Here is a 288,358-nt window from a genome sequence, read left to right on the forward strand (position 1 = left end):
GGATCCGTAATATCAGCTCCTGGTTAAGAGGACGTCACACCCGCATGTGCGTAGTATGTACATTTCAAAATACTCATAACTCGCTTTAAAATTAAAATAAAATAAAAAGCCTATGTGATTGCCTGGATAATATTCTTGCTTCTAAATTTTATAATATAGGTCAATTCACTCTAATTGTTAAACCAACAGAACTAAACGTGATCTGCTGAGCGTACAATTTGCTATGTTACGCACTTGTAAGACGGAGACCACACATGCGGGTGTGCCGTCCTCTTAAAGCGAATAATGCAAAAATTCCAAAAACGCAAAAGTGTAGAAAATATGAAAAAAAAATGTGTAGCTTATGCGATAAAATTGTCCAATAATTATTGTTTTATAACTGGCCCCGCATACTACAAGCTAGTCGACTGATAAACAGACAAAGTGTGCAATTCGACTTTTTTCAAGAGGTCTGCGTAATGTTTCACTCGACAACAACCGCACGTTCATCCCGTCTATATAATATTGACTCCTGCTCAATGAAAACGTGATTAGTATTGATGTAAATTTGACAATTTTAATAGTATTTTTTTAATACTGCTCATCATTCGATTCCGGTGATATATTATTATACAATATCGTTTAAGAGTGTATTATCACACAGCGCGCGCACATGACGTCTGGGTGGTAGGGGTGGGTCTACAGTGACGTTAATCCGAAATAAATGAAAAAAAAATGTGTAGCTTATATTTTAAATGCGATAAAATTGTGCAGTAATTATTGTTTTATAACTGGCCCCGCATACTACAAGCTAGTCGACTGATAAACAGACAAAGTGTGCAATTCGACTTTTTTCAAGAGGTCTGCGTAATGTTTCACTCGACAACAACCGCACATTCATCCCGTCCATATAATATTGACTCCTACTCAATGAAAACGTGATTAGTATTGATGTAAATTTGACAATTTTTATAGTATTTTTTTAATACTGCTCATCATTCAATTCCGGTGATATATTATTATACAATATCGTTTAAGTGTGTATTATCACACAGCGCGCGCACGTGACGTCTGGCCTGGTCGGTAGGGGAGGGGCGACAGTGGCGTTAATCCGCAAACACCGTCGGCTGGTCGCACGCGGACGCGCCGCCAGAGTCACGTCCACACGCTCGTCGGTTGTGCATGTCAGCGAGCGCGTTTTTCGTCTCGTCATCGCGAAATTTGCCGCGTACGGAATTATCGACGAAATTTTTAAAACACTGTTAGACGATATTATTATAATATTTTGAAATAACTTATCAGACAGATATAAGACAAACGATCGAGCGCGTTCGACCGACGACGAAATGTGAACAATTTGCCGCCGCCGCGACTGTTTTTTTTTTCTTCAAATTTGTTCGTCCTCTGTGTAGTGCTTTTTTCGGTTTAGTTGGCATGCGAAATTCGGTGAGTACAACACCATAATGATTAACGTATTCGGGGGAGGCAAAAGATGCACTGCATATCTCCGGATCTCGCTGAGATTTTTTTTTAAATATTGGAAATGTATATATTATAGGCGTACCGTGTGTATAATATTATTATTCCAATATATAGGTATATAAACACTTACTATATTATTCAATCTTATTCCAGCTATAAATATTAAAAAAATTAACCTAGATAAAAAATATTGCTGACGTACATATTTTGTTACTCGGAGATAGGGAGGTTAAGGATGAGATCTAATTAATATTTCCCCCATACCCGAACAAAATATGTAGTGATACCTTTGAATACCGGATATTCTCGGTCGCTGAACTATTCGAATAGGTTTCCGATATTAAAGGCGTCCGTTAGGGGAGGTTTTACTGTATTATAACTGTAGTAGATCTACTAAAATAATATGACTAGTTGGCATCATTTTTTTGTCCATATGGTTATGTACGGAACACGTGTTTGATTACATTGTATGTTACATGGAATTATGTAGATTTCGAGATCAAAAACTTATCGTGCTTCTGCATGAGAACTGTAAGTACCGTACGAATATGACCGAATATCTACAAAAGATCGCTCGAATTGGACGTAACAGAAAACTCTGGGGATTACTATCGTCGAATTCGTGCCCGTTCCCGATTCATAAATTTATATAAGCCTGTATGATAATAATTATGTAAGTGATAAAAACATTACGTGACACTCGATTAAATCAATATAAGTAGGTATTCTATTTAAAAGACATTTGCGGACGTACATATGTACATTGTACACATAATATTGCAATATTATAGTATGTATGTTTTTTGTTTCGCCGAAGTCGTTGTCCGTATCGTTATAATAACGTGACAAAAGACGTAAATTCATAGGAAATACATTAACAAACTAATTAGCGTTTTTAGTAGGAGTTTTAACCGTTTCCCCGAACTATATACATAATACCTATAGTCAGTGTATATTATGATCAGAGGATTTTACAGTGACTACTTTGAGATGTTTTCCATATATGTAGTTATCCGTCATCTCGTGACCACAAACAATCGGACGGACGCAATCGTCTTCCTTCTATTTTACAGACATAATAATATTATTATAAACAATTGTGAGTCTTATCTGTAACAATAACGATCTACTGTCGATCTAAATAGTGTAGTATACGACGGAACGAAAAAAAATATGTCATAGGATTCAAAAAATAATCGGTTGTCCGAATAAAATATATGTAGAGCATTGCAGAAACCATAAACGAGGAAATCCATTGACATATTTTGTAATCGTTCATTACACTGATAAAAAAAAAAAAAAAATACAACATTTACGTATAATAATTATGTGTATTTTAGATAAAACTAATTTCAAGCTCTTTATACCACGAACCTATTTAAATTTCACATCGATTCACCGTACGTGGTATTGACTTATAACTTATAAGTCATAAGTGAAGAACAATAATACATATATGCGATGTTTTTGGAAAAAATACATACTAACATAGGATGTAAAGAAAAATAAATAAATTACAGTAATAATAATTTTATAAACTACAAAATATCCTTAGAAATAGATACTGATCCACTCGACTTTTTTACTCGAAATCGTTTTTTATCTACAATGATTATTTATCATTGAATTCAAATTTAACACTTCCGTTACTGCGACGTTCTCGCAATGCCAAGGTAAACGCAACAAAACCTACAAGACAGCAGCGGGTTAGACTCGCCCGGTTTTCTCATTCTCAGATTATAATATAATAATTGGTTTTTTTTTATTGTCATTGTACGGAAACAATCGTGAATTATTATTTTTCAATACACATGATACGTGTACTGTTTATTTTGTATTTTAAATGATTGCATTTACAATATATTCATAATGTAGGTACAATGATTACATCGTTCTTGCGCAGGTATTTCGATCAGATAATTGCATTAGAAAGTATTGTGTATTTAAATACTATACACCGTCCACTTAAATACACTAACTACTGTGTACGTATAACCGGAACAAAATGTTTTGTACCTCAGAATTTCTTATGATTCATGATAAATCCTTATGACTCATTATAAATCGCTTGGAGTACCTACCTACATAAGTAATGATATAATGTTAAGCTATGTTTGTATTTGTATTTATATTTGCTAACGTTCGTTTTTATTTGTTTGAAATATCGTAGAATAGTTTGAGCAAAAAATCTCTAGACAAAATATTGTACACTAATAGAGTATTACTTATGTTTCATACCAAAACACGTTCCAAACGTGAACACTTCAGTAATCTTTCAAAAAAGAAAACACATCTTTATTCAAACTACCTAGTTACAGTGCTAATCTTTGCTCAGTAATTTGTAATAATGATTAGAATTGCGTATTCATGTTAAGCGGGAACACCAGTAAAATTTTTTCTCGGTCTTATCACTTGCAGTAATATAGTTAAAAATTCTCTTCGTATTTCACTCATTGCGATTACATAGTTGGAATTGAGATATTACCCACCCATACGTAACCTATCATAAATGTATAATAATTGCGTTATAAAAATAACATTATCTGTGTTTCGAACAAAGTTATTTTCAATATTTTTTATTTTTTACAAAATTATTTATAGTTAACTGTAAATAATTAGTACCTAAAAAAATAAAAATGAAAAATACTTACTCTAAAATTCAAAATATTAAACAGAGCTGTTTTGACGAAACACAGATAATAATAATAATATTTATAGCAATTTAATAGATAATAGTACCTAAATTTCAATATAATGCAATCATCGTGCACAAATACAGAGAGAAGTTTTTACTAAAGTATAATACGTGTGTAAACATATTTTTTTTTACTGATGCGCCCCGCTAAACAATTCTATAGTTCTATGTTGTTTCGTAGATTTTTTTACGCGTCTATTAAAATTATCAATTTTATTGTTTTCTTGCCATTTTGAGTTAAAATATTATAATAGTTTTGCTAAAATAAATATTAAGAAACCACTGTGTAAAACATGTACAACAGTTTCTAGATAAAGATGTATACAAGTTTCTAATGAAACAATTAGTAATAATTCAACTCTTGAACACGATTTTAAAACCGTAATTGATATTCATTATGAAAGGGTCGTTTGATATTTTGTCCTTTATCGTATTGGTTTCTTAAATGGGTTATGTAAACATTAAACTCAAGTTAAATTGTCAAAACGTAATGAATAACTGTAAATTAAATTAAGTAATTAACACGAGTTCTTTAACAGGCTAGCTTGTTTTGTAGCAAATTTATGAAGTTTTCATTTCACACATGATTTATTTTACTGCTTAAATAATGTTGACTTTGTTTATATTTTATTATGTAGTCTGTCGAGACAGACTTCAATCAAACGCAGTATAATGAATACAGGATATAAACAGGAGCTATAGTATATAAGCTAGAAAATAAATTCACAAAGTTTTAATTTCAATTTAATTACAATTAATAATTGCATTGGATATTTCAAATTTCTGAAAATGTTATTCTTGACAGAAGGTCCTGTAATTTATAATAATATAAATGTCAATATTACATTATTAATTGAAGAATATTAATATTGTGAATTGATAAAAATAACATTTATGGTCGTATGAGTATAATGCAAACAAAATTTAATTTTATTATATAATAATATTATATTCTAATCATTTTATGTTATCGTTACGATTCTTAACGAATTATTAAAACGTTTTTACAATGATCTTTCTCGTATCTGGTAAAATGAATAATGAGTGCAACAAATATTTCATGTGACATTATCCATTAGTTACAAAGGTTATATAGTTAGTAGGTTTCTTAAGTTCTTTAGACATTATAGAGAGGTATAAAATATTTTGACCATCCCTGCAGTATCCACATGTGTGGGAAAAAACACATGAACATTTCGAAAAAAATATTTCACCAATTAGCTAGCTATAATCTAATATATATTATTATACCTAATATTTAGTACTGAAATATTTTTCGAAAAATGTTGACCGCTTATGTAATAAACTAATAACTATTGAATTTTGAATATTTTGTGTTTTCATTAGTTTATTCACTGCCGGATTTATTGCTTTTATACATTTTCGATTTTTATAACTAAGACATGGGTATTTATTACAAGGTTGCTCATAAAATATGCATTATAATACTCGACGAATGTTCCAAATCTTTAATCGCAAGTAATCTTCTTATACATAATATATATACCTATTACTTAATTTGTTTTTTACCTACCCATCCTACTATTCCTATGCTTATACCTATATACCTATTACTTAATTTGTTTTTTAATAGTTCTATAAGCAGTAGGTATGGTAAACTATGTATTTTTAATTGATTAAAGATTTTTTTTTTTAAATGAAAGTTAATTATTATAAAGTTTATATACATTTGATACATTATCATTTGTTACGTAACTAGTAGACGTATACCTATATATATATATATTATAGAAAAGTGTGTTGACTGTGTTTATGCAAAATTGTATCCATTACTTATCTTTGTTACTCTGTATGTATTTAATAAATTCAAGATGTTTGCTTATGACTTTACAATATAGTTTAAGTTTTTACTCCGAAAGAACCATACAGTGTCAATTTAAAAAAAAAATTAGATATGAATAATGAAATATTAATAAATAATAATTATTCACTATGCATTATGCATTATGAATAATTTTAATATGTGTATTTTAGAACGTATTTTAATAAATTATATTACAAACTACTTTCTATAAATAACATTATTGATATTAGACCTCTTTATTCGTTTACCTACGTACGAATAAGAAAAAGTGTAAAACAAAAATGTTTAATCGTTATAAGCACTCGGAGATTGAGGTCGACGAGAATGATTTATAATGAAATTCAGTGCCATGCACATCTTCAACACCATTATAAGTTACCCTGAAAAGTGAGAACAGCAAGAGGCAAGAGAGCCATTTTTCAAAACTTAAAATACTTTTGGGTGAGACAAAAAAACATTTATGTTTTATTTTAATAAATTTTACATATTTCATATTATGTAGGTATAATGCTCATTAGTAATGATATATTAAATAATTGAATTTGACATTATTATTAGATTTTTACTTTATTCTAAATCACAGACGTATATGCATTAAGATGGTACCTATTTAATATTACGAATAGGTAAATGAGTAAAAAAAAATCATGTTTAAGTCATTGAATAAAATTCTGTACATAATAGTATATCGGATTCAGTAAAGATTATAATAATATAACATAATATAAGTATACTTGGCACATTTCGTGAATATTGTGTTCATATATTGTATATTTAACAGTGCTAAGGAAGTCTGGAAGTATTATAGTAGGTAATTCTAAAATAGGTAGTACATGCATATTGGACTGTTTTAATTTTATAATAATATAGCTTTTTCCAGCTTGAACAATACTAATGTTACGTACGGGCGATAAAATAATATCGTGTTAAAAATAGTTATGAACTAAAACTGTTAGTGCGTTTAGAACAGTTAAGAGAGTTAAATATTCCACGCGTCGTACGCATTAATGGCTATGTCGTGTGCGACTAACAATATTAAAGATTTTAGTGTATATTATGTAAATAATGTATTGGGCACCAACCTCCCTTTTCCGGGGTATTTCTGGACACTATACCTTACTGTATTTATATTGATTGTTCCATTGTCCGCTGGCAACGTTAAACAATAATATTCTTTATGTTCATAACATTATGGACGTATCGATGACGAATATTTAAGTATAACATTTCCCTTGATTCGCAACTACACCTGTCAATCCTATAAATAACTAATTACATAATATTGTCCTTTATTTTAAACCGTAACGAAACGTTTCTCAGGAATACATTTCTTGGAGATATTAATTTATTGGCGAAGAGCATTTTAAAATAGGTAGCGCGTCAAGTTTAGTTAATTTAAACAAATAAATTGTTTTGATTTTTTATTACATAAAATATAAAGTTAACCTAAAAAGATTTGACACTCCCATCACTGACAAAAGTTTCATTGTTGTTATTTTCAAACTTCAATGGTTTACTTAAACTAATATTCACAGTTGTATCTTTGTTTAAAAACGAAAAAAATGCAGTCAGCTATATACCCATTTGAGATGGATCATATTATTAAAATATATATAAGTAGGGTGACCTAAATTTAAAAAACACTGTTTTTATTTAGTGGCGTTTTACTAACCGGGGTTTAATTTAATAACGATCACTTTTTAAAGACATTTTATCGAATTCGGAATTCCGTGGCCTGTGACTTTGTGAGGATGCTTTAATAATATTTTATAAAATAATATATTTATCGCAGACTCATGTCTGACACGCCACTTGGCAGTCAGTACTACACTATCGTCACTATGTTATTATCATACACAACACAAGCCACTTTAATTTATTGCTGATATTTCACTCAGACTTTAAACGTATTATTTATATTTCATAACGCGCATACAATGATTTTTAAATGTCGTAGGTAGCTATTTTATTATTATTTTTTCTTTACTATCAAAACGATAATAAATCACAAGTTACAACTGTGATCCATGTAAGGCAAATAAATACGATATTGTATTAAAGTTTTATTGGATGGTTTAAGGAAACAAATTTTTTTTTTAATAAAAAAATTTGTATATTTTAATCTATGTATATACAATAACTGTATATTATCCCAAACTGGTTTAAGTTTTGTTTTATGTATTTTAATGGCTGGGCAAGTAGATTTTTTTAGCTCAATTCGTTAAGTTAATATGCATCAAAAACAAAAAGGTTAAAAGTTAATATAATTTTTGGTTAACTCAGGATTTTTTTTATACAACGCTAGCGTACTTTATTTTTACCAACCCAAAACTAAATTATAGACTAAATATAGTGTCTTATACTTTCCAAAAGAAGAATATAGTTACTTATGTAATAAGTTGGATTAGTAAAAAAGTTGGGCAAGTGGGTGTATCTCTGCTGTACAGTAGGTTACAAGTGAGTCACTGTAATAGATGGTGTTAAATTTGAATTCAATAATATAATATCATTGTATACGACAAACTATTCTGAGCAAAGATGGTCAGTCAGCCTATGATACATATTACTAAGTATATTTGATGATATTATTGTGAATGAAGTAATTTATTTACCAATTTACGTGGAACCTTGTTTAAAATTGTCAATCCTTAGCTATAGAAATTGAACATTTTATACATTTTTTAACTATAAAATCATTTTTAAATTTTAAATTTGATAAATGTTGTCAAAATTCAAACTCTAAATGCTGATAAAAAAAAACTGTGCCTTTGTATTTTAATATTGTTCAACTGCTACAGTGACAATATATCAGGAGCCTTGTATTAAATGTTCACGCTTTTTTACCCTACAAATAAAATGTTATTGACAATTATCGAAAAAAAATTGAAAACTGAAAATGTCCGTAAACAACTTAAAATGAGTCAAATTATTTTGAAAGCAATTCACGGGAAATATTTTTAACATGAATACAAAATAGACAGAAATAATGAAATTTAATAAAATTAATTAACTTAAGTTACTTCTCAAGAGTTAAGGTGATTACAAACGGACAAGTATTTCAACCAAAATGTACTTACCAATCTTTTGTCAATTATACCGATGGAACTGATAATGTGATAAGACTTCTTAGCTTTGTAGCGCTCCGATTTTTTATTTACACATATGATCACTTACTTCGCACACATTTACAAGACCCGTAAATTCATACAATTTGAAAATTGACTATTTTGTACTCTTTAAAAACAGTTCGTTTGCAATATTCCCTAAAAAAATTTAAAATGTATTCATAGATTTTACGTTAATTCAAAAAGAAATTTAATAAGTTAATAGTTAAGTTAATGAAAATCTAAAAGTAACTAGTTAAGTTAAAAAGTTAAAATTAAATTAACTTTTTAACTCGTTAACCGGGTTGACGCCGTGCATATTTTCATCGAATCTATTTATTTAAAAACCAAACTTTTTTATACCCATCAATAAAACAAAAATGGTATGAAAATGAACTGTGCAAAATTAGCTAATTGTGTTCACTGGAAAAAAAATATGCTTTTTAATCTTTTTCAGGATTTTCATTTATGTATTTGAATTATTTTAAAGACTTTTTCTTTAGCTGATATTTTGTAAAGTAACTATATTATGTATTCTGATTACTGATGACATTCTATGATAAACGAAATTAAATTCTGATTCATTGTCGTTAAAAATGTATCATTACATAATGTACTTATCAACTATAATTTAATAGTTTTTTCTCACCTAGAGCTCAACGTTTTAAGTTGGGAATCTGTTAGGAATATTAAATTGGATATGAATAAATTAACAAGGCTAATTTTGTATTTCAACTCACTATAAGCGTCTTAACAGTTAACAGTTTAACACTCCCATGATTCTTAGCTTTGAATAAATGTAAATAAAATACCTTTGGCTACACAAAGTACAAACTATAACTTTATGATACAATATTATCTTATATACGCAGTAAAAAAATAAACTGTTAATATTTTCGAATTAAAATAAATATGAATTTATAAGTTTTTATCAGACTAAATTATTTATTATGTACAGTTAACTTTCTTATTTACTCTAATGTACCATTAAATGGTTGTAGCTCAATGAATTTAATTTTCCTCGCAAAGATAATGTTTAAGTTAATTTTTTTAGTCAATATTTGTTAAATAAATATCTCCGCAAACTAACCTAACCTAACCTTTTAATATTCGATAAGAAGCTTAAAACACATTTATTTGGCAAGCAATCGACTGATGGCTATAAAAGATATAAATTAATGTTGACTCAAAAGTCAAAATATATTAAAATATTTGTCTAACTTGACATCTTAATTTGAAAATCATTTAAGCTCTATATTTTAAGTACATATTACAATAATACTTAGCTAATGATTTAGGATTATTTATTATTATTATTATTATTATATACTCAAACTTATAAGAGTAATGAAGACGTTTTGCCAGGATTTCATTTTTACACTTAGCTCCACGGTCAAGTGGAGTATACAACTAGGTATACAAGAAACTAATTTATAGACGAAAAAGTAGTTTAAAAATAACGAACGTTCATGACCAAATTTGGTCAGCGTGCATTTTTCGGTTTTCCGTACGATCCTGGTTTGTAAGGTTTGTGAAAATGTATGGAAGACCACTGGAAAGGTCTAAAAATAGCATTAAACCATTGAAAAAAATTAGTTACCCACCTACCTTGTGTGTAAATGTCCAGGTGAATATTTATGGAATTTTTGAACTCTTGAAAAATGTATTAAACACAAAAATCTGAAACTAAAACTCTACTCGCCTTGTCTATTCATTTCACCATTAATAGTGCATCATTGAGCATACACCGAGTAGATAGCAAACAAAATAACGTGAACTTGTCCAGACATATAAGTCTAAAGGCCGGATTTAGCATAAAATGCATGTTGCTATTTTCAACATTGTATACTGCATGATGCAGTCAATGAGTGACCATAAATCATTATGATTAATTAAATATCAAAATTCTATACTGCATATTTTTACATATTATCCCGACGATAGTGCATGGTTTGCATATTTTTGCATATTTGAATAAAAACATACAAATATACACATGACAGTTCAAAAAGGTGTTGATAAAAAAAAAAAAGATTATAGGTACGTATTTATATATCAAATATTTTACGTTTCAAAGAATTAAATTCGTCGTACTTATTAAAATGTTATTTACTCGGTCTGCAATGTATAAATAATTAAAAGTTAAATTTAAATTTAACAAATTACCTACATTTTCCTACTGCATATCTGTGCAGTATCAAATTTTAATGAAATTAGTAAATAACTAACACTGTACAATTAGAACAAAATATAAAATTTAATAAAAAGAGCAATTTTATTATGCATGTTTTGCATTTTTCCTTGCATACTTGTTATATACGCTACTGTTTGCCTTCATATTTTAAAATTTTAAATGCACATAAATCCGGTCTTTACATATAACTCATTAATTCGTTACCATTTCCAATATGGCAATATCTTTAGGACCTATGCTATTTGAACTTTTTCCACTCGGTTTTCGTTTGGCATAAATTAAGTGTGTGGCGCGCATATTCTTAGCAAACTGAATTATATTTTAATCAACACGATAATCACAGTTAAACATAATATAAACATCGGACATGAAGGTATTGTCTTATTCATACAACAATATAGGTACAATGTAGAATGTACGTTTATGTTATTCCGGCAGCCTGCAATAACCTTCTCTGAAATCTGTTTTCACGTGTATTAATTATATATATTTTATTATTGAATATATTTTTGTAAAAGTATAGAAGTTAGTTAAATTATTAAAAACCTCTCTACGTACTTCACAGATTATAATCACAAGGTTGAAAATGTTTTGGTATTATACAACACATACTGTAACCTATTTTAGAAATTATTAAGACCATATCGTTATCCATATGTCTTTCTTATCAATTACTTTGTAATAGCAAATAATACACGGATAATGTTGTGATATTATTTTGTAAATTTCAACCGCGTGAAATCACAACTCATTATATTATCATTATATACTCTCAGAGTTGATGCCATACTATATTTCATTCGTGTAAGGCATATTTTATTGTTGCTCACTCTCGAAGTAGCCGAAAAAAAATGTACACAAAGAAATATTGCGGGGAGGACGATCGCCCATATTACCCCCATTCAATACGTCGAGGACATAATATATTCATGCGATTCGTACAATTCATACGACTACCGTTAATGTTATACCTATTGAATGACGTCCATCTCACATAATACTCTCCTCCAGCATCTTATCACCTCGTGCATATATATATTATCAATGGCGTACGCAGTGGAGAGGATGACGTGGAAACGATCGCCTTTTTTTTTTTACCCACCAAATAATTTTTTACCACCTAAATACCAGCTGGAATTTTGATATTTCGACTATGGACTGCAGTGAGGCTGCGTGTAATCGTAAAGTTATACATATCGTAGGTACATTAAACAGTATTTGTATTTTATTGGTTTTTCGACTTATCTATAATATACTCACGGTATAATGTTTGTAAGTATTATTATCTATATATTATATTATATATATAAATGTATACGAGCCAAATACCACTCACTCACTCATTCTCTCCTGCACCCTTGAAAATTCCCGAGAACGCCACTGATAGCGAACATACTATATAGGATTTGTCACAAAAAACACCGCACACGAGCGAAGTCGGAATATTCTGCAGCTAGTAACATAATAATATATATTCTGGATATTTAGATGTTTAGATTTAGGTCTAGATGTTAAGATAGTTTTTTTTAACTTTGGTGTATTGTTTAACGTCAATAATATAATCGTTTTAAGTTCAAACCATATAGAAAATCTTTGTAACCAACGTCTGTTATAATAATAGATTACGGTTGTGATGATGTTGTTGCATATATTATAGATGTGGGACTGCGGTGACTTGACGGGTTATCGCCAAGAAGCAGCGGCGGCGACGGCGTACAAAACATAACTACGACGACGACCGGACACAGGCGGACAGCTGTGGACAAAATGAGTCTGTTCAACACGTCGTACCTGATGGGCAACGACACGGCGGGAGGATGGGGTCCCAGGTACTTTTTCACGTTCTACTCGGAGTTCGGCGACGAGCAGGCCGAGTCGGCCGTGGAGGTTACCGTGTTCATGGTAATATTCGCCGCGTCCGTCGTGGCCAACGTGTCCATCGCCTGGGCCGTGCTCAGGTACCGGGAAATGCGCACCGTCACCAACTGCTTCCTACTCAACCTCACCGTGGCCGACCTGCTGTTCGCCATCACCACGCCGGCGCTGGCCTACGTCCGCGTCCGGCCCGACTGGCCGTTCGGAGATGTCGTCTGCCGACTGTTGCCCTACTCGCAGGTGTGTGCCCATATCGTTTTAATATCAATCGTATGAGTGGTCGGAAGTGGCCGCGTGCATCATAAGCTAAACAAAAAAAAAAAAACTATCGTGCATGACATATTTATTGTATATATATATTTCGTATATATTTATTGGGCACTTCCTATTTATTTTCTTTCTTTTAGTCATAAGACTATAAATAAGTACTTCTCATAATATATGCCCCGATTAGGAAAAAAATCTCGAGCAAAACTGTTGAATGTGCCTGCAGCGTCCACAAAAACGTTATTTACGATTTTTTTTGTTTTTGAACAGAAGTCACGCGCTATACGTATGCCAGTGATGAAAATACGTCAATATCGTAATATCGATAGATGTGTGCAGAATTATTTACATTTAAAATGTATGTTATTTATTTTAGTTTAGGACGGAATAAGATATTATATTATTTTATTGGTTAAAAAGTGTGAATGCTTCTTACATGTAAACATTAGCGAAATTCGGGTTATGCACAATGGAAAATCGTTACGTTAGTTTTCGAAACAGTGCGCGCGCTACAACTAACTACCGCATATTGTAATTTCGTGTGTTTTGTAAAATTGTTAACGCGAGCGTTGATCAACTCTGCAGGTCTCTGACGCAGATATATCATTAAATAATAATATAAAAAACACAAATATATAAAATTGAATTTGACATTCTACAATTTCAAAACATTAACTAGGTGGGTAATAACGTCGGCATTAGTTGTGTTTAATATATTTTGTTAGAGACTTAAAGTACACATCACGTGCGAGTATATATTGACTTTCGTTTAGAGGTTGACATCAGCCAAGCTATCGCCTCCGGAGTTGCGTTGGTATAGAATGCGTCTGTATTGTCATATTATATTTTCTGTCGACCAGAGCTTAACGTTGTGCTATATCGTTTGCACTTCTCGCGACAATCTCATCACGAGATCTATCTCTAAATCCTTGTAATGTGTGCATTTATCCATTGCTCGAGTATAAACGACATTATTGACATCGTATCGTCATCGGTTTCGAAAAATGAACAATTTCATTATAAAATAAGTATTTTTCATGATATGAAGACGTTATTGAAATACTTAGAATAAAATGTTGTGAGGATTCACTCACGACCCGCCTAATAATGGTGTTTATTAGGTAGGCAAGTGTGGACGTAAATATTGGGTGCATAATATTCCGTTTATTATTTTATTTTATAACAGAACGGGTCGTGATCCAAAGTACAGACTAATAATACTAATAAACTTAAATATACTTTAATATATAAAAAAGAAATATGATACACGCTCACTTGAATAGGTCACTGATAAGTCTACTAGAATTTAGTTATTTTCAAAACAATTCGGTAAGTTTATATGTTATATATTAAGTACAATGTTACTCGTATACCTATAGTTATACATAATATTCAATAAACGTGAATGTTGAATAGTCTAATTTATTATTTTTACATTTTGAAATCGATATTGAACAAAGAAAACTTGCGATAAAGGATAAAAATGGATTTTTATAATTCGGATCCTATATATTCGAGCACATCTCCGTTATGCCCGTCACGTTTCTGAATATACACTTTATTATGTATAACTTACGTTATTATATTCTTGCGTGTAACGGGTATTATATACTATGTACTTTATGCCTTTTTGGAGGCGTGCTGCAGGTGTAATACTTCTCTATTTTTTTTTAAAAAAATAATTTGATCAGTAATAATATAACCGGTCGTCCGGTTTTTATGCTCGATGCGTATAGCCACCAATAAAAATTATCTGAATTACTACAAATAGTTACCTAGTCTTTAATTTTTCAGTTTAAGTCATTTAGGGCCTCTAAAACTAAATACGATTCCATCGAGCGCTTTTTACAATCGTGTGTGCAGTTTGTTGGTTGTTGGTATCATTGTACGTACACGGTAGGTCCGCAATAAGTAAGTACGTTTTAGAATGACGTAACCGACATCTACATTTAAATATGTGACTTTTAAATACTGATAAACATTATATGTTACGCCTATAGGTTAAACAAACTACAGTTTCACTAATAGACTGCTATTTTCAATATATATAGGTATGTATTTGACATAATACATGGTCTATTATATCTATTCTTATGAGTCCTTACCTAATGTTTGCATGTGTAATGAACGTGTAGTATATTCAACACACAATACGTTAATTAGTGAATAATAATAATAATAATAATACATCACCTAAAACAGAACAACCGGTTAACAGTGAAAACTAGCTGACTAACTAATAAAATATAATGAATAAACAAAATCTTAACCATAGCAATTTAGGTTATCCGAGCCATATTTTACTAAGTATACAATTCATTTTAAAAATATTAAATTTAGTGGCGGGAAACTCCCGCGATTTTAACCTTTTTCAGAAAATTTGCTCTTCGGCCATTACGAGTCGTTTTTCCTTGTGTTACGCCTTCAGCTTTTCCTTCCTCTCTCCGGGTTTCCGTTTCTTCTCGGTATACCCTTGATATTCTTTTAACCGATCAATAGAGATGGAGTTGGGTTCTATATCTACAAACAGTATGGTAAAATACTTTTCATTCCTTTCCAACATCTGAATAATGGACCTTGGCATGGAAATTGCAACGCTTTCTTATTTCTCTGACTTATGAACCCAAAATCAGTTTTTATTAGATCTTTTGCCGAGATAAACATATTTGGCTGACCCTGTCTTACTGTCTGAGTAGGGAAATTGGTAGTAAAGTAAAAGTTCACTTCCCTTCTTCGAAAAATTCACCCGGAAATCGTAGGCGGGAGCCATAAATCAGTTCAGCCAACGATGCTTGTAGGTCTTCTTTAACACTAATCCTTAGGCCCGATAAAATGAAGGCAAACGTCTCGAACTTTTTTATTGTTATGAACTATTTTGGCCACATATTTTAACGTAATGGCGTTCCACAGATCGACGATCTCGGGAGCGATAGCGGTTATCTTGAAAACGCCACAGACGTTAAATTTAAAGGTTCAAACAGTTGGCTTTTAAGTTATAAATATGTCATATTATAATGCACGTGTATTAGGAATATTACAACATTTTTGTGGACTCAATTTGAGAAAACTATAGGTATAGACAGGTACTAATTTAAACATCAAAGCCAATCGTTTGTTGTTCAAGGTTTAAAACAGATCAAAGCTATATTATTTTTGAAAAAAAACCTTCGAGTTTTAACCAAATTTACCCTTGTGTTTTAATTATTTTAAACACGACTTGTTTATTATTCTAATTAAATATCAGATACGAGGAATAAATAAATACTAACTAGTATCATTCTGGATATTATTTTTTCCATCAAAATCGATGTGAAATAAAATACAGTAAGAAACCGCGTTACCTACGTACATGATTTTTACGATCGGTTTTAATAAAATAAAAAATAAATTTCTAAGAAAACGTTACACAATAAAATGTAATATAATTAAACTTAACGCTAACCATTATGTGATTTTATTGAAAAGAACTTTCATTACCTATACAGTACATAATATACATCATAATGTTCTTTTTTTTATTTGAAATGCCGTCGTTGTATGCAATGTCCCTTTTAATTTATTTCTCATATTCTACTGTATATATTTAAATATTAAAAGTTTTTCATGCAAGTTACACACCGATGGAAGAAACCCATTCAAAGCCATATCAAATAAATGATATTTGTTCAACAATAAGGTATAATGGCATTGATCATTAATTGATTTTCATATTTCACCCATGCCCTTTGTACGGCTAAGTAATTGAAAAATAAAGTCATGGCAATATTGTTGTAACATGGTTTTTGAGTTAATGTAATCCGCAATGTTATTAATATTTCATATACAACCATACAATAGTTTCGTTCCGTTTTAAACGACCAAAATAATATGAGGACAAACGGTTTCAGTGTTAAAATGAAAATTACATGTACCTACTTTTCACTGCAGCCTGGCTTGCAGTTTAAGGCCTGGCAGTCTGCTCGAAGCAGTGTATGGTCAATGGTTCACAAAGTTTGTAGTAAATGTGATAAAATAATAATTACGGATAGTGTGAAACGACTACCTATTTTTCTTGATGTGAGCTATACTCATTAGTTATTATCGTCTATATTTTACCCTAACGCACAATGTCAATGAATAAATGAAAACTTATTATAATTGATAAAATCACAAAAAATCAGTGTTATGTCTTTAGACAATTATTATATTGAGTTTTTGACGTCTCTCGACCATTTTAATCGAAGAAAAATATACCGACTGATCTATTCTATGAATAGATTTGGCAAAATTCGATTTAATAATAATAGTTTTGCATTTTTTTTGATCAGTGATTCCCAGACTTTGTGACATCATAAAATATTCGTAACGCATCATCGCAACAAAAATTACTTTAAAAACGATTAGAATTAATCTTCTTTAAATTGTTTGAAGTATAAATTACACAGCACTGCACTGATTATTATAGTTTCAATAAACATATTTAACAGTTTCAAACACGTACCCACACAAAAACTTAATATTATATTATGTACAGCACCGTACGACATTAAATTGTTATTAATATACTGATCTACCTAGTTGTGAATTACGACCGGTCTAAGTGTATAGTCGTCGTTATATTATAATATTAGGCGCGGATTTAAATGCTAATTGTAATTTTTCTGAATGTCCTAATAGACATTGCTTTCCAACTATAAAATTCGTTTCATACATCAAAGAACTTAAAAATTAAACTTTTATTTTTTGGTATTTTTAGATCATTCTTTTATGTTCAGTACATATTTTATTTTGTTTATTTTATAACAATGACAATAATTTGATCAAAATGTACCATAAGCTATCCTACTTAAAAGAAAATATAGGTATTATTTATTTCGCTTCCTCATATTATTTTGATTGTGACAGTGTTAATTCGTTTTGTTTTTTAGTTTTCCGTGCACTGTAAATATAAATAAATAAAATCAGTCGAATTAAAAAAAATAAATAGGCACATTATTTGACTGTCCAACAACATTCTATGCCAACATCGGTTATATCATAAGACCATAATGCATAACTTGTAATAGTAAAAGTATCTAAAACTCGGTTGTCCTTGAACTATCTCAAGTAAATAATTTGACTTTGACCTATCTCTATCAATGTATACCTACTGCTTTAAATACTTCAAACTTTACAAAAACATATAATAAATGTACATGCGCGGGAAACTAGTAAGGCTATGTAAAAGCTGTATATACTTATAATCAATAAGGCTGGGTATTAACGAGTTAAAAGTTAAAATTAAGTTAAAGCGTTAAGTTAATTAACTCGTTACTTTTTTTTTTCAAATAGACTTTTTTTTTAATAAGTTACTTTTTTTCAAGATTAACGTGTTAATTTCAAGTTAATTTTATTTCAAAAATATCTAAATTAAGTTAATTTTCGTCCGAAAAAGAATGCTCATTTTTTAATGTGTTTTTACTTTGATGTATCATTTTAAATTTCCCCAGTAATTTTATTGAACGTAAAGAAAAACTAACTATTAAACCATATTATGTGTCTGGAATTTTTTATTTTAGCAAATTAGCAAATTTTAACTTTACACTAAGTTAAGTTACTTTTTTTTCAAAGTTAACTTTTAACTTAACGAGTTAACGAAAAAAAATACGAGTAACTTTTTATTTAACTTAACTTAATTATTTTAAAATAACTTAACTTAACGAGTTAAAAAAAATCGTTAACTTGCCCAGCCTTGCAGTAATAATCTAATGAGACTCGATGGACTTCCAATTTGGAATCAATTTACCCGTATAAATATTGTTAAATCGAACCCGGGGACAAAACGCTTATTATTGCGGTGCAAAAATATTAACGTACACGCTGAACGTTAAATATATAAGTTTCATAACACGTAAACCATACCACACCATACCACAAAGGCCAAGGTTATGTGCATTTTAAAACAGAACTGGACGTGACACACTCACAGGGGTATTTTTCTGGAACACGACAATTGCATTACACTAAATGTCACCCGTCAAAAGTTTTTCGTATTGTATAATTCTACGCTGTCGTCTGGTCGGTTTGTTGCCAATTTCTCAGACAATGTTCAATGGTTCGGTTTCAATTTGTCGGTTTTCTATTTCGAGTTGCAAAAAAAAAAAAAAAAAACTGTTACAGGTATGCAGTATTATTTCAGATATTATGTGAAAGGATATCCGATTCGTGACCAAAAATTAATTTAATTAAAAACGGAAATTAATAACTGCAGTAGTTTTTAATTTGTACCTACTCATCGTTTCTGCTAACTCTGCTAAAACAAAATTGTGTTGATAAAGCGGAACATTCCATTTATGTTATGTTCCGCGTTTATATATCAAAGATATATATATTCAGATATCGCCAGTCCCCGGTCCTTCCCATAAGGCCATAAAACCCTCCTCATTAGGAACCCAATATTTTTTGGGAGTTTGTAATTTGCACCGAAATAAGGATAGGTTCGTAATTTATACCGCCACGCTACCGCAGGTAGCCGAGTATAGTGTTTGTAACTTGTGCCAAAATAAGGGTACACCTATGTAATTATTGCACCATCGTAGCGGTTGTGGAAAATAGTGTTTGTAATTTGTACCAAAGTAAGAATCTTTGTGGGTATAATCGATTATCAAATAGTCGATTATTTTGTCGGTATACCCTCGTTGACGTCAAGACTCTCGATGAACTCGAATGAAAATAATATTTTTCTTCGAAATTCCTAACTACCCGCTGCCTTAATCTGGTAGGTAATCATTACAAGGTTTGACGACTGATCCGCCGTAATAGCGTTTTTACATTTTTGACAAAAATAATGCATTAATTATATTATTATTATTAATTATTATAATATTATACGATAATGTTTTTCAAAATAATATAATATTATATCCGAACATATTGTAGGTCAGACTTACCTATTGTGTATCGGCAGATGTATTATATGATGTCGTTTTAGACCTTTGAACATTATTTAATGAAAACTTGTTATTGATGCACTTCTACATAAAACTAATAAAATATTATATTATGGTATGTATAGAGTGCGGGAAAAAAATGTTGCGTGCGGCATATATGACGTATATTATTTTGGAGTTGTCTTAAGTGTGACAGTAAATGCGTGCAACTGGCATATTGACGTACGTTATATTTATTCGTTTAGACGATAATAATATTATTTGAAATTGAATTCGGCGAACTTGTAATAATTTAAAACATCTTACGAATAATTTTAAGTAGGTATCGTCTACAGTGCTAGATGAACGCGAGTGAACGAATATATTATTATGTCGGACTTCAGCGAGGCGTATATAGATTGAAATTTACAATGACGAGAATTCAGTGACTATTTAGATTGGACAATTTTAATACGCATATTTTTACACGTAAATAAATATTTTGTTTTCATAAATCACGATTATTTAATTACGCTATGAATATTATAAATAAATTATTTATGATTTATATATATATATATATATATATATATATAATAAATCTATAATATAATACTGATTTTCATACATATGAGTACGAAAACTATATTCATGTTGTAAGTATATGATGATGCATTTCGTGTATGTCACTCGTACAATTTTCTTTATTGACCTGAATCTTGTACTTATATACTATAGTTGAATACGAGTTACGAAGGAAACAAGAGATTTTTGTTTTTATTTCATAAGTGTTCATACCCCAAAAATGTATTAACGAAGTACGAAGAGAACGGGTTAGATAATTAACGGCAAGATCGAACTGTTTTTTAGTGCATGCATCAACCCACGTACTTCCGGTAGGTAGTTAATTCGAAATTAAACTTTTTTCTACCGGTAAACAAATATTATATATTGTAAGAAAGATTAATTTATTAAATTTTATTCAAAAAATCTCTATTAATAATACTGATATGTTTAAAAAATTACACGTAGTTGATAGTTTTTACCAATTAGATGTTAAACAAGTTCAACATATACAAACATTATTCCCAAACACCTATACAATACTACTCAAGGTCAGTATATAAACTAAATAGAATCTATGTGTATTGCAGTAAGTACGTCGTGTATGGTCCGACGGTCATGTCCGACGATTTTTCAGTTATTTTTTTTTAATCAGCCTCAATAATATTTGTGTTTACGCATAGTAAAATGCACATAATATAAAGTACGAATAGGTATCTAATATAAAATACATATGAGAAATGGAACTAAACAATTTTAGATCTATTGAACTTCTGCGGGGAATTCAAGTCACATGTAAGTTGACAGTCCGGGAAGCGCACCAAAAACTCCACCTCTGCAGTTGGAACATGAACATCGTTTTATTTATATTGTACATAATAGGTCAACGAATTGTATTTAAATGGACCACAGGACAAAATAATAGGTATTATGACAAATGGGTGTATAAGTATGGCGTTATATTTAAGAAACATAAAAACTGTACGGTTTCAAATGTTAAACACGTTCAACATATACAAACATTATTCCCAAACACACATACAATACTACTCAAGGTCAGTATATAAACTAAATAGAATCTATGTGTATTGCAGTACGTACGTCGTGTATGGTCCGACGATTTTTCAGTTATTTTTTTTCAATCAGCCTCAATAATATTTGTGTTTACGCATAGTAAAATGCACATAATATAACGTACGAATAGGTATCTAATATAAAATACATATGAGAAATGGAACTAAACAATTTTAGATCTATTGAACTTCTGTGGGGAATTCAAGTCACATGTAAGTTGACAGTCCGGGAAGCGCACCAAAACCTCCACCTCTGCAGTTGGAACATGAACATCGTTTTATTTATATTGTACATAATAGGTCATCGAATTGTATTTAAATGGACCACAGGACAAAATAATAGGTATTATGACAAATGGGTGTATAAGTATGGCGTTATATTTAAGAAACATAAAAACTGTACGGTTTCAAATGTTAAACATGTTCAACATATTATACAAACATTATTCCCAAACACACATACAATACTACTCAAGGTCAGTATATAAACTAAATAGAATCTCTGTGTATTGCAGTATGTACGTCGTGTATGGTCCGACGGTCATGTCCGACGACTTTTCAGTTATTTTTCTCTAATCAGCCTCAATAATATTTGTGTTTACGCATAGTAAAATGCACATAATATAACGTACGAATAGGTATCTAATATAAAATACATATGAGAAATGGAACTAAACAATTTTAGATCTATTGAACTTCTGTGGGGAATCCAAGTCACATGTAAGTTGACAGTCCGGGAAGCGCACCAAAACTTCCACCTCTGCAGTTGGAACATGAACATCGTTTTATTTATAATATTACACATAATAGGTCATCGAATTGTATTTAAATGGACCACAGGACAAAATAATAGGTATTATGACAAATGGGTGTATATTTAAGAAACATAAAAACTGTACGGTTTCAAATGTTAAACACGTTCAACATATACAAACATCATTCCCAAACACACATACAATACTACTCAAGGTCAGTATATAAACTAAATAGAATCTCTGTGTATTGCAGTATCACGTCGTGTATGGTCCGACGGTCATGTCCGACGATTTTTCAGTTATTTTTTTTCAATCAGCCTCAATAATATTTGTGTTTACGCATAGTGAGTGAAATGCACATAATATAACATAACGTACGAATGTTAACAGACACGTGTTATTGTGTTATACGACGACAAAACGGGTGTCGTCATCGGTGCTGGAAATAATTTGTTCTTTACATTTTATTTCTCGTCGGTTCGACTTTTTTTATATATATATATTATGGGTATTTTTTTTACGTCATCGCACTAATATAAACATCGCATGTCCGTTCTAAAACATAACAAATGATTAATAGTGGTTTGTCATTACTCATTATAATATATTATGTTTTTTTTTTTTTTTTATTATTATACTTTAACACAATATTCTATCGTTTTCGTGTTGAGTTGTAAACCGTTATTAGCCCGAAAATAGTACTTACCGTCGTGAAAATATTCACATACGCGTATGCCTCTAATATACAGCCCACACGCTTTCTGAGACTGGACACTCTGTGCAACTTCTCCAAGTTCCGTCGGATAACAGGAGCGGTTTTATTTTGGAAAAGCCAGAGGCATACGATAGTAGGACTTCTCTCCGTTGCTGCGTGCGGTAAGATCGACGCAGATAGTTCCAAATAACGACGCCATTATAGTGTGGTCGACTATTATATTCGTCCGAAACAACAATCAAAATACAAACTGACAAATATCTAAATATAACTGACTATCATGTTATCATTATTATTTAATAAAATAGTTTTGCACATAACCTTAAAAAGCCCAATATCGTCTTTCTCTCTTTACGTTCTCTCTTCCCCAAAAAAGCACACGGCCCCATATGGAACTGGTATAGGCATGTCCTATCCATTCTTATATTATCTATGGTGCCACCGCGATCATCTATCGTAATAATTATTATCTCCGGTGTGATAAACGCCCGGCATGGGCACTCGTGTAGAGGGCGGAAAAATATTACATCGTATCGACTTGTGTACGAGCAATGCACTAGAAGCTTGTCGTTACGCACTATTAGCCTATAATATAGTCTGTGTGTCCATGACGTATAATATCGCTTGGTATTGTTTGGTATACTTATAATGCGTTCTTTTATACATACATATAGGGTTAATGCAGCCGAATTAAAATCTATTATAAAGTCTCTCTAGACTAATTGACACGGCGGGCGTGTAGTAATTGACCTCCAGTAATTATTTCCTACATCGCATTATACATGGGTCGTATACGGACTATGCATATAACATTATAACATAAAATATTATGTCCTATATAGGGGAAAAACGGCGGCTGTCGTTACTCGTCGCATACAATATTATTATTTCGTAATTTCTGTACGAAAAAAAACGATTAAAACAAAATATTATACTAAAAGAATATAAATTAAAAACATCACGACGCATCTCTAATAATAAAATATTATATTGTTATACTATGATGACCATCTGCACCGCATAATATCGCGATGTCTAAAACAACAACCGGGCAAAAGGGCGAAAGATAATTTTTATTTTCTTGATTTTTTTTTTGTTTTGGAAAACTTCGAATCGAAACGAAAAATCCATCGACAAACAATATTATACTAAACGATTTTCATATGATGATGCACGGTAAAAAAAATCCATCGAAATGTATTATCCAACCCGGGAGGTATGGTTGATTTTAGTATAATACTAGTCATTTATAGAGATCTCAAAGTTACCTTTTTTTTATATTAAATGCATATATTATATGTATATGCATTTTGTTGTGAAGCATTTCGTATTTCGCTTGCTTGTATAGTTTAAGCAAATTCCCAAGTATATGTGGAGCTATTTTCTACTTGTATACCTATTGCCTAACTAAATATTCAAATTTTTCCATTTGCATTTGCTTATAAATTGTAAAATGATTTGTTTTGTACGCTGACTAGTTTCAAAAAACGGTTAACCCTCCGTTCAATATGAATATTAGTTCTTTCTTTATTTTCTAACGTTTGATCGAACTCGTTGTTCGTAGTGACCAATGTGAAGCTAAAATCGCATCAATGTCAAATCGATCCAATCAAATCCAAATGAACAAAATAAATAATGTCACGTTGAACTCGCTCAACTCGTCTGACCTGCAGTAATATCACGGATTTTACGGGTATTTTCATCTAGATATTTGTATGAGTCTCGGTCGTTATAAATTATGTAAACCTATTACAGTATCTAATCGTACACAAACCGCACGCGGTTTACCTACTTAAGGTGCGATTCCTTAGAACGCGTCTAGAGACGCGCGACCAGCGCGGCCGACGCGGCGCGACTCTAATTTTAGCCGCGCGGTTGATAGCGGATTCCCTAGAACTACAAATCGCGCCGCGCCGCGCCACAACAAATGGCCGGGCGGCACATATTTTGATATCGGGTTAATACGTCGTTGTTCGTTCTATTGATCACATGTATTTGGTTACAATTTTGTATTTATTATAAATTTGTGTATTATAAATTTTCAAACCAGTGAACAATGTTGCGTCAACAGAAAAAAAAAATATTGATAAATCTATTATTAGAAGAAATAGAAGAAGAAGAAATTATAATTGAAGAAGTTATGACAAAAAGTGTGAACGATTTGTATTTGACCAGAAAAAAGGAGGGTTTTTTTAGTGTATTGATTGAGAAACATTTGTTTAGAGATGAAAAAAAATTCAGGGAATTTTTTAGACTGAGTTTAATTTTGTTTTAAATCTAATCGAAGATGATTTAAAATTAAATCCGTATAACAGAGTGAAAGAGCCTATTTCACCGGCAGAGAAATTCGCTGTGACGTTAAGGTAAGAATGTTTTTAAAAATATTTATACATATAACATATCATATACTTGATCAATATAAATAAAAAAGAAAAATTATAACGGAAGCATTATGTAAAAGAATAAATAAAATAAATATATCTTATTATATTGATAAAAAATAAAATAAAATCGTCACTTTTTAAAATAAAAAAAAACAAATTAATATTTAAGTAAAAATACTACTGTTCAAAAACATAAAATAGCATAAATAACAAGGTTAAAGTAATTGTAATAATTAAATGCAAATTAGTATTTAAAAATTTTGAAAATGTTCCGACCAATTGGATGCTGATGAGTTTCCATTGAGCTCAGAATGTGATGTGGCGGAATAATTTATCGGGTGTAACTCTTGGAACCTAGAACTTACATTTTCTGCAAACTCGTAATTAGAAGGACTACTTGTCTGATTCGATGGTTTAAGATTCAAAAGTTCCAGTTCATTTATTATTTTTAATACTTCCATTTTTGCTTTAATCTTTAGTTGGGGCGAAAACTGTTTTACTGTTAGGGCTATACTTTTGAAGAAAACGTCGATTGGGTCTTCTGCTTCTTCTGGGTTTGTCAGCTCTTGTAGTAAACGGCTTCTTTCTTCACTTCTTTGATTCAATATTTCGATGAATGCTTCAGTTTTTTTTTTGTCGTTTTGTACCAGTTGTTTCTATTTTTGATTTTTGAACTTCTGTTGTAGACTCTAAAGTTGATGGTAATTGTATGTTTTCATTTTCCGGTTCAATTTGAGAAACACTATTATCCAATGAATTTAAACATTCTTCCTCGTCCTCATCGTTTGTCACATTCGTTAAGCTCCTATTATTATAATTTATAAGTATTAAGATTATATTTTACAAATAAATAATATCAATAAGTAAACAAATGTAAAATATATTATTAGTTATTACTGTCTTTCATATACAGCTGTATCCAAAAATGTCAAAACATCCTCTAGTATCCATTTCGAAGGTTTTTCTCTCGTAGCTGACCCAGTACCCAATTTTCTGCCTCTCCTTTTTTTATTATATGTATCCTTAATATTTTTCCACCGCTTTTTACAATCATCAACTGGATAAATAATTTTATGTTTAAAAATGTAAAAATAAATAAGAGTAAAACATAATTTATTATTCAAATATCAATATTGACATAAAAAATAAGTAGGTAGATATTATTGTCAAATAAATTATTATAAAAATAATTTTAACTTAAATACTATGATTAAAAAAAAAACAATAAACTTGTATTGAAAAATAAAAATAATATTATAATATAAATATAAACATAAAAATTATGTCTTCAACCCTTCGATAAATATTGATCATAATTATTACTGTAGTATATTAAAATACCATAATTTATCTAAAAAAATTGCAAATAATTTTAAATTATAAAAAAGAATCCATACAAGAGTTGGATGGATACACGAGATGAATTGATAGGTTAGGCATTTTAGGATAGATTTTGGAATTATTTTATATTATAAAAAAAACGATTCTGAACGAAAATGAATTGTCAGTGTATATGTTTATAATAAATATTAAATAGTTATTTCACGCGTGAATTTTTAATTTTGTAATTTTTATTATTTGTAATTTTTAATTGAACCGATCGCGATATTTCTTATACTTATTATAAGTAAAACTTATGGAGAACCTTGTATTATATTTTCAAGTGTTTTGGCAGAGTCAACAATTTTTCATCAACTTTTATAAAAAAAATCTAAGAAAAATCGAATATTTTAAATGCCTAAATATAGCTTAAAAATAAACGAAATATTTTGAAAATACATTCATGTAAAGAAAACGCTAATTCAAACATTTTATGTAAGTTTCAAGTTTCTACGACGTATACATTTTGAATAAGAACAAATATCAAAAATCGTTGAAGGCTAAATTGTTATTTTACGCAATTATGCAATAATTATAATTTCAAACACTCAACAAAAAACATTCATCATAGTAAAATTAATACATTCTTCACTTCGTTCAGAATCTAAAAGTATAAATTAAACACAATCAAGTGTTTTTTTATAATTTAAAATTACATTAAAAATAATATAAAAAATATATATATATGATATATATATTATATATATAATTTTGGTAAAACTAATAAGTTATTGGCAGATAAATATTTTTCTGTTTTAAATAATAGTTTTTTTATATTTGCATATACTGATATTATATACTTAAATACTTTAATATAATTGTATTATTATTATTATTATTATTATTATTTAACAGGTTTATGGCAACTGGTGAATCTTTTCATTCCCTTGCTTTTGCCTTTCGTATTTCTCAAAGTTACATTTCACGTATTGTGAAGCTAGTTTTGAAAAGTTTAAGCAATCGATTAACACCTATTTTATTACCTACACCAACAAAAGATGACATGGTAGAAATATCAAAACAGTTTTGGAAAAAGTGGAATTTTCCGAATTGTGTGGGTGCCATTGATGGTAAGCATATTCGTATATTTTCACCAGAGAAAAGTGGATCATTATATTACAATTACAAAGATTTCTTCTCAATCGTTTTATTGGCAATTGTTGATGCGAACTGCAAGTTCATTTTGGTTGACATAGGATCTTATGGTAAAGAGAGCGATAGTGGTATATTTAACAAATCAAAAATGTCAGAACAAATGAAAAATTGTGAATATTTTCCACCTAATTGCAAAATTCCAAATTCAGAAAAAATATAGCCGTATGTATACATCGGTGATGAAGCATTTCGTTTGGACCCACACATGATGCGACCATACTCTAAAATAGAGTCTAGAAATGATTGCGAAAAAAAAATTTTCAATTATCGTTTGTCACGGGCAAGAAGAACGACTGAAAATAGCTTTGGACTATTAAGCCAGGTTTTTAGAGTGTTTTATACACCGATACCAATAAAACCAGAAACCGTCGACCATCTCATATTATCTGCATGCTGTCTTCATAATCTTTTACGTGACCAATATACTTTAGAGAATACATCAGAACAACACTATTACAATTTTGACCCAAATGATTATCCTGCTAATAATATGGTACAGCTTGAGCATACGGGAGGATATGGAAATTATGAAGGCTTTTTAGTAAGAGATGAATTTAAACAATTTTTCAACTCTCCGCAGGGTACAGTACCATGGCAAAATTATCATACATTAAGAACCGATACTTCGTAAAATGTCATATAATATTTTTAAATATTTTGTATTATAATATTGAAGTACTGATTACATTAATTTTCATTTTTATTTTTAACTTCACTAATTGTTTGTTTATATATCTCAATAATATTATATGTACAGTTTATAATGTTTATAATGTATATATGTTTAATCTGAAATGAGAATACATGAGCATTTTTTTTAACCTTGTATTATTTATATAAATCAATACATAATATTCCAGTTTCTGTCTATATTATTATTAAAATTATGAAGAAAGTGTGATGGGCCAAACGTTGTCCCGAAATATTATCCCTTGAGTGAAAAATATAATATAATACATATTTATTATAATATTATATTCGATCAGACCTAACTATATTAGACCAATTTTTGTAAAAAGATATATGATAAATACCGTAACATAACGTAATAAGACCGGACTGAATACTATTGCATTTATAAATAAAAAGTTTTAAAAATTAAAAAATACCTGGTCTGTTCAATTCGTTTGAAATTTGTTTCCATACATTTTCTTTTATTATTTGATTTTTGTATGAAGGGTTTGCCAAGTCAAATAAACATGGATGAAACCCAACGAGTTCAGCCAAGGTTTTATCTTCTTCAGTACTAAATCCCGTTTTCATGATGTTCGAAGACATTTTTATAATATAATATTGATAAATATTATTTAACGTATTATATAATTAATAAATTAATTAAAATAAATATAATAAATTAATAAATATTATAATAATAAAATTTAATGTAATATTTATTCGTATTAATTATAAAAATTACGAGCACGCGGCCGCGTCATGACTGCCTCTGGCGCGGTCACGGTCGCGCGGCTCTAGACGCGCGCGGCGGTCGCACGCGTCAGCCGCGTTCTAAGGAATCGGCTACATCTAAAAATAGCAAAAGAAGTCCAAGCGCGGCTAAAATTAGAGTCGCGCCGCGTCGGCCGCGCTGGACGCGCGTCTCTAGACGCGTTCTAAGGAATCGCACCTTTAATAAAAACCAAAATGTCGTGATGACAATATCGCCCCACCTGCAACGGCTATATGATTGACTAACGTCTACCTAAAATTGCGTGTACACAATAATATTATAAATATATTAAAATGTGTATTTTATCTATAATCCGAGTTGGATTAGCGCGGTCGGCCATGGCCGAAAAGTTGTTTGTGTCGTGATTTCGGTTTCAAGAGCGCGCGTGGGACGTTGCGTTTATTATAATATAATATTGTGTTCCGTACATATTCATCAATGTGTAATATTATAAATTGGACGAACGGATTGAGTTCATATAATAACTCACACACGAGAAGAATTATATGGGATCCTTTTATTTTAATTCTATGGTCGTGTACGATAAATCATATTAAAAACAATCGCGAAACTTGAACCTAATGAGGAATAGTTTCTGAGCGATGATATCGTATTCGGACTGATCGCGGGACGCTGCATCTGTGTTATATACCCGCACTGCAGTCTATAGTCTATACTGTTATCCTGTTGTGTTGTTGTTGTTGTTATTGTTATTGTTGTTGTTGTTGTTATTGTTATGCGTGATAAAGGATATAGATTAATTTGAATTTTGAAACTTTTAGCTGTACTCATATAATATTATCCTTATTCGCTCGTTTATTTCGACCGTGTATATAGTATATTATATGTATAGCTAGTAATATACAATATACATGTACAAATGTACAATAGTATCCTAACAATACCTACACCGTGTATATACACGAGAAACGGTTACCCATTTATTATGTATATGATAAAGTTATTTTTTACTTTTATTGTGTGTTATCATTAAGTTGGAAAAAAATATCGAAACAATAAAACGAGTTTTTTAAGAGAGAAAATAATAAATAATTATCAATATAATGTTTATGAGAGTTTATTATACCTAAATACACATTTTTCTACACAGTATATACCACCTGGCACCTACAGCACGCGATTGCGAAATAATATTACATATATAGTTACCATACTACTAGCACACGTATTCGTACAATAATTGCAAACACTAAGGTTCGTTTGTGTTGAAAAGTTTCTGCAAACATGAAATTTATCACAAGAAATAATACTGATACAATTATAATATAGTTCAAGTAAAACATTAGACGCATGCATGTGTATTTATTCTATTGTGATATACCAGAAAACAGCTTCGTCATTGCGAATTTAATTCGACAACTCAAACTTTTTTACGATTAATAATACTATACAGGAACATTAGGAACATAATAATATATTCTAAGCTTAATAAAAACAATGACGCACAGGTAATCGACTGACTATTGAGTGGTGTAAAGTATAAACGTTTAATATAGGTAGTACACATATTAATATTATATACAGTATCAAATTTTAATAACACTAGGTATTTGTGTAGTAAATTTAAATCAATCAAATCGATCAACATATATATTATCATAAATTAATGTATATTACTCATGTCGAGTGTATATAATATAAATAAATATATTATTATTACGTTATGTTATACTGTACGAGGTCGAACAATTTAAAATACATTTCGAAGTATTTTGTATAGTTATATTTAATACGTATACGGTATACGTCACTGTAAATCTATATTAAAATGACATAAATTCAATATAATATTATATTAGATACTTTACATTTTTACTTATAAGTTGTAACTGTTATAACTTTTTAACTAGTTGTATTTTTCGTCAATCATTTCCAACTTTCCGAGTAAAATAAATTTTACCTTCGTACTTGCAGGCAACGATATTAATATATATTTTACACCCTATCTCATAGACAACTTAATAAGATTTAAAAACTGATATTTCTAAAAATTAACACCATTATAAAAATAATATTTGTAGCACATCACTACATTGGTGAATGTCGATAGACTAATTTTTGTTCACTCAAACAATAACACACAAAGGTAAATAATGAAAAGATCTACATGGGAAATTTTCAATACCCAATAAAGTTATTTTACTGTATTTTGTTATTATACAACAAGTTATAGGTACTTGATTAAAGCATAATAAATGCATACAACAAACTTACATTCAATATTTTTTTAAATTATATTAAACATGCGAAGTGATCCTTTTATCACGATCCATTCAATCTACTGTGAAAATATTATTTTTTTTACATAATTTGATGTAATTAAAAGACATGTTTTAAAAGAAATATATTTTTACAATTTTATAAGTTTTCTTAATATTATTTTCATGTTCATTTATTCATCTCCACGATCAATATTGTTTGATAATAAGTAAAATTGTTATAGATAAAATCGTTATTTTTTATTTAAATACCTATCCAATGTTGTCAAAATTAGAACATCAAATGTCTATATAAAAAAGTTGAGTATATGTATTTTAGATAATATAAAATATCTATAAGTATAAATTATAAAAATTTGCGCATTTAATTTTCAATCTTAACTCAGAACTTCTATGTATTAAAATTAAACATTTTATGTATTTTCAACGACAAAATAATATTTTTCAAATTATCGTGTTCTTGACGTATGTCAAAATTTGAACTTCAAGTGCTTATAGAAAAAATTGTGACTAAACGTTAGTATTAATAAACGAAATAAATAATGTTTTCTAAATGAATAATATTATCTTATAAATATAATATTGGTTAACTCAAAGATAAAATAAATATTTTTACTATGAATTTTTAAAATGTTTGTACTTTTATTAAATTTACTAATTTATTATGATAATGAAAAGCGAAAAATTAAATAAAATAATTTTCAATGTAAGTATACACTTTGATATCTTCATTTTTTTTGATGTTCATATATTTTGTATGGGTATTTGAAGTACCCTTCATAAATATATATTACTTTATATATAACTCGATTCTCAAACAAAAAAACAGTAATACCGTATGAATTATTATTGTAATCATACAATTATATTTTATTTTAAGTATACTGTTAGCACCTAATCAATAAAATATTAATTATTTATCAACAATATGATATGATTTATACCTACTTGAAGTATTTTTTTACCTAAATACCATATTATTATAATATAGATAATGCGCACATAAACGAAACGTTGTAACATTTTTCAAATACAATTACCTGTCTAATTACCCAACCGTCTAAAGGAATATTCGCCGAAATATAATTATGTGACAAATCATATAGTCACTTCTCTGTCGCAGCTGACTTAAGTGCATGGCCGTGTCGCATCATGCATTTTATATTATTAGGCACTAGTGCGAATGGTTATCCTAACTCATAGTTGTTTGTTACTGAACGAAGCCAATCAAATAATGTGACGAACATTGTATATTATGTTCGCTAAACTTGTTTCATGTTATAATATGCATATTGTACGGCATATATCACCACATATTTTGGCGTGGCGACAATCGAAAACTTTGGATATTTTGTAAAGATCCTCCGAGATCCCTGCCGATTGTCTAACACAGAAGACCCGGCATAAAGTCATCATTGACGCGCATCGCGAACTAAGATTTAGCTGGGTCCGTGACGTGCACTGTCCGAGGGAGGGTATAATCGTTGGCATCGGCCGTTTTTGTATTTTCAAACGACGCCAGTGCAATAATGACAACAATCGAAGTTTGTCTATTCCCGTCATATTATATTATGACACTAGACAACATCTGTTCTGGTGTGTACCTATATTGCGTTGTACTATAAAAATATAATTAATAATAGTTAATAGCATAATTAATCGCTTTATTATAATATATAAAATATTATGGCATACCTATTATACAAGTTACAAGTTACAATAGTATTACACTATTGTCGGGCCATGCAAAGTATTCAGATCTATTATAAAACAGTATACATCATTATTACATAATTAATATCTCTGTAAAGAAGTAAGTGCTAGTACTTGCTTAATACAATATTATCCACTTGACACGAATAAACAAATAGTGCACGTACATACTTAGGAAAATAAAAAAACTAGGTAAGAACTAATTAACCCACAGACATGTGTGCACACTCAAAAACAATGGTTTTTATACATTTTTTGCTGTTGGTTTTTTTAGATTCGCATAACTACCACAATTATTATACGCCGAGACGATTTTGTTCATCAAACGAAAATTATATTTTGAAATTAGGTACGCTTTTTTTTAGATAAGTCTTAATGCCATGTATACAAATATTAATATATTCATTTACTAATAACTACGACAAGTGCGTCCGCCGTGTCGATGCTTGAAAATAGTTCAAATTCGTAAAATTAACGGGAAGGAGGAAGCACACGGTAGGCCCAATTTGGCCCGTTATTTTATATTTGTATTACCAATACAAATTATTATAATATAAGTCCTTCTCTCATTTCTATCCATTTCTTTACAATTGTTGTCATCGTCGTCGACTTGTTTGCCTATGCGTACTTACTTGAGTATACCCAAAGTGGATTAGGCGCCTATATAATAATTGTTATCATAATATTATCATTCATATTTTGTATCGCCTGTTTCTCTGCGTTTAACAATTATTAATTACCGAAAACAACACGATGATTTATCTTTCAACTGTGTACTTATTTATCGTTATTGAGGAAATTAATTTCGTGAGTGCTGTGCACACCCGTATAACGTAATATATTACTGATATATGATAATGACATAATAAAAACGCTACCCATCTTCTTCTTTTTTTTTTTTTGTTTATCGAAAATTCGTTCGGAGTACCCGACAACTTTGTAAACATGATACAGTAGGTATTCAATACTTTTTGATTCCGAGATATACTGAGTCAGCTTCTGATTAACGCGTTCAATATTAACTATATTTTTTTTTTTTGCAATTTACATAAGAACAGTTCTCAGTTTTAGCACAATATAATATCGTATTGTCGTGGTCGGAAGGTCCAGTAACAGTAGGTACCTATCTGAAACACTCCGCGGCGGAGGTTGATCCGAAGGAAAAATATCGAATCCATTTTCTGTCCCGCGGCAGTTGTCCGTTCTCGAGTATATATTATATAAACATAATTCCCCATCTCATCGTCGCCCGATCGCACCACAAGAGATTATCACCCGGTATACAGATCCTCAAGGGCAAACATTATAGTAGAACGAGTAGAACAATAACGATAAGTAATCTGTAGGACACCTATAATGTTCAATATTAGGCTAATATTAATGTCACGTGATAATAACTTGACTTTGGTGATATGCCTACCATAAACGATTCGCTTGACCATTTAACAACTCCTCCTTCCACTCGACACCATAATGCACATTTCACACCCGTGTTTGTTTCGGTAAATAATACAACAGTGAGTTGTGACATCTGTATACGGCTTATACCTAATAAGTTATAATACGGCATTAAAATATCCAACGAACAATCGATATTCCTCTTAGCAATTTATTTTACGCAGTATAATTATACGATTGAAAAAATAAGCGGAATAATAATTATTTTACCATTGGCCGCGATGTCCACGGCCCGATAAGTTTCTGAGAGTCGAGATGAATGTATTGATTTAACAATGATGTGTGTTTTTTAACGTATTATGTTTTTGGGCTGGATACAACTTTTTTTTTCCAACCGATGTTTTTGCGTATTGTTTATCGCCATAGAAACGCTAATCAATAAAAAAAAATATAAAATAATATACTATATTAAAATTCAATCTATAAATTCTTAATACATTAAATTCCTCTCAAAATGTAGCATACTACTAGATATTTTTTCAATGCACCGTACCAAAAACAAATATATATATATACGATTCCTCTAAATAATGAGCGGAGCGATAAATGTATATTAATTTTACAATTTTGTGTGTTTTTTTTTTTTAAATTTTTTTATGCGCCCGTCATGACCTTTTGCATGACACATTTTCCATTCACGATAACATTTTCAAAATACTTTGAATTATTTTGAATTATTATTTATAGACATAATTAAAATTAATTTAATACTATAGCTATGCTCTAAGAAATAGAATATATTCTATGTTTCTAAATATAGTTGTAATTTATTTATAAGATTAATAAAAGAGAAGAATAACATATGAAAATATTTATTAGAGGATCGCCATTTCAATAAATTGCAAATCCCAGTTGGAGACGTCTCAATGAATTCCTTATAGGTACTTTAAAATCTAAGTTAAAGCGCTTGAAAAACATTTTTCTATCACTCTCCTAGTTAAAACTAACATTTTCGAAATTTTTTTATTCCAAAATTGTTACTCAACGATGCTTTGAACTGTCTAGCTTAGTTTTGAAATTTACTCGGAAATCCTTCTACCGTAAAATTCAAAAACAAGTAAAAAATGTATGAAAATGGCTAACAACAGGTGTTAAGTACCCAAGTGCGAAAAAAATTAACATTTTTGACATTTTATTTTTCCAATATCTAGAATCTAGATCGCTATTTATATAAATTTTCAAGCCAAGTTTAAAAGGTCGTGAAATTCTCTTTCTCCTTTAAAATCTACGTACGATGCTTGAAAAATGTTTTTCAATCCCTTTCGCAGTATTACAACTAACATTTTCGAAAACAAAATTCAAAAATGTAATATTCTGGTGCCGTAAACTATCTATAGCTTAGTTTTGAAATTAGCTCGGAAATATTTCCACTGCAAAATTCAAAAACATAATACAAAATATAGTATCGTCCATCAAGAGGTGTATATCGACAGTATCTGCAACAAAACTATCATTTTACGGGGTCAATGAGATATTAATTAATGTACCTAGTATATCTAAGGCGACTTCAACCGCCGATTTTCGACCAATCGTAGCGACATAAACATTAGTTGCTATCAGTGGCGGATCTGAGGTTGAATTCTGGGGAGAACTTCTAAAAAAGTACTGCCTACCGAGTTGAAAAAGTACGCAAAATTTTTTTGAATCATCTCATACATAGTGTACTATTGTCTATTGGTCTATTCAATATCACACATCATCTATATACTCTGTCGAACGTAATATTTTTTGTAAAATCGATGGATGGCCCGGAGGACCAAAGCAACTGCCTCCCCTTAGATCCGAAACTGATCGCTATACACCGATTACCTACTGGTATTATAAACTACTACAAATAGCAAATACGACAACTCTATAGGTCGAGCTGACAATAACGGATTGCTGTATATTATAGAGTTAACTAAAATCAATATAGTTGAATCATAGGAAAATATTTAAAATATTATGTTATATGATACCGTGTGATTGTTTTCAGATAATATTTAAGCCGGTTTTATCGTATAATTTTCGCAGTTTGTATGCGGTTTTGTGCTACTATGGACGCTGACACTGATCAGCATGGACCGGCACCGATGCATCGTCGTGCCGCCATACCGGTCGCAGCTGACGCCCCGCCGCGCTACCGTGCTCACCGTGCTCACGTGGCTGATCGCGCTGGCCGTGTTCATGCCCGTGCCGTTCTGGTTCCACGAGCAGGCCGTGCTGGGTGACACCGCGGTCAACGTGTGCACACTGGTGTTCCCCAAGAACGACACGTTCAAAATGTCCATCGTGTTCACCGTGTCCGTGGTGTCGCTGTCCTGCATCCTGCCGCTGTCGCTGTTCGTCTACCACTACCAGAGGATATTCCACAAGTTAAACAAGACCCGACGGCGGATCGAGCACTCCGTCTCGCACCGGTCCACCGCCGTCCACACCGCGTCCCGGAACAGCCTGTCACCGCCCGCCAACGGTTCCATACCGCAGGTACGTGCACCGCGCTCGGTTGTCATTATATAATGGGTATACACTGCAATATATATACGTACCGATCATCGTGCGGTATATGGTAACAAAAATACGCTAAATGGTTAGGCTAGGTGTCAAGTCAACGTTAGGTGGATATTACCAGTCCTCGTATGCATATTCGGTTTGCGAACCACAAATATCAGACTTTGTCACAATCACACATTTTGGTTTATTTCTATAAGACTATATATTATGTCGTACGTACTATATTCACATTATATTGTTGTACAAGTGCAGTACCTATACTTTTTCATAAACTTTAAAAGATATCAATACAAATTTATAAATGTATAAGACCCATACCTTATTGTCCCGGACATACTCAAATTTTTTTCCCTATTTTGTTTAAAATTAAATTTATAAAAATTTTAATTTTTAGATTCTGAGCGGAGCAATATTTTAATTGTATTTTTTTCGTTTAAAAAAAATTAAACAATCTACACATTTAACATTGGACAGTATAATACTATATTTATATTCAGGTAAATGCGAATATGTGTATTATTGATTTCAAACGCGTAGGTGCCTACACTACAATTGTCATATATATAGTATTATTATAATAATATAATGAACTCGTGGGTTCGAATTTGAGTGGAAAATAGCTGATATAGTTACGACAGACATGATGAGTACGATAGAGTGCGTTTCAAAATGACGTACTTTTAGATACTTTTCAATATATATTTTTGGCAATCGCTCAACTATTAGCACTCATCCATCACTTCGTGGAAAGAAAACTGAAAATGTATGTAACAATATGGGCGATATTATAACGTCTCTGCTGTATGGTTGCAATTCGATAAATCTCGTCTCACTATAGTTCCACTTTTAAGTTCCTAGACAATATTACATATTATAATACGAGCATATAATGTATAAATAATAATATATAAAATGTGCAGAATTTAACACTGGAATAACAGACGCACGCGTGCCGTGTTAGAACGGAATGCTACAGCATCAGCAGATGAATAGTATATTTATATGCAATATACATATATAATAAGTGCTCGTCTAACGAGACAATTTATACGAATTTTATTGCAGTCGACCTTTTGTTTGTTATTAATTGCGTCTGGTCTTGTACAAGTGCAGAAAATTATATGTCCGTCAAGTTGGCACCGGCACTTTCTCCAAACAACTCAAAATTAGTATCAACATTTTGCTACGAATTTGCTACATTTTGCTACACTATTTTTAGAATTTGCTACAATTTGGTTTTTCCGGAAATCCGGAAACAAACATGCCGGTGCTATCTTGACGTAGCACCGGCACTTTCTACAAACAACTCAAAATTGGTATCAAAATTTTGATACGAATTTGCTACATTTTGCTACGTTGTTCTCGGAATTTGCTACCCCCTGGTTTTTCCGGAATCCCGGAAAATATAAAATTTCCCAGCACCGGCACTTTCTCCAAGCAACTCAAAATTGGTATCAACATTTTGATACGAATTTGCTACATTTTGCTACGTTGTTCTCGGAATTTGCTACCCCCTGGTTTTTCCGGAATCCCGGAAAATATAAAATTTCCCAGAACCGGCACTTTCTACAAATAACTCAAAATTGGTATCAACATTTTGCTACGAATTTGCTACATTTTGCTACACTATTTTTAGAATTTGCTACAATTTGGTTTTTCCGGAAATCCGGAAACAAACATGCCGGTGCTATCTTGACGTAGCACCGGCACTTTCTACAAACAACTCAAAATTGGTATCAACATTTTGATACGAATTTGCTACATTTTGCTACGTTGTTCTCGGAATTTGCTACCCCCTGGTTTTTCCGGAATCCCGGAAAATATAAAATTTCCCAGAACCGGCACTTTCTACAAATAACTCAAAATTGATATCAACATTTTGATACGAATTTGCTACATTTTGCTACGTTGTTCTCGGAATTTGCTACCCCCTGGTTTTTCCGGAATCCCGGAAAATATAAAATTTCCCAGAACCGGCACTTTCTACAAATAACTCAAAATTGGTATCAACATTTTGATACGAATTTGCTACATTTTGCTACGTTGTTCTCGGAATTTGCTACCCCCTGGTTTTTCCGGAATCCCGGAAAATATAAAATTTCCCAGAACCGGCACTTTCTACAAATAACTCAAAATTGGTATCAACATTTTGATACGAATTTGCTACATTTTGCTACGTTGTTCTCGGAATTTGCTACCCCCTGGTTTTTCCGGAATCCCGGAAAATATAAAATTTCCCAGAACCGGCACTTTCTACAAATAACTCAAAATTGGTATCAACATTTTGATACGAATTTGCTACATTTTGCTACACTATTTTTAATATTTGCTACAATTTGGTTTTTCCGGAATTCCGGAAAATAGAAAATTTCTCAGCGCCGTCACTTTGACCAAATACCACGATATAATAGGTATTAACATTTTTTATTTTCATAGATTCCATTCATGCGCTATAATGCGTTTCACAAATAATGAGATATATTAAATTCAGAACTTTCTTCTGCTTTGTAAGTTTAGAATCTTGAAATACTTTTAGCGCCAGCACTTATTATACATTTTTAAAGCCTAAAGCATGGGATATCAACAACAAAAATAAAATAAAATTTAAATAGATGTTATCAATATTTTAAATTTCCAAATTTAACATATTCCAGCCAATATAATATGTTTAAACCTATTTTCAACATATTCATTTTATAGTACTGGACAATCGTTGTCTAAGTATAGTATATATTATAAATAAATGAACTATAGAAATTTATTTTAGTTTTACCATTTATTTGACTCAATAAAGAATATAGTAATATAAAAGTGACCGTATTGTTTAGTAAATAAATAATAACAATCAAATAGGAATAATAATATTAATAATAAAACAAATAAACAGCTTGGTTGGCATATAACTAACAATTAAAAAGTGAATATTAATTAAATAGACAGCCTAATTGGCATATAACAGTAACAAACAAAAAATATAATCTTAAAAATGCTTATACAAATAGTTCATACAAAAGCTTAAATGGGCTTCAAAAGGTGTAATAATTGCAAGAAAATAATAGTATTGCTAACGAAATATACAAAACATATCATAAAACAAAATATATACAATAAATTGTAAAACAAACACCTCAAAATTCGTATCAAAATGTTGATACCAATTTTGAGTTATTTGTAGAAAGTGCCGGTGCTGGGATATTTTCTATTTTCTGGATTTCCGGAAAAACCAAATTGTAGCAAATATTAAAAATAGTGTAGCAAAATGTAGCAAATTCGTAGGAAAATGTTGATACCAATTTTGAGTTGCTTGGAGAAAGTGCCGGTGCTGTGAAATTTTATATTTTCCGGGATTCCGGAAAAACCCGGGGGTAGCAAATTCCGAGAACAACGTAGCAAAATGTAGCAAATTCGTATCAAAATGTTGATACCAATTTTGAGTTGTTTGTAGAAAGTGCCGGTGCTACGTCAAGATAGCACCGGCATGTTTGTTTCCGGATTTCCGGAAAAACCAAATTGTAGCAAATTCTAAAAATAGTGTAGCAAAATGTAGCAAATTCGTAGCAAAATGTTGATACCAATTTTGAGTTATTTGTAGAAAGTGCCGGTTCTGGGAAATTTTATATTTTCCGGGATTCCGGAAAAACCAGGGGGTAGCAAATTCCGAGAACAACGTAGCAAAATGTAGCAAATTCGTATCAAAATGTTGATACCAATTTTGAGTTGCTTGGAGAAAGTGCCGGTGCTGGGAAATTTTATATTTTCCGGGATTCCGGAAAAACCAGGGGGTAGCAAATTCCGAGAACAACGTAGCAAAATGTAGCAAATTCGTATCAAAATTTTGATACCAATTTTGAGTTGTTTGTAGAAAGTGCCGGTGCTACGTCAAGATAGCACCGGCATGTTTGTTTCCGGATTTCCGGAAAAACCAAATTGTAGCAAATTCTAAAAATAGTGTAGCAAAATGTAGCAAATTCGTAGCAAAATGTTGATACTAATTTTGAGTTGTTTGGAGAAAGTGCCGGTGCCAACTTGACGGACATGAAAATTATACGAAAAACAGATGTAATGCAGTCATAAGAATCTTTATTGCAATCCGGGCAATATCCAAGTACATTCGGTCAATAATTGTCAACCACTCAACCCTAAAAATCATCTTTAAAATATTATGCACTATTTCGTGCGAATGGAAATCTAAATGATAAGCGTGATACAACAATTAAATATTTCATATCGATAAAATAATGTTGGCTGGGTAGTGGGTCAAATAGTTTGAAAATTATATTATACAATGTCCCTCATAAATTTGTATAATAGGAATAACTAAAAATATAAAATATAGGCACAGTTTCTTTTATAAGCATACAAATATACTTACTTTACATAAAGTTCAAAAGTTGACAAAATTCATCATAATCACCTAAATTGGAAATTATTTTGTAGTTAAAAATCTATGAAATTTTTACTTTTATAGCTAAATATTGGAAATTTAAAACAAGGTTCCACATAACTAGTTAATATTGTAACCAAAAAATCTAAAAAAATTTAACACAGTTTCTTTTTGTAGACATTTAAAGTTAATATTTGGACGAAATTAGATATATTTAAACGAAAAATAACGGATGTTAGTTATTTACTTATAATTCAAAAACATTATTCTTGGGGACTTAAAACTTTTACATATATTATAAATTGTATTATATAGAATGACCTTTTCAAAATAATAAGATTAATTTTAAGCTTTTACCAATTCATAACACAAGTCCATGAAACTATTCACACTGTTCTACCCGTCTACGTTAAAGTGGTGTTGACTCAAAAGTTAATACCTAACAATAATAATATAACATGATACAAATAATATACACAATTATAATAATTAATATAATAAATGTTAAAAAAAAATAAACCTGCTGTAATATACTTAGTAAAATAAGTTACTTTAATAAGTGTTTCTTTGCAATATTCTACCTTTTGAAGATATATTTATTAAAACCATTCAAAAATTCAAAAACGATCATTCTAAAAAGTAAAATCTGCTTGGGGTTTTCGATATAATAACATAATATAGAGAAACATAATAAAGTGCATAAATATATAAAATATAAGTGCCACGAGAAAGATTTGAGCTGCATTTGTCAATAACTGTAAAACCATCTCCATTATAACCTCAGAAATTATAATGTGTATAATAATTAAAGATAAAATGTCTTTTAAAATAAAATATTTAAAAAATGTAACTATGCCGTGGTGATACTACGTGTCTTGCAATTCGAAAATGTTCAATATAACACATTTTAAATTTATTGAATCCCACGGTGCTCGGCGACAAAGTTGCGATGAATAAAACATTACTGTACACCTGCAGCCGGCCGCAAGGACTATTCTTTAATTCTTTCGCTGCACAATCGAGCATTATAATATACCTTTGTGGATTATATATATACGACCTGCCCTACATTATTTGTGAGGAATCCAACACTAATTTTTCTGTAAAATGTTATAATTTAATTTTAAGTTTATTTATATAAAACATTATTTTGTCGTTATTAAAAAAAAAAATTGTATACAATCAAAACTAAATAGGAGACGTGGAAAAATATTATTGTTGACTATAAAAGCGTTTAAAATTAAAAATGATAAGTTTAAAAACATGTCAAGTGTGAAGGCTATATATTGATTTTACCAGTACCTATATTAGGAAATGGGAATAATACGAAAGCAACTAGTTACTAGTTTACTAAAAAATATCAGTACGTTTTATTCTCAATGATATAAACTGTTTATTATATAATTTAACACAGATGGACGGCGGTTAATGATAATTACAAATTCCGGCATTGGATGTACTTATAATTCATATTAATATTATAATATTATTCCGAATTCCCTTCAATAAAGACGGCCTCTTCCCCCACCAACAATCAACCCAATTTCCATCATACAGCAATTAATACACTTATTATAAATCATTTAATAAAAATAAAAATATTATAGTATTAATTATATCGCAGTTCGTTGATTTGTCATCGATGGATAATTTGTGACTCAGTCATCTCGATGGGCGCAGCAGTTCCGTCGTATTAAATATTTCAACGGTGTTCGTCTATTGTCATTGATTAATAAATGCACAAACAAGAATCATTGCCAATTTTTCAAATTTTTCTCTTTTCGTAACATATGTATATGCTTCATGTACCTTTATTACTTTTGTATAAATTGTATAGTATATTTAGTATAAAATTTCGAGTATAAAGTATAAGCTATCATAAAATTATATAACTCTCAATTTATATTTTTCTCAAATTTCTTTTAACCAATTTGGTTTTCTTATAATTGTACTATACTTAACAACTAATGTCAAAACCATAAACAATATAGAACATTATATCATAGTAATAAATTAGTAAGTTACTACTTACTATATAGGTAGTACCTATATACCAACAAATTGTAAGTACAGCTGGTCAGACACATTGTATAGAAACACTAAAATAAATCTAGTAGTTAATTATTATTACTATCCTTTTTTTTTTTTATTTAAAACAATTTAAATAGTTAAAAAGTATAGGTAAAGCTTAAAAAATGTTTACTTAATTTTTATTATAAAACATATTTCATCTGTATCTAGATACAATAGATACATTTTATCCAGGTACAAAATATGAACATATTTTTAAAAACTATTCTAATAAAAAAATGTTTAATTCAAGTAATGACTTTATTTAAATAAATTCACAGAATATTACACAGATATGATTATGACTTATAGTATAATATCCATCATTTTATGATGAATCAATCAATACATAAAATCGAAGATTGATACACTCCTTATTCGCAAAGAATAGTAGGAAATATATATTTTCTTATTGTATATTAAACTGTATTAAATATAATTTTAAAATAAAATGGTAACAAGGTCACTACCAGATAAATCAACATAAGTTGACATGTGGGTGTCTGAGACCCATAAGTGTCTTAAGAAAAACTGTTGTCAAGTATACTATATGTAAGTATGAGAACTATAATATATCAGTAAATATGGTATTCTGACACCTGGGCTTTTCTAACAACCACACAAATTATATGATTTTTTATTTTATTTTCCGATTTACTAGAAGGATTAAAAATTCGACTACTACAGGTCGTGAATAAAAAATAACATACATTTTACAGCCACAACTTTGAAGTCGTTTAATCCATAAATTCAAAAATGTCTTAAGTATTTAAACCAACTAGAGAATTTTACACATCAATTAGAGACTTCGATGATAGTGTACAATGTAACGATGTGACTGTTTGTATTACGTAACTATACAATCGACCAAAAAAAAAAAAAAATGATCGCCCCAAACAGTTGTCATCTCTAGGTTCCAGGCTAGGATAATGGCCATGGCCCACGACCAATGATGCAACACAAACTAATATAATCGCGTCTATATAGAAGCATATACGCGGCTGAATTGGTTTCACATAAATTGTAACACAGCTGCAGTGTATAATCAAACGACATAAATAGTTACATCCCCACAATTGTTTGCGCTCCAATAACTCCCATTTAACAGTGTAATTTATAATTAACTTTAGAAAATTACTTAACATAAACATAATAAAATTTACTAAACGACTAGAATTTTTTTCTACATGGTTAACTGGCAATAGTATACATAAAGAGGACGTCTTACCCACATATTGTCTCCATCTTGAAAATACGTAAAATAGCAAATTTTCGTTTAGAAATTCTCGTTTGGCTTAGTCAATCTTAATATTAGAGTGAATTTATCTATTATTAAACTTAAACATAACAACATATATATTATGTTTTTTTCGACATTTTAATTTTGAAGTTAGCACCTAATAAGTAGAGTCCGGATTTTTATGTAAAAACGTATATATTTTTTAACTATAGCGTAGCTGTTTACTCCCACAATAAGAAAGGTTTGCATTTCATAACCTGTAGAATCTATCAAAAAAGTTATTTGCATATTAGTGCATATTTATACTTTAGAGAATATTTCAGAATATTTTAGCATATTTACGCTATATAATTGGATTATATTAGAGAAATATTTTCGAGTTTTAGTTTTAATTTGTAGTCATCGATTCGGTAATTTCCTCTGATAAATTATTGTTGTTCATCATAAACAAATATATTTTTATACTGATATTTCACTCGAGAGGCCACGATACACCAATAAATAATAATAGAATATATACTACATGACGTCGCGTCGTATCTATTATCTTAAATTATTATTACTATAATACGATCAGGACATCGACCAGTATAGACTGTATATTATATATATCTACACCCTAGTCAAAAAACAAGAATTTTTTTTATGAAAATAGATCAAAATTCGATTATTTTAATGAAGAATTATGCAAAAGTTTAGTTGTATCAAATATTCCTTGGAATAAATTACAAGTACCATTGTTTCGAAAATTTTTGGAAAAGTGCACTTGCCGACACATCCCTGACGAGAGTACCTTACGTAAGGATTATCTCGAACTATTTTACATTCAGACTATTTCGGAAATTGATTGAAATATCTGGTTTTCGGTTGACGAAACCAATGATATTAACTGGCGTTGTATTACTAATTTTATAATTGGTATTTTATCGACTGACATATTGAGCAGTCATATATTTTGCATGCTCGTTTAAATATAAATTATATAATATTATAATTATTTATATATAAATAATCATAGTCATATTGAATGTTTAATTTAACAAAATAATTAAATATTTAAAATATAATTTTTTTTTCTTAATTATTACATTTAGGGAATATAAATTCATAAATGTTAGCTGCATATAAACATCAATATTTCAAACGTTTTAACAGAATATAAATCCGGACTCTAGACTAATAAGCTTGTAAAACGAGGGTCACCAAATGGTGGCCCGTATGTTCTTTTATACTGTAGCGGTCACTGTCATTGTGCCATTTAAATATTATGCAATTTTATGTTTGTAATAAGAATTATTATAAGCGTGCATAATTGCATTGTATAGGTTCATCACATATTATGCGTGCAATGGTTGTATCATCGAGAAGTGATTGTAAATTTTAATACATAGAAAAAAAAATGTTTAACTAATATATTCATGTGCAAAAATGTCATCGCCTCCCAGAACTCCCAGAACCCCCCTCCCCACCCCCACCCCCCCCCACCAACAACAAACATAACCAAATTACGCAACTGGTGACTCACCTACACCAGTGTACAGGTAACGATGACGGCGGCGCACCGGTCGTGACATGACATCACACGTGATTGTAAAATAATAGTTATAATTCTGTTTGAGCACGAATTATGGAATGACAGGAAATCAAAATCAAACCTATAAAAAATACACATACACGTGATTTAGATCGCTCCAGTGAAATATGCGGCAAAGCCATAAAATATTATAAATGTTCGTAATTATTGCTGTGTACCCATACATTTGGATGGTCCAATAAACGTTGGACACTCATTATTTCAGAAAACGATTGAGTTTTTTTTTAAATATTTCTTTTACACAATTTCTAATCTTTTACACAACATTTTTTACTGTTTTGAATGACAGCTAGTATACATTTTTATTTTTTATGTGTAAGTATTTCGATCTAAAACAGTAAAATTTCGGACAAGTACCTAGTTTAATAGTTATAAATTATAATTATTTTAAGTTTAGATGAGTGGATTTGTGATCTAAAATGTTGCGAGTAACCCAGTACCACTCCACTTTGCTCGAATAAACTTTATAATACCTACTTATAACTCATAAACTACTCGTACAAAGAACATGCATACACCAAAGAACCTACTCTGAAAATATTCTGCTTTGGAATTAGAAATTAAAAACGCAGGTTGTCGTTAATTAAATTATAACTATAAAAATAGTAAAAAATATATTTTTCGCTTTAAAATAATGTAAAAAAATTGTTTTTCAAAGCGTCAATAGTTTTTGAAATAGTGAGTGTCTTACGACAAATGGATCACCCGGTTATAATATTTATAATTAATGTAATAACATGGCATTTCTATAATATAATATTATTTCTCCAACCTACACCATCCGGCCCTCCGGCCCTCCGGCCGCATACGATATCATTATTATTTCCGTTGTGTAACTGCATCCGAATATGATATGAAACAAAGCGACAAGATTTCACTTTAGGTTTTAGCGCGTAAATATCGTAGTTTCTACTGGTGGTCTTTCATTTCAACACGGTCATGATAATATCTAATGCAAATAATAAATATATGTATCACATTTTATTTTTTAGAGAATAGACAAGAAAACATCGGGCGTAGATACATAATTTATAAAACATGCAATGCCGTGATTCTCATGTATTATAACAGTGAACGCTCATATTATATTATTCTAAAAAATATTAAACCTTTTTGAAAAATATATAAGTATAACATTATAATACACGCGCAATTTCAATATTATGTTATATTGCCCAGTGCCCTTATTTTTTGTTGGCAAAAGCAATTTGAGGAGGCTTGGAGGGGCTGAGCCCCTCCAAAAATGTGTATTCCAATTTTATTACTAAACCCTTCATTATTTATCTAATCTACAAAGTAGGCAAACGTTGTTTGAACTATACGTATTATTCCGTGTTCGTATCCATATTAAATTTCGGTTCCACCCGCAGAACATAATATAATCGTGTCCGACTGTTAATTACCGGTAAATTGTTACGATTGTTGTGGTATTAATATATATATTTATTGTCCACAGTTACGATTGTTTGTATTTGTATATCATATCTATTAAGTTTTTATAACGGTTGAATTCAAAGCAAATTCATAGTAACCAGTTTTAAACAAATAGGAACCAAAATATAAATGTTACCAAGATTTTTTTAACTATAGGTACCTACATATGTATGGGATTATAGGTTGATTTGTTGTATTGAAATTAAAAATACGTTTCTAAACTGGGAATTTTCCTAACTTGTTTAATTCCTAGACACATTTTTTTTTTTATTTAAAATTCATATTTAATAATAATTAATAAACTAAAATAATTATCCCAGAGACAAAAGTTTTCAAAATCTTGTTTCTATCAGCATGCTATGCACTGTTGGAAATATATATTATTCGGCTCTGTGTCACAGTATTAATATTATTTCTGTGTTATTGTTACAACGAACACTATACGAATAATTCATTTTAATATTGTTTTAAAAGTTATAACGCACTTTTTTATATTATATTATAATAATATATAGTGTACCTATAACAACTATGACCATGTCGAGTATCGCTGCAGTACAGAATACATCGTCCGAAGTCGAGATTCGCTCGCCGTCCGCCGAATCGATCGCGTTGTACCGAGTTTTTACCGAGCCAAGAATAATGGCCCGAGCTGCAAAATCGTGTTGACAAGTCGCGGTGATTTCGCCGGTCCGGCGACCAGGCGATACAGTTCAACGCCGGACATCGCGGTGCAGGCCGCGCTTCTGCGGGTGATGCATTCGGCACTGATTCACCGTCCGCCACCTCGTCGCAGGAGCCGGTATCGATCGATTCACCGTCTCCCGTCTCTCGATGCACACTAACCTAACGGCCACCGAAGTCAAGATCGAGCCGCTGCGGGTTTGGCCGGCCGAAGCGGACGTGCAGCAGTCGAGCAGCGACGTCATGGATCCGCCTTTGTATATAGTTCGATGCCGGACTTCGGCCCACATCGAGTACGCCCCGGTGCGAGTTTCGATCGAGACGTCCTAGTTTGAAAAAGGCCCCTACAGGCTATAACTAAATCTCACGCGCATACAGCTGCAGTGCACGCGAGTTTGCTGATAAGGAGCCTGCAATCCTCCGCGCGCGCCGGTGTGATGGAACATTAGACCCGGTAACCGCCGCCGTGGTTATACCCAAGCGCCGTTTAATGTGGAAACGGACGGAGCGGCTCTTCCGACGCTTGTTTTGTCGCGTTTGATATATAGCTGGTATCAAACATAAAAAAAAATAGACCCTGCTCAATCGGGTATCGCGGCATCGGGTTGCAGCCGTTCGAACGCTAGTTGAAAAAAAAAAAGTTATACCCAGATTATAAGATTGTTATAATATTGCCAATCCTATACTATGATTTGCACAAATAAACCTTTTGTTATGTTGCCCATTCAACTGGCTTTTATTTGATATTATATTATATTATTGATCGTCATTAATAAACGCGTCAACTGCACGCTAGTGGAAAATTAATTTTTGCGGCTTGTGAAAACCGCGACTAAATAATTGTACACTGTATATACAGCAGCGGGTATACTTTCGGTTTTCTTCTCGTAACAGGTTAATAGATCTCTTTTTATCGGCATTTAAAGAAAAACGTCATAAACGTATCTATAGCAAGCTACTCGGTATTTACCACTTCGAAGACAATTTATAAATCATAAATAATATATATTAATATTTAATAAGTAAACCATTAATTGTACCTATTATAATATATACCTATATAGTGGGCATTAGATAATTTTTACATTTTATTCATTTCTATAGTGATAAACAAAACGTTAGAAATAAAAAATATCTGCACCCAGCCAATAAACTTATTTATACCTATTAAAAAGTGAAAAATTCAAAAAAAAGTCAAGTGTCTTTAGATAACTAAAACATGTTTATCGTGTACAAAAAAGTATGGCCGATCAAATCCCTCCCCCCACAACTATTTTACCATTAATTAGGAAATCATACGTACGCCCAACTATAAACATACATCCTACACCTATAATATTACGCGAGTATTATATTGTATACATATTATATTGTTGCGTTGCTCAATCACTCGCAAAGTCATATAGCTCAACAATATACAAAATACTAAATCCGTGTACCCGGATCGACTTACCGAAATTGCTGCGTGGCTGCGGTCCCGAACGTCTGCGACATCCCACGTGTATGATATACACCATGTCACGTGTTCTCGGAACTGAATTGATATCCAGATAGGAAATATATTATTATACTTAAAAGAAATTGCCCGCCCAACCCCGTCGTCTTCTTCTTGTTGTCGCGTCGTGCGCAACAATGGGAAACAAACGGTATTGCACTCGTGTGACTCGCTATTATTACACTCGTAGTCGCTACTTTTAAGCACTTTGTAGGTGCATTGTGTACGGTATATATTGGCACATTACAATATTACATGAAATATACCATCGCCGGAGCTCAATAAAGGTCGATGTCGCGCGTGTAACTGCGTTATATTATTTTTGGACGTAATACAGTGTATATCGCAATATAATATTGTACCGTACCAACAGGCTACATCATATTGAGCGGTACATCGATATGGGCGCCTAAATCGTATTAAGCACGTGGTGAAGATACATGACGGGCACGTGGCACTGAACTGAATACACGGAATGCGTAATGTGTATAACTATCGCATATCATATTATGGAAAATCAGCCCATACGGGAGCCGCCGCCGCCATATGCATTCCGATTTGATTTTTAACATTAATATTATTACGATGTTATAACGATTTTCATAGATGACATAAAATTTCACCACGTTTTCCCTGGACTCGGAACGCATAATATGGCGACTTCCTATCGGGACCATCATATTTTGAATAATACCTACACGCGTCCCGTGTATTTAGTTCAGTGGCCCGTGGCTTTTGCAAGCATGTATAGTCCCTCAAACCCAACTGGGTTTATATATAGTGTAGCTTATACTATAGGGGCGAACGTAAATCATATGCTCGAATTGTGATTGTCCCGTAAATATATTTTGTTCGACTATATAATGTTACCAACATGTACACGTAAACTGATTTTGTGTGCAATTTTTTCCTGGCAATCTGCTTACACGGCTAGGTGATTCGTGGATCTACATCCGGTCGGGTCTGCTTTATCTGTACGCAAACATTTCAAACACTATAGTATATTAAAATAGTTCTAACTTTCAAGCTTCATGATGACCCAACAAATAAAATTGTATTGATATTTATGGACGAAAAAACTAAAATAATTGATTTTTGAAAATAAACAGCTCAAAACGAGTCAAAATATCTTGGAAATTGTACGCTGTATATATATAGAATGCTAATACAGTGAACATTTCATGTATCTATGGACATTTTAATAGTTACACCCAAAACCAAAATCGATTTTGTCGAAAGCCGATTTTGCGTAAAAATTCCCGTTTTTCCATATTTTTTTTTTTTTTGTTTTTCCCGGCGCTTTTGAAAACTACTGGGAATTTTAACCTTCTAGTGCACCAACTAGATTCACTTTCCCATCGAACAATAGGTATTGAAGTTGAAAGTCGAAGCATTATTTCGACTACTTATTATAGTGTACATACAGACACAAAAAATTAAAATTAAAAACACACATCATTGTAAAATCAATACATTCATCGCTCCGCTCAAAATCTAAAACATTCCCAAAAACGTTAATTTTTGTGGAAATAATAAGTGTTTACTGTAAAAATAATCATCCTATAAAGTATACAATATACATAATATTATTATCATACCTATTTATATACAGTCATAACTTATATAATATATAGTATACATACACTTTCGTAAAATGCCCGTACAATAATGAATGAAGCACAATATTTATGATTTATCATAGGCTTATTAATATAATACTATGTTATTTGTCGAATTTATTTAATTTTAATTTATTTATATTAATCTATTAAACTATAAGTGATATATAATATAAAAACATGAATAGGTTCTACCACAGTTCACACATACATATTACATAATATATATTATATATCATATTATCTATTTTATATCTGTAATTATATACTACATACATAGTACAGTATTATAATGTGTATTGTTATGATAAATTGCCATTTATATTTTAAACATTAAAGTATAAATTATAATTATACTTATTTTCTTTTTCGTTATCAATATCTTATTTAGACTTAGGATCTATATAAAAAAAATATGCCCCCAGTAAATTTTGGACTCCCCTCCCCCCCCACCGATATTTGTTTTCAGTTACAGCCTTGCCACCCACAACCCACAGAAAATTCCTGAGCACGTCTCTGCGTGTATATACACATTATGAGAAGGAATACAAACGCGATAAGAATATTATAATAATATGCGAAGGTAACTACAATAAGTAATAAGTCACAGCTGAAGTTTTTGAAAACAATATGATCGCGATATCCGATCGAGGGTTTTCCGCGAACGTGATTCTATATTTTCCGATGCATCTCGACGTCACTATTTTTTTTTTATAAATATATACATATATGTGTATAGGTATTTATAGTAAAAGTAATAAACTAATAACAAATAATCTGCGTGTTAGATGGATACTTATATATAATATTTGTTATATCCATTATCCTGCAGTTGTGTTTCCACTGTTGAGGTAAAAACTCGGAGAAATTCATCCGTAATCACCTCTACCTATCATGAGTGGAAAACCATAAAAATCCTTGTTCGATCCCTTTGCGTAATGCCTGCTGTAGACATACCACTATATGTATATAATAATGGTACAACGTACATAACTATATAAATATACACGAATTGACAATAAGCGTAATGCACAAGATTTTGTATTTGAAATGTTATTTTTCTTCTTATTCGAGTCGTACAACACGTGTACACACCTTTATAGTTGATAAAAATCGTTCTTTCGAATGCATCTATATATTATATAGACAAGTTAATTCAGAACCGTGCCATGGGGGTACGGGGAGGATGTGGCAAGTGCCCTTGGACGGCAAAAGTTGTAACATTTTAAAGGGCGGCAAATTTTTAAATATGTATGTTTAATAGGGTTGCCAAATAGTATTGCCCTGGGTCGCCAATGAAAGTTAACAGTGCCTAAGATTTAAGATTATAATATTATAATAGTATTATAATAACATTACCTATACTAATATTATTCGAGATTATAATTTTATCATAATATATTATTAAACAAAAATTTGCTATCTGAGACCGGCCATAGGTGTACCTAACCAAATACTAAACTATACAAAAATGTTATATTATAAAAATGTACAACCTATAAAACTGATTACAATAATAATTTATAACGTAAAAAAAAATATGTAAGTAGGTATATAACTCATCAGTGGCTTATACTTTATACTCGATGGATGTAATTAAAATTTCTGTATGATACATTTTTGATTAAAACTTAAAAATAAAACAAGGGCGTTCAATAGAACAAATGTTAAACAAGTTCTAATAATTAATTCTACGAAAACTGTAAATTTGGCTTTTTGTTGTTATTTGCATTATTATTCTTTATGAGAAAACCTATAATACAATTTACTCAGAAAAATATTAATTGATATTAACATTATAAAATAATAATAGACTTTAAATTATTATCAATATAAAATTGACATGCTTTATAAATACAAATTTTAAATATTAATACATAGCAAATATAAGTTACATTTTTAAAAAAAGGGGGAAGTCAGACAGTTGTACGTTAGGTTATAACTTCCAAGTGTAGCTCCTCACTAAGTAGGTTTATATATCACCTTAATTACTAATGGATGTGTTTAATTTGAATTAAATAATAAAATATAATTTCATACGTCATACGACGGTAAGGTTAGCCCCACAGACTCGTGCGATCGACTATACAAACTGGTGTCAATATTTTTAAAATTAATTGCAAATAATTGTCAGTTGGGTTTCTCAATATTTAAATTTATAACTTGCTACAAAGCCGAAAAAATGTATGTTTAACGGTTTTGTCTAAAATATGTAAGCACTTATTATCTGTATTGTGTAGGTATAATATTATAGTATTTATACCCAATACAATAATGCATTTTAGTAAACGAGCAGTTATTGTTGTTTGTATCAAATAAATATATAAACATTTAAAGTGGGTACCTAAAAATTATGACTATTCACGTTTTAAATTTGATTTTCTATTTGAGTGTTAATACCGCAAAGAATATGTATGGTAGCCGCTAGTGTACAATATTTTTATTTATTTTTTTATTAATATAATTGTTTCTACACACCAAGTATTTTTACAATATATACTTACAAGTTACAGTTGATATTGAACTATTTGAGTTAATTTTCTATAAAATATTGATAAGTCTATGACTATTGAATAGTGTTGTTGGTAATTTATTAATTGATAATTATTAGGTACCTACTAATAAAGACACCAAACATTTAAATTATTTCATCAAATAATTAATAATACATTCTTAATTTAAATCGTCGTTAGTGTATGAACGACTAAATAACACAAAATCACTCAATATGTATTAAAAATAAATTGAACTGTGTAAAGTGACCACTAGGAATAGGTAACAGAAAAAAAAACATTGATATTCCGACAAAAATTTGAGAGTTGAGTAGTTCTTCTCTAGTCTCTACTTTGCCGAGAAAAATACGTGCAATGCATTACATTAATTGACAGGTACTCGTGCTAATAGATGCACTGAAGTAACTTGATAAACGGATGAGAAGGTTTGTCCGATGACAATCGTTTTGAAATAAAAAAAATGACCCCAAATGCTATTGAAAATGTAAAAGATTTATTTGAAATTCCCACAGGAATGAATTTGTGAATTTTTGATACCCATAATATAATATTGATTCAGAAGTTCCTGGCTGGTCGGTAGTTTATTAAGTTTATTGGAGTTTCATCAAAAGTTTGAACCATCGATTATTAATCGACCTAGCAATGGGAAAACACGAATTTTGAAATGACGATATAATAATATATATATATGTACAATAGGTACCTACGTTCCATAAAACAATGTAGGTATATAATATGCTATAATGTCATACATTTAAAGATATGTTTGTTTACAGTTAAAATTATATTTTACTAATCGTATTTTAATGTGGGACCGGCAGTTTATTTACAAAAGATATTAACAAAGTTTTACATATACGAAGCAACCGCGATATCTCTAAAAAAATTTGCATTTAATAGTTTTACTTATTTTAAAATTCCGATGAATAAAATATTTGCTTACTAGCAATGGTTATATTAATACATTTGTATGATATATTTAAATTACATTAAAATTAAATAAATCCGGGTAACTTATGTAACAATTTTAAAATGGCAACTCGAATTACATACTTTTCGTAGTTTTGTCCAACTACGTGGGATGATGAACGTAATTGGATTCATATTTTTGTGGAAATTTGCACAATTTGTAGCGACCTATACTACATAGTAATATTAGAAAACACATTATTTGTGGCTTTGATTTCGGGATTTGCTGTGTTTGCTCAGAATCAGAATTGAATCAATACAATTATTAATCGTTATACCTCATTTTTTTATTTTCAAACAAAGGCTATAATGCCATCTGCAATATAAATTAACAAATGATTTTTTATTTACTTTACGAGTCAATGGAAAAACTTAAATCTCCCGGGAAATAATTTAATAGAAATATTTCAGAACTAATAATATTCTATATTTGTTAGAATTCATAATATATATTATTTATAAGTTTTTTTTATACACGCGCACAAGTGTACCTATATATTTCAACAATCATTATTGTTTAGGTACTATATACGTATACTTACAGTTGCGGATAGTTCTTCTGCTGGAAATGATTATTTTATCGACTTTTCATAAAACAATAGGAATACTAATTAACATTAAATAAATTAAATTAATAGTAAATAACATAAATAATACTTCGGGTGGATATCCGTAGATTTAAGTGCATTGAGATTCAAAATTTGAAAAATGGTCCACTGCGGAAAGTGTATAATATTATCTCGCTCCGCGTCCAACTGAACATAGCTAATTAATTATGTGTGTCCATACATTTGGTATACATTTTATCATAGTTGATAATAATATCTAATCAGATGACGTGACGTTGTTTGGTCCACAGGTGTTGGTGCGGCACGAGGAACTCAGGTACAGGAAACACGTGCGCGTGGTGCGTGTGCTGCTGATCAACGTGATCGTGGTGCTGGTGATGTGGCTGCCGATCACTGTCGTGATGTGCCTGATCTACGTGGACGGCAGCCGGGACACGGAGGACACGGGCTACTTCCTGCGGTCGCACCACTTCATCATGGGCCTGCTGTTCGCGCTGCTCAACACGGTCGTCAACCCGATCCTGTACGGCGTGCTGTCCGAGAACTTCCGCAAGTGCTTCGCCCGGCTGTGGTTCATATCGAAGCGCCGGCGGGCCATGCACAGGGAGCTGCTGGACAACGCCAGCAAGGGTGCCCGGACTCCCAGCAACGGCCACTACAACTCGACACTGCAGCCCGGCAGCTCGGCGTCCGTGGTCGAGCTGCCGGCCACCGCGGTCGCGTCGTCGTCCGCCACCAACGAGTGTTGGTGAGGTACCGATGACGCTCAACCATCCCATCCCGGCCTGTCCGCGAGGTCAGAACGGAACAGAACCGCAGTCGCATAAAATGTCATTATTGTTAAATATTATTATTATTATTATTATTATTGTAGTTAATTATTGTAATATCGTAGGTACTCCATTAAATATTATGACTTAAAACATATACTACACCTTAATTGTTGTAAAATAATAATATGACGTAATATTATTCATAGGTAATTGTATTATTAGCGCAATAGAACTTATAGGTTGCAAGTAGGTAGGTACGCGTACACATTATATTGTACACACAAGACACCACTTTACCTCTAACACTATAACCGACCCATACCTCCCAGCCCTATACTAGTTCAACACATACCTACCTATATAATATTATGTGTGTGGATTAAGTCAGGTTATAGGCCTCCATGATGCCTAACCTGACCCGGTTAGTAGGGCCCGGAACTTGATGCATTTGCATCTTTTTTTCTAACATTATTACATTCGAGGGTCGTCTTTACAGAAATTTGAAATATTAAAATAAAATTATTATAAAATTTGGAATATAGAATTTTAAGGGGATTGGAAGCGGCGATTTTCTGTCTTTGTCAAACACACGTGCAACATAGGATTATAGACGTGTTCTATTTCCAACGTACCAATTAATCTAATGAAGCGATAAGAATTCTGAAAACAGATTTGAATTTGTCGTCAAGTCTACTTGTGATCGACTTTCCTACATTTTTGATTTTTTTGATTTAAATTTCTCCAAAAATTGAAATATGTCAATTTTTTAATTACTCTTTGTAATATATCGTTTTTATGATTTTGGAGAGATAATTTGTATTTTGAATTTTTTTGCATTTTTAGAGAATGCATTGCTTTACAGTCATCTTTTAGTATTTTCGGTGCATTTTATTCGGTTTTGTACTTTTTTTTACATCTATTTGCATTTTTCTTGTTGAAAGTTACACTTTATAGTAACACATTAAGTTTCCATTAGCTTGTCGATTATTGACGTTCATTATCTTTTTCGTTTACTGTCGCAATCAACGATTATTTGAAAAAAACTGTAAGCAGATACTATTTTGCCCCGGCCAATCAGAAAAAATAGAAACTATGAAATCAGAACCGATTTCAAACTGCAAAATAATATTTTTATAGACTCCTTCGAGAGTGAACATTTTTAAAGGGGTAATAATTACGATTTATGATACATGAATTGTATAAAATGTAAATTTTGTAAAACGTAAATTTTAAAAAATGTTAAGTCATTATAAAATAATTTTTGGGTGGTCATTTTTTGATGTTTATAAGTAATTTTAACATTTTTTTTGTGTGCATTTTTTAAAGATTTTTAGGTCATCAAGTTCCGGGCCATACTTATGAGGTATTATGGATTATAGCGTAATGTGCTCATAATTTAGTTGCCGATAAACAGCCCCGAGTAAAGACAACCCCCTCCTCCCCCCCCCCCCGATCCCACGCCTTAAGCACGCCATGACATCGGATGATCTCACTATAATAATTTAATGTTATGATAATATTATTGTAATGTAAATATTATTATAAATACGATATAGACTTATCTTATACATACCTATACAGTATACATGTTATATAATAATAAATAATAATATTGTAGGTACCTAGGTACATAATAATAATATACTAGTTGTTAGTATACCTACGACCTATACCCGTTATTCCATATTCGTCATTCGTTTATTGATTGCTGTCATTATTACTATTATTATAACTGTCCTATATTGATAAATTATATCGTAAATTTTTTAGTTTTGTAGAAAGTCAGTAATTTTTTTTTTTGTATTTGTACCATAAACGTTTTTTATCTATAATATGTTTCTATTTAAGAAATCACTACAAAATTATATTACTATAACTATGTGACTATTTATTTTTTAGATTAGTGTATGGTTATTTAATCGGAGTAACCTAAGCAAACGTGGGAAACGATGTACCAAAGTGATTTTTTCTATGATTAATATGTTATTTTTACGAGTCCCACGTGTTACTCAATATAATTACGTTATTATTTATTATCTATATTATCCATATTGATTTTTTTTACGAAATTATTAACTAAACATTTGTATAAGAGACACACATACACTGATACACATAAACAGTTGTGAATATATTTTAAACAAATTAAACCATGACTTATGTAATTCTTATGATAGACTTTTACACTTCATGAAACAAAAACTTAGTTTATAAGAAGTATAATTTACATTATTTATTTTGAAGTTAGGCTATATATAGTCTATACCAATATGACTTTAGGTATTTAAAAGCGAAATGTATTTTTTCAAATCAACGTTGGTCTTAACTCTATAAGTACCTATCCGATTAATTTTTGATTGTTAAGCTCATTATTTAAGTGATTTAATAGCCTCGGTCTTCGCTCTTACATATAACATTGTTTCATAATGATTAATATTCATAATTTATTGATGTGTAAACACTATACGTCTTTCCTTGTCCCCTCCCAGAAAATGTATAGTTGTAAATTGTAATAATTCCGATCAACAGCAAACGATCGACAACGTAACAAACGCAGGTTTCTAACTGCTAATCCCAGAAACTAATGGTCAATTTTAATAAAAGTTATAGGACGTATCGATAAATTCCTTGGACTTGATGGGTGTTTTTGCCTTTTTTTTCAACCCCATAAATTGTTCAATAATTGCTGCTAATTGCTGGCTTACACACGAATAGGTTAATACCAATAGCAACCATTTATAAGCAATAAATAATAATAATAATAATAATAATAATAATCTCAAAATCCCTGTTTGAGAACTTCCCAGGGTTGGACCTCTTATTTACATTTTTCGCAATAATGTAGCCTATATTATATCTACCCAAGGTCTAATCTATCTCTGTACCAAATTTCATCTTAATCGGATGAACGGTTTAGGAATGCATAAAGGACACAGGCAGTAGTCGGGTACAAACATTTTTTGTCATTTAAATTATTAGAATTGAGTATTGAAATGGCATATTTTTAATTTTTTTGTTTTTACAAGATACCCGCAGGCCACAATGTTCGTTTCATACGAAAAGCTTTTAGATGTTTACATATAAAAAAAATAATAAATACAGACTGGCTGCCTGGCTCTCAACTTTTTTGTGTAGTTATATACTTATATAAATTATTATCGATACGAAATTGACTAGCCAAGCGCCACAAGCCTTATTAAAATAAGTATGTAACAGGTATGATTGAAAAAAAGTCATGATTATAATATTTTTGTCGTTATGTATCGTATGGGCAAATAACTAGTTAAAACAATTTAATAATATTAAATCTATCTTTCGTGGCTGAGTTATATTTTTTGAAAGACTATACCTATGTATATTCTAATATAGTGAGGGTCTCTAGTAAAAAAGTTAAACGACTGCGCACTTATTTAATTGGTAAACTAAAATCACCATACAAGTATAATATATATATAAGTATTATATAGTATAATATATAAACATATAATATATTACAAGACGGTGGTTTTGGTTTTGTCGTTTAAAAATGTAAGAACAACCCCCCGCCAACCACCATCAATTATACTCTTCCGTCATAACACACCGTGAACTACAAACAAAATCACCCACCCCTATGGATTAATTTGGTTAGTTTAGCTTAATATTTAAACAACTAATTAGTAACGTTTTTATGGCATGCTTTAATTGCTTTTAGCATGACATAGTTGTAAGTGACGAGTGGGCTTTTTGGAAGGAATTCAAAATGTTTCAAACATTCTAATGTTTATAAAATTAATTTAAATATCATAAAGATATTCGCATGATGTCAATACGAATTATTCTAGTTAGTAGTAAGTAATTACACAACACAGAAATACATAAACTATACTTTCCAGTTTCCCCACTAATTGATTTCATACAAAAATATCACCACTATAAATTCCACGACATTAAAAATTATTTCAAAAAGTACCTATCTAAGTTTTGGAAAATATTTTTGGATTTTATATTTGTACTGGTCTTATAATATGTCACCTATGACCTTACTCAGTTACTCACCTTAGGTCGGGGTTATACATGACGTATTCCGCAGCTTTTTCCGTCGAATTAAAAATGCATTGGCTTATATATCGGAGCAGCTATATGTACACGAAGGACGTGAAACGCAAGCCGATCGGCGTTGACACAGCCATAATATTTATGGCCAATGAATGACAATGCCATTGACGTAAATGATTTTTGATTACACCAATGTTTTCGAAAGTATTCTAGGTATTCTATTACTTAATAAACTTCTTTGATCCGGTACAATACTGTATAGACACTATTTAAAGCGAAACGTTTTATTAGGCACCACTGCACACCAGTTGACAATATTATAATATTATTTACTATGTACTGTACATAGGTACCACATGATATATGTTTATAATATGCAACTACTTATAAATATTACTAAATTATAATGTGTTATCAATTGAATTCACTTTTTTAATGAAACTCGATGACAAATAATGTAATTACTACGTGAAAAATGAAAATTATATCTAATTAAAGAATTATCTATTAGGTATATCATTTTCGCATTGCAATGTTTCATTATACATTTATACATATCTACCTAGAGTAACCTGGGGGTATAATGGCGCATGGAGCAAAATGAAGTATTGTGTATAAGTAATTTGTTAATTAATATCTGGTCAAACATTTTTGTCACTATGATTATGTTATCATAGCCAAACGTGATAAAACATTTTTTTCAGCAGTTGATGAAGTTTTTGCGGCAATATGAGGTAATGTATTAATAAATTGTATTCGTCTGATATAATATTTGAGAAGTATAGAAGTAGTAATGTGTACTATTAACGATACGTTAGCATAGGCACTGTCCCCTCGTAGGTATAATATTATACCTAACAGGTATAATAATCATATAATATAAACACTTTATTTTTATCAAACATTTACTATATTATGTATCTGTTTCTAACAGTGGAGCATTTATCGGGAGTAATGGGTGTGCAATTCACAGGGGCCCCCGAGATCTCATATACGATATTCCTACTATAATGTGTAATATGCAAAATAATATAATAATAATTAAATATTAATATGATTAGTATAATTATTAGTATAATATAATCTATATCTGTATCTTAACATAGGTAGTATAAAACAAAGTCCCGCTGTCCGTCTGTATGCTTAGATCTTTAAAACTACGCAACGGATTTTGATGCGGTTTTTTTAATTGATAGAGTGATTCAAGAGGAAGATTTGGATTCACAATTGGACCCGGTAGGTCCAACTTGAGGGGGTACTCAAACAGGAATTTTGTGATTGACGATGGAAATGTTTGTTTATAAATGGTTGCTATTGGTTTTATAGGAGAAATAATTAGAAGAAATTAGTATTTATTATTTCAATGGTTGCTATTTGTTATTGGGCAGATCAGGTACAAGCATGCAAAAATCTAATTATCGCACATTGCCTACCAGGATGTCTGAGTTGCACTTACTGAAACGAGTTACAACCAAAAAGAGTTGATAACAATCACAATTTTTTTAAGAGTTGTCATTTTTACGGGCAATAAAGTGCGCGGGATCAGCGGGATCGTTATGAAATAGAAACCCCTTTTAACTTTTTTGTATGTAAGAGCATATCTCGAAAAGAACTCTACTTATTTTGATACGGTTTTCACTAATAAATCGGTTGAGTTACGGGAAAGGTTTTAAAGTATAATAATGTTCCTTGCAGGTAAAATTAATTGGGTGGCCGAAAATAATAACAATCTATGTCTATATATAGGTACATATAAAAATAAACGTTTGTCTATGTGTCATTGATCTCCTCCTAAACCACTGGACATTTTTTATGTGTTTTTGAGTGAGTCTCTGAATGGTTTAGATTCACAATTAGACCCAGTTGGTTCAACGGTTCAACCCGGAGAGGTACTCAAACAGGTATTTTGAGATTTACGTTACAAATGTTTGTTTATAAATGCTTGCTATTATTGGTTGTAGGAAAATAATTAGTAAAAAGGTGGGTAAGTGGATGTCACTCTACTGTACAGTAGGTTACAAGTGGGTCACTGTAATGGATGGTGATTTGAATTCAATGATATAATATCATTGTATAAGAAAAACGATTCTGAGCGAAAACGGTCAGTCAGCCTATGATATTACCAAGTATATTTGATGATTTATTTACGAGGAGCCTTGTTTTAAATTTTTAAGGTTTCGTATAAAGAAACTATATCTTAAAACAAATATGAGAGTTGAATGTATATTTGTAGCTATTATATAGGTTCTCAAAAACTACTTAACCGATTTTGTGAAAATTTCAAATTGTTCTTGGAGATATCAGGAAAGTTTAAAGAGTAGTTTGAACCACATTCGATTTATACCAAGTGCTATACCCAATCCACCACAGATAAATTGTGCATCTTGGTCGATTTAGTTTGCAAAGCTACCCAAATTTATCTGTGAACTGAGGTACCTAGGTAGGTACACTAAAATCAAAATACATTTATGTAATCTAAATTTTGTATTTTTTCATTTTTTTACGGGCGAAACCGGGTTATAGGGACAACTAAAATTGGATGTTGGTTTATCCGATTTTTCAACTCATATATTATAGGCTGTAGAGCGTAGATAAAGGGCTAGATAAGGGCTAGATAATGGCGTAGATAGGTAAGTAGCTCACACATGATTTTTTTTAGCATAAGAAAAAAGAAATATTTTTGTCAATCTAAATGGTTGCAGACACTTGCAGTTCGTTTCATATTATATTAATATTATAATCAGATGAAATATGGTATATACATTTTGTACAAATATATTCATAAAAATTCAAATCTTTGGACTGGATAATGTCGGGCGGGACAGCTATTATATTATTATAATACAAATAATATAATATGCCATATTATATTATTTGTTTTAATATAATAACACTAAATAATAATGTATTTACTCTTTTAAGTTTGGAGAATATGAATTACAAGTACCGAGTACCCATGCGAGAAACCTGTGTAAAATTAGGTAATTATTAACTATAACATGTGAGAAAACAATATTTTTTAGAGTTACAATAAGATATGACTATATTTCATTCTTGCTAGCAGGTAAGGGCCCTGGTCAAGAAATGTTCACATGGGCCCCTTCTTTATGAAGTTGCGCCAGTGGTTTTTAATTTAGTTTTAAATATATTTTTATTGTTTTGACAATGGTTATACTTTTTTATCATAATTAAAAAATATTCCTACCTACCGTTGTGAATTTTGTATTAATTTAAAATATATTGAAAAATACAATTTTGAAAATGTTAATTTTTTTCTACCTTAGGAAGTGATGAGACCTGTTATTTCTGGCAATTACATATAATTTATTTTACTTGGTTTTGAATTTTAAGTTGGATGTATTTTTAAGTGAATTCGAAAAACCAAGCTAAAAAGTTTAAGGTACCAGTACTGTCCCCCCAACAATGGGAATAGTAGTATATCCATATAAATGATTGCTCACTTCATTAATGGTAACATTTTCCGATATTTGGATGAGTGGAAGGTCAGATTGTGGATGGATGTCAGTACTCAGTAGTACATTTCAGATTCTTAGCGTAGCAACAAATGGATTATTGGTTTAACATATTATAACACAATGGTATGTTTTTTATATTTGTCTGTCATAGACTATTGGAGTAGAAAAAATTAAATTCTCCAGTTTTCGAATTCAGCATCATTTCTGATAAAAAAGTGTATCTTGTTGGTGTACTGAAGATGTAAGATTTTTCAGTTGTTTCAAATTCAGAAAAATCAAAATGTTTACGCGCAAAACCAATTTATGACAAAATAGATTTTATTTTTTTGATATTACTGAAAAACTATAATAACCATATTATATACTTTAAATTATCACCAAATGTTAATTTGACAATTTTCTATAGATACATGATAAAATTTTCGAAATATTTTGCCTCTTTTGATCTATTTATAGATTTTGTATGGATTTTTTCGATATAAATATGTATGTAGGTGTACCTATATTTAATATTTGTGTTTTAAATAAAGGTAACTACTTATTATTCAATAATTGTATTAAATACAAATGGTCTTAACTCTTAAAAAATATTTTTAGGGGTTCATACACTGCATTTAAAGTGTTCAAAAACTACCATGCTGCATTTAATCGCCAGGATTTCACTTATTCTTAATAATTAACTGATATGGTTAATAATATTATAATAATTTCGTTTCTTGTGGTTTTATTATAATATTAGTTTAAAAATAAACAGTTGAACCAATTTTCAAGTCTTAACTGTGTATAAAATATATAATGCTGAAAACCAATTTATTAATACATTTTAATAACAAACTAATTCTAATCTGTTGAATATACCTGGTAATCTTTTAACGTCTGCTTTGATTTAATATGGCTTTACATTTAACTTCATCAAAAAAAAAAAAATCAAATAGGTAATTTCTAATTATTATTCTTAATCTTAGTGTTTTGTAAAAAGATGCTCAGATTGAATTTTAATATTTTTATTTCATAAATAGCAAAAAACATCATTCATTACCTCTTTTCACAGTATTAGCTGTGTAAGCTGAAAATAAATTATTATTGTTATTTGATTTGTGGCCATTCATTTTTCTTTTTCGTTAGATAAATATTTGAATCTTGCGTGTATTGTTTTTCAACGATTTAATTTTGCAATTTTTATTTTTTTTAGCTTCTTGTAGTAATCCTTAATTTATTTTTTACTTTGGACCCCCCAATGTACTAGATTCTTTTTCCCACTAGAAAATATGCGTATAATATCTTATCATTTTTACCACTCCAAAAGGTTAAAAATACACACATTATTGTAAAATCAAATCAATACATTTATCGCTCCTCTCAGAATCTAAAATGTTGAAATTAGGTTAGTATTTTCTTTAAAATTAAATACATATAACTAGATAATAAAAAATGCATTGTGGTGTTGAAATAAATATTAATTATAAACAGCATTTCAGTATACATAAAACAAAATATTTAATTATAAAAAGTTTATCATACAAATAATCACATTTTGGATGTATAAAAGATACTTATTTCTATGGTTCCCAGTGACTAAATATAAATTAACTCATCTCTACTTAGTGATATTACCACCAATGCTCCGGGCTGGACTGGAAGATGGCCCTTGTAATACTTTTCTTGAAAGTCGCATCATCCCTGAAACAGGATCTCGGCCAAAGTACTTTATTTGAATCTCATGTCCTTCTTCTAAACCTAATGCACTTGGATGGCTTATCTAATTATATTAAAATATTCAATTATAAAAATGTATATGAAAAATGTTATAAGAAAAATCAAACTGTATAATAGTATAATTATTATTATTCATATAAAATACTTTAAAAAAAATGTATTTACTTTTCTTTGATCTAATTGAGAATTGTGAACTAAAGTTGGCTGCATAGATGGATACAATGTGACCATTACTCCAATTTCCCGTATTTCAACTACTTTTGCTTTATAAATAGCTCCAAATTCCAGTTGAGGCTCTGATTTTTCAGCCATAAGCTTATCAACAGTTTCTTTAGCTTCATCTAATGCATCTTGATTAGGTGCAAATATCGTAAACCCATCATTTTCACTATTTGAAGAAATCTTTAAAAAATCAATATTTAATACTACCATAAGACAGATAACTTATAATATTAATTAATTGTTATTATTACTTGTGCACCAGTTTCTAGCATAATACGCTTTAAATTAATTCCTCCAGGACCGAGTAGTTTACCCTTTTTATGTATTGGTACATTTAATATCTCCGTTACTGGCCAATTATCTTTTTTTAGTTTCCTAAAGTCAAACGTTTTAATATTAACTATCAAGACATTTTGCCACAAAAAGATAAATGCTACCTTGTACTTTGAATAGTTGCATTCATAATATTTATAATTTTATGTTTAGCACTTGTGGCAGCTTCTACTGCTTCCATTACAATTTTCAATGGTAAGCCAGGAATTTTTATATCTGCTTGTAACGCTGTAATGCCTTTTTTTGTACCAGCTAACTTGAAATCCATATCACCTAGATAATCTTCAATTCCCTAAATTATTTAAAATTTAAATATAAATAATACAATTAAGATAATGTATTAAAAATACATTTAAAAAATCACTCAAAACTGAGCATTGAAATAAATAAAAATATAGGTATACACTATACATTAATATTCTTACTAGTATATCAGTTAAAATTCTATAGTCTTTTATATTTTTAGAGTCATTTTCATCATAATTGGTAATCAAGCCAATAGCCACTCCAGCAGCAGGTTGGGAAATAGGTACACCAGCATCCATTAAAGCTAAACTACCACCGCATATAGATGCCATAGACGAAGACCCTATAAACCTAACAATTTTAGTAAAAATCTTTAAATTTACAAATAAAAGCACTTTAAAATGTATACACACCATTTGACTCAAGAACCTCAGATGTAAGTCGTATTGTGAACGGAAAGTTTTCAGGAACAACTGACCTCAACCCTCGTTCTGCTAAAGCACCATGTCCAACTTCACGGCGCATAGATGGACCCATTCGACCAATATCATTTGTTGCATATGGAGGGAACTCATAATGTAGAAAAAAGTTCTTCTCATTGATGCCACTAAAAATAAATGCAAATTTAAATTTGTTGTAACTTGTAATCAAGGATAATTTATCTAAACAATGTAACATACTAATAATAGCAATATATTATTAGGCTAACCTTGTTAATATTGTCATTGGATCAAGTTTAAGGGCAGAGTCTATCGAGTCTAAAGCAACAGTACAAAAAACTTGGGTCTGTCCCCTTTGAAACAATGCAGAACCATGTAATGGTTTATATAAATCAACTTCACATGATATGTTTCGAAGATCGTCAAGTTTACGACCATCACATCTACAAATTAAAATATCATTAATAGGTATGACAACTAAATAATTTTTTTTTTTAAGCTTATTACCTAGTATCATTTTCAAAAATCAAATTTCGAAAAATTTGTTTACAAACTTTATCAAAAATAATTGAACAAAGTTCTAAATTTAAGTTATCAAAATTTGATTTAAGATTTTCAATGACTTCTGTTTTTACATCCTTGACAGCTATATCTCTAGATATTTTATGATGGTCAACATTAGTAAATATTTCTCTAAGTTTAATTTCACATAAGCTATCTATAACAGTTTCTAAATTTCCATTGGTGTCATCTACATTCTTTGTCTCAAATTCTCTTTTAGGTTTGCCAAATTCTTTTTGTAAATTATCAATACAATTTACTACATGCTGACATTCTTTGACACCAAATTTAATTGCTTTCAACACATCTTGTTGGAGAACATTATTTGCTGATCCTTCCAACATAATGACTAAGTTTTTAGCTGCTGATACAACAACAAGATTTAATTCACTGTTGGACAACTCACGGCGAGTTGGATTTGTAACTAAGTTGTTATCACAAAGACCTACACGAACAGCGCCAACAGGACCATTCCAAGGAATATCTGATAGAGCTAGAGCCGTTGAAGCAGCATTTATACCGAGTATATCAGGGTGGTTAATTCCATCAACAGCTAATAAATTACACATAATCTAAAAAATAAATATAAACATCACAAACAGCCATTTTATTTACATGATAACAAAAAAATAATTTACTTGTGTGTCGAAACAGTAAGTAGAAGGAAACAAAGGCCGTAGTGAACGATCAATTAATCTACTAGTAAGTATTTCATGTTCAGATACAGAAAGTTCTCGCCGTAGATAATTTGTAGGTATACGACCAGCTGCTGCTGCTTTTTGCCGATAGTCAACAGTTAAAGGTAAGAAATTAGATGATGATTTTGTAGACTTGCTCACTGTTGTTGCCATGACGGAGGTGTCACCAAGTGTTGCGACTGCACAGCCATCTGACAAACGTGCATATTTTCCTCCGGATAGCTTTATTGAACATCTGAAATAACATTTAGCAGTAGTATTTGATCACCTATTGATCGCAAAATACTTGTTGGATTTTATTACCTCTCTGAAAAATCTACTGTGTACTCAAATAATTTTGTGGAACCAACGAACAGTCGTCGTTTAGAAATGTGCTGCCCGTGCCGCGTCGAACAAGCAAGCCACCGAGAAGACACTCGGGATATCATGACTGTAGATTTTATTTCATAGTACTAAATACTAACGCAGAAATTATAATTTATTATACATTACTATTAGAGTGTTAAATAATAACTATTCGTACGAACAATAATTAAAGGTACTGATGAGTGATGTTCAATGTTGATTATTCAGTATTTCAGGTCCTGTGTTCCGGTGTTCGGCAAAATAATACGGCATGGCATATTCATTCAGGCTATCAGATTCAGGCATCATGATTGAAGATAATTGATAATATGAATAATATTTTTTTGATAACAGCAAACAGCGATAAAATCATGGACCTATTAACAGATGTTAATAACTGTGTTTATGCCATGATCCACGGTAGTTCACTTGAATATTATTATTATTGTTCTATGATATTATATTATAGGGTTGTAAAACACGATGTAGAAAAGATAGAAAAGATTTTCTCTACATCGTGGTTGTAAATAATAACATAGGGTCCAGGACCCCCCCTCAGATACGGCCTTGTCTATATACTAAGTACTAACACCATGAACTAAAATTATTATGAGTTCCGTGTTACAAAGATTCACCAGTGTCACAAACAAACTATTTTTGAGCATTCAAGTTGTAAATGTTTGTAAGTTTAGGTGGGTAGCTTCTATATTTTGGTTTTTTGTCTGTGACCCTACTGTAGTAAACCCAAAAGCTATTATATTATTTTAAATAAAATAAGTAAAATAATAAATTATACATAGTATAATTATTAATGAGTAGTAAGGTAGGTAATAGGTATTAATATAAGCCTAAATAACAGGAAACGTTGATCGAAGGTGAAAACAACCAGTTGTTTTACCGAGTCACAAAATAGTGCAATTCAACAATATTAGGGAGGTATTAATACCCACAGCTATAATAGGATATTATACAATATCGCGTAGAATAAATTATACATTTATAATAATTTATAATGGGTAATGTAGTGTTAGCACTGAGTTCTAACTACGGTAGAAAACGGCTCGGTGTTGGGATAAATAAATGTAAACTACGGTTAAATTCGGATTAATTACGGTTAATATAATTTAAAGGCAAATACATTAATATAGAACAAAATATATGTGGACGGTGTCGGTTGTACCGAGGAACACGGCGGCAAGACGGCGTCGCCGGTCCTTTACAAAAAACGTGGTCGTGAGTTCGGTTGTCGGGACACGGTGCGAAAAACGGCGACACCGGTCGATTCAAAAAAGGGAACTGCCCGGACGTGCCCACGATTTAAGATATACTATATCTTAAATCGTGGTCGTTGTGCAACACTGCAACCATACTATCTTAAATCGTGATGTAGAATAAAGTCTGATTGTAAAATATAATTTTTATACGTATTACTTATCGATATCATTGATTACACTAATTAACTATTTTTTTAAAAGATAATTATGAAAAAGTCTATTTATAAGCATTTCAAATCAGAATTTCAAAAAAAAATCCGTTTTGTATTTTTGGCGTCGTAATGTAGTTAATTGGCATTATGTGCGCGGGTTATAAATTATAATACAAAGTCACAAGGCGATTAGCGGGTTGCAATACAATAATAAGAATAATATTATAAATTATAATATTACGGCGATTCGCGCACGTGTGACGTTTTATATATCGGTATAATTATAAATTATAAAAATGTGGTGATTCGCGCACACACAATAAAATAAAATAAATTTATGGCGATTTGTGCCTAGACATTTAAAAATGTACACAGGAATATTATATAAAACAAAATGCTTTCTTTTTTCCATAAGGGTAAATAAAAGGTGTTAGTAGGTCCGAGGTTGGCAAAAACAATTATTTTAACCTTAATTAAAGAAGGTAAAGATAATATATATGGGTTATAGTGAACGGATAATACTAAAATATAAATTAGCGAATACGATTTAATTATAAGTTATGTTTAGCTCAGTGACAGCGCGCCAGAAATACTAATTAAACTAATATTTTAATCTTTATATACCTAGTCCTACTCCTACAGTAATTATATTATATTATCAATCTACTTATTTTGCGTAAAGATGAACTTGTTCACGTTCTATGTCCATGTTTCGATACACCAATGACTTTAAACTGGTGGACTTAACTAATTCAAAAAATTCGACTCCTCCGAACGTATCCGGTGCTCACGAGTGTTTGACGGTGAGATTATTTGTCGAGATTGCGTTAATGATAAAGCTATTCGACAGGATTTTGGCTGTGGGAAGGGCTCCGGAACTGGACCTTTCCGTCAATACGCCGATTAACAACTCCACACGTTCCACAGTTCTATACAGCTTTTCCAATTCAGTTACCGTTTCATTGTTTCCGGTCAGATCGAAAAAGCTATTGTAAGCAGGCAGCCCTAACAGCCTTCTGTAGTTATTGAATCCATGTAAACAATGTTCTCTCGAGAGTGTCATTAGTGTTCTTGTGAGGTGTTCCGTCTAGGCACCGTCATTGTGGGCTGTGACCATGCCCATCTTTGAATTCACCATAAATTTCAGGGCGTCTTTTAAACCAGCTTCCGAAACTTGTCTAAAAGTAGGTAAATAGACAATTATAGACTAATCGAATTGTATACACGCAATATAATATGAAACTAGCTGAAACTAGCTCTGCAGGGAGTAGAAAGTTTCCCACATGTTCTAGTCTCATTTTCCTAGCGTCTCTCTATAGTTTAAGATAGCTTTCTAGAGTATACGGGTACCGGTACCTATTAGTTGATGATTAAACTTATAATTTAAAGCGTACTAATATATTATTATAAATTCATAATGCATTCTTCAAAAACCCCTATTATATTTCTCATTATTTGAGCGACGCCTCTCGTTTTTAATTAATAACGATGTGGCTATAATTAATATGCAGGTAAAATATCCACGAAAAAATAGGTATGTAAGACTGCGTAGGAACTCTAGTTTGGCAACCGGAGCCGGCATGCGTGGAGAGCATCTATATTATGCTTATTGTCATAGACCATAGTAAACTTTAATTAAATGCGTCTGAAGGGTGTAGGTGCTGGTTTTGATTTTACATTATAAATAATGGTAGAAAAATACTTTTTAAAACCAACGAATATTGTGCATTATTCAAATGCATATTTTAACTTCTATAATTATAATTTTGAAAATCGGGCTTTGATCCGCCCCGCAAAATGTTCTCATCTTTAAAATAAAAAAAAATTAACGAAATCTGACTTTTTACAGGACGTGAGAGATTTTCCTGCAACACATGTTTTTGTATACTAAAAACGCATCCTCTTCGACGCCCTTAAAAGTTAAATCATTAATTATCTGAGTTGGTACCGGAAAAAAGCTTTTTATACACTATACCTATTACCTATACACGCACCCTACTCTGCAAATTATCGATCAAACATAACGTTCATAAGGGTCAACATTTTTCGTGTATGGTTTTTAAGTGATGGGTGTATCGATAGTCGGATTGACCTGGTGTTACTGAAGGACGTTAATTTAGTTGAACTGTATTGCAATTTTTCCGGCAGACTTGATACAGCCATAGTCAAATACAGTTCAATAGACGTGCCGGAACCACTGATGTTTTCCATTCGATGATGGTACACTTCCGGTTTAAGTTCCACATTTAGGATTTCATTCATCATGATGGTCATCATTTGACCGGTTACAATCTTCCTGGCCATGGTGTACAGTTTTTCGTCCGTCCACGACGGCGACTTCCGTGACAACTCGTCGCACAGTCAGTTGTGTTCATGTACCCAAAGCGTCGACAGTACGAATTGGCTCGTCCTCAACATCTCGGACCGTTTGAATGTCCAGGCGATCTTTCTGCTGAGCTATTTCACAAATCGTCCATGTCATTGATTCAAAACATTAAAACTCAAAACAAAACACAACGTTTCGATGTATTGAAATTAAATTTCGAAAGGGTACCTACAGACTAATATATAGTACCTATAGTTGATTTGGTTTTGGTTTGCGAGTTTTATGGCAACCAACATTTTGCGGGTTACCTATGTATATACGCTTTATCTCCGTACATTTAAACATTAATAAATAGGTACTCGAAGTTCAGCTTAGGTATTTTGCATTTAAAACGTGATATTCATACGTAATATGAAGTAAAACGTTCTAACAATCAATAAAAGTTGATTTTTTTAATAATTATTTTCTACATTATTATTATTAATTTTTCATTTATATTTTATAAAAAATCTCTGTGTTAACAAATATAATTATTTGCACGACTGTAGTTTTTTTATGAATTGTGTCATAAAAAGGCACGTTGAACAAATTCCTGCCTTAGACGCTCCCAATTTACTTGCTGAAATTCCATTCAAAGTTCCTACCTGTGGAATACAAAATCTACTACCTAGTCCAGTTTTATATTCCGCACCACTCTACTGTCTATGGTTACAATCATTCACTACACATAATGCTCCGAGTTTCTAGCCTAAATGTAACTTAGTTGTTTTAGCTACGTTTTCTGGCCACTTGTACAAGTTGTACGTTTTTTCTTAATGTTATTATTTTATAGCTATTGTTATTGTTACTTAATAAATATTGCCCTCATATATGTATTCTTGTTAACTGTCAATCGGCTAAAAAAATATATATAAATAAATAATTATTAAAATAATTAATAAATGTTTATAATTTTTTTTCACCCGATTGATTAATAAGCATAGGATATTTTCAATAATGATGGTTGAACGTACCAACTAGTTCCAATTTTCTCCTGAAAACCTCCAGCCAAGTAGATTGTCAGAGCATTTTTTCAACTAAAAAAAGTGTCTTCAAACACAACAAATAAAATTGTAAAATCAATACATTCATTGCTCTGCACAGAATCTAATAAATTATAAATACATATTATTATAATATTTTTCATTATTAATGCTAAGTATATTATTAAGTATACTGTCTTTCAAATTTGATTATTCTCAATATTGAAAAATATGATGTAAATGTATATAGGAATGATGATATTTTGGAAATACATATATGATTTATTAATACAAATTATTATTGATTATTATCAATAAAAAATAGAATGACAATAAAAACCAATTATAGTATATTAATATTAAATTATTTAATATTTATAATAATCAAATATAGTATAGTATAATTTTAACATAATTTATTTAAATCATATTATATTTTATATATAAAACACAAAAACACAAATTTAATAGCTATGTTTTTGTATTTTAACAATTATAATATGAGTAATTAAAGTATAAACAATGATTAACTTTAAAATAAAATAAAAATTCAGAATATAAATATAAACATAATTATTAATAGATTGGACCTAATTAGTTAACTAAAAAATTGATAATATTATAACGTTAAACCTTCTAAAGCTTTATAAACTGAATCTTCTGTATCAGCAGATTCAATTCTATTTTGTAAATATGCGACTGTATTTTCAAAATGTTTTGTAATCTGTTCAGTTTCTTCATTTGGAGTTAAACCAGTTATTTCCTTTTTTATCTGACCTATTAACTGGTTCAATATATCCACAGATACCTAAAAAAAATAAACGCTATATAATTCTGATTACAATAAACTATTTAAACTATGTTGGAAAATTGTAAATATTTATGAAATTATACATACATTATTATTGCCTCTTTCGTAGAAATAAACATAATAGTTTAATAATTCAACAAATAATTGAACTTGAACAGACACTTCCATACACTGTTTTGTAATGCGCACACATTTTTTTAAGCAATCCATAACTCGTTTACCATCTTGAAGCTAGAAGTATAACATGACAATAAAATATAAATTCACAAATAAATACGTACATCTTAAATACTAGTTAATCAAGTTTGAGTATGACAGCAGGTTTATTATTATTTTATTTTTAAAAACTGTATAACTACAATTATATTTTTAAATTATATGTTATTCAAAAAACTTCAAAAGTTTAAATAAGACTTAAGTTTGAGTTCATGAATACTTCAACCCATCCATAGTATTGTTCATTTTCTTACCGGTTGTCCAACATTATTTTGTGCTGACCAAAATAAATGAGAGCTGATAGCTACAGCTCGACATTGATCTGGTTTTTTAAGTAATTTAGATGCAGCTAGAGCACACTGAGTACGAACAGGTTCAGCATTTTCTTCATCAAAACAATTAATTTTTTCAAATGTACCAATCAGTAAAATAATAGCAGCTAATTGACATTTACTCTCGGATATTTCTTCTTCATACAGTGTAAAGGCCTTGATTTAAATACATATATATTTAATGTACTTTTTAACTTTTACATGAATATTATAGTATGCAGTTATTTATATTATAATAAATAATAAGTATACCTGCGAGTAAAATTCATAGGCCACAGTTTCATAATTTTTGAAATTTATTTGGGAAATAGTTAACGCTCCTTGCAAAAATAATCTTAGGGGCAATTCTGCAAGCTCGGCTTTAGTTAATTCTAAAATTGTCTGATGACAGAACTGGAATATTTTTCGGCATTTTTTCTCCCACAGTTCATCCTTAAAATTAAAAATATTAATTACACAATCGTATGATTATTAATTTTTACGTAATCTATTGTTTTTTAACATACTTGTTCTCTTTTTCCACTATAGATCAAAGCCAGCTGATATGCTTGGAATACAAGAGGTGGTAATGTATAACAGATTCGTTTATTTCCTCCCAAACTAAAATGTTCTCTCTCTGCCATTAAAATTTTAAATTGTAAATCGGGTTCATCTGCTTTCATGTGATGAACAAATCTAATTAAAATAATTTTTATATGAATTAAAAATAAATATGATATATTATGACTTTAAACAAGGAATACAAACCTTCCAAGAAGACTTTGTTCCTCAGCAAAATCTTCAGGATCTTCTTCACCAATTGGTTGATCAGGCTGGTCTTTAACCAGTGGAGACACCATTGTAAGAACAATGTCAGCCTAAAAAAAAAATGGTAAAATAATTAATAATTTTAAAGAAATAATTATTCTCCAAATTAACTTGTTCGATAACAATACCAACTATCAAAAATAATTAAAATGTATTTATTTTATTATGCAATTCTAAATAGTTATTCTATTAATTAATATTTCAGTAAGCAAAATGTATTATACCTGTTCAACCGATGGAATCATTGTTCTACACTGAACAGCATTTTGTAATAAATAAATAGCAATAGTCTTACGACCAGTATAATCAAAATATTCGATTATTTCAGGGAAATGTTTAAGCTTCATCACTAAAAGAAGATCATTATAATTGTCAATGGGCAATTTCATTAGAGCCATCAACTCTCTAGATACTGGATTTTTATGACTGATTCTGTGGTTAAAAACAAATTATTTAGTATTTTTTATCTAAAGAAAAAAATTAACTTAAGACTTACTTTTCAATTTTACGCTTAGCAAATGTATCAGAAATGGTCTGGAGAGATTTATCCACATAATCCAAATTATCTGGATAGCATTTTAGAGCTAAGCCGACCATAGCAGCTTGAAGTGACACAGTATCTTCAAGTGGTAAATCACGACTCTACAAAATAAATAAATAATTATGTTTGAGCATACATCTTAATATTATGTAAAAACAATTCAGTATTTAAAAAAATTTAATAAAATATTAAATATAAGGAAAATACCTGAATAATGTTGGCTATTTGTTCAGTTAGTACTTCAAATAATTTCACTTCAGATGCATTTGAATTGTGAAAAGTAAATACTGTTAGACGATTAATCATCAAAATGACGATAGTCTTTACATTCACAGATGGCTGCAACTCACAACATGACTTCAAAAACACATTCAGGGTATAAAGATGAAATTCATCTGGAAACACCTGCAGATTTTTAAATTAGGATAAGTAACTGAAGTATTTTTAATTTAAATAAAGAATAATAGTTTAAATCTTGGAGAAATATAAGACATATTATTAAATGACTTTTTTTTTCGTACATTTAGATAAAAAAAAAACAAAACACTCAGTGATAGCGCACAATTACATATTACTTTACTTAATCTATACTGATAAGAACAATATATTTAAGTATTTCTTAATCAAATGTCCAAACATTTGGTTTTGAGATTATGTTTTTAAGTTTTTAAAACAAATTAAATAAAAAAAAACCATTAATTTTAAACATTTTGTAAAACAATGGTTAGAACCATTCAATACTAAAGACTCTTTTTTTTATCTTTAGTGCAATTTTTCCATTATGTAAATTAAATAATTATTTAAGGAATATTGTAAAAAAAAATAAAAAATTCTTATTAAGCATATATTGAGTTAAATTGATTATTATTTTAAATTTTAACTGAAAATTTCAAACAAAAATTAACAGGATCTGGTTTAATTTAAATCACCTTAATTACAACAATTAATTTAACCCGACGTTAGTGGCATTAGTGTATATTACATCATCAGTCGCATTGCGGTCTTTTGGAACAAGTTATATTTTTCAATAATAAAAAAACGTTTCATATTTATTGATTTTATCTAAACAAATATTATGGTTTCATACAATTTTTAAAATGTATATAATATAGTTACAAAAAGTAACTTCCTTATGCATCAAATTGATAATAGGAATGTACGTATTATATGAAGTCTCATGGCAGCCAAGTTGTTAAATTTATTTAGAAAATGATTAAGAGTATTTTTAATAATATATGTAAAAGGTATGTTGAGTGTCAATGATTGAAATGTAAGATTTATATGTTTTATTCAAAATGTAAAAAAGTACAATCATTTAGAGCATAGCCAGACTAAAGTCGAGTTAAGGAACATTTTCATATAATGAATAAAATCAATTTTTAATAGTCTAAGGACACATTCTAAAGATTATTGTAAAATTTATACATACCTGAATTATACATTCCATAAGATACTCTTGGGCAATTGCATCTCGACAACTAACAATTTGTTCCAAAATACCAGGTAAAACTACCTGAAAAATGATAATGAAGTAAAATGTCATTAAAATAAATTAGGAGGTTACTTATAGGATAGATTAAAAATATTACAGACGTTTCATTTATATTAGATGTATAATTATTTAACAATCTATTAAGAGGATGCCATACCTTAAATTTTTAACTTAGTAAATTGACTACTGAAGAACTTTTATTTCATGATAAAGATACTATACATGTACAGATTTTAATATAATAAAAATAAACAAATAATCTACTATTAAGACAAAGAATTTCATGAATTTAAATACCAAATTATGTAAATATAAATGTGGGTAAAAATAAATAGTTTTTATATAAAAATATTAAACAAATAAACTAACCTAAATAAATTAAATAAAAATACATAATATTTTGGTCTTTTCGAGACACTCCTCAGAACTAAATTTGTAATTAGTCTTGTTATAGAAAAATAATTGACGTTTGAAATATGTAGTAATTACCTACGTCAAATGTTACAAATAATTTATTGATATTTTAATAATTTATAATATCTTACTTTACGGTATTTATCCAATGTAATACTATCTAAATGTGATAATCTGACCAAATTAGTTCCAACAAGAATTTTTAATTCTTCACGTTCTTTTTCACGACGTTCCTTTTCTCTAGAATGTCCTTGGTGTTGCATTCTAACCCATAGTTTATTCATCTCAGCAAAATTCATTAATATAAAATCAATCGAATCACGAACCTAAAAATATAAAGTAGCAAATATTATTTTAATATAAAATATTTATTTCATTAAAATGTAATAAAATTAATTTGCTTCCTTACAGTGCCTTCTGGATGTTCAGTTTCTTCATTATCTGGTACATCAGGTAATACATTTTTGGAACATTGTAATAAATAATGGCGCAAAAATAGACCACGTAAAGGATGTTGAACGCCACGACACATTTCTACTAGATCTTTTAAGAGGTCTCGTTTTAAATTTGTATTTGTTTTTATGTAAACTAAGCCCACTGTAATCAATAAATAACTAGAAAAAAAATATCATTCATATTATTTAAAAAAGATAATATTTATTTTAAGATTATAAAATAATTTGGAAAATACATACAGCCTTGGTACAATATTTCCAGCATACTGTATGATTTGATATAAATCATCGACTTTACGCCCTCGTTCAAACTCTTCAACTAGATATAAGTCTAAATAACATAGTTCGTTGGTTACTTTCATAACTGGAAATATATAAATGATTATTTAAAATACATAATATTTAGAATTTAAATTAATACAATAATTATTAAGTAGTAAGTACATAGTTCATAGTAGCTCTTAGGTGACAATAAAGATGTGCGAAGTTCAGCAAGCATAGCAGATGCATGTTTAAGTGCTTCCATTAATTTATTTTTATCCAAGCACATTTTCATGTGCACCCCTTGTTTTTGAACTGACGCTAACGCAAACTCTAATTGTTTCTCTTGTTCTTCCATTTGTGTCATACTGAAATAATTAATATTAGTCAGAAGATTATAGGTACACAAGTAAGTTATTGAATAAATTATGACAACATAATATGATGTCATCTCAATCAATATTACTGAATAATTTTTACTGGATACAATCGGGTTGATTCATCGACATGTTTTTTTTCAAAACTAGGTAATAGGTAGGTAGGTAGATAATAACAATATTATCAAAAAAAAAATCCAACACAAACATATTGTAACAAACAGAATAGATCAATGTAAAATATGTAGTGGATAATAATGAATGGGCGATGAAAAATTTACATCGTAATAAAAAAAAAAAACTGTTATGTATTAGACTATATTAGACTATATGTTGTTGTAAAACCATTAAAACAGAACCTAGTCGATTGACCGTAACACCAGTTAATCAACGAAAATATTATAATAATAAAATATAGGTACCTTATATTTCCGTAATAACTAGGTATATTATGTTATGTGTTACGAAGTAAGTAAAAACGTGTAAAAATTAAAATGAAATAAAATAACTACTACAAGGTAGGTAGAACCACTAATTATTGATAGTTATTAGTTCCGATAAAAATCCATTGGTTATATTTAAAACGAGTACATTAAATTCTAATCACGCGTATAACAATAACAATATGTAAAACTAAAACAAAAATAATATTATCGCGTACAACTGTTCAGTTTATATTTTTTCATTCGGAATTCGGGTGGTGTTGCGAGTTCGGAGCTGTGTTACGTTTTGTGTTGTGAGTTTGTGAGTTCCCTACTTGTGTAGCTATGAGTTATCGTCACTGACCACAACAGACTGTTATCATTTTCGTTCGGCCGTTATCAATGAAAAGCGTCAGACGAAAACGGAAAAACGATGGACGCGCCATTATAATAGACGACAATAGAAATAATTAAAATATTGCTATAAAATTATAACACGTATTATTGGGCCGCGACGGTTGGCAATGCCGTCGGAATTGTGCGGATAATCAAAATAGAAAAAAAAAAAACCTTAAAAATAAGACCTTGTAATATTAACATGTAAATTGCAAATAATTGCAATAATAATGGGCTGATTTAGACGAAAATACCATGTATTTAATATATACATGTTTTATATTATTCTGTGATAATAATTTATACTATTTTATTATTTAATATTATAAATTTATTACTCAAGTAGGTATGTTACATTATTATTATTTATTGTGCAGTTGCCAGTTGATATTATAATCGTATGTACTATCATTGATTATAATGAATAATATATTAATCTATTAATATTATATTGATTAATGGTACTATGTAGGCGGTGTTCGTACCCGATCGTACTACTTGCACTAAAATATAGTAAAATAAACTCAAAACTAGACTAACTAACAACTATTTCCTAACTATTCAAGACTTTTTAAGATTTCAATTATTTAACTTGAAATTTTCATTTAAATAACTCCACAATTACATCGATTGTCCTAATAGCTCATAGAGAGTTAACATTTTAAGATTAATTATATCCTTTAAATGTCTAATACAGTAATACATACAAATTGTGCTCTCCTAAGAATAAACTTAATAAAATGTTGATTGGTAACTCTATGTGTAATATTGATATATTTAATACAACAATCCCTGACTCCTGAGTTAACTGCTTGTCTGCTTGACTGCTTCATTATATTTATTATAAATTTAAAAAACTTGATCAAGTTGTAACCTTTATCTTTTTATTTAGAGAACATTTCTTTGTTTTTTTTCTTTTTGCTAAATAACTATATGTACCTATATTATTTTTTGTTGTACCTAATATTTTTCATTGATATTGATTTAATTTTGCATGATTTACAAATATTTATTTCTACTTGTTAACATTGAAACTGTCACTTTATAAATTGGAAATCGTAATATTTTCCGTAATAAAGTTTATTAACTTCGTACTGTGATAAACTTTGCTGTGAACTATATACGACTTACGAAAAAGCGCTAGTGCGTTACCTACACGCCCACTTCCTGTGCGCAGTAAGTGATAAAAATATAAAATATTAAAATTAAATACTAATACTCTTTAAAAATAATTTCCAGTAATACAGTACCTATAACATATCATTAATATAATATATAAATATTATTATACATCCTTGATCCTATTTATTATATTAAACTAGTGGCGTTCTCAGGAATTTTCTTCAATGGTGAGGGGGGTTGTGGATAATTTCTAGGAACGTAGGGGGCTCTATCGGCGCACAAAACATGGCAATTGTAGAGGGGGTTAAACCCTTATGACCCCCCACCTCCCGTGTATTACATTATTACCTACATTTTACAACCTACATATTAACTATATAAGAATTCGTATAGATATTATAATGAAAAATTGAAAACAATTTATAGTGCTGTGCGTACAACAAGTTCACTGCCACATAGACATATTAATAAATTTATTAATATGTCTATGGACTGCCATGAGCATCATATGAGGTGTTCACATATCACATGACTTTCCACTGACGCCGCCACGAAAAAAATATAAATTATGTTTTTGGTTGCCACACTGATTTTGAGCAAGTAATCGGTTTATTGGTTTATTAGTTATTACTTATTACTTATTTTATTACTTATTTTAGCATCAAGGAGGATGATCAATCTTAATTTAGAAATTAGTTGTCCATCAATGTGTGGGTCTCGTGGCCCGTGGAAACAATTTTTGTAAACCAAATATAATGCTCATGGCAATGGTGGAAAGTCTGCTAAATTTCTTGTGACAGTCAACTTGTTAAATTTGATACCATAGGCGTGCGCATGGGTACGGCCTATACGGCCTGTGCCGTACCTGTAATAATTCCTTAAATCTCAGTTTTCTAACTTTCCCTAAAAAAATTATGTTTTTTTAATAAGAAATTTATTGTTTTGAAAATAATACAATAATATAAAAATAAGACGGACAATACATTTGATATTAATATCGACGATTTAAAAAGTGAAATCAAACTACTGAAAAAATTTTCAAACACAGAAATGCCTAAAGGTACATCAACAGTAACTATAACACAGTGGCTTCAAGCTTCAATGGCTAAATCATTCTGACAGAGCAGATATTTTTATTAACTTCAATAAAGCATTACAATTAGTTACTACAATCCCTGTCACAAGTTGTTCATGTGAGAGAGCTTTTTCCAAGCTTAACATTGTAAAGTCAAAACTTCGGGCTAGTATGAATCAAGAGCGTCTTGACAGCTTACTTTTTATGAGTATTGAACAAGAAGTATGCACAAAAATTGATTATGGGGAAATAATCGAAGAATTCAAGACATTAGTTCCAGGAAATCGACGATTAGTCTTATAACTATTTGTTTGGTAGTTTAGTGTACCTATTATATGTAGTAATGTGTAATTCTGTATAAATATAGTCTTTTTTTATTTTAACCGTAATATTGCCATAAAACCATAACATAAACTGAGTACCTACCTACAAGAAAAAATTGTGCCGCACCTATACAAAATCTCTGCGCACGCCTATGTTTGATACCATACCAGTGGATGGTGGTTATATACCTATAATCTATATGCGGCATTTCGGCTATGCCTTACCTATATCTATTAATACAGCAATACCTATCGGTGCATACTAGTTGCCTCCTATCTTAATCGTAAATAAAAAGGTTAGGGGTTGCACACCAGTAGACTCCGATAATCAAGTAGAACTATTTTTACTTTTTAACTTGTTGCCTAGGCATCATTAAGATTTAAGACCTATTTTCAGTATATGGGGTTTATATCATAGAAAAAAATTAACTTTTTAACTCGTCAATGCCAGCCTGGACTCATCGTAGTATCGAATATAATATATTATGTAGGTAACTACACTATATTATATATATTATATGTATAAAATGTGGAATTGCAATGGAATGTGGATATTAATGTATAGATATATAACTAATGTACAATAATTTAATCTATTAAGAATTTTCGATAAACCGAATAACCACGTAGGTATATAAAACTATACTGCCTACTATATAGGCAGTAGGCACAATAGCAGTATATAGCCTATATAGGTATCATATATAGGCAAAATGAATGTGTATAACCGTATAGGTACAAACAGTCCATACAATATTGGACCAAATGATGTACCTAATACCTATATATTATATATAGTCAGTAGTTACTAGTTACACAATACAATAAACGACATTTAATATTATTGTAGACACTATAATAGTTATACCTAACTTATATAGGTGTAATATTAATGTTATATATGTATAGGTAGGTAGGTACAATATAATATTGTATTGTGTAGATATCGCACATACAAGTACCTATACATTATACAACATACATATGTATAATATATTTTTATACCCAGTATAGGTACTACCTATCACAGATTATATGAAAATAATTTTTTTTATCTGTGGTACATTTAGTCTATAGATATATGAATATTATAGTTATTATACCTACGTAGGATGTAGGTATACATCGCGTGGTATTTGTATACTCGCATACTGCGTGTACAAGAATCAGCTCCGTATTTAGGAATTGTTTAAGGAAGGAGATAAGGCATGTACACGGAACTAACACAACTAATCATAATTTTTATGGTACATCGCATATTGATTATTTTTAACCAAAAATCTTTAACAAAAGATACTCTAAAATAATTGTAAATAACTAAAAAAAAGGTGGGTAAGTGGGTGTCACTCTGTTATACAGTAGGTTACAAGTGGGTCACTGTAATGATTAGTGTTAAATTTGAATTCAACGATAATATGATATAAGAAAAACTATTCTGAGTGAAAACGGTCAGTCAGCCCATATAGTAGGTACTCAGTATATTTGATGATATTATTGTGAATAAAGTAATTTATCAATTTATATATAACCTATTTACGTGGAACCTTGTTTAAAATTTTCTATCCTTATAGCTATAAAAGTTGAACATTTTATAAATTTTTATAACTACAAAATAATTATTAAATTTTTTAATTGATAAATTTTGTCAAAATTCGAACTTTAAATGCTTATAAAAAAAACTGTGACTAAAGATATTTAATATTTTTTAAATGTAATTGTAACAATATAGTAGGAGCTTTATATTAAATTTTCAAGCTTTTTTACCCAACAAATAAAGTTTTATTGACATCCATAGAAAAAAATACTAATAAAATTAGAAACTGAAAATGTTCCTAAACAACTCAAAACAAATCAAAATATTTTTAAAACTTTATCGTGTATATAAAATGCAACCAGTGAAAATTTCATGTATATACGTTCATTTATTTTAGATTTACACCAAAAACCAAAATCGATTTTCTCAAAAACAGATTTTGCGTAAAAATTCCCGTTTTTCCTTAATTTTTCTCTTGTTTTTTACGTCGCTTTTAAAAACTACTGGGATTTTACTTTTGACCCCTAAAGTACCAATTAGATTCACTTTCATTTCAGAAAAGATACTGTTGCCGAAAATCTAAGCACTTTTACTGCCCTAAAAGGTGATGACAGACACGAAAAAAAAAAATACACATTATTGTAAAATCAATACATTCATCGCTTCGCTCAGAATCTAAAATACATTGAAGTCTCAAAATAATAAGAAAATAAACTTATGTTATAATACCTTCTTTATGAAGTATATGTGTAGAACAATAGAGGAGAGAAAAAAATCATCTAGAAATTCATCTTTTATACTCATACCGGATCGTGTTGACAAATTTCTAGCATAATATTATCTAGTCTTCAATCTTCATGAACACAGACAATTTTCGTACATACGTGGAATTTGAATTTTGATAGGTACTTGAAGTAATAGGAATTTTAAAGTACATGACCACGTGACTTAAGGGTCAGAATTTTACTAATATGTAATAACTTACAATTTAACTAGTAACAAAATAGTAGTATATTTGTATTTACACTACTACAATTCTGTACCTATATAATTTTATTAAACAATTTATAGCTTTCCTATTTAATTATATGGTTTAACATCATAGTATCATACATTGTAAAAAACAGGTCCATTTCAATAAATAAATATGACCAAACCAGATATTATGATGAGTGACGACTATTTTTTAGCCTGGACACGTGACTACTAGTATTTTAATATTTGTTATCCAATATAATTAAACTTATCTAACTATGGATCATAAAAAAAATAAAAAATCATAAATTTGATCTTTAAACAATTTATTAAATATAATGTCATAAAATACATTTTATACTCTTAAAAATAAGTATTTACTAATTACATACACAAATAAAGAAAATAGTAAAATATGTTAATGGCTATTCTGTATTTTTTTCGGTAAATGCTCCTAAATTACCAAATAATTCAGCAGGCACATCTTTTTTAGTAGGCATATCTTCGTCTTCGTTTTCTTCATTTTCTTTGTCACCGTCTTCTTCATCTTCATCATCACTGAATTGAATTTCATCTGGATTTGACACTTTTTCATTTGGTAAACGATCTTGTTCACTACCCAAAACAAATTTGATAGGTTCCAATGGTTTTTCTTTATTTTCTAATGCTTTTTCTTCTAACAACTTCATTCCACTCTTTTCTGGTTCAACCGATATAACAGACATCATTTGTGCTGACATCATATTCACTTGAATATTATACATTGCCTGAACACTTCGTTTAATTCTTAGCATTTCTCGGAGAGTATCTTCATTCCCATGAGCTACTTCAAATGAGGTCCACGTTTGCCAAAATTCTTCAGTCACTCTAGGGTCACAAATTTGACTACAATGAGAGTATATTGCTCGAGCCCGATCAATTTCACCTAATTTTGTTTCAAGTTCAGCAAATCTTAGATACATTGTACGAGCATTATTATTTGTTAAAACTTCCAATGCTTTCATATAGATTTCTCTAGTCTTTGGTATACCAGATATTTCTGCTGCTTTTTTAATGTAAATGTTGAACATTTCAAACTTCTCTTCAGGTAGAACAGCTTCGGTGGCTCTTTCGTATACGGCCATCGCTCGTCTGCCTAAACCATGTTTTTCTTCAAGCTTTGCATACAATAAATAAATACACTTGGCAAATTGTGGTGGGCAACCTTCTAGACACTCTTCAAAAAGATCACGTGCACGTTCTAGTTTTGTACCACCATAACGGTCCAAAAATTTTGTCAAGTATGTATTCCATACATCAAAAACATTTGGCCACTTGAATAACGCTACACCTTTTTCATAAGCTTTAAACATTTCTTCAAAATAGTTGCTCTCTTCTAAAAATAATCCATAATTAATAATAGTTTGTGGAGTTGCAATTCTTAAATCTATAACTCGATCATAACAAGCCATTGTTGATTTGACCGTTCCAAAACTCTCTTCCATATCCAAATACAAAGACCATAATTTTAATGATTTATGTAATCGTATTTGAACGGTTTCTGTATCGTCGTGATAGGCTACTTTTCGAGAAGGTATGGAAGTTGCTTGTCGCATTAGTCTCATTGCTTCATTAAAGTTATCATGTCTCAATTCCATTTCTACCCATTCACACCAAACACTAGCTAAGTGCTCAACTTTAATATATGACACTAAAACAGCTTTTTTAAATACTAAGCGTGCTTCTTCAACTTGTTTGGCTTTTTCATAAAATTTAGCAAACTCCACCCAAAGTGTATGTAATCTACCAACAGCTTTTTGAGGATCAACTGTCTCTACAGCTTCAGTAAAAGTATTTATTACCTGAACGTCATTTCCTTCATAGAGCTGTACACGTTTTAACCATTCTTTAACATTGTGGGGGTTTTGTCTTAAAAGTACCGAGTTTAAAAGTAGTAATCGTCTTTCAATCAGGTTTTCCAATCTTGCCATGCGTAAATCAATTTCACAATCATCTTTCTCAGTACTATTTTGATTAGCATGAACAACTTCCATTCGTTTTTGTAAACTTAATTCTTCAAATTGTGCATAAGCATCATACACTTGTGTAAAATCACGAACCGTTGTAACAGTTTGAATAGCCTCTTCATATATATCTCTTGCTCTTTCAAATAATCCGCTACGTATGTAATAATCAGCTAACGAGTTCCACAAATGACCAAGCTGGTCAGTGTAACGTCTTAAACCACTACGTATAATTGCATCAACATTTAATGATTTAATTTCTAAAGGATTTTTGGATATTAAATTGCAAAGTTCATTCCAGAGTTGATGCTTAGATTTACCATGTTTGGACACAAAACTGTCATTGTTTACAATTTCTGACAAACGAATAGCAGCTTCATCGAGTCGCCCAGATGTGGTCAAGTATTCAATATAATCTTCCGAATCTTCTGGAAATAATTTTAAATATCTCCTATATATTTTAACAGCAACTTCTGGGTCATGACTTTCTTTTATGAATTTCAAATACAATGGCCATATTCGTGAATGTTGAGTGATCGGTAAAGCTCTAAGGGCCCTATCAAACAGACGACGAGCGACGGTGAGCTTAGGTTGTTTCAACATGAACGTGCAGAACTCAATCCATATGCGGGGCATCTTGTTCATGTACACCAACGCTCGCTCGTAAACATTGTTCACTTCTTCGTAGTCTGGATTATCTGTTGTTTTTAAATACTTCCGACGTATTTTCAAGTAACAGTGCCACAGTTTGTAGCTGCCCGGCAGTTGTTTCAAGGCGCGTTCGTACAGTACACATACTTTTTTGTACGGTCCCAGTTTGTAATTGTCTATGTATCGCATCCAACATTTGACCGAATTTGGATTTCTCAGTATGTCTTGTTCAAATTCTACATCTCTCTTATTCAACCTGTACGTTTGGAATATCACAGCATCTGACATGTCATTGCCCACATCTCCTCGCACCACGTCGAGTTCCATTTTCATTGGATCTGTAAACAACAAAATGAAATATAAAATAACCCGAAACGGGCCAAACGTTAAATCTTAAAGTTGTAAATTTGTAATTTTATAAAAATCCGCACGCGTACGATTGTGAATGATTGTGTCGGTTGATAACGTTCTGTTGCGTTGAGTTGTTGTAGTTGTCTCGTTAGTTTTTCGCCATAGACCTTATACCATAGTATACCTAGGTCCATGTTGTTCGCATTGCTTGTATACTTGAAGTGAGGAACGTTTTGAAAACGGCAGTCGGCAAAGCCGAAAACTACCGAGTGCCCATCGCAGTTCTTATCACTTTATCAGTAAAATTATTAAAAGACATACATTATTTGAGCTAATTCTTCGTTTCAGGCTTCAGCTTTTGCTTTTCGAGTTCCAAATTTCTGATCGTCTTCATTAATTATTATAGGCAAATTATAGACAATTACCGAATAATTTGTCGACTGGGTTCTAGAAGTCCCGTCGACGCTTTGGAAAATGACTTTACAAAAAATGTTAAGATTCACAACAAACCAATTAACTGAGTGTAAGTGTGAACAATTTATTTTTTTAAATATTAACATTTAATAATTTTGATGTTTACGCGTTCAATATCTGTATTTTAGGTGCCGCTCTGTTACCACAAGTCAACAATGTTCGAGGCATCAAGAATTTTAAGCCTCCAATCCTATATGAACGTAAAAAATAAAAGAAATTTCTAAATAATCGCAGAATTGTAACGTGTAATGTGTAAACTGTATACCGACACTTGTTTCAGATATTCAGATGCCAGAAAGGCCTAAGCTCCATTACATCGACAGGGTACCAAATTATAGTAATTCTCAAATAAGGCCTCCAAAAATGCATAAAATGTTGGGTTTGATGAGGGGTCCTGAAACAGTTCACAACAAACTTATACATAAACAATATGGTATACAGGTAAGTTTATGTAATTGAATTTATTATTATTATTAGTTATCATTATGATTTGAACACAACTGCATCGAGTACATTAGATATGTATGCAGTTGCAATATAATTCTGCTTACATTTAATTTGATTATTTCCATAGGCAACTGGTGGAGGCCGAATGAGGTTTATACACTTTGAAGTTATTCGAATGGGCTTACTGAGAAAATTAGACTGGTCCAGAATGTTTGCTATTTGGAGGATTGATTCACCATGGCAAGCTGTCACCAAAAAGGTTAATTATGCATATAAGATTTAGAATACGGACAAATAATGAATATGCGTCTGCAATGTTACAGGGCCAAGGGCAGAGAATGGGTGGTGGAAAAGGTAACATAGATCATTATGTAACTCCGATTAGATCAGGCAGAATTATTATTGAAATTGCTGGTCATTGTGAATATGTAGAGGTACGTTTAATAATTGAATTAACCAATTACATCAAATGTTGGGAGAAATTGTATGTGGTTGACCTATCACTTAATATTAATTGAATCGGTCATTTCGAAAACGAAAGTTTTTTTACAGAAATAACTTTTTTGTCAAATTTCATAATTATATACATAACTATATATTCTGTGTAAAAATTTGTTAACCTCATATTTAATAAAAATATATTGTTTTCAAGAAACTCAAATTACTGAAAAAACAACACAAGTCAATGACTTGTAGTTAAGTTTTTTGTGGTTTGTGTAAAATTCCAATTTGATGACTTGTGTCATTTTAGAAATAACCGATTCGATTATATTATTTATTATAGTTGAAACCTACATTGTCTCTAATATCATTACGCTATTTCTTTTATTATCCAAATCTTTTTTCAACTATCAATTTTTATGCTGTAGGTAAAAGATATTTTAAGTAAAATATCTGCTAAACTTCCATTTAAAGCAAAAGCTGTTAGCCAAGAAACTATGGATTGGGATTTAGCTAAAGAACAGTGGCAGACTGAAAACAATCAGAATAAATATACAATGGAATATTTAATTAAAAATAACATGGATGATTTACAACGAAAAGTTAAAAAAATTGATCATTTATATTTTGGAAAATATGTATAAGATTCAATATGTTAATAAGTCTAGAATCTAGATTCTATATAGTTGAAACCTAAATGTTTAATTTTGATTTGTATAAAATAAAATAATTTGTATTAAAATTGAATAGTTGTATACTTTTGAAGAATCCTTTGTATTTCATGCATTTAAAATTTTTTAAGTATAAATAATTATGGAGACCATAATATGAAGAGTGTATATACTGGCCAGTGGAAAACACATGTTTCATTAAATATAATTTAAAGTGCAATCAATAATAATGACAAAATAACAATATACACAACAAATGATTGACTTGTGAATGAAGTTTGAGTATATGAAAATAGAATATTAATTTTAAGAATAGCCCACATGAGTATACCTAACCTAACCTAAATAATAATAATACATTTATACAATTACTATTTGAATATTTGTCAATATTGTAATTTCAAAATGTATGCACTGGAGCCCAGTAGTGTATTATAAGTATTAAGTAATAACCATTAATAACTTTCAAGTAAAAACTTTGCAGTGCGTGCCAATATTCACTAACCGTATATTATTATCTATATGTGTATACTGAATATACGTACCATTCACGATGTATAGCACTAAATTTAATACAATATTTCCACTAATTTCAATGTATTTAGTTCAGTGGGTATGAGCAGATCTTAATCTATCAGCAGTTGTGATTTAACTGATTAATAATGATGAATTAGTTGAGTGAATTGTGTGTTCAGGGGCGGACTAGAACGCATTAGGCTCACTATTTTGAAAAAATAATTGGCACTCTAGGTACTATTACAATCTTAACTTATAGAACTTTTGTTGACTTTTGGTTACTCATGAGTCATGACTCACCACCATACTCAGTTAATACTAGGTAGGTAATAAATGTTTTTAAAATTTTAATTGATTTGAGGAAATATTAATTGTTTGTTATTTATAATATACTTTAAAAATCCAGAGTATAAAATATGTGATTGATTATTTTACTTAGGTGTATAATAATTCAACGAATAATTAATTGCTTAATAATCAATAGTCGATTTATAACTATTTAGAATTTATTCTTTGGTTCTACTCGAAGCAACCCATTTTAATGTAGATTTCATCATGGCCAACATTGGTAGCGAAATATCCAGAACCTAGGATTAAGTGGTGATTATAATCAAGGCCGTATCTGAGGGGTCTGGATCCCCCTGAAATTTCTTCAATATGTCTTTAACCAATTATCAAAACCTAAATTCGATAAAATTACAATATACATGTTTTGGACTCCCCCCCCCCCCCCACCAAAAAGTAAAATTCTGGATACAGCTTTGATTATAAAAAAAAGGTAGAGTTGGGTACTTAGGTAAGTGTAGGTATTCACCTAAACCATTTTTTTGTACTCCCATTCTTACCGTAAACTGTCAAACGAAGTTGAAAACTGATTTAAAAACGATTTGGTAAGTTTTTATCTCAAGTATCATCTTCAACCAGATGACAAATGATTACAAATGTTCACGGAACATTTATTAAAAAATTATACTCATCCTGGAGTAACCCTCGATCAAAAATTATGGCCTAGTCAGATCTGTTGGATATTTTCCGCCCTAAGGTGAAAATTGTAATGCCGCTCTTCTTTACCGATATTTATTTAATTTTGCCGCCTTATTCAATTTCTTTAAATTGTATGCATCATTGGCAACAGCAATATTTTTTTACACATTTTCAAATCGTTAAAAACCAAACATTTTCCGTGGGAATAAATAAGATAACGAATTTTGAAATGGATGTCCTGAACATTTTCATAATATAATGGAGATGACCCGTTGTTGCCCACTTGCCCCCGGGCCTTAAATATTAATATATCGACCCTAAATGTTTAGAGCGCAATATTGGTAAACTGCCGGACTAGGATCTGATAAACGATACAATAAAAGAAGAAGAAGAATGCAAAAACACGGCATCACAATATAATAGGTATAATTGTATAAATGTATATTATTAACACTTCAATTGTGTGAATATCATATTATATTTATAATATAATATAGTCATACACGTAAATAATAGTAAAATAATATACAATATAATAATATATAAAAACGTACTTTTGAATAAAATATAGGTACCCTATGTAAAAAAATTGGGAGGCACGGAAGTGTAAGGTACATTATAATATGATAAATCTTCACAGATGATTTCATAATAATTACAATAATTTTATTATTCTAATTACTATATATAATAAGCTAATAAGTAATACGATTCTAAACATTGTATCTGTGTGAGTTTAGAGTGTGTGTGTGTGTGTGTGTGTGTGTGTGTGTGTATGCGTGTTCAATGCTCTAAATCGTTTTCTTATTTCGTACTCAAATCTCGTGTTCGAGAATGGGGAAAAATGTAATATATTATTTAAACGGAGTATTGCCGTCGTGGTGTATATAGTTAAACCGCAGGGCCGACCGACGACCGTTTGGCTGCGGTGCTACGCTTCTGCTTGGAGGACTCCGGTTCGGAAAACATCAAGACGCCGTAAACGATGTTCAGGGCGGACGCGACCGCAAAAACTGCGAACACCCACCAGCCGACGGCGGCGTACACGTACGGATAGCACTTGATGACCGCGAAGGCGACGGTATACCCGAACGCTAGGGCCACGTGTTCGCCCGCCGCGTAGCGTGGAACGGGTGAGTGAGGCACCAGACCGACGCTGCTGGACATGGAAAAAACGATCAGGCCCAGCAACGGGACGAAGCTCAACAGCTGCGAGCCGAGCCGGTTGAGGAACATCCGGCGGACCAGGTTGTAGACGGCGATGACCACGCCGGCCGTCAGCGTGCCGGCGGCTGCAAGTGTGGCCGACGATTCCCGGTGGTCCATAGCGGTGGACACGAGGGCGCCGGCCACTAGGAACGCGGCCAGTACGGCCGCTACGAAGTGGCCGTTTAGCACGCGCACGCCAGAGTCACCCACCATTTGCGAGGCGTACGACACCAACACCATCGGACCGGACATTTGCTGTAGGGCCAGGTGCAAGGCCAGCGCCAGCAACGGCCTGTAGATCTCGGGCCGGTGGACACTCCGGTAGATGGCCTCGGTTGATGTAGATCTGTCTCCGACACTGCGGGTCGAGGGTTCCACGCCGTCTTCCAGCGATTCAGCGTCCGGTTGCCGCTGGAGCCTCAACTTGAGCCTGGAGTACTCGGCGTCACCAGTGCGGCCGCGGGACTCCAGCCATGCCGGGCTCTCTGGCACGAACGACCGGACGAGAACGAACGACACGATGGTGACCACCATGGCCACGGCGGCTGTCTGAGCGTAGCTGAGCAGTGACCCGGCCAGGTACATGCAGAGCACTCCGATGGCGGTGTAGACGACCGGCCGGGCGGTGGGCCGTGCCGGGAAACACTCGGAGCTGTGCGCGGTGGCCGCCACCGACACGACGCCCACGAACACGCCGGTGAGCGCGCGTCCAACGAGCAGGTTTGTGGTGGTCCAGCTGCTGAACGTCAGCATCCAACCGATGGCGCAAATCACGTGACTCAGCAGCACCGAGCCCCGGGGTCCGAACGCGTTCATCAAGCTGTGAGAGATCAGGCAGCCCCCTGCCGCGCCCAGAGCGGCCAGACTAGCTGCGAACATGATTAGTTTATTGTTTATTACAAAAAATACCAACAAACGATTTACGATTAAATTATAAATATAATATAGGTAATATCGTCGGTTTGAAGCAAAAACTCGCAAATTGCTATTTACTGTTTTTTATTTTTTATTGATTTGGAACTCAATATCTATTAATATGTTGTAGTCTTATAATCGCCGTTATTCCCTAACCAGAGTTGTACTATACATAGGCGTTTATCGTGAGGAGGGGAGGGGGGGTGGTTCCCAACGTTCCAGTTTTCGTAGTTGTTGACTTTGTTTTATATCTACCTGAACCTGACCACCTAAAATATGAATTTAGATTTTATATAGATAGTATTATGAGGTGTTAAAATTACTTCATATCATCTTCATGCTATGCTAACAATTTACAGATTTTTTTACATTTTATGCAATATAATTTAGGTATACAATATTAACAAAATAATATGCGTACAAAACGAATGTCGATTAAAGTAAGTGTTAGTGTAAAGAGTGTCCAAAAGTAGTTCGAAATACCTATGTATATAGCTAATAAAGTATCATTACGGTGATACGACGTAGGTCTTGGTACCAATGTAAAATAATTTGTTGTGCCTTTTGAAGCAGTAACGACGAAAAACCCAATAAAAGAGCAATACCCATATGATTTCAACCGAAAACAATACGGTATGGGATTATGTGGTGTTTTTAAATAAAATAAAATTGGTCAATGACCTATAATTGGTAATGATTTATTAGTTACTAATAAATAATAATGGTCGATACAGACGACAGACGTAGGTACGGTTTATCACCGGTATTCTATAAAGATGAAAATAAAATAAGTTATATTTTTAAATAATAGAGGAACAATACAAAATTGAAAATATGACAATAATATCAAAAGTAAAAAATATCAATAAATTATTGTAAAAATTCACATTTTAAATAAGTACATTCTACATATTACTACTCGTATAGTCGTATAACATTGTTAGTATTATCACAGAATATAACAATATTATTTTTCAGTAATATTTCCCAGATGGTTGGCTATAAATGTATACTATTATAAACGATTTATATATTTATATTATATTTATGCTGGTAAACCCGTTCTTTACACAAAAGCTTCGTAAATTTTAGGTATAGTGTATAACGTACCTACTTATTGAAATTTGAAATTTTAGTCGTATTATAATTAATGTATAATTACATTTGAATCATAAGTGTATGTAAATAACAGCTACCTACTTATCAATAATATTGTGTCGACTAGCGATCAATAAAATATGACAATAATATTATGACCGTAGTGATGTAACATGTTATGCAATCACATGATAGACTGAGGGGAATATAAATATCGCATAGGCGGAGTTATTATGGGTAGGGGCATCAGTGTACCACCTAATTAGTAAATTGTAACTCGTAAATGTCGTCTATAATTTTTCATGACTTGTAAAAATTATTTTAAATTGTCGATACTCACTCGTGTAGTATGTTACCTACCGAAAAACTGTACGCATAAATGAAAATATATCATACCTACCGGCTACCTGTCATACTTACTATTATAGACTACCTGTGTTACATTTGTATTTGAATTTAATACGGGAAAGTTTACCTGTGATTTGAGTTATTATGAATTTAGTTTATCAATTTATTAATCTAAATTTAAAGTTATTAAGATAAACAACATATAATAACAGTGATAGTGTGATGCTGAGACAATACTATAATAGCTAAATAGCCATCGTGATAACTTGTAAATATCCATCAAGTCCCACGATAACTTACTTTTAGATATATTATATTATTTTAATCCGTGTTGGGTCCTTCCACCTCGCTTTGTTAAGCAACAGAATTTGTTGTTAGACAGTAAACAACATTAAAATTTAAAACACAACACGACAATTAATTTGAAGTTTTCTGGGATGAAAAAAACAACATAACAATTACAATTTATAACGTATTAATATTGAAAATATTACGTGTTGACCGTCAACAATACATTAAGTCAATTTTAGTTTAATAAATTGTCATTGATCAATAATCAGATGGTAAAATACGGGAAACACCCGCAAAAGTTTTTTTGGTAGGTCGTAGTCCGTAAGGAGCATATTACATATATTATACTACACGAGTACCTACCAAATTATCAAAAAGTAATATTTTGAGAGTCATCTGCAAATAGTGCCAAATACATTGCATTTTTTTTTATATTATATTTACATATATATTTTTTTTATATCTTTCTACAATATATTCTTGAAATAAACTAAATCAGCCAATAAATCTAATATAATACTTTTCAATTATTTAGACTATACAGGTGGCATAGTAAAGTTTTCAGTGTTTTCAGAATCATATATTATTTTAAAAACATTTTTACATAGTTAATATTATATTCAGATATTCTATAGTTTTATTTTATTGTTGGACTATAGGTAATACCTACCTATAATTAAGTTATAGCCAACAACACAAAATGGCAACCCACGCGTTACGTAATACAAAAATATATAGATTTTATTAACATACGCATGATGCATAAGTCATAAATCAAGTTGGAATTTACAAATCTGATATACATGCAGTATTAACAAGTACCTGATGTATATTTTTCTGTGAAGGATAACCAGTTCCTGCCTACATATAGGTATATTAAACAACAAAAGCTCGCAGCATGAAAACAACTAACGATATCAGGCTACGATGTATTTATTATTTTAGTTTACCTACCTATCGGTTACTTGTAAATAAAATCGGCTATTGAAAAAATATAGGTAAACAACAACTCTGATCGACCGTCATGAGCATCCCACTGCAGGGCACTCATTATAATATTATAGGTGCCTACACATCACACGTAGATTTCAATATTTTGTAACTAATAACCGCATAATATTATGTGAATTGTAACGCAGGTAGTAACACTTACCGAACCAAGTGGCGTTTCGAAACGACAGTGGCAAATTCCACATGGACACACCGGTAAATCCCAAAATGGCCCCGGAAATCACACATGGCAGCAGCGAAATCACGGCCAAGAATCCCTGAAGCAAACGAAAAAAAAAAATACAAAATCACCGCACGGTCGTTATACATCGTATTATAGTCAACCAGTTATATATTTTTATCATGTCGTCGTATATTTATCGCGTAAAACTGAAAATATACGCAAATACGTAACATTGTGTAGGTAGGCAATAGGTATTGTTACGACGTCAATAGTGGGAACTAGGAGGCACGTGTATCATACCTGCGTCACCGAAGAATTATTAAACGGTTTTTGGACGTTTACCACTACGGGAGGTTCGGCGGCAGGCGGCGTGCTCGGCCCCGGCGGCGCGTTTTCTTCCATCGTGAAAATAACGAACCGTAGCAATTAAACGGACACTGTGTATAGGGTCTGCGCTCGCATATAGTATTACGGACGGGTATATTACAAAAGCACGCCGGTATTACGCTCTGCGGCCGTCGGTTTTGGACGCATAGATCTCGAAACAATATTATATTATTATTACGAATTCCTCCGGTTGTTGTTATTGTCGAGACGTATACGACGTTGCCGGTGTATAGGTACAGGCGTAGGGCGTATAGTTGCCGTAACGCGTATGTTCGACCGATTGTAACGGCGCACTGAAGTTCGACTGAAGTATTCGAGCGCTACTATACTGCCGCGCTACGTTTCTCTCCAGAAATCCGACGTCGTTTGGACGGCTTCAAACCGGTGTCGGATGACTATATGCAGTGTACACATTATTATTATTATTATCAGACTATAATAATTATATTATGTTTACGCGTGTGCGCGTGTGGATATATATATATGTGTGTGTGTGTGTGTATAATATGTTTTAATATATTATATATAGGGTGCACTGGATACGCAACGACGACCAGAACCAATAGGTGCGAGTTACTACTATACTCACTCCGAGTAGGATTACTCATGTTATGAAATAATAATATAATATAAATATGTAAAACATTATGTGGTTCCCACCCGTTACGCTTCCGATCAACAGTTCTAAATCGATGTCGAATCATCAATCTATTGGTATTTTATGTGATCGGGATATTTAACGTATATTATTGCATATTTTATATTTATATGATAATGTTGTGCTCTCTACAGGCGGAAGACATATTTTTTAGGAAAACGTTATTTTCTCTCATACATAGTACGATGTTTATAATGATATAGCATATACATTGTTAATGTGATGCACGCACAGCGGACACGTGTTATTACACTTATACACAGGGATCATATAGATCATGATATTCTTCTGGCCATTTATTATTGTTTAATCTCGACAACCAAGACTGTTAGCCTGCATAACATGGGCCGGGGGTCACGTCTATTTAAGTGCGTTTTCACAGCATCGTTTGGACCACACCTAATGCACATATAATATGTCTTGATTACACATAGTACAGAGTAGTATATCGTATTATTATTATTATTTATTTATATGACCGCACAAATCGGTTTTGATCATCATTTGAGTATCAAAGTGTGTGTGGGCATAACACAATAAAATAACATATTATATACAAATAGAGATAATATATTTTAATTGTTTTTCTCCCAATAACAGTATGGAATTCGATAACGGTTCAAATGACTTTCAGATACAACCGAGTGAGATTAAACCTAATTACACTAAAACATATTATAGTCGTTTAAAAATTAATGGATACATATTTTTTAAGGTCAATTAAACGAAGCGCCTTTGAAGAAAAGAATCAGATCGGGTGCTAATGCCAGAGAACGAGACAGAACTCAAAGGTAAATACTGTTTAATTAGTAATAGTATTAATTAGTACCAACCTAGCTATATAGTCATAAAGACCATAATTAAGAACACTGTATTATTTAAATTCTAATTTCTGTTATTTAGTGTAAACTCGGCTTTTGATGTTCTACGGGCCATGATACCCATTGATCCTCCCGACCGCAAACTATCTAAAATAGAAACATTACAGTTAGCCACGAAATACATTAGTCACCTGTCCCAGATCCTGAATTCTGGTAAATATGCCTTAACCGTCATAAATTATTATTCTTATTGGCTTTTAAGAACATAAAAAAATATGGATAAATTATTTATCAAATAACAATACAGTATATACACGAAAATATTTTTCTTAAACTCTAATAGACATTGTTATCGCATAAAGTAGATTAATGTCTATGACCAATGACCATTATTAATGTATCAGCATTGATTATAAATAGTACTATTGTCTATTTATAATTATTATAAATAGACAATAGTATTAATTATAAATAAAAATCAATGCTGATACATACAGATAAATATTAATTTGTTATACCTATCATTATGGTTAATGTTAAATGTTTAGTGTTTACAATACAAATAGGAATTATTTGCTATATGTAATAATTTTGTTTTTGATAGATCCAAGACTTGGAAATTAACGTTTTAGTATGATTTATTATATTGACATATTTATAATTCCGTATCCTGCAAATTATACAGGCATAGTTATCAATTCTATAGTAGGTAGTTAGTGTTATACTGCTATGGTGTACACCAAAATAATGTTTCATTAACATGTCGTAAAATTTTATGTAAAATAGACCTTTTTTTCCAATACACTTCCAGAAGAACAATCGCTTAACATCTGTTTACCATAAATTATACCGTTTATCATTACTGTTTACTACAACATATGTGTGATTTTAAAATGTTATTATAAAATATTAATATAGGTAATATACACAGGTTCATTACTTTCATAATAATATATATATTTTTGTTTAGGAGAAGAACAAGCACACAGTTTCTACGATGTATGTATATTTTGTTTAACAAATAAAATCAATTCTTGAGTAGTATACAAAAAACAAAGACTCCTTACAAATTTCACCAAAATGTATTTATTATTTTATAATCTATATAATATTATGTATATTTATTTATAATTATATTTTTTATATTTATCAATTTTGTGAATAATATTAAAGCTATGTGTATTTACATTTACAATCAAATAAAAAAAATATACTGTAAATTATTGTATAATATACATTTATTATGTGCATGGTAATATAAAGCACAAACTAAAATAAACCAAAAAGGAACACTAAAAAACAAAACAAAATCAAATACAACCAGTTACTGTAAAAGGACATGTAACATTTGGTTGATTATTTTAATCTTTAAAAAATAAATTTAATTTAAATACTACAACATGACATTTCATGTATTATACCTTATATAATATTAAAGACAAATTACTTTCCTAATATTTATATATTTAGGTATTATATTATTAGTTTTTAAACTAATTTAAGTTAACAAGAAAAATTATTTTTGCTACTTTAAAATAGCACCATATTTTTGGTAAACATTTCTATTTTACAATTTATTAAATAATTTAGTGTTAAAAAAAAATTTAAAACCAATTGATTTGTTTTTGATAGTGAATGCAAGAAAATAGTGTTAATAAAATGTGTAATTTATAACTGAGATTAATAATTTTATACTATCAAACAAGGTTACTGGTTTAGTATGATTTGAGCAGTGAAATGTAATTTAATAATATTTCTTCTATTGTAGAAGGGTTATGAAACCTTAATAAAAATGAATTCAATTTAACAGTTCTAATTGTAGTCTATAGTATTTTTTCCAAAATAATAAGTTTTCAATCAATATTTTTTTTTTTACAAAATATTTTAATTAAAATAGTATCATATATTCATATTATAAGAACTAATTTTGATGAACGCAAATAGTGCATAATGGTTAATTTTATATGCATTAATTTAAAAGGGCAATTATTAAACTAATCCCTAGTAGTGTGACGGATTGATTTTGATAAGGGTGTTGCAAATACAAAAATTTACTTGCACTTATTATTTTTTTTAACTAGTTGCTAATTATTTTATATTAAGTACTTATAAGTACAATCTTAATAAGAAATTTTAAATTAAAACAATTTAATATAAGCACATATTATCTTAATTTTAAAAGATTAAAAGTTATTACTTACAATATGAATTTTTAAAAATTAAATATTAATTTAAAATTGTATTGCATTTCTTATATTAGGTATGTTTAGTTTAGTGCATAATTGTATTTTAACTTTTTATCTTTATAAATAAACTTAAAATATTCAATAGATAACATTAAAAATATATACCAAAAATTGCATACACTTAATAATTAGTTGTATAATAACTAACATTAATTATTACATAGTTACTAAACTTATAACTTTTATTAAATTAGTAATTACCATTTGCCATATAATTGTGTAATAATAAGCATAAATTGAATATTTACATTAAAAAAATATATATTATATAAATAAAAATTAAAAAAAAAAAATGTTTTTATTCTTTTATTATGTTAAATAAAACTAGTTAGTACGACTTTAAAAATTAATTTATTCATACTATGAAACACCATTAATAATTGTTAATTTAGTTAATTTACATTAATTACCCTTTTGGTTCAAATGTAATATTTTTCTTTACAACATTTAAATTATATGATATTTTACACATATTGTTGTAAATTAACATTGAAAAAGTTATTGCCTTCCTCGTGCAGCTTCTTCAAGTGCACGAACTTTCATTTCTCGCTCTCTTTGTTGCTGTTGCCTGAAATATTACAAAGTATAACTATTATTGAATACAATTGATACTGTTTGAAAAAGTCTGATCTATAAATCAATTATCTATACAAATACAATAAATGTATTTTTAAGAATTAATACATTTCTAATTTAAAAATCACTTTGCAATAAAATTTTTTAGTTATGTAACCCAACCATATTATAATTTGTATAATTTTAGTAACATTTTATCTGAAAACTGGTCACCACCCAGGGTCATATTATAAGGTTTAGGTTTGTACGTCGGTTTTTATGATATATAAACTATTGAAGTTATACCATTACACCTACTAATTTGAGTACCAAGCGTGTACATCAAATTCTTTCTTTTATTTAGAAGTATAATAATAGTAAATTTGATTTGTTCGTTAATGATTAATCTTAAACCAATACATCTAATCAGAACCGATTTTAATAAGCCCAATAATTCTTAATTTTAGAATGCAGTAAATAAAAAACCCTATCACATTAATATTATTAAACCTCGAGAGCAAAGGAAAAACATGTTTGTTTGATTATGTTTTAGAGTAATATAATTTAAATATGTATATATGAAGTTCATTTACATTATATAACCTACAACACATTTAGACATACCTAATAAATTCTTCATGAGCCATTAAAGCTGGATGTGGAAAACGTTCACGTTCCATCATCATTTGTCTTTGAAAATGTTCATGTGCGACCTGTTAAATTTTTTTTATATAAAACAATAGAACATACAAACATAAGTTCAACTAATTTTGAACAGTTTTATTCTCATAAAGCAAAAGTTATTAAATGGTCTTACTTGATCTGGAAATGGTCTAACTTGATCTGGGAACGGTCTTACTTGATCTGCAAATGGCCGGGCTAATACATCACTTGGATGATGAAGTCCTAATGTAGGATCACGCCCAGGTAAAAGGTTCGGACGAGGGTAACCGCCAGAAGCTGAAATTGATTTTAATTAAATTTTTATTAACAAACTGATGTGTGCAATAAACAGTAGAAATATTCAAATCTTCACAAACCTAATAAAAACTTTTTATTGTGGTGTACTAAAATCAAAAATTTTAATTGTCGAATACTTTTATATACAAACATGATAGTATAATTATAATATTATATAATAATAGTACTATTTTTATCAAGACATAATATATGTAAATTTAATATTTATACATGTAAAATAAAATTTTAAATAAGTCGTAACCAAATGTGTTGTCAATGTCTTACAGACGCATAACACACCAAAATGTACATTCAGTTGTTCTATTTTTGTGCTGCAAACATAAATAATAAAGATAATAAAATTGAACTATTATCCAACTTTAATTGGTGTTCTCTTCTAGGATTTTTACAATATTTTAAGTTATGAGTAAAATATTAAATTTAAAATTACTCATAACAAGCCTCAGCATTTAAATATTGTAAAAAACCAACAAGAATTCAAGGATAATGTTCTTACCTAATCAGTTCAATCTTAAATTAAAGATAACAACACAAAATCAGAACTACCAAGTATACATTTACTGTCTTCAATTTGTAAGGCGAGATAAAAAAAATGAAGATATAATGTAGGTATTATTGATAGAAAAGAATTAATACTTGTTTTATGATTTTTCTTGAGATCATTTTGCATCAAGACTAAACAATTTAATAGGAAATACAAAAGCACAAATATTTTTCTTAAGGGAATTCCACCCAGTAATTTTCAACCAGTTTTTTGCCAGACATACTAATTATTGATCTAATGAAGCTATTAAAATAATTCTGAAAATATATTAGAATTTGTCATCAAGTCTACTTTAAATCGACTTTCCCACATTTTTGATACGGTCCCCCAAATTTGTAAAAACGTTATATTAAAATAGAATAATTAAAAATTAATGTATTACAATTTTTGGAGAAGTTGAAATCAAAAAATCAAAAATATGGGAAATTCGATTTCAAGTAGAATCCCAATCTGTTTTTAAAATTCTTATTGCTTCATTAGATCAATTGGTATGTTTGGCAAAGAACCCATCAAAAATCCTATATCACATGTGTGTTAGATAATGACAGAAAATCACGATATTGAATCCGCTTAAAATTTCAAAATACTTACTAATTAAGTGGGTGAAAAAATATTTACTTAAATGTTTATTAGTATTTATGTACACGGGTAATGTTATAATAATGTAAAAAGTATTCTTTTTTATTTTACCTGTATCGCTCTATTATATATAAATTATAATATTAGGGAGTTTATTTGATATTTTTATTTTACAATCATGGTAATATTTTTTTAAACAATTAAAGTTATGAATTAAGAGTTACAATTAACACAATTTGGTTTAACTTTATAGAAAATGTCTTGTTAGATTTAGAACAAAAATAATTTATCAAGTAGTACTTTCATGATTCATGGTATCTATAAATAGTACAAGTATAAATAAAATGTTACTCACAACCAAGTGGGTAAACTGAAGGTGAAGAAGCAGAAGCTGAGCTATCAGCAGCTGCCGCTGCGGCAGCAGCAGCAGCTGCTTGCTGTCCTGGATGTAAATGTAGATGAGTATGAGAATGTGCATGTGTATGTGCATGGTATTCAGGTGAAATTCCAGCCAACTGCAATCTGACCATAGGATCTGTTGCTAAAGCTAGACGATTTGCTTCTTCAGCAGATGAGCCAGGAGGACCACCACCAGAATTATTTTGGTTTGAATTTACATTAGGCCCACCACCTATAAATTTTAATTATTTACAATTAAATTAATATTTTAACAAGTTTGGAGTTGATTATTAATTTTACCGAGTCTGTCCATACGCTCTCTATCTAATGGATTCATGTTACTAGGAGTACTAGGCTGACTAGGAGCTCCAGGTGAAGTATACAAACCGAATGGATGTATACCAGGTGTTCCCCCATAGCGACGTTGAAGTTCAATCCAATGTGGGTCAATTCTGGGTGGACCAGATGATCCAGACTTTAAAAATTCATCCTTAAGTCTATCACTCAATTCTTTTTCACGAAGTTCTCTTAACTCTCTTTCACGCTTTTCACGTTCCATTTGTTCATATTCAAATCTAAAAATAATGGGTACTAATGAACTGAACTTGTAAATTTAATCTTTGTTTAACTTACCTGTCACGTGGATACATATTAAATTGATAATGTAACATTGGATCAATGCAATGTGGTGGCAAACCTAATCCTGGTGCTGAACGGTTTAATGAAACTGGTGAAAAACCAGCATGTGGTCGTGCATATTCACTAAATTGTAAATAAAATGAATAACTTTAATGACTATCTACTTAACGACAAAACTTAATTTTTAAGAACAGAAATTATAAATAGAAAATAAGGTATAAAGTAGTAAAGTAAATATAGTATAAAATATTTACCTTAACTGTCGTAATGCAGGAGTGTCTGGATACATTGGGGCATTTGCTGGTGCACCTCTGTGTTGATAACTATTAACCCTATCATAAGGTGATTGTAGTGCTTCAATGCTACTTCGAGAAGGTGGTTTAGTTATCTGTTCATTAGGAGCTTGCATATGTTTGTCATTGTTTGAATTTTTCCTCTAAAAATATTTTTATTATATTTAAGTTTTAAAAAAACATATATTATAGAAATAATTACTGAATGAGATTTATCTCGTTCATCACGTTCCTTCTCAGCTTGTCGCCTAGTTCGTTCTTCACGCTTTCTACTGAGTTTGGACTCAGGAACTGGTTTAAATGTTAAATCAGTACGGCAACAAGAATTATAATCACCTCTATTCCAATGCCTCAAAAATCTAAATTAAAACATTTAATATTATTAAGTATTATAAGTCAAAAGAAAAACTAATAAGTATAAATAATTTTTTACATTGCACTTTGACTACGATGACATTCACTGTCTTCAATTTTAGGTTCAGGAGATGGTCCATGTGGTACATGCAAGTTTGGACTCGGTGAACTCTCTTCTTCGTTATTACCATCATCAGTACTTTGACTCATCATTTGATCTGGTTTTATCATTTCCATTCCAGGAGGCATTCCTGTTGCTAACTCCATAGCTCCCATATAACCTGTTATCATAAATAATAATTTGAAAACTTCTATTAAATATCACCCAGTCAAAAAGTTAATAAATTCAAATGTCATTTAATGTCACTATTATAATTTTTATTGCGTCGGAGTTTCATTTAAAAAAGTTTTTCATTGTTTTCAAGTATAATTTATTCAGTTTGAAATTTAAATAAAATTAAACAATCTTTTAATTATATTCATTATAGAAAGATACACCTGTATCAATTTATTTTAAATTCTTACCATGTATTGCTGTATGAGCTCTCAGAGCTTCCAAAGATAATGGTGTGTGATGTGGTATGCCTTTAATAGCACTAGGTTGAGGAGGTAAACTTCGACTTGATCCTAAATATCATTTTTTTAAATATAGAAATATAGCAAAGAAAAATAATACTAATAATAATAATAATTTACCATGTACAGATGATGATGCATGTTGATGATGATGAGTATGCTGATGCTGATGTATATGACTACCATTTCCTGTATTCCCAGCACCACCATGAGTAGATAATGATGAAGATGTAGTGTGCGATAGAGTTGCTGATATATGACTTGAACCTGATTGAGGACTGTTTCCTCTTTTTAACTTGTGTTGTACCAATTGAGAAGAAGAAGTGGTTGAATGGGATAAAGTATGTTTATCCGTAGAACTTGAAAGATGTTGAACTGATGTTGAGCTGGAATGATGAGTAATTTCTTCATCTATACGGCTGCTGGTACTAACTGAATGATGATGATGAGCTGTCATTGTTGTCGTTTCATCAGGACCACGCTTACTTGGTGGAGGAATAGGATAAGGTGCATATGGAAACCCATATGGTGGATATCCTGCATACGCAGGGTGAGCATGAGGATGATAAGGATTATGGAGAACTGCATGTGCAGCTGCAGCAGCAGCAAACAATGAATGTGGGTGTAATAAAGGATGGTGTGGATGCATAGCAGCAAAATGATGATGGGGTGGGACTCCACCAGCAGGAGATATTCGACTTAATTGTGACATTTGTTGTGAAGGATGCATTACGGGTTGAGGAATAGACGACGGTGGAGCAAATAATGGCGCAGATGAGGTTTGTGTATGTGTCTTGACTTGCAATGGAGATTTTAGTTCTGGTTCCTTTTTAATAGTTTCAACTGACATATTTGCTAAATCTGTATTAACACTAATGGCAGAGCTTGTTGCTTGTAATGGTTGTGAAACTGCACCAGGACCATTATAACCTGGAACTTTGACTTCTTTTAAAGACTGTAATGGATCTGATATTTCTTGTTTTATTTTTAAATTTTGAGGTTCCAATTGTGTTTCATACACCGGAATATGTATTTTATCTGAAATTTGATTATTGTTATATGGATAAAATGGAGTGGTAAAAGATTGTGTCACAGGTGTAGGAACAGAAGGCACATTCAATGTTGATTTATCTCCGATTCTCTCTTGATCATTAAATGAGTTTTGAAAATTAGGTACAAGTATTTGAGATTGGTTAGGAGTTGGTGGTTTTATTGCTTCTGAACGTCTTGGTGAATATGAAGTTAAAGCAATTGGTGAAGTCATGCATTCTTCTTGAATAGGTTGTTCAACTTGAGATTGAGAAATCTCATCTGATGTAGTTGTGGTAGTTGTTAGTTCTTCTTTAACTTCAACATCGGTATCTGAAGGTGTCACATTTTCAGTGCCAAACTGAGAATTCGGTAATGAGTATGTTGATGCTTTTTCTACCGATTCTTTTTCAATTTCATCAGTTGAATTTATGGACAGTTGAGATTCTTCTGGTACGTCAACGTTCATAGGCTCATCATTAGTTTCATTTTTAATTGACATATTTTCACTACTATTATTATCAGCTGAAATCACCATCATATCGTCAGGTTGAGATTCAGTATTTTGTTCTTGAATAGGTTCCTCTTTAGGAATAACAACAGGGGTAAATTCAGATTCAGGTTGTGTTTCTGTCTGCATAATTTCAGATACTTCCGTTTCTTGATTTATAGATTCACTTGATGCTACAGTAGCAATTTGAGCTTCATCATCATTACCAGAATATCCATCAGAACTAGTGCTTTCAGAATTATTTGATTCGCGTTTCAATGGACTTTCTTCTTCGCCATCAGTATCTAAGGATCGTTTTTTTGGCGTATCACTTAAATTTCCCTAAAAGTATATAATATTCAAATGAATAAATAATGTACATGGGCACATGATAATGGCGTGTAACATAGGGTGATCCTAGTGTTCTCAGACAACAACTTAAATATGAATGTGTGGGATATTGATAGAAGGAAAATAGGTAGGTATAACAATATTATGAAGAGTAGGTCACCAATTTTTTTTTTATACTTAGCATTGGCACATGTTTTTTATACAATCATAACTTTAATTTTCAATTTATTAAAAACAAATTAAGAAATTAATTCTACATACCTTAGATTTAGATTTATCAGCTGAAGGAGATGCCACTGACATTTCTTTTTTTTCATTATCTTGACTGATTTCTGGTGTATTTGCTCTGCTACGTTTAGATCTACTTTGTATGCTTTTAGTAGGCTAAACATAAGTCACTCGTTAAAAATTAATTATTTTGAGATGTATTTGAGTTAGTTTTTTATAATAATCAATTAAAATATACCGTTTCTTTTGATTTATTGCGAGTACGCATTCTACTTGGCGATTCAGCAGTAACAGTAACATCAGAAGTAGTCGGGCTAGGACACTCAGCAGGTGATTGAGGTGTAGGTGGTAATTCACCATATTTTTTATTATAACTTCTACATTCAAAACACAACAAATTTCCTTGTTTAGGTCCAATGGCTGCATTTTGCCAATCTCTAGTACCTACAACATTGAGAAACAAAAAATTAAAAATAATAATAATTACAAATATGTTATTTAAACTTACTTGTGGCAAAACAATGATGGCATCGAAATAGTGTAGTATTATCTCTAGAGTCTGAATCATCTTCAGTATTACCACCATCATCTTCACTTACACCAGAACTTCCATCACCTATACAAGAAATGATCAATAGAATAATTAAATTAAATGTTTTTAAACATTCAATGGTTAGTTACTAACCAGGTTCTTTTGAAATTGGAGAAGGGCGAGAACCTGTACCTAGAAAAAAAGGTAATTATTTAAATAGTAAAAATAATTTTAACTAAAACAAATAAGAATAAAATAATAATGCCTTAAATTGTTAATTATCTAATAAAATTAAAACATATATATATAAGTAACTATATAAATATGACTTTTATAGGATTTATTATTATTAATTAATTATAATTTTTTTAAGACTAATAATAATAAATAAATTACTAGTTTCATCCTTTTGAGCACTTGATGGCCTAGTAGCTCTAGTAGTTCTGATTCTCCTTAATGATCCCTGTCGTCTTCTTCTGTGTGGCCTATTATTGTTTGCACCTGGTGTTTTTTTTCCATAAATAATAATACTCAACTAATTCCGGCTAAAATAAAATTGTTCTATGTTACAGTTATTTTAGAAAACCCTTATTATAATAATTACAGTATCTTTGTGGGGTAGTAAATCTTTTCTGATTCTATGGAAATTTTTCCCATATTGCCTTAATCCTTTTACAAATTTTTTCTATAACATTAACAATAAGTAATTAAAACATATCTGATATGACTCTAAACAATTTGTACTACCGTTTCCTCTTCAGACCATTTTTTATCAATTCCTTTAGGCATCGGACACTTAACTAGGGCCTGTAATGCTTTTCCTGGATCATAACCAGAATCATGTAGCTAAAAATTATTTCAATATAAAAAAAAAAGTAAAGTTTTTTAACTTTATAATTCTATTATAATATTCTAATATTTTATATTAGTTTTCTATTTACTTACAATATGAAAAGCATTGATTGTTGTATCATCGCGTGATGCGGCAATACAACCTTCATCCGCTGATCCCCCATCACACATACCAGCATATGCAGCCATGGAACGAGCTGCACGTAAATAAACTAATAAATCACGATCCCTCACTGTGCCTGATACCCAACGAGCTTCTTCTCTATCTTCTCCAACTATTCCATTCAAATTGTTAACAGCAGTTCGAAAATCCGGTAATCTAGCCTATGATTGAATAATTTAATTTTACTGTTTATAATATTGCATAAATAAAAATGTAAATTATAAGTTACCTGATGAGATGGCCCAACTCTAATCTCCCCTTGGGTCGAACCCATTGTTCATTCGGGGTTCTTTGTGGTACTCACTTCTTAATCATTTTAGTTAGTTTTTCTTCTGTTACATATAGATTTAATCTATAAAATTAAAGATCTGCACCTGGCAATATAATAAAAAATTAAGTTAATATATTGTAATATATAAGAACTGTTGTTATAGTTAAATAAGACTATTTATACAGGAAGATAGGCACCTATTTTAAATGTGCATGAATGTGTTTGAAAAACCTGATACAAATGAAGATTGATAAAACTAATGCTTTAAGTTATTGTAATGTTACAATTATCTAACTTATTGAATTACAGTTGAAGTATTCAATTTAAGTGTTACTAATAATAAATCGAAAATATCTCCTCAATTAAGCTATGCTACTTAAGAGTATATTCTTAACATTACTTTAGGCTAAGATATTAATATCAATATTAGTTAATAAGATATTTAAAACAATAGGCGACTCATAACTTTAAAAAATGCCACTTTTATAGTTTTATTCAAGTAATTAAAGTAACTTTGAATGACTATAAAAATGTACAGTTAAAATTAATTAGAGTGGATAGACAGGTATAGGTACCCGTTTTTTTAATATTTTATAGATATATAGATACACACATAAAAATAAATAAAACAGTAAAAAACTCAGGCAAACTTATCTACTATTTGAGTACAATGATTTTCTTGTTATTTTAAAAATTAGAAATGATATTAATAAGTATTTAAATGACAAGTTTAAAACCTAAATATATAATAATTGTGTATAGGTTATGTAAATAATATCATATAATATATTATATTAATCTAAGGACCAATTGAAAAAGTTTAAATACACTTATTACATACACGGATATACATAAATAATGTAGTATTATACTTGTATTATACTATATCTATATAATAGAAACTGTCAGATTAGATTGTTAAACATGTCGATTAAATTTTTTTTTTATTAATTCCCGAGAAAATTGGTAAATAGGTTTAATCAAAAATTGTAAGTATGTCTTAAATTATCAAAATCACAGAATAAACAATGTTAGAAAAAACCAGAAAAATAAACACAAATATAAATTTAATATAAGTACCTATTTAAAACTCTGTTAATGCTAATATAATATTTCTTTTGGTTTAATCAGGGGCTGGCTGTATGAATATCGGGGCTATGTGCGAAATGTTTTTGCGGAGCCTACTGGAGTCCTGGGGCTTTAGAGAAACAGTAAGATATCAATCTGATTAATTAAATGACTTCAATATGAACCATGGATCCGATAATTTATTTTTGCAACAGATCGCGGTGCCATTCAATGCACGAGACTCTGTGCCACTTCACGGCTCGAACCGCTATAAGTCTGCCCTGGGTTTAATGCTTACATTAAATTTGATAATAGGTAGGTACATAATGAGAAACAATGTTTATGTTCTAAACTATATTTGAAAATAATGGTTTTTATGTGAAAAATAACAAAACAACAATGAGTCAATATGGCATAATTTATATTTTATGTTTTGGGTTCCTCTATTTTCTGATCTATTTTTTGATGGTGTTATGAAGTACTATTTAATTTTAAATACTTAAACTTATTCAGTTTAAAAGCTTACCTAAAGCCAATAATTAAAAGAAATTTAAAAGAAAAATTGATACAATAAATACATTATTGATGATAAATTTAAGTTACTTACCTACTAAAAAGAGTATAAATAAATAAGGTAATTTAAGTAAGGTGGAAATTTCATATCTTATAACGATTATAAAACACTTTAGAGGATAAATCTATGCACCCAAACTTTTATTGTTGCTATTTTTAAAGCAAATTTACAAATAAGGTACCTACCATAAAGATTATTTTTGTATACAAATCCTATTAAATATTTCTATCAATTTATAAATAAGAATTTAAGCATATTATTAATTGAAACATTTTTGTTTAAATTTGTTTCTCAGCCTGCCAGGTTTATAATTAAATTAATTAGCTTTTATTATTCAATCTAGTATAGAAATTAGGTATAAAAAATAATAAAATACTAATAAATAAAACTATTCTTTTATTTGATAAGTATAGAACTTAACCCAACCAGGAGGATAAAATTTTGTTTTATTAGAAAATAGTATTAGGTACAATTTTGATTTCAATCCATACAAATTATTTATTACATTTAGATTTAGACGGTAATGTATTAAGTACCTCTTGTAGATGATAGGTACTGTATTATTTTTTTTGAATATCATTGGATGATTGGACTGATGTTGAAATTAAAGCTAACTTAGGGTTGCCAATGGTCAATGTGTTATAAAAAATAATATAATTGAGGTAATGGGTAACCCCTGAGTAACCTCAGCCCAATACTTCATAATAATTTATGAACATAATATGCTTAGTAATAATGGTAATGTGTAAAAGAAAATGCTTGTGTAGATTTTTAAATATTACTTATTTTATCAATCAAGCTTTTTATTCATCTATGTACGACTATAACAGGTGGCCTAATAAAAATTATATATTTCAAGTTACTAATACAAATTATTTTGAAGTTACAAAATATCCAGGGTATTTCTAGTCTAAAAATATCTTATTTTGTATTAGTTAAATATTGGCATATTGGCATATAAGTAAATTACATATTAAATTAAAATTAAGTTATTTTAAACTTACTGTTTAAAACATTGTTTTTAATTGTTTAAAACTCGAACAATTTATTTTGTTTAAAATAAAAAATAAAGTTTTTTTTGCCTTTTTAGATATGAAAAAATACATCAACTTTGGGTATACCTACAACATATAATGCGTATAATAAACCTATATAAGAGTCTTATTAATACCTATTACTATTGTTAACAGTTAACTATTAAAAATGTATTCAAAATAGTAGTTGACTCCATACCCCCCCCTACTCCCCACAAACATGCTTGTTTACAGGGACTACGGAGTAGGCATCTACTTATGTAAACTATAATGTATTACCTATAGCTATAGTTATGCATAGCTGAAATAAAAATAAATAAATTACCTATATCCAGTGCCGGCTTAAGCGGAAATAGTGCACTAGGAAAAATACAATTTTGCCACCCCTAAAAAATAATATTATTACTTTTTTGAAAATGCCGTCCCCCTTAGTAGGTTAAGATAGGTTAGGCAGGTGCTTAGCTCGCCTATACCTTGAGTCGAATGGCCCTGCCTATAACGTCATTTATAAAAATCAAGTTTATATTATTTTTGCTACCTACAAGAAATCAGTAAAGGATTAAATATATTTTCAAGGTATTTTCCTCTAATAAATCAAAATGTTCTTATCAAAGTTAATTGTACAGATTTAATACTTCAGACATTAATTATCTGATAATTGAAGTAGATAATCTAATACCTATCGTCTTCCAAAGATTTATTATAAATTGAGTTATTGATGTATAATAATTAATGTTCCTAATAAATTATCTATAAGACTATCTACTGATTTGTATTTGAAGTTTAATTTAAATTAATAATTTTGTGACGCATTAGCAACTAACTTTAAATCGACCATGCCAATGGTTCCCATCATGAATGGAGCACAATTAATACTACGTCTAATTTTATATAATGAGTTTCAATATACATACAAACTTTCAACAAAATATATTCAAAGATTTGAGAGGGATTTTGATTCCATCAATGTTGTTATCAACACGGAAATCGACGCAATTGGAAAATCTAACAGGAAATTCTGTCGGGATGAGTGAACAAAATACGTACTCGAAACTACAGTCAAGTTTTACGACGTCTAGGTCGATTGGTTTTTACAAGCCGAAAATCCAAAAATGAATTCTTCGATCGCTGTAATGACGAGAGCACCCCCCGAAACGAACGATCCTGTTTCCCCCCCAAAACGGAATTGAATTCCATAGATTGTGGAAACGAGTTTGACATTCACATAGTCCGTACTAGCCCGTTCGTTCCCGGTCGTCAAACGAACCTTACGACAATCACAATAAAACAGTAATAATAATTAATGACATACCCAATCGAGCTGTCATTGTTCTGGACGGGACGACGGTGCCCCGGGTAGACGACGCGCACTGAGATGACATTATTAATTATTATTACTATTATTTATTTATAAGTATTAAACACTGTAGACAGAGTCTAATCGGACCCGTCGGATGGCGATGGTCGGAGCACAAGTATGACAATATTATCGTGGTACTAAACAACTAAAATACTAAGCAAAATACGAATTATACAATTTTTAAAAGGTTTTCGACTACCTAGTACCTATAGGAAATCTAGTGTGAAAAAAAATAATAATAAAAATAATAATAATAATATTAATCACTTAGACGCCATTTTAAATTAAAAACAGACGGTGCCGGATCACCGGGGAAAAACTATCGGGCGTGGTGCGCGGACAGAGCGTCACTGTACAATTTTCCCGTATCACGGAAATAATAATTATGATTATTATTATCGAATACTGATAAGCAGTGATAACTGATTAAATTCAAACATATGATCAGACGTCCAGTAATCAAATATTGTTCCACGTAGCCTGTCTGTTAATTTTTATGTAACCGAAGCCGAACCCCCCATTATTCCGTATAATATTATACATTAAAACTAATTAATTGACACGATTGCTAAACCAGATTGTGGATTATATTTCAAATAGCCCGGAGTCGAACATTGAAACATTCTGTTTTAGTTCGACCGTTTAGATAGACGCTCACTTCGGTTTCTCGCGTATCGAACGTCGGCCTAACTTGATAGTATTATACATATTTTATAACTCTTTAAAGTAATTTAAAACTATTTTATTTTATTTTTTTGTGAACGTTCGACGACAATGGCGAAAATCAGTGCCGGACCCGTTGTTGACATTTTGGGTGATGAGATGACCCGCATCATCTGGGATTTGATCAAGGAAAAACTCATCCTACCATTCTTGGACATTGAGCTCCATGTTTATGACTTGGGCATGGAAAACCGAGACTTAACCAATGATCAAGTGACATTAGACTGTGCCGAAGCCGTGAAAAAATATAATGTCGGGATCAAATGCGCCACGATTACGCCTGACGAAAAGCGAGTCGAAGAATTCAAGCTGAAGAAAATGTGGAAGAGCCCCAATGGCACCATCAGAAACGTTCTTGGAGGTACAGTGTTCAGAGAAGCCATTATATGCAAGAACATTCCTAGGCTGGTTACTGGATGGGAAAAACCTATTATAATCGGAAGACATGCTCATGCTGATCAATATAAGGCTACAGACTTCATCGTTCCTGGAGCTGGCAAACTTACATTGACATGGACCTCTAATGACGGTTAGTTTATATTTATGTACTTTTTTTTTTTTAATAAATTTAATTTATTTAAATTACAAGTAAATTTTTTTTTGTATCCAGGTAAAGATAAAATTGATGAAGTCATCAATGATTTCAAAGGTGCAGGAGTAGCATTAGGAATGTTTAACACAGATGCATCTATTACTGATTTTGCGCATTCTTCATTCAAGTTTGCTTTATCAAGGGAACTTCCATTATATTTGAGTACTAAAAACACTATCTTAAAAAAATATGATGGTCGTTTCAAAGACATTTTCCAGGAAATTTATGATTCACAATACAAACCATTGTATGAAGCCAAAGGTATTTGGTATGAACATAGGTTAATTGACGACATGGTGGCCTATGCCATGAAGTCTGAAGGAGGATTTGTATGGGCGTGTAAAAATTATGATGGTGATGTTCAATCAGATTCTATTGCTCAGGGTTATGGTTCATTGGGTTTAATGACATCTGTATTGATTTGCCCTGATGGTAAAACTGTTGAATCAGAAGCCGCACATGGCACTGTCACGAGACATTATCGTATGCATCAACAAGGTAAAGAAACATCTACTAATCCAATTGCATCCATTTTTGCGTGGACAAGAGGATTGTTGCATAGAGCAAAATTGGATAACAATCAACAATTGGAAGACTTTGCCAACAAATTGGAGGAAGTTTGCATTGAAACAATGGAAGCTGGATTCATGACTAAAGATTTGGCCATATGCATTAAAGGAATGAACGGAGTTCAAAGATCTGATTATCTGAATACATTTGAATTTTTGGACAAATTGGCTGAAAATTTGAAACTTAAATTAAAACTCGCATGCAAATAGTAATTATTGAAAATATTTAAGCTTGAATTTTTGGCTATGTTTTATTCTATTTATACGTAATAATAATCGTTTATTTATTCTTTTTTTTTTTATTTTTAAGATTTTGGTTTCTTCATTGTGCCATAGTTAGATAGAACAATTTCATATTATATTTCTTCTGATTGGTGGTAGTTATTAATTTTTACATCATTAGTCCAAATAAAATTAGGTGTAGGTGCATATTTTGGAACTACTTCAATTTAACGAGACTGATGATAAATTTTATCAAAAAACATAAATATATTTCTTACAACAAACATTATATACCGTGTTGTCATTATTACTAAAAATAAAATTTGCATGTTACATTATCTTAAAATTATACTATTTTATTATTTTATTAAAATTCATAAACGTCAGAAGAGTGTGTTTTATTTATGATTATAGTGTATCTTTGATTACTAATCATACCTACAAATGTGTTACAAATACCTTGAAATTAAATGCAAACACAATGGTAAAGGAATAATAAATTGTGTGTATTAGTCATTAATATTTTCCTGATTTTCACAAAAATAAACATTTTCATGTGAGTTGTTTTATAACATAATTTTAATCAGACAATATAATAACCAACTCTGGATCAGCCTTAAGCTTAAACTGTGATAACCATTCTTCCTGAATATAATATATTCATTACAGCAGTTAAAAACATTATTTCTTTTCCTTATAGTTAATTGATTAAGTATTACACAATCGCTGACATAATCATAATTTTTTTTCATGACACGTAGTCACTCATTTATTTAGTTAGGCACTTATATCAAAGTATGGGTGGAACCTTAATCAATAAAGTTGCATAATAATGATAAATTACTATAAATATAATAGGTACAATTATATTATTATATTATTGATCGATCCATTCTACTCACTATGCTTATACTTTCAGTCAATGTTTATACTTTCAATATTTATGACACAAGTATAATTTCAAGTAGACCGTACTTTATTGAATGCACATTGCAATTAAGTACCTACTACACCGGTGTTGCCCAAACTTTTTTTTTCGGTGGGCTACATTAGTAAAAAATTGCCTTTGTCTGGGGCACCAATAATATAAATTTAATATTTCATTACTATATTGTACATACTTTGTCTTTTCATATTACTATATGACGTACCTAAGCCTATACACCTTTTATACAATCCTATATAATATCTTGTTTTTTTTTTAACACAATAACCTGTGGTCTGGCTATGGATTGGGCATCGCCGTGCTATAAAGTTGATTAAAATTGATTTGATTGATTTGACGTCACATTGCCCAAAGAATAATTGTACTACAACTTATTGAGTAAAATATACCAACAAAAGTTTTTGACAGAATAAAACAGGTTGAAAAAATGATTTGAACAAACATCATTATAATTTATTGTTTGCATCTTTTGATTCAAGATAATAATATATTTATTATTTTATGAGACAATTGAGTATGTTTATTACCTATAAAAAAATACTTATTTACTTGCATAATTGCATAATATAATACCTAGGTATTTCCGTACTGGTAGTATTGACTATTTAACTACAAGGGCATCTACTATTTACAGTTTTTATGATATAGGTACCTACCTATATGAATTGTTCAATGATTTACAATATTTATTTTTTTCTGATCATATATAACTATGCCCTATTTTATTTATATCTTCATACCACATTACCACATAATAAACCTACCTACCAATAATTTATGTAAAAATATTTGGAATTAAAATTTAACGACTGGAATACATTATCTTTATTGAATCAGCTTTCAAATAATATGCAAATTCATATAAAATGCATACCTCTGAGCTCTGAGTTTCTAATATTGAACTTGTATGCGGCTATATTTTGTATTTTCATACCTATACTTAATAGTTCATACTTGATAGATGTATAAGTTGTTCAGAAAATATTCTAAAAAAATTCTTTACACGCACACCAATACCTTTGGGTTTTGGTTATCATTTGGTTACTTTTGTGATGATCATCAGTACCCCCGACACCCACAAAAAAAAAATAATGTTGGTTTATATCATAAAAACCTCTCAGTCCACCCAATGTGATCAGTAATCCATAAAATGTAAGTACCTATATGTATAAATGCATGCATACATTAAAATAAATAATTACATATTATTAATATATAAAGTTTTTAAATTTACTTTTCGAGTAGATTTATAGAATAATCTGAGTAGACATAAAATACTCAAAATTACAAACTTCAAAAGGATATAACCCTGGAACTAAGTACGAACTACAAATTCTGATTGAACCGTTGTACTTAACTCTTTGAAATATGTAAATACCCGAAAAAAATTTTTACGGGCGGAGCCTTAGTAATAGGGTACCGCTTTACCATACAGAACCCTAAAAATAACATAAAGTATCTACATCCGAATAAATTAATATATATATATATCATATATTTATTTTTATTAGCCTGAAATAATCCATTATGTTTATGTAGGTGTAGTTAGGTATACTTAAATACTGATACTTATACGTTATAAATTAGTAATTACTTGCCTACCTATAATATTACCTATATAAATAGCATAATAGGTACCTATTCTTATAATTATAGTTCATACATATAAATTATCTATGTACCTAACATACTAACATAGATAATTACTTAAGTAGTACAGTATATGGAATGTAATAGACGATATTATATTATAGTCCTTTCAAATCAGTATAAAATATTTATCTATAATGATTAAGTACCTAAACTATCTATATCTGCAGGAATTATTATATTTATGACTTTATGAGGGATCGATTATATTAATATATGAAATACTAATACTAGCAAACAAGTCTAGACGTCTAGCTTATAATAATATATTGCAACCATATAAACAATTAAAATTTAAAGAATATTAGAATTATTAGATGGTAGGTAGGTACGTAAAAAAAACTTTGTCCTATAAAATGGATATCGCGCTATTGCCCCCCCCCCCCTCCCCCTTCATAATCAACACTGTTTAAAATAGTTATAGAAATATCACTGTAACCTGTTACGTATATAATATATATTATATATACATACCTTCGTACAATGTTCATATACAACTCATAAGTAACTACATAACTATATTATACACTACAGATGATAATATGTGCATATCATAAACTATTTCAAGCAGAAGGTTCATGGTGTGGGTAGGTATATTATAATTTATAATGATATTGCTGCTACGGTTTATTTAATAGGTTAATAACAAGTTGAGAGGTTATCAACAATTTAAATAACTAAATAGGTACATATAAAGTTAATACTTATAGTTGTTCAAAGGTTATCAAAATATTAATGATTTAATATTTTAATACACATAATATCAAAATGTCAATAACATATAATATCATGTTTCTGATTTTTTAATTTTTTTTTTAATGAGCTTTTGCCTATAAGAATTACGGCTCAGCAACTACATATTTACGTTATATAATTAGAAGGACACAAGGTACACACATATGTGATATACCTACATGATATATACTATGATAGCATGATGGTTACAACTCCTAATTAAATTTAGATAGCAGATTATTATACCTGCCTACCTATACTGTAGTCTTTAGTAGGTCCTACCTATAGATTATTAATTATATAATGAAATAATTAATTAATTAAAATAAATAAAGTAAGAACAAAATATTTAGATAGGTAGGTAAGTAAGTACCTATAGTTCATGGTTATAACTTATAATATTAACAGATTGCGAATGTGGATATTTGGTATTTTGTTCTTTGGTAGTTTAGTGTGTATGCCTTGGGTAGACATATAAAATCATAGAGCATAAGAAGTAAAAATAGATAAGTTAGTGCTTAGGCGTATGGCAAGAATGATGTGCATTTAATTACTTTTTTATAAATGTAGATAGAATTAGGTAGTTAGCTAATGATAGAATTTAATAAGTACTGAATTGAATTGTAATTATATATTAATAGATAGAATTATTATTTATTAAGATATGGAGACGACTCAGACAAATGCATGGTAATAATAATATGGTATTGGCGGTAATTTCTTTAGTCTCTTCTGAAAAATCATAATGTAATATTATGTGATTCATAATACATTAATACAAATGAGTTAGCTGTAACTTGTAGATACCACAGTAGCAACAAGTCGACGAGGTACCCCTCCATAAACCGACTCTCCATAATATTAACATTGATTATAAATGATCAAACTATTATAGTCGTAAATTATAATTAACGATAATAAGTTGGTAGATACTAACTACCTATTAAATTATTAACTACTTGAGTAGGTAACCTACTATAATTTTAAGTAGATACAAGCGTAGAGCGTATTGGCATCTGGTAGGTATATAACTTCAAATTCAGTAGTCAATTAATCATACTATTTAACTATATAAGTACATATAGTTTAGTTCTTAAAATCGAAATATAGGTATGCTCAAAAATACTTGAGCACACTTATCTAATGACTGCAGTATGAGTAGTATGACACACATTATATTAATACAAAAAAAGTAGATACCTGCTTGGCTGCTTATATAATGTAGGTACCATATATCTATGTGACTGTAGATTGTGCCTATAATAGTTTTAGAAATATTTTAGACGAGATAAAATATAAAATAAATCTTTTTATGCCAGAGCATACCAATCATCATTATAACCACAGACGGACGAAGTGACGTTTATATAATTCTTTAATTTAAAAATATCCGGAGGTTCTGTTAATCAACGGTCTCCTCTTCACGTTATTCATGTTTGTATATTTTTGTATGTTATCCTTATTACTTATTGTTTTTTATTGTAAACAGATTGAATATATTTAAATAAATAAAAAAATTTAAACATATACATGTAGGAAGGTATTTATAAAATATTATGAAAATTTATTTTTTTATTTTTTTGTGCGGTTGTTATTTGTTTGTGTAATTTTGTTATGCAATCTACATTTGAAATTTTTGGATTTTTTTTTAGTTTATAATCTATTATAATGTTGATAAAAAAAATGTTGGCTCCGTTAGAAAGCTTAACAATTTATTACAAGGTTCCTCATAAGTCATATCTAAGTAGGTACCTAATTCATAATGAAACGAAAAAATTTAAAAAAAAATTATTCACTGCGGGTGGAAATCGGTGGGAGACGCTTGAGAGCTGGGGGACTAATAATTGACAATTGTCAACTTCTTTGTTATATATAATATGCGAAGTGCTGACTGTCTATTCACACAGAATCGTTTTTCGTTCAACAATGATTTATCATTAAACTCAAATTGAATACATATAGATGATAGATACACATACACTATACAATAATACTTACTCAACGAGGAGGCACAGTCTACACATATATACAGCTAAATTATACCTATACTAATACGGTACCTACATCACTACATATTATTTTGGTTATCTATATGAAAAATATTTGAATGACAAACATCAGCATGGTCATACTAAAATAATTGACTGATGCCAACAATTTGACCAGCCTATACGAAAGACTGGAGTGGGTCAAATGTCTGTGGCCTCTGCTTACTACTTGCCAACGGGCGACGAGCTCCCTCGCGTGTAAGTGTACCTATAACTGATTTAGAATATTATGATATCCTGGCACACTTATAAGCGCACAATAAACATGTACCTATATAGCTATATAGTGTGTATAGGTAATAATTAATATGTCTACGGCCTTGAAGTCCAATTAAAAATTAAATTATTTATTATTATTTATTCTACCTATACAATCGGTATATAATGGATACAGTTGGACGTATTATTATGTTATATAGACACTTGTTATTGTTATACAGTGTGTCCCGCGAAGAAGTGACCGACCGGCGTCATATATATGACCTTAAGTTAAAAAACCCCCTTTAAAGGGTGGGTCTAACTTTTTAATTATTGTTTGTTACGGGCAATTAAAGTTTTTTAACAAAACCAAACTTACCGCTGCACATTTGCTGATGTATCTTCAAAACTTTTCAACTTTTTATCGTATTTTTTTTATTTCAAAGCTTTTTTAATGTGATATCAACTAACATACACAATCAAACAAGAAATGTTTTTTTATTACATTTATTTTATTTAAAAAAAATTGGCAAAAATCAGCATTAAAAAATCACGTTTAACTCCAAATAATGCCGTATTTCTACAATTTTTATTAATTTTTTTTTTATTAATCAACCCGCGGAAACTTAGGCCATCGGGTGGTTTTTAACTGTGGGGGAGGGTACTGTAGATTTTGTAAACACGTGTGTTTTAGTTTGGCAGAATTTTCGAGTGGGCATCCGTATAGGTATCTTTCACACCCGGGCGGGGGATGGCGGCCTCTTACTCCAGACACCGTGACTTCCCGAAGATAAGTGCCGCCCGAGACAGAGGTTCGAACCGGGGATGGTGCGCGTCGCAACCGACGCAGTCCACTCGGGCACTCCGTCCCCCTTTTATTTTATTATTCTGCAGAATAATACCTAGAATACCTAAACATTTTGTTTTCCTAAATTTTACATTTTTACCTCTTTGTAAGTATGTAAATGAGTTTGTTGTCCATTAATATTATTGTCCATTGACGATAATTACAATCACGAAAGTCGTGTCACGTTTAGCAGCGGTATCACTCAGAAATTATGGAAGATATGAAAACAAAATTTAGTATTCTAGGTCTTGTCCTGTAGAATAATAAAATAAAAATATAAAAAAAGGTGGGCAAGTGGATGTCACTCTGCTGTACAGTAGGTTACAATTAGGTCACTGAAATGTATGGTATTGAATTTGAATTCAATGATTTAATATCATTGTGTACAGTACCGGATCTTGAACCCTGAGGGCCCTAGTGCAAGAGAAAATTTAGGGGCCTCCTTGAATAACAATTTACAGTATTATACCATTATATTTTTACTACAAATCAAATTGCATTATAAATTTATAACCATATTTTAACATATAGGTGGTAATATAATATTTAAGAGTAAACTTAAATAATAAATTATTTATTTAACATAATTATTATATAAATATCTAAGATATTCTATTATAAGAAATATCTTTTCTCGATTTTGCTTTGGCAAAATATTGTCAATTATTTTCTCAACATTTAGACTTTAGTTCGTTCTTTTTCTATATCTGAAATTGCTATACTAGATAAACGCACTCGTCCACATGCGTTTCTTAAGTAATTTTTTATTAGTTTTAGTTTGAAAAATGATTATTCTGCTCTTGCCACAGTGATTGCTGGCATTATAAGAAAAATGATGCAAGCTCCTAAAACGTCTGGAAAACCACGTATGTATACTCAATAAATCGTTATTTATACTAAAGCTATGCCTACCCAAATATTTTACTATCTTTAGTTTTCATCTTTTATAACTGTTTTTTTAAGTTAACATTTGTCGTGGAAAGTCCGAATTAATAACATCATCAATTATTTATATATTATATATATTGAACCAACATCGTATGATGCTTTGATACCAAATTTTATTTTCATTTGAAAATCATTTCAATGGGTCGGCGCAGTACCTACCTATAGTGTTACGAAAAACAATGTAGTGTTCATACAACAACAATAACAAAAACTATAGTTATTATTATATTGTTTTGAATTCTGAGCCGAGCGATGAGTGAACTGATATTAATATAATAATATTGTGTGCGTGTTTTTTTAAACTAATTTTTCTTCTTTTATCAAATTTTGGGGCAGAAAAAATGTCACCACACACAGTAAACTTATACTCTCATGTGGCCAATACCTTCAATGTATTTCATTGAGATTTGGTACGTAACAAAACAATTGTTGGTTAATATTCTTTGTGGGTCCCCGCACGTGAACACGATCTTGTTCTGTGGGGCCATTATTCTGTTGAAATAAATAAAATCGTACTATACGAAAAATAAGGAACGACATTTTACTGTTTATAGAAGAAATAATTTTATTACATAATCTCATGAATGAAAGAAAATAAATGCTTAGTGCTTTAAAATTTTGAACGCCGAAAAATGAAATATATTATGTAATACAAAAAAAAGTAGCAAAAAACAATAAATAATAATTTAAATGAAAAAAAAAGGCATCGGACAAGACGAGGCGATGTGGGGGGTACGTGATGGCGAGTTGGTGGTGCTGATGATGTTGGTAACTGGTATATGGACACTGGTCACCTCTACAACGTTCTCACGGGCTGTCCTGCGGGGCGGACGAGAGTCGCGGGCGCGTTTGCTCGAGACGCTAAGACGGCCATGGCAGCGGGCGAACCCCGGCCACGACGGCTGCGAGACCGACGACGGTTGGCGACGAGAGGCTAGTGCGCGATGTCGTGCGCTGCTTGACGGTTCTGCAGGTGCTGAAGACGGCTGTTGTGCCGGCGACTACGGTGACCGGCAAAGCTCGGAGCGAGCTAGCGACGAAGACTACAATCACTGTGCAGCTGCGGAATCGGCGGCATTGCGGCTCGGTCGGCGCGGGATCGGACCACTGGGCGAAAAGGGGAGAGAATTTGCGGACAGCATCGCAACGCGCCGCTGTCCTGATACTCTCCGTGATTTTCGCCCTGGCGTCTCTGTCGCCGTCTGCCGCAGCCGATGGCCACGGAGTCGCGCACCGCCGAACCCAACGAAACGTTTCGTCTCCTCGAGCCCGGCGCTGCTGACACGTCCGTGGTGTTCCTAGCTACCCTGTAATTATAGTCATCCGTCACTCACCCGCCGCGAGCTCTGAGGTCTCCGTCGCCGCCGTCACGAGTCGTGCAGCACTGCATTCGTTACTGAGCAGGTACCGTCGGGGACTGCGTCGTTGTCCACGTCGGTATCGCTAGCCTCCGTCGTCGTCGTCGTCGTTCCCGGACCGAAGCAGCCGGGCGCCCGCCGCGCCGCCAGAGGGTCTCGCGTGTCTCGGCGACCTCGAGCGCGCAACGTCCGCGATCCCGTCGCGCTACCGCAGGATGGCCGGAGAACGTGTATCGCGGTGACTTACCGCCGATCACCACCTAAATGTGCACTGTCACGTACCTATTACCTCGAAACCATACGTCGCCTCGTCTTGTCCGCTGCCCTCAGCCATGGGGGAAACTCTCGGACGGTTTCACTTCGGGGGACAACAACATAACACGCGTGCGGCTCTCGCTAGACCTCTCCACGCAGATGAAACAACTCTCGCCGTTCCACTACGCGGAGCTGCGCGTATTTCTGTTTTGACCCCCGGGTCCAGCCAACCAATCAAGATTCCAAAACTGTTTCTGACTTCAAGTCCCATGGCTGGTGTGGCGCCCCTCGCCTCGCCACCTAGCTCCTTTTCCGCAGTTTCCTGTACCGCCGGTGCGACCACCACGTCGTCTCTGATCGGTTCGACCGGTCCTGCAGCTTCGCAAGAATTGTCTGCCGGTTGAACGACGTTGTGCGGAACGTAGTCGTCGCCCGCGAAGCGTGTCGCATATAACAAAAGTCCCTCCAGGTCCCCGATGGTCGGTTCCTCGTTGATGTCGTCGAATCTGCTAAGTTCTTCTTCCATCATTTCGTATTCGATGTTGCTGATGATCTTTCCCAAGATGTGCTTGATGGTTGTTTCTTCGATTGTCATTTCGTTATTATGCGACGCAGCCATTTTTTACAGGTTTTTTGTCCGCGTATAGGTGTCAGAGTTGCAAATGTGCCGATTTCCGGATTTCTTCCTGGACCGTCGACGATGATTTAAAATAAACATCGTTTATTAGTAGCCAGCGAGTACGCCATCACATTATTAATCGACCGGCATCAGCTGGATTTCGGGGCCGTTTATTTTTCCAAATGCCATTATTATTATTATTATTATTATTATTATTATTGGTATACCAACTCTTACTGTATACTTACACAGAGCAACAGAGGTATACTAACTATGATTGTATTAAAATATTTTAACGAGGATTTATAATATATCGATCTGCATTATATTATACTGTCGTATATACTCGTTTTATTGTGTATTTGTTGTGGTATATATTGCGTTTTATAGTAGAAAAAAGGCTTTGATATTCAATATTGGGGATGATTTCTGATCAAGTTGGATCTAGTTGGTACTATTTTAAAGGGCGAAATTGAAGAAAATTAAAAGTTCTTTTCTTAATAATACTATAGGAAAAACGACAAAAAATTAGGGAAAATTTTTTTGTGAGCATCTTCTATATTATATTGTATAATTTTCTAATGGCTATTTTAGGGGTTTTTAGTTTTCTATTTTAGGTTCTGAGCGAGTGATGCAGTGGCGCAACTTGATAACAAGGGGCTCATGTGAAAATGTCTAGACCGAGGCCGTTACCTGCTAGCAAGAATGAAATACAGTCGTACCTTATTGTAACTCTAAAAAATATTGTTTTCTCACATGTAATAGTTAATTATTAGTTATAATATTATAATATACTTAATTTTTACAGGTTTCTCGCATGGGTACTCGTAATTCGAATTCTCCATACGTAAAAGAGGAAAAACATTATTATTTAGTGTTAATATATTAAATTATTATTTAAATTTTGTATTATATTAAAGTAGCTGTCCCGCCCGACGTTGTCCAGGCCAAAGATTTGTATTTTTTGTAAATATATTTGTAGAAAATGTATGTACCATATTTCATCTAATTATAATATTCATATAATATGTAACGAATTGCAACTATTTAGATTGACAAAAAAAAGTCATGTATGAGCTCCCCTTTACCTATCTACAGCCTATATGAGTTGAAAAATCAAGCTATTTACACCCTCCAAGTTTCAAGTAATAATCTATTGAAATAACTTTTATTGAACACGGTCTTTTTTTGAGACTATTAACTTCAGATAAACCAACATCCAATTTTAATTGTAACAATAACCTGGTTTTGCCCACTAAAAAATGAAAAAAATACAAAATTTAGATTATACGTAAGTGTATCTTGGTTTAGGTGTACTTACCTAACCTAACTAGGTACCTCAGTTCACAGATAAATTTAATAAATTTATAAAATTCAAATAAATGTTGATATTTTCAGTTCGTTAAAGAGTTGAAAAATTAAATACAAATAGAACATAGGTGCTCATAAGTTGTTCATATTATAAAATTTTAAATTTTAAAAATATCATACTTATTTTCAATATTTTTTTATAAGCGTTTAAAAATATAATTTTGACGAAATTCATTAAGGTCACGACAATTTGTATATTACTTTGAGTTAGAAATTCATAAACTGTTTTCTTTTTATTTCTATATAAGATTTAAAAATGTAATAAGTACAAGATTTTTCATAAGTTTTTTTAATTGGCTGAAACAAAAAAAACTTTCCGGAAAATCACATTCATTTTGTATAAGCGTTTGAAGTTCATATTTTTTTGACATTGGTTATTCACCCTTAAATTATCTATTTCTACTCGATCAATTTTTGATATTTTGTTGTAAAAAACGAATAACCGTAGATACTTGACATTTTCACCAAATGCTTGTATTAACATTTTCTATACGTACATGGATATTAATATATTATATTATATTATTTATGTAGATGCTATGATGTTAATTATAATTTATAGCTAGTACTGTTGGTATATAAAAAAAAATGTCCGATAATATAAGATCGTTAATTGTACATAAATATTAATTAACTGAGGTACTTTAATATAAAACGATGTTATTAATTATTTACAAGATAAGAGCTATATATATACAAATCGTTTGTAGATAATCGGACTAGCCATTAGGATAAGGCCAAAGGTTGTATTTGCTACATAAAAATAGATGGATGTATGGAGTGGCACAACAGAAGGGGGAGGTAAAATATGTATACCTTTCATTTGGGACGCAATTATTGGAAAAATTAGAGGGGGGTTGTGGGGTCTTGGTCCACCCTAATGTTTGCTAAGTCCATCCAATTCAAAATGTATTACCTAGCTACTTAGTACTAGGTATATATCATTTTTGAAAATATTATAAGGGGAGTACTTCAGTCATCCTATAAAACATTTGGAGTATTTGCTCCTATATAGGTAGACGCAAGTAGTATGCTGTATGTCTGCATGCATCCGTTCGGGAATGATAAGTAATATAACTTACCATGTAAATTGTATGCTATACCTCAACTTGCTGTAAGCTACAATTTTTTTATTCTGATTCTAAGCGGGACAATTGCTACTTGGCAATTCAAATATGAATAACCATATGTTTACCATACATACCTACCTTAGTTCATATTTGAAATATTTATATTAGAATTTTCTAGAAATGATAACATTTTTAAAATATTTTGGCTCCTTCTGAGCTATTTATAAATATTTAAAATTTACTTATTTTATTAGTTTTTTAGATTATATTATGTACCTAAGCGGAGTGATGAATGTTCCGGGGCATGGCCCCCTTGCTCCCCCACCTTGTTTACGACGGTATAGCTATCTTATTATTTTATTCTGTGCCACTACGTACATCATAATACCATGATAGATATATAATATGGTACCTATACATTTATATTATCAATATTATTATACAATTTAAGACTTGCTTAATTCCATTGAATTTGTTACTTAATTTGTATGATATTGTATCAGATATCAAGTTATAATATTATATAGGTACAAACAATATTACCAATGTATTATAAAATTAATAACTTATTTAATTCCGTTTTACTTTAACGGTTGCAACTTGCAAATAGGTATTCAATTATGGTATAGGTTCAAGGCCCTGGGGGTTATGCGCTGCCTAGCAATCTTTCGTAGAAATATCTTTCTTCAGTGCCCACTCCCCTGGGAAAACCTCGGACTCAGGAGATACCTAGGTATCAGATTTTTAAGATCCTTCCATCATTCCCTTTTTCGTGGTCATGTTATAATCTTATGCAGGTAAATCATATTATACAGATTTGTTGTTATAAAATCTTTGGCCTCCTCCGCGAGGAAAATGTCATGAAAAACGGTTGTCGGAAAAATGAGCAGCACATTTGACGACAACAGTGTTATCGATCGTCATATTTATTCGAACAGACTTCCGCCGAGTCAATTTTCTACGAATGGGAGTGCCGGTCGTCGACTCCTCGTCGAGCACGGTGCACTGACGGCCCGTGGGCGAGTGGTTGTTACTCGTTTTACGCCGACAGAGTTCGCACAAGTCGTTTTTATCATCTTGGTAAAAAACCAATAGCCCGAGAATAAAAATTGATAATGATAACGAAATTTTGCCGTCGATTTTGCGTCGGCCATCCGGTTCTTAAGTTTTTGTAATTTCTATAATATACCTACGTAGGTAAGCGGTGAACCGTAATATTCATTTTCTGGAACTTGCTAAACTTCGATGTGTGCCGAATGCCGGAAACACCAAAGAAATTGAAAGTAGTGGTCAAAGGTAATGAACAACAACACCAATCAATCGCTAAATTGTGGTTATAAATAATTTTGATTTCTATACCTCGTATTTTGTAGCTCACGAGTGGATATTGTAGTAGGCCACCATCGATTAATCTACAGGAAAATAGATTTTTGACAATTTTATTTCGCTGTGTGCGCGTGAATTGCTCAGTGGTCGACCTTATATCACCACGAGTCATAATTTAAGTTGAACGATTTCAATTTCCAAGATCGTTCTATTATGTGTACGACGAAACCCTTCAAACACTAGGGGATTTGCCAGATGTATTCCATAGGCTGGTTAATTTGTTCTTACGATTATAATTTATATGATATTTTTAATCAATAACATTTTACAATAATCTTTCAACGTAGGTACTTTTTACTTAAAATTCAATGTTTTTCACTGTATCATTATTATATGGTAACTAAAACAAGTTTTGGCTGCAAAATTGGAAAGATGTTTGACTTAATAATAACGCACAAATTACATGACATAATTACAAAGAAACTAGAGACACATTTTGGCATTAGTTAAATTTTATTTTATTTACCTATCAGAACTGAATTTAATCAATACTAAATTTAACACAAAATTTGGATTTCATTTGAAAAAATACTGTTGATTTACTTTTAGATCTTTTTTGTTGTCTTAAATTAGCAAAAATATATGTTGTTCATTATTAGTATTAAAGTATAAAAAAACTATTTATGTAATTGTTTTATATTATATTTTAGACGTGCTTGGCGTTGCACAATGGCGCTGGGTAGCCAATGACGACACGTGTGGTATTTGTCGAGTGGCGTTTGAAGCTTGCTGTCCTGACTGCAAGTTTGCCGGTGACGATTGTCCTTTAGGTAAATTAGTAAATTAATAATATTCTAACCAAGTTAATGTTCATACTAATTCAATTAATATTTTTTTTTTTCAGTGTGGGGTCAGTGTTCACATTGCTTCCACATTCATTGCATAATGAAATGGCTCAACGCCCAGTCCGTACACCATCAGTGCCCGATGTGTCGCCAGGAGTGGAAGTTTCGAGAGTAGACTCAGATTTATTATCACCTTTATCATTGTCTTACGATTCTGAACTACCACCTCTACCTGAAAGCCTCAGTCGTTTAAGCCTGTATGATGTACCACCACGTAATAAACCTGAACCTGCTCGGCGTCACTCACCTAAACCAACGGAACTTGTTGGCTCACCTAAACAAACACGTCAGTCGCCAATACCATCTGAACATTCTGATAAACGTCCAACTGAAAAACCGCCAGTTCCACCCAGGAAACCGTCATCTGTTGACCTAAAACTAGCACATCTCCGAAATGAAATGGTATATAACAGTAATATTAAGTTTACACAGTTTTATATTTTGTTATCATTTATATATTATGTTTAAGGCAAGCCTACGTCAAATGGATTTACAACTCCTGTCTCAGTTACGGCAGCTCAATGATTCTATTAGTTCGTATAGACAAGAATTAATCATGAACATGGACTCTTATTCATCATCGGACACTGATGGGTCAGATACTACATCAGTTTATTCAAATGTAACTCCTAGCAGTTTCGATTTATCTCGTTCCTCAACACAGTCAACTCCCAAACGTCCGCCGACATCTACAGATTTATGAAAATATGGTATTAAACACAAACTGGGCTGTCTTTTTATAAATATTTTTTACTAATAATTATTATACAACATTTGTATTATATTATGTAATTACAATTTAAGACAATAAAATTTACTTACTTTCCTGGAAGTGTTAAATTATTTATAAGTATTTCCTGCCAATCCGTGCTAATCATGTTAGACTTAGTTTCCACTAAGAAATGTGTGTAACAAATTAACTGTAATTATTTTCTAAACTTGGAAGTTAATACATTTTCTAACAATTGAAATATTTTACATATTTTTACTGGTAAGTGATTTGTCACTTAAATTTGTAGATTTTAAAATTACAATTACAAAATGGTTGATGACTTAGGTTTTTGATTGATAACTCAGTGAAACAATTCTATATTCTATCAATTTCCAGTCTAAAACAATGTATTTTTTGAATTCATTATGAATTGTAATACCTATAGCTAACAAATTTAAATTACAACTTAATAATCTAAAATACTAAATAAATCACATACAACATTTTTTCAAGTATAACATAAAAAATAACCTTCGCCAATGAGTCATTGCAATGATTATGTTGTTGAATACATATTCATTAATCACCCACTCAAAGATAATTAAGAGCTTTTGAGTTGATGGCATACACGTCATGTAATCTAGTGGGGGAAAAATTGTTTTTATAAACGTTTGAAATGCATACAGAGAATTATTTATAGAAGATAATATATTTCTTTACTTCTGATATTGTGAATAGTTGTCTCCAACAGACTTATTCGTAATAAAATAGTACAAATACGAAAAAAAAAAATGTCACAATGTGTAGGTTTGTTAACAAAGTATGTGTACTTCTAAAGAATTGCATGATTGCAATCAATAAAATAATCAAACATTTGAAAAGAGAATATTATAATATACTATATAGTATCAAGTTGTTTTTAAATGGCACATTTTTATTACATTCATTATTCTGACGAATTATGATTAATACATCTTAAGGAACTTCTCTTATTATATTGTGTACATAATATAAGTAATAAGTAACTATTGATTTCTGGAAATACTAAAATTCAAAAAAAATTTTGTTTTAAATATCTTTAAGTTTCTATAACTTTCACACCACTTGTGAACGGATATACATTAAAAACAAATATATAATATTAACCAAAACCTTAATTTTATTCAGGCCAAAATTTGTATTTACAAAAGAATAAAAACAATGATTTATATAAAATTAATTTAAATTTATTACTGTTTGTGAATTTGAAACATAAATAAAGTAAACTTAAGTGCTTAAAATATAATTTTATCAAATATTTGCTTTACATAGCATCTAACACGAAATATTATATTCAAGTACCTAATCACGTAGATACCTACTGTGTACACATATAATAAACTTAATAAACAAAAATCATATTTCAATACATACAATTCATTACACGAGTATTTGTTATATTTGGCAACGTTGTAGGTGTTTAAGTGAATATATTTTTTTAATAAATTAAATACAAGATTTAAAAATTTAGAATCATATTTTTTAGGCTATAAACTGGTATTTTCATGGATAAAATTTAATATAAATATACCTTGTAGAATAATATGGATAATAAAGTAGAAAGTTCCGGAAATTAAATTATTTTATTAATGTTTATCTATAAACAATATTAAAAGTTGTACTTGTCAGTCAAACTTAAATGCATTTTATTTTAATCTAGCTGATAAATTAATCTTATTTACTTGGAGGTTACATAAATCATTTATAAATTATAATACTATGTTCATAAAAAAAACAAACAATTTTTTTTCTTAAATCACAGAACACTTAAAAATTAAGAAAAAATATTAGTTTTAATTTTAATATGGTTAGTTTTTAATTTATAAAAGGGATAATACACTATTTAGTCTTTATGCACGCATAAAAGTAAACTTATTTTAAAGTAATTTAAATTATATTTGTTCAAATGCATTTTTTGAAAACAAAAAGGCAAACATTCAAACCTTTAAGTAAAACACATTTAAAATAATAAAGTTATATAGAATTACTTTAGACCACAATAAAATACTATAAATACAAATTATTGAATATAAATACTAAAATACAATTTGAATATTTATTTTATTTTATATTGAAGAACCAGAACCAAATAAAATAAAACAATAATAATAAATATTGCTAAAAATCCAAGCAATATTTCTCATACATTTGGTAGGTATCCAAATGAAATCCTATATCTCTAAGTCTAATGAAACACGTGTTAGACAAATTCCACCAACATGCACTTAAATAAAAATATAATAATGACAATGAATAAGTCAGATTATTAATTTTGTGGCACCGCGGGAGCCATCCGACTAATGGTAGCAATACCCGACAAAATAGCAGATCGCAAAAATGATGGTGTGCCTGATCTGTTTGCAAAATTTTCAGCTGCTACACGAAGGTCAGAAAACATGAGTCTTGTGTGTGGATTACGCTGTGAAGCATATCGTAATGTGAGGAAATGATAGTAGAACACAATAGACAACAATCCAGAGCGGCCGAAGAATGACATGATTAATGTGAGTGGCATAACTAAGATTTCAGAGAAGGCAATAACGCGCAAGATACTTCGTGATTGGAACTCAACCAAAGAAATCAATAGCCGTGCACCCCACCATGCGTTCTGACCAAGAAGCTGAAAAATAAATTGTACACATTTAGTGATTTATCCATACAATCGATTTAATATTAAAACAATATTACACTTACATCAAGCAAAGTCAGTGAATAGCTTGCAAAGTGCACCGTTGAAAATAAAAATACTGGCAGGATTACAACTGAAATAAATCTATGTTAAGAAAAACATTAAATTGCAATGTAAATTCAAATTCAAAATATTATATACATTTAATAGATTTTAAAAATATATTCAATATTTAAAGGATACGAATATTAGGCGACACATATAAAAATATCACCGAGTACAATAGGTAATGACAGCTATCTTCTTTGAATAATTGTGTCAGGAACTGTAAAGAAATTTGCATGGCTGGCAAACGTTGATGAAGACGCAATGCACTTGTAGCTGCATTTGCCAATAAAATTCTATAATATGCACTTGCTGGGTTCCTGAAAATAAAAAATTTACATTAATCTATTTATTTTTATATAAAATAAATAAATTATACTTTTCCTATCCCATATCAACTAGTGTTAGTTGTTACTTAACTATCACATTCACATTTTCATTTCACATCATTCATCTTTCATAAAAATAAATTTAATTTTGTTAAAATTATGAAAGGCAGTTACATAATATTATGACTTATAAGTAGGATGGATAAAGTTAATGCAAGTGCAACCCCTTGACAACCTTCGTGACATTTTTTTTAATGCTTAAAAAATAGACATACACTAATATATTGATGAAAACAATTTTAAGTTTACGATTATTAATAGAATATACATTATATTTTGTAGGTACATTGTTAATTTTTGTTTTAATAGAACCTATTGATATTTACAATTAGGTAGGTACCTAAGTAGCATGTATTATTCAGTATATATAGGTAAAATAATAACATTTTAGAATAAGTAATTAAATTTGAGGTCACATAATGATGGCCTTGTACAATGCTATGACATGTTCAGCAAGACAAGATATATAATTAACATAATCAATATTTGTCTAAGTTTTATATTTTTTATTAGTAATACTTACAAAAAAATATACTTTAATTTACCTATATAATAATGTAAAATTGTAAAAAATGGAAGAGTAGGTAGGTATACATTTTTAATAAGTTAGGTATGAGAATTTAAATTAACAGTTTATAAAATATATACTGTATTACTGTGGAACATAATAAAGTACCTAACAAGTATCAAAAAAATATACTTATGTTATCACTAATTGGCAATTGTATTCCAAAATAAAATATTCATTTTATAGGGACAGAAATTAAAATTGTTTAATATTAATAGCTTTCTAGGTGATACAATTGATGCAATTTAAGTATTACATACCTATTATGTTTTAACTTTATTTTTTGTATTGTATTACTATTTAATGTTAAAATGTCACTACAATAGCCTAAGTCAATCTAAGGAGAAATACAAGTGAGTTTTAACCTGTGTTCCTCTGATTTATGATTATATGGTATTGTTAAAGATACATTTCTTATATTATGATAGATAATTTATAAAAAATAGAAAGATGTAATACTTATTAGGTAGGTCTATAACAACTATACCTACCTAAAATATTTAATATTATTTATATGACTATCATAGGTATACATTTTGTGTTTTTTTTTTCATTCTTAGATCCACTTTTTGTTTTAGCATGAACAATCTATCATATTGTAATTATGTAATTGCACTATGATTTAGGATTAGTAAGCTATAAATCACTATAATGATATTTTATTGCTTCACATTCAGGCATAAATTTATATAAGAATATCTTATGACATAGTGAAAATTTGATTAATTTATAGAATTAAATAACATTTATTAGCAAAAGTATTAAAAATTTTGTTAAAATTACAAGTATTTGTAATTTTAAATAATTTATTAGAAGACGAGTAATCATTATCAATCAAAATAGTACCTAATATAGAAGATTACCTAATTAAGAATGATAATAATAGAAAGTTATTTTTTAGTAGACAGGTAGGTAGTTTATTTTCTGACCTAAATAATATGAATTTTTAAATAACCAGCATTTTGCGATAGACACATACGGATAGCAAGGTTAGTGAGTACCTAAAAAATTGAAAAAAATATGATCTTACCAGAAAAGTGGCAGAATGTATGCAAATGTAAAAATAATTGTTGCCAATCTTGTACACCAGAGAGATACTTCTACTTTATGTGAGATAACATGTTGTTTAAGCGCCTCAACACCCTTCGGTCTAGTTTCACTATCCGTTCCAGCGTCGCCTTCAGACATTATTGATCAGGTGAAAAAAAACTATTTTAGCTGAAAAACACTGAAAAACAAGACTCATTAATAACGCGTAGAAAATATTCTAATCCACTGAAAGGCTAGAGATTTAAAATCGCACATACCTTCCTCCAATGACTTGAACGAGTTATAGAAAAATAGAACAATACACTAATAAACAAATGTAACGTTAATGACAGCTACCTATTGCGTTTTAAAAAAGGAAACCGGATTCGGAAACTTCGAAGAGAGAAACGACGGTGATTATTGATTCAAAAATTGGATACGTTATCGGTAAGGCGGTGACAAAACGAATTGTACAACGATTTCCACGAAAATGTTTTCGTGTTGTGACTACAACAGCCGAAGAAGAACCCACAAAACGACCACGAACAGTGGGCAAGTCTTGCGCATAGAGAAAACACGCAAATACGATGACAATCGGAACGGCAGAACTTGCGGAGGTCGGATTGTTGGAGAAACGATGATAACCTGTTTTTTTTGTAAGGACAGCTAGTCTGAAATGTTCACGATTACGACGACTGCAGTTTAACCATTTGGGGACGCGTTAAATTTCCCTACGACGACTACGTGTCCCCAGAAAATATGTCCGATACACCGTAATATCATCGCGGTAATAACTACGGTAGTTGTAGTCATAGGTATTTTTAAACTTATGTTCGGCACTCGGTACGACAATATGAGTACGGGAACTACGTCCTACACAGGATACCAATTACCAATACTACTATGGTACCTCTATGGCTCTATTAATATATATGTATACACAAATTAGATAAAACAATATCGATTAGTGTATTTTTTTATTTTACGAAAAAACTCAAAATCAAATTAACTTCCATAACTTTAACAATATTATAAAATGGTATTAAAAAAAACATTGTTTCTTACGATTAAAAGAAGCATGTGCAATAAATTATTTTCAGAGTTTTTTCTTTTTTCTAATTTTCTTTTCTTTGCCAAAGGAAACTCGACAATTATTAAGATAAATACAATACAATACAATAAGGTACGTCGATACATATTATATTATATAGTATTATAAATTATTCCTTATATATTATTTGAGTCGTACTTATGGCGACTATCTCTTTATTTTAAATTCAGAGTGGAGCGATTGATGTAATGATTTTAGAATGATGTGTATTTTATTTTATATTCTTTGTCTCTGTCATCATCTTACGGGGCAGTAAAATTGAGAACCACAAAAACTTCTTATGAGTGCTTGAAGTTAGAACTTTGACTGTTTGTCAAAATCGTGAGAATATAGAAATTATTTTGTAATTAGAAATTCATATAACAATTCACACCAAATTTTTCTTTTCATAGCGAACATTAGAAAATTGAATTCAAGATTCTTGATCAGTTTTTTTTACCATTTACAAAAAAAAAAGCTTACAGAAGTTACTCGAGTTAATTTTTTATGATATTTTAAAGTTCATATTTTTACAACATTTACAGGATCACCTGTAAATTAAAGACTTATCATTGGTCGATTCTCTTATTTTGTTGCCATTCAATAACGGAGACCGTAGGATACTTGACATTTTTACCAAATGTTTATTATATCATATTTTTATAAGTACGTGATAATATTTTGTTTTTTTTGTTTTTTGCTGAAAAAGTTTTACACCACAGTGACTGCCTGCAGGATTATAAAAATAAACCAAAATGTATTAACAATAAGTTGAATTTCGTAGTTCATCTTTTAAGTTGTCACAAAGATAATAGAATTTGTGGCAAGTTTATTGCCCGAGCCATTATCGTGTCTGTATAAATTGTGCATGTGCTGTATCCAAATATGCATTGTATTATACCTATAGGCTATAATCTATATCGTATACCATTCATGAAAAAATATGTGGTATTGACGAGTCCTCCGTCTGTCCGGTATAGTGTTTACAAAACAAAAAGTGAAGTTAAAAATCCTAATCGTAATGACAGTTCGTTTCTTAAGTTTGCAGTTGCCACTCGTAAACTTAAACAGGCGATTGTGTGATACGAGCAAGTTGTTTTATCGTATATTAGTGATACTCAATTGTGATAGAATATTCAATAATAACTTTCAGGGTTAGTGCATGTTTAAAACGTGTTTTAAGGTCTCAAACGTTGAAACGAGTTTTTATTTCGATCATTCTTCCAACCAAAGTACCTACCAAGCCTATTAGTTATTACGTATTCATTTATTACTTATTAGTTATTATATAGAAGAAATTATCATTTATTAATTTACCATTTATATTATATACATATTTTTACCACTATATATTATTACGATTTATAATATTTATGGATAACACTAAAATAGAACATAGTGGTATTTTAAAAAGAACATGGATAACCCATAGCTTGTTATCGGAAAATTACTGCCAAATGCACTATAAAAAAATATAGTCACCAATTCACCATATTGTAGGATACACCGCCTGACACACCGCCATCACTAGGATTCATTTTTCGTATACACTACACAATGATATTATATAAAGGCATCATTGAATTCAAATTTAACACATCCATTACAGTGACCCACTCGACATCTACTATACAGCAGTGTGGTTCCCACTGTCCCATTTGTATAAGGCCCACCACTAGCCGGCTGGGGAGCCAAAATAGTGGTAGGGGCCACGCCCCGGGTTGATCCACTGACATCAACCAAAAACTTAGTCAGTACCACGGGAGAGGGGAGCCCCACCGCGCACAGATACGGCCAGCCGGAGCTGTGCGTGGTGCCCCTCAAGGTTGAGGAGCCTACCTCGGCTGAAACGTGGTGGCTGTGGGACAGGCGCCAGATAGTAGTACATAAACCACAACACCTAGTGGGAGGTCCGGTACCCAAGGTGGCACTTAACTGAGTCATCCCGGCCCTCAGAAAAGGTACGGGCCCTCCGGGGCCCGGTGCTGGTGGTCCACAGACGACCCTAGGCCGTAGGCGGTTAGCCGTCGACGTCCTAGCTCCACCTCCGCCCGTAAGTAGCGCCCAGCGCTAAGGCACGGACGGATGGCGGTAGGCGAGAGCCACAAAACCCGGAGACTCCTGTCCCATTTGTATGTTTTGTATTAGACGTAGCTAATCGGTTAAACGTGCATGAATTTATGACTTGTTTACTAGTTGGCTAAACAGTTGAAACTTGATAAATATTTTTAAAAAATACGATCTACAGCAGGGGGGGCTTGTTTAACACATGCATTTCTTTTTTGTACTTACGGTAGTTATTTATTAGTTTATTACAGACTGCAGTTTACCACACTAAACAGAAATCGTTTCTATTCTCTCCAACAAAAACAAAGATTGTAAACGATTAGTTTTCATACGAGTCTATACCTATTATATAGTGTTGCGCTGATAGCCTAAAAATAAAATTAAGAAAAACAACCGTTGTGCTGTGTAGATACCTAGTTGATTTTGTGTGTACCTCACACTGAGACACTGTAAATTGTAATGGCTATGTAAAATCATTATATATAGGTACCTACACAAAATAATTCTATGAGGAGACGATAACAGTAGGTATATACATATATCAGCTACTATTTTTAAGGATATTTTACTATATATCTGAGCGCATGGCACTATGGAAATACGTCAGGTCAAGACGGCAAGTTGAAAGTGCTTGCTGTATATTAATAATAATAATAATTTATCTAATCCATCCACAAAATAAGCAAATAATAATTGAGATTACTTGTAGCAAAATTAGATGAAATTTCAGTCGTTATTTAGGGGCTAGGATGCTAAGATATTTATTTGTATATAATGCGACTCTACCCGGGTTAAAACTTAAAATAAATCTATCTTTCTATCATTTTTTCGTTGCTTCAGGTGAAATATATAATATATATAAATTATAATAGGTATAAAGTACAAATCCCGTATGAACACAATATAACAATGATAACTTTTAGGATTTGCCATATTTTCTTAATTTTGGACATATTTTGATGTAAACACAAAAAACTGGTTTACTTATCACTGTGTAATGTGCATAGAAAATAATATAGACAATAGATCTTATACCTAACCTACCTATGGAAAATAATCACATTAGGGATATCTATAATCTCCATGGCTGAAACGTTTCAAGTCTGCGATAAATATTTTTAGATTCTGAGCGAAGCGATGAATGTATTGATTTTATAATGATGTGTGTTTTTATTTTTATTTTTTTATTTTTGTGTCTGTCATCACCTTTTAGGACAGTAAAAATGCTTGGATTTTCTTCAATAGTAACTTTTCTGATAGCTGGAAAGTGAATCTAGTTGATACTTTGGGGGGTCAAAAGTAAAAATTTCAAAAGCGATGTGAAAAACAAAAGAAAAATGAAGGAAAAACTGGAATTTTTACGCAAAATCTGCAGTTTTCGAGAAAATCGATTTTGGTTTTTGGTAGAATGTTTATATTAGCATTTTCTATACACCATAACATTTTCCAAATATTTTGACTTATTTTGAGCTGTTTACGGACATTTTCAGTTTCCATTTTTTTTAGTTTTTTTTTCTATAAATATCAATAAAATTTTATCTGTTGGGTAAAAAAGCTTGAAAGTTTAATAGAAGGCTCCTAGTAACACTAAAGTTCATAATACTCGCCTGCCACTAGCTGCCGTAGGTACTGCTGTAGTATATTTAATACAATGTTATAAAAATATCGACAAATAATATAATCCATGTAAAATATAAATATATATTTAATAGATATTGAAAAATTCCAATTTCATAACGTTTATCTTTATTGCCGGTGCCTGTTCGTATGGTTAAAACCTCGGTTAAAACTTAAAATATGTTTATTGTGATTATCATAATAATATGACATAATAACAGTTGAAAAATATATATTTTTATGTTCAAATTTGGACGAAATTATATATTTAAACGATGAAGAACAATTTTAGTTTTGTGTTATTTTTTAAATATATTATTCGTGGGTATTTGCAACTTCTAATGTATATTATTATAATATACAAATAATATTAATTCAACTTACCGGCTACCGTATTATTAAAAATAATAATGTTAAATTAAAAATATCCTTGGCTGACAAACCGTCTCAGAATCATTTTTCGTATACAATGATATTATTTCATTGAATTAAAATTTAACACCATTCATTACAGTGACACACTTGTAACCTAAAACTGTGCAGCAGAGTGACATTCACTTACTTGCTTTTTAAGTATGCAGTATGCAGATATCATAGGTAAGTACTAAGTACTAGTAGATATTAATACTATATATACTATTGTACTATACATAGTGTATTAGTGTATTGGATTAATTGGTAATTACTGAGTAATATTACTAAATTTCCTCTTTCAGCTACATTTTATTAGAAAGATAAATTTAATCTAGGTATGTTTTCTTAGAAGTTTATCATGGTTCTTTTCAATTGGAAATTTGATAAAATTAGTTTTTTAAATATATATTTTACAGGATAACAAAATAGAAAAAATTAAACTATTCAAATAATCAATTCAACAATTCTTAAAAAATTATGTTTTTATATTATTTAAAATAAAATGTATTTTTATCATGCATTCTACGAATCAGAATACTGATATGAAATACTAAAACGTGTTTAAGAAAATATATAGTGACAAAATATCAAAGTTAACCCGAAACCCGAACCATGCTTAGGTACATTATGAATGTGCGTTTTAAACAGTATTATCAGTATTGGACATTTATTTAGTTTTTCAATCTTATTATTCTTCTTAAATACTGTCCATTGGCACTGATCCCTATGTTTAGGTCAGTCCACGGCCTGACAATTTGTTTTAAACATGTTGACGGCCGACGGGGACCGAATGGCTAAATTATTTACAATTTATACAGGAATATATACTAAATGTACCTATGATTACTGATTACCTACCTACTTAATGTAAATAAAGGATAAATGTATACTTATTTATACAATTTTATACATTTATGGTTTAGCCTTATAAGATAATATAATGTATACAATATAAATTATTAATATTTACATATAGCAATAGCTCTAAATACTTTCTACATAACTCAAATTAAATTAGGTAAGGGTAATAAATATTTATGCCTCGTATCAATTGCAAAATTGCAATGTATTGCGTTATCAATATTTCTTTTGAAAGTTAAACAAATTAAACTTTCCCATATTGTTGGTCTGTACGAAGTAAATCTATAAACTGGCGGTGCATTAAGGGCTTGGGGCTGTTGTAATTTCATTTGGCCCGAGTTGTTTTTTAGAAATTCGCCGCCACTGAATTACTGCCTACAATTGATATTGAACCATTTGAACCCCTTAAAAATCGTTACTTTATAGTTCCTTGCACTTAAAGCATATTTAATTTTCTTTGAATTGCATTAAATATTTAGCAGTGGCGTGCTCAACTTTTTACTATGGGAGGGGATAGACAATATTTTATTTTATTTTATTGTTGATGCCTAGTGGTAATAAATAAATGAAAATAAAAATAATGTAGGTACTTATTGATTGGTATGCATATTTAATTATTTAGGGAGTCATAAATTAGGTCTGTAAGTAATGGAGGATATTATATTTTTATACCAACAATTATAATTATTATCTTTGTCGGTGGAAAAGGTGAGAAAATGAGAAATAAAAGATTAAAACTACTATGGACTATGATAATTGGTTGTTATCAAAAACTGTAGTCGGTATTAACCACGGTCTTATAGAAGATATTGTAATACGATATTCTATAGAAACAGTAGTAACTGGTAGATTTAAGAAAAAAGGTTCAGCTCCGGATCTCTAATAATATAATTACTTGAGAGTTGAGATTAGAGCAACATTTACGTTTTCAATATAATAAATAATTACGATTAATTAGAAATACTATACCAACAAATTCTTTGAAAATTGTATCGAATATAGCTTTATCAAAATATTCATATTGAAAGAGAACTTCAGGAAACCATAATGTTATATAGTAATATGCAAAAATCAATAAAAAAAAAAGGTGGGCAAGAGGGTATCGCTCTGTTGTATTTGTCACTATAATAGAATGTGTTAAATTTGAATTCAATGATTTAAAATCGTTGCATACGAAAAACTTTTATGAGTGAAGACGGTCTGTCGCCTATATTACTAAGTATTTTAGATTCTGAGTGAAGCGATGAATGTATTGATTTTATAATGATGTGTGTTTTTATTTTTATTTTTTTTTGTGTGTGTCTGTCATCACTTTTTAGGACAGTAAAAGTGCTTGGATTTTCTTCAATAGTAACTTTTCTGATATGGAAGTGAATCTAGTTGATACTTTGGGGGGTCAAAAGTAAAAATTTCCTAATCGTTTTCAAAAGCGATGTGAAAAAAAAAGAAAAATTAAGGAAAAACGGGAATTTTTACGCAAAATCTGCAGTTTTCGAGAAAATCGATTTTGGTTTTTGGTGCAACTCTACAACAAATGACCGTAGGTACATGAAATTTGGACTGAATGTTTATATTAACATTTTCTATACACCATACAATTTTCCAAATATTTTAACTTATTTTGAGCTGTTTACGGACATTTTCAGTTTTTTTTTCTATAAATATCAATACAATTTTATCTGTTGGGTAAAAAAGCTTGAACGTTTAATAGAAGGCTCCTAGGTTATTTTTTTAAAGGCAGATGAAAAAAATTAAATCCTTAGTCACAGTTTTTATTTATAAGCATTTAAAGTTCAAATATTGACAAAATACGGAAAAATCACGAAAATTAGCAAATTATTTTGAGTGGAGAATTCATAAAAAATTTTCTTTTTAAATCTAAGATTTGAAAATGTAATATAAGATTACTTATAAGTTTATGTACCTTTATCAAAAAAAAAAATGTCTACCAGAAAGTCAAATTAAATTTTTATGAGCGTTTGAAATTCATATTTTTACAACATTTTATATTACTCGATTTCTCAAGTAACGATTTTGCTATTTTGTTGTTATTCAAAAACGAATAACTTTAGATACATGAAAATTTTACTGAATGTTCATATTTTCATTTTCTATACACCTACAATTTTTAAAATATTTTGACTCTTTTTGAGTCTTTTAAATTTTTTTAGTTTTATTTTCTATAAATATTAATACAATTTTATTTGTTGGGTAAAAAAGCATGAAAATTTAATGCAAGGCTCCTGATATATTGTTACAACAGCAGTTGAAAAATATTAAAAATACATAGGCACAGTTTTTTTTTATAAGCATTTAAAGTTCGAATTTTGAAAAAATTTATCAAATTTAAAATTTAATAATTATTTTGTAGTTAAAAATGTATAAAATGTTAAATTTTATAGCTAAGGATTGAAAATTTAAAACAAGGTTTCAAAAGAGGTTATATATAAATTACTTTATTCACAATAATATCATCAAATATACTTGGTAATATCATAGGCTGACTGACCGTTTTCGCTCAGAATCGTTTTTCTTATAATGATATTATATCATTGAATTCAAATTTAACACCATCTATTACAGTGACCCACTTGTCACCTACTGTACAGCAGAGCGACATCCACTTACCCACCTTTTTTATGATATTATTGCTATATTAAAATAATTTTTTTTAATTTTAATAATTCAATAGGTTGAATTAACTTTGCCCAAAGACATTGAATTTGAAAACACCATTGTGTGTATTAAATATAATAATATATTTAAAAGTCCCCAGCACCAACGAATAATATTTCCAAATTACAACAAAATTTCTATGTTCATCAACATTTTAAATTAAAATGACTAAAAAAACTGTGTTTGTATTATTTTAGATTTGTTGGTCACAGTATAAACTACTTATTAGAAGACTTGAATTACATTTTCAATCCTTAGCTTATACATATTAAATACTTTATAAACTTTGAACTATAAAATTATTTGAACATTTTTGAAATTCTAATAAATTTTGTCAACATTTGGACTTTAAATGTTTCTAAAAAAAATCGTATCTATTTATCTTTAATATTTTTCAATTACTATAATAACAAATTATGAGGTACCTTGTATTACATTTTCAAGATTTTTGACTCAGCAAAATTTGTTTTTTGATGTTTAAAAAAAAAAACCTATACAAATTTTAAATTTTAAATATCTAAAAGTTACTCAACATGAGTCAAAATATGTTGGAAATTTTATCATGTACAGACATTGACATTGTTATCATTTGGTGAAAATTTCATGTATCGATGGTTATTCATTTTCAGTTACACAGTAATTTTTTGGTGTTTTTCCTAACATTTTTGAAAAGTTCTGGGAAATTTCAACTTTTATCTCTTAAAAGCACTTAGCTAGATCCTAGTTTCTATCTGAAACCCAGTCAAAGTTGAAAATCAAAGTATTTTTTCTACTGCTTATCGTGTATATATTGTATACACTATACATAGTACATGTACATTGTACATATACAAAAAATAAAAACACACAGGATTGTAAAATCAATAGATTAATAGTCATACATTTAAAGAAATACAAAGAAATTATAATTTAAAAAAAAAATGTAGACAAGTTTATACGCTAATAACCTTTGTTATTGAAATTAATTGATCAATAAAAATTAAAATTAAAAAATACATTCATCGCTCCGTTCACAATCTAAACTGTATAAATACTACTCGATTGTAAAGCTTCTCTGTTCTTGTGGTAAAGTATCTGTCATTAATATTGTAATATTTACAATCGTAGACGATATTATTATACTCAAACATAAATACGTGCGTATAGATTATGAATATGCGGGTATGCGTTTAAGATATTATTATTTATAATTATTATTACTTATTAGTTTATTACTTATTACCAAAGACTGTGCACACAATATGGGTACATGACACATTTGTGTGTAATGATTAGATACGAGCAATTTGTCAGTCCAAATCGATGATACAAAAAACGCACTCCATGCGGGATAATAATAGTAATAACTAATAACTATATCAGTGATAATATAGTGTAGACTTCTAACGCGCTTTTTTTCACATCGGTTTGAATAAACGATTTCTTGATTCATAGTTTATATTTGCTTTGTTGAATCCGCCACTGTCTCGAAGATAGTCTAAAACCGTTATTGAAAACAATTTATAGCTTTGTTCCAACGATGTAGTAATTTTGTAGTACATTTTACATGTTAACTATATAGTTACTTTAGTCTTTAATGTTATAACATGACTTTAAATGGATAATTATATACAACTGACTAAATCAAATTAAAAAATAAAGCGCAAGGTGGATAATTTGTATATATGACACCTTCACGCAGTCACACCCATACGCCGTAGGTATATGCTAAACATAGTTATAAATGAGTATATGACTAATGAATAATAATCGTCGGACCAAAAAATGTGGCGATAACAGATTAAAGGTATTTAAGATGCCTATATATTACTCCTTTAATCACGTTAGCTACATACCAGTCACCTTCAAAAATTCATGATTTAATGATAATTAAATGATTTATTTAATAAAAAAAAATTAAGGAGCTTTTATTGAAAATTTACTTTATAGAATGCTAAGTAATTATACAATTTTTATTTTTTATTTATTTAGTGTATTAATACAATTATCCATGTAATAAATAGTAAGGTAGGTAAGTGTATCAATGTTTATTTTATTTATTATGCGATAAAAATAGGTTTCTTTTAAAAATCCGTTAATCATTTTTATATGGATCTACAATAAACCAATATTATTAAGATCGAGTACCGGTATAAAAGCTATCAGCGAATAGTGTGATTAGTGTGAACGAGGAAAACTATAGAAAATATGAAAATCACGCTGATGCATTTTAAAAACTCGCCATCGGCGATCGGCGTTTGGTTGTCCTATATGTATAATACAGGACCTATTTATCATAGAAATGAGTCATTACACATTACTAATTTACTGTTAAAAATACATTTCATTTTAAATGACACAGTGCACACTAGTAGCTGCCTCAAAGGTTTAAAAAATATGCGAATTCCCTCACATCTTTGCTGTAAATAAAAAGGTTATTTTACACTAGTTGTTTCTGATGGTGAGGTAAGTTCATAATTATGTACGAGTTGCCTCCCAAAAATGTTCACACTAGTTGCCTGTCATATTACATAATTAAGTAGTGGTTTATAAACTTTTCTAAATACTTTTATCATACTACATAAATAAATATGTTCCTATTACCTTTATATAATAATATAAATATGTATATAATATATTGTTTTATAACTATAAAAATTAAGTTTACAGGTGTATTCTAGTTTTAGTGTAGGTACCTCAGTTTGTTGCGGTCGGTGAAGCTTTGTGAACTATTCGACCGAAAAAAAATGATTTCATTTTAAATTCATTACTTGTTAAAAAAAGAAACGTATGAATAAAAAAGTAATTTAATTGTATAATTGATTTTATAATATGAATTTTATGAATTATTATAAATATTTTATTTTATATCATAAATTATGGTAAGAACAGTAACGAGTAATGTACATAACTGATTACTGATTACTATAGGTAGTAGTATAGTCTAATACACGTGTATACTAAACACTGAGGTTTTTATAAACACTATAGTACAGATTGCACGGACAAACGACACTCACAAGTCATAAACTCATAGCAGTAATACTTGATTAATACATGAGTTGCTATTACGAAATTGTTATAATTAAACTAATATACATAATAGCTTGCTTACTAATAAACTATCAGACATTATCAATTTTTTTTTTTATTATTGATCACCACTCAACACTTTTAGATAGTCTAATATACTCTATAGTGAAGTACTAAAGTTATCATCGGTTGGAAGACAATATTTATAATATTACAAATATAACAAATAATATTTCAATTGACGTACTCCTTTTATGCGAACAGTTCTCAGTAATTTTTAAAACATTGATATAGTTTCATGCAAAATATAAGGTTAAATAGGTTGATTATTATTTATTAATAATGTATTCGTTTAGTAAGTAAATCAATGACTAGGAACACAATAAAAAAAGGATAAATACAAAGACACTGTACGTTTTATCTTTTAGTTTATTGTATATCAAAAACATGATTCAATATTACAATAGATTTAAAGTTAAAATGCAGTCCAAAGGTATAAATTCGTTCACATATAGATATTAATATTAATAATAATAATAATAATAATAATAAATTAATTATTAAATTAATAATCCTAAGTCATAATCACAGTAGATAAACAATTAATAAAGAAATGTTTTGAGAATAAGATTATGTTCGAAAAAAATTCAAACATTTATACCATGTACTCTTAACATGTAATAATTCAAGTACAATGTTTAAACTATACATTTAACTAAGTAAATAATTGTTGTTTTATTTTTCTTGAATGCCTAATACATCCTGTATCTACTATACCTATAATCTTATATTTATATATTTATATTTAATTATAATATCGTAATAATTATTAGTCATAGTATATATTTATATCTTACACCTAGTAACAACTATAAATTAATGGCAGTATAAGTCTGAATTAAAGAGCCGGTATTCAATTCACAATAACATCACTCAAACTATATTATAGGCACAAAATATTTAAAACGATCAAATTTGTCTTGCATATTTTTTTGTACGTCAACATTTACTATTTAGGTAATGACTGTCACTATAAGAATAAAATTAATATTTATATAGCTGGAAGACAGATATCAAATTAAAATGATTATTAAAATGTTTAACATATTGTAGATTGCGATTATTATTAATATGATTTAGGCCGTTTTATTGACAATAAAAATATAACGATAATAACAATAAATTAATAACACCGTTGTTCTCAGTCGTTTGTCAAAGAATTAAATTATAAATAATTAATTCATTTTTAGTGTTTAATAAGTGCAATTAAACTTTGACAATATTAATTAAGTACCTAATTAAATTTATTTGTATGTGTATACAATGTTGATTGTTATAAGAAATTAATTTCATAGAAAGTGCTGGCGTATTTAATTTTAAAAATATGGTGTTTGTAATGTTTAGTTTATATTTTATTTTAAATTAAATTATAATAAGTATGACACATTTAGACACCTAATATAATACATTAGGCAGGTACACAAACATTTTGAAAATTGCTTGTACACAGTTAACTTATTTTGACGATTAGATGAAAAAATAAAACATTATAATTAATTAAGCTTATTTTTTTTTAATTATTTTGAATTATTTTGATTTAAAATTAACACTTTTATTAGTTTGATAGATTTAATATGTTATGTTCAGTACCAATGTTTCATTTGTATTATTTTGTTTTATGTCATAATTTTGTTTATGATATGATCTTATGATTATTAGGTATTGTAATATAATTTATATTTTTGAATAACATTAGCATTATTATTTCATATTTATGTGCAGTGACTTGATTATGTATTTTAAAATTGAGACAAATTTAAAACAGGCACTTATTTTAATTTCAAATTTTTCCAATTAATTAATGGTAAACAAGTGGTAATAAATTATAATAGCTACAAAGTAAATTGTTTAATGTTTGTCTATACCTATACTAATTAGATATTATACAAACTACATATGTCTCATAATATTAGATTGTATTTTAGTAAAAAGACAAAAACTTTAATATCATTGCATATACGTCGGTAACTAAGAATTAACTGTAGTATCGGAATATCGACTAATTTAAGAAGGTGCCATAATAAACAACAAACTCAAAAACTTATGATTAGGTAATAAATAAAAAAATAAAAAAAAAATAATAATAATATAATGTTACAATAAGTGTCATGACGCATAAACGATTGGCGGAGAGGGATTCATGTCCTCATATCCCCTCGAAATGGTCAAGTGCCTACAGAACTACCAATACTTAATTAAACAATAGTGGCATCGAAAAATTTCTTTAATATTTATCCGCAATAAAGTCTCGAATAAGCAATTTATTTGTACAACGTATATTAAATTTTTAATGTGGAAACTAGACGTAATAATATTTATTTATATGAAGTTAAGTAGCTTATGTAATGTAGTTATAGGGATATTATAGTTGGATGTTGAAAATGAATAATTATAAAATATTATATGTAAACAATGAGCTAGGAAAAACACCACAACATCAAATGAAAAATGTACATCCGTATATCCGTCATTCGAATATAATAAAAGTACTAGTTGTATTACTAGTAGTAATTTACACAAATCTACAACAATATTGAAGGATTATTAATGGACTCACATGTCCTAAAACCAAATGGGTTTGAATAAAAACCTACATGGTTTTAAAATTACTTTAAAAACCAGTCTTAAAATATTAATTTTTTTTAAAAGCATCACTTTACCGCATCACTAAATAGTCCACACCTGTACCTTTTCGGCAATAACGCACCAGTTTGATTGGTCGTAATACGAAGAAATAATGTGCAAATTATCGGCGTGTTTCTCGATCAGCTGGTCGAGTTCGCCCTCCCTGAACACGTGGTAGTACCTGTGGAATGTTATAGACCCACCACCGTGCTCGGACAGCGATTCTTGCGAGGTGGATAAGCTACACGTGTCGTCACTCTTGGACGTTTCTTGGGTTTCAACGGCAGCGTGCTGGCGGACCAGGACAGCGGCCCGCCTAGGGTCTGTCTCCTCCGACGACGAACGGCCATCGCACCGAGCCTGTCTACGGTCCGCGAACCTCGTGTCTTTGCTGCAGTCACTCCACGATGTCAGGGAAGTCGTGCTCTGTGTGGTGGTGTGCGTGTCCGCCGTGTCGTTGGATTCAAGTGAGTTACCTGGTCGGAGCAGCGATACCTGGCTGCTGGAAACCGTGTCGCGCCTCGAGTCACACTCCAGCTCCAGGGACGCATGCCGGTCTTCTGCTGAGTCTACGGACTTGCGGTAGAGCCGTGACCGGAACCCCTCCCGGCTACGTAGTACCTTGTCCACAGAGTCTTGTGTTTCGACGGAAATGCTGGGCCGGCGGGGCGCTTCAGACCCGGCCAGTATCTCGATCCGATGGTAGTCGAGCGGTTCGTCCTCCAGCTGTCCGTCGGAAGATGACGGGTCCGATAATATTTCGTCCGGTCGCATCAGCTGGTGCAAATATTGCATCAACTCTACCTTTTCCGGCGTGTCTACTACGTCGTCACGTGCCTTCTTTGGATCTTCTACCGGCTCCATGCCTATTGCGGCCCGCAGTTCTTTATTTAATCTTTATTTTTAACATAACAAACCATTTGCGTTTTAATCAATAACTTTGACATAAAATGGAATAGTATAAAAAATCGTAAAAACTTACCTTTCAGCGAAGTCCACGAGATGCTTTTGACATTCCTCATCCCACGTTTCTGGCAAATCTGAAAGCTCATCTTTAGAACACTTACTGGCCCTCTTGTGTTTTGGTATTGAACCGAGACTTGGACTGTTTCGAACTGTCGTCCCTTTGTTCGGGTGTTCTTGTAGACTCCATCGGTTAGTATGATTTGGTTGATCTTCTTTAGGGTTATGCTCTTCACTTAGGCTAGGATCTTCTTTTAGACTGCGATCTTCTTTTCGGCTGGGATCTTCTTTTGGGTTGGAATCTTCTTTCGGGCTTGGATCTTCTATAGGGCTAGGATCTTCTTTAGGGCTGGGATATTCTGTAGGGCTGGGATCTTCTTTAGGACTGGGATATTCTTTAGGACTAGGATATTCTTTAGGACTGGGATATTCTTTAGGGTTAGAATCTTTTTTAATTACGGCAGAATCTGAAGAACAGATTTGTTCTAAATTACCATGTTCCGTCGATATTTCATCCTCGGGTTTTGCTGGTGTTTCTACGTCAAAAGATTCGTCAAACTCGATATCTACAAAAATTTCCAAGGTTATGTACTTGTGTGTAATATTTATCTAACAAAGTTATCATACACTGGAATATAGCATAAAGAAAAATTATATAACTGATGTCTGATAGAAACTGTTATTGAAGAGGATCCAATAGGAAAATACCAAAGAAGTTAGGCTATGACTTAGATGTGAAGATTATTCCACAACAAAATATTTTAAAGATGTACAACAGGGGAAAAAAGAAACAGATCATAGTAAATTAATTGGGAGGGCAGATATTAATAGTTTTAAAAATTAATATGAAATTACTGTATAAAAATAAAAACTATTTTTAATATACATTAATCACCTGTAATTTTTCGTTCATCTTCCACCACTACACTAATAACACTGCTAACAGAATCAGAGGACGATGATTCTGCATCACTATCTATATCGTCTATTTCTGGATGAAATGTTTCTTCGACTGTTTTAATAAAATGTCTTCCTCGTAAACCAGAAAACGTTCGATCAGCTTTTGGTAGACGATGACGTCCAGTTACTAAAAAATAACAATGTTTTTTTATAAACCAATAATGGCGAAAATATATCTGATGGTAATATACCTGGTTTAGTGTTTAAAAGAAGATCTTGAATTTGTTTAAGCTTCTCTGCACTAATTCTTTCTTTAGGCCGTGCATTATGATCTCCACCTTCACAAACATGATCTCTACGTTCTAATTCTTGATCTTTTTCTTGCTCTCTTCTGAGCTTCATTTCTATTGCTGTTTTTACAGGTGATAATTTGATGGGTTTTAAAACATCATCGACTTGTTGTTCTGTTGATAAATTTAACTGATACGGTTCATTTCCATTTTGTGAGTTGAACCTAGTTGGTAATCTAAAATGTGATGGATGAATAGGCGCTGTTTTTGGCGTATTAGGATGTGAAGACGACCTGTATTGACTTTGAGATTTAGCAGTGGGTGTGCACGGAGCTGTTCGTGCTTGCTGTTCGACTAATGGTGGTGAACATGTCTTATCAGACCCACCGGTCGCATTCACAAATATAACAGACGCTAAACTACTCAGACTGTCTTCCGAATCAACACTAGCATCACTCTGTAAACTGTCTTTTGACGAATCTTCAGAAGAACCATCTTCACGGGAACTTCTACGTCCGTCACAACACGTTGTTGTCACCAATGCGGGAACGGGCATTTCTATTTTTTTTTCATCACTAACCTTTTCTTCACAACCTTCCTTATACCCTAGCATTCTACTAAGTCCACTTTTAATGTTATCAGATACCTGACTGGATGGATTTTTAAACGTTTTCGTGAATCCAGTTTTGAGCAATTGTAGTGTATCTTTAATGGATTCCAACGTACGTGTGCTATACATAAGCTCTTCATTTAACGATGCTTGCCTCTGAATGTTTTTTTGAACGATTTCCTTTTCCTTAAGCCTTTCTATAGACATAAGTTCTTCATTCATCGATCTTTGTTTTATTTCATTACTTTTATATCTGTATCTTTTTGAACCACTGCCTACATCGAATTGAGGTAATTTATTAACCAAATCTTTCATGTCAGTAGCTTTATCTCTATCTTCTTCTGCATCCTCGTCACATAGTGATTGTTTTTGTTTCACTAATTTAGGTTTTGAATGAGTTAGTGGCATCGATTTTTCCAATTCTGGTATACTTGACCTCGATCGTACCATCCGTTTTTCCGCAGTTTTTTTGATATCAGTTAAACTCTTAGATTTGTGTGTAGGTGTTCGATTGAATAGAGGTATAGAGTCTGGTGAATCTTCCATTCGTCTAAGTTCTATAGGAACATTTAGTACATCTTCGTTGCAAGTCTCACACCCTTCGGGATCAGAACGTAATACTGACGGCAACTCAAGTGATGTCCAGGAAGCAACAAACCAAGGTTTTGATGATACTTTACCTCGCTTGGTTGAACCGGCAAGCTTCTGTAACAAAGCGAATCCATGTTAAACGCAAACATGATATTTTAAAATAAATGTTATAACAATTAACCTGTATTGCTTTCCGAACAAAGCTATAACAAGTTTCAGTTCCTGGACTCGATAAACTAGAACTACTCGGGGAGCTCTTTATTCCTTTTCTCCAATTTGATTGTTCCTTACGCTTAGTTTTTCTTTCACAACACATTTTGGTACTCCTATATTAATATTTAAATCTATTATGTATCAATTTTAATATATTATGTGATATTAATAATTAAATACTAACGTTGTTGAATCAGAATTAGATTTTTTTCTTGTGCTAATATATTCCTCGTCAGACGTGGTTGTGGTTGTAGAAAATTCTGTTGATTCACTTTCTAAATTTCTACAGGGCTTGTGCCAGGGCATTAGTACGTCTTGAGATTGAAACTACGAAAATCAAAAATTATTTTATGCAATAATCTAAATTTTCAATATCAATTTTTAATACTTTTCTATGGCGTCGTTCCATGGCCCACACTGTAATTATTATACGACCACCAATTCTAAGTACCCTGGCTAGTTCTCGTAAGGCACACACACGTCTTTCTGTTGTCGAAAAATGATGAATAACAGCTATAGATAATACAGCATCTAAACTACAGTCTTTGAATGGTAAGGTTAGATTGTCACACACCAATACCTGTATTTGAATAAATTAACAATTTATTATTTATCATTTATTGATTCTAAATAAAATTGATATAATTCTGTAAATTGTAATTTTAATTGTACTTAAGACGTATAAAAAGTAAAATATTTACTTCACTGTCTCGACTTCTAGCTATTTCAGTTAACCTCAGGCAACGGTCAACGCCTACTTTGAACACATGCGGGTTGGTTGATAAATATTTTCCTGTACCACAACCTAAAGTTTAAAACAACATTTACGAATTTTAGTTAGTTTGATATTAAATGTTAATAAATAGGTACTCGTAATATTGAATTTCATTATGATTATAATAATAATTGTCAATAATTAATTTCAAAGTTTTTAATGTGGTATTTCAGAATTTTAGATTATGAATTGATTCAGATGATCCAGTATATAGTGTATCTATGAACTAAGCTTGAAAAAAAATTGTACTTGTCTTAAATTGACACACGGTGATATTAAAAGTATAACTGGTTTGCTAATATGACAATAATTGTATTTTATCTGTCTACCGATAAACGAGTGGTAGTTTTTTTTGCAAACAAGTTTTTTTAATGGTATTTGTGCGCAAAACTATATTTTGGTATAGTTAGTTTACTATGACTAATTCATAATTTACTAGCAATTAGTAGTGAAATATAATTGATACTCAATGAAAAAATAACCAAAAATATAATGTAAAGCATGATAGTATAGCTCTATTAAAGCCTGGGTTAGAGGCGTCTAGCCCAAAAATGTACTGGCCAGGAATTTTGCTCTGTCATACTTATAAATTGTACGAAATAATGATAGTCAACCACCTTATTTATCAAGTAAAAAAAAACTAACATGAGAATAGGCTGGTTTTAGAACCAGGAAGTCATGTACACGTACAATTTTAAATCTGACACAATTCATCGGAATTGGTTTCGATACAAATAAAATAACAGGAGTAGCCTTTGTCAATTTATTCGTAGCCTATGATACGCTAAACCACAACATAATGCTTTTAATATTTTATAAGGTACCTAACCAAGGACTAGAGATATGTAAAATCATAGCAAAACTACTCAGCACTGGAAAATTTTTCGTAACACTCCATGGAAAATCCAACTGATGGAGAATCTCAAAAAAATGGATTACCACAAGGCAGTGTACTAATTCCTAAATTATTTATCAATCAGTTAATATATAACGACCAGAACAAAAACATTGTTATTTATGCTGATTAATCATTTATTAAAAAAAAATTCAAGTTCCAAGTATATATAAGTAAATAATAAACAAAAAAAAACAATAGGTACAACTAATATAACATAATACAACTAATCTAAGTATTCTTTAACACCAATAAGTTTCTTTAGTCTCATAAATGTTGAAGCTGACAGTGGTTTGGTAAGAATATCGGCCAGCTGATTTTTGGATGAGACATACTCCAGTTTTATTTCATTGTTGGCAATTGATTCATTAATTAAGCTGTACTTGGTATCTAGATGTTTAAGTCTTGGCTCTTTAGAAATTTTGATGTAGGATTGATTGTCTTCATACAAAACAATTTGTTAATTTTCTCCTATAACACATATTTCAAAAAGTAATCATTTAAGCCACATAGCTTCTTGTATAGCCGACACCAATGCTAGATATTCAGCCTATGTTGAAGAAAGTGCTACTGTTCATTTCTTTCTTGTAGACCAGCAAACTTTAGATTCATATACTTTAAATAAGTATCCAGAGGTAGATTTCCTATCGTTGATGTCATTAGCGAAATCTGCATCAACAAATTCCCTAACTGAGCTTACTTCTTCACCTTTTGTATGGATAAGACCAACATCAGTATACACACAGCGTAATACTCTATTAAGTTGATTTCGTATAAGCTGTCTAACGGTTGAGACTGATATCGACTAAATAGATTAACTGCAACGCTGAAATCTGGTCTTGTTTGAATCTAGCATACATAAGACAGCCAATTAACTCGCGATAAGGTTCATTGGTTGCCTTTCCATTTTCTGTGTTCAATTTGGTTTCCATAGGTGTCGATATTGGCTTGCAGTCTTCCATTAAAAATTTCTCCAGCAGCTTTTCTAAACAATGAGTTTGACTAATCTTCAGAGTTTTTTCAGTACGTTCTATTTTAATACCTAGAAACGATTTCGATTCGCCTTGATCGGTTAATTTAAATTCTTCTTTCAATGTTCTTTTTAAGTCATCCATTGACTTCATAGAGTTGTTCACTAGTAAAATATCATCCACTTCAATAGTAAAAATAAACGTACATCACTAACTAAACTAATTCACTTACTAATCCTTGGACTTCTATTAAATCTTTTATTCCAATAATAAGGGGCTTGTTTCAAGCCATACAATGATTTATTTAATTTACATACCAAGTTTTCTTCTTTCTCAAAATCCTCTGGTTATCTCATGTACAATTCTTCTCCGACTATTCCATTCAGAACAGCCTTTGATAACAAATCTTGCTTTAAATCGTTCAACATTATCTTGTTCATCAGTTTTAACTTTAAAGACCCACTTGTTGTTCTTAACTTTTCTGTTGGGGAGTCGTTTAACTAATGTTCATGTCTTATACTCATTCAGAGCTCTGATTTCTTCTTCCATAGCTGCCTTCCACTGAATATGATCTGGATAAATTTTGATTTCTTTAACTGTTTCTGGTAAATCTTGAACATAGTATTCAGCAGAAAGTGCCATCATTGACATGGCATAATCCGTATGCCATGTCGGAGGTTTTGCTTTTCTATTCAAATGTTCTTGTGCTGGGTAATTATTTCCAATGGCTTCATGGACTTCATTTTCTGTTTTGCTTCAGCTGACTTCAACTGTCTTATGAGTTCATCAAATATTATAAAACGAGCTTCAAGATTAGTGTAATTTTCAAATTTTAGCTTAAGTAGTCGTCGATTTTGATATAGTTGACTAGCAATACCCTTATGTTCAAAAGTCTGAACTTGCTAGTCCCAGATTTCCGTCGCAGTTTCTTTGCCAATTACATACTCCAAATGACTGTTAGTCACACATTTAACAATTAGAGACTTACACGTCTTGTCATCCTTTTGTCACTTTTCCAACTCTACCTTATGAGTTGAACTAGGCTCATTTTCTGTAAGGCATGCTCTTTACTCCAAATTCTTCAAGAAGTGAAATAATAATAAATAACATACTCTAAATTTCCAACTTGGAAAATTAGTTCCAGCAAATTGAGTTATTTCATGACAAATCATCGGTTCTCTTAGCCGTCTGGGCCCATAACCTGTTGGTTATTATGAATTACAAAAACCCCTTTAAGGATAAATCATATTATAATTAATAGTAATAAATCCGGACAACTGATACAATTATCACACACCACACTGACTAAGCAAACAAAGTAAAGTTACAAAGTAAGATGGTTAAGCCCTTTTTAGGTTAGGTGTTGATAGTAAACAAGATTGCAAGTAGATAAGTCATAAGTCATAAGTGATAACAGTAAGATGATAATAACAAGAATTGCATACACAGTAGGATGGTATTGAACTTGAAAATAACCAAAATTCAAAATATCTACATTCTACGTGTGATTTTAAACAAATCACTTACGTAAAATAAATGCAAGAAACGGTCTACGGGTCATGGGCATAGATCACTGAACTATATGCCATAGGAACAACTGCGAAGGAATTTGTGAGTGCCGTATGATGTCACTGATTCCATGCAAAAAAACTGGACACAGCTCCGAATAAAACGTGTAGAATATTACGAGATGATCAAAAATCACAGAAATCGAAAAATTGTACATAATATCCGGTATAGCTTCGCCCCACACTAGACATCTAATGTAAGCAAATTGGGAAAGAATTAAAATGGAAATGGACTCCATCTTACATGTTATACATGGACATCAAATCTCAAAACACCAGCTAAAGTCACTTAATAATGTTTAAAATGAACTATTAAGCTATATAAAACACCATCTGAAACTACAAGAAATGAAAAGTGGAATCTTATTCCAAAAATCAATGGATAAAATTAATGTTTCTGAAATTTGGTAAATAGGTAATCTCATATCCGAGAATGTGCACCTCGAAGTTAATTTTTTTAATTTCGCATTTTAAAGAGGGACTAACACAGAGATTTGTCGGCTCATGCGTTATTATAACTTTTAGACCTGTATTTTATATTTGGTCAAAACCACCAAAATAAATGTATTAGAAAATACGTGTAGTCTACACTTAACGGAATTTAAGACAAGATAAATCCAGAGGCTAAAATTCTGTGTCCCCTGACACACTTTGTGTCGCTTGAAAATCAAAGTTTGTTCTCTGAATGACAAATGTGTGTCAAGTATTAATGTTTAAGGTAAGTAGTATAAAAAAAGGAGGCATTTTGGGTGTTACAACCCCCATCTATTTGTTTTTCTTTAGAAATCTGTCAAAGCCCAAAGGTAACAGTTAAATTAATAAGTGTGTCCCCTGAAATCAGATGTATTTTAGGCCCTGGGTAAATCCACTACCAACGTCCTGCATGCTCAGCAATAATGTTTCCAACTATCATCACATATTTCCAAAATTTTTGAATTGCAAGACTTGCATTGTATTCAACCATCGATCAATAGAATTCTTACGGAGGAACAGCATGGCTTTCACCCCAGTCGTTCCACCATTACCTATAATTTAGTCTTTAACAACTATGTATACCAATCTTTTAATTTGAAATCACAGGTAGATGCCATTTACACTGATTTAAAAAAGGCATTTGATTCAGTTAATCACAACGCTTTAGTCCAGGTCCTTAATGTATCTAGAATTGGTGAACCTCTTCTGTCCTGGTTCTCGTCTTACCTCTCTTACCGTTATCAATGGGTTAAATTGTTTGTAGTAAAATTTAATGTTTATCTTGCTACATTCAGTGTTCCTCAAGGAGGTCACCTATCTCCTGATCCTGTTCTCTCTATTCATTAATAGTGTATCAAGTTTTCTTTCCAATAGCCTTATTTTATGTTTTACATGGCTGTATTTTGTTACAGAGTGATTTTGATCAGTTCACTGAGTAGTTTAATTTACTAGGGATTATCTCTTAATGTTTCTAAATGTAAGACCATGACTTTCGCCAGGATTCAGTCCTCTGTCATATACGTATATCATCTCGGACCTATTGCCATTTCATGCTCTATGGCTGTGTAACTGATCTAAGGTTTATTCTTAGTAATGATCTTGATCCCAGATCCCACATTGAGAATATTTGCAGTAAAGTTTTTAAAACTCTGGGGTTTGTATTAAGATTATGTAGGAACTTTCGGTTAGGCTTATCCTTTAAGGTGCTTTATTTTGCACTGTTCACCCTATTGTTGAGTATGGTTCCGTTATTTGAGATCCTCGTGACACCAATGACTCTCTTAGGCTTGAAAGGGTTCAGTGTACATTTATGAGGTATGCTAGTTTTAGATTGAATATCCCCTGTGAACCCCATAACTATGGACCTGTTGCTTCTCAACTTGGTTTGGTTTCGCTGGCTGAGATTTCGCAGGATCAAAATATAAAGAATTTAATATTATACTTAATAATTTACTTATTTTCTACCTACCACCGCAAGTAAGGTATTATTATCAAACATTAACATTTTAGATATTTCATCTTATACAAATACATATTATAGGTATTCGTCAACAAAGGCCCAGGGACGCCGTTGTAGAAGTAATTTCATCTGTGCAGGTAAATGACTTGGAGGGTCTTAAAATATTTTGCAACTTAAATTAATTAACTTTATTTAACAATAAGACATATTTTCGTTTGTTAAATAAAAGTTATTTATAAAGACACGTCGCTCGAAAATTTAATATTTTTGACACTATAAGTATAGCAAAATCATGTGTCACAACTCGCGTGATCCTTTAATATGTTTGAATACATTATAACTTTTAAATGTTAGGATTTGCATAGTATTCTAGTTAATTTAATCTCAGAAGTTAATTAAATTTATCGTTAAAACAAGCTCAGCTTATATTATATTAATCCTATTAATCTTAAACTATATAGTACATACTATAGTATATTATACAGTGTTTGTAGGTCGTACGGAGCGTATCAAAGTATTTTTTCAGTCGTTAGAAACGATACCGCAAGCGAACGTTCACTCGGAATACAATTTAAAAAAGCATATTATAGAAAAATTTTTTTGATAATTTTTGACTCGATACTCATATAGGTAGGTACGCGTAACGTAAGGAGGTATACTTCTATGCACTTTTTGGCATAATTTGTTATAAATAATTTGACGTAGGTACCTAATATTTAAAATCTATAACACTGTACATCTGCATCATATACACAACTATATACTGTTTTGGGGCTCTAAATCGTGATATATAGTGCTTAAATTTAAAAATAATATAATTTCAAGTGCGCAAGAAATTAGACGTTTAAAGCAATGAAAAAAAAAAAAAAAACCGTCTTAATAATATTATATTTTGTCAGTCATAGGTTCCCACCTACCTGTTTAATAACATACTCACCGATGTCACACACGAGTGATCCGGGCTCCAAGTCGTGCAGGAACTGCGTCACCTTCGGCCACGGTTTGGTCTTATGTGCGGGCTGGTACATCTCTTGGTAAGTGTCGTGCACGTAGGCCTTCTCCAATTCCAAGCTCCGGGCTAGACGGTCGGCCCTGTCCATGGCCCCAGCCCGGCTCGCCACCGAACCACGTCTGCAACCACGCGCGGCGAAAGGACACCGTTACCACTTATTACCATACGTTTGGTATACGCGTTATACAAAGGCGGACGGCCGAGCGGCGGCGGCGGCGGCGGCGGCGGCGGCGGCGGCGGCGGTGAACAACGACCACAACTACCTGACATTTAAAGCGTGCAGGTACATGATAGTACACGCACGCACGGTAAAAACGGCCGTCGTCTGCGCCGATCATTATTCATCCCGGTGACCGGGTCACGGCGGCGTCGGTATATCATGACGTCACGGGAAGCGCGTGACTTGACGTCACCGCCGCCGGTCCCCTCTTCGCACGTATTGATCCCTCCCACTAGCCCGCCGTTCCGCACACGACGGAAACCACGGAAATCCCTTCGCACGCGATCCCGCCGCGCCGCCACCCGCCACGTAGTGTGCGCTAAAATACAACCCACGAAACGCTTACGTAATAATAACTTGTTACACCGTAATAAAATGTATATAATTTTTAATTTACAAAACGTCACGTTAAGTACGGTCGTTATATAATATTATTATTACTCATATTTGTTATTATCGCCGTTATACGCGGATACGGGCGCTTACACTTTTTCGGCGTACCCCACCGATATCGTCGCACGCGATAGGCACGACCCCGCGGATTTTCACGATCAAACCGAAACGAACACGACAGTATTGTTTACGTTACGGGAAAAGAATTATGTGGGCGCCCCCCGGAAATTCGTGGCGATTCGATCGTATACGTAGGTAATAATATCGTCTGCACGCCGCGATATCGACCAAGCCCAGAGATAATATTATTATTATTATTATAATAATAATATTGTATTTTGCGGAAAAATTGTCGTCGCCCACAGCCCGTTGCAGCAGCGTACGATCGCAAAAGTAGAACAACAAGAAAAATATCGACGAAAAACAAATATTAATTATTATATAATACCGCCTTCGAATAACACTAATAAATAATAATTGCAATATAAATATTTTAAATGTAATTGTTGTTGGTTGCAACATAATACAATAATATTATGTATCGCTACAGCCATGCGATATAATAATTTATAATATAATAAGATACTCACTTAATGTTATAATGACGCTTTTCGTTTCACAGTCTTCATTACATCGCGGTATGTTTAGGTGGGTGTTGGACGTCTACGTAGTCTTCACATATACGTGTATAATATATAGCTGATATACACACCCCGGCCGACTTACCTATACTTCTTCAAGTACGGCCGTTTTTAAGACGCTCACCACAGCGCCAGCGATAAATTGACAATAACGTAAAATATTATTATAATATAGCTTACGGTTTCTGCAGTGGTGAATATTAATAATATTATATATCACACGGTATACAACAACAGTCCAATATTTATTCCTGTTTCCTGTATGGCGACCGAACGGTTTTTGAAATGTTTGACTTTTTTTTTTTGTCGATTTTTTTTTTGTTTGAAATAATAATTAATGTTTTAAACTTTTTTTTTTTTTACGACTGGGATAAAAAAATGTAAAAAAAAAAACAAAAAAATAAACAAACAAGAGAGCTCCGAGGCGAACGTCGGACGCCTCGTCTCGGGCGAATTACGGAAACAAACGGGCACCGCGGCGGCGGCGGCGGCGGCGAGCGTATAATATGCAGGGGAGAGCACATGCGCCGTATCCGCCGCGTACGGCCAGGCGCAATGATGATGTCGATCGCGCGCGCGGAGTGTTTCGACTTTTATCGAGGTGCACGCGTAGATATTATTACAACTACTGACCGCACGCGACTCCTGCTCCGATAATAATAATAATAACATCAAAGTTGAAAATTATGATGACGTTTCATGACTACAAAAATGTGTGTACAACTAATATTTTATTCTAATTTTTATGGTTATGTTCAAAAACTATTCGTTTTATTCTCGACTCCGAAACGAAATGAATTATACAAACGAATTAAAAATATGTCAATCCTATTATCTTCGACTCGTTTTGTATATTATATATTTGAATATCAATCGATCTTATAACTTATAAGTAATACACAATACGAAAACTGTAGTTATTTTAGTTTTTTACATAAAAATGTCTATCGGTCGTTGATTTGTACCATAATAATATTATATTCAGAACACTATCTCATTATCGTAACCTACGTCATCAAATATAGGTACCTATTTGCAATTTAAAAAAGGTGTACAAGTGGGTACCGGCTACCGCTCTGCAGTACTGTAGGTGTTGAGTGGGTCACTGTAATGGGTGGGCATGTGTTAAATTTGAATGCAATTCCATGCGAAATATGATTTTGAGTGAAAACGGCCAGTCGGGCCATACTAGAATAATATTTTTAAATTAAAATAACGAAAATCGTTATCCTTGGACTTAGGTTTAAATATTTATAAATATCGTTATTCTATCCGGTATTTCGTCCAAATTTGAATTTAAGATATCTATTAAAAAAGACTATGTTAAAATATAATTTTTAGATTTTTTTGTCTGCAGTATAAATGACTTATGACAGACCTTGTTTTGAATTTTCAATCCTTATAGCTATAATAGTTGAAAATTGTGTACATTTTTATAACTGTAAAATAATTAAAAAAGGCTTATAAAAAAAACGTGTAAATGTATATTGAATATTTATTATTTTATTTTAAAAAAACTAAAAAAGGGGAACCTTGTATTAAATTTTCAAGCTATTTGACTAAGCGAAATATTAATTATCGATAATTATATAAAAAAACTAAAAAAAAATTTTAAATGTCTATAAATAAATCAAAAAGAGTGAAAGTATTTTGAAAATGTTATTTTATATATACAAAACAATAAACTAAACACTTGGTGAAAATTCCAAGTTTTTAAAGGTTTTTGTTTTTAATTATAACAAAATAATAAAATCGTGAATTTAAGGGTGAATATAATGTTGTAAATATTTGAACTTCAGACGCTCTTCAAAAAATAATTTGACTTTCCAGAAAACTTTTTTTCTTGTTAAAGGTAGAAAAACTTATGAGAAATTTTTTAATAATTTTTCAAATATTACATATTGGAAGAAAAATTTTTATGAATTTCTAAATACAAAATAATTTGCAAATTATGGCGATATTGACGATTTTTGTTAAAATACTAATAGGTATATAACGCTTACTAAAAAAAAATGTGACTATGTATTTTAGATATTCTTAAATGATATATGAACAACTTATAAGAAACCTTATTTTTCATAGTTTTTTTTAAAAAAAATATATTGATTTTGTCAAAAACAAATTTTGCGTAAAAATGTCTATTTTTCCTGAATTTTTTTTTTGTTTCGCTCGATACTTGAAAATAACTGGGAATTATCGTGTTAAAAATCAAATAATTATTTCGACTACTTATACGTATACATACACCAACCGAACAAAAAAAACACATACTTGTATAATCAATACATTCGTCGCTCCGCTCAGAATCTAAAAAGGACTTGATGCACTTCATTTTACTAAAAAAAATATATTAAAATCGTAAAATTAAAAATATTATTCCAAGTCTCTGTTGCAGTACGAATCAGACATCGTGTTGAAAGATCATTGTTTCGAAAAGTTGTAAATGGTATACCTAAATCCTATTGCCCCTTTTATTACCATTTACCATGATATTATTTAGGTGGAACGTCGATCACATACAATGGTTTCTTTATAATTGACGTTGCAGAGATCGAAAAGACGAAATGCCCGGGAGTCGTGTTTTCTATGCGTATACACAATTCAAATGTATAATAACAACTGTATAGGTACGGATAAATAGGTCTTACAGTATTATACCTAACACGAGGTAAAAATATAATATATAACATATTATACGTTTCGTGATGAAATCTCAAAAATCGTGAAACGAAATACTGCCGCAAACTCGTAGTTATATACGACCGATGTAGGTAGGTACCTATACATGACGTGTAACCCATGTAGGTACTTATATTTATTTTGCACGAACGTTTTATATTGGTATACCTAATGCCCAATTATTATTGATATGACCCCGCCATCGTGTTTTAACCGTTCGTGTACATTACAAATTTGTAATGATAATATTATTTTAAAAAATTTTTTTTTTAAAACCCTCATAGTTATATAAATGATTGTTTGTGGATTAATATTATAATTCTTAAATCGTACGGAGTATATCTAAGGTAGGTACGAGGTACCTATATATATATATATATACTATAGGTTCTTGTATCTACAATCTACTTTCGTCGTGTTTAGTAACGATCATACTTTAATTATTATTTATAAAGTTTTCGCTAAATAACTTTCTGCCAAACGGGAATCATCATACTTTATAGTGACAAAGACGAGATAGTAGTTTTTTTTTTAACGATTATATTATAATCATCTATTTGTATTTTATTGTACTTTGCGTTACAATGTGTATCATAATATCATTTATGCTAGGTGCACTGTTAGTTATTGTTATAAACGATGATATTTTAAATTTATAATAGGTACGAATTCATTTTCTGTATTTCTAATAATACCTACACCGTACCGTCGGATTAAGAAGTCGAACGAGGGGAGACCACTATAATATTATGGTTATTGATTATCACGAAGAAAATAATTGAAAAAAATCACGGCTGCGGAATGTAGGGTAAGGAGTTCAGGAGTGACGACGATTTGTTTGGACTTGAGACGACGCGATGCAGTTAAACATATTGTGAACTTGCGCAGTATTCCATCTGAAACATGCGCAGGCTCTAATCGCCGCTGCAGCATAGAAAATGAAGTGACCCAAATTTGTTATTGCCGGCCAATATTTTATACACCAGATAAAATATATTTTTAACGAACATTATTGATTTTACAATAACCAAATCCCAAGGCACTCCTGCACTATAGCTACTGAGACGTGTTATTATAGTAAACCATCATGTACGTGTATAATAATATTGTAATGGTAGAATATTAGGCCACATATTTTTTTTTATATCTAATTTTAGACAGTTGTAATTTTTAACAGCCAGTTTTGATCACCACCCGTCAAAGAAAACTTTCACCAAGTCATTAGATAAAAAGAGGTGACAACAATATTGTGTGTGTGTTGTTCTCAACAAATCGCATTGTATTTTGTCTTTGCGTTTTAAAATCAAATATATATATAATCTATTACAGAAGTAAGTACTATGTAGTACTTATATGAACTAACGAATGAACGACCCATCAAAAGAAAAGTTTTTACTTTTTTTTAATGAATATTTCTTGTTCTAAAGTAGAATATTTTCTGAAGAACTTCATTACTTAAAAATTCAATCAGTTTATCAGTTATAACTTTATAAGTATTTAAAGTTTTGATGAGCGTAGTAGGCTGTACCCCGCAAAATGTTGGTCCACTATTCCGCTCATATAAACTCTAATTAATACTTTAAACTACTACATAATTAAAAACTCGTCCAAAATTTGATTTTGGATTTGATGCATCGAAATAATATTCCAAATAATATTCTGCTTCCGTTATATTAAATTAAAAATGTATATTGTCAATCTAAAAAGTAAAAACTTAAAAATTATAACCATAAAAATTGTAAAAAAATATTTTTGAAAACATTAATAGTTTTTGAAACAAGCATAAGTTTTCTTCGATAAATGAATCACTCGGTGGTATATGTATTATATTTATTTGTTATATTTATATATTATATCGTAAATGTTGTAATAATATTTTGGCCCTTCACTCCAACTTCTCAGGCCCAAACAAAACTATAGTATGATTTGCAATGACAGAACTGCAAAATACGGAATGGTCGTTTAAAACAGATCCCATTGTAGACTTTATATAATAAACATATGGTAATATAGTATGCTATGATGAGTATGATGTAGAGATGGTTTTAATCGCGGTATAGACGTTATATAGCTAAGTTGTTAAAGTTGATTTAAGTTTTTATAATCATAAACGAGTACAATATTATATACAGTGAAACATCAATATGATAAAGATCTTTCGTTTACCGACATATTTTTCTGTATAGTGAATTATTTTTGAGAACCGCGACCAAATTAGAACCAAATTTATTTAATTACACCGAGGTATTTAGCGAATTTCCATACAAGACGAATTTATTTTGGATGCTATGGAAATGTCACTATATACCTACCTATAGTATTATAGTAATATTAAACTATAGCGTTAAATTATTATTACCTTGAGTTCGGTTGTAGCTCGATTTTCACACCGTGTTTAGTAAATTTCGTGTACTATAATAACTTACTAGTAGATTATTGATTTTTGACTCGGAACGGGTGTTTAATAGTGTGTGGGATGACGTTATAAACGCCACCGCGGGATGTTTATATTAATATATTATGTACATATATCGAGCTAGTGGTTATGCACACAAAGGTACCACAGCAATTGAAATGTTATAAACAAAGTGACAGATATTTTAATGGTATAATATTAATATATTGTTTTAACCACGCTAAAAAAATATCGAATATAATATGTTATGTTAGTTGCAAATAAAATTTATGGATTACCTTTTTGGTGCTTAGATAAATTGTTCTTTTTACATAAAAAAAAAAAAAAATTCAACAGTTTGAAATATAATATATAATATTAAATTTGGTATCTACGAATTATTAATGTAATAAAAATTGATTAACGTGGAAACAAAATGACCTCTATACTCTATACATGCCATAATATCATAGTATCCCACATGCAGCCTGATGTATTCTCGACGCCTATATGAAAATGTTGATTAATAGTACACTGCAGTTTGCCCACTCCGTATTCAAGCAGTCTTAAACAACCTTAAGAACTTCGGAAGTTTCCACGTTTTTCCTTGTTTAGAAGACTTTTATTATTACGACATTATAAAAACTATCCGTAATTAATAGAATTGTACGCGGTATAACTATATAATCAATTTGATATTATCAGGTATTCATGAATTTATGTTTGTTGAACATATTATAATAATTGCCATTAATAATAATATGGTAATACTTATTATTTTGTGTCATGATCAGTAAAATATATAGTTTTTTTTATTCGGTTGCATCATTAACACGGATTGAACAGCGTAACCATATAATTACTAATTCCAGAGTAAAATATATAGTTGTCTAATACCTACTTTTTTACAAAATATTTTAGTCAAATATGATGGCCTTTATCAAAACTGTAGGTATATTTAACGTAGGTATATTAAATAATATAGGTGCACTATTATGTATTTTGCTATGCGCATAAATGCATAATGCATGTTATTATATTAAAACTTAGCATCGGTTCTTTTATTTTGTTTGTAATAATTGGGAAATTTCAACAAGTTTCAAAAATTCTTATATTAAATAATATTTGTTATTACTAACTAGGTACTTGTTATTACTGACCATTATGATACCTTAAGTTATTACTCATATCAATTTTATAAATGCTCACGTGTTAAAATAATAGATATTTTGATTTTGCAGTATTTCACTGTCCACCGGTGTGTACTACAATATACTAAGTGTGTATTTGTACATAATAATTTTTCACAATGGTTGATTGCGGACCGCGGGGTGCCAAAATGCGCTCGGGCCTTAGGAGCTAGCACTAATGTCCCAGTTGACCTATCCCATAAAGAGTGTTGGGTGAAGTAGCTACTCAGAGATTGCCTCTGGACATAACACTTACATTAAATTTAAATTTCACAGAATATTGGAATATCTATAAATTATTAATTACCATACAGTATACCCCATAGTGTTCACTATACAAATAAAATAAAATTTCTCAATATGACGAATACGTTCATTAATTTTCGAACGTTTCAAAATATAAATTATGGAGACGTAAAAATCTCTGATTTGAGAAGTGCCCATTGTTTATAAAAATACATTTATCGATCATATACTATACAAACATGATATTATAATGTTCGTGTTTCTGAAAAAAATTTATTCATATTATTATATTTATTTATTTGTATTATAGATTTATTTATATTTTTAGTTATACAAATTTTACTTTTAAACATTAATTTCTTCTTGTCATAGTGATTTGATGGATTTTAATCTGTTTTTAGTGGTCTTAAGTACTTACCCATGGGTATGTAGGTGTTCTTGATTTCATAATATTCTGAATAGGAATATAATTACTATATTATAGTAACCCCGGTGAACGTAATTAACCTGAAATACTTCCCCTATATGTTACGTCGCTATTAATAATTTACTGCGGATTATAATAATATATGCCTACATTTATGTATATAAGAATAAAATAATCTTTGCAAGATTCTTGAGACAAAAATACATTTCATTCGATATTATACGTTGCACATTCGTGGGTTATCATGATTTCGGACGCGATTTTATGCACATTTTACAATAAAATTCGTCCTTCGTCCTCTGCAGGTACTAAACGCGTAGGTATTTCATTTACTATATTATAGTGTATATACCTACTAGATATACATATATACATATATACGTATAATCGTACGTATAATATTAATGGTACACCGTACACGACGTAAACCCATATGAACCGACACACGGCTAACTGTATATACCTTACCCATATTAACCGCGGTAACCTATTATAGTGTGTTTATATATATATATTATACGGAGACAGCCTCCCGCGTCACTTTGTCCGATTTGCGATACTCGAAAAGCTGTTACGGTCGATTCGTAACACTGCAGCGGCAGTGCAGCACCACCGACGACGGCGGCGGTTTGACGCGCCTGGAAGCGTTTCCGCGCGACTTCAAATTGTGGCCATAAAAAATTTGTCCGCTACCTGCAAACGCCGCCGCGGTTCGACAAAAGTAGCGTATACAGTCTGTTTGTCTCTCCCTCCCTCTCCCTCTCCCTCACCCTCTCCCTCACTCGCCCTCACCCTCTCCCTCACTCTTTCTCACCCGCTCTTTCTACCTTATAAGTGGCTTACCTGCTACATTTAGGTATACCTTACATAATGAAATAATACAATTTTAACAACGAAAGAAACTGTGCAGTAAGTATATATAATATATATATATATAGGCATCCGAGCGAGTATGATAAGTACATAAACGCACGCCAACAGAGCAGCTGATCGTGTTGTAACTTGTAACTATATATATTATGTACAATATCTACGGGCTATATAGGTAGGTACCTACCGCAATGCTGTGTACGTATATATAATATATAAATATGTGCAATACGAAATGTAGCGTTGGTGGGTGTAAATTATTCACGAGGGTTTTCCGAGAGTGTAAATGATAAATTAGATTTTGGGTTTCTATGTATACCTACAGGTACGTAGGTATATAGCGTATAATAAGAATACAATATATATATATATATATCTTATATAAAGTACACGCCTGTTGTGTCGCCTGTCTGTCCTAATATTATGTAACCATAAATCTTGTTGATTTTATTGAAATATTATTTTACGTTAAGATTATAGTTATTGGTTAAGTAGTAAACGAGGCACTTGCACGCGAGTATACATATTATACTTATCCCGGGATAGGTGCGATAACTCCGAAATGTAGTTTTTTTTTTCGTCTGTTAATATCTGTAGACAATAAATTATATAGTGCGATATTTTTTGAAATGATTATACTTTATACTATATATACCTAGTTGGATAATTGACAGCAAAAAACGCGAAAGGTACTTTAATTTTCCAAAAAAGCAACTATTATAGTTTTAGATTCTGAGCGAAGCGATGAATGTATTGATTTTACAATGATGTGTGTTTTTTTTTTTTTTGTGTCTGTCATCACCTTTTTGGACAGTAAAAGTGCTTGGATTTTCTTCAACAGTAACTTTTCTGATATGAAAGTGAATCTAGTTGGTACTTTGGGGGGTCAAAAGTAAAAATTTCCCAGTAGTTTTCAAAAGCGACATGAAAAACAAAAGAAAAATTAAGGAAAAACGGGAATTTTACGCAAAATCTGTTTTCGAGAAAATCGACTTTGGATTTTGTTCCAACTCTAAAACGAATGACCGTAGGTACATGAAATTTTGACTGAATGTTTATATTATCATTTTCTAGACACATTTTCCAAATATTTTAACTTATTTTGAGCTGTTTACGGACATTTTCAGTTTTCATTTTTTTAGTTTTTTTTTCTATGGATGTCAATAAAACTTTATTTGTTGGGTAAAAAAGCGTGAAAATTTAATGCAAGGCTCCTGATATATTGTTACAATAGCCGTTGAAAAATATTAAAAATACATAGGCACAATTTTTTTTATAAGCATTTAAAGTTCGAATTTTGAAAAAGTTATTAAATTTAAAATTTAATAATTATTTTGTAGTTAAAAATTTATAAAATGTTCAAATTTTATAGCTAAGAATTGAAAATTTAAAACAAGGTTTCAAAATAGGTTATATATAAATCACTTTATTCACAATAATATCATCAAATATACTTAGTAATATCATAGGCTGACTGACCGTTTTCGCTCAGAATCGTTTTTCTTATACAATGATATTATATCATTGAATTCAAATTTAACACCATCCATTACAGTGACCCACTTGTAACCTTCTGTACAGCAGAGCGACATCCACTTGCCCACCTTTTTTTACATTATTTTAAGTCATATCATATAAAACAACATTAAAAAAAATATCTAAATTCTTACTTCCATTGAATGACGATTGACGACACACATTTCAATTTTATATTCTATTATTCTAATGCAGAATAATATTTTTCTGAGAATTTCAAACGAGTTGTTGAACTGTTATGACTTAATGAGTATTTAAAGTTGTGAAGAGCGGAGTGGAATGACTCAGGGGTACGGGGTAACCTTCAAAATGTTGGTCCACTACTCCCCTCATATATAATCATTAAACACGCTATTAAAAGAATCTCGTATTATGTTCTATGTCTACTGTGGTAGATCGTAATTTCCCATTTTTAAATTTAATCACGCAAATCTCCGTGAGTTTCTTCAATATCCCTCCTCTTAATCCATACACAATTTGTAATTATTTTTTTAATCATTATAATATAATATTCTCTCAATACTCATTTGAAAAAAATTCACCTAGTCCGTAACGTTATATTATTATAGTTAAATCTACAAAATATTTTTTCCGTTCATTTTACGTTTGTACTTTCAATGATTTGAACACGATTATGAGAAAACTGAAGCCGTTTACAGTAACCTAAAAAATTAATCACTTTACAATTTAAATTTTTTTGGATAGTACATTTAACACATAGGTAGTACATATTTCTGCTTGTTATCTGCACTTGAACGTTGCCAGATTGCAGGGTTTTTACCATTCCGCGTGGTTATCTTTTTTTAGGCAACTACAGCCAATGCATGTTCGACGTTTGAAAGAAATACAATAATACCGAAGTTCGTTAAACTATGAGGTATGAATTATATATATTATGTTCATATATATTAACATATTAACTTTATATAATATTACTAAATAGTTAATGGACACATGAAAGACTATACGTTATTAGTTTATTACCATAATACGCGTGACTTAGCGTATTATACACATAAATTGGTTTATACCTAGTTTTGACAAATTTTGTAATACATTATAATTCTGAATAAAATGATGACCGCTTACGCTAATATCATATTATTTCGAGTGTTTGACATTGGCGCGCTCTTTGCCGTGTGCTACTAAATGTGTTGTAGACGATAATAATTATTCGCCGCGAGAGAATCAACAACAATTTCTCTCGACAACATCAACATGTCGTGAAATAATATTATGTCAATTAAATTAGCAGCAGCAGCAGTCTTAGCAAGAGAGTTAATTTTTTGTTGTTGTTTTCCCCTAGGACCAAACACGCGTTTTGTTAATCACAATTAAAGTGAATACCTACTAGGTATGCTGTAGGCCACAAGACTATGACATTATTATGATCATCGATCGCCGACAGGCCATTTTAGATTCTGAGTGTAGCGATTAATGTATACTGTGTTTACTGCAATGGTATGTTTTTTCTATTCATTTTAAATATTTGTATTTGAAATTTTGAAGGCACTCACTATAGTTGGATTAGTAAATGGATCTGGTTGGATCGGCTTCGCCCCGTAACAATAATCACCAGCTGCAGATATTCCGACGTTTCCGATAGTAACAAACGCCTATTTTAAACAATGAAATCGTAATTAGGTATTTAGGTATATAATTAATAATTATCATGTTGCCTACCTACTATATCTTATCGTACTATCCAAGGCTAGTGCGAGGAGCTTTGGGTACCCCCCTCGCCCCAGAAGGCTCAGCCCTCGTTCAGCACTTGTATATATTATAATAAAATATACAAAACAAACTAATTAATTAAGCTTAAGAAATTCAACGGTAATAATATTATAATTATGGCATTATGCACATATTATAATATGTGGTACATTAAAAAAAAGTACACTATTGTCTATTACACGCAGTTGTACACGGTCCGCAAGCCAAAATTAACGCAAAGAAATAGCAAAGTGGTCGTGAAAACAATATTATAGGAATATGCCAACGAGTTTTTCGAATAAAATATGCATATTATGTGGGTTAGAGGAGGGGCTAAGCAATCTGAAGCCCACTTTAAAGGCGAGAGCACAGTTAAGACATTTATGTCAATGCATTATGCTGCAATAATTAGTTGAGAATTATTTTTGAATCGTTTTTCTATTGTGTGATCTTAATTTTAGTACCTACTGAACTTTATAGTGAACAATTTGTCAAAACTGATCATCCATTTAAGTCAACAAGGGACAAAAATAACAATTGTTATTAATTATTTATTATTTTTTTTTTTTGGACAGGGGCTTAGCTTAAAAAAAAAAAACCTCCAATTCCTCACTATATGGTCAGTGCTCAGTAGTCGGTTGTCATCTATTACTACATGTAGTAGGAGGGGCGCGCCGGTCACACTGCAAGAAAATTCATTTTTATAGGGTATTGATTTAAAAGATGAGACTATACACTACTCTGCCCTGTAATAAACGTTATATTTTAATAGCGCTTACGAGCTTATAACATACGCGTATTATTTACCACCGAGTTACATAATATTATACGCATTCATACAAACGCGTACATTGTACCTTTACATCGTACGACTAAATTCACAGTGATAAATAATAAATATTACAAATATATTATGTTTGAAAAATACTGTTTATACGAATGTCGAGAGCTACTCGAGATGTATGCCTAGTGTAATTTTAGTTTTTATCAAATTGTGTATATTTTTTTTTTTTTTTAATAATTAATTGTACAAAGTTTTGAGAATACTATAGAGATTTTAATTAAATACACATTATTTATATAAATTTAACATTGAAATTTAAAGCACGTTTCCTATAATGTTGTTGTAATTAATAGTAATACACTAATACGTGATAATAATATATTATATAATTGTATTAATAATATCTAATAATAAACAGGAAGCAATTAAAGTTATAAACATCTATTATCTGTGGTCAAATATACATAATATTATAATATAGTATAATATATTAATATTTGATAACATTGATTACTAAAACAATAAAATAGATTTGCCTACATTTAAAGAACAATATTTACTATTTAGTATTATTTTTAATGTAATATTTTGAAGTATATACCTATTGAAAATACATTTTTATTACTAAAGGCGAGTGTATGCGTTATTATGTGCTGAACAATTTAAAAACAGAAATTACAATTTGGGTCAGACTTTTGATGTTACCTAATTAAATTTGTTATTCGTGTCAAGTTGTTTAAGTGGTTTCATTTCTTATCAAGGTGCAGTTTGAACTATTTATTTAAAGTCTGCAAAACGCATTGCATATTTCAGTTTCAAGTTTTATTATAAAAAATGCAAGACTCAACTTGATCATCAGATCATCCACATCTTACATAGGCCAAGGTCTTCCACAAAAATACGTTAATCCAGCTCAGTTCTGGCTAACCGGTTCGACTTAAAATTTGATAAATTTGGATTACAATATCTAGTTGTTCAAAGCAATCTTTTGTGTTACATAATTTTAAATATTCAAAGACTTCTTGTTACACTGTAGTACTCTCAAATGAAAATACAGACACTGTGAACTCGTATTGTCGACTATTTCATATAATTTATGACGATTTACAATTCTTATTTAATTTGCAATGATAAAAAAAAATTGAGCTGGAGAGACCACGCAGGTTTTATAAGTTTCTGCAATTTAGCATTTCTAATTTAATATTTAACGTTTTAAAATGATGTATGATGATAATAATAATTATTGAATTTGAAACACGACTCTGCAGTGTTCGGTTAACTATATGCTACATAGACATTAGACGTATAACGTATACTGTATTTACAAACAGTTATTATAATTTTAAATGCTCGTTAAAAAAAATGATGATTTAATTATTTCAACATTTATTTAATAAAGTAGGTGGTTCATTATTACCACGATACTATACTGATACGAGAAACCTTGGATTTAATTTTTAAGCATTTATCGTTAATATTCGTTCTCAGTGTAAATAATAGGTTTGCGGCATAACTGTCTAGGTTAATAATAATCCAAATATTTTGAAAAATCATTGAAGTTAGTAAATAATGTTATACCTATGTAATGTCGAAAAATGTCAAGTACCTACGAATAATATTTTTGAATTACAACATTAGTTAAAATGTATATAACAATTTTAAAAAGGTTCCTCATTTATTGTTCTGACAGATACCTAGAAATCTCAAAAATACAATTACTCAATTTTTTTTTATAGACTAAATTGGTTATTTAAACCAAAAAGTAACAATTCAAATTATTTTGTTATAATTCAAAAAATATTATTCGTCGGGCTTTGACCTGCAAATTTAAAATTAAACTCAATAAAAATTATTGAAAAATAATTTAACTCTTTGTTTTTATTTAACAGTATTTCTAAGAGGTGCTATAAACACAGAAGATAAGAATTGTTGGTTTGCAGCAGAAACGGAGAAAGAGAATAATGACCCGACTCGTAATATATTATCATAAATCATAATAATATATTACCACCGATAAATTAATGTATGTTTTCAGCTTCTTCGTTTGCCTAACAGATATAAATTAAAATATAATATTGAATGTAAATTATGTAAATAATAATAATTTATAATTGTATTTCGATAACTATTGTTGTGGGGGGAGGGGTAGGGGCTACGCCGTTCGTTTAATTTAATCCATATTATGTGCGTATATACAAAATAAATCAAACTTATAATCGTAAAATGTATGTTTCAGAATCTCAGAAAATACAAATATACAACTATTGAACTGTGTATATTGTTGGCAATAGAGCATATTAAGCATTTCAACCTCGTAATTAGATATTCCTTTTTTGTTATTCACTATAAGGACTATTGCACTCCTTCAAAATATTTACATACCCGCTTGTTTTTATGAAATGTATTTCATTGAACTATTTTATTGAAAAAAGTGAACTTCTAGACTCTATAGTAACAATTAATATATCTCTTTCAAATATTATTTTTGACTACTATAAGTAATATCTTACAGTATAAATATTATATATTATAGCAGAATAAATATAATATGATGAAATAAAAGAAATACATTAACATAAAAACTAACGTTTATAGGCTGAAAAACAATTTTTTTCTCTGTGAGGAAATAAATTTATAAATTCATATCAAAATTAGGTACGTCTCAAAGGAAAACTGTGCATGACTATAGTTAATATAAAATGGCATGGATACCGTCGTCCATGTACATGTCTGCAGACGATTAAGAACTAAAATTTAATTGAATAGAACAATTCAAATAAAAATTCAACGAACATAATATTATTGAGTGGTAAAATCAAATTTGTTCTTATGTGAATTAATTGGCTCGATATGAGCAGTGATTAAAAAACACCACTCGCTCAGTATAATATTGATATGTCGATAATATGTGAATCTGACTGATACAAAAAAGTATGGGTAGGTACGAGCAATTTTGATGAGCATTGTAATAATTTATTTGATTATCTGGTGTGTGCACTTTAACGTAGAATACGAATCAGGTTATATCTACTATATTTACTATAACTATATTTAACCAAGTATAGTTATGTAAGATTTAAAAGAGCAATACGACAGAGAACAGAATTAACTTACCCTCTTGTTTTCTAAAGCACGAATTATAATTTTTTCAAATGTGATTTTGAATATTGATACATAATTTTAAATTTTAATACCTACCTATATTTAATTTATACTTTTCACGATTAATATAGGAATTATGTAATATGGGTAATGTATATATGTACAATAACATGAACTTACTTATACTACCTGCAGTGGTGTATTTAGGTTTTTGTCATTGGGGGGAGAGAGGATATGATTTTATCCAGTAGCCCAGCTTTTAAAGCTAGAGGCTTAAGTTAAGTCTCCGAAAAATGTTGCATATTATATTATACAGCCTATGGCGAGGGGGGTTTGATCCGTTTGATCACCCTCCTGTAAATACGCCACTGCTCACTACCTATGTCGGTAGAGTAAGTATGATTTTCAATGACTTATTTTTTAAAAATATTTTTGGTAGTCGTTAAAACCATTTTATTATTCAAACATTTGGAAAATGTATTTGTTTTAATTTTAATACCTAATCAAAGTATTATATTTTATAGGTACTTTGGCCGATTTATTATATGTTGATTTACCTATGTGTAGTTATAATATATTGACTAACTATATATCTAGACCAATATTTCACGAGAGAAATTAAATTTGTTTATGGAAACATATAGTTTTAAACGCATAGATATATAAAAGCTTGTATAAAAGCAGGCTAAAAAATAAGCTTAATTTATCAGTAGGTATCTAAAATTAATTTGAGAAAATATACATTGTGATAGTACCTAATACCTATATAATATATATCCTGTGTTCCTATACACTATACAGTATAGAATTACAATAACTATTATTATATAGAAATCAGAAATTCTTATTATAATTTTATAGTTATTAGGTACTCATTACTTATAAGCCTAAGCATTGCTTAAAATGTTAAAAATAATCAGACGTACGAAAAATTTAATCATACTTAAGGATATATAAGTTGGTATTTGGTATATATTTTTAGTATTTTCGGTGACATTACCAGGTACCTGAATTTTAAAGTCGGAATAACATTTTGGGAAATAATAAATATATTTCATCGTAAACTTAGCCGTTTTTGTCACTTTTTACGATTTCGTCATAAATAAAACGAAATGATGAACGTAGGTATACGATTGAATATTACGTTACGCGAAAGAGTCGAAGAGCATTTATTATTAAAAAACCTAAAAAAAAGTATATCGTCTTAATAAAAAAAAAAATAAATAACGTTTCAATCCAATCATTGTATATACAGCCTTGAGAATATATATATACCTATTACCCACACGCTACAGCCCACATAATACAATAATAATATAGTCTAAAACTAACTTATTATTAAAATGGTTTAATCATTTTGTTTCTTTCGGTAAGCATATAGTTTATAATTGTGTGGTTTTTTTTTCCTTATTGTCAATTGATTTCCTCTGAGTGCAGGATGACGACTGGAGTGTATTGTTTTTGTTGGGTACTCGTTAAAAGTGGCATGAGAATATCGTGCCATGCATCTATATAAAACGAAATTTAAACGAATAAACATTAATAACAATTAACATTAATAAACAATTAGGTATATAGTTTCCAATCGTTAAACTCGTATACAGTTATGTGCCATGAAATAGTCAATATAGGCACTGTTGCGTCTGCGGTTAAGTGTTTGTATTAAGTCCAGAGGGCGAATATGTCCGTGGTTGTTTCACATTTTAACATTGTTTATACGTAGGTTATACATATTATTGAGCAACGGGCCAAGACCGCATTTAAACCAATAAAATGGCCATCGCTTGTCAGTGAAATCACTAATGAACGGGGACGGACTTGGGGTATTTAGATGACTCTAGAAAGCCTGAAATGTATAGGAAATATTAGGAATTATCGAAGGAAAAAAATTAATTTTTTTTAACCGTGTCTAGTTAAGTTTATTTTATATCTCAACTTTAAACTTATCTAGTTAATTTTTTTTTTTTGTTAACTTTTAACTTAACTTAGGGCAATTGAATTGAATTAACTTAACTTGCTACAGTTGATTATTTTCATTAACTTGCCCACCTTTGGAAATCATACATTATAATTAATAACTTATAAAGGTTTAACGTCGGGTACATATGCATATTTTCACGTGGCTAAGGGATGTACTAACTATTATGTAAATGTATAAAAAATTACCCCGGACTATATATATGACCTCGATGTCTAAATTTCAATATTTTTAATGTGCCACCGAGTTTAATTTGTTCAAAGATTATTAGATATATATAGACGCATGTGTTATATAGCAGTAGTGAGTCCAGAAGTGGGGTGTAGGGGGCGAATATATTGTGGTTTGATTCAAAATTTAATATCATCTCTTAATTATAAGGTATAGATATAGTAAAGATTAAAAATAATAAGGTCACGGGTAGGGAGGTTAAAATACTCTAAATTCGGATCTCTTCCTCGAAGAACCCAACGATATCAAACATTTTATTTTCATCGATTCAAGACTAACTAACCCTCTGCAGTTTGCCCATTGGGAATCGCTACGCTTGCACAATATTATATTTTTAACATTTTTACATTTTTGAATGACATGTTTTTTTCGATAGGTAGTGAAAAATATAATAATTCACGAATAAGGTATACAATATATAATATAACGATGATACATTTACAAAAGTTTGTCACTAAATCAATCCATCCAATCCCGATGTATACCTGCAAGATGAGGGATGAGAGAATATTATTTAATGATTATATTCCGACCCGTGTGACGTATTTCCATTATTATAATGTTACGAGTACGTATAGTATCTTATAACGATGACAATTATTGACAATGCGTGGGTTATTGTGCTTCGGGTAGCACGCGCGCGCATTTCGAAATTTCACCATGCATTGGTATTTTATAGATAACGCCCGTCATCCAATAATGAAAAGAAAAATATGTCACATTTGCATTACATAATGGTGCGTATATCTGCGCGTCTTAAACTCGATCGAATTCAAAACGGTTTTTGCAAAATCAAAATCGACATCGGAATCGGACGTTTAATAGAAATCGCTCGCAACATTATTGTCCGTTGAATATTATTTATCATTGTTAATTGCGCGGTGGGAAGGATTTCTACAGCGCGATAACATCAGCTTTGTTGACTTTGTTGATGGGCTTCTCAAGCCTCAGGGCCGCCATAGTCGGAACAAATTTTTAGAATGTTGGGGGGAAGGGGTTATAAAATATTATTTTAAAAAACTGATGATAGAATGATTTACGTGAAGTTACGAAATCAAAGTAAATTTTCGAGAGCCGAACCCCCCCCCCCCCCCCAGGTATGGCCTTGGATGTACACAAAAATCTACCCTTTCTATATAAATATAGATTATATTTTATATTTATTACTAATTTATAATAATAAGTTTATTGAAATTTAAATTTTTGGAATTTTTAAGCATGTTTATGGACAATATATAATCAAATAATTAGATTTCTTGAGCTAAACTTGTATCTTAATATGACAATCTATCAAGTCTATCTTGTAAAAATTGTCTAAGTAATAGCATAGTAGATTAAATATCAAATCTATTTTATAGTTTTTCGAACCATTTTTAAGGACTTCTATCCGGCATGGTACCTATACACGTTTTAATACCTCAGAAACTAATTTAAACTAATTTCGATTTATATGCATCTATGTAATTTTCAAAAAATCGCCTTCTTCATAAATGACAGTAAAAAAGGTTAGTTATTATTTGAAAAATGAAATTTTTATCGCCACAGGACATTTTTCAAATGGTGTATGAGTATATTACAACGCGGTCTTATCGGCCTTAAATATCATATATGTACTTAAGGATTAAAAAAATCAGAATTCGGTCAAATTCGTCATTGAAGGGTTGAGCATGCTCGATGAATCGCCCTGTATATATCAATATATACATTAAATACAATTCACTAATAATAATAATAATAATAATGATAGTTGATAAGTGATTCCGAGCATGACCAAACTATGCACTACGTCGTCGGTGAAAAACGAAAACGGCGTCAGACTATGTGCGCGGTGTATACACTTATATACGCTGTTTATACATAATAATATTATACACACAAACCTGCCTACTATTCTTGTGTACGCGTTGTTATATTATTATTATTATTATTACATACTTTCACTCGCCGTATATTCTAATCGATACATCTCGGCGGACTTGTAATATAGGTAATTAATAACGAAAGCAGCAAGTAACGACGACGACGACCAACAAATAAACAATGGTCGCGTATAAATTACAGTGTGTACTTAAGTGTATCAGCTGTGGTGCAGGTACCTATATACGGTATAATAATATTATTATTGCACAAGACGTCCGCCGCCGCCGCCGCCACTCGAGTTTGTTGTTATTTATATATTGTACACACGTCGTAATGGCGTGCTATATTATTATTCGTTCCGGGCGATCGACCGACAATCCACTGCAATTATATTAGATATCGTTTATAATATTATTATAGCTGCAGGTGCGGACTTCGTCGAGAAAAGTAGGCACAACTACTATATTACTATATTATTTAAGTCTACATGCAACTAAGTCATTTTTTTTTTTTTTATTAGGGTGAACGAAAGAAAACACCTAATACGAAGTACGAACATTGTTTTTACTGTTTCGGGAGTACTGCAGTCTTCATACTGGGTATGTGACACGACCGTTCGCGTGTGCCAAGTCCACGAGTCAGAGAGAGAGAGAGAGAGCTTCGTCGGATTATGGCTCTAGCATATAGTCTAGAAAAAGGCCCGAGAAAAATCTATCGAATGATTGAACGAATCATGTGTTAACTATGTTGAGTGGCACTATCGAAAGTTTTTGAGGTAATCTAGACATAAAAACTCTTGTCCATGTAACACGCGTATGTATAATGACAACACAAATCGACTTGATCGACTTCATGGATCTCTGAAATACATAAATAATTCAACTCACTCAAATATTATTTGCTTATCAATGTGTATTGTGTAACAGCAGTGTAGTATACTTATTTCGTCAATACGACAAAACATATCCTGTATCATCCTTTGTCGTATATTTGGTTGGTATTTTTTATATTTTATATGCGCCCATATGCGCACGCCTTAGTTGTATATGTATACGATCATTAGACATACTGCAGCTTCTGTTCGCAAGTATTTATTGCAATAACGTATTTTGTCCACTCGCGGCGATGATTATTAAATGGGTACAAAAGAAACGTTACATAACTAACAAGATCGGGACGGAAAAAAGCAAGCTAAACAAGAACGACCAATCGATAAATGAATATATATATATATCATATCATATTAAATTATTATCGTCTTTGCGTGATATTATAGTTCATTCGTCTGATAAAACGTCCGTGTATACCTAAATACTGCAGCATTATAGTTAAGCACTCTATTTCGAACAGAAAAATAAATTTGATTTTTCCGTTGAAATGTGTACAGTGCGCATATATTTTAATATAGTCATTAATTTTTCAATTGAACGACACGACGTATAAACTCGGTTGCAGCCCCAATGGGGTTGCTTGGCAAATGTCCCGTAGCACGAAATGTGTTCAATAATATATTTTACATTTGTACAGGGTGTTTCTACGAAAAATTTCACCACTCTCAATTGGGACGAACACGTCTCGGTGAAGTGTCTCAAAGCTGAAATTTTCAAAAAAATATACAAACCTATATATTGTATACCTACATAGTTGGTAGGTACGCGTAGTTTTTCCAAACCAGCTCCTGATCCCTGTCGACATTCGACGAGCACGTATACAGTGGGTTCATACCACCCCGAATTGTTAGAGAAAACATATTTTGTAATTTTATATTATGTAATTTATAATTTATATCGATTATAATATTTTATTCCACTCCCCCCCCCCCCCTCCCTCCCCGCAAAACTGAAATGATTTTCTGCGTACCTGCCAGCCAGCATGCAGCTCTCTATTTGTTGGTTCGAATGGCACTCATCATGTTGAAAAATGGGACAATCACGTGACATATTATTTCACATAATATTATGGACTACGCAATAGGAATACATTTTAAATTTAAAAATGGTATTTTATGATTGAAAATCAAAATCACACGTTTTTAAATAGAAAAAAAGATGCCTACAATTTCGTTTTTACCAGTTTCATAGAATATGTTTGTCTTAATGGAGACATTAGCTGTAGGAATCCACTGTAACCATATTGCACTAACAGGTGCCTATAAGTGCATTCAACATTGTACCGGCGTTGTCGTCCTGAATAATATATATTACATATGGTAGGTAGGTATATTATAATATATATCAGAGAACGACGATGATCGTTAAATGTATGTATTGCAGTAATGCAGTCATATCGTCGCAAAAAAAAAGACGATAATCGCCGTCGAGAAGAGGATGCAAAAAAAAAAAAATGTGGTAAACGAGTGTGGCGAGTTCTTCTATATCGCGCGGTGGTCACTGGTCAGTGGTTAAGCGAGCAGGCAGGCAGGCAGGTAGGTAGGTACGAATATTATAGGTGTACGCATAAAAAAATAACGGCCTTGACCGATTTTCATGGTTCGCGACCGTATACCGAGCACCGAGACATAATTGCATTTATTGTTGCCGTCGGTTATACGATTAGAACCACGATTTCACGTGTGTACTCGGACTGACCGACCATTTAACACGATACGTGTGCTATGCAGTATTTATATTTATTTGTATACACAGATATTATAAATATAATGAAAATGCGTATTACCCATATTATAATGCTATAAATCATATTATATTGTATTTTGTATATTATTTTTCTTCGTCGTTTTCGCGCGTATTTATGCTGCACGTCGAATTGGCCGCAAACGACCCGAAGACAGTATAATAAGTAGGTAACAACTAATATATTTTAATATAAACGTGTTGTACGGACTATAAGTAGGTACTTATAAAATAACACTAAATACGACGACAGCTGACTACTGACCTTCTCTAAAGATTTTATCCTGTTCGCCAAAGTAGGATGTTAAATATTGTTCTAATGTCTGATAATCTGATGACCGATGTGACCGAGGAGGGTATAGTTTTTAGGGATACGTTCCAAAATTAGGTACCTACTTATATTATTTCATATTTTATAGTAGTCTCTGATCATCTTTTCTAGTTGCCCACATACCGCGGTATAGTCATTTCGCCATCAACATTAACCTAACTGCACTTCTCATATTTACAACCAACCGATTTTGGGTTCTACCGTCTATCGCAGCGTCATTGATATAAGACCCAGGCCAGATCGTGACGATTGATTTTTGAATTTTTACGTAGATATCTAGAAATGACGCGAGTATTATAGGTGATCGATCGAATTTTCACACTTTTGCACGACCGAATGCCGATAAATACCTACATTATATATGCAAAATTAGATTGCTTATGAACGCGTCTCGCTCGTCGCAGAGTAAAAATATGGGTACCTACGCATTATTTTGGAGCACAATTATTATTATTTCGATGACCCACCGCGTTTGGTACTGTGGGGGGGGGGGGGACGTGTTGTCGATCTAATAATCGAAATGATTGACGAGAATCGACGAGCAGTCGCACCAAGTGTAATATAATAATATAATATATACTGTACTAATAAATATATTACGTAAAATGTTATAAAAAGACGCCTTTCTGGAGGAAGGAACACGTCACTACTCTCCTCGATACTAGAAAATCAATTAATCATATGGAGGTAATGCAAATGTCTATAATATCCGTAAAACAAATTCAACGATTTTTAAGAAAAAAATTGTATACATGTACATTTTACAACATTACTCTCACTAATTTGTTACGAATTATAAATGTAGCTATACAAGTGTACCTATATGGGTTGAAAAGAAAATAGCTAAAATAAAAAACATAAACACGACAATTTCCATTTTCCTGTATAGGTACTCTCTGGAAATTACTCGATGTAAACATGTACTCACCAATTTCCACGCACCCTTGTAAATCATATAAAAAATTATAAAATGTTTGCGAGAAATATTTTCTATGAATACTTATTAGAACCATTTTCGTTAAATGTGCAAGGACCATCGATATTAACAATTTCGTTCTCAACCCATTTTCCGGTTGAAACTTAATGTAAATGTACAATTATGTCTCGTTTCGAAACACGTTTTAACATTTTTGTTCTTTAGGTATATGTCAAATAAAATAATATGCTAATTTTAAGAAATATGATTTGTGGTACAATAACATATTACCTATATAGATGCATAATATTCTATATTGCAATCACATTATATTTCTACTTGATACCTATACATTTTAAATATTCAACCTCGAGATTCTTTACAAAATCTAATACATTTGATATTTAAATCTAAGAAACAAATCAGAATTAGACACTATAATAACACTGTATATCTATGTAAAATTAGAATATTTTTCAACCTTGAAATGAGGTTTTCATATATTAATCAGTATTTAAGAGAACGCCCACGCCCCACACCTATACCACTTTATCTTTGTCATTGATCTATTGTGGGTTTATACTTTTCAATTTTATGATTGATATTTTAGACAATATAATTACTTTGTAATTGAATCACGATAACAATTTAGCAAAGTAATTCAAATTTCATACGTCTTGCTGGCGGTGGCACTAAGATAAAACAAAACATTTCGCAAGAGAAAAACCAATCCATTATTTAGAATTTAAAAAAAAAAAAAGTTTTAAAACGTTTATAATTCGACAACAGATTGATAATAGCAGTAACCACTAATAATATTAAGTTAGAAAGTCTACGGTTTTTTTGTTCCTACAAATTGCTATAATATTTTACTATGTTACACGTGTAGAGAGACCATAATAATATAATGACATTTTTGGAGTCCTCTTATTAACAATTCTGGCGGTGTATATTTTTGATTATATTTTACCTATAATAGAATATGTGCGTTTTACAGCCATATTGTATTCTGAAGATATTATTACAATGGTTATTGCAATAAATTAATATATATATATTTTTTCATTTGTAAAGTACCTAGGGCTTATATATTGTTTCGGTTTGCTAATACTAAATGTCTAAATGTTTTTTAGCAAAATTAAACAAAATATTTATTAGGTATAATTAATTTGAGACAATGACTTCGAGAAAATTGTATGAAGCGTAATCGTTGTATTACGCAACGTTTAAGACCGAGAATGAATAATTCTCAAAAATATTTACAGTTTAAAATGTTAAGTTTGTTAATTTCCATTTCCCTTGTTCGTTGTAATAGTAACATATTTCTCACGACTCGCGAGCTTATAGTCTTAAGTGTTGTATGCATTTTACAACGAGGTATTGAGATAATTAATGACGAAAGACTATTTTCTTCCTAGAAACGTTTAATTATTAGTTATTACGAAGTCGAACAGTTATTTTAACATTAATTCAATACGATACCTATAGCCAGTACTTATTTTCCAGCCGCGCGTTAATGCTGCAATATCGTCAGCGCTGTTGACATTTTGATTCTAATACATTTACGGAATCTCGACTCTCGGTGAATATTATTACAATTCAACAATTTCGAGGACATCATATTTCTTCGATATTATCAATTTCCAAGCTGTATCATCGATAAGGAGGTATTGCAATAACAATTACATGACTAATATTATTATACTGATTAATATTATGTTTGGTCGTGCGGATATAAGTTGATCTTTTTTAAAAATATTTTAATGTGATTTATCAAAACAACATTGAGTATGGTTTGCGTATATATTATCAAAAATTAATTATAGTTTTCATAACAAATTAAAATGTCAATTATACGAGTGCCTATATATGCGTTACATAAAGGTCTCGAAAGAAAAAAAATTGATCATATGCATTATGCATTCAAATTGATGATTTGTAAACAAGACATATTAATATTATATATTTATTATATATTTACCTATATATAATATTAATTCAAAGTGTTTATTATTAAGAGTTTAAAAGACAAATTTTAAAACATTAAAATGTCTTTTTTCATTATTACGAATAACAGTTGAAATATTTTTTTCATAGAACAATATAACATAATACCGAACTTATGTTTGCGGTATAACTATACTATTATATTAAACGCGAATGTTTATTCAAACGAATGACTGTTACAAGTCGTTAAATGTATATTATGATACGCAGGTATATAAATTATGAACATTTTTAATGATAGTTTTCTTTCTAATTTTCCGCCAATACTATAACGAGCTTATATAACTTGGTTTATCTAACTAGCAAATGATTATAAATTTTCCGCGAAAAATAATGAAATGATTGCTTTACAAGAAGAATAAATATAATATATAGGTATATCGATATTTAAGAAATTGAAAATCCTATTTTAGCAGTCACAACAATATTGTAAGTTATTAACCAAAAAAGAAAAAAGAAAAGAGAAAATAATTTATCTAGATTTAAAAAAAGAAAAAGATTATTGTGCGTACCTACCTATACCAAAAGATTATTATCTTAAAACCATTAAAATTAAATTTACCTTAACTAATACTGCGTATCGAATGTAAACTATATTTGATTTTTTAATTTTAATGTATATTTTTCTCAATTACGTTCCTTATATTTATTAAATATTTAGGGCATTTTATCTGTTATGGGCCAAATGGTCCAATTACAAATACAATAATATAAGCCTGCGTGGTATTGTCTATAGGGATAACACAAATTGTTTTTGTAATATTTCGTCTTTGTAACAGTCCTTTTTCAATGTTGAGCTTTAAAATATTCGCAAGTAATATTTTTCGCCGTCTAAACGAGTTATTCGACGAAAAAACCAACAGAAAATTTAATTAAAAAAATTAATTTAATCACTACCTAATGAATAATGATGACGAAGACGGCAGTGTGCATTTTGAATTCTGAGTGGAACGTGAGAGCTATACGCCTATACATGTCATATAATTCCCGTCCCACCTTTTTTTTTTTTAAAGTATAGTCAATCCTAATATCGATGAAATTTATATGTATATAGGCAAAATCATTATATAACATCCAACGTACCTACCAAAGTTTGCCATTGAGTTTGGTTTGAAGTGATACTTAAATCTTAAATAGACGCCCACGATGAACGTTATATTATCGTACTTAACATTTTTTCACCAATGTGAATAGTTTTTTTTTTTTTTAATTAGATACATTACGTCGTGTACCCAATTACACTGAATAATCGCACCTATGTTGTACGCGGCACAAGCAAACGGTTAAGTTGGAAACATTATGATAAAGGTGTTCTAGGAGATCACATATACCATAGTCCTTGGGTCATTAACAATATACGACTGATCGTGTATATAGGTAAGTAATTGTTGGATTTGAAAATTCAGAGCGAGGTCTCCACTGATATTACAAGCGCCTTGTGTTCAAGCACAGAAAGCTTATACGTTACATAAATCATCGGACCGTTAACCTCTAGAATAACATTTGATATTTTTTCCTTTTATTGAATTACGAAAAGAAACCGAACATCGCTATTTGTGTAGTGTGCAATATAGCAGCAGCAGGCAGCTCGAAATTCGCATGTCTCACTAATATAGGTATAGAACAAATTACCTATGTATATACTTGTAAAAATCTATATGCCACACCGTTTTCTCGTGATCAAATCATATCCGTATAAATACATTTTTTACACAGTGTATTCAATTGTTTTTCAATAAAACTTTAGTTTCCTATCTACTATATTTAATAATAACAATAATATAATTAATAACAAGAACAATGGAGCATAACGTTCTGATAGTCACCAGAGTTGAGTGGAAGTCTGTCAATGTCTATATATTGTCCGACTATTTCTATTCCAACGATAAATCATTATTCATTCGAACAACGATATGTCTATGACGAAAGCGAAGTTCGGAAAAAACGATTGAGAAATTTGTTCATAGCGTGGGCGCATCTTTTTTGTAAATCTGCTTGCCCGTGTTGTTGTCAAATTATTTAATTCCTATTTTGGTGCGAATACTATAAAAATGAAAACAATTTCATTTATACACCGCATATACCTATATCATTTGAACATTGTACAATAACATTATGTACCTACTACAATTTATAATAAATTCTATTATTCCAGTTAATATTTCAAAATAACTGCTTGCGATTCAACACAGCTAGATTTATAACAATACTAAATTGCACGTAATGCGTGTAATGCATTCATGTAAAGTAAACATAACTCGAAATAAGTGAACTCTATAGCGTTCGTACCTATCGTATAAAGTAGGTACAATATATTTCATACACAATGCACTAACGTGATTTACATTTTGTGCACACCGTTATTGCGCAGAACGTATAATTATTAGTGACTATAATATAGTAACTTCTTGTGCCGAAATAATAAATATGGAACAATGATTATTGTTTGTATATTTCGTTAGATTACAAAAAAAAAAAAAAAATGCACCTAAATCAAAAAATATTGGTAGATCATTACACCTAGATCACCGAGTATCAACTCCAATATAGGTGTACGCAGCTGTTCTGTACCTACGTCTTGAAAGAAGTCGTTTATTTTTCCTTCGAAACGACGAGCTTTATCATACAAAAATTTATTAATAGGTTAACACTCAAATATAGGTACTCATTATGTTTAGCGTTTTGTAACTTTGGTATAGTCGGAACCGTTTTAATATTCCCGTTTGTGTGAAATATGCATCTACCGCGAGTGTTGATGATTATAATATTATGTTCTGTTGATCTCGACTGTATACCCACGGCATTATACAGCCGGTAAACATTACAATCGTACTTTTACAACAACAAAACAAGAAAATATAAATCGGTATTGAAGATTAGTTGCTTTATCACGGACGATTTTAGTCGATCGCGTGTTCGCGGGCGTCGGACATTATTATTATTATTATTGTTATAATATACGATGCAACTTCCGACATCGTTGCTGTCCGCAGGTATTGTTATATAATTTGTTGTTTCGTTTTGTAAGTAATATTTTTTCGGGGGGGGTGATCATAATAACACATGTATATAGCATGGATAATACGTCGTATATAGGTATCGTAAATATAGGCAATAGGCATCATACGCAGTGATAACATAATATAATAATTATGAAATACCACAGTTTACTACCATGCATACAGGTTTCAACCTGCGATTTACATAACCAAAAAACAAAGTGCGGACAAAATATAGGTATAATTATTGTATAAAAATGAAAAAAACTTGTCCACTAGTGTTGTTTTCATAATTGAATAAAACGTGACCGCGAACGCCTAGCTTACGTACCACAATAATGATTCGTTAAATCAGAAGATGATATTATGATTATATTATTGTCATTATGATTTTGGCACACGCGTTATCCGATTTTTTTTTTTGTGTTTTATAGAATGTTTTTTTGGGAATACTCCATTATGAAATAAGAAATAAAAATTGTCAATATTTGATAATATACAAACAATGTATATGATTTGTTTATTTGATTACACAAACTGTGATGCGATGTAAACATCGTGTTTACCATTTACCAATAGTACAGTGACCTAATTTCATAAATGTTTTATTAGTTCATTACTTATATTATATTTTTATTATGGAAAGTTAAAATTCCCTTTTTAATATACCATATTATGGGCTACGTAATATTTTAATAAATATTAAATTATCGGTATCAATATAGTCATATTCAGCTATAGTCAGTAGTTTTTAACAATTTTCGTGAATCATAATTACTTTGATGTGGGTAAGTAGTTTGTACGGTTAAACGTAATTATGTTTTTAAAGGTAAACATAATTTCTCGTCTTGCAACAATCATTGTCTAATTTTCTATATAACATAATGTGCAGAACAATTATTATAATAATGCTCGGTCAAAAAAATAAAAATTTTTCTATTTCAAAAAATAACAATAAGTAGGTAGGTACGAGCGCACGATATTTTATTTTTTGTTATCATATACTTCCTGACAAGAAAACTCTCAGGTTCACGGAAGGAAACCGAAGTCAGTTCACAAGACAGCGTTGGAGACAAATCCAAGGATTATTAATTATAGTGTTCTATGCAAAATTATGATCAAGGTCACCGCCAAGCTACCATTCTAATAATACAATTTACATTACACCGACGTATTATATTCTATTAAATAATAGATAACATCCTGCAGCAGTAAACACGGTTAGTTGCACTTTGCTAGTTTTCCCGTTTAAAAACTTCTGTAGGTACGTGCCAGCTGTTATTATACACTGCTATTATAATACACTGTATAATCATTGGGCATAATTTTTTCCGCCAATTTTCATTCAGCGTCGGCGGCGCGTGTTGTCTACAATGTATCATAACAAAGTCCGCGGCCCCGAATACACATCACTATATAGGTAGTTGTGATTCTTTTTCCAGTGAATAACAATTCCAAATTTGTCCGTACCATAACCGGTCAGAAGGAAGGCAGCGAAAAAACGACAATTTTATTCAGGTCGTGGCGACTAAAGTGAAAGTGGTCTTAAAACCGTCCCACGAGTCTGTTTAATAATATAATGACGTAAAATATATAACACAAACACTAACGCAAAGATGTAAATTAATTTTTTTCACTTATAATTTGTTTCTATCGTCTATGAAATAAAGACACACACACACAGATAAATAATATTATATTAGCGGAGGTGGTCGGTATATTAATAATTTCTCTATTCAACTCAAAAACGCGTCTTTATTTTCCATATTATTATATGAACGCTGCGGTATATGTGTAACGATACTAATATATTATTATATTCTCTTACATCAGTGTTTTATATTAATGTACATTATTTTTTTTATAAATCATAGTCATTTGATTTTCGAATAATTTTACTGCATTTTAAACATAGTTTTTTTTTTTTTTTTTGCTGTACTAAATAAACCATATTGGATAATTGCCAAAATCCACAACGTCTCTTCATTACAGCCTTTTTGTTGCCGAACACTTGATGTTCGAGGCTAAAGCAGTGAACGTGTATTATAATATTATGATGGCAAGTTTAACGATATTATATTGTACATTAAGACAAACCGGTTTTTACTTTTTCAAACTCGGCTGGTTACGCTTATTATATTCAATATTGTCCCATGTTATACATATGTATATATATTTCTCATGATATACACAATATACATAATAATTATTACTGCAGAATATAAAACAGAATATTTATATTATAATCTCTGACATTAAATTTTGCAGCAAATTTGAGATAACCGCAGTCACAAAATGTAAATTCAACCGTATAATAAAATATTTTATTGGTAATCACGATTTTTTTTTTAAACCTGTATAAATCATATATTTTCTCATACACCAATAATACAAGTTTGGACCTTGAATATGAATTTTTTTTTTTTTTTTAAATGTCATATGTTAAGTAATGTGATCCATAATAATAATATTTGTAAGTGACTTCAATTCAACAACATAATGGACTATATTATTTTACGTTGCACGGACGAATGTCAGGTATTCAATTAATTTTTATCGCCACTGAACCTTCTTCGTGGATTGAAAATTGCAATATTGAATGTCTTTTCTCGTTTGTTAATAATCTTGTAAGTATAGTAAGTCAACAGTCATCCGTGTTGAAATAAATTCAATCATTTTTCATGTTCCTGTCATAATGTATAGAACATAATTGACGTGATAGTCATTATGTTATTATTTTTTTAATAGCCGCTTCTGTTCATCAACTGTCACTGATCAGATAAACACGAATGATACATGAGGTCAGTCCTTTATTTATGTTCAAAATTAAAGCTATTAATTATGTTCAATATTAATTTTGTGTATAGACTTAAAAATCAATAAACAAGCTTATAATATTAAACACCTATAAATTTATAAAATAATGATATTACCAATATATTCATGATTCATCATCTTACACGTACGTCTGTACGGTTAACTATATGCAATAAAAATCAATTTACGCGTACCTACTATGAGAAAATGTTTTATTTGAAATATTTAATTAAATACCTAGTTACTTTCGTGCGGGTAAATTATTCGTATTTTTTTAAGTTCGCGTAATAATGAGGTAAATATTATAAATCACAAACTCGTTTAATTCGTTGTATAATACATGTAACATATATATTATAACTATAACATGTATCGCGTCGTGTAAACGTAAACGAAAGGAGTTTCGTATAGATGAGTGAAATTAAATCAAAGTCAGGTGAATTCACACATACATCGTAGGTAGGTAGTTATGTTATCGATCGAACGGCTGACTTTAAGCGTGCAATTATGAATATAGGAAAAAAATTTCCGATCTTATCCCCGTTTGCGCATTAAATAACAGCAGAGTCGGCCAATGCAATTGCATAACACTGCTGTAATATAGACATGGAAGCTTTTATCTCGTCGGACGAACATAATATAGGAACCTACATTTTGTCTGTGTCGAGTTGGAGCAAGTCTGTGCGATCAGCTAGTATAGGTTCATATTCGCGACGTTGGTTTTTACTTTTTTGCACAGCACCTCGCGAGATATTTTTCGATTTGAGTTCTAGAGCTGACTAATTGTTAAACTAATATTGTGCACGATAACCGAAGTGACTTTAACGCCTATGATTTATTATTGTGCAAGCGTGCAGTAGAATCTTGTGCATTTTTCCCAACGCTCAGAGAATAGTTATTACTTACGCTGTCAGATTCGTTGGTCGCGTATAGGTATCTGGCTGCTAGTGCGGTATAATATCGGTAAAAAAAATCTCTCAACAACTTGCGGATCGATCTGAGATCGAATAAACGATTCGCCGACTTGAAACGTTGTATATGGGTGAATAATTTTCGCAATGGCTGAAAACAAAATATGTAAATATTATTTCAAACGAATGCGACGTGCCGCCTCTACCCGCGGCATCTATTTAAGACGGACGTCCACACAGGAATATTCTCATTTAGCATTAAAATATATTCGCTTGTCGGGTCTGAACGACAACCGCGGCCGACGGGTTGTTGTTGTGTGTCTGTCGGTCGAAAGTATGATAATAATTATTTATTATTAATTTCGAACGATATGCACATGTCTACCGTATATACGGTCATTATTCTCTTTGCCGTGCGTTCCCGCGATAAAATGTACGAAAGTACGCGTTTATATAATAACACTTTTAATAGTCGATTATTATTATTACGCGTTCTCTCCATGGTCGCGGGAGGAGACCTCGTACAATGATATTATAATATATATATATATGTAATATAATACGATCGTCAATATTATGATAATAGCCGACGACGACGAATGGCGACGAACAATACTCGCGGGTGTACTACCTTACAGACGGCCGCCGGATTCGTATAATGTCCATTATAATATTTTACTCTATTATTGGTTATTATTATTGTCTAACACGCGCGTTTTATTATTTTTTCGTTCACGTGCGATTCGTCATGATTCACGATCATAGACGCAACGATACGTTGTCATTAATACTGTTATTGTGCTACAGAGTGTTATTGAAACACGCGAATGATACCAATCTAGTTTGAAAACGAATCGGATAAAAAAAAGAGAATGTGCAATGGTTTAACGACGACGACGACGACGATGACCGGTGGCGGGTGGAAGCAGCGATAGAGCACACCGATTTTTTTTTCTCGTCTTCTTCACACGCCGCTCGCGTTTATGTTAATTCGACGAGTTTTCGAGTCAGATGACGCGAGGGATTCCAAGGTCGCGACGGAGACGCGGGCCGATGTACCTACCGATCAATATTACGTATATTATTATTTGTTTTCTGTAGTGTATGCACGCGTCATTTAAATGGGCACCTAATCACGTTATCATTCAAATATTATTATATCGAAATCGAAAACGCACCGGCGCGCGAGTCTAATGATGATCGTGCTAGTGGTAGTAAAAAACACAGACGCTGTCTAGTTATTTGCAATAATAATATGTAACATAATATAACAATCATATATACATTGGGAGACAAATGGGCCCGAGTAGGGTGTACGCCACAGCCGGTCGTGTTGTGTAGCTATATATTATACTGTTTATTTGTTTACGGTCGTCGGTGACTATATTATACATTATTATAATAGCGTAAACTAGTCCCTGACGTTGCAACAAACATCGTTGGACTTCATCACATACAAAGTTAAACGAAATCAAACCTTCCATCAACCCTTGGCCAACACTCACTTCCAAGAGACGCCACGAAGTCATAATTAATAGACTCAGAATCGGGCATACGTGGCTTACACACAGCTTTCTCATGAGACACGACGATCCCGCCCAATGCACAACCTGCGGAGAAGCTCTAACTATCAAACACGTCCTTCTACACTGCCGAAATTTTACAGATACCAGAACCTCCTTAAACATTCCAGAACACCTCTACGAAGCACTCGGACCGGATTATGAAAATTCTATTAATATTTTAACTTTCCTAAAAATAACCAAACTTTATAACCTCATATGATTTCATATGTTTTCCTAGATGTTTTCCCCTGCGTTAATTGCACATACCAAGAATAATTTTATTGTTATATTATAAAATGTATTGTAAATTGTACCTGTATATATAAGTAATATTTTAAAATATGTAAGCTAATAACCTTAGTTGTTGAGGCTTTAAAGTAATAAAAAAAAAAAAAAAAAATAGCGTATACTATTTTGTATTTAATATAATATTAATATGGTCATTAACATAGTCCCACGCCGCGGCAACGATAATAATATATTGTTCCGGACCGTTTTCGTCGTCGGACGTTTTTTCGTTTTGCGAAATTTGATAGGACGGTTTTCGAGTGGCACCGCCTCCGAACGACGGTTGTATTTTTTTTCTAGCGATTTGCTTATGAATAATTACGATTTTACACAATTTATATCATCGCCGACGCCAACGCCTAATTATTGAATCAATTATAGGTAGACGAGGGTGGCTGTGTCAGAGATCGACCTCCTTCTCCTTCTTCTTCGCGCAACGTTTCTAATGGTGTTGCTCATCATACGTAAATACGTATAATATATAGATAAATATTAAATAGCTATTCGTTTCAACAATGATGATTTTTTTTTTCATTCTCATTTGGGTCATTTAAAAAAGGTACCGCACGTTTGTTCCATTATATTATATTTGAATGGGTAGTATAATATTATATTGTCGAATTTTAATCATTACCATTAAGAGGTCACTTTCCTAATTTTTGAAAAAAATCACTCCAAGACTGCAAAAAATGCAAGCAGACTGCACTTGTTTCCAACAAACCTTATTATTAAGAAAATTATATATTATATTCTACTAAAATATTAATACACCACTCGTTTAATCGTTATTCCTTTAGTCCTGATGTTAAATTTTAAATTTCACCGATGGTCTTCTGGAGACTGAATTTGCTCGGCACTTGCACAGTTAGAATTGCACCTGCAGCACTGTGGTAGAGCTCTGAATCCCTGAATGGATTGCAAAATTTTCTCGCACTATCCCGGCGCGCCCATTTCGAAGAGCTGACCAACTCTAAAGGGGGTCGTGATTGCACAGCTCCTGCAGTTTGCATAATATTTATGTACAATATATTATATCAGTGGTCGGAAGAAACGCGTTCCAATGATTTCGTACGATTTTCAACTTTTTCAAAGGGGATTTTCGAGCACTGATATAATAGCATACCCTGCACCTGCAGTATAGCCGTAAAGTCTAATATAATATAATGACCGACAAAAGAGAAGAAACGAAACTTATCCATCTAGCAATATTATCGATATTCGTTTCTCATTTTACTTGCTATATTCAGTAGTCTCAATACATATAGGCGTACATATACTATTATTATAGTTTATTCAATATTATAATATTGTGCAGTGCACGAACAGCATACTAGGTTAGGTCGAGACGTCAAGTGATATAGGTACACCGTAAACCGAATGTAAAAAGTTTTTTTTTCGCAAATAACCTATAATAATACATAATACAAGTATTATATATTAATATTATGTATTATATTATGTTTCACGACGAAATGCTCGTATTACCGTATAAGATTTTAACGATAAACCGCATTTATCGTGTCTATTGATTATTTTAAAATGATCATTTGTACTAACTAATGTATAGGTACTATATTGTAAATATTATTCCACGATCGTTATGGATTTAGTCATTGATATAATGTATTTACCCGGAAATTATAACTCTGCATGTAGGTAGATACGATAACTTGAAAATTTTAATTATTGAAAAACCTCGTTGCAATAGAGTAATTCAATTTAAAGTTTATTGTGTAAAAAAATTACGTATATAGGTACGTACACACAATTTGAGTTGACGTAGGCTGGTACACATTCGCATAATATATGTAAATTATAATAGATCTTATAATATATTATATTACATCGAAAACATTGTGATGCAATTACTCGACGTCCCTTTAAACTTGAGCAGTGAGCACTCAAGTCAATCGGCATATTATTTTAACGAGATTGTAACGGAGACACAAAAAATTACGCGACTCTATACTATTTGATGGACAGAAAACTGTGTGCAAAGCGTATTATTATAATTGCAGTACCTATCATTAAATATTTTTTATATTTCAAACAAAAAAAAAGGGCCTATGAAAAATGTATCGATATCGACATATCAATAATTAATAACCATAATATAATATACTGTATCAGTTGTAAATTATAATGAAACATTTTACTTTTAATTGTAATGCATAGAACGCCACGGCGTACATAACGCGGAACTTTCTAACTTTATAATTATGTAGCATTCATATTTTTAACTCGAGCCATTAAAAAGTTATGTCATATTAATTCGTATGTTACTGCTCGCCTCGTGTCTTTGACGATTGATAAAAATCATATCTTATATGTTATGATGTTAATAATTCTAAATACGCCTAATGGAGAAAAGAATTTCCTGTCATACGCGATTAGCAGCAATCGTATTATAGTTATACAATGGAAAATTAAAATCTAAACGATGAAAATATTAGCATATTTTTCGCAACATAACGGTGTTATTTTTGCGTCGGTAATATAATTTCCAAAGCATAATATGCGTATCGTCAAACAATACAAAAACAACAAAAACAAAAATAGCCAAGTTTGTCATTTTCGTTCTTTGCATCATGTTCGCACTCATATCATAACGACCGCACGTAGGTATGATGAATGAACGATTAGAGGCAGTTTTCAAAGAAACCATTAAAAAGTTTTAAAAACTATACGCGTACAAGGCACTTGCGATTGGTCTGGGCCGGCTGTGTAGGTCGACTACGCGCGTATACAGTAATGACAGGCAAAGAGCACACACACGCTCACACACAGCGGCATATTAACGATGGGATGATATTGTATTTTATTAAACGAACACAAGCATATTATAACACACACGACCTCTCGTCGTGGCTTCGGGGTAGGCGAAACGAAATTATTGTTTTCCGGCTAATGACAATACTTATACGGTCGAACTCATAACAAATATAATATATTATATTTGTATTATATTATATTATATACTATCTATAATACAAGAGCAGTGAGTAATTTACGCGCATTAATAAAATAATAAATAAAAAAAAAACGTATAATCATAGCAATTTAAAACTTAAAATCCAAGGATATACGTCTGCCGGTGTTTGCGAGAAAGGCATAAAAATATATGACATACACTGTATACGCGTAACGATTTGTGACTGTACCCATATAGATTGACTATACCCTTGCGCAAAACATATATACTGCACACGGCGGCGCACACCATTATCAGGTACCTACAATATAACCTACCTACCTATAATATGTGTATTTATTATTATTATATGCACACGAGATGCGATTAAGTTATTACTCGTCATAGTCCGTCGGGATGGCAATGCATTTTTTTTTTTGCCTTCTTATTTTCGACACATTAAAATATCCTCTTCTCGAGCGTATTATAAAAATGGAAAACCGGTCGTCGTCGTCGTCGTCGTCGGTGAACGGCGTTGGCGCTTATAAGAAAAGATAAAAAAAAAAACCCGCGTGTTGGTGGATGCAAAAAAAAAAAAAAATTGTGGGATTGTCCAAGGACTTTGGTTTTTAGGAATTTTCGCCCAGAAAACTCATCTCCGGTGCCGGTGATGCGGCGGCGGCCGAGGCGGTTCGTCTCCCCGCCGAGCGGGTCCTCGAACCAGTCCGGCGAACGCGCGCGCGCCACAGTCGCCGCCGCCGCACGCATCACACCAGCTCGTTGCAAACCGACACGACAGTCGTCGCGAAAGCACACACGCCGTCAGACGTCTCTCTCTCCGTAATAATAAATTTTAATTTAAAAAAAAAAAAACCCGTAACATAATAGAATAAAAATTGTACGCGATCGCGTATAAACCGGCGGCGACATAATATTGTACCGTCGCGTCGTACACCACCGCGACAGGAAGCAGGGCTATCACAATTCACAACATAGTATACGGAGTGGACACTGCGACGACGACGACGCCGGAAGACGATGTGCGTGAACACAGTCGACTTACTGCAGTGATCGATGTTATAATAATATTATATAACGCTCTCGATACATGCGGAAACCGGAGTAGTGATCGGGATCACCGAAGACATTCCAAAACTTTTCATCTGGCTGACATGAGCGGTTGAACTTGGACACTATACCTACTCAAAAACGCGCACACGTCCGGCGCGAACAGAACTGCACGTCTGCAAGAGGAGCGCAGCGATAGCCGACGACTTCTCCGCACGAACTCGCGGCAGGTAAAAACCTTAACCATATATTGCCATAGGCATGTACATTTTAATGTTCACACCAGCCCGCAAGTCAATATTTTACACGATACTAAAGTAGTTCTAATATAATAAACTGTATTATAATATATCGTATTGCTGTAACGTTTTCGCCGTATATAGATTGATTTCCTAACCCTTTCATTCCACACATGACGTCTCTTACATGACATTGCTATTCCTGACAACCCTGCAGCTGCACCCTGTCGACTTGAGTGCAACTCGAATCGCGATCTATATCTATTAAATACATTAACGACAACGACATCGAGTGAGGTATTATCTGATTTCCACCTAACGTGCGCTAATGTCATTGTCACTATATATCTCCCATTTCAATATAGTACAATCATTTATCGTATTTGTATACTTACGATATTGTATGGATAATTTTTTTTAATAATATGTAACATTCAACTACAATATACGAGTAGTAAAAAAAAAAAGTTAACTAGCTAATAAATATTTAATAGTAAACTATTATATTGGCCGGTACACACGTATATTATATAATATGCGTCTTCATAGTACTAGTGCAAATATATATTATATTATTTGGGGTTACTGCCCATAATGAATACGGGAAAACGACCGATTTGTTCGAAATATTTAAATGCTCTGTCAAAAAAGCCGTCTACCGGAGAAAATATTACAATTTTATACTACCCCGTGGGTCCCTGGCCCGTAGTCAGAATTTTTCCGCTCCCGAACTACAAACATTTAACCACCTTTTCTCTGCCAATTCAATATTACTGAACACGTTTGTTGAACAAAAATAAAAAATGTACAAAACTGTTGATTTTTTTACTTTTATGATTTCAACTAACTGAACGCAATTTAGTTTTATCGCATTTTTTGTTGGGTTAAAGTATGACATTTTCCGGGCCAGTTAGGATTATAGCCACTCTTTTAAAATTGCCGCTATGGGATCAGAGGATTGTTGGCCATTTAAATTCTTGGCTGATATACCTACGTATTTCCGTTCGTTTACATGGATCGAGTACGAATACACTATTTTTACAAAAAAAAAAACACATCCTCTGTAAATGAATTACCTAGTTCTAGAATATTGACGCTCGCACCGTTCGAGTCGTCTCATTCTACACACCTACATAGTACATATACACATAATTTATACGATGCGAGCACCGCATGGTATAACTAATACGCTTTGATGTGTGTGAAAATGACCGAAATTCAAACGAAATACACGATAATATACGCGTTATACCGAGTAATATACTTAGGCGTTATACTTGGCGTCCGTCTGAGCCCAATCTAGAAACAGAGAAAGTTTCGGGTCCAGAAAGTTTCACTCTCGGGAACTTTGACGAGCGTTAAAAATAAGACATTCGATACGTTTATTCCGTCCGTGCGCCGCCGGGGACACGAGTCTTATTTATATTTGCTCCGTGCAGGTGTATCGTTTATATATATTATCATTGATTTTCAAAAAAAAAAAAATAAACCGTGATCGATGACCGCGATTTAACGAAAACGTTTGCATTACACGGCGGTTTTTTCAAAAGATTTTTACATTATTTCCTTAGCCATGTTATTATAATGGGATCCAGGAAATATCCAGTAAAAACGTGTCAGCTGCGACTGTATAAACGTCGACACCTGTCACCACGGGAAAAATGGTTTTCACGTTAGTTCAACTTTTCTGAAAACCACGTCTAATCGCCGTCGTTATTTCGAAGGATATCCTCGCACCGGATGCAGCTCAATAGCAAGTCGATTAGGTTTTAGAACAATAAGAAACGGTTTTTTACGAAAACTGTGGCTTGCAGCGGGTTTGTTTACCCATATACTAACAAAGCGTATTAACATTTTATCAAAATTCAAATATCCCATACCATTAGCATATAGCTATATGCATTTGTTACGCATAACTCCGAGAAATAAAATGTATCTTTGAAATTACTAACTTTCAGAGTAAGTATACATGATATTACGATGTTCTATAATCAAACGTCCTTATATCCATTGAGTATACACTTAAGTCCCAACATCAGGTTTCGTATTTGTAGTTCAAAGTTATTTATAAAATATCAGCTTAAGATAATTTAAAATTTTTTCAAACGATTGACTGGTGATCAATTCGTAACCTTCAAATGTAATATAACCGGTTGAATGTGGTCGATTGGTTCAGTGAACATATATTACTTAATTAGTATTTATTTTATTACATAAATTAAAATATGAACATCGTCTATTATCATTATTATTTTTATTTATTAACTTATTTTTACAATTATTGTGAACTTTTTACATAATATTAAATAATAATTACAATGCAATTCTATAATTTATTCCTATGCTGCTTACCTTATATTGAATATTTTATAAGTATATTTGTCAACGTTTTCATAATATTTTAAAAGTATCAATAGCTCAAACCATTAGTAATAATTACTAATACATTTTTATACTTATTAGTTATTAGTTATATAATATAACAGCTAGTCATATAGAAATTATGAACATCTACTAAAAATGTACTGTCGTCGGGTGATCGAGTAGCGTGAAATAAGTGTATTGATACTTAGTATAGTTTAATGATAACGATACTTTGGTTTAAAATTTAAACACACATTTCCCAAGAAAGATGATTGATTTATTATGATGTATAGTAACATTGTAATAATATACGTAACGTAGTCAGCTATAATATAATATAATATTATAACGTATAGTTAAATTATAAAGATAGTAGGGATTGTTCAAAAGTAACTTTTAAATATTAAAAACATTGTCCTTATTTGATGCAAAGACTTTAGGTTAGGTTACCTAACCTAACCTACAACTTTTAATATGCAAAAAAAAACATGTAATTAATTGTACATCATTTTGCTGTATTTGCAGATAAAATGGCAGCTTTTCAATGGATAACAGCCTTAACGGTGTTCCAACTGCTGACAAGCAGTTTTTGTCTGGAAAATGGTTTAGCCAGGACACCACCGATGGGATGGTTGGCGTGGGAGAGATTTAGATGTAATACTGATTGCAAAAACGATCCCGACAACTGTATAAGGTAATAATAATAATTATTCCATAATATTAATAAATAAAAACTATACACTAAACCTATTATTTCGATTGTATAAGACATAAATAAGTCTGTGGTTTGTCTGCAGATCAAATCTTACTGTTAACACTTAAGTCCACTCATTTATTATAATAACCGATTATGTTATTTTTTCTGGTCATTAGGATCAACCATTGGCGTCAATAGAGTCAAAATTCTAGGATCGCAAAAAAAAAAAAAAACGATTAACAATAAATTGCTTTCTGTTAATTTTTTCAAATGTGAAAAAATGTACATTTTCATTTTTTGTTACATAAATATAATTTAGTATATATTTATAATTTGAATTGAACTTTCTTATAATAATAGAATATTTGTTACTTATGCATTTTAACAATCAAAAATTGTTTTGACGATGATATTTTTACTTCACACTGTAAGTTACAAATTACAACTACTATAAAAACAAATCATTTTCTTGAATAATAAATATTGAATATTACTTTTGCTAAAGTACCCCTCGATACCACCCACTTGGCGACTCTTATGGGATCAACTATATTTTATATTTTGAATTAACTATTTAAATACTCGATTTTTATCAGGAGATTGATTTGCATTAGGTACTTAAATAGTGTTAAATATTATTCGAAGAGCTATTACAATTATTTTTCTAAATTATTGAATGTTGTGTATTTATATTACATAATTTACTGTATATAGTATACTTAATGCTTACACAAAATGTAATTTGATATCTCGTTTCATGATTGAGGTAAATGTAGGCAATCTAACAATTGTTTTCAATGTAGCTGCGTGTTCAGTTATCGTTTATAATTATATTATTGTTAGCTTTTTTCCCTAAAATTTCTTTTTTCTATTTTCGGGTTTGTCAACACGATAATTTTCGATACTTTCCAAACGGAAATTTCCCATTAGAAACCAATACCGTAGGTATTTGTTGCGGTGGTCTACGTCGACTATAGTCGAAAACAAACCACGAAATCAACGAGAGGTGACACATTTTATATAATACTATGCACGTCAAATGCCGACCACAAATTTATTATTATAAGTCATTATGTATTATGCATTATGCACAGTTTTACGTAAACGATAATGGAGCGGCTGCCGTCGTAGTCCCGTCTAATGCAGAAAGGTACTGCAGAAAACACCTACAACAGCACAACAAAATACTCGATGCGCAACCTCGTCAAATATTGTAAACTAGTTAAAAATCAGACGCAACTAAAGTCAAGGGCAGAAGCATAATATAGTGTGTATATTGTGCATTATTATGTAGTGCCTGTACAGTAGTCATTATATCCGAGCGAGGATGAACCAAGTACAAATAACGCATCAAGTACAAGAGCACAACATATCATAATAACCGTACAACAATGCCGGCGTTCATGACATCCGTCCTCGGAAATTCGGGCAAAACTGCTAATTAATAATTGCGGGTTGAAGACAGTTTAAAATATTATTATAATGAGTCAAAACCGCGTTTTTGGGTATCACAACGTCGGCGGCGGCGTCCGCTTGGAGGCTAAACATTTTAGTGCGCTCAACAACGTCCCGAAACTATAGTCCAGCCCGCGTGCGTATATGATAGCAGTTCGAGTGCAGTATATATAGGCGTATTGTCTAGAGTTTTATACATAACCACCTATCATCTACCTGTACTGTGTACAGGTTAGGTTAGGTAGATATACATGATTGAGGATGACAGATGTCGTTTACGTCTTTTTTCGCTGTAATAATCGGCCTAGATTTTGTCATCAGAACATTGTTTTTTTCCCATCCACCGAATTTGTCAAGGTACGCAAATCGTCGTGTAACGATTAGGTATACTGACGGAGGAAACAATCGCGATCTGCTAAATGTCATTCGGTTACGCAACGCGCCGAGAGGCTGCGAAATATATATATATATATTATGTGTTATTATGTGTACGATATGAACATAAGGGAATCGATTGTTCTGCCGTACGATCTGGCCCGGAAAACTGCAGGTATTGCAGCTGTGAACCCGCCCACGACATATCCCTCCCGTAGCTCACCGATAGCGAAAATATCTATAATTATTTATAGGTATCTCTGATGAGAGTTCGCGGTGTGTACGCAACGAACGATAATAACACATCGACCGGTTCGACGTCACGATTTTGAGTAGAAAAAAAGAGATCACGACAAAAACGTGCGTGGGCTGGTATGTGCCTATATGCTATATATAGATTTGTGTATATTGTAATATTGGACACGATAAGTATGGTATACGTGCGTTATATGTATACGTTCTACAGTTCGCCCCCTTAAAACCACTACGTGTATATGGGTGTACGCGCCATTTTACACGATTAATCGCTAGTTCAGAGTTACCGCGGTGCGGACGCGAGCAGAAAGCGATATAATATTATAATATTACTTGGGAGTTGGGGCCGTTACGCGACATCGTGTATGATTAGACTTAAAAATGAAAAAAAATTCAACGATCATTGACGGGTTTCGAAATGTACGTACGTATACAGTAAAATTATTTCAGTGACTCGCCGAGAATGGAGCCGAGAAAGGGCCCTCGGTATCCGGGGATGGTCACATTTCCAATGAGGTGGACGATTTCCGTCATGCGGTCGGTCGTCGTTATGCCTTTGACATTGGTTCCACTTATGATTTTTAAGGGCATTTATTAAGGCAGGTATGTCTGCGTGATGGACTGCTGCAAAAGTGGACAGGTCGCGACAAATTTTTTCATGCCACTGCCGTACAATAAATCAAAAATCACGTCGTCCAGAGTCACAGTCTGCAGTTATTTAAAGATACTTAAGCGCGTGCCATTTCCGATCGCGACGAATTTCAAGCCAACTGCGAAGTTCGGAACATAATAAACACGATGATAATACGTTACCTGTATAATAGTCCTATACCATCTTGTACACAGTGTAGCTGAAAATATAATTATGATACAGTCTGGGGGAACTCGCGTCTTCGATTTGGAATAGTTTTTGTAGTTTTTTTTTTTATTTTTTTCAATAATTGAACGTTCAGGTTTTACGCGTATGTTCCGCCGTAATGATCATTTTGGACGAAAACCTCATCGATCGGAATTAGGAAAAAAATATACATATATAGATAGTGCTGAGCACCGCAGTCACGATTCGGTACCACACGCCGCAGCCGGTTGAACTCTATTTTCCTGCAGCAGCATTCGAAGAAAACAGATTTTTCGTCGTTGTTGTTATTGTTGTTGTTGTTTTTTTTTTTGCTGACACGAAAAGGGCATCGAAAGAACGCACCGTGGCGGACTGCTATTATGCAGCATTAATCGTAGGGCCGAACTCAGACCTTGAACCGAACTGGATGAACATGTAACGCACAGACGACAAAGTGTTCGTATCCTTCTCTTATAAAATTATTATTATTATTATTATAACAACAGCGGCACTCGTGTGTCCTCCTTATATCGATTATTGTTACGGTGACGGGAAAATGGTATGAGATCAAAATATTATCGAAATCATTATTGTCATGGCGTTTTTGTGGATTCTAGGTCGCACGCTATAAAAAAAATAGATTAATTTTCTACATCGCATCCTACGGAGACGCCTGCAGACACACGGAGCAGTGGCATAGTGACACTCGTACTCGCCATTGCCACTTGATGTATCAGCGCATCGACGACGAAAATACGTTTATCAAAAAATAACGATATTATTAAAATTGTTATCATATTGTATTTTCGAATGCAGTTGTATCCACTCGTATAATATCGTAATGAAAAAAGTTTCCTCTCGTCTTTATATTGTTCATCAAATTATCGTTTAAAAGTTTGTTACACAATTTATTTGTCCGAGTAGGTATGCACTGCAGTGTTTGTTTATCGTTATTTATATTATTATTATTATTATTATTATTAATCCGCACCGAAATTTGCTATCCGCCATATATCCGAGACCGTCTATTAACTATTAATTTTACGAAATTGAATTTTGTTCTGTGGATACACTATAGCGTCGTAGGTTTAATAAATAATATGGCTAATTTCCACGCTGACGTTTTAAATTGATCCAATGCGATGAATGCGATGGAATTCCTGCAGACTTGGCGAACAGCTGAAAACGGTCATACGGAAGTAATTCGAAATAAACTACGAATAATCAATCTCGACCGTGCTTTATATAATATATTATATAGATATATAATATAATCTACGTGGTGCATTATCGTTTTAGGGAAGCCAATTACCACTCCAGTGCAGAACTGGTGACGGATTATTAATTATATTTATTTATAGTGTATAATAATATAATCTTGTGGGACGAATTCGGCGCAAATAACGCCATTAAACTCAATCAAGTCCCTCGGTCGGAACGTAAAGATCTATAAAATAGCGTACGATATTATATTTTATCGTACAATATACCTTTACGACTTTGCCCGCTGCGTACAGTATACGTTTGCTATTTTATCGATCGAGTGTTGAAACTTTAAACGTCACAACGATTGTTCAGTTATTATCTAAATTCAAATTATTATACGAGACTGTGGACTCGGAAAAATTATGAATCAATTCCATCGAGACGACTGAGACACAAGGCGTTATTATCTATGTTGTATATGCGACGTTAAAGTGTATACAATAGTAAGGTTGTCCGCGTAATTATATATGTAGGTAAATAGTAGAATTACGATAAACTTCATTGTCTACGCCATTATAATATCGTACGTATATTGTAATACGCGTTGTTGCCGATATAATTAATACTTGCCTGGAAAATAATCTTATCAGAGGATCTATAATATTATGTTAAAAAGTTAATTCGTTCAATAATTACTCGAAGCCAGTCGAAGGCAATTACGCATAGAGTTCGTCGAGTTCGTGTATACAGACTCGTATCTGAAAATTACGAAAACCTTGACGCAACTGCAGAAACGATGATGTACAGTATAAAGTTTTCGAAAATTTCAAGCACGCTTGCAGATATACAGGGAAATAGTTTTTCACGAAAAATAATATGTGTACAGCGGCAGTAAGATGACGTATGAAAGACTTGGAAGTACAAAAAGCATTACTTACCTACTGCGGTTTATTACGAACGCGCGTGCGCCCGTTGTTATGATATTATTGTAGTTTCGTAATATTGTTACAACAAAATATAACAATAATGATTCGTATAGTCACGTGTTATAATAATATTGTCATCATTGTCTGTTTTGTGTTCAGCGAGAAACTCTTTAGGACCATGACGGACCTTGTGATATCCGAAGGGTACGCTGCTGCCGGTTACGAGTACATAAACGTGGACGACTGTTGGTTGGACTTTGCAAGGTCGTACGATGGTAGACTACAGCCCGACGCCAAACGGTTCCCCAGAGGAATGGCCGACCTATCCGAATACGTGAGTACAACCTACCTATACCCATATGCTCCGACTTTAATCCTATTAAATCGCGATAATTTACGGTTTGTGCGCAATAAAATACGTAATAAAGGTTTTCGTATAATAATAATATGTACGCCTACAAATCAAGATTACGAGAGTAATAGGTATGTACGTCCTATAAAAAAGTATAAATATTATATATTAACATTATAATTTATTAATAACGTCTATAAAGTTCAATAGCTCACCGCATTCATTATTTTTTTTACAAACTATAATTATTATGATTGCACTGTAGTAAACTAGTAATAATATGCTATTAAAAACTGTACGCGAGTCATACGCCAATTGTAGATATAAATAAATCGTTTTGTGTAAAAAATTCGAGATTTAATATTAAAACGTCTTAATACCGGCAAGTATAGAATGGCATAATATTATATTGTGTCATCTTGTCCGGTTAAAAATTGAAACGATACAATTTAACGGTTTCAGTAAGACATGATAATGTTTGTACAGCGTTATTTAGGAGTTAGGTTAGGTTAGGTTACAACGTGAATACTTCTGAGTGCTCTGACGATTATTTTAATGACTAATAAGCAATAAGTAATAAGTACAAGTATGTTACATTCTTATTCTTATTAATTATGATTCTTTTAACGGCTCGATCGCTTTTCTTGATTATACCACTTTAATAAAAAAAAAACGCGTTTAACGGTTCACGAGTAGAAACAAATTATTCTGCGGGTGTTTTTAATATTATCTAATTTTTAAGTTATGTGTATACATTAACATTATTATAGAATATTGTCTTGCATAATATTTGGAACGTTAACGCACGAATAGAACGAGTCAGAGAAAAAAAAATTCCATTAAATTTATTGTGTTTCTCAATTTCCACGTTGAATTATAATATAACACCGATTTAGCTCACGTTCGCCCTTATTATCAATTAATTGAGTTTTGTGTGTACATTATTTTTGCATATAATATATGTCATAATGATATGTATATGTTACTCAAGACGATGCTGTTCTATCTAGTGCAGAAATTACCAACCATGATGTGTATATATACGAATATGATATAGGTGGTTTGAAACCAAATTACGCTGCTCGAACACATTGTGTAAATATATAAATATATATATAAATTATATATGTTATAAAACAATGGGGAATGTCAATTTTCAACCGAAAAAATAATGAAAAATTATTAACAATAAGAAACAAAAAAAAAAAAAATGATTTTAACCAGGGCGTGACAATGATGCGACTAATTTGGAGAAAAAAAAACTGTTACGACGACAGGACGTGTGATGTGCGTTGGCAGGTACATCTTATTCGAAATATTTATGCAATCTTTTTAACGATTAATGCCAACAATTTGTGTCAGTCTCGTACTATATTATACACTACAATATATACGTAATAATATAATCTCAGACATTATAGTTATCTGTATAATATAGTATATAAACTAGGTAAAGCAATAGTGACGCCCAAACGACACACGTAAATCGAACATTTGGCCGATGAACATCGAGGCACGTATGTCGTATATTAATTATTATTACCTACATTATGCAGTAATTATTGAATATTGTGCAAACTAAAAAACTGCAGTGATCACAAATTTTCGTTCATATAACAACACCGTCGTCACAGTAATCTTTTTACGCGCCGTGTTGCTCAACGACCATTATATTAATCATAATACTTGATAGTAATAACAATAGCAATAACAATAATAATAGTAATAGTAACGACTGCAGGTGCAGCTGCAGTAACAGTGTTGAACCACATTCACGACACGAGCACGACGCGTTAGCGGTAACATTTAAGTGATATAAAATATGAACACGGCCACACAATATGTATAAATGTATAAAATTATACGATAAATAAATTATGTTTAGGTATGCCACTTATGACTTATATAATAACACTGTGCAGCGGACGGGCTACGGCCATTTGCCCATATAAATATATAATATTATAGCGAGAGTTGTAGGGAATGTTTATTAAAAAAACAAAAAATGTATTCTGAAACATTAATTAATTTCAAACATATATACAGGGTGATTCATAAAGCGTAAAACACTCATTATCTCAAAAAGTATTAATGTTTTTGAAAATATTTTTCACATAGTTTCAAGTTGTTAAAAAACTATGTTTTTATTAAAAGATTATATTTTTAAATATTTTTTATCTATATAATTTTTTAAGTTTTTTACTTTTTTGAATGACAGCATAGAGTTTTAAATTCATATTCCAAAGCAGAATATTTTTCTAAGTATTTTGATACATAAAAATCTAATTTAGGGCGAGTAGTCTATGGGGTATAAGCATTTAAAGTTTAGATGGGCGGAGTGGAGTGGTATGGGGTTACCCCGCAAATGTGTGTCCACTACTCCACTTGTCTAAACCTTAAATACTTATAACTCATAAACTACTCGTCCTAAATTCGATATTTGTGTATTAAAATACTTAGAAAAATATTCTGCTTTGGAAAATGAAATTAAAACTCTCTGCTGTCATTCAAAAAAGTAAACAACTTAAAAAATATAAGGATAAAAAATATTTAAAAATATAATTTTTTTAATAAAAATGTGGGTTTTTTAACAACTTGAAACTATGTAAAAAATATTTTTAAAAACATTAATACTTTTTGAGATAATGAGTGTTTTACGCTTAATAAATCACTCTGTATAGTCGGGACGAGACCGCTAGATTCACACACTATGCCGTCTTGTTCGTTCTTATAGATATATTATAGATATTGTTTGATATTATTATCTGTGTTCGACGATGTCTCGATGTCTCGTGTGACTGACGGACAACGATAATCGTCGAATGTAGATTAGATTAGATTAGATTAGTTCATAAAAAATTTAAAATTACCTAAAGGCTTCAGTATATAAAATTCCACGTAGTACTTTCGTCACTGCACGTCATGATCTTTATTCTTTTCCAATAACAAAATATTCCGATATCACACGATTCATAATAATATTATGTGCAACACGCGAACGTCGTTGAACGCTTGTATCCGAATTGCAGTATTAATCAGTATTAAATTAATAATGGTCTTCTGCATAATACAAAATATTAGAATTTATAAGGTATTGCATTCGTGGCAGAAAAACGGATTGCGCGTGCTTATTATATTTCTTTCGAGTGCCCAACTATGTTACTATAGTATTATATACGTCTTACACTAATAATTTATGAATATAATGATCGTGAACTTTAATTTTCTGTACTCGATTTCGTTGCACGCGTGTAATGTAATACCTAATAATTTACACAACGTCTCGTACTGGAGTTGGGACAGGTGGGTTCGTCTCAGCTGCGTTTTCCGAAAGCACTATATAATATTGTCACCGAATAATAATTGAGCAAATAAAATATTTAAAAATCTACACGACTTTTTAATCACTTTTCAAAACACCAACTCGCGAAACCCAAACCCCTCATATCTCTCTTTCTCTCTGCTTTACGATTATAACTTTTAAAACGCTTTTAGCCGTAAACCCCTTAACATTTGACAAGCTCAACACGCAGTTCCTTCACATTTAAATCTAACCTCACCTATCTGGTTAATGATAATATATACTATAATATAGTAATTATCTCATCGACTTTCAACTTTTGTATTCACATGACATTAAAATATTGTCATGAAAGTTTATCGAATATTATTGCTCAGTCAAAATAACAGAATCCGAGTATATATTATTATAAAATCTAATTTATTATAATACTATAATAATGGTCTCGACGTTCGTCATGACCCGCTGTGTAGGTTTATCTCGTGCGTTGTTTATAAATGCGCAATAGTGATAAAAATATTAATAATCATTAGTAAATATTATATTATTATGTTCAGAGACTGTTATGAAAACACGAACTCGTTAAAATCAACTTGCATTCTTATGATAATTATACAGAACACAGATAGTAGATAAAGACAATTTAACACTTAAATTATTTCATCAGGTCATCTGGGTCAATGGGTGTACATAAATATAGGTACATAATGCGTCTTAAACTCTTAACAATGGTTATCCGTTAGAAAAAAAACAAACAAATAATCATCGCAAGTTTAGTAACCCAGTTTGGAAAGCGTTTAAGTGTTTATTAGATATTTAATAATATACTATTAATAATTATTTAATATGAGATCAACCGTTACATAGTAGGTATTATTATGATGGTTATTTTAATTTTAACAAGAGTTATTCAATACCTATATGGCTATATGCGTACGTTTATAATGATGAATAATTGACGTGATTCGCAGGTAAATTACGATTTCAAAATCACTAATGACTAAATCTACGATGTCCGATACCTAACTAACTAGGTAGATTATATACCCAAGTGGCCAAGTGAACCTTAACGTAATTTCTAAAGACTTAAACCTCTTTATTTTCTAAACTAATTCTACATAGTAATATGCATTCTATCTTGCATCGAAATCTAGACTATATTATAATAAACGACGATGTCCATAATAAAAATAATAATATTTTATACCATCACGTAGCCGTGAAAGTGTTTGTTAAACTAAATGTTAAAAAATACAAATTACACAACTCATCTCATTTGTCACTGCACTCCACGCTATATAGTAAATATTATTATGGTATTCGTCCGGAGTGTCCATACTTGGTACTTATGTCTTACACATAATCTATTACTTATTCTATTTAATGGGTTTAAGTAATAAAGTAACCTAGACAATGTGCCAAATTGTGATTGCCCCTGTTAATATACCTTTTTACTGCAGTTAATATTGTTGACTGCATTATAGTCAACAATTATAAATACAAGATTTTATGGTTTACTTAAACTCGAAATAAAAATATTTTAATTCCTGTTTTCTGTTGTTTCTGAATAATATTGTGATAGGTATGACAAATGATAGAAGTATTTTAAAAATTCGATTACGTCTTATTCCATCAACTACCTACTAATTACTTATTCAAATAGTTATCTATGTCTTGAAGTTTCAGCTGCAGGAGGCTGCATGCGGATCTACCATGGTTGAGGAGTAGGTTTACATTATGGGTGGGTGGGTGCAGTGCAATACGAGGTCATATTTGGCGAGACACCCTGCATATTATGTATTAGGATTTAAGTACTACATGTATGTACTAGTTATATATATATATATGCAGTAATTAAGTATATTATACTATACTGCGGGACAGTTATATCAGTACCATTGTGAGCAACGAAACGAAAGTCTTTTATGGCTAGTATAGTAGTATACAACTCATTATATTATATACGAGTAATTTATATAATTCACATTATAGGTCCTTTATTTATAGTATATTGCTCTACTTTAGGCCGACGAAGACCCCTCACCCCACCCTCAGATTTAATACGTGATGTGCCATATCAATAAAATTCCGCATTACAGATAATGTTCATGACAATGATTTGGGTGAAAGTTTCGTCATACTTAATGAATTTTTAATGTTCTCAGTTTACCGCACAGTTCACACACGTCATATTACGCATCTCAATATTTTTGATTTCTTTTAAAACTGTTTTTTATTATATATATATTATGTTATTATTATGCCTACGCCCTACTCGTGATAATATACAGAATATATAGCTAGTGCGTAAAAAGTACGTTAGAGTATAGTAAAATAAATACTTATATACACCTAGAGGTATATTGTTATTATGGTTCTTATAAAAACGCAATATGCCAGTGGCCTACAGTATTGTTTTAGAACAGGCGAGATGTATTTATTTTGAAAAAAAAAAAAAAACACTACCTTTACCTATACACATAATTGCGGTACATTATATTCAATGACAATAATAGAGCAGCGAATAACGACTTTCGAAAAACGCGTAAAACGTATTTATTATAAAGACTAAAACGATGTCAAGTCTTTTAATATCATCGATTTATTGCGTTTCGGACGCCAAATCTGTAATCGTTCTAAACACCGTTGCGACGATATAATATAATATAATATCTTTTCGCTCTTGTTTGTATAGATCCATTCGCGAGGACTGAAGTTCGGCATCTACGAAGATTACGGTAACTTCACGTGTGCTGGCTACCCCGGAATCTTGGGATCTCTCGAGGTGGATGCATTCACGTTCGCTGAATGGAACGTGGATTTTGTCAAACTGGACGGCTGTTACTCACTGCCCAAAGACATGGATCAAGGTACATAGCACAATGATGATGAATTATATAACAATAATTGTTATTATATTGTTATTGTGATGAATACAAGTGCATTAAAATTGGGTTGTAAGATATATATGGGTCACCAATTATAATATTTTGAAAGCGCCACGTTAAAAATCTGGAAATTTTTCGCGGGCCATCAAAATATTGCTGAAACCTGTAAAAACCAATGAACAAAAATGATAAATTTACGACACTAGAACGTTTATATTATTACGATTTTACTTTTTTACTTGTCTGCGGGCCGCCATTTGGGAACCACTGATATATATCATTTTACGACATGCAGGCGTATTTTTGGGGGATAACCACTGGGTAGATTCCATCTTAGGGGTTGTGTTATTTTTAAAGTGCCTTTTTATAATTTTATCTATTCTAAAAAAAAAATGTCAAACTAACGTTATGGACAAAAATATAAAATAAATATAACAAGTCAATTAATGTGGGACGAATAGGGCCGAGGTGGATCCCTCCGTATATCAAGAGTTGTATTGAAGTATATATTATTTCCCCTTGGCCGAGCTTCTGATATGATTCTGTCCTACGATAGCGGATGTCAGATACTTTGTTCTTTTTTACACGTGTTTTATATTTTCGTCCTGTACAGGTTATAGTGAATTCGGCTACCACCTGAACAAAACTGGCAGGGCCATGGTGTACTCGTGCAGTTGGCCGGTTTATCAGACCTACGCAGGATTACAAGTGAGTAGCAGACATAATATGACATTAGACATTAGGATATTATATAAATGGGCAATGGCCATTCATTGTCAGGAATCGAGTGAAAATATTTTCATTTTTTTTTTCACCGATCACACTAGATTGTATAATAATTATAATTTATAAAGAACTTGGCGTAGAATCTGCGTGTTATACTTATTTTCTACGTTTTTATTTTTTTGTGAAATGCCGAAAAATTGCGTTTTTCCGAAAAAATTCAATGAGCTTACCAAACTGTATTTACAGGCAACACCTGTTGACTGTTGTCGTACGTAGCCACATTGGTATATTTTAATATAATTATATTATGTATTTATGTTATGCACCCACGTCCCACACCTACTACCTATATTCGTGGAGGGGCGTGCGTGACAAATTGTTGATACGATAATTTCCAACGACCATACAGAAACCGCGAGTGTTACGATATTTTTAAAGAGTTACGATGATATCGTTAATTACAATTTATTATTATAATATTATTATAACGGGTTACATCAACGGACGGGCGGATCACAATATACTTCTATTATTTATTATTCTTTAATATTTATTATCACAGTACGACGACGGCAGTCGTAGTTGACAAGGGGAGACGACTATTTCGTGTGACTGGCGGCGGTTCATTACGATATTACTCGTCCGCGTGTCATATAATAATAGTCCGTAATCACACTGACAGTTTTTACTTGTTCTTTCCGGCAACACACACATATATAATAATAATAATAATAATATCGTTATTATTTTATTTGTCGTATCCCTCCGGGTGTCCGTCGTGCACTCGGCAGGTGGTTGGGGGGAGGGGGAGGGGAAAACGGTCGATATACGAATAACGACCACCGCCCGGCCTCCGAGCGGTAAATACTCGTCGACACTCGTCCATATAATATTATATAGAAAGTGCATTTGAGATATTTCGTCGACGTGTGTTATATACATATATTTATTTATTTTGTTGGTATATATTAAGTATATATATCGTATATATATATATGAAATATAATATTATGTATAGTTGGGTAACCGTGAAAATTGTCTGAAATCGCGCGGTACAAGGCCCCCGGACGACGAGAGTTGTCTATGCAAAACGCACAAAAAATCATTATTACGATTATCATTACATATTATAACGTGCGGTCTGTTTGTTGTGGTACCTATATAAGATAATATATAATAACATAGTGCCAGGCGTGGTGCGTTTATGTAATTTCGTTTGGGCGGCCGCCCGTCGCATGTTCGATTCCGCGTTATTACCTACTTATATGTTATATGATATGGCTGCATATTACACTACACCCTTAAATTATTAGCTATAATATATCATTTACTTAGACATTTTTGCGCATATGATATCGAATGTGACGTCGAAGCGAATCGGAATCAAACAAAGACCTCGTAATTCATATCACTATCATTGTGCACCATATATCCTTCTTCTGCAAATGAAACGTAATATAATATCCGCGTGCAGGTATGTTCATTGTTCAGGCTGCAGTGCCGTGCAGCACGCTACCAGTCACCAGATAGGAAATAGAAAACAGTCTTATCAAGCCGATAGTTTCTGTAAAAATAATATTTGAGCATAAATATAATATGTCACATGTAATCATTTTTTCATAAATATCGAAATTTGTAAGACATTTCATATCTCGCATTCTATAATAAATTACTTATACAATTATTTTTGGCACCGACTGCCGATATCATAGGCACCTGCGGTACTATACCACGTTGTACATGCTGTATAATAATATATGCGATCAAACATTTTACTTTCAATAGTATTTAGACATTTTTATCATCTCGTGAATCGTGATCGTTCGAGTTGTCCGCAAACTGTATACAGACAGGCATTGTGCATTTTAATTTACAATTTCTATTTTTTTTATGTCGAGCTGCATGCGACAGCAGCTACAGGTCTTAAATTTTTAGACTTATAACGTTAGAAAAACAAGAATTAAAATAATTACCCGTACCTATTACCAAGGTAATTATGATACACTCAAATAGTCAAATGTCAGATAGTCAAGTCATGTGCTCACTACCCCACACAAAGTCACAGACATTTTATTTTTACGATAAATCTACAACTTTAAACCACGGGCGTCTTATTATTATTATTATTGTCAAATATTTATATGATAATTTTATATAGTTACTTTTATTCGTGTTTTCGAACGCATTTTCGTCACAAGTCCTTCTTGCAATCTTGCGTACATTTTTAGTAAATAGCCAATAGATACATATTTAATTTTACTGTTTCCGACAACCTCATTTTGGTAAAAATTATATTTAATATTAATCGTCGGTAATAAGTTATTACTATATAGCAATAACTATTTACCCAATAGCATTTTTGTAATGATAATATTATTATTATAGCATTATAACAATATTATTAATATTGTAATAATGTTATTATAATATTATTGTAATATTATCATTACAAAATTGCTATTGGGTAAATGACTAATATATCCTATACTGGCTATACTTAATATTATATTATAATTTGTATATTAAATCAGTTTCGTTTCGTGACAATTCGAATCATTTTCCGGTGCGTTCTCCGCCCTCTATATACACGAGAGAGGTATTCGCCAAAAGTTTAAAGTCTTCCGTAGATGGCGCTACGGTTTTCGATAACCGAAACGATGATATACAGAGACGACATTAAGAGAGGGGTTGATTGGGACTGATCCCTTGGAGCTTTTTTTTACTTCTTTTTATACAATATATTATTATTATTATTATATAGGTATAGTAAAACTACAATAGTAATTTTTAATATCTAATATAATTAATATTGCATTTTTATTACTATTATTATATCTGATAATAAACGCATTCATCATATATTTATAATAAAGTCATAAAATCATATAATTTATGTCTAAGGTTACTGTATGATTCTTTATAACTGTGCTCCAGATGTCTATAGTTAAATAGAATCATTCCTCGTTCCAGAACAAAAATTGAATTATGCTAATGATGTTCTATAGCAGCTGTAGAATAATAATAATTACCAATACGACAACAAAATATTAAATAATCGGTCATTATTATTTGTTTATCGCGTGTATAGCCCAATTATTCGGCTATCACTTCGAGGTGTAACCTGTGGAGAAACTTCGACGACATCCAAGACTCATGGGCAAGTGTGGAAAGCATAATTGATTACTATGGCGATAACCAAGACGTCATTGCGGCTAATGCAGCCCCAGGACACTGGAACGATCCGGACATGGTACTGTTTAACATTAATTTTCATAAATGTATGTGCATTTTACATAGATTAAGAAATCCGAATTTTATACAGAGTATTTTTTACTAAAGACGAACTTACGAAGCTATACATATAGGATTTCATTTACAGAGGGGCTATACAGTCTCGCATATACAATAGGTACATTATTACCATTTTGAAATGTGTATCAATCAATATAAACTTTTTAATCTGCTTCTTTTTTACACTTGGAATAGAAGATTTTCGGAAAAGAATAGAATTTTATTGTTATAATCAACAAAAAATAATTTGTCGAACTGAAAGTTGATTGAGGTACAAAGGGGCTATTTTAGTAATCATCCCTATAAGTAGTTCTCGTTAATTCATAAAAAACAAAACAAACTAAATTGTCCTTCATCGTGTTTTTTTCAGCTGATTATTGGAAACTTTGGTTTGAGCTATGAACAGAGTAAGGTGCAGATGGCTATATGGGCCATACTCGCCGCCCCACTGCTTATGTCAACCGACTTGAGGACCATCAGACCCGAGTACAAAGCGATTTTACAAAACAAAAAAATCATAGCCGTCGATCAAGATAAATTGGGAATCCAGGGCCGCAGGATTTACAAGGTCAGTACACAATTTTTTCCCGTATCTCATACCTATACGCAATCCGTTTGTTTGATAACATATTCTATAAGCCCAGAGATTTAGTTCAAAAGGGAAAACGACGTTTTATGTTTTTGTTAAAGTACCTACTCCGTACGGTATTTGTTATATATTATTTACTTATAAGCTCTCCAGCGATTGCGCAATGTATATTGTATACCTATAATTATAATTATTTATAACGTCCGCGAATTAAACTACATACGTGGCGTAATATATATTTACAATGTAAAACATATATTTAGATGGTATTATGTATGAGTGTTTGTTTTACATCGTAAAAATGGTTTTTCTCACGGAATCGTATATTTTGACCACGAGGTGAAAGCCTATAAAAAATGTTATAAACTTCACTTCCCTAAAAACTAAAGGTATTTTATCCGATTTAAATTTTTAAAATACAAAAATTAAGTAGGTACGTATTTTATCTATTATTTATTAAAATAAATAAATATATTTCCGTTAAGTTTTTGGTAGAATATTAATTTTATTTAATATATATTAATACTTTTAAATATACAACACAGTAACATTACTTGAGAGTTGAGTTTGGTGTGCATAAATAATAAAACATTTGCTTGAAGATTTTTAATGAAACAAAATAAGATGTATACTTAATGAAGTTAGAACGAGAAAAAAACAACTTTTTACTAAGGTAGAAAAAAATTGACATTTTGTGCTGCTAAATATTCATTAGACATTATATTATTGTATATTTTGTTTTAAATTTAATTTTTTTAATTCAAATAGCGACAAAAAACATTTTTGCACAATTAATGTACAATATAACGGTAGGTACTCAAAAATATAGTAGGTACTTACATATATTAATATATTGTAAATATACCTACTATAGTACTATATACCTATTTACAATTTAATTATTTCATCAACTAAAATTTTTCAATTAATTATCTGATGAAAAGTTTTTACTGCGCCATACTCAGAACAGAGTATTTATAGGAAGTAATAATTTTAAATTTGGTCAGAAAGTCACATCAACAAAATTGATTACTATAATTGTTATCTATTACCATTGATTATAAATACTAGTATTACTATAAAACGACATACTTGATATCAATTTCATAATATAATTGTATATATAAGTACACATTAATGATTTCGATGAAAGTGAATAATTATATTATTATCCAACAGCTTTAGTACGTAATAAATCAGCCGAAAACCAAAAGTTCAGTAAATTATATATAAGTATATCGTATATGATATAGGTAGTACACATATTATGTATTATGTATTATTACTAAATTGCGCGTGATTAAATAATGTATTTAACAATGTGGTAGTCCACCGAATTTGTTTCAATATAGCACATTTATTGACAGATAAAATACACATATTACAGCCAGTAGTTAAGTACACAAATGGAGGGGGGGGGGGTTCGACTTTTAAACAACATATAATTTATATCAATGACGACGATTATTATCATTGCAGCACAAAGGAATCGAAATATGGGCTAGACCGGTAACCCCGATTTTCGAAAACTACTTCTCTTACGCACTCGCCTTCGTCAACCGCAGGACTGACGGTACGCCGTCCGACGTGGCAGTGGCGTTGCACGAAATGGGTCTGCTGTCACCCACAGGATATAGAATACAAGTAAAATGCACTTTTAAAATCACATCTGCCCTCTTATTATTATTATTATTATTATTATTATTATTATTATTATTGTTATTTTTGTCGTCCGCAGGACTTGTACGAAGATGTCGACTACGGAGTACTGTCTCCACAAACAAAGATCAAGGTCAAAGTGAATCCCACCGGTAAGCTCGTTAAAACTGAACTATTGTGTCATATTTTTTACGACTACTTTTGTCGTAAAAACAAAAATATACCTACTACTGCCTTATGGTGTATAGTATATTTATACCGACTATATCATAAAAAAAAAAAACGAAACTCGATGAGTATATACAGAATATAGCTTATATTATATATCCAGTTATATTGGTAAATTTTCGTCGAACTTTTTTTTACAAGTAGGTACCATAACATACCATAAATAAATAATATTATGGAGTACCGAAATGCAATTAGGTTTTCTACTCAATAAACCGATCTATATTTTGAAAAGAAAAAACGACTTGTACACCTACCATTCGTCCGTACATTTTTCTGATCTAGCAGCGTATAACACACTGCGCACAATAACTAAGTCGATATCACAGCAATCTGCAAGTACAAAAGCACGCTATAAAGCATATTATAAAGATTGTCGCAACTGTTAACATTTGAAAAATGAAAATAAAACAACATTTTCAAACAATTTGAAGCCATCAAACCGGGACCTAACACCCACGTATATATATATATACAAAGATCGTCCCGAGGATATTGTAGCCGAACTTCTATTGTATACCTATAACAGAGCTATATATACATAATATATATATATTATGATAAAACATGATATTATCGTCGTCGTCGAGTAATCACGTGAAATTATTGTAACGCGTGATAGACTACGAGCGGTCTCTCTCTCTCTCTCTCGCTATATATATATACTTATGGAAGTATCTCTTATGTTATCGACCGTATACCATCTCGGACCAATGCGGTCGCGGAAATCGCTATTCTTTCCGATAAAAATCGCACGCGCACCGTCGAAGTTATTATTGCGTATCCTCCTGGAACAGGTTAGGTGTATACCACCCACCTATATATAATACACACCGCACGCCACTACATCATCTGTCTTTCTATCTCTGTCTCTATTGATGACATTGTTTTCTGTTTTGGGGACGGTTCCAAAATGGATTCGGATAGTCATCGTCGTCGTCGTCGTCGTCGTCTGAAAAAAAAAAATATTAAATATTTCTCTTTGTAGTTTTCAGCGCAGTTTGTCGCAAGTAGAAATTCAATATAGTACCTATACTCATGCGGTGGTGTAGAGTCCACACTAGGACGACGACGGCGACTTGGAGCAAAATGCTTTAATAATAATAAAATACAGTTTAATCGCACATATTTATATCATTTTATTATGACTCCTATTTTGTCATACGGTTTTTTACATAGTATACGCCTACAGATTTTTTTATTAATACTAATATTTCATTCGGGGTTCGGATAAATTTCTACAGAATAATTGATATTTTTTATTTCATATATTGTCCGAGTAGATAATATGACTTCAGTAGAGATGACTTATACTGCGACTATTTCCACATGTTGGCTCCCCATATTATGTCCATACCACTGCTTGGGAGACAATATCCCCTGCGACCACGTGGTCGTACTTAACCCACCCTTCCCTCCCAACCCTCTCAAAATACACACAAACCACACTCGTTTTGGACGTCCTCGACAAACCAGAAAGTCTAAATATTATGCGTTTTAGCGTTTAAAATTTAAAATGTTTGCAAATACAATATTACAATTTACAATATAATATATAGACGCATTGACCACGCTTTATAGGGTATATTATATTTTATACCATAATATACCCATACGTCTGTATACTCACATAATTTATGTATATAATATACTGATCAGTTGATAATTTTTGAGTTTGTTTTGTTCCCTTGATCGTTGACAGGTGTGGTCATATTGAAAGCGGACGTCCAACAGAACTTGATAAAGCAAAACTTCTACAAACCTTACAACCCGTTCACGCAAGTCTATCCGCTGAGGACGGCCAACGATTTCGTGAAAAAATGAGACCAGGATCATCCCCCGACGAGACAAGCTGATTCAGCAACAATATCAAAAACAAAACAAAAAAATAAAATCGCTGACGTAAGAATAAATAACTACGGAATGGAACGGAGTACACAGTTCATCGGGCAACACGTAATTTTCAAACCGCTGCAAATTGCCGCTGCTGCGTGTGTACATGTTAATATAATTTTATTGTAAAAACGAAAAAATAAAAAATTATATATATTTATGAAATTTTTTTTATGCATCACAGATCCAACTAAATGTTAACGCGAACAACTTCGCGTTTTTGGTTTGCTCGTATTTTTTTAACATATACGCAGACAAAATACACAATAATATATTGTACGTAATTAGGTAACCTTCGATTATCCGGCAGTACATTATTCGCTATTGTTGTGTTTTCATTCTCGTCCCGTGATCACTAAATATAGCCATAGATAATATAATAGCTTAGGTAGTGTAACTATAATATTGGTATACCTATATGTGTATAGTATATGTATAATAATAAAGAGATAGAAAAAACAAACTACTCGGCATTTCCGTTTTGGTAAAACGATAAGAATCAATCTGTTTTTTAACATGTTAATTTAAAAATGTTTAACATGTTCGTTTTGTTATATTTTGACATTAATTTTTTTCATGTGCATATCATTATGATGTATTTATTCTATCGCGTTCGGTTTACCTTCTCCCCACCTGACCCTCTAACACACATACCTAGGTATGTCTAATACCTGACCTTCTAGGTCGTCGTATATTTTGTGGTACACATTACAATATTGTACTAAACACGCGTTTTTAAAAACTGATTTTCACTTTACAGGTAATGTCAGACAGATTGTTTTTTCTCTAATGAATACGTTGAAAGAGTTCAATACTATATCATAATATTAATATATATGGTAGGCGTATACTTTATCGCATATATTCATGTAAAATAATGCAGTTAGATTGATACTATTATTATGAGTCAAAAATATTAGAATCTGCGTAAACAATTTATTCTATAATGCTGCCAATATATATTTATATGCGTTTTGGCGAGTGAAATACTATCGTTTACGTAGAGCCAAAATGTTTCATACGTTTTGCAAGTTTTACGTTACAGACACAAATAAACAATAATATAAAACAGCAGTTAATAATATAATTTTTTTTTTGTAAAAAAAATACCAGTAAAGATAGACTTGTAATTATTTGATACTTATAATCGACCTTAATATAACTAATTATACATTTATTTATACATACATAACAATTGTATGCTAAACCTGCAAAATATACATTTTTAATTTATGGCTTGCAAAACTTAGGAACTTGTCGGCCTATATAGTATATACTGTGTGGGTCCCAAACAACTGAGCCAGGGACGGATCCAGGAAGGGGAGGGGGCTAGGGGCCCAGGCACCCCCAGACATATATATATATATATATATATATATATTAAATAACAAATAAACAAAATCTAAACTTCTTTTTACATTGTCGCTTTATATAATATTAAATAATCAATAATTTATTTATCACATTGATTACCCATACCTACTATTATGACAATATTTTTAAATTAAGAATAAAGTATAATATTGTATTATAACTGTATTTGAGTTGTAAAAATGCCCCCCCCCCCCCCAAAGATATTTGCTCTGGATCCGTGCGACCGTACCTGAACTGAGCCGTATTCAAGTATTGGTCTAACTAGAACACAATTATTAAGGGACTTCGGTGAGTTTGACAGTTTGAATTTATTAGCTATTCCCTTAACAAAACCTAGAGCTTTGTAAGCTGTTCATGTGCTGTGATCTATATGATAACGTAGACAAAGGGTAGAAACAAAGACAAAATCCAAGGTAAACATGATAACATTGAAACTTCTAGTATAAGATAATATCCTACATTATAGGACTATGTTATTATCTCTAATATCTATATATTATAGATTTACACTTATCAATGTTTAAGGACAAACCGATGGATTTTCCCCATTTGAAAATGTCATCTAAATCATTCTGAAAAGCTTCACAATCATCGAGGAAGTTAATTTTAAGTAAAAAGCTTCATAATAACATCTGCAAAACATAGAAGCCTGAAATACGGCATACTTGGAGAGCTGACGTATAGAACTATTTATAAATACTGAAAAAAGGATCCGCGAGAAGTGAACTCTTTGTGCGTCACGCCCGAGGAGACTATACAAGTATAAAAGAAACAGATTTTGAGCCATAGATCCATGTGAAAATCAAAAAATAATGTGTTAAAAGCTGGAAAATATACATTTAATGCAGCAAAAAAGGCATTATTTTAGCATATTTACTTTTATCAATTCTCAGCTATATAAATATACAATATAAATTAAATAAATAAATATTAAATATTAAATAACATAATAATTCGTTTAGGCTCACCTGATGCAAAAATTCTGACTCTGCCACTGCAGTATATTTACTATTCTGCACTAAGCAAAGAATAAGATTATAAACGTGATTTAATATAATATTATAATATATAAACACACTATAAAAAAAATAGAAGGTATCGAACTTTTATGCTTATAAAAAAAATTCTGACTTTGTATTTTTAATATTTTTTAACTGTCATTGTCACAATATATTAGGAGCTTTGTATACAATTTTCAAGCTTTTTGACCCAACGAATACAATTTATTGATATTTATAGAAACTAAAAAAATTGGAAACTGAATATATGTCCATAAACAGCTAAAAAAATGTTAAAATATTTTTAAAATCGTATGGTCTATATAAAATGGTAATATAAATATTCGACAAAAATTTTATGTATAAATGGTCATTTGTTTTAGAGTTACACCAAAAACCAAAATTTTTTCGTAAATATTCCCGTTTTTCCTTAATTTTTATTTTGTTTTTCCCTGCACTTCTAAAAACTATTGCCTATTTTGAACTCCTTAAAAACTGTTCATTTATTAATATATAATAAATATAATACTGGTCGTGGTCGGCAGTGCATAACGCGTAAACACACTAAATATGAATGGGCTATTCCCTATTACAATAAGCATAATGATTTGCCTATACAAACCTCCTAAAAATTGACAGTTTAGAACCATCTAAATGTATATACCACGGTTAAAATATAAACATATTTGTTCTTTGGCTTTATGGCTCATTAAGTTATAATTTATATTTTATAATGTATCATCACTACTCGCAGTATCACAGAAAAAAATTAATTGGCAGTACGGCGGTAAGTGGTAACCATGGTGGTAACCAACAATGCATGTTATAAAATACATCACAAAATGACATCACTGGAATGAATAACAGTTTTAAAATTTCACTCCGTTTTAATATAAATCCACCACTCTAGCACAGTGTTTATACGTGCGCAGTCATCCCTACACACGGGAACATTTATTTCCGTTTTCGTGTGAAAAATCGGACGAATATATAAGAGATTTCATTTATATACATATTATATAATATATACACTCGGAGCACACATCACTTGGAGCGTGGCTGCTATATATCCCTATATCTATACGTATATAATAATATGTATATTAGAATTTGACTGTCGGACATCTCAAAAGAATTACAATGTGAAAGTAAATTCGCCCGTTCAATATGTATACGCGTTGAAATCCATCTATATTGAAATTACCATGACTGGTGTGCAATTTACATTTGATACCGCGTTCCAGAAAAAAAGTTCATTACTGTAACAAAAAAATAAATAATCCTGTAGGTATAATCAGCAGTCTAGGGTTGAATACGTTTTCTTATTTTATTTTTTCTATACACTTATTACGGTAAGGTATACATAAAATATTATATATTATACTGCAGTGAGAGTGAATAATAATCGTTATCGTTTATTTAAAACTGTGCATGCAAGTCTTGCAAATAACTATATATTATGCTCGGTATAATAATAATGGGTGTAAAAGATGAAAATAAAATAATTTTCTCTCGAATCGAGCATGGGGTGCATGGAGCATGGGTGCAATGGTGCATATTATTATTATGATTAGCCATTAGGTATCTGTATCGGTAAAGGCCACAGAAGCAGGTCCATATTGTAATATTTTTAGAAATATTACAGCAGTTTTAGTAGTATGTAAGTACCTCTATTTGAGGGTTCTGACTTTCCGAGTCCATTATTTTTACACGGAGATGAAAAAAGTTCACGCGCACATTACTACCACACACGTCCAACAATTATCGTGTACACATTATTGTGTGTGAGTATTTTTTTTTCTGTTATCCATTCGTAGCGAATACAATCTAAAATGCACTAACGTTTTCCAAGCTAATAACTTGAGAGGAAGGGTGGGGTGTCCAGAAGTGGTCCGTAAAGCATTAAGAAATTAATATGAAACTTACCGCACTAATTGTATATTACAAAGCTTAAAAAATGCATTGAAGAATTGAAAACCAATTTAAAAAATTTATAAATAAATAATATGTATAATATAAAATGTAGATAGATACATTAATTACATTTTGTGTTTCATTGTATAGCACTGGGCAATTAGCTTAATATTTTCTAATGAAAACTGAGACGGTTATATCGGCAATTGTTGTTTTGTATCTTGACAAACTTGAAACTTCGTTTCGAGTCAACTGAAGTCATAAGAGCAAACATAGTACACTATAAAAATATAAATATTAGTAAAATAAATGATATGTCATGTTTTTAAGGAACTTAAGCTAAGTTTTTATTACATTTTATTTATTCTTATATAACATACTCGCAATGTGTCATATTCTGGTAACTGGTGGCGAAGTTTATTACCGGTGGGATTGCTGATAGGCAGTGTTGTAAAGTATCTTGAGTAAAAGTATTCAAATAGTTTTTCCTAATATTGAATACTTTTTATTTTGAAGTATTTTAATGATATTATTAGATACTTTTTTTCCTATTGAGTATTGAATACTATGTGAATACTTATGTTTTATTCGTTTAATTCCTAATTCGTTTCTATTTATAATCCTTGTTAAATAAAAATACTGTGCCGTCGTGGTTATCTTTCGACTTTATAACAATTTTATACTATATAATATATTTATGATTTATGGACAATTCGATATCGGTTTTCGTCGATTAACAACTTAACTGAATGTTTTTTCTCCAGGAAATAGTTTATCATTGACGACGATTGAAACGGTACGTCGGTACCAGTATTAGCTTATTAAGTCAATAACAAAATATATAATATATACACAAAAGCCAATAAGCTTTTGATTAGCAGCTATACTTTATAATTAACTATACGAAAATATTATTACTAATTATTAGTACTACATACTATCTACCAAAAAAATAGTTATCAATTATCATGACTGATCAGCGTTTTGAGTATAACAAATTATTTCAGAACTAAATAGACAGAACTAAATTTTTTTGTATTTGAAGATTATTTCAAATACTACTATTTATAGTATTTGGGTGGTACCTATTTTAAATACTTTATTTTATTTTATTTTATTTTAATACTTTATTTTAAAAGTATTTTTTACGGAGCTGCTGATGGGCAATTTATTGTTATGTCACCGTTCCGAGATTTTCTTTGTGAGCCGGGTAGACCTGTGGCAGTGCTTCTGCGGCGGTGTCGACGGCGAATCGGCTCGATAATCATCGTCGTCAATGACTTTTTCCGTCTTGATCCGTATTGTCGTCGTCGTCTTATATTTCTGCGTCTTCGGTTTCTCTGACTTGAGTTCGTTGTCAGTTGAAGAGCACGACTCACTTAAAATGAGCTTTCCCGAGTGTACACCGGAATATAGTATAACACGTCACGCGTTCTGGTTGGCACACTGTATCACTATGTCTGATGTATGAAAAACGCATCACCATTCATCTATGTGTGTGTGTTGTCGCATTGCGTTGGTGTGTTTTCCACTTGTTTACTTTGATTATTCCATTCAATGGGTTTACTGGGTTTAGATTTTTACAACTATCGTGCCTGTGGTTGATGGCCCTGAGAAAGCCATTTTAGTGTACCTACTATATCAGTGTTTCCCAACCTTTTTTTACTCAACGCCCCTTTTAGATTTTTAAAATCACACACCGCCCCCCCTTCCCCAATCAATTTTTTAAAATGATAAACGTTTTATTTTTTAATAAGCTATTTAATTTAAGACAAAATATCATTAACATTTTAACGCTACAATTTAGTTAATTTTAAATTTAAATACCTACTAATAATTAATAATTATATAATTTGATTTCGAATTCGCTAATATAAAATTATAATACAAAAAATACTTATGTGACTAATGACTGCCATGAGGTTGATGTTTTCCTGCTAACGAAATGATATCTGGTTCAATAGATGTCAGCATTAGTCTTAAATCTCCACATAACATTGTCGGAATCGGCTAATCATTAGCCGCTAATCGGAATCTATACGATAACTCCGATAATAACGTCAAGTACCTGTCAAGATAATTTTTTTGATATTATTTAAGTGTCTATAAATATTATACCTACATAATTGTGTTGATTACATTAGGTATTTTATTCTACGTAGTTATACATTTCATTACAATCAGTTATAAACAAAAAAAATTTAAATGATAGATGAGCGCCCCCTTTAGCGCCCCCCTCATAAAAACGCCCCCTTCAAAATAAAAAATGCCCACAAGGGGGCGGTAGCGCCCACGTTGGGAATCACTGTACTATATAGTCGTTTCTCGTTACAAAATTCTAAATCAATGTACCTATACTTGGTCATATACTTGCACGTCCAAATTACTTGGCCAAAATTAAGATTCAATTTGACCAAACAAGTATATATGCATTTTTACACAAAAATTATTTCTAAAATATTAAGTATTTCTATTAATAAAACCAACCATATTAAAAGATTTATTTATTCTAATTTTATGATTAATTTTAAAATTAACATCACATATTAAAAATAATTGCCCAAATTATTGATTTAATTGACTTCAGTAAGACGAATAAGATAAATTATACAATTATAGGACTTTTACTATGTGTAAAATCATCAGCAAATAATACTTTTTTTATAAAACTATACATCAATGATCAGAACAAGCCATTAATAAAATATTAAAAATAGTAAAGGACCTAAATGAGGGCCTGACAAGACAGGATAATAGTCACTAATCACAAAAGAAAATGTTATGTGCATTAAAATCTCTAGTTATCACATTTAGGTACTTATCATTCATTGTACTGTGCGCTGTAAATAAAATATTTGTTAAACACAATGTGTCGAGTGTGTTCAAAAAAATTTAAATCATCCTGCAGTATATTATTTAGCCATGAGTACCGACGATGTACTTACAGCTAGTGTGACGCTTTTTATAATGGCATATTTCGAGATTATAATATTAAAAACAGTAACAATTGATATTGTATACATTGTAATTTTGTTGCAAGGCCTTATTTTAATTAACCTCGGTATAAATTATGCACCAATACGAGGCTTGTATATAACGATGATCGGAAAACCCCAGTATTTGCAGAGTATACCTTGGTCAATGGTCATATTATGTTCCTTCATTCCTTGATAGTAAAATGTCAACGTTTATATTTATGGGGAGGGGAGAAAATTAAATAGGACCGGGACGATAAAATTCTAAATACGACCCTGAAAGCTTGTATTTTGATTTATTCGAGTTAACACATTCTCAGGGTCACCATTTTAAATATTATACGACTTTATATCAAATATTGTATTATTAACAATAATAAACCATTGATCGAGCGGACTTATACGAAATCGAATAATAATAATAATAATAATTAAAATTAATATAATATGTAACATTATGATATGCTGTACGAAATATAAAAACAGTAATACGACCATAGTCCAAACTGCGGGGGAGAGAAAAACAGAAGTTTCGTTCTTGGCTCGCTGCAATAATCGATTCGCTATCGTCACTCTCACTGTCGGAGCATGGTTTGAAATCGACTTTTGGTATCGAACGAAGTATTGAAGATTAAAACGCCTCTGAGGTGATGGAGAAACTGAACCAAAATATTGTGTGAAATGTGAATAATGTACTATAGTTGTATATTAAAAATTGATTGTACGTTTTGACTTGACTTAGACATAGTGATGGTATCAGGTGGAAAATGGGATTTTGTTATGAATTCGTATAAAAATTGTTTTCTACCGAATTACTTAACTCGTACAATACGAATACTCATAGTTAATAATGTCACAGGAATTGTAGGGAACTATTTGTTTTTTAAGCATTTTTTTAACCACTTTTTACGACACTATTAAATATAACTACGCTTTATACTCGTGTCTCGTATTATATTTAAAAAAAATGTTTATGAAAAGACCCGAAGCATCGGTTTATAAATGTGTGGGCTGTTTTGTGGCACTGCCTATAGCTTTATAATATTATAATAATATTAAATATCAAAAATATAAATACTTTTTGAAATAAAATTAAAAATAGATCATGCAAGTACTCAATTGGATAGCTCGATATCTCGATTGAAATATTATTAAATATAAAATTCAATTCTAAATAATAAAGTAAAATACAAAGTACCTATTTGGCTGAAAAAATACAAGTTATAATGGTTTTATAAATATTATTCGTAAGATATAACTGTGGCATTATAAGCACAACGATTATTAATAATTAATTATACATTTTCCTGCGGTCGAGTTTGCTTTCAACTTCCAAGTGTTATTTATTATAGTTTTTTTAATTATGTTTACAATATATTTGATGCACAAAGACGACAAAGAATCATTCCGTCATAAGAAAATAAATCATTTGTTATGACTTATGACTTATGAATGTTACAATTAAGTATTAAACTATTAACACATAATATCGGTAATACAATTAATAGCGATTTCGAATTTTGGTTAATATTGAAAAATACAAAGTGGAAATCCCTAATGAAATGCATTGCTATTAAAATAAAAGCCATGTGTGTTATACAACTATAGTATGATTGATTCTCTATGTCTATACCTAAGCTTTTTTGAAAAAAATGTATTTATATCACCAAAACCTGGATATTTTGTATTTTTAAAGCATTTACCATTCCCTTTGTACCTATACGTTTAAAATTAGGTATAAAAAAAAATGATTTAAACAATCTAAAAAAGAGCGTGTACCTACGTTGACGATTCGCTGTTTCTATTCTTTTATATTTTAGTTCAAATCCTAAATATATCGACTAAACTATATCCTATAACTATTTCTGCTACTCGTTTTGAAGAACGCATAATAATTCGTATTTGTTGATTTGACATTCCCTAGAGAAACAAAATTTGAAACGTCGTTATTGGATAAATTCAAAACGTCGTTGGAATCTAACACCAAATTCAATTTTGCTCATCTCAGCTGATTGCGATACCTATTATAGCTGGCTGCTGATACTATAAATCGCTATGAGCGTCGTCAAAAAGCCGTGTCCATTGATCCGGCTCGCGGTAAAGGGCGGCCCGTCGAGTGCCGCCCGTTAGCTGCTGGCTGGATCGCGGGCGCGCGGTGGCCGGTGGGTCACGATACGGCGGGTGGCCGGGGCACGCCGCGCGTCCCTTCGCCAACGCCACACCGGTGACGCTCACACGTCGCGCCAGGCGGCCAGCACAGAAACGCACGCACACCTGGAATCGTCCGAGCGCACGCGGAATTCGCGAAAGCCGCCGACTACGACGTAGTACTAGGTATATACATACGCGCTGACAACACGTACGCTCGCGTATACGTCTGTACAATATATACACACGCACACGTCACGTACGCGCGCGTGATGTGTCGCCCCGGCGGTCAGTAGTCGGCGGCGCGCCACGTGCTCTCTACACACGACGCTCTGCGCTCCGCGTCGTACGCGTCCACCGCCGGGACGTGCGACCGCATTACGCGCTCGCGCGCCGTGCACACCACGTGCTGCACGCCATTCACGCGATCGCGCGCGCCCACTTGCACACGCGCACTGGTACGCAAACACACGCGTGCGCGCGCGCTACCCGCACCGGCCATATTATCACTCGTATTCGTGACGTCTTTATCGGTAAGTTATTTATACGTCATTATCAGTGTTGTTATTATTATTATTATTTTGTTGTTGTTATTATAGTCCGTACACACTGCAAGGAGGGGGGCTGCAAATGTGTAGGGAAGGGTTGACTTTAATTTTCATAAAATCTAATTCAAATTAGAACTTTGTTTATTTTTTCGAACTCATGGATTTTATTAATTTTTTATGAACTTTCAAATTTTAAATTTAATTTATTAATCTATTTTAATTTTAAATAAAATGATACATAAACATATTATCATAGAGTACAAGTGGTACAACTATTTATATTTTATAAAATTAAAATTATATTTATTTAATCGTTGGTATATCGATATCGAACTTGATATTTCTCAAACTGTTCAAAATATTCGATTTCGAGTATTAATTTAGAACGAACTTTGAACTGTTTAAATTTCTCGAAGTTTCCTTTGTTTGAGATCGGAAGTTCGAGAAACTGGCTATAGCAAAAAGTAATGTAACAGATTAAATTTTGAAAAAATGTGGTATTATTATAGTTGTATATTTGTATGATAAAAGTTAATCGTAGATTCGACGGTCTTACATTTGATTTTACTCTTAAAAGTAAAAATACTACAGCAGTGTGTATAATATTATGCGTAAAGTGTACAATTGTTTTATCAATAAACATGGAAATTGTTTTTTGTTTTTAATTTTGATTCCTTTTTAAAATCTTGTATATTTACAGGTTGGTATAATCGATGTAAACCTATTATACTAGGGTACGTACATTTTCAATATATCAGATTAATATTTCATTTTAACTTAATGGATTCAAAATATTAACTAATAGGCAATAGCTAAGTTATCACACTGCAGATATGAATTTAAAAAGTTAGGAAAAATTAACTTTCAACTAATTAATCCCCACATTTGCATACTCAGGTCATAATCTACCATATATTTATAAATGTTATGCCTATATAAAGAATTAATATTCGTTTTTGTAAGATTAATTTTTATAGGCCATTTTAATTTTTTTTTTTTGATTTTTACTTATACTCATTTAAGTAATCAAGTTATAAAAACTGAATAGACCTTTTAGATTGGCCGTAGCCCTCGTTTTATTTTAGCTGTGTACCTAACCTATAGTAGTCAAAAAAATGTTACACCAAACAAAATAAGACGTTGTTACAATGTTACATTAAATAACTAAATATTTATTAGGACTATTACTATACCTACATAGTAATAACCAAAAACCTTTTACTAATTTGACCATAGTTGTTTTAAAAGTTGATCGTAATACATAATATATGAATACATGTTACACGGAAATGGTAATTACTAAATAGAATATAGTATAATTATAAATATAATATACAGACTTGGCTACACAATTGGCTAAACACAGTGTAAAACAAAGGGAAACCACGGCGATTTTGGGGATGGGGGGGAATGCCCCTTGCCCCCTCACCACTGGATCCGCCACTGCTGCTCACGTAATATTATCACAGATTATCACAAAACAGTTAATACTATCTGCGATATTATATCGTATACTGAATAGTGAGCTATATCATACTATTATAAAATATACAATATATTGGTACGCTTGTCCCATACGAGTCGCGACTTTTCAAATTTAGCTGGCACGTGTACACAATAAACATTTTATGAGACTTTGCAGGATTGACTTTTATTCAGAAGTCCTGACACGTCATAATAATAACGTGTAATTGTATGCAACATATAATAATCATACATGTTTACGAACACAATGGTCTGAAATTCACCTGGACAGTGTAATGTACTTACGATAAAACTAAATAAGCTGTCCGGTCAACGATTCCTTTATTGGGCATTCTCCTCGACGACTAGCTCAGCTCGACGCGGTGTATAACATTATATTTATAGTAAATATCATATCGATGGTACAGCTGCAGTAAAATATACGTCTAATATCGATCATAATATTAGGTATAGCCGATACCTATATTATATACCTGATATTTTATTCGCGTGCAACAATAACATATAGGTAAGCTTCGTAAAATCGCGAGACGGTGAAATTTATGACGATAAACCCAGTTTTTTCCCCTCGAATGTCGGAATCGTTATTTTTTTCGAAAGCGGTGATTGATCAGCTGATTCCAAGTAATAATAATAATAATGATAATGTATAACCATTTAATCTATTCTGTGGTATAACACTGGATTTCAAAGAGTTGGGCTCGGGAGTTGAGTATCCATTTTAGGAACATTATAATTATTATTATCTGTGGAGTAACAACCATGCTGACCTGCAATATAATAATATACTCTGCAGTAGTGTGCAGTCGTACCAACCGTTCCTTAACTTTTACAAATGTTAAAATAAGTTAAAACCACGGCCGTCATATTATAAATAATATAAATATTTATTTGTCCATGGCAAAATCTTACTATTGTTCATTCAAATTCAACGTTTGGAATCACCGCAGATACTCTATACCATAGTATTATAGTATATATCTGTGAGAATCTCTGGAGATTAAAAGCTGTAAATAAAATATTATAACTCAGTAGTCAGTACGAACATGTCATAATTGTTTAGGTACCTACGTTAATGTGTTCATTTTATTAAAACGTTCAATAAAATATCTTAAATTGTGAACATAAAGAATTCATGTGTATAGATATTAATATATTATACATTATATGCGAATTGGTACATCAAATCAAATGTCAATATTCCGTCAGTACTCGTGTATTATGTTCACTTACCTACAGGTACGTTTGTAGTTTATAATTATTAATACATGGGATCAATATTAATTTTAAATACTATTTGGTGATTATTTTTTTACTGTACACAATCCAAACAAATTGAATAAAAATTAAGATCGCCTTAATACCTAGGTACTCAAAAACTTAAAATAGGTAATAGTAAAAATTAATGAGTTCTATACGGGAAATGTATTTTTTTTATACGTTTTATAAATTTGAATATTCTGCGCTTATATCTTAACGTAGGTATAAACGTTGTGCTATAAAATTATATGTTTACTAAAATAAAAAATGTATTTACCTACTTATAAAAAATATACATGTAGTGCATCTTATATAATATTATAATAGTAGGTAGTATTTTTAGATAATATACTGAAAACAATAATAATCAATAAAGATTTCCATAATAAATCTTCCCTGTGCACTTATCTATACAAATATTGAGCCTAATTTGAGCATTACTAATGCTGATTAGACTCGTTTGGTCGGTGGCCACACTATTTTGAAAGACACCGCGTCCGTCCACATAATCCATAAAGTATATAAGCACAGAATAGAATAATATATAAGTATAAGTCTAGACAAGATTCAAAGATTGGATAACCCCGCATAACTTAGAACTTGGGAGGTATATACGACAGTTGAAATAGCATTATCATGACATTAATATTATAATATTATCGATGAATTTGAAAACCAACTTAGAGATAAGTCTATGTAAATAAAAACATTAAAATAATATAAATAAATATGTTTTTCAACAGTGGTTTCACAGTATTGGTTTTACAATGATGACTTGTGTCATGTGTACGTTATTTTGTTTGTGTCTGTCGTCACAATTTATGTGCACCAATTACATTTTATGTGTATGGATGAACTATAAATAAAACTGCATAATATCATAAATTACTTCAGTCATGATTTTTGTTTTTTTTTTTTTTTTACTTAACAAAAGAGTACTTACTTACAATCTGTGATCATACGACACAATAAGTTTATTATTCATCATAATAATATACACACAGTGATACAGATGAACAATGATGTTATAACCATAGTTTAGTACTAATGTACAATGAGGAGCCGAGGAGGGAGAGACTGTCCAGCGATAGAACCCACGTGTTTTTAATTCATATTATTATGATAAGATATTATAATCTTATCGTGACTTTACCGCTATTGTGCTTATAATGATCTTTTTGTATACTGATATCAGATATACCAATATTCATATACCAATACGCTCGGTAATTTTCATGATTAATATACCAATAATTGTCCAATTGCAATAGATAATAGACATTGGTACCTAATTTAAATTTAAAATATGCATAAATGACATTTATTATATTCAATACAACATTAATAATTACTTTACAAACAAAATAATAACATATAATAATGAACACTTATAAAATATATAATAATAATAAATTACAATTATACAATATAATATAAAAGTATCTAATAGTTTAATTACTGTGTTACCCCATATTATAAAGTATTATGCAATGCAACGAACCAATTAAGCTGATAAATAGCTTGCGAAAATTAAAACTCGATTTCGTGTGTATCGCTCAAATTCATACTAGTACGCGTATGTTGGCTAAAATTATGTTTCATAAAAGTCCAGACACCGTTACATAAGCTCAACTCCAATAATCAGCTATAGACATTTTAAATTCAAAATTATATTTTTTTTCTAAAAAAAAAATATTTAACTATATAATTAAGTCTCTCTCGGTAATCCATCGATCAATATAGAAATAAGTTGTAAATTTAAAATTTTTTTAATAAACATAGTTTGTGTATCATGCGTATTAATGTATTATAATCCAACGTTGGTGGAATTAGATTGGACACAAACATAATATATTGTTTTATACCTGAAGGTAAAACTAAAAGGTAAGAGCAATAATTATTGATCTAAAAATACAAATTTTCTTTTAGCCACAACTGGTCCATGCGCGTATATATTTCCGGCCAGCCACGTGTTTATACTATATAACGTGATTCATGGAAACTCGGTGTACGTACAGGGTAATCGTGTCCAAAAATAAACAATTTTCCGAGAAAGATGAGATCGACATTTTGCGTGACGTTCTCTTTGCAGACGTTTTTTTTTTGCAACGACAATTTTATTATTACGAGAAGCACACGCGCGTCTATTAACGGCTGCAGGGATCAAATATAAAATTATTACGGGTATATTTTTCATTTTTAGTAAGCGAGGTCAGTCGGTATGTAAATAGGCGCATTAGTGGGGGTGAGAGGGAATGGCTTGGGTGGGCTTAGCACCCCCGGCTTTCAAATTAGCACCATCATGATTTGCGCTCCTGGGTGTGCAACTTTTATTTCTAATATTTGCTCTCAGAGTGATAAATCTGGCCTGAAACATATATGTATAGGTACTTACCTCCTAAATTCCTAATATGATTGAACATAAAATCGCATAAATTATACACATTTTATAACACGCTTCAAGGCCATTTTAAATATTAACTGGTTAAAAAAATAGAATTATTTTAATATTTAATCTATAATAGAATAATATTATGGTACAGTGGTCTAGGGAGGAATTTCGCAAATGCCGCAAACCTAAATAAATTGCATACAAGCAGCACCGAGCATCTCTCTAAAAATAATATACCTACCACAAACCTAGACTTTTTTCAACTAAACTATAAGTAATATACTTTAAAAATAAATTACAGTGGAACCTTAAAAAGTCGAACTAAATGCTGTTTCTTTGCCTAATTTAACTTAACCCAATCTAACCTTTGTAAGTCGAAAAAAATTAATTTTCCTGGAATTTTGACTTTTGAAGGTTCCGTCGATTTACTGTAATATTATAAAATAAAAACATTATATTACATAATATTCGGAAAAATTTAACTCGACCCGGTCATTATATCATCAAATATTATTATTTTTATTATTTTCATTATTAGTTGTAATTACTAATTGATATTGTATAACCTTTATTAGATAAAGGATTACATTTATATAATCATATATTTTTATGATGACATGTTTATATTTTTATATTTTTAGAGTCTCACCTATCTATAAAACAAAGCTATTATCCTTAGGGATAGACACAGTGTAACAAATGACATACATTATGTAAATAACCCTATACACCGCTAAATAAATAAAGTATTATTATGGTCATTTTATAATTATAATATTCATTATCTACAATTATCAATAACACAATTCGAACAACAAAACGATAAAAAAAAATCGTAAACAATCGGAAAATGGTCCGTTTATTGAACGTTTCCTTTGCAACTAAATATATTATAAATATACTAATTATATTCCACATAACCATTTTAATATTCGTTTTGCCACACAATTCTCTATTACGATAAGTCAGAAATCAGACTCAAATATTCAGTTGTCCGGCCGATATTATAATATAATATACGATTATGTGAATTGTGCACCACTGCAGTCAATACTCACGAGTCGCGTTTTTTCTATGTCGGTATAGTGTTATAGTATGAGGATTATGAGTCCCGACACGATATTATAGTGGAGGCTAGATACACCATAATAACCCTTTTATATAAACGAAATCCACGGTCATTATTATTTTTATTGCTATAATATTATCATCGCACGACAAAGCAAATATAAGTATAGAAAACTGATAAAACGAAAATACTTAAACACACATTAACTTGGAAAATTGTGCCCACTTTATATGGTTAGGTATAGTATTATTGCTCACAAAAAAAATAAATGATTAATGACTATAAATATTATTATTAGAACAGCAGGTTAATTATTGTAACGCAGTACGCACATATTCCTCGCCTCCCTGTTCTGATATGATCTAACCTTAACCCCAACTATCCTATAGACCAGTGATTCCCAACGTGGGCGCTACCGCCCCCTTGTGGGCATTTTTTATTTTGAAGGGGGCGTTTTTATGAGGGGGGCGCTAAAGGGGGCGCTCATCTATCATTTAAATTTTTTTTGTTTATAACTGATTGTAATGAAATGTATAACTACGTAGAATAAAATACCTAATGTAATCAACACAATTATGTAGGTATAATATTTATAGACACTTAAATAATATCAAAAAAATTATCTTGACAGGTACTTGACGTTATTATCGGAGTTATCGTATAGATTCCGATTAGCGGCTAATGATTAGCCGATTCCGACAATGTTATGTGGAGATTTAAGACTAATGCTGACATCTATTGAACCAGATATCATTTCGTTAGCAGGAAAACATCAACCTCATGGCAGTCATTAGTCACATAAGTATTTTTTGTATTATAATTTTATATTAGCGAATTCGAAATCAAATTATATAATTATTAATTATTAGTAGGTATTTAAATTTAAAATTAACTAAATTGTAGCGTTAAAATGTTAATGATATTTTGTCTTAAATTAAATAGCTTATTAAAAAATAAAACGTTTATCATTTTAAAAAATTGATTGGGGAAGGGGGGGCGGTGTGTGATTTTAAAAATCTAAAAGGGGCGTTGAGTAAAAAAAGGTTGGGAAACACTGCTATAGACGTTAGAACATGGTAGAGAGCATAATATGGGTGGTAACAGAGTGTATGAGGGGTGAATGTAAAAAAATGGGATTTTTACCGTTTTACCAGAATTAGGACATTACGATCTTAGTAGTTCTTACATAAACTCTGCATTATTATTACTTTTTCGCTTAGCGTGGTGGCGCACAATAGCCAATAAAAATTGATGATCTCGTTGATGTCAGTGGTATATCGTATATAATATTATTAGCAGCTACTACGGTTACCAATGTTTCGTTAAAAAAAAAATATTTATTTTTCTTGGCTAAAATGGAGGGAGCGAGTGATATTTTTTTAAATGATTGCACCTCATGGACAGGAGGGATAGTACCGCATATGGTAGAGACTAGAGCAAGTACCTTAAGTAAGGGAATATCGAGTGTCCTGCGATAAACGAATCATACTGTATAATATATATTTTTATTTTTTATCACAAGTACACGAGACAGACGATTTACTCGAAAAATGTTTACGCATTCCGCTAATTAAAATAAGGGAAATTAGTATGACCATCCTAGTTTTTTTTCGTGGAGGTACTATTTCATCATACAGTTACCACTGTTATGGTATAATTGCCAGTTGGTAATAAAAAACGATATCGGTCGTCTTACAGGTGGATTACACATTAAAAATTCAAAATATTAGACGTTGTTCGAGTGTCATACATTTTTAATTTCAACAGCAAATCATTTATAATTTAAAAAGTTTATTTCACATTCAAGGCATACATCATTTTTGTTGAATATTTATTTTTTTAATCCCATTAAAATCCATCGTATGAAAAAACGCACAAATTATGGTTTAGGCGGTATACCTATATACTTTTACAGTTAAATAAGACTCCGTTTTTATGCACTTATTATAATATGAAAACCAAAACACATTATATCAGAGGTTCCCAAACTGTGGGTTACGATTATACTTTTGGTAGGTTGCTTTGAGTTCTGAAATAGTAATATACATATAAACTATTTAATAATAGATTATACTGTAAAATATTTTATATTTTAATACAATATTATATTCATATGATACATACTATACTGTACAAATGTACAATGTACTTAGATGTTCGAATTTAGTTTTATCATTGATCATTATCCGCGACGATTACAACTTACAACAGTACCAGTGACGTAAAGTGTGTCACCATAACACTGTCAGACTAAAAATGATCACAAAAATAGCGAAGTACATTGAAACAAAAAAAAAGGCCATTAGTATAATGTGGGTCGCCAAAATTTGAAGATTTTCCAAAACGGAAAAGTAAAAAGTTTGGGAACCCCTGCATTATATTTTACCAAAAACAAAATAGGAAATATGGTTATCAACTGTTATTGAGTTCAATGAACGTGACGGAATCAACTAATACTTCATGTTCATATAATATATTTTTAACGATTTTCAAGACGATCTTCACTATACTTTAAACCTACATTTTAACAACTATATTATAATATATTATTATACTAATATGTAATCATAAATCTGTTTATTATACTATAGTATATTATTATTGTACATGGTGACTCCAATCAATTTCCCGCGATTCCTAGCCCCTAGGTAATGTCGCGCCCAATCTTTTGAAAAATAACACAAACAAAATTTATTAAAATATATATACAATATTATGCAACGACGGCGACACACCACAAAGGGTAATGATATTTTAGATTATAAAATATAATATAAATAATAATTCACGATGTACCTATGCGTATAATGCATGATAGGACGTGATTTCATAATTTGTTTGTATTTCAATTGTTCGTATTATTATAATATCGTTTTAAAGGGCTACCGCGCTACCGTATCTCATTGAAATTTATAACTACAATATTGCAGGTTACAGTCCACCCTCTACGCCTTATATGATATATGTATAATATTATATACAATTTATACATTAACTAAAATCCAACATTTATTTAATCAATATAATGTAGCTTGTAGGTATACACTTGTGTATATGCTAATACTATTGTACTATGTGTCCATGTACAAGTAGGGACGTCTTCATTTGGCGACTGGCTATTACTATTACTATTACTGGCTATTACTATATTGTGTTAATTAAAAAGCCGCATCTTTCTAATAATAACCAATGTTTAGTTTGCCGATATATGCAATCAATATTTTGTGAATATAGTATAATTCTGAATAATAGTTTTAATACAACTCAAAACTTTCCAGAACAAACGCGTTTTAACACCTAAATTGCTTACCTCTTCGTCATAATATTGTTTAATTGAGTATATTGTACTATTATAAATTATAATATATAGGTACCTAGTTTATTATAGTATAATAAATAGCTATGTTACGATATAGTAAAAAATAATTTATTTCACTCAGTCGTACACTCGTACTAATGTACCATGTATATTGTATAGGTATGTATGCAAGTATAATATGTATAATACTATAATACTATAATAGTATACAATTTACTAAAAAAAACAAGTGAAATCATTACCTATATTATTATGTCATATAGAGTGTATGACTGATAACAAACGATCGTTTCTTAAATTATTATGACGTTAGAATATCAATTTCGATTAATCTTAATACAATTTTAACTTGTTTGCATATTGGTCATTAAAAATTAATCGTACCTAAACACTGCAGAAATGATGTACTAATATTGTTGAAGTAAATTGGACGTGTTACATTCAAAAAATGCATAGACTTTTGAGCTATAACGCGGTATAATATAATATTATATGATGAGATAGATAACTTCTGATCGAGAAGGTGTGTAGAACTAGAATGTATGCGTCATATATGTATATTATTGTATTTCAATATATAGTCGGTGTATGAACCGTATTGGACCCGAACGTGGATACTATAAAACCACGAGAAATTATAATATATACCTACCTACAACCTACTACATATTATTATACTTTACCTAAGTATTTAACAAGCGCCAGAGAACGATTTCGTTGACGATCCATGTACCTATGATATAATATTTTATCGTAATAATAATATAATATCCAAACTTCGTATACCCAAATATTATTATAAGTAGGTACTTATATACATACCTATATGTATCATATAATAATATAATATATATTATACTATTAATAAAGCATTAAGTCAGCATTGATGGTCGCTCGGTGACCATTTTTTCAATATGTACTTATACATGTATAGTGTATACTGTATAGGTACAAACAGGTATATATATATAATATAGCCATATAGATGTAAATATAATATATATAATATACGAAATTACGCTATGATGATGAGAGACATTTGTAAAGTGGATTACGAACACTGTTGGGTATACCTACATATGTCTTTTGGTTTGACGGAACATCGGAAAAAGTAAAAAAGAGAAAATGTCTTTCTTAAAAAATAATGAGTGCCAGATACAGGAGCGATGTAAGACCGCGGTGTCAGTGCGGGGAGTTTTGTATTTTTTTTAGGGGGGTGGGGTAGTGAACGGAGTGGAAGTGGTGGTGGTCGGATCGATATTTCAGCTGCATTACGAGGCAATCTTGAAGGAAAACGCGCGCGAGTAATGAAAAAAAACTAACAGCGGTAGGGAGGGAAAAAAACGACAACGGTGAAAGGGAACCCTTTTTTTTACTGCGTTCGGCGCTTCAACCCTCTCGTTTTGGCACGGGCGATTTTTTGTATTTTATTTTTTTTTTATACACATCGCAACCCCTTTTCTTCCGCGTGGGGGAGAGGTAAAAGAAAAAAAAATCAATACCGCCGCAACCCCATCGGCGGCGGCGAAGAACCCGTGCGGCTGCGGCGGCAGAGTTTATATTCATTCTTATTTTTTATTTTTTTTATTCGTATAACATCACATTATACTCGCCACCCGGCGGAAACAAACAAAAAAAACGCACCTCACCCTCCGCGCGCCCGTTTTAATTGCACCCTCCACCGCGCGCTTCCGGGGTTTAATTAGTCCGCGCCGCACAAGCCATCGTCCGCGGGGGTGAGGTTCTCGGAGCCGCGGGGGTGAGGTCCGCCGGCCCGTGTCTCACGGGTCCCCGCACACCGCACTCCAGCCGCACCGCTTGACGCGTCACGGTCGCTTCTCCGCTGCTGCAGGAGAAAGGACGCGCGCACCCCTTTGCCGCGCGCACTAGCACGCGTATATATATGTATATTATAATAATGGAAATTATATAATTCCACTCTCCCTGCACCGCTCCGCCGCCGACTATGACAATAATAAAAGCGCGCGCGCACATTTGCATGCGACCGGGCGGACGATTTATGGTCGGAATTAAAACGTGACGGTTCGAGGGTATAGCTTGGGCGGGGTGCGGTGGCGGCGGCGGCGGGGTAGGACGGCATTGCCGTGCGCTGAATGGATAAACGCCGCCGCCGCCGTTAATGGCTATAAATTTAAGCGCTGTGCCGAGCTGAACGCGTGCGATACACGCGAAAAAAGTACACTTATTTGAGTAGAGGTATATTAATATTTGATTATTATACCACGGTATTGGTAGCCTAATGGTAGGTACTCTACTTTCCGTTGACAACAATAATTGTTATTATACCTAAAAATCGCGGCGTCTTCACTCGCAAATTTGTACGTTATCTTATTTTATCTCTCGCCCCGTCGTCGGTTTTTTACTTTTATTATTCGGCTTGGATGTCATACGTACATAACCTAGTAAGTACATTATTATATGTCCGTGTAATACGCGACAGGATTTGTTTTCATTTCAAGTCCTGCCGCCGAAATGAACGGCGTCGTATCGAAGGTATTCGATGTCGAATGTATAGGTACTTATTTAATATACTATATACTATATATATAGTACGTAATAATATTATGTCTTTTCTACTTTGATGATGAAATATTACCAATGTAAAATCATTTCGAGCGGTGATAATAATATCTTATATAAACTCAACTGACAAAAACGCAATATTATTGATACAACTACCTACTATGCAGAAATGTCGAATATAGGTAAACGTGACATGGACGTACCTACCAAATTAGGTTTTTTATTTTTTAAGCTCACGTTGATTTTGTATACGGTGGAAATTCACAAGTCTAATGATTTAATAACAGTAAATTATTCTTCTCTCTTATTTTCAAAATCCACTTCCGACAAACACTTGTATATATATAACCTTTCTATTATAAGCTTTCTGTATACGTCCTTAAATCACGTTTGTCAGTTGAATGTAGTCAATGCGGTATTGAAATTATTACTAAATCGGTTTTTTTTTATCCGGTATTCACCACATGTCCTCTTGCAATGCTATGCAAAAAAAAATCACTATCGTATTTACGCGGGAGAAATATTATAATATGAGTAGGTATTAACTACTAATCCTCTATCCCCTCAAACCGAATTTATGTATAACATTAATAACATTTTTCAAATAAAAATAAACATATTAAAATTAAATCTTTATTTCTGTTAAACATACAATCATTCAATCCACCCCGATCCATTTTAAAAATCTCAGATCCGCCGTAAAGCCCATTTATTCGTTTTCGCGTGTATAGATGTTGTTGCGACATAATATTTTCCTAACATACTAACATAACTATTGCAGTATTGCTTATGATAAATATATTAAAGTCACATTTTTTGAAATTATTACCTCAGTATAGTAATTGTTGAACACTCTGCAGCTATCTCAGTACTCTTGTACGCCTATTATCTGCCAACTAAGTCTGCTGTTACTATATAAGTTAATTTTTTTCCATTTCTTAACCGTTTCATGTTTGAACACAAAAGAAGCAGTTTATGTAATAATTAAATAAAATACGTTTTTTATAGTAAATAAGAAGCCGTGAGCAATATCAAGCTGATGTACAATAAAAACAAATCCTTTGATATGTTCGCCGAAAAACACTATAGACTTTTAGTGTAATCTTCTTATACGTTAAACAATAAATTAATTTGCCGACGATTTGCTCTCGTCTTCATAAAAAATTACTCAGACAATATAGTCTTAGATGTTTTACTTAAAATTAGAAACATTAAAGTCTGTCAGCAGCTGAAAACAAATTTTGTTCAAAATTCAAACAATAAACTTCCATCAAGAGATAAATCACTGAAATGGTGAAATGAGAATGTGATTTATTCAACATGCAACTGATTATAATTTATTTCTTCTCCCCATAATATACATGTATATAATATTGAATAACTATTTCTTCTCCCTAAATCAATTCAGCGTGTATAGTTTTTATATGGTAATGTGCATAATATGTTTATTTTACAATATAGGCATGCTACTCTTATCTGGTTTTTTACATCACATCTTCAAAAGTATACAGATGATCACATCAAGTTTGATCGATTACCATCATAAACAATGCCTATATTACGAATAAATTCAGTTTATTTTTAAAATTAAAAAATATCGTTTTTAAATACCCATAGTTTAAATAATATGTAATATACAATTTTAAATTTTCAGCGATTTTATTGAGTTTGTAATAATATAAGTACCCACATTGTGTCATTGTACCTACATAATTTTATATGCACCTTAACCAATATTTTGACTATTTTTCAATTTGTCGATAAAATAAAGCTAATTTCTTGTTTTTAAACCTAAAGACCTTAGTGAACTCATGAACTCGTGTATAGTTAATGTATAGTTAAAGTACAACGTTATATAAATTGTTTTAATAGCATTCGTTATCAACCTAAAAAAATAATACTTATAATATAATGATTAAATAAATGATTAAATAAAAAATAATTCGTAAATACAAAACAAATTATTGTTTTTGACACATTAAAATATAATGTGTATAATCGACGGATGAGAGTGTATGTACCTATATTTATGTTATATAAGAATAACTCTTTCTTTGATACACGTCTGTGTGTATATTTTGTACATTAATGTGTATACTTAGTAGTTATTCAAATTTCATACAAATAAATTATTCGAAAAGTTAAAAGTTGATAAAACATATTACGTAGATACTATATATAGATACCTACTTGGCTACTTATTTTTATTATTCCATCGTTCAACAACAAAAGGTACCTACTATAAAAATAACTAGTTATACAACTATAGGTAACATTATCGCTTGGATGCACCTATTTATTCGAGGGTTATTTTTTCATTTATTGATATTATCTAATTTTAATATAACATATTTCTATGATGTGTAGGTTGTCCATATTTGCATATTTGGGAATTTTAAAGTGGTACTTTTTACATAATTTATTCTGCAGCGTGATTAATGAATATACTTATAATACCAACTTTGTTACTTTTTAAATCGATTAATTTTTAAATACATACATCAGTAACTGTTTATTATAGTGCATTAAATTCACAGCCCTGCCGAACCTTTAGTTAGTATTAACGATTTTTTTCAATCGGCAAAATTTTCAGTTGTAATGATAACATAATTTATTAAACTTGCTAAACCGTGTATAATTACTAATTCTCTAAAGTATAAAGATCAACTATCCCGTCTATGCCAAGCCAACGAAGCCAGCAAGGACCATCCAGCACAAAAAAAAACCCTTATCTAAACCCATAACGACGCTAAAAGCTTTTTGTTGGAATTATTGTACGTACATTGCAGTCACGATGCTGTAATAATAATAATATGACGATTGCCGGTGCAGTCAACTCGTCTGGCGCCACCGACGCCATCGTCTGTAATTAAACATTTTTTTTTTCATTTTTATTAGATTATAAATTTTAAAACACACACTCGCAATCACATTAATATTTATACGTTGTCCTGATATGGTCCAAGACCAAAAGTATGTCGTCGAATATATGATTTATTATTATTATTATTATTATTATTGTTAATCGATAATATTATTGTACGAAGATTATTAAACAGAAATATAGTCATAACATAACATTTTGAACTCCGTCGTGACTCGTGAGTCGTGACTGTAACTGCGTTAACATATATTTAATTTGTCTTCGTGATGACGAATTAAAAATTATTTTTGAAATTTTTAATCACAATATACATATAGGTATATATTGTAAATATATAGTGTAAAATGTAAATGTTTCAGTTCATTAATTGTGTTCGTTACATTATGATAAAATAAAACCAAATGACAAACGTAGCACGCTACTCGATATTTTCCACTTCGTCTAAAATATATGAATCATAAATATGTAGTAATAACTACCTATAATAAGTGACCATTAATTATAATAATATAATATACATAGTGAGAAATAGGTAATTTTTATATTTCATTCGTTTTTTTGGTGATAAACAAAGCGTAGTTACGCAAAATCAGTTAGAAAATAAAAGTAAATTCTGTAACCAGTCCAAAAACATATTTATGTTAATAATATGAAATTCATTATTGGTAAAAAAAAGTGTGAAAAACATATTTTAGGCCAAACCATTTCATTGACATTTTATAACAATTTATTCAATATTTTATACAGATGTAGATTTTACCACCTTAAAGGTCTATTATAGATAGTATATTCAGTGGTCTGCACAAGGGGGGGGGGGGGGGTTGATAGAGGATATATCCTCACATGGGCCTTTTTTTTGGCTGGTTTTTGATGCGGTTATGGTATATCCTATAGATATCAATTCGATGGTCGAATCAGAAAAAATATGCAATAAATTATATACGAGTTTCATAGCCAAAACAATGAATTTCCGCCTAGAATAGAGCTTATATAATAAAGAATAAAGATTAAACAACAATGCATGTCCCCCCCCCCCACCAACCAAATTCCTGCGCACTAAGTATACTTCACTACTCTTGTAGCATTATTATAATATGAAGTCGCAACTTTTATTGCATTTTCACAAATTTAAATTGCATCATTTTTCTATTCCTGATGAGTGCTGATAAATAATAATTAATAACTTAAGACATTAAAATAGGCATTACATAATGAAACATAATAGTTATTCGTTCGTTTAAATTTCACTATTTTAGTATTATAACATAGTAGTATAAATAGATAATGAATCATTGTGAGTAGGTTTTTTGTTGTTGGAAACTTATAATATAAGGTAATATAATATATTATGTTCCAAATAAGAACGTAGGTAATTAAAATTATATTGATATTTCAAGCATTTTTATAAAATATTTATATTTATTTTTATAAATTGTTTCACTATTATGTTTTCTTTTTAATTAATAATGATACAATTAATTATTTTTAAAGTAAAAAATCAAATATTAAATTTACATAATTGTGCATAAATAAAAATCCAATAAATTACCTTATTGTTTTATATAATACTGTATAAACCGTTTAATTTTAAAAAACAATTATTTTTAAGATTTTTATGAAATCATTTTACATTGTTAGTTATCAGGAGTTTTTTTCTAAATTTTATTGTGTGTCTTAATTATAGTTAGTTCGTACACACCTAGTTACTAACAATTTTCAATAAATAGAATTTAGAAATATCAATGATAAAAATTCAATACACTTGTAAGTAAGAGTGTAAAATTAATGTAAAGTCGATGTATGAATCTCAATTGAGAATAATATGAAATCAATGTATACTATGATAATAATATAAATAACAACAATTTGAAATTGCCTTAATTTTTTGATTTGTTAAATTAAATATAAAAATAATTATTAAATTTAAATCATAAATACATGTTATAATAAATCTTCTAAACAAAAACTATACGGTAAATTGTGAGTTCATTGTTTTATTTATTTGAAACAAAGATACATTTTTTATCATTATACTTATTGATTAATAGTATAGTTACATAATCTCTTTATTTGTTCTATTTCTGTTTAGTGCTTATGATAATTGTCAATTTGATTGCACGGAAAAAATATTGTGAATTTGTGAATGTTTAATAATATTTTATAAAATAATAAGAAAAACGATTTCTCCTTAAATTAAATAAGTTTTGCAACCAAACAAACACGTCTGAAATGTGCACAACACTAAATTAAGGCGCAGAAGTTTCGGTCTTATATAATAATATTATCTACGCCCATTAGTTATTTCGATGTAAAATAATATATTATGTAAACGTACTCGTCGTACCCAACCGAAAAAAACAAATAAATTAACGAACAAAAATGTGTGTTAATTAGTTTTCAAAAATGCGTAATTGGCAAAAATCCTAAAACCAGTTTTTAAAAATAATTAATTAAAATAATAATATTGTTCGTGAGTACACCTAACAATAAAACAATTGCGCTAAAAATAAAAACACTACGAATTTTATTTTTACCTTGAACCAATTACCTATTGTTCTCTTAATTAAATATAATATTTTGTATTCATCTTATTTGTTTTTTTGTTTTTTTTTATAAATATACATGACAACTCTGTCATCTGTCCTCATATTAATATTAATTTCTACCGAAGACGAATATTATTACAAATGTGCGATGGGCACTTAAAAATATGTTTAGTTGGCAGGTATATTATATTTTCTCATTATCAGTTCGTTTATAAATAATTACCGGCTGCCGTAATAATATCGTAGGTACCTATTTTCGTTTTGTGTGTATATTTTTGTTTGGTAAAAATATAAGACATGCACCATTTATAGGTAGTGGATATCTAAGTACTACTTTCAGTACTGTAAATCATAAAAATTTAAAATTTAAATTGTTTCCGCCACGAACTAGACGCCTCTTGAACAAACAAAGAATAAAACTGGGTCGTCAAAAACATTGGTACCTACTCGAAGTATTTCAGAACAATACAACAATTGTTGACTATATACATGGTATATACCATAAAAAAATAACTGCCCTCTTTTTAAAATAATCATTTTGTTGTATGAAAACAAAAATGTTTTAAAAATGAAATTGTTGTTAATTTATTTTATCTTGAACTCATTACAATACGGCCAGTTTTAATAATATTTCTGTTATTTGTTATTGTATTATTTGTATATTATATTATTCCTAATAAAAAATGTACATTTCATTTAATATAGCTAATTTTGAATTTAAAAAAATGAAATCAATTTGAAGTAGCTATGTTTTCCATGAAAAAATATTTAAAAAAAAAAATAAAGTAATTAAAATAAAATGTAATTTACACAAAAATTTAAATTTGAAAGATTCTAAATACGCTATTGAAGATGGATAATATAATATCAGATATATATTATAGTAATAATATAAAAAGTAAAATATATAATAATTATTAAATAATAATAGGTATACCATATTATATTATATACTAGATTAGTAATAAATTATTCTCTACTCATCGCCTACCTAAAACTATCATTATTAATAAATAATAAGTTATAAATTACAGGCAATAACTAATAAGTAACACTCAATTATATTTTTATATGTTGAAGTATAATATCAAAAGTGTCTTGGGTATATGCATTATGCACTAAGTTGTTTAAAATGTATCAAGCCAAAGTTAAAAGTTTTTACTACGTACCTACTAGGCTATGATTTTATATGGGAGGACTTAGCAACATTAGCCCCCCCCCCGTCCTTCTCCTGTTTTACTGGTCTAAGATTACTGGCAACAGTTACAGTCTATAGTTGATATATTATTAAGATTAGTATAGGTAGTACATACTATGTAACTACTATATTTTATATATTTTATGTCATTGAAATTTTACCGTACCTAATACCGCATAGGTATCTAATAACCATCTGGCACCTATGTTTCAATAAATATTAGGTGCCTATACCAAAAACGACCATAAGCGATCATTAAACGACAATAACTAACAAATAAAACGTAAATTAACTGTAAGTAGACCAGTAGTTTCCATCACTGTGACAAAATAAATAATAAAGTAAAAAAAAACATGGCGATAAAAATCCATTAGTTGATTAATTATTAATAGCGATTTGATAAAAATTAAATGAGCATTCGTTTTGGTTTTAATATCATCAATAATAGTATTTACGAGGTATAAAGTCAATAGTTGCACGTGTAGACGTGTAGTTAGTTAAGTAAAATCAATAGGTACCTACCTACTCCACAAGTCTAAAATAATATTTATATTGAAAATACCCGATCGTTGATAGAAAATGTACATTATATTTACTTATAGTGGCTGCTAGTTGGATATCATCGGTCAATACAGTTATATATAGGTACTAACGTTAATGTGTATGCGTTTGATATCGACCTGCCTCATTATATTTTACTATACCGACGAGACCGATGAAAGAAACTAAATAAAGTATAACGAAATCGTCAAATTAATAAAGTTTATAATGAAGTAAAAAAATGTTCAGAAAAATAAACGACGAATTTTCGTGATTTACGTGCATACAATATCGGACCGTGCAGTGTTTCCAGCGTTTCTTTTACAACATTATTTTAATGAGTGTTATACTTTATGAATGTTGACTTGTCCATCTCCGTCGTCGAAAATAAATCAAAAAAATAATTATCAGTAAAGATTTTTTTTTTCAGGTCATGGCATCATTGTCTTTTGATACGTCATGACTGGGGTTTCTGGGGCTCCAGACATAGTTTTTGAAGTTATTATACCTATCTCATAGGTGACTAGTATTTACTAGAATAATAATATGAGTTCCTAAATCCTAATTCCTATTAGATCATAATATTATATAGGTAGTTGGTAATTGTAATCCTATTTACCAATCTTCATTTACCACAATTATTGTAAATTGAAAAATATTCTTCTCAGAAACGGTCTGGCATCGATGCGATCATATCCTGCACAATACGCTTTTAAGTCTTAGCCAAATTAACTGTTAAAAATATTCATTTTGTCAGATTCTGCAGAGAAATATTATATTCGAGTGGTTAATTGTAGGATAAAATCGCGTAAGTTCTGTTCGATCTGTCGGTTCTTTCACACACACACACAACACGCGTGTATTATGCTGCGAATGTATTACGGCGGTGAAATACGATCTCACAAAAACTCCAGAATAAAATATACCTACATTCGACAGACTGAAATTCGTAAATAAAAAAAAAAATTCGCAGTTTCTCCGCAGTGTATATTATTATATTATCTTTCATGTACACATATATACATTTTGCTGGTTTCTGAAGGTCTGTACCTTTTCGGACACACGCGCACTCACACACGCATACACACTAGTAAGACAAAACGTATTTCGTGCTATTCCTTTCGGTATAACCCCACACGACAACCCTGCAAGCACCCCCACTGGCGTCCACCTTCGGTCCGTTGATGGTCAGGTGATTTATGTGCTCGGTATTTTTTTTTTTTTTTTTATATATATTAACTGCCAGCGCGGAGCCCTTTCGCCCCTTTCTGACCAGGCCGATACGCCGACACGATGCAGAGACGATGCTATGCGGTGGTTGCCACAACGCGGTAACGCCCAACCGCCGCCGCCCTCGAACACCCCGTAAAATATACGTGTGGTATATATATATATATATATACTTATTAGTTATTACTTATAACCTATATATATATACGCACACACACATGGCACACACATATTATATAATACATTGTATAAAATCGCCTTTATTCGTCTTCTCCCTTCACACCACATCCACGTCGTTGGATGATTCCAATTTCGTAGTGAATTCCAATTTAAAGTCGCTATGCGATCTGTGATTACATATATTATATATAATATGTACACGCTTATGTATATAAATAGCGCAACGCGCGAAAACTATGGAATAATTAGAGTACGTGCGCATAATAAACATCATATTATAGGTACGATTTATAAATGACAGAAGAATATACCTTATACCATATCTAGTAAAGGCGTAGGCCACGTGTTACATTCGATAAATATTTGGGAAAATAAACCTATAGTATACCGTTTTACGAGAGATTTATTAATTGTTATGATAATTATTCAATATTGTATCGGTAATGACATTACCTAGGTACGCTAGTTTCCACAGACAAATAATAAAATCTGATACGTCCACCCAATTTTCGACAAACCCGATAATGAAAAAAACGAGTATACGCGGCCCTTAATGATAGTACCTATACTGAGCACATTCCATATTCGATGCGTTTAGTCGTCTAATTCGAAATAGCAATAATCAAAAATAGGTAGGTATCTTCCATTATTTTACTCCAAGCGACACGCGTTATTGACTAAATGTTTTGTTTGTTATTGCAATTGCTATGTATGACTCGGTATTTGTTTATCCGACTGCGCTGCAGAACAAAAAACGGGAAAGACAAATTCCGCAAAAGAAATATCGTAAAAAAAAAATCGTAATTCTCCTCCCCATTTTAAGCCAATATATATACAGTCAACCAACAGGTATTCACGCGGTGCCGTTTACTCCGTTCGTCGTCGTCGTGTGTGTATATATATATATTAATGTATATATATTAATGTATAATGTGTGTGTGTATCGGTAAATTTCTATTGTGATAACATATATATATATATATATTTATTTTTTTTTTGAAAAGGGTATTCGCTCAGACACTGCAGCAGCAGCAGTCGGACGACAAGTGCATTCTCTTCGATTGTTCTGCAGCCTGTAGATTTTTAAACCCTTTTCCCTTCGCCAACCCCTTTTTCAGCGTTCGCATTGTATGTGTGCATCGTGCTAGTGTATAGTGCTCATATATATATATGTGTGTGTAGTGCGTATATAATAATATATAATATTATATAGGATTCGCGTTATATGGCCATTATTATTATTATACGTGTCTCGTTTTCATCGTATTTATACCCGGTCCCCGCAGGTATAACAAATTTAACTCACCTGACAAAAATGTCCGTGTTGACTTTTGGGATCCACCGACCGACCATGCGCTCGCTGCTCGCGTGTGTGTGTAGTTTCAAAGACGGTTAGACAGGATACGTTCATTTTGTTAATCAAAACAGATAGGCACTGTCGTTGCAGAAATGGATATCGTGGAATTTCTAGTTCGCTTTCCGTCTGATGTTTAAATCATTTAGACCGACAAAATAATGTTTAATGTAATTTTTAATAGTCCAAATCATGTTTTAATCATTATTATTTTAGATAAATGAAATTACAACACCTTGCGCATAACAAATAATAGTACCTACGAAATATCATCGTGCATTAGTGCTGTTGCAGGTTTAACAATAAAACAAAAATATGATCCATATGACATTTTATGGGCATTAGTACTAGGTATATCACTTATTGGTGTTCGTATTAGATTCTTGAAATTTGTTGTCATTTAAACGTAGGAAAATGTCTGCATAAAATATTATGTGTTTCATAACCTTCAGTACCTACCTATATAATGTGACGGATTGACGACCCGAACGGATGTCTCTAATACAACCATTATAATATTGCTAAACCTGCACAGTTGACCGGTACGATAAAAAGTGAAATCTTGTATATAAGTGTCGCGTCTTTAAATAAGATCGATAATGCAAATAAATCGGTGGGGCTGAAAGTAACGTGCGATTCCGCAGTGAAATTATAGGAAATATTGAAAACTGCAAAATCCCAACGAACGTATTACGAAGATTGAATATTTTTCCACTTCAATGAAACGCGCATAATACCATTATTAAAACCAATGCACATATTATCCATATCGAACGTCGTTTTTATGTCGTATTTGTCTCGTGCTGTATACAGCAGCTGAAAAAAACGCGTTTTTTTATTTTCTAAGTGACTGCGTGCGGTTGTCCCGACACGTCCTTTTTACGCGCTAAATCGAATCGTCATGCTCCAGGGCGAATCGTGAAAGATAGCTAGTTAAGTTTTGAAGGACAACCGTCACATGCCAAAAACATTTTGATTGTATTATCGACGAATAATAATTTCGGTCTAGTACAATCGTTTTATATTTCGTACGATTTATATTGTTCCATACGTTGTACGCGTCCGTTTTTTTTTTCATTAAATATTTAACAGCGTTCCTATATTTTATATTATTACGTCATAAAGTCAGTATTCCATAGTCTTTATAGAAATATAGGTAACTTTACCTGATATAAACGGACAATCGAAGGAAACATTTATAGTTAACGATTGTACAAACAATAGTGTTAAAATTGCTTATTGTATTATAGATTTTAACGAAAAATATGTCTTAACCGCGTCAATACACATCCAATAGTGTTACCTATATATGGTTATTGGCTATATTATATTATTATTACTATTATTATTATTATATTATATATTAGTATATATAGTATACCTACCTATATTTTTTATATTTAATGAAAACTATATAATTAATCCAATAGTTGAAGCTTTCATGAATCGGTTTATTAGCTATATCAACGGCTGACATTTTAGTACTTACGTCAAAAAAAAACTAACGACATTTCTGACACGTTCCGTTATCTGTCACTCTTTATTTTATAGAGTAATATTCGCTTCCGATGCCGAGCATGACGTCTTCCTGACTCCTGCAAAATGAAGACATCTTGCACTTCTATTCGAAAACAGATATAATATAATGGCGGAAAATTGTTTAAAACATGATTACATGAATTATTGTTTTTTTTTTTATAAAATATACAAAATGTAGTGTCCACTACATACAACAACTAATTAACGAAACCGGCAGCAATTTGGTTATATTTATTATTAGATAAAAGTATGAATATGGGTAAAACCTAAGATTTGCCGGATAAACCTAGGCTGTACACTGTACAGCCTGCCCTAGGTAAATGTCCGAATTTCGGACTTATTTCAGTTGTAAAAAACCGTACACTTTATCGGCTCATTATTTAGCGAAATACCGCACCCTGCGTGTGGGTGAAATCCGTATGAAAATGGTTATAATTTTGATTTTCGAAAGTCCATCGTTTTTCTGTCATCATTAAACGACCAGTTATAAGTATACCGCGATTGTTTAACCAGTTACCAGTCTGATGCTGCTGCTATACAGATCGTCATGTCGATCGCCGCGCGTATAATATTATATAATGACGATAATGTGTTGTAACGACCGTCGTCCGAAAACTCCCATATGTATAGACACGTACGCGTAGTGTTTATTTCTCGGAAACGTCGTTTATTTATTTTTCGTCGGGACGGCCTCGGCGTTTCGTATATTATGTTATATATTATACATTGTGTGTGCGCCTATACGTACCTATATAGTATTATATAATACTTGGTGTATATATAGGTAATAATATAATAACATATATATTATTATTATTATGTATAGGTCGGAGAGCGCGCGGTGAAAAGAATAGTGAGAGGGCGAAGGAAAAAAAACCGAAATAAAGTACCCGGTAGCCCGTAAACCCTGTGACACCGGTCGCACCCGACGGCAGCCGACATGTATTATGCGAGTGTACCATGGCCGGCCATTGTCCACCGGCAGCGGCGGCGGCGGTTCACGCAACCCTATATTATTATCATTATTATTATTATTATTATTATTATTACTATAGATAGATGCGACTGCCACTCGTAATGTTGATATACGGGCATTCCGTCGTGTGTGCGGTGCACACTGTGTATGTGCCGACGACGATGATTTTTCGGCATCGACGGACGGCGACGGGTGGCCGAGAAAGGGATGAGATGCGCGTGATATACATAATAATAATAATAATAATAATATATATTATATACGACACACGCACACGCACACGCACACGCACATACACACACACGTGTGGATAATATAAGCCCGAACACAATAATATGCGTGTACGTAATAATACCAATAGCAATAATATATATAACGACCGCCACTGCAGTAGTACATACCTTATGATATTATGTTCATCCGGCGGCGGTCAGACGAGCGCAACCCAAAAACAGCGTGAAGTCGTCGTCTCGGACGGGTTGCATATTATTATTATTGTACAACTCTGCTACCGTGTTACACGTGCGTCTCGGCGACCCGAGGCCCTCTGGCGATGGAGAAATCCGAGAAAACCGCAGTCGAACACGACGTTTACACAACGGAGAAGCGATGTTATAATATATTATTATAATGATCGAGAGGTGGAAATCCAAAACGTTTGTAATACCGATTCTTCAGGAGTACCGAAAATGTATCTATTATATTTTTTGCATCTCCTCTTCTAATCTTCTAAAACTACATATTATAATACAAGTCAACCGAAGCCCAATAAAATATGTGATGTGCCTGCGTATAATTACTATAATGAGTAATAACGATTAAGAACTATGCGTAGGTATATTATAAGCCCTATTTTTTGGTATTCGTAAATTTTGGCAGTAGGACGCATTGGATTATTATTATTAAACTATATAAACTATTATTTGTGAAAATGTTAAAACTTGTATCATGTCATCCATTATGCGAAGTCGAAAAGAGGGGCGAGTACACTTATTATACGAATTGATACTTATACTTAGCAAAAGAAAAGTAATTTCTTAAAATAAACACCAGTCGTTTTTCTAACGTATGTAGTATTACAGCAATCGGTGAGGATTATCCCTTAAGTTTTATTTTTATGATTATTTTGTGATTTTGATTAAATATGATTATGCTGTGTGGTATTGAACGTTGTGATTTTGGGAAAACTGCAGTGTGGTATTTGATGTATAGAAATATGAGGAATGAACGACGACCTTCTTTTGAAAATTTTCTGCAACTGCCGTATAAATAATAGAATTATAATTTATAATAAAATACAGTAAATAGCTTATGAAAATAAAAACAATTTAATACCACCTATTTTTAACGTAAATACGTTTTGGGATGGATACACAATAAAATCCTTCTGACCGATTTTTCGTAAGATTTTCGTTGTTGTGGTTATTTATTATCAAAAACATATATACGATTCATATAGATTTTCTCGGCAAAGGAAAAATACCGAGTAGCGTGCTATGGTATTTTTTTTAAATTATGACTTACCTATTACGTTATTCATGATTGTGAGTATATAGGAATTATATAAGGAATTTCTAGTGTACCAAATATAGACTCAAAAGAGACGGGTTATGATAGAATATAAAGTGCAGGTAGACGAAACGTAAAAAAAGTGAATTTTGCATTACACACTAACTTAACCAGGTTCTATCAAATGATCAATATTCTATAATAATAATAAAATACAAATCGAGTACAACACTGTCGTACAAGAATAAGACATATTATATTTCAAGACTTTTTTCCCCAGACAATAATATCGTATTATACCGGAGGAGACGATTGTTGCGATTATTGCGAAAACCTCGCGGCTCGTACTTGTAAATGCATATTATTATCGATATTGAAATCCAGTAGTATTATTTCGGACAGATTTGATTTGGAGAATGCGCTGCAAAAATACCGCAGCAGTGTGTACAATGATGACGACGGGGATAGAATGCGATAGAACGCCATGTAAGATCTGTGTTTCTGGAAACTGCATAGTACATACCTATATATATATGCTTAGGAATCGGACAGTGGCGGTGGTGCCGTGTTTACCATGCAGGATTTCTGTGCAAAAAAATATAAATGAATAAGAAAATAAGTGAAACGCGTGTATTATTTAAGGTTCGTATTACGTATAAAGACGAATTGTTGGGAACACGACCCTTTTGCCGGCCGTCCGAGCCACCTTTTGTTCGCGGGGGAGAGAATATTGCCCCCGCCGACGCCGCCGGTCCGTGCTAGTATTTCGCACAAAGGGTACCCAAAAACCCAACACAATTATCTGAAAGATGCATCTTTAAGACGTTTTCGGTAGTGTTTTCTACTTTTTATATAATATTTATTTCGAAGGGGAGTTTGTGTACACTATGATGCGGACTTTTGGTCATTTCACCCGTTTCCAACTATATACATACGACTATAGTACTATACATTGTAATCCCTATACAAAAACCTGGGTTCGAAAAAAGATTTAAAAAAATAACACTTTTCTCGAAAACGAATTCTAATGACTACGCTGAACAAAAATACAAATCACTACCTAAAAATGTTGTAATGCAGATCTTATTGTGTACAACGTATACCTATCGTATATAAATATGTATAATCGTACATAATATTATACTTCACTATGTTACATTGATATTTAAATATTAAGATCGTTATGCATGTATTATAATTGTATTATGCACTATAGTTGTTAATAATTTATAAATTAGGTATAATAATAAGTATCTTAATATATTATATAATTGAGTAAATTTAAAAAACACAAACATTTTTATCTCAGATTTCTTGTGGTTTTGTATGGTTATCAGTTAATTGATTATTATTTACATAATATAGCTACGTCTACTATTTAGTGTTGCACTAAATGATTTTAGATTCTGAGCGAAGCGATGAACGTATTGATTTTACAATGATGTGTGTTTTTTTTCAAGTCTGTTTAAGTCTGATAAGTAGTAGAAATAATATTTCGATTTTCAACTTCGATATATTTTTCAGTGGGAAAGTGAAACTAGTTGGTGCATTGTGGAAGTCAAAATGTAAAATTCCCAGTAGTTTTCAAAAGCGTCAGGAAAAACAAAAAAAAAATTAAGGAAAAATGGGAAGATTAAATTTTTATAAGAGACCGAAGTTAAATTTTTTACAACATTCGATTTCTCATGGAGCAATTTTCTTATTTTGTTGTAATTCAAAAACGAATAACTGTAGATCTTTGAAATTTACACAATAATATTTGTTTTATAATTTTTGTTTTATAATTTTCCATACTTGATAACATTTTCAAAATATTTTGATTTGTTTCAAGTTCTTTAGGGACATTTTCAATTTTCAATTTTTTTTAGTGTTTTTTACCTATAAATGTCAATTAAATTTTATTCGTTTGGTTAAAAAGCTTAAAAATGTATTACAAGGCTCTTTACATATTGTTTCAATATCAGTTTAAAAATATTAAATGCACATAGGCAAAATTCTTTTTTATTAGAATTTACAGTTCAAATTTCAACAAAATTTATCATATTGAAAATTTACAAATTATTTTGCAGTGTTCATTTTTTATAGTTAAGACTTAAAGATTAAAAATTTAAAATAAGGTTCCACGTAAGTAGTTCATTCTGTAAAAAAAATCTAAAATGTATAAAGACGGTTTTTGATATATAGTTATTTGAAGTTCAAGTTTGGACGTAATTAGATATTTAAACGAAGAAGAAAGATTTTAGTTTTATGTTATAATTTAAAAATATTATTCGTGGGTGCTTGAAATTTCTAAAGTATATTATTATATACAAATAGTATTGATTCAACTTACCGGCTACCGTATTAATAATAATAATATAAATATCATATAAAATATCCTTGGCTGACAAACCGTCTCCGCTCAAAATTGTTTTTCGTATACAATGATATTATATCATTGAATTCAAATTTAAAACAATGACTCACTTGTACAGCAGAGCAACACCTACTTAATCGTTTTTTTTTTTCAACAGATCAATGAATCAATATTATTGGCACAATCTTTACTGGAGTTCAAACTTTTTTGAGTGAGAAGTAGTACTGGATAGATTAAAATTATCTATATAAAATATTCCAACAAACGTAAAGAAAGATACTATACAGTCTACTTTTAATATGTAAGTAACTTAAACATACTTATTCCTACAAAATATGTTGATGTGTTGAGTTATCATTAATAGTTTAGCACGCAAAATTAAGTATTTAGTTTGAATTACAATATTATAGTACACACATATTATAAAACATAAATATTATACTTTATGATATTAGATATAATAATTTGATATACATTCTGTAATATCAAGTTTAATAGCTTCAACTTGAATTAACTATAAATATAATAAACTGTTAAATACTTATACTTACATTAATAAATTATTTTCCTTAATAATTTCTGGATTTCAAAGATATAAAACCGGAAATTAGCTTCTAATTGGCTATATTGCCGAAGGACTACGTCATTAAGTAGTTACTAAGTAGGTAACTGTAACGGATGTATTCAATATTTGAATTCAATTATCAAAAATTGCATATGAAAAACCGATTCCAAACGTAAGAAATTAGGGTCATCAGTTCTTCCTATACCTAGGTATATACAAGTAATTACTCAATTTGAAAAGTTCAATAGTTTTTTCCAAAAAATTGCATTTATGTCAATACCGATTACCGATTTACCGTAGAATGGTTGGAATAAGGGTTGCGTGGTATATAATCATATAATTAGCTTAGTCTAAATATTTTGGAAATTGCATTGTGTAGCCGCGCAGGTATGTACAATGTGTATACAGAATGATAATAAAGTAGTTAATAATATAAGAAATTAAAAGTAGTTTCAAGCCTCTACGAATTACGATTAATATTTTTTTAAGTTCAAAAAAATATCAAATAACTAACAGCGTTTGAAGAAAAATCAATATTTTTAATTCAAATATAGATATCTTACTACTTGGTCAATATTTTAACTTAAACCTCTTATAAAGAAAACTGTGTTTATAATATTTATTCAATATTTTTTAATTCGTATAAGATATAATCTGTTACGGTGAACCTTTTCTTATGTTTTCAAGTTTTCTATCGAGAAACAAAAGTAGAAATGTCTAAATATTACTAATGTAAATATTTGATGAAAATATCAACCTTTAGGCTTTAGGATTATTAACTCCTGAAGTATAACAAGAAACTTATATCGATTTTATTTATGAAACTATTGCGTAAATATTCTCTTTTTCCCGCGGTTTTTTGTTAGTTTTTCATATACGAATTTAAAAAAACTATATTTATTAAAAAAAAGTTCTGGCATTTCCCTAATTTTGAACCTACTGACAACATTTTCTATCAGAAACCACTACCCAAAGTTGAAAATTGAAACAATTTTTCTGCTCAAAATCGTGACGTTGACAAAAAGAAGACCACGCGTTATTGTATAACCAAAACATTCGTTTAGACTCTAAACTTTTGGTCAGAAATTTTGAATTAAGATATCCTATGTATATTATATAGTTTGGTACAACTGTGTTTTAAAATATTTCGATAGTAGGTTCTTATTTCAAAAATGTTAATAAGACAACATTTGTAACGGGGACTAACACATCGAAATACTGATAGAACTACATAATAATGTTTGGATTTTGACAAATAATACATCTCATTCAATTACAAAATGTAGTTTTAGAATTTTCTTCGAATATCTACTAATTAATTTGTTTAGTTTTAAATTTTAAATACAATATGTGTGAATGCTGATAAGTTTCGATTCGCTAATAATATTGTTTTGAATTAAAACAAAATAAGTAAAATCGTTATTTTTTTGATTAAATAATCATAATACAATTTAAATAAACAACATTTATAATATCTAGTAATTGCTTATACGAATGTTAATAAAAACGTCAAGTCTCAACAGTCCAGTAATTTATTTTTGAATTACAAAAGAGTAAAATTAATTTTATTTAAAACAGGTTTTGCGTAAAAATTCCTGGTTTTTCCAAATTGTTTTTTTGTTTTTCCTGATTGTTTTATAAAGTACTGAGAATCTCATAAAAGTACCAACTAGATACAAAATGCTACCATAAACCAACCTCGAAATCAAAGATCAAAGCATTTTTTTTACAAAACAGTTGAAGGAAAAATAACAACCCATCGTTATAAAATCAATATATTTAGAATGTAATATAAATTAACCTTTTAATTAGTTGTTAATGCTCCACTTTTGTAAAAGAGTAATAAAATATCTAAATGTCTAAAATTATTAAATATTGTTAACTTTTAAATTAAAACATAAAATTAAAAATATAATTTACTACATTTGGTATAATATAACTCATTTTAACCGTCCTTTTTCCTTTATAATTAAAAGTTATTTTACATTTCCTCTTTTATTATTATCTAAAGCAATAATAATGCCAAACATCTAATTCAAAAGTTTATTAATTTAATATTAATATTCTTTATTCAAGCAAAAAATATAAAATTAGTACAAAACTAGAATATAATGCCAAAGTGTATAATACATGCAATTCATTTTTATTTTGTAAAAGATTGGGTATGAGCCAAACTTTGAATGGGTGTTTCAAGGATAACTTTTAATCGGTACTTGCTATTCACTTTATTTATGGATTCTGGAAATGTCAAGAAGTTTTACTGTTGTTTGCTCATTTCAGTTATTCTCCAAAAAGCAATATCATTCAAAATACATTAATAAACAGTATTAAACACAATGCATGGGATGTCTATTAGCAAAAAATTAAGTTTATGGAATTTTCGACATTTTGGGACGCTCGGTTTCTTAAACAGTTAAACGCCCAGTTCATTAATTTATTATGTGGCTATATGTATAAAAGTAATGTGCATTGATAATTCAAATTACATCAGACAAAAAATTATTAACAATCTAAATACAGTTAAAAATTAAGGTCTGAAATACATATTAACAGAACATTTTTAAGGAAATGAAAAGAAATAATATATTAATATATGTCTATATTTATTGGTTTTTACTATACAGAGTGATTCACCAAGAATTTTCACCCCCATTAATTCCTTTAATCATGGATTTATTCAAATTCTGATTCTTGGAATTTTTAAATATAGGTGGGTTATCTATCTAAACACAATATTTTAAAATTCTTGAATATTTTGGTACTACGCTTAAGAATAGTGTTCTGTGGTGATACAAAATTATGTTTTTTTCAAATTAAAACCCCCTAATTTTTACTATAAATATTATTTAGCGGATAATTTTTTTGAAAATGTTGATGTTAGTACTTAATTAAAATTCAAACGAGTATTGTTTATCATTTATTAAAATGTTTATATTATGTATTAAAGAAATAGTCTTAAAAATATATAAAGTAGATAATATGTGATATATATATATATTGAATATTGAATTTAGTATTTATTATAAATGATCACTATTGGACCATTTTTGCAAACTATTATTATGTTGATAAATATTAATCACTACAAATTTCGAATCAACATATCCCCCCTCCCCTCACATCTTCCAAACCCATTATCATTTATCATGGTACCTACCTATTATTGTTATTATTATTATTATTATTTGGAATTATTATCCAAGGTTCACAAAGTTAAATAACTCAAAAACTATTATTTATCGAATTTGTTAAAATATCGGATAAATAAATGAGTTCTCATTTGAAAAACAGAAGAAGGTATCCCCCCCTCCAGAACATTCTTTACGCATTATCAAAAATTTTAAAAATTTTAAAATATGGTCTTTACTCATAAAATATATTTAATAAAATTCCAAAATTCAGATTTTGAACAATTCCATTATTGAAGAAAAATATGGTGAGTATGCTTGGTGAATCACACTGCAGTACATAAAGAAAAACTATCGAAATTTTCATTAAATTGGATTTCGTCGTACCAAATAAAGAACTTTTCGTTTGTTGATTTTAATTTTTATTTCAGAAAGTATTTAAACAACATTTCATTTTTATTAAAATTTGAAGAATTTAATTTTAAGAATCAAAAAAATAATAAGAAAATTGAAATCAAAATTAATATACAGTCGCAATATGGTATAATCATTGATAACTCATAATATTATATTATAGTCGTGTTTAACCGAGTTTAGATAAATATATATACCTGCGGAAATTGTAAAAAAAAAAAAACCACCGGCATAGGTATTATACAACTGGAGTTTACTGGTAATAAATCATCATTATTTTATAATAATAATAATAATCGTCGTTCAACATTGCAAATACTTTCTTATTATTCGACCCGATCGCGGAATTTCAGCCGTGTATAAATCTTGTATGGGTATAGGTACCAACATTTGCTAAATGCTAATATAATATGTTAGTGTTCAGAGTGCTGTATATAATGCACATATAGAAGCAGCACAACAATAACGGTTAACCCGACACAAGACTTATTGTAATGAGAATGAAAGGACACGATAAGGTATAATATAATAATATGTGTACACGTCATATTATGGAAACAAAATTGTGTACGACCGATCAAATCAAATAATAAACGAAACGTTGACCGTTCGGACGTCTCGGGCTCAACCCTCGGCGGCGTATTTTATAGGTATATACCTATATACCACTGTTATACTATTACACTGTGTTGTAGTCGGAGGTTGGCGCCGACCATTCATTGTAACCGCGAGCATTTTGATCCAGATCGATCGTTTCTTTCCGCTACACAGAATTTCCGTTTTTCATTCTTCCTGCAGATATCGCGGGCCGGCCAAAAGAAATACCGCTCCGCTGCCGCCGCCGTATCATACATATATAATTGGAACTTAATGGATTACAAACATCGATTCCGATTTTTCTGTTGTCCGCATTGTGTCCGTTTAACTCTGTGTCCGTTTGTACGTCCATTGTTGTGCGGGACCGATTGCTACAAACACGGCTCGCTCCTTCGTCTCCGTCGCACACGCATTCACTCCTGCTTCTCTGCCCTTCGCCGTCATCTCCACCTCTTACTCCTTCTTCTTCTTATACCTACACGCGGAGGTCCTTTATGCATACATATACATTATATATATATACACGGTAATACGTTTTCCTTCTTTTTTTTGGAAACGGGTGCTCTTTTATGTTGTAAGAGACTGCAGCAGGGCCGCTGCAAACCCCGAGCGCACACGTTTAAAAGACGGTTTTCGGAGAGGAGATGACCTCTGTGACACAACGTTTAGCCCTTTTGTCGGGTAAATAATATGCGCAACCCCGCCGAAACATCTGCATCCGTTCGATGTCCCCGCCGCCGCCACTGCCGACCTGCAGCAGGCACAATCGACTGCACGCGGGCATTTTTTTTTTATTATTATTTTATTCGTATATACGTTTGTGCGTGCGCTCATATCGGACAATATATATTATATATATACATATATTTATACATGACATTACGGCATAAATCAACGGTGTGTCCGAGAGACTATACGCACACGAAACCCGATCCGGCGATTTTACTCGCCACTGACGACCTATTGAAGTCTTCGTCGAGAATAGGCGTAACAGACGGTCGCGGACAACGGAGACGTCCCCCTCTACTTGATTCGTCGGTCGTAAAAACCCATATAAAATAATGTGCACACTACTATAATAATAATGAATGTCCAGAGGTAAGGTGGTGGCCCGTGTAAAGAAGTGAAATTTATTTGTACAGGAAAAACATTTCTTGGAATTCAGCGTCACAATACATAATTTAATACCTGTCACTAAATTTTGATTTGTAAATTTGTATTTGGTTACGAATATTGAAAAAAATTCCTTATCAACACTTTATAGATGCGTAACCTGATATGATATTAATGCCTTTATAAAAATCTTATGTAGTTACTAATTACAAACACGGAGGCATACCTATACATACCAAACAAACGTCTTGAATGTTAATAGAAATAGGAATAAAATATGGACCTACAAATTTTTATTCAAACACAAAATATAAGTGTTGTAAAGATAATAGCACACAAAATGCATGACAAAATAATCAATTCTTTAAAAATACCAAAAAATAAAATAAGTATATACACTATTATAGTGTGATTATAATTAGGTAGGTATATTATCTATTTATTTCAATGTCTTAAATGCATCGTTTCTATTCTTCTGAAATTAACATAATGTATTGTTAAATACACTATCATAAGAAATTTAAAAAAATACGTCTAAATGTGTATTGATGGCTCGTAAACACGTAGAACTGCAGAAGTATGCTATATTATATAATAATAGATTGTATTGATCATTTAGCTAATCTATAAAAGTGAACGTTCGAAAAGAAAATACTTAAGCAATAAGCAGTTTAAGTTGTTAACTTCTTATCATGAGACAAGAAATGTCGAGTAATTCTATTTTATTAAAAGGATGACCCCGTACTTATCTTCAGTTCTTCAAGAATAAACTGACATCTATTACAGTATGTTAAAGTACAAGTAACACGGTACACCTTATAATATAAAATATACTACCTACAAATTTGTAATAAATAATAATAATAATAATAGTTATTATTATTATTATTATTATAGTATAAAATAGTTATGTACCTGATGATCATCTGATAATTCCTGATGATGGTACAATATAGAATTTTTATAACAAGTTATACAAGTACCTGATAACTAGATCATAGTTATTAACCCTGTATAAGATGAGTTCGCATACACTCCGAAAATTCACTAGATGATAACGAATTTATGAATACGTTATTATAATATTGAATAAACATAGTATTTGTTTTGGTAAAAATTATCTAAAAATTATTATTAAGTATTTAAGTGCAATTATGTAATAAATATTTATTTATATAAATTTAAATTTTAAACGGGCATGTATGTATGAATTTAAACAGTAAAATTATATAATATTATACAGAATAATTAAAATAATAACATTTATCATAAAATATATAATTTACAAACAAAATCTATACTAATATAATTATTAAAAGACTCAACAGAGTTAAAATTAAATAAATCGACTTGCACATCATTAATAAATCTCGTGGATCAATTTACAGGTGCGACAGGGCGCCACAGCATAATTAGTTTTTTGTGTTGAAATATAAAAAGTTAACCTACTTTAACAACACAGGACGTAAAAATTAAAACTATTTATTACTTCTGGACAGGTAATAAAATATACATGGACCAATTTTTATAATAACTTCAAAATTAATAATATTTCTCTATTGGCAGCATATTTAATGTGTTCAATGTTGATCAACGGCTTACATTATGAATGAGGTTGACATTATTATAGTACCTATTCGAGAACGCTACTTCGACACGCGTCTTAAAATTATTTCAAATCGATATGGCATACTGAAAATCCAAATACTGTAATACATTACACTGTAAAATCCACTGTCTCTCTGATCAGATCGTATAAGCACAATGTCAATTGCCGAGTTTACACAACAACCCAAAATAATAATAATATACGGTGCAACGGTAAAGAGTTTTTCTTTCGTTTCAACAATGGTTAACAAGGCGTCATATGTTTGTACGAGGTTATGTTGTGCTATGTGACACGGTGGTATGATTAAAAAAACACGAGCCATCTGCCGCAGCAGCAACAACGGTGTTTTTTTTTTTTTTTTGGCGCGTGCTTCTCTTACTTGCCGTTTTTTACCAGGAGGATAATGGGTGTTGCAGGCGAGATTGCGTTTCGACACCGCTGCCGATTGTTTCCAAAAAAATGAAAAAAAAAATGGAAAAGAAACACACCTGTCCCACGCGCCTTTGTGCAAATTATTTGGGTCAGGAATAGGCGCCTAGCCATACGAAGGTATGTGCAGCAGCAATAATTCGATATTTTATAATATTATATCTTTGGATTTTATTTAATATCTTTTTGTGTGATATTAAACGAAACCTCGTGTATACGCATGGTGTAATTTTTAATTGGTGTCAAGGACCACCTGTTCGGCACCCCGCCAAGACTCGCGGAAAATTAGGCCTTTCCCCTTGATGTACCGCACACTTCAAACGGTACCTATATACCTATATATAAATTGAAAAACCTAACGGCTGCCGTAATAATTACAGGTTTTCGGGTCCAGGGCCGTCAGATGGTTGCGAACGATATACTTCCGGAGGTTCGATTTGCAAACTGTGCTCATCTGGTTTGGATACCTAAGCTACCTATGTATGTATCTTGTGTATATAAATATATATAGTATAACTCTAATGATTAATGTTTAAACAATGCGTTACCTGAAAAAAAGATAATTATCGTTGAAAAGTATAATTTATAGTTTATTATCTATTAATTCATCCGACATGAACAGTTTATAGTCTTATACCTAACCTACCTATATATGATTAAAAGATAATAAAACGGTAGGTCGGCGAGGTAAAATAAATTATAGATGCAAGTTTAGCTGAATAGCTGATAATCGATTATATCAATTCCTATGATATCTACGTTCAATATTTTTAAACACGATTTGTTCGACTTAAATTCTCCAACCCCTCCAACTACTTAAAGGAAAATCGAAAATGTTCCTATGGGCTATGTGCTACAGTAGCAACGCTCTGATAAATTAATAAAATTAAAATATTCCACCCTTTACTCATAAAAGTAAATTAATTATGTACATTGTACGAAATATATACTTCAACTAATATATTTGCATTCACTTATATTGTATAAATATATATGTTTTATTTATACTTTGATGACTTTTAAGTTTGATTCTATAGGTTCTTCTTGAGTACAGAACCTAAGCCTTATTAGCACCCTTTAAAAATGACACTTGACATTATCCAGATATTGTTGAAGTACGTCATATTGTTAATTATTATTATAATTCATATTTGCTTAAAATAGACTGGCTGCATTGCATACATATACATAATACATAATGCCTTGTTTAGTTGTTTATTTTGAAGTACATATTTGGTTTTTCTTTAATTTGAATAATATTCAAGCCGTCTTTCTTTGATATTTTGAAGTAACCAATGAAAATCCACTACAATTATTTTTCTTTAAAATACTAATAATGATGGTAATATAATTTGGTTGTATTTTTGGTATTTTAAATTTTTTCAAATATTTCATTTATTTGGATATTGGCTTTATTTTGTAATTTTAGGTATATTATATAATAATATAATTGGAAAATACATGTATTATTATCAGGTATTATTTAAAATAATGTTGTCTTTTTTAGTGATATGATAGTAGGTATAGTAATTATATACATAATAAAGTGTTTATTAATTGTTATCTTCATATAATAACTATATTTTATTATATAAATGTATACTGCCAGGAAACGTATACATTGTTGTGCATCTGAAAAAGTACTATACGGACGTACAGTGTAGTGGGACATTAAAAAATAACAGTTACGTTAAACGCAATCAATGGGTATAATATTATAATGATTGTATAGTTAGTATAAATGTATAATATTATAATAATATTAACATAAACAATCGGTTAATGAGAAATGGTGATTAGTGATTACGTTTGAATATTAAATATATTGAGATCAAACTTCAAACGCAATGTATACCAAAATTAAATAGTTATAGTATATTTTATCGAAATCTCAAGATTGGATTGTGTTAGTTAAATCATATCAAAAAAAAATTTAAACAATTAAAGTTTTCATACTATCCGTATTTATTATTTTGTGTTCTATAATAATAATTCAGCTAATTTAAATGAATATAATATTTACTATACTAACTTCCTATAGATACCTAATAAATAATTCGTATTATTAATAAATTATTGGTAATACAATTTTAAAATTATATAATTATTGTTTTATCGTATACATAATAGTATGATACAATGGTTTACCATTGAATTATTTGAATTCAAATTTAACACGTCCGATGACGAGGTACACTCGACATCCTTAATATTACTATAGGTGTAAGTCGAGTGGCTTGTCTGGTTATTTTAATCATACATAATATGTAATATAAGATAATTGTATATTAATTATTATTAAATAGAATAAACTATTACACACAACTATGCAAGTCCTTATATCATAGAAATCATGGCATATTTACCAACCTAATTTTTTTTAACGGCCTAAACCAATATTGTTTGACCATCGGAAAACTAAGCTCGTCGTGTGGTCGGTATCGAAGTACTCAGCACTCAGCAGTACGTGAGTGCTTGTATAGGACTGAAATTCAGGACTCGTAATTGCCGTAGGTCATCCAACTGATTGTGCGTATATATTTTAAAAATATACCCGAAAAGACAATGAAAATGGAATTCTACGTTGAAGAGGGTCTGTGTAGTGTGTACAGACTTCAGACACACCTACTACAAAAACCCTTTCGCACCTGTACGTGTACGTGCAGTAGTAAAGGGTAATTTGCGACTGTAACCTTTTCTTTATTGAATCAAGTTTATGGACAACCATAAACTACAAATTATCAGATAAAATAAATATAAAAAATGATAAGCAATTTTCTTTATACAATAGAATATAATATTACAGCGATATTTTATAATATTATTATTACCATTATTCTCGTCAACGTTGTTTAAAAACCTATAAGTACATTTTAAATTGAAAATAAATAAATAATAGATAGGTACACTTCCAAGGTGCTACTACATACATTTTAATATTTTATATTGGTAAAAATTCAGTATTTAAAAAGCAGGCTTAATACAAATTAACAGCGAGTATTGGTGTTATATTTAATAAATATAACAAGTATGGAACGGATTTTAATTTAACGAAAAGATATTTAAATATATTTTTTATTACTTAATATTATAATATAGTATATCTATTTATAATCTTGAAATATTTCAATTAAAAATTCATAAAATACCATCGTATTTTATATTTTTATGTATAGGTATACGAATGCAAATTATGATAAATTATATGTTATTTCTAACATATTAAATAAAATAAAATATCTGAATAATATAATATTATTATAAAATAGAAAAACAAACTTTTTTATTTATAATTTTTCGTGAGAAAAACAATTGGAAACCACATACAATTTTAAATTTACAAATTTAAATTCTCAGTGATTAGATCAGATGAGCTTGCTTTGTATAGACTGAATGACGTCCACTCTAAGTGTAAGTCCACTTAAGTAATGGTTGCATATTGCAGCATGTACCTACGTCAATTCTGTCGGATTTAATCCAATCTCTAAATTGTTTAAAAGTATATCCCTTATCGCACTGTCTTAATCCTGGTTTGTTTTCCAAAACATTTTGTAATTTTGAATTAATTATTACTCCGGTATCTTAAGGAATATATGTTCCAAATACTTGATGGCTCTATCGACTTTTTAAGACTATATAAGACAACTATTAAACTAATAACCATCCAACAGTATAATAGACTTTGTTTGATGACATTGTTTACCCATTGGATTTCTAAGACAGTCGCGCGGGAAAGGGTGAGATGTGTAAATTGTATTTTACTTTTATTACTATTTTTTAATGCCTAAATAACACTTTAAAGTAAATATCATTGTATAGATTAACGTTAGATCATAAAATAGTTAGATTTAACGAATTTCCTTGCCAAATTCCTCCTTTAAAAATTCATTTGTATGGGAAGTAGGTAACCAGTTTTAACGAGTTTTCACTGCAGTATACAATATACATGTACGATTAAAAGATAGGGTAGAGCTTCGTTGTTAACATAAAATATGATAATAATGTTCTTTGATATTGTATATTTTGTTAATTCCATCACCAAAACATAATTTATTATTATAACTAAAGAGTATCCATGTAATGTTTTTTAAGTATTTTCTGTGTATACATAGGTACAAATGGAATTCAACTCCATTATTACCAGACCGAAGTTCAGTTATTAATTTACTTTCATAAGGTCAATAGTTAATATCGTATTTACAAATAGTGTTTAGTGCTTAGTGCTTACTGAAAGAATAACTATGACTATTTACCGATTACGAATATTTACAATCAGATTTTTACAATGACCAAACTATCAATTTCGTGAAAATTAAAATTTTTATTAGTTTGGTACCTATTTGTTTATAATATAAAAATAATAGCCATACCCAGTATGGCCCAATATTTTCTTGTAAAATAATAAAAATTATAATACAATAATTATGTTTCATCTTGCCATAAGCCATATAGGTTAAAAATTTAAACACTAAAAACTACTTTTATAATTATTTAAAATAATAAATCAGTTTTTGTCTTTTCGTTTGTCAACCTATGTAATTATAATTCAACAGTCACTTACGGTTTTAATTTTCCACTTTTTTTGGTATAAATCACAAGTTACACGAGGAATGAAATAAAGTCTGCGTTTTTTTTTACCAAAATATGGAGACAAAGTTCAAAACATTTTAATCATATTATACATTAATATTAAAAATGTATAATTAACAGTCGAAAGTTAAATAATTATAAAGATAATATTTTATAAGTTCTAGCTATATTAAAATTAACAAATAAATAATTTAAAATACCTGATAAATGATAATATATCCATAATTTAATTTATCATTAATTATTTATTTATGTCGTTATATTTTATTAAATTAGGTATAAAAACTCTATAACGGTTAAGACGAAGAAAATTATAAAATCTTGGCATCTATATAAAACCCATAATAATATTAGTAGTTATAATTTTCATACAATACTTAATATAATTATACTTATCTCAAAACAATACATTTAAAAATAAACTCATTATATAAGCCATATCAGGTGATTAATTATAATTTACAAAATATAAAAATAGACAACATAGTTATAATGCTTATTATTTATTTATCAAATATTTGTTACTTACATAATATCGCATCTAACCAGTAATCGGTAATCATATTATTCTGGTATACCTAAAGATAGACAATAATAGTTGCCAGATGGCTTCATATGTACTTACTGCAGTGTTTGACCCACGTCCAACAAAACATGCATTCGAATTATACCATTATTTATTATTATGATTTATATTTATTAAAGTCTAAATCCGATGATAACAAAAATGACATAATGTAATATCACTTTTTGTACAACCCACAAAACGACCTGCAGATCTTATTTATTGAATATCGTACATAATATATTGTTTCACGGGCGTGTTTTGAACGTTTTTTGTCCAAACAAGCGCGACGCATTGTCTCGGTCGAATACAAAACCTTTACCGTTTGTCGGCTCGAATAAGACTTTCTTCTCGGGTGACAAGCCGCGAAGACACCTTATAGTATAGTGGTGCCAAATATTTACACTCGGGCGTAATCCTCCGGGCAGGGGTGCACCATTGTGCCCATACGAAACGGAGGATTTACCCTTTTCGCGCGATGAACGCGAAAATAAATAATAATAATAAGCGGCGGCGGCGGCGGCGGGTTATGGTGTGATATAAGAGAGAAAGAATATTATGAAAAAAGGGTTCCGCCATTATATTTCTAGTCTACCGCCGTCGCTACGGGTTAAATCGACCGGAATAATTTTGCAAAGTCTGCGTACGCGAAATCCTTCACCCCCAGGGCGCGTTTTTCAATAGAGAGCTTAGGTGTCATAATCTTTCACGCATGCCTTGACCGCTAATCGACACTGTTCGAAATAATATACACGTGTTGGTGTGCGTGTAAAATTATCGGTGGAAAAATGAAACGTTACGAACCGGCGGCGACTGCAGTGTGTGTTCGAGTCTAATAAAAACGTTTTTATTTTATTCCGTCCAACACGCCGCGGATCGACGTGACAGCAACGCGTCGGCCTTCGAGGGATATGCGCCGCATTGGCCGTGGGGGAGAAAAGTATACCTATAAGTAATAACATCGGGTATATAGGTGTGCATATAACATATTGTGATTTTCGTCTGCGGACTTCCTTTCAGGCGTGTAAGTTGGTCTATGCAACGAACAAAATTATTAAAATTGAACGGTGTTGCATTTGGCACAATTTTTTCCCTCCTCTCGCCTTCCACACCTACACAATATCTTACCGGACGGAAACGGATATTTTTCAGATTTAATTTTCGATGGGATGCTCTATAATCGACGAACTGTAATCAAACTCATAGTGGTTGACGGTTGTCGTCAATAATCGATCACCACCCTTTTGTTCGAGTTCGGGAATAATAATTATGGACTCCAAACCTTCCAACGATTCCTTTGATTTTCTTCCACTGTTCTGAGTATACAAATTTGAAATTTAATGATATTCCTATCGTGTAAGGTGTAAATTATTTTTTAAACCCTATGGAATGGATAAATTATGTTATATTATAACAATCATTAACAAAATGTAATGATAATATTTTATGTTAAAATTGTGTTTAGAACAAAAACAAAATATGTAAACATGGCCTTATTCTCACAACCATAATAATATATTAAATTCTCTTTTAATACGTAAAACAAAATTACAAATTATCTATACTATTTAAAAGGGTGATATTATATATTATGCTATTTAACTTCTGTCCTCTTGTACTGTTCACCTTTAATAATTTAAGTTTATTGATATTGGACAATTTACCTTTGTATTGTCAAAACCAAAGTAAAAAAAAATAATTAAGAATACCTATCTTAGGTATGAAATTAACTATTAAGTAAGAAATAAGTATCATTTGGCAAGAATTAAGTAGCATTTAGTAAGAATTAATTATTACAATTCGGAATATTTAAATAATAGATTAATAATGATATATTTAAGATAATATATTGCAACCATTTCTAAACGAGTCAATTTCATTGTATTTACTTTGGCAGTAATTATGTACTTTATTGTAATTTATGTATTAATATTATAAATAAAATGTATTAGTATTCACTAAATAGGATTTCAATTAATTATAATTATGTTTTTTTCTTTTAAAATGTCTTCATTATAAGTACAGTTAAAATATATGAATATCGTCTATAACACTAAATGTACTTATATAATATACGAATATTTAATTTCCAGAAAATGTTATTCTTTTTTTTAGGTATATAATATGTTTATTACTTAATTATTTACTACGGTTTACGATTACAATTCATGAATTCTACAACTAAATGTTGCACACTGCAGTATTATATTTCATCAGTTTTAATTTAAAAAAAAAATCAACGATTAACCTTTATAAATCTAAATTGTTGTTTAAAATATGCATTATGCATTTAATTAAAAATTTTATGTTTTTGTAAGCGAACAATAATATTGTCTACTGTGGAAGTCCTGAGGCTAATATACAGAACCATACTAATCGTATACCTCATTTAGAGTCGTAGTCGAAAACGAAAAGAAACAATCTATATAGTTTACGTTTTATTTAAGAGAAAACGTATGTTATATGCTTACTTGTTTTGGTCATACTTCTAAATCGACATCAAGGTTGAACAAAGAAGGGGACTTTAGGTGTCTTATTAGACATATTTTAATTGCACGTCTGTGACATTCGTTTCCTTCGCTGTCTGCGCTGTAGTAAATACCAACAAAAACGTAACCCGTAGAAATGTACGGTTTTTAGTATAAACACATAAAGGAACTTGGGACAAATAGGGCGAATGTGGAAATAATAAAAAGGAGGAAACTCGTTTGCCGGTCAAAGGTGATCTTGACAACATATGGCGGGTTCTTTTTTGCGTCCTAGTTTCTTAACTACGGTGTGTCTTAAACACAATATTATATTCACTTATAACGATCTCGTTTTGCCACAAAATATACAACGGAAACAAAAACCGTAGACACGTTTTGTACAATGTCAGACATTTAAAATCAGAATTTTTCTGTTAAACTACTTATTTACATAATATAATGATATTTTTTCATATTTTATAATTACTTAAACACTAATAGACTTACTTTGAATCGGTTTCAAATTTCAACAAACAATCATCAAAACTAACATTAGGCTTTCGCTTTAAAAGTTAAAATTAGCAACAGTTATGCCTGGTATACTTTAGGTATATGTATTTTTCGTAGTATGTTTCTAATTAAAAACTATATGTTAATATATTATTATGTACATAATAATTTTTATGTGTACATGTATAGTAATAGTAATAACATATAATTACTTAAATTAAAAACATGTTTCGTTAACGAAATTTGATAAATTCTGCAGTGTACCTATACAATTATAATGTATTATACTATTATCTATATATTATTATTTACTATATTACTTATTAGAATAACGCTGACTCTGAAACAATAATAAAGTTAAAAATAAATTACTTCAATTCTTTCGAAGTTTTCACGAACTAGTTGGTTCACTATAATTCTCTTACTATATTATATAATTTAGTTAAAAGTTTGGTTTTCATATACGTTTATTTTATTTATCTTTCACCCGTATAAATAATGTTGTACACTAAAAAAGTTTTACATGATGATTGAAGAACATTATTCATCAAATAATAAGCACAATAAACCACATTAATTGGTTTTCTGTATCGCAAAGTTTTTTATTCGACTCTGATAACCAAATAGCTCAAAGATAAACATCTGTTAATACGTGTAGTTGAACATTCAAAAAAAAAAAATAATATATATTATAGCCCCAACAAAATAAAAACTATTATTTATTATACACGATTTAACTTTGAAACGATAATATAAATTACATTTAAAATGTTTATCTGATACCGCTTAATGTGGAACGCGTATATTATACCGTTATTAAAATATTTGCCCAAAACATATCTCAGATCACCGCGTTTAGCTTGATATAATATAATTATTATAAAGTATAAACAGAATAATAATAATATATTATTATTGTCGAGTCTGGAAATTGTGCAAAGACTACGGGCGACATTTTGCCGGTCCAAACCGGACGTGCAGTTTATGTGGTTCATAAATCCTTGCCAATAAAGTCATAATAATATATAAAGGAAAAACCTTTTCAACACTTCATCATAGACGTTGGAAGAAAAAAAAAGGTTAATCCCGGTTTCATTCACGGATCTCGGGGGCGCCTTCGGTGGTCTCGACCAGATTACCGGCACTGGCTAGAGTATATTATATTGTAACAGTTCCGAAATAAACGTCCCCTGGAGGGACATATATATATATATATATATATATATAGGTAGATGTGCGTTTATATATTATTATATAACACCCAAAACGCTACTGTGCAAGACTTTCACCCAGACTAGACCCATCCTTTGTGTGCGTGGGGCTTGGATAGTGATGTATATTAGGTATAACCATATATGTGTACGTGCATTTGGATTTTTCTATAAAGATGTGTCGTTCGGTTATTGTACCAGACTGATGTGTTTTTATAAAGTAACAATAAATAACCCCAAGTCGTCGTTATACATTAAGGCACTATATAGGTAGATACGACTGTACGAGTTACACCGACAAACTGTTACCTGTTCAATAAAATATGGAAAACAAATTCATTCGCAGCGTATAATATTATTGCAAACATTTATATTATTCTTTACCTTTTTGTTTGACACATTCCATAGACGAAAGCGAGTTATGAATATTATGTAATTTAAGAGGACGCCATGCCTTGTCTGCACCTTGTCAAACGTTTAACATGGCGAATTGTACGTTCTGAATAATATTCATTCAACTATATAATGTTTAATTTTAAAGTGAATTGACCTTTTTACAAATTTAGAATTTAGAATATTATCTAGTCGATGACATAGGTTTTTTTATATTTTAATTTTAAAGCAAGTTATGAGAATTTTAAAATAGTAAATTGTTTGTTTGAACGATTTATTGAGACCGAACGATAATAATTGTGTCTATGTTATGCGATTGTGTCCTCTTAAGACTCGTATCGACTAAAAAAATAAAATATATAAATAAAAAAGGAATGCGAACAATATTGTAAACACTATTTTAAGTGAGTAATTATTTTTTTTCCGAGACTTAGGGTGTCGTCTCGTTAGCCTTTTTGAAATAGTTTTTATTCGCTGTGGAAATAAGCGAACACCCCCACATGTGTGCGGCGGAAACACGAGATCCCGCATCCGGGTCAACCCTTCGGCCTTGTGTTTTGCGTTAATTAACGACGTCTTAGTGGTCTTACTATACGTCACAACCGGTTACTATCGAACATAACCTAACCTAACTAAGTCAGTGTAAAGACATTCAACGAATATATTATTATTAATCATAATTATTCATAATCAATGATAGTCAAATACTGTAAATTTAACACATATTATTATGATAACATTTTTTTTTTCATTATCGACCCAAAAGTCCAAACCCCAAATTCCTTATTATGTGCGTCTTTTTAACATTATTCGAAAAAATATAAAAATAAAAATATATTACTAACTACCAACTAAACTGAGAATAATATTATTTTCTTACTGCAATTTAATTACAAATACGTTTTATACCTTTATTGCTTTATAGCTATTAAATCATATCAAACTTGTTTGAGTTTGTAGTTCAAACTTAGGAGTCTTAATGATAGTATTTATGTTAAATATGTAATTATATAAAACTAATTGAACTATTTTCACTTACTGTTCGTACACTGATAAAAAATGTAAGAACTATAGGTACAAGAAACATTTTAAAAATAGTTATGATCATGTTGATCAAAGAAGAAATTAAGTTATCCAACAAATAATATTGGAAGAATGTTAACTGATTTAGGTAGTTAAAATATAATTATGTTTTATCATAATTTTTTTTTTTTAGTTTTCAATAATGTATAATAATTTGCAGCAAGTTTTTCCTATTACTATGATATTTGTGTAATTGTTTTTACATATTATTGATATATGACATTATATAATAATAATTACCTACTATTAAGATAAACAATATAATGTTCTAATGCAATTAATACTGTTTATTTATACAATTGTATACCAAGAATTATAAATTATTCATGGTGGTTTTTAACGGAGATAACATTACAGAAAGTAATAGCTATACCTACATATATATTTAATCATACATGATGATAACCAAAGTACTTCATATCTTTATAATTTCGTACGATTAGATATTAACTTTAAAACTATGCCCATAATACACCTGAACCCAAAGATCGTTATTAAATCATTGAGAAAACATTGAAGGGAAGGCTAGCTTTTAATAGGCCAAAATTATATTCGTGGACCATGTAAACATAAATATTGTGGGCGACAAAGTAATTTGGAAATTTAAAAAAATCAAGCAAAAGTACTTCCCGTTTTGGAGGAAGACCCGACGCGCGAAACTCCTACAATATTAGTTACTGAAAAGTATTCAGAATTTTAATGCCCTGGAGCTATAAGGATACTTCCCTCCTTATAAGTTAAGTTTTGTTTAAATTAAATAGGAAATACAAACTGTTAACTAGATTTCGATAAACAATGACGATCAATAAATTGCTTAAAATAATAAATTAATTCAATGTTCAATAGGAACGTAGTAAGAATCAATTTTCAATGATTAGAAAATAAGCTCGGATCATAATAATTGAGTTTAAATAATAATTATATTGTATTACGTTCATATTTTTAATGATAATAATTATAAACTAAAATATATCCATATAAATATATAATAAAGTGGCACCCGCCCCGATAGGCGATCACGCCTTCCCTCTTACACACCACAATAGGTGCATCACTGGGTTTGTTATAGTAAAATGTCTATATAGTACTTTTGTTAGCAACTGAAAAGACCGTTAAAAACTGAAATTAATATGGCCAATCTAAAACCAAAAGATTAAATTTCACGTTATTATATAAACTATACTTATATAGTTATATAACTTATATGTAATTATTGTTTATTGTATTTTAACCGTTTATTTAGCAATCACTTTATATAGAAAATTAGGAAAAACAAAATGTATTGACCTCATTCGGATACTTTTTTTTTAAATAGTATTATTTATTATGTTCACTTAAAAGATCAAAAATCAATATAGGTAAATACCATTGTCTAGTAAAAATACGCTAGTAACAATCACGGTTTTTTTCCTTTATTTATCTGACAACGTTATAATATTATATTTATGAACCTATACCTACAGCCATTAAAAGACAAAAATATTTTAATATTTCATTACCGGTTCTAATATTGTAATATTGATAAACAATATTACACGGTTCTTAAGCCGGGTTCACACCCGTGAACCTCGGTGTGATTTCGTATTTTTATGTTTATACCAAAATGCAATACCAATGATATGAATATTGTACCTGATGATAACGTGATATTATTTTATTTTAGTTATCACTTTTCGGCACATAAACGTAACCACACGGTCAAAAGTTGAATATAATATTATTCAACTATGCGGTATCGTTTGTTAACTGTGATTATTTTGCACGTCACGGTGTAACGCGAACCCGGCTTTATTTTAAAAAAATTAGAAATTAATCTATACTTATATTGTTATTATGATAAGTATAATATTCTATTATTCGTGGCGGACAAACACATAAAAACGATAAACAAACACATAAAAACGCATTATTGACATTTCAAAACTTGTACACGACCGTAAAAAATAAAGATGTATAATATACATTGTGGGCTTATTCTGTTGCTCGGAGCGCGCGCGCGCGCGCACCGGAGTTTGTCGTTTGCGCATCATTAGTACCTCAGGTAATAAATTTGGTAGGTCGTTTGCGCATCGCAAATTTTAACAATAGAAAGGTACCTACTACCTTTTACCTATCTACCTATTAGTGATATGACCAGATATATTGGTGAGATAATAATATATATAACTGATAAATGATCATTTAAAGCGTATCAACCAAGGTTGTAGATTTATACGAAAGATGATTAACTAATATTATATATTTTTTTTTTTTTGGTAAATGTGAATATTAATTTTTAAATTTTTTTTTAAATATGAATTATGAATATTGACGATTATTTTCGTAAGTATAAATAAAACCTGGTATACGTAATTTGGAATGCGCAATCGGCCTATAAAAAGGTTATTTGTAACAATAGTTAGGGAAAACACCCTATGCCTTTTTAACAATAGCTATGCGCAAACGGCCTATATAAATGTTTTTTGAAACAATAGCGATCGGAAAACACCCTATGCCTTTTTTAACAATAGTGATGCGCAAACGGCCTACAAAAAAGGTCATTCATAACAATAGCAATGCGCAAACGTCCTACGCCCGCGCGCACACCCATAATATTAAATCGCACGTGTATTTATTGTAATATTACTCTGCAGCGGCGTGGAGTTGTGTAGGCACAACGAAAGTGAACACGAGGAATTCTGAGGGGATAGAAATCGCCAAATCGTCGTCTTTACTTTACACCTGCAGCGGCGGCGGCAGCACATTGAAACATTATAGTCACGTTTTGTCTAAGGCTCGCGAGTCCATTAATCTTGCGGGCTACTTGCACGGACAGTTTGCATCTGTTTGCCTCGAACGTCGCGCGTATGATATAATAATAATAATAATATGAAAGGAGTAAACATTACACGTGTAATGAGAACGTCCAGCAGCATTTAATAAAGTCAAGACGTTTCATTTTTCACTCTTCTCCCGTATACGACAACAATAATAATACATATAATGCACATTGAATACACGCGTGTATATGTGTATACGACGAAACGATAACGACGTGAGCTCTTCCAAAGGGGACCGGTTGTGCGTTCGGAGAGCCGCGGGGGAGCGAGCCAAAAGGGTTTTCCAAATGGTCATCGTCGAGTGTGTTGACACTGCCGGAGCGGACGGCCGAAATTAATGATTCGCCGAGGATTTCATTTGTTATTTCGGTGTATTTTATTTCTCTTTTCCTTTCAATACATAACATATTATTGTAGAATATGTATCGCCGAAAAATACCCTCCCGCTGCGGCTACCGTTTCCAGTTGGAAGTTTGCAGTCACGTTGATCGCTGCAGGCCGTGCGCATTGTATAATAGGTAGGTAGCCGCCAGAGCAAACACAAACCCATCATCACCGCTGTGTGCGATACGTATATGATGTTATTCGTTATTTATTATATATTATGCAAACAGCTGCGATTAAAATATTTTAGCTATTATATTTAATAATCGTTATAATTGGATTCGGAGTTCAAAAATAATGCGTGTAAACATATGATTATTCTGTTGACTATTTTTTTTTTAGTGAAACTCGTTATTATAAAATGTCGACGGTACAAAATTAATAACCGCGTGCAAAGTGTTATTGATTTAAATGTTAAAATTTCGTGTTTTAAACGATGCACTATAATAATATGATTATTCATTTTATATACATAAAAATACACTTAAAACCTCGAATTGTTTTCTAAATGTCGTTTAAATAACATTACCGCACGACAAACGAGTAAAATAGAATGCGTATGTACATGCTAATATATATTATGTTTTCAATGCAAAACGATTACCTACCTACAGCTATTATGCCCATAAATGTTATCGTCGGGAAATTCGTCACGAACGTCTTTTCGTGTAGGTTTATTATCGTTCGTTGCACGTGCATTTTATTTTTGACGGGTGACCCGACACCTTTTATTATTATTATTATTTACTATAAAAGAGAGAAATAGAAGTGAGAGCGCGGTAAGGGTGGCTGGGATGAGTTGTATAAAAAAAAAAAAAAAAGAATAAGAAGAAGAAATTATCTGCTGATGAATTGACAAAAGTATTCCGGGAACGGGGAATACGGTTTTTGGCGAAAAAATGTCCGTGTGCGATGTTTATAATACAACAATAGGTGTTTTCGCAGCCTCGCAATTTTTACCCAGTCATTCGGTGCAGGCCAACAAGAATAATGTTTTTAACATTTTGACGAGATATTTAAAAAGGGTTTCTGCGTTTCACCCTTCAAAAATATACTGCCTCGTTAAAACGTCTGAAAATTCGGCCGCCGGTAGCCGTCCGTCTATAAGAAGGGAAAAAAAAATAAAACACAAAGTACGTAATACCGTAGTCCTTTGTAATTCTGTGTGGGCGACTCGGAGGGGAACCCTTTCGGGCAGAAGCCGAAGGAGATATTATTTTTAAAAAGGCGAAGAAAAAAAAATATATATATAACATATCCAACGTGTGTGTGTGTGTGTGTGTATAAGTATTATATATATATATATACAGTGTACACCTACACAACCTCAAAACCGAGGCGGCTTGTATTACGCGCGTAAATCACTCGGAATGTTTGAAGGCGAAAAAAAGGGAATACGACAATGCGCGTGGAATATAAATTCGTGCGCCGCCCGCCGCGCGACAATCCTTTAAACGCACAGACTCTCCTTTTCGCAACCAGGACAACAACAAAAAAAAAAAAAAATGTCTGTACGTTTGTTTCCCCTATCGTTTCCTGCAACTAATCGGTCTTAAGTCGGTTTTTCATAAAAAAAAAAAAAAAAAACTGCATAACAATCAATAATGAAAACAGTTGAAGACGTGCAAATGGATCCCTCTATTTTTTTTCTCGAGAGAGAGAGTTTTCATTCGAGTTGAGTTTATATAAAGGATTCTACATACGCGTACAATAATGTACAATACACTATGTCAGTATATATATATATGTATGTTTTACAAATAAACTGGGTGATGAGAATCAAGATATATTTTGTATCCGTAACGAATCGTTCGAAATTAATATAAAGGAAACAATAATATACGTTCCGAGAATCAAAATAACTTGAAAGTAATAATATATAGTACCTAGTATGTATGATAGTATTATAGTACATATATATACATAACACATATTACCTAAACGTACAAAAAAAAATTTTTTTATCCACTTGTGTACTATAGATATTACGCGTCAATGTACCTATATTGTATAATAGTAATCAACGCTGTTAATTTAAATTTTTGATTATTGTTGCAATAGTTTTGCATTAAAATATTTATCTAATATATTATATTATATTGAATATATTATGTAACATGTACCATACATATTTTAACTTGTTAGGTAAAGATAATATAGAAATTGAATATACCATAATGTAATGCATTAAAATGTAAAATGCAAAATCGGTATGCAAAATTTTATTGTGAAAAAATACGATTGAGTTACAAATGTTATTTATTGTAGGCGGTTTTTTTTCAAGGATCATTAACACTAGAAAATATAACTATTATACTCGGGTGAGTAACTTTTTGAAAAAGTTTATATAATTTTATTCAATAAAAAATGTAGTATACAATATGTCAGTATTTTCTGTGATTAAAGTTAGTTTGTATATTTTTATGTAATGTCTTTACAATAATTATTCTGTACGAACAAGTGTATGATTGAATTGCAAATCATGACCTAGATATACGATAAGTTGTAAAAATAATTTTAAAACTTGATCTAGCATTCTATCTGACGAAAAATATAAAATTTATATACATAAAACTGATATAATATGTAAACACGTCATGCATTGTTATATAATTATAATATATTGTGCATTATCCAATTATGGAGAGAAAGTATAAGAAATTTCTCGGAACAAAACGCTGCTAGAAATAAACAGTAATAAAGTATTGGGATGATTTGAAAAATTCGCAATCATCAAATTGAAATGAATTTTTTAAACCTGTAATAATTGTCTTACAAATACATATATATTTTAGAAAAAAGTTTTACTTCCATTGCAAAGTTTTAAACTCATCCCGAAGTTTTTAAAATAATATTATCCTAGAAATGATTTTTTTGTGGTGACATATAGCGTTAGAGTGAACAACTATGCATTTTTAAAAATAATATTATTAACAATAATATGCCCGAGTGCTTATAAAATATTTACCCAAAAAATGTTTCAATCTAGGTTTCAACTATGTATAGGTACTCGGAATTTTTTTGTTTTTTATTTACTCGTAAGAACGTTGATTTAATTTATTCGTACATCGGTTCCATTATTGGTCAAGGCACTTAAAGGATTTCAAAGAATCTGCTGATATTTCTACAGCTGGTAAAAATGTTTTTGGTCTCCAAAGTGACCAAGTTACGCGAAACCGTCCAGATGGAAAATGCATCCCTCACAATATTGTAAGCCTATTGTGTACCGTATGGCCCTTGTATTGTTTCCCTGGTAGATGTACCTTTGAATTCGTGTGTATACAATGAACAAAAAAAAACAGCAGACCGCAAAAATCTGCCTTTTTCCAACATAATTATTAGGTAGTCTATTCAAATAAATACCCGTTGAATAATAAAAAAATATATATATTGCAGAAATTCAATACTACGAATAACTGTAAAGATCGACAGGCTAACCGATAGGTATTTTCCGGTTTCGTAAAACGGATAAAATAATTATTTTGTTTGTACGACGAGGCAGTGGAGAAGGGTGAGGCTGCGAGGGCAATTAAATTGTTATATATCGAATATAAAAGAAAAATATCTTGACAGTATCATGCCAGCACGGGTATAAGGGGTATTAAATTATAAAGTAATATAATAATATAATATTGGATATGTATTGTTGGCCCTGTGTATTGAATTTTTGTCCAATTAACAAACAAATTTAAATCAATCAGTAAAAATATTTTGGTTTTTTTTTGTGGTTTAAGAACATAATAATATATGACTTATAGATTTAGTATTTATTGTGTAATATCTAAAAACTAAAAGTCTTAAAAATATAATAAAGAACTTGTATGATAATTAATTTTATTAATTTTTTGGAATAATTCAATTTTACCTATAATATTACAGTGAATTGACCAGATCAAACTTAAAGTCAAGAATATTATCTGTGTATACTGTATATTCTGTAGTTCATACATAACGAATTACGATTGATCTTTTACGATATCTACTTCAGTTTTTCTTTGATATATATGAAAATTTTTTAATTAATATTTTATATACCCATAACTTGCACAAAAATTAATTATCGTAAAAAATCCAACATACAAACAAAACCAATTTTATGTGAAAATTACAGTTTTTCATTAATTTTTGTTTTGTATTTCCCTGCGCTTTTAAAAACAATTTAAAATTTAAAATTTTGACCTCCTGAATGCACCAACTTCCCCATATCGAACAATATACTGTTGAGGAAAATCGAAGCAGCTTTACTGCCCTAAACGTTGGTGACAGGCAAAAAAAAAATTTAAAAAAAAACACACATCATTGTAAAATCAATACATTCATCTCTCCGCTCAGAATCTAAAACAATTACATTAAAAACTTAAAAAAATATGAAAGAAGTAACGGATGGTCCTCCAAAACTAGTGTTTTTAGCGTCGTAAAAAACCCAATTTCCGAACGAAAAATAACTGCCAAGAAGAAATGCTGTGTCTCGTAAACTAGTTTTTTCCCAAAAATGTCGACTCATCATCCATTGCCGATGATCGTCGGAGTATTCGATTCATTGACCGTTGAAAATGTTTACAAAGTTCCCGAGAGCGATGGTTGGATAATAATATTATTATTACCAGCATAACGCACTCATAGACAATTCGTTTTTTTTTTCACATCAAGCACGCAATGTATTTTTAGATTTATTTTACGCCTTTTATGTGTAGACTGTAGAGACTATAGAATGAACACGCACCTCGGGGCATAGATATATTGTCAATAGAACATTATTTCATAACACCAAAGTTACATAATATTGTCAAGGCTGGACATTAACGGGTTAAAAAGTTGAGTTACTTTAAAGTACTATAGCGAGTTTATATTTTTAAATTAACTTGTAACTATGATATTATGAAATAAATAATACATTTTTAACAGTCGAAGTGTTGAATGCACGCACTATTTCTGGATTTCCATAGGGATGATATTAATGTATATAAATATAACTTTATATACATTTTTTTAGGTAATAAACAACTTACAACTAACAACTTAACACAACTTACATTTACATCTTACTTCTAATATAATATTAATATAATTTGAAATCTTGAAACAATAGTCATACCTATCACTAATACCACAGATAACCCATTTTAACGTTTAAAGACGTCGCGTCGGTGCCGTGATCTCTTAAA

General features: G+C 30.9%; 13 protein-coding genes and 1 long non-coding RNA gene across 17 annotated transcripts; 7 read left to right on the plus strand and 7 right to left on the minus strand.

Moving 5' to 3' along the window:
- The first annotated feature begins 1,117 nt into the window (after positions 1-1,117).
- Positions 1,118-59,200, plus strand: LOC132941184 (neuropeptide Y receptor type 2-like). The gene is made up of 4 exons (XM_061009122.1): positions 1,118-1,425; positions 12,937-13,394; positions 37,206-37,658; positions 56,547-59,200. The coding sequence occupies exons 2-4, from the start codon at positions 13,047-13,049 to the stop codon at positions 57,006-57,008; spliced, it is 1,263 nt and encodes a 420-aa protein (XP_060865105.1). The 5' UTR covers positions 1,118-1,425; positions 12,937-13,046; the 3' UTR covers positions 57,009-59,200.
- Positions 59,201-66,015: 6,815 nt separating this feature from the next.
- Positions 66,016-69,429, minus strand: LOC132941777 (polyribonucleotide nucleotidyltransferase 1, mitochondrial). Of its 2 annotated transcripts, XM_061009945.1 has the most exons (11): positions 69,287-69,429; positions 69,063-69,218; positions 68,700-68,994; positions 68,008-68,633; positions 67,770-67,943; positions 67,474-67,667; positions 67,240-67,403; positions 66,919-67,106; positions 66,733-66,856; positions 66,425-66,661; positions 66,016-66,302 (listed from the first exon to the last, which is right to left on the minus strand). In XM_061009945.1, the coding sequence occupies exons 2-11, from the start codon at positions 69,185-69,187 to the stop codon at positions 66,141-66,143; spliced, it is 2,289 nt and encodes a 762-aa protein (XP_060865928.1). In that variant the 5' UTR covers positions 69,188-69,218; positions 69,287-69,429; the 3' UTR covers positions 66,016-66,140. The 2 variants fall into 2 exon arrangements, with proteins under 2 accessions (XP_060865928.1, XP_060865927.1); XM_061009944.1 differs by having other exon boundaries at positions 69,063-69,376.
- Positions 69,430-74,235: 4,806 nt separating this feature from the next.
- Positions 74,236-80,410, minus strand: LOC132941780 (vacuolar protein sorting-associated protein 35). Its single transcript, XM_061009948.1, has 15 exons — positions 80,007-80,410; positions 79,391-79,575; positions 79,187-79,310; positions 78,901-79,105; positions 78,623-78,817; positions 78,015-78,098; positions 76,793-76,990; positions 76,541-76,686; positions 76,269-76,476; positions 75,985-76,094; positions 75,744-75,912; positions 75,490-75,669; positions 75,160-75,393; positions 74,777-74,920; positions 74,236-74,686 (listed from the first exon to the last, which is right to left on the minus strand). The coding sequence occupies exons 2-15, from the start codon at positions 79,572-79,574 to the stop codon at positions 74,498-74,500; spliced, it is 2,370 nt and encodes a 789-aa protein (XP_060865931.1). The 5' UTR covers position 79,575; positions 80,007-80,410; the 3' UTR covers positions 74,236-74,497.
- Positions 80,411-85,430: 5,020 nt separating this feature from the next.
- LOC132941335 (pre-mRNA-splicing factor syf1 homolog) lies at positions 85,431-88,571 on the minus strand. Its single transcript, XM_061009349.1, has one exon. The coding sequence runs from the start codon at positions 88,416-88,418 to the stop codon at positions 85,857-85,859; it is 2,562 nt and encodes an 853-aa protein (XP_060865332.1). The 5' UTR covers positions 88,419-88,571; the 3' UTR covers positions 85,431-85,856.
- Positions 88,572-88,740: 169 nt separating this feature from the next.
- LOC132941336 (large ribosomal subunit protein uL16m) lies at positions 88,741-90,545 on the plus strand. Its single transcript, XM_061009350.1, has 6 exons — positions 88,741-88,959; positions 89,039-89,110; positions 89,191-89,351; positions 89,485-89,616; positions 89,681-89,791; positions 90,227-90,545. Exons 1-6 carry the CDS (start codon positions 88,911-88,913, stop codon positions 90,440-90,442), a joined length of 741 nt encoding a protein of 246 aa, XP_060865333.1. The 5' UTR covers positions 88,741-88,910; the 3' UTR covers positions 90,443-90,545.
- A 1,841-nt stretch (positions 90,546-92,386) lies between these two features.
- LOC132941525 (facilitated trehalose transporter Tret1-like) lies at positions 92,387-97,730 on the minus strand. The gene is made up of 3 exons (XM_061009620.1): positions 97,305-97,730; positions 96,984-97,098; positions 92,387-94,047 (listed from the first exon to the last, which is right to left on the minus strand). Exons 1-3 carry the CDS (start codon positions 97,404-97,406, stop codon positions 92,861-92,863), a joined length of 1,404 nt encoding a protein of 467 aa, XP_060865603.1. The 5' UTR covers positions 97,407-97,730; the 3' UTR covers positions 92,387-92,860.
- LOC132941527 (transcription factor 15-like) lies at positions 97,690-100,270 on the plus strand. Of its 2 annotated transcripts, none has more exons than XM_061009623.1 (5): positions 97,690-97,797; positions 98,650-98,693; positions 98,765-98,840; positions 98,953-99,083; positions 99,841-100,270. In XM_061009623.1, the coding sequence occupies exons 2-5, from the start codon at positions 98,651-98,653 to the stop codon at positions 99,906-99,908; spliced, it is 318 nt and encodes a 105-aa protein (XP_060865606.1). In that variant the 5' UTR covers positions 97,690-97,797; position 98,650; the 3' UTR covers positions 99,909-100,270. The 2 variants fall into 2 exon arrangements, with proteins under 2 accessions (XP_060865606.1, XP_060865605.1); XM_061009622.1 differs by having other exon boundaries at positions 97,791-97,957.
- Positions 100,271-100,282: 12 nt separating this feature from the next.
- On the minus strand, positions 100,283-114,281 carry LOC132941524 (arginine-glutamic acid dipeptide repeats protein-like). The gene is given in 23 exon segments (XM_061009619.1): positions 100,283-101,684; positions 102,296-102,384; positions 102,489-102,631; positions 104,131-104,406; positions 104,475-104,749; positions 104,808-104,936; positions 105,068-105,249; positions 105,309-105,465; positions 105,540-105,741; positions 105,986-106,087; positions 106,157-107,897; positions 108,168-108,290; positions 108,373-108,578; positions 108,643-108,750; positions 108,820-108,858; positions 109,063-109,180; positions 109,182-109,211; positions 109,271-109,351; positions 109,414-109,512; positions 109,612-109,842; positions 109,911-110,055; positions 112,954-113,014; positions 113,941-114,281. Coding segments are annotated over 21 exon segments (4,446 nt in total). The 5' UTR covers positions 109,956-110,055; positions 112,954-113,014; positions 113,941-114,281; the 3' UTR covers positions 100,283-101,614.
- Positions 114,282-114,451: 170 nt separating this feature from the next.
- Positions 114,452-116,483, plus strand: LOC132941526 (isocitrate dehydrogenase [NADP] cytoplasmic). Its single transcript, XM_061009621.1, has 2 exons — positions 114,452-115,240; positions 115,322-116,483. The coding sequence occupies exons 1-2, from the start codon at positions 114,763-114,765 to the stop codon at positions 116,080-116,082; spliced, it is 1,239 nt and encodes a 412-aa protein (XP_060865604.1). The 5' UTR covers positions 114,452-114,762; the 3' UTR covers positions 116,083-116,483.
- A 13,692-nt stretch (positions 116,484-130,175) lies between these two features.
- Positions 130,176-131,196, plus strand: LOC132940904 (leucine repeat adapter protein 25-like). The gene is made up of 3 exons (XM_061008707.1): positions 130,176-130,295; positions 130,370-130,772; positions 130,840-131,196. The coding sequence occupies exons 2-3, from the start codon at positions 130,416-130,418 to the stop codon at positions 131,071-131,073; spliced, it is 591 nt and encodes a 196-aa protein (XP_060864690.1). The 5' UTR covers positions 130,176-130,295; positions 130,370-130,415; the 3' UTR covers positions 131,074-131,196.
- A 1,022-nt stretch (positions 131,197-132,218) lies between these two features.
- Positions 132,219-136,491, minus strand: LOC132940903 (Krueppel homolog 2). The gene is made up of 5 exons (XM_061008706.1): positions 136,120-136,491; positions 135,843-136,040; positions 133,994-134,175; positions 133,816-133,883; positions 132,219-133,741 (listed from the first exon to the last, which is right to left on the minus strand). The coding sequence occupies exons 2-5, from the start codon at positions 135,998-136,000 to the stop codon at positions 133,388-133,390; spliced, it is 762 nt and encodes a 253-aa protein (XP_060864689.1). The 5' UTR covers positions 136,001-136,040; positions 136,120-136,491; the 3' UTR covers positions 132,219-133,387.
- An 11,548-nt stretch (positions 136,492-148,039) lies between these two features.
- LOC132940724 (uncharacterized) lies at positions 148,040-162,713 on the minus strand. 2 transcript variants are annotated; one of them, XM_061008439.1, is made up of 10 exons: positions 162,188-162,713; positions 160,910-161,103; positions 154,532-154,635; positions 154,219-154,410; positions 154,015-154,157; positions 153,799-153,943; positions 152,378-153,728; positions 152,122-152,313; positions 151,246-151,792; positions 148,040-151,158 (listed from the first exon to the last, which is right to left on the minus strand). In XM_061008439.1, exons 2-10 carry the CDS (start codon positions 161,070-161,072, stop codon positions 150,306-150,308), a joined length of 3,690 nt encoding a protein of 1,229 aa, XP_060864422.1. In that variant the 5' UTR covers positions 161,073-161,103; positions 162,188-162,713; the 3' UTR covers positions 148,040-150,305. The 2 variants fall into 2 exon arrangements, with proteins under 2 accessions (XP_060864422.1, XP_060864421.1); XM_061008438.1 differs by having other exon boundaries at positions 152,378-153,731.
- A 36,663-nt stretch (positions 162,714-199,376) lies between these two features.
- Positions 199,377-223,142, plus strand: LOC132940498 (alpha-N-acetylgalactosaminidase). Its single transcript, XM_061008146.1, has 10 exons — positions 199,377-199,925; positions 202,824-202,992; positions 208,210-208,384; positions 214,399-214,573; positions 215,205-215,299; positions 218,406-218,567; positions 218,979-219,176; positions 220,677-220,841; positions 220,936-221,008; positions 222,787-223,142. The coding sequence occupies exons 2-10, from the start codon at positions 202,829-202,831 to the stop codon at positions 222,906-222,908; spliced, it is 1,329 nt and encodes a 442-aa protein (XP_060864129.1). The 5' UTR covers positions 199,377-199,925; positions 202,824-202,828; the 3' UTR covers positions 222,909-223,142.
- A 9,389-nt stretch (positions 223,143-232,531) lies between these two features.
- On the plus strand, positions 232,532-269,533 carry LOC132941183 (uncharacterized). Its single transcript, XR_009664139.1, has 3 exons — positions 232,532-232,919; positions 261,473-261,616; positions 269,138-269,533. It is a non-coding gene; the product is annotated as an uncharacterized LOC132941183 (long non-coding RNA).
- The last annotated feature ends 18,825 nt before the right edge of the window (positions 269,534-288,358 follow it).

Source organism: Metopolophium dirhodum, chromosome 3 (genome assembly GCF_019925205.1).
Source record: "Metopolophium dirhodum isolate CAU chromosome 3, ASM1992520v1, whole genome shotgun sequence".
NCBI lineage: Eukaryota > Metazoa > Arthropoda > Insecta > Hemiptera > Aphididae > Metopolophium > Metopolophium dirhodum.

Bases quoted from the DNA above. Each gene is read 5' to 3' on its own strand.
- LOC132941184 (XM_061009122.1), top strand. From the start codon at position 13,047: ATGAGTCTGTTCAACACGTCGTACCTGATGGGCAACGACACGGCGGGA. The intron at 13,395-37,205 runs GTGTGTGCCCAT...TAATTTTCGCAG, and splicing joins GACTGTTGCCCTACTCGCAG to TTTGTATGCGGTTTTGTGCT. The intron at 37,659-56,546 runs GTACGTGCACCG...TTTGGTCCACAG, and splicing joins CCAACGGTTCCATACCGCAG to GTGTTGGTGCGGCACGAGGA.
- LOC132941777 (XM_061009945.1), bottom strand. From the start codon at position 69,187: ATGATATCCCGAGTGTCTTCTCGGTGGCTTGCTTGTTCGACGCGGCAC. The intron at 68,995-69,062 runs GTAATAAAATCC...ATGTTATTTCAG, and splicing joins ACAGTAGATTTTTCAGAGAG to ATGTTCAATAAAGCTATCCG. The intron at 67,404-67,473 runs GTGTGTATACAT...TTAGGTTTATAG, and splicing joins TGAGGTTCTTGAGTCAAATG to GGTCTTCGTCTATGGCATCT.
- LOC132941780 (XM_061009948.1), bottom strand. From the start codon at position 79,574: ATGACACAAATGGAAGAACAAGAGAAACAATTAGAGTTTGCGTTAGCG. The intron at 78,099-78,622 runs GTAAGATATTAT...ATCATTTTTCAG, and splicing joins CATTGGATAAATACCGTAAA to GTAGTTTTACCTGGTATTTT. The intron at 74,921-75,159 runs GTAAGAAAATGA...TTATACTTCTAG, and splicing joins AAAATAATGTTGGACAACCG to CTTCAAGATGGTAAACGAGT.
- LOC132941335 (XM_061009349.1), bottom strand. From the start codon at position 88,418: ATGAAAATGGAACTCGACGTGGTGCGAGGAGATGTGGGCAATGACATG.
- LOC132941336 (XM_061009350.1), top strand. From the start codon at position 88,911: ATGACTTTACAAAAAATGTTAAGATTCACAACAAACCAATTAACTGAG. The intron at 88,960-89,038 runs GTAAGTGTGAAC...TCTGTATTTTAG, and splicing joins AACAAACCAATTAACTGAGT to GTGCCGCTCTGTTACCACAA. The intron at 89,792-90,226 runs GTACGTTTAATA...TTTATGCTGTAG, and splicing joins GTCATTGTGAATATGTAGAG to GTAAAAGATATTTTAAGTAA.
- LOC132941525 (XM_061009620.1), bottom strand. From the start codon at position 97,406: ATGGAAGAAAACGCGCCGCCGGGGCCGAGCACGCCGCCTGCCGCCGAA. The intron at 97,099-97,304 runs GTATGATACACG...CGTTTGCTTCAG, and splicing joins ATAATTCTTCGGTGACGCAG to GGATTCTTGGCCGTGATTTC. The intron at 94,048-96,983 runs GTAAGTGTTACT...TCATGTTCGCAG, and splicing joins TCGAAACGCCACTTGGTTCG to CTAGTCTGGCCGCTCTGGGC.
- LOC132941527 (XM_061009622.1), top strand. From the start codon at position 97,791: ATGCAGTGTACACATTATTATTATTATTATCAGACTATAATAATTATA. The intron at 97,958-98,649 runs GTGCGAGTTACT...TCCCAATAACAG, and splicing joins ACGACGACCAGAACCAATAG to TATGGAATTCGATAACGGTT. The intron at 98,841-98,952 runs GTAAATACTGTT...TCTGTTATTTAG, and splicing joins GAACGAGACAGAACTCAAAG to TGTAAACTCGGCTTTTGATG.
- LOC132941526 (XM_061009621.1), top strand. From the start codon at position 114,763: ATGGCGAAAATCAGTGCCGGACCCGTTGTTGACATTTTGGGTGATGAG. The intron at 115,241-115,321 runs GTTAGTTTATAT...TTTTGTATCCAG, and splicing joins GACATGGACCTCTAATGACG to GTAAAGATAAAATTGATGAA.
- LOC132940904 (XM_061008707.1), top strand. From the start codon at position 130,416: ATGGCTCAACGCCCAGTCCGTACACCATCAGTGCCCGATGTGTCGCCA. The intron at 130,773-130,839 runs GTATATAACAGT...ATTATGTTTAAG, and splicing joins CACATCTCCGAAATGAAATG to GCAAGCCTACGTCAAATGGA.
- LOC132940903 (XM_061008706.1), bottom strand. From the start codon at position 136,000: ATGTCTGAAGGCGACGCTGGAACGGATAGTGAAACTAGACCGAAGGGT. The intron at 134,176-135,842 runs GTAAGATCATAT...TTTTATTTTCAG, and splicing joins TACATTCTGCCACTTTTCTG to GAACCCAGCAAGTGCATATT. The intron at 133,742-133,815 runs GTAAGTGTAATA...TTTATTTTTCAG, and splicing joins ATTCACTGACTTTGCTTGAT to CTTCTTGGTCAGAACGCATG.
- LOC132940724 (XM_061008438.1), bottom strand. From the start codon at position 161,072: ATGGACAGGGCCGACCGTCTAGCCCGGAGCTTGGAATTGGAGAAGGCC. The intron at 154,411-154,531 runs GTAAATATTTTA...ATTCAAATACAG, and splicing joins CTAGAAGTCGAGACAGTGAA to GTATTGGTGTGTGACAATCT. The intron at 152,314-152,377 runs GTATATTACCAT...GTTATTTTTTAG, and splicing joins TCTTTTAAACACTAAACCAG to TAACTGGACGTCATCGTCTA.
- LOC132940498 (XM_061008146.1), top strand. From the start codon at position 202,829: ATGGCAGCTTTTCAATGGATAACAGCCTTAACGGTGTTCCAACTGCTG. The intron at 215,300-218,405 runs GTGAGTAGCAGA...TCGCGTGTATAG, and splicing joins AGACCTACGCAGGATTACAA to CCCAATTATTCGGCTATCAC. The intron at 220,842-220,935 runs GTAAAATGCACT...TGTCGTCCGCAG, and splicing joins CCACAGGATATAGAATACAA to GACTTGTACGAAGATGTCGA.